At 38.9% G+C, this 249493-nt stretch overlaps 6 protein-coding genes, 1 long non-coding RNA gene and 1 other non-coding gene across 23 annotated transcripts; 5 read left to right on the forward strand and 3 right to left on the reverse strand.

Annotated features, from left to right (window-relative positions):
• The first annotated feature begins 3180 nt into the window (after window positions 1-3180).
• Window positions 3181-46449, forward strand: SSX2IP (SSX family member 2 interacting protein). 9 transcript variants are annotated; one of them, XM_047727130.1, is made up of 14 exons: window positions 3181-3308; window positions 23486-23617; window positions 24524-24693; window positions 25163-25375; window positions 27735-27845; window positions 29958-30093; window positions 31974-32049; window positions 32120-32309; window positions 35381-35531; window positions 37518-37654; window positions 37990-38163; window positions 41114-41228; window positions 41525-41690; window positions 45604-46449. In XM_047727130.1, exons 2-14 carry the CDS (start codon window positions 23575-23577, stop codon window positions 45770-45772), a joined length of 1851 nt encoding a protein of 616 aa, XP_047583086.1. In that variant the 5' UTR covers window positions 3181-3308; window positions 23486-23574; the 3' UTR covers window positions 45773-46449. The 9 variants fall into 9 exon arrangements, with proteins under 9 accessions (XP_047583086.1, XP_047583085.1, XP_047583088.1 ...); XM_047727129.1 differs by lacking the exon at window positions 3181-3308 and adding an exon at window positions 3410-3541; XM_047727132.1 differs by lacking the exon at window positions 3181-3308 and adding an exon at window positions 3410-3541 and having other exon boundaries at window positions 37993-38163.
• LOC125099508 (U6 spliceosomal RNA) lies at window positions 22795-22903 on the reverse strand. Its single transcript, XR_007127229.1, has one exon. It is a non-coding gene; the product is annotated as a U6 spliceosomal RNA (small nuclear RNA).
• A 9503-nt stretch (window positions 46450-55952) lies between the features above and the next one.
• On the forward strand, window positions 55953-70049 carry LOC125096975 (uncharacterized). The gene is made up of 3 exons (XR_007126453.1): window positions 55953-56068; window positions 67738-67782; window positions 68735-70049. It is a non-coding gene; the product is annotated as an uncharacterized LOC125096975 (long non-coding RNA).
• Window positions 70050-71612: 1563 nt separating this feature from the next.
• CTBS (chitobiase) lies at window positions 71613-117356 on the forward strand. The gene is made up of 7 exons (XM_047724223.1): window positions 71613-72001; window positions 79985-80141; window positions 87865-88029; window positions 88226-88325; window positions 91548-91700; window positions 104045-104183; window positions 117310-117356. Exons 3-7 carry the CDS (start codon window positions 87959-87961, stop codon window positions 117318-117320), a joined length of 474 nt encoding a protein of 157 aa, XP_047580179.1. The 5' UTR covers window positions 71613-72001; window positions 79985-80141; window positions 87865-87958; the 3' UTR covers window positions 117321-117356.
• On the reverse strand, window positions 106911-173509 carry SPATA1 (spermatogenesis associated 1). Of its 8 annotated transcripts, none has more exons than XM_047724215.1 (16): window positions 173326-173507; window positions 163178-163349; window positions 153078-153184; window positions 151337-151454; window positions 147807-147860; window positions 147482-147710; window positions 138079-138199; window positions 137282-137342; window positions 131785-131896; window positions 130803-130928; window positions 127871-128049; window positions 125225-125323; window positions 123959-124046; window positions 122352-122464; window positions 121688-121734; window positions 115112-117458 (listed from the first exon to the last, which is right to left on the reverse strand). In XM_047724215.1, exons 2-15 carry the CDS (start codon window positions 163277-163279, stop codon window positions 121720-121722), a joined length of 1524 nt encoding a protein of 507 aa, XP_047580171.1. In that variant the 5' UTR covers window positions 163280-163349; window positions 173326-173507; the 3' UTR covers window positions 115112-117458; window positions 121688-121719. The 8 variants fall into 8 exon arrangements, with proteins under 8 accessions (XP_047580173.1, XP_047580171.1, XP_047580172.1 ...); XM_047724216.1 differs by having other exon boundaries at window positions 122367-122464; window positions 173326-173506; XM_047724214.1 differs by lacking the exon at window positions 121688-121734 and having other exon boundaries at window positions 117349-117458; window positions 138079-138196; window positions 173326-173509.
• Window positions 173510-173534: 25 nt separating this feature from the next.
• GNG5 (G protein subunit gamma 5) lies at window positions 173535-182826 on the forward strand. The gene is made up of 3 exons (XM_047724224.1): window positions 173535-173744; window positions 177562-177706; window positions 182701-182826. The coding sequence occupies exons 1-2, from the start codon at window positions 173664-173666 to the stop codon at window positions 177685-177687; spliced, it is 207 nt and encodes a 68-aa protein (XP_047580180.1). The 5' UTR covers window positions 173535-173663; the 3' UTR covers window positions 177688-177706; window positions 182701-182826.
• An 888-nt stretch (window positions 182827-183714) lies between these two features.
• Window positions 183715-206674, reverse strand: RPF1 (ribosome production factor 1 homolog). The gene is made up of 9 exons (XM_047724221.1): window positions 206411-206674; window positions 204923-204979; window positions 203143-203223; window positions 193682-193777; window positions 192875-193028; window positions 185506-185588; window positions 184907-185088; window positions 184585-184711; window positions 183715-183947 (listed from the first exon to the last, which is right to left on the reverse strand). Exons 1-9 carry the CDS (start codon window positions 206636-206638, stop codon window positions 183906-183908), a joined length of 1050 nt encoding a protein of 349 aa, XP_047580177.1. The 5' UTR covers window positions 206639-206674; the 3' UTR covers window positions 183715-183905.
• A 26334-nt stretch (window positions 206675-233008) lies between these two features.
• LOC125098226 (ubiquitin carboxyl-terminal hydrolase 46-like) lies at window positions 233009-237617 on the forward strand. Its single transcript, XM_047726799.1, has one exon. It carries the CDS (start codon window positions 233109-233111, stop codon window positions 233607-233609), a length of 501 nt encoding a protein of 166 aa, XP_047582755.1. The 5' UTR covers window positions 233009-233108; the 3' UTR covers window positions 233610-237617.
• Window positions 237618-249493: the final 11876 nt, after the last annotated feature.

The following is a 249493-nucleotide window of genomic DNA, read 5'->3' on the forward strand; positions in this document are numbered from 1 at the left end:
TTTTCTGCAACGTTACTGGTGTACATTTTTAGAACTCTTCCTCTTTGAAATTATGTTCAGAGTCAGTTTATTGTCTTAGAAAATCAAACACATCTTGTTTTTTGACCTTTCTCTATCTATCCAAATGTAGTAACTTCATTGGAAAAACACACGTTTGGCACTTTAACATGGCTCCAGAATGTGTTCATTAGATTTGGCTCAGGATAACTTTTGGATTGTTCCAAAATCAGATTGATTCTTAAAGAAAGAATTCGTTTCAACAAATTCAGTGCCTACTGATGTGATACCTTTTGAGCAGCATCAATGGACTAGGTCATATATACAGCCCGCCAGGGTGATTACTTTGAAATGAAAAACCATTCATTTGAAGTTATGTTTCTTCATTTACCAGATAAGTACTGAGCACCAACCACTAAGTACCAGGTACTGTTTTGGGCACTGGGGATACATCAGTGAACAAGCATGTGAGCAGTCTGGAGGAGATAGGCAGAGACAGGATAGGTTAACTCAGCCACTCAGTGGTGTCTGGGTTCTGGGTTGCTTTTCCTGTATTTTTCTTTCTTTTCTCTTACTATTGTGGAATGTACCACAACAGCTCCAAACATGTTTTGCTCACTGGAGGATAGCCAAAGCAAGAGGTGAAGAAAAGACTTTTAGGTTCTCAGGGATGAAACTCTTCCCCCAAAGTCTAATATCGTCCCACTTCATATTATATACTCCCCAGAATTAAGTCATATGCTCAGCTTCTAAACTGGTGGTCAGGGGGCACCTGGGTGGCTCAGTGGGTGAAGCTTCTGCCTTCAGCTCAGGTGATCATGATCTCAGGGTTCTGGGATTGAGCCCCGCATCAGGCTCTCTGCTCAGCAGGGAGCCTGTTTTCCCCCTCTCTCTCTGCCTGCCTCTCTGCCTACTTGTGATTTCTCTCTCTGTGTGTCTAATAAAATCTTAAAAAAAAAAAAAGAATAAACAAACTGGTGGTCAGCAAACAGGGACAGGGCATCAAGACAGGTTTAGACCAGTGGTTCTCAAAGTATAATCTTAGGAACCCTGAGGCAGGGGACATTACCAACTCCCTTTCAGGGAGAGTGCAGTCAAATCAATTTTAATTATAAGGCTAAAATGTTATTTGTCCTTTTTACTGCCATTCCCTTATGAGTGTAGAGGCCTGAAATAGTACAACAGACTGAATTCAGTGGATATAAAAATCAAACGACCTTCCATTAGACCAGACATTAAAGAAATCTACAAATTTTTAAAATCATGATGCTCTTCACTGTATTGGAGGAAACTAGTTATTTTCCATAAAAATGTGCCATTTATATTAAGATGTAATTTTTATTTTTTTAAGTAAACATCTTAAATTAAAAAAATTTCTAATAGTGTAAATATCAATAGATGTAACCCATATAAACAAAAGCTTCTTGATGCCCTCAATCATTTTTAGGAAAGGAAAGGGTTTCCTGAAACCAAAAAATTGAAAACTGCTATTTTATTCAGACAGATCAGATACATCCTTGGGGGTGGGGGCGGGTCGGAACTTTCCAGAGCTCACCTCAGCCTTACCCAAACGTTCTCAGAATCCAGCTCTGTTAGTGGTTAGGTCACAAAAGTGTGTGCCAGGCGCTACTTACTGAATTGATTGATCTCAACTCTTCTACAGAAGAGTGAGCACTCCCTTTTTCATTGTGCGGGGGGGAGGGAGGATGGTCAAAATGAAGCCTTGTTATGTCAAGAAAAAATTGTGAGGTGACATTAAGCTGTTTCCTAAGATGGGAAGAGGTGTGGAATTTTGCAGGCGGACAGTGGACATTTCAAAACCCCTTTTGGGAGCAGGAGTAACTCCCTTCCGCCCCCATCAGTATCCTAGGTTAGTGGGTTAGGTAATCACTGGTAATGATTGGTTTCCTCTTCCCCATTAGCCCTGGGCTCATAGCGTTCGTTAGGAAGATGGACCCTAACAGGCTCTTTGGGCGTCCTTCACCTATGCTTACCAGCATGTAGCCAGCCTCCTGATGGCTTAGGCCAAAAGCAAAGAGGATTTCGTTGTGCTCGGAAGTTGTCACCACAGCGCGCTCATTTTCTTGTCTCAGTCTTTCATCCAGGATTGGGGGTCAGTGCGTGGACACTGGGGGCAGGGGAGGTGGGAGCACTACTCCGTCCCTTGTTCCTCAGTGTTCATATTTCTTGTTTTTGTCTCATACTATTTAGGTTTCAAAGTGCTCTCAGGAGCCTCCTTAAAATACCAAACCTGTTTTCTCCCCTCTTGAGTAAATTCACTGGCTTCACGAAAAACAAAATCCATCAGAGCACATCTTTGTGTTTATAACTCAACTCGTATGCCTGCGATTTCACCATCTGATGCCCTTCTTTTCTCTGGCCACTTTTCCTCCCTGGAGAATTTTAGGCTGACATGGAATAGGGGAGGAGCGGATCTGACCCTGGCTACCGGTGCCGCACAGGCATTCATTCTCTCTGCACATATTTTGCCGAGTGGGTGTGGGACATTTCTGCATCAACTTGTAGTTCACGAGGGCCATCTGTTAGTATTCTCGCTCTCTTCTGCCCAGGTCCGTTTCTTTGCCCTAATTTTACATCTAACTTAACCTGGGTTGGGTTGTTTGCAACCACAATCCCCGACGCCTGACGCTCCCTTCCCCTGGGCCTGACCTAATTCTGGGTGCCGGCTGTTGTTTGGTTTATTTCTCCACTTTTGCCAGCGCACGTGGGTCTTCTGGGAGCCTCACTTTTACTTCTCGGGTGGGTGCTGGGGTTCACTGAGGCTCGGAATACGCGCCTTAAAGCGACTACGACTCGCTTCCCCCACGGAGCCCAGGGGCCCCAGCTCTGCCCGCGTAAGGAGGGGGCGGGGAGCAGGACCCGGCCGGGTGAATCACAGGGCGTAACAGGTGCCGCAGCCGCAGCTGCGCCCGCATCTCGCTCCGGCTCTGGGGATAAGGTTTTCTTTTTCTCTAGGTTTTTTTGGAAGGGGGGAGGAGACTCCGGGGGCCAATGCAGGCCGCGGTTGTTCATCGCCTAGCAACTGGCGGAGCCAATGGGAGGCGGCTGGGCCTGCGGCGCCGGCGGCGCGGGGGCGGGGTGGGAACCTTGCGAACCTGCCCAGGCAGGGGGTGGCCGCGAGGGGCGGAGCGAAGCCGGGCCGGGGGCGGGGAAGGCGGGAGCCCGAGGCGGAGGCGGGGCCGCAGGCGCGGGGCGCTGCGTGCCGCCGCGCCTGTGCGGGCCCTCGGGGCTGCGCGAGCGGGTCTAGGACGGCGAGCGGTGCGTCCCTGCCGCTCTCGGGGGCCGTGACGGTGAGCGCTCCCCCCGCGACGGGGATTGTGACGCGCCCGCCCGAAGAGGGGCGGGGGCGCCGGCGAAGTCTGGGTCGGGCGCCGGCGGGGAGCCGGAGGGCGGGCGCGGAGGTGAGCGCCGGCACCTGGCTCGGCGCCGCGCTTCTCGGCGAGAGGCTCGGCGCGGCCGTTGGGGCCGTTGGAGGAGGCGGGCGAGCCTTGACCCCGGCAGTGCCTGGAGGAGGAGGTGGGAGGTAGGTGCCAGCTCGGGTCTGCTCCCGCAGGCGGTTGCCACACTGCGCCCGCGGGAGGGCTCTGGATCGGGGAGCCCAAAACCTTCTCTGGGATGGAGAGAGGGTGGCGCCTGGTGTGGGATGACGAGCGACGCGGGGACGTGGGGGAGGAGGGGGTGGCCAGTTTAGGGCTGCGGTGTGTCGCTCGCGGAGGCTGCGGAGTTTGCCGGCTTCGGGATTTGTTGGGGCGAGCCGCAAGAGGCAGTCCTTAGAATGAGTTACTGAGTGGCCCGTGGCCGCTGCAGGGGAAGAGATCTAGTTAAAAGTCAAGGGGAAGAGCTTACATCATCTGAACGGCAGGCAAGTGTGAAAATATTTTGGTATAGAATTTTATAGTCAAGAACGGTAAACCGAATTGTGAGCTCTCTGCCCGCTTTTGAGCCTATTCTGGTCGCCGTTTTGCAAGTCACTTGGGCCCAGGAAATGGAATCAGCTAAATAATTTGTGCTTAGCACATGTAATGGGGGGATCTTTAGATTGTTACCTCATTCTAAGGTCCATAGTTGTGATTGCCAAAATGTCATCTTGCAACGCCGATGCAGTTCTTGTTGAATCGTTGAGAATTGAGATCTCCCTCTGGGGGTGGGGAGAGTCGTGGGGAGAGGATTAGAAGAGGCAGTCCTCCAAGAGTGGATCAGAAGTGTAAGTGGAAGCTACCTGCAGTTTGAGATTGTTGGGCTTCCTGACAACACAGATTAGAGTCTGTCTCTGGAGTTGGTTGTGAATGATGGATGCCTTGGAACATTGCGTGGCTTGGGAGAAAATTCTGGTAGCCTTGATCCAGAACTGAAAGGTAGGTGTGATTTGACACATTTAAAAGACTGAATAAAATTTAAACAGGAGGAGCGATCTGGAGAGAAACAAAAATGTCGTTAGAGTTAAACTTTAAGTCAAGCTGTCTTGCAATTTAGAAGAAGTTAGAGGTAGATTTAAGAACTTGGATTCAGTCCGCAAAAGTTAATCCATCAAAACTCTTCTCCCAGAGCTATCATAACACGGAGACCTGGGGAGCTTAGGTTGTTCATTCACACTAAACAAGTAAAAGCTAATGACCAATCTGACCCTCTGTTGTGCTTGCTGTCAGTGAAAGTTCCTCAAACAAAATGGTTCTTTGAAAAGAGGATTAGCAGCGGGTGGTTAAAATGAAGGCTCTTTGGGGGAGGTGGGGCCTCTTCAGCTAAGTCATTTTATCCCTTCCTTCCCTTCTCTTTCCCCATCTGTGCCATGAAGATAAAAAAGCCCCAGGATTAAGTAACATGGGTGCAGCAGCTTGAAGATAACTGCAGAGACTGTTATTGTAAGATGAAATGTGAAGAACTCCTCATAACACATCGTGCCTTGTGACAAGACTTGTTAAAGCACATTCCCTTCCAGACATGCTGAGGCGCTATATGAGAAACTACAGTGTTCCCTGTTCAGATGATTTGTCAAAAGCCTGAAGGCCACCACAAAGATGATATTCTTGAGTTCTCAAAAAACCTGACCTAGTTGCTCTTTGGCAAAGCTGGATATGACACGGGTTTCATTAAAGTAGACATTTGAGTCTTCTGGGTAGTATGCACCTACAGATTAAAAGGTTGAAAGATACCCAGAGTTGTGTGATTTTAATTGATTTCCCATCCTTCAATTGGAGACATTCCAAAGTGTTTTAAGTGATGGGGGGGGGGTGTATCTTTTACAGTAGTTGTGAATATGTCTTATTGGTTTGACTGTTTGCTCAGAACACCAAGGATTTTGATTCTCTGAGGGCTTTTTTCGTGTCTTTGGTGATGGTGATTATGATTTGCTGGTAATGAATTCACAAGTTAATGAGATGAGCTAGAATAGAGAAGTGCACCATTCATTATTGCTACTGGAAAACAACCTGAAATCTTTACTTTTGGTAGTGGGTCAACAGTATACATGGTACCAGCAGAAGTACTGAATCATGCTTTAATAAACGCTTTCAGAGCTGCTTCTTGCCAGGCCTGAAGAGGGAAAACATGAGTGTTGCCTTGAGGAGTTTGTTTTTAGGAAATTAACAGTGCTGTATGGGGGAGAGAGCAAAAATAGAAAATGAAAATTGCAAATATGACAAGGCTTTAGGAAGGGAAATTTCAGCTGTGTCTTGACAGAAGAGAAGGAGTTCACCTGGTGAGTGCATGGTGTTGGGTTCTGCCGAATACACGAGTACATGGTTGAGGAAGTACTGGTGGATCGATCCTTGGAGGCAGATGCGGGGTGTGAGTGATAAGGTGAGAGAACAGGACTATGACCTTTGACCAGTAGGTGCTAGGGAACCTTTACATGATAAATGATCCAGGGAAGGTACATTTGATTTTTAGAAGGGTATTTGCACCAAAATTGGTGATTTGAATGATCTGAAAATGTTCTGAACACAGTCTAAGTAGCATCTAGGAGACATCCGTCCTACTCAGCAATTAAATACTTGAAAGGTATTTCATTGAAGCCCACAGAAACTTGAGGAAGGCAGAAATGATTATTCATACAACCAAGTTTTATTGAGTATGTTTTACTTTTAAGATTGGGGGAATAGGGATACAAAAATAAAAAAGATACGGCTCCATTTTCAAGCAGCTTGCAATGTGTTAAGAGCTAATAAAAATTATAATGCAGTACAGAATCTTAGTGTCCTAAGGGCCATGGGGAAAAAAAGATTCCAGCAGTGTAGGATTCTGAGATGAGAGAAGCCACAAACTCTCTTTCAAGAGAGTTTAAGTAGAAATTAAACTACAGCCAGTTAGCCAGTAATATTTACAGTTCTCATCTGTTAACTCTTGCTTCCCACATTGCCCTCCCTCCCTCTAACTGCTCAATCAGACTTTGGTTTTGACTATCATACTATTAGCTACCCAGTCTTAGGTTACCCTTGGAGCTTATTTTCTCTGTGCCTTAGTTTCATTTGTAAATTAGGAATAATAATATCTACGTCTTAGGGTTGTGATTAAATAAGAAAATATGTTAATATCCAGAATGGTGCCTGGAAAAATAAATTTATCAGGTATTTAATATTATTTATATTTGATATAAAAATGCTATAATTGAATAGGAACTAACTCAAGGACAGATTTTTTTCTTTGAGTTGCTAGTGAATACATGAGCATCTAATAAAACTTTTCTACACTTATAGAAGTTTGTTTTCACATTCTGTGAAATAAAGCTTCGTGAGCAAATGATTTATTGTCTCCTTATTTGCTGATCACTTTTCTTAAATCTGATTTTCATTTCTACTGCTCAGCTTTGTCATTAAGTCACTAATTGCCAGATCCACCGTATTTTTCTATTTAGATCTTGCTCTTTCATGGCATTTGCTGCTGTTCAGCACCCCATCCTCTTTTAAAAAATTTTTTCCCGTGGCTTTCCTAAAACCCACCCCAGTTTTTATCTCTTGTATCTAGGTCCCTTTGACTCACCTGCTACATGTTGATGTTCTTTGGGGTTCTTTCTGCTGCCTCTTTTTACTTTTTCTTTTCTTTCTTTTTTTTTTTTTTTTTTTTTTTTTTGCCACTTTTTTCTGTATGGATTCACCTACCCACTACATGTTGATGACTCTGTAATTCTGCCCTGACGTCTTTTGATCTCCAAGCCCTAGAGTTTTATCTCCATTTAAATCTCTTATGAGAACGTCTCTAAACCCAGTAAGTTCTACACTGAGCTCATTATCATCACATACTTAACCAAACCCGATTTTATTAAACTTACTCCTCTGTTCTCTTTATCTAAGTGACTTTGTTCTCTGTCTACTACCAAAGACTGACTTTTACATGAGAGAATAAATGCCTCCCTTTTGTATACGTGCTGCCGAAGCGAGCACAAGCCTCCCTTTTGTATACTTGTCATCATGTTTGTCAGTCCAACTAATGAAGTATTTACCTGACCTTCACAATTCTCATTGTCATGGCTAAGACTATCAGCCAGGCCCTGACCATTAATTGCCTAGTTAGGTATAATATTTTTGTGCCAGGGCTGCTGAAAATGGAACCTTAATGTTTTGGAAACATCAGGTTGGGAGGAGATTGCTGGAAGTGTATTACTCTAAAGAAATCATAGCACTATAGGTGAATTTAAAATCAGGTATAGAATTTAACAAGTGGCCAGTAGCTACTTACAATCCAAGATGGGTACCAGGCATTGCATCTGCTCTTTATCTGAGGGTTAGACTATGTTATGAGGATCCCAGTCTTGAGTTTGTTGGTCCTTTGCCAGTAGATTATTTGCTTGTCTGTACTTTCCTATCTACAGGTTGTCATCTTCAACATTAATCTTTTATTCTGTATTCAAGTTCTAGAAATATCCTTGCACGTAAGATCTAAAATATAAACTCAAGAAGACATCCTAGAAATCGTCAATAAATGCAACCCATCATCAGCTGTGTTATTTTATAATGAAGAGTTGGGCCCAGAGAATTTATATCATTTACTTGGGATACTTGGTGAGAATCAAGAGGACGACAGGATCTGTGAGGCTTTGGAATCATAAATAGCTAGTTTTGGGGTGCCTGGGTGGCTCAGTGGGTTAAAGCCTCTGCCTTTGGCTCAGGTCATGATCTCAGGGTCCTGGGATCGAGCCCTGCATCGGGCTCCCAGCTCCATGGGGAGTCTGCTTCCTCCTCCTCTCTCTCTCTCTGCCTGCTTCTCTGCCTACTTGTGATCTGTCTGTCAAATAAATAAATAAAATCTTTAAAAAAAAAATAAAAAAAAATAGCTAGTTTTTATTCTTAGCTTCCATATTATTAAAAGCTAGGTTTTTATTTCCGCCCCCATGTTTATAAGTAGACAAGTTACTTAATCTCTCTGAGTCTGATTCTTCCATCAATAAAATGGTGCTCTATGTCCTCCTTTCTGGGGCCATTGTAAGGATGGCATAGCTGATGACCCACATCAACTGAAAGTTGAGTGCTGCCCCGTCCCCAGTTTCTTGTAATTAACTAGTGCAGGAGTTTCAAGTCTTCCCTCCTTGTCCATGGATCCCATGTAGGTCTGAATGGCTCCATAGGTGCTCTGAAACTATAGCCGAAACTGCTTGTTCTTGTACTTTTAAGATGGGAGAGTCACTGGCTTGGGATCCTGTGACCCCAAACAGGTTAGCCCCTGCCTTGGCGGTTGTCAGGCTGAGGACCCAGAGCTCTTAGTGTGTCATAGCCAGGACTGGGTAAAATTTAGAAGCGTTTGACATATTTGAGGAACAGTGTATATATATATTTTTTTTTTTTAATTTATTTTTTATTTTTTAAAAGATTATGAGACAGAGTGCACACACACTTGCATTCGTGCATGCACACCTGAATGGGGGTTTAGGGGTAGAGGAAGAGGGAGAAGCAGATTCCCTGCCAAGCAGGGAGCCCGATGTGGGGCTCAGTCCTGGGACCCTGAGATCATGACCTGAGCCAAAGGCAGCTGCTTAGCTGACTGAACCACCCTGGTGGTCCTTTATTTTTTATTTTATTTTTTAAATGTAGGCTCCACTTGGAGCCCAGTGCAGGGCTTGAACTCATGACCCTGAGATCAGACCTGAGTTGAGATCAAGAATCAGATGCTAAAAAAAAAAAAAAAAAAGAATCAGATGCTTAACCAACTGAGGCACCCAGGCACCCCTATATTTAAAAAAGAAAGAAAGAAAGAAAGAAAGAAAGGACTTTCAGGTACAAAGAATTAGTTATATGGCTTGGCTTAGGACATATTTTCGTAACTGATCTGTTTACTTAGTCTTAATACTAAGTACTACCTACCATAAGTAGGACCTTGACAGTAATCTCTATATGACCATTCGGGCCCATCCAGCCCTTTGCCCTACTTGTCTCACCTGAGGCAACTGTTTACTGAATTTTTTTTTTTTAAGATTGATTGATTTATTTGATTTATTTATTTTATTTAAGATTGATTTATTTATTTGAGAGAGAGGAGAGAGAGAGAGGCAGAGTGTGAGTTGGGGAAGGAGCAGAAGCAGAGGGACAAGCAGACTCTGCTGAGCCCAGAGCTGGATGCAAGGCTTGTTTGTATGTTGCTGAGATCAAAACCTGAGCCAAAATCAAGAGTCAATCACTCAACTTCTTAAGCCACCCAGGCACCCCGTTTACTGAATCTTACAGTCATCATTCCCTTGGTATCTTTTAAAACATAGCTTTACTGCATCTCTGAGTTTTCCAGACACATTCACGATTAACGCCTATGTCACATGCCCTATCTTCTGAGGCATTTTTTCACTTACAATAATGCTGAAATTCATCCACTTAGTATTTGCTGACAGTCCTCTAGATTGTGTGTCACTGCAGTTTCTGATTGTGGCATGAGATTCCATTTTGCATATGTGCCACAGTTTACTTATCCTCCTGTGGAGGGGTGTTCGCGTTGCTTCCGAGGTCATGCTCTTGTGCTCCTTGGCTCCTGTTCCTGCCTCTTGGCACATAGATGCAAGAGTCTCTCTGGGATTTTTAGCTAGACGTGGACTTGCTGGGTTGTAGAGTGTGTGAATAGGATATATCAATCTCACCTGCTGAATTTGTTTTTCATATGTTCTCCCACCCACTGAGGTTTAGTAAGCCTTAGCCAGACACTCTCTAGAAGTATTATGTTCAACCTCCACCGAGTATTCTGGAACACTTTTGCATTATTCCTGAAATCCATTCTGCAGCACCCTTAAGAATTCTTTTGGCATTCCATATTCTAAACTGCTTAAGTAGAATTCTAACTTCTTCTGAAGCACATTCTATAGAGTAGAACCATGATCTCAAGTTTGATGCATCAGAATCCCATGGAGGTTCTGTTAGAACACTGATTTGTAGGTTCCACTCCCAGAGGTTCTGAATCTTTAGACCTAGAGTGGGACTTGAGAATTTGCATTTTTTTTAAAAGATGTTGTTTGAGAGAGACATTTTATTTGAGATCATGACCCGAGTTGAAGTCAGAAGCTTGACTGACTGAGCCACCCAGGTGCCTGGAGAATTTGCATTTTTAAAAATTTCTAGGTGCTATACTGATGCCACTAGTCCTGGGACCACAATTTGAGAACTGTAACCGATGACTAAATTTGAGCTGAGTTCTTAAAAAAGCTACTACAGATACATGATTACAGTATTACAAATTCATGAATTATGGTAGGTTTTGTTGTTGTTGTTATTGTTATTCCGGTTGTCTTTAATACATTTAGGAATAAAATATCAATGAATGGTAACTTTTTTTACTTGATTTTTTTTTAAGATTTTATTTATTTATTGACAGAGATCACAAGTAGGCAGAGAGGCAGGCAAAAAGAGAGGGTGAAGCAGGCTCCCTGCTGAGCAGAGAGCCCGATATGGGGCTCGATCCCAGGACCCTGAGATCATGACCTGAGCCAAAGGCAGAGGTTTAACCCACTGAGCCACCCAGGCGCCCTTTTTACTTGATCTTAATGGCTACTTTCAACATTACAAAGTAAAATAGATGTTAAAACAGTGCTTCTTTTTTGTTCTTAATCCTCTTGTAAGAATATGATGCTTTCTTACATATATATTGGAAGAATTTGAAAGTGGTGGACCATCTCTAAACTGTCATGCTCTTGATTGATATACAAGGCCACCTTGCTGCTTCCCTAGCACCAGTCAAGACTGAATTGAACACCATTCCAAGGTGCAGCGTGGCTTAAGTGTGGATTCTTGTCTATCACAGTATTAAAGGAGTATACCTCACACTAAAACTAATACGTCATTGAACTTAGTGGACATTTGTTCAGCGAATGTTTTACTGGATCCTACCATGGGTCATTTATGATAGTTCATGGCAAAACAGAATACAAACAGTATGATACCAGGCCTGTTGACCAGGAGCTCAGTTTAGTTGGTGGTAGAGAAGTTTCAGTACAGGGAGATCTACCTGGAAGCACAAATAGAAGGGAATGGCAGTTCGGGGGAAAGCCTGGCAATTTGACGTCTCTATTCACTAGATTTTTCAAAAATAATTTTTTTGAATTGCTATAATATCTAATGTTTTGTCTGCTCTTATGTAGTTCACATCCCTGTCACTCATTTGGAATAAGGATGATTTGATTGTAATTTCATCTCAAGCTGACTTGGTAGAAAAGTGAGTACCTGTGTGTGTGTTCAGTTTGAAAAGCAGCTCACGTACTATATATTCCCTCAACTCCTACAATAAAGACAGTAGGGTGTAATAGTTAAATGTGTTGGAATCTTGGCTTTGTCACATTCTAGCTGTGTGACCTCAGGCAAGAAAGCTCTCTGGTTCTCAGTTTTGTCCTCTGTAATGGGGTGGATAACTCTTTGGGCTATTGTGAGAGTAAATGAGTTAATACACGTAAAATGCTTTAAATTGTTCCTTGTAAATGGTTTATGCTTAATAAATTGTTATTAGGATTTGGTAGTATCTAGTTTGTTGAACAAATGGTTGTGAAGACCAGGTGTGCACATTGTTATAACAATGTAAAGAAGACATTTAGGTATGAATAGCTCTACTCAATTCCATATGAAGTCCCATGAAAATGTAAAAAACATAGATAATAGGCAAAAATTCCCTAACGATCATCTAGTTCAACCTCCTTATTTTACAGATGTGGAAACTGAAAACGAGAGAAATGGTGAGCAGCTCAGGGTTGCTCAGGAATGCTAGAAGTGGCCCTGGGAACCTTAGCCCCTGACACCTGGACTCATGCTCTTTCCCCATCCTCTGCGTCTTCTCTGATGTGACAGTGCCGTGAAAGACAAACAAAAAACGACAACTAACAAATCATTTGGGGAGCCACAACCAAAACAGATGAAAAGATTAGCAAGAGAAGTCAGTGTACAAAGAAATCTCAGGTGGTGTGGCATAACTCTAGGTACACACCTCTGTGACTTCATCAGCTGCTCTCTTGAAGGAGAGAAATACACCTATCAGTTGCTTGAGTCATGGAAGGTTGGCAGAGTAAGAACATTATTTTTTGAAAAGAATCTCAATAGTTATAAATCAAAGTCAGTCTCTCCCCTCTTTTCTCCTACCAAGTTTAGGTTAAAATTAAACCAGAGGAACAGTTCCCCTTTGCCATGTCTGCCAGTATTCTTTCTATCTTTCCTCTTCACAGCCATTGGGGTTCGGGGTGGGGAGGTGGGGCGAGTCTTCCCTGATGGGCTAGATCCCCACAGATTATGCTCTGACAAAGCAGGGCCTCAGTGTGAAGACTTGTATGCATGAATATGTGGGAATGGTGCTGGAAGTGTTAATTCATTGGTGGAAAGAATTTATCATTTGTCCAAGTTATTTCCACTAAAGGGTAAGGGTGCTACCATCTGGGACTGAGGTAGGAGTATTTCCACACACAGTATCTCATTAATTCTGCATGAATCCACTGCCTCTAAGAATTTTACAAAATAATCCACGCCCCTAAAACACTCCAGCTATATCAAAATGTACTATTGAAGAAGTGAATGTAGGTTAGGTCCACCCCTCCCTATACCCAGCCATCTCATGCCACAGGATTGTCATATCAGTAACAGTTTGTAACTTTTCTAGACCTTTCTCCTAAATTTAGGTAGTATTTAGATAGTTTGATTTTCAAGGAAAATGGTGATCATATAATTCTTATTATCCATAACTTGTTTTTTTTCTTTCTATACATGCAGATCTGCCTTAATAATCCCAAAGTAGCCCATCTTTTGGCTCTACTATCCATATTGGCTTTTGACTTCTTGTGGGTGACATTTAGATTGTCTCCAGTTCCTTGCCATTATGATTTGCTTGCTTATTTGTATGATGGAATATGTAGTAATAGATGCCCAAAAGTATAATTGTTTAGTGGAAAGGTTTACAGATTGCAAATTTTTGTAGACTACTAGATTGCCATCTAAAACTACCAATTCCTGACCTCTGCTAAACATTACTGACCACTGTTCTGTTGCCCTTTAATAATTGGGTATCTTAGTAGCTCTAGGACATTCGTATGCTTTCTAACCAATTTTTGCCCAACAGAGCTGCAGATTGATTGATTAATCTGGAAATAAATATTTCATACTTTTTGTTAGTTATGCCATTCTACTGTTAATTTTGGTGGTTGAGAGTGATGCTATTCACACCCATTGCAGCTGCTTATCACTGTAATTGCCTTTTAAAAACATGGGTGTTTTTCCCCCTCATTTTAAGATAAGCACATTCACTTATAGAAAATTTGGGAGACACAAAAAAGTAAGGATTACCCATGGTTATCTGTGTGTTTGGGTTAGTATATAAAGAGATAAAGTTCTTTTTTTTTCAACAGGTTGGTTTTGTTTTCTGTTTTTTTCTGTTCTTATATAAAGTTCTATGTTTATAGAGCAGAATTTATACCTATATGTATATACTTCTATAATTTGGGGTTTTTTTAATGACCAAATAAGGTCATGTTAGATAATCATTCTGTGACTTTTTAAATTAACAAATATCGTGAAATCTTTCCAAGTTACTAAACTATCTAGTAATAGCTAACATTTATTGAGCACTTGCCATGTACCCAAGACCCTGTGTTAAGCCCTGTGGATGCATAAACCTATTTAATAACGTTATCAAATAAATTTTAAAACTCAATGTGTTACTTAGCCATATGATAATCCTTTGAGACTAAAGACTGTTTTTACTCTCCTTTTGCAAATGAGGAAAATGAAGGCCAGAAATCGTTCAGGGCCACTTCATTTGTGGGTGGTGGAACTGGGGTTTGAAACCAGGTGGTCTGACTTTTAACCATGTGCTTTTAACTGTGATAGCATACTGGTTCTCATACTGCAGCAACGGTGGGTTCCAGTGTGTGTGTTGGAAGCTTAAAATAGAGCTCCCAAAGCTACGAAGAGGGTGGCTTTCTTTTTTTTTTTTTTTTTTTTTTTTTATTATTTATTTGACAGAGATCACAAGTAGGCTGAGAGGCAGGCAGAGAGAGAGAGGAGGAAGCAGGCTCCCCGCTGAGCAGAGAGCCCGATGGGGGGCTCGATCCCAGGACCCTGGGATTATGACCTGAGCTGAAGGCAGAGGCTTTAACCCACTGAGCCACCCAGGTGCCCCGAGGGTGGCTTTCTAATGGCAGATTCTGGCCTGGAGCTTCAGCGGGATTGTATGCCACAACCCAAAAGGGTGCACACGCAGTATTTCCCATAATTTGTATCTTCATGCCATCTCGAGCAGTCCTGGCCCAGCTGGAGGTACCGGTTAGGGAATGGTGGCCTTAAGAATCCGGGGGGAGGAGTACTGCTTCCTGGGCCTCTCATTCACGGAAGCAGCAGCAGCAGCAGCAGCAGCGTGTGCTGGTGAAGAGGATGGGCCCTCGAGTCTGGGGAGGAGGCGGCTAGCCTCTCTGTGCCTTGATTTTCTTAACTGTGAAAAGGAGGTAATGTAGGATTGTTGTGAGGATTGGCTTTATACACGTAGAGCTTGAGAACAGCGTCTGGCACGTGTTTGTTCCATCAGTTCCCTCTCGGCCAGGTCTATGGTGCTTAGTTTTCACCTGTGACCTCGTTACATCCCCACAGCCACCCTCCAGAGAAGATGGTGTCATCCCATTTTCCAGGTGAGGATATCTGGTCACGCTGTGAGCCCAGCTCCGTGCACGCTGTACTCCTGGGTGTCAGTCCCTGGAGCCACAGACTCAGCCAAGAGGGGCAGGTGGTGAAGGGAACACCCGAGTTTTGAGTTTCAGCCATGCAAATATTTATTCAATTTTAAGTTATGAGGAATTTGTTTCTGTGGGAAAGTACACTATTAAATTCTGCCACTCCAGTGAATTCATTTGGATTTTAAATTTGTAAAAGGTGCATTTTCTCAGAAGTTGAATTAGTGTGTTTCTACACTGATGTGCACACCTGAATGGTTTTGTGTAAGGCAACAGCAGTATATTTAATGGAATTAAAATCTGTATTCTCCTTTGAACAGACATATAGATGGTGGTATTAATTTTTAAATCACATATTTGCTTTTTGAGAGTAATAACATCTATTTAAAATATGCTGATAACTATTTTTAATTTTTATGACAGCATTTGTAAGATAGGAACACTACTTAAAGATTTTGTTTTAATGATTTTATTTTCTTAGCCTAATAATTTGGTAACTCTCACTTTGTGAGATTTTACCTAAACGTTTAATAGGTAACAAGTCCTGTACAATATTTAGAAACCTAGATGGTATACTATTACTGCTTTCCTGTATAATGAAAATCTTTTATTTCCTAACACTTGATTGAAATTTTAGACTTCTGAAGTCTAAAATAGGCAGTTGCTCCTTCTCAAGTTTGAATATCAAATGAACTTGAAAAGAATACTTAAAATATTATACTGTGTGAAGGAAATCTTATAATCAAGACACTGCTTATGTTTCTGCTGGGCTCTCTCTCAGTTGGTAGATGTGTTAGAGATTTGGAAGATGAAGAGAGTAATACTTTCCTTTTAAGGACTCACATCTTCTGCCTCTTTTCCATTGCTGTTTTCCTTTATCTGCTGGTGCTTGCTGGAGTGCACATTTTGATTTGCTTGAGTTATTGAGTCTTGCTCTGTTAAGATTAGTGGAGGGAATACAGGAGTGTGAAATGTGCAGTACATGAGAGTCTAGGAGCGATGAAACAAATTAGTAGAGAAGCAAGAGAACCTGTGTGGAGGGAATGATGGTGGTGGTTGTTCTGGGCTTGGAAGAAGTGTTAGATCTGGGTTAGGAGAAAGAGGAAAGCATAGGCTGGAAGTGGGTGGGCCATATGTGGGACGCAGTTCATTTTATAAACATTTACTGAGCACCTGCTTTGTTTCAGACACTGTTTCAACAAAGATCCCTACCCTGTAGGAAAGCCCATAACTTCTTGTAGAATTTCATAAACCAGTGAGGGAGGCATCCACCTGTAATAATATAGAGTGATTAATTGTACTACTGAATGATATTGTCATAAAGCTGATTGTTGTACTTGTAGTATATGATGTCACTTTAGTTACGTTTCAGCTAAAGACAGGTAAATTATGGAAGGGACTCAGAAATGTGTATATATTTTTAAAATCTTGTATTAGTTATCTATTGTTGCATAATAAATTACTCCAAAACTTTGCAGTTTGAAACACCAATATTTATTTTCCAGTTTCTGTCAATCAAGAATCTGGGTGTGGCTTGTCTAGGTGCCTGTAGCTGAGGAGCTCTCACTAGGTGGTGGTTGAGGTGTTGGCCAAGGTGGCAGCCATTAAGGTCTAACTCCAGGAGAAAGAATACTTCTAAACTCACTCTGTGGCTCTGGGCAGGCTCCAGGTCCTCACAGGCTGTTGTCTGGAGACATCCATTAACCTTGCCCCACCAACCTCTCATGGGGCTGCTCACAGTATGACAGAAAGAGGGATCCGAGAGACAATGGGTGATAAGTGATCCCAAAAGGAAGCCATGCCTTTTAATCACCTAAATTTGGAAGAGAAATCCTGTGACCTCTTGCTGTATTCTATTTGTTAGAAGCTAGCCACTAAATCCAGCCCACAGCCAGGGAGCAGAGGCACCCTAACATTTGTACACCAGTTAACAGGAATAGTTGGGAGCCATCTCAGAGGCTGCCTACCCCCAGATTTTACAAGTGATTATTGTATATTGAGACCCTCCCCCCCCGGGTCTTTTGGATAAAAGGAAGAGGGATAACCAACCAGCCAAGGAACTTTTCTGATGGGGGGAAAAAAAGGTGTGATTAACCTGAACCACAAATATTTTTACTGAACATCTGTAAACTTTTGAGTTTTGATGTTGTTTTAAAATGGGAAGATGAGTTATTCACCCTCACTAAACTTTCTATAGAACTGATCTCCTTTCTGAGAATTGTTTTTAAACTTTTTCAAAGCATAGTGTTTCTGAGTGAGAAAAAAGCTGTTGTTTGTGGCATAGCAGAGAAGTTTATAAGTTGCCTCAATTTAAGTAGTAGGCAAGTCCCTTTAAGGATTGTATGCTCTGAGTGGAATAATTTCAGGTGAACTGTGGGACTCATTCTTTTATTTATTTATTTAGTTTAAAGATTTTATTTATTTATTTGACAGAGATCACAAGTAGGCAGAGAGGCAGGCAGAGAGAGAGGAAGGGAAGCAGTCTCCCTGCCAAGCAGAGAGCCCGATGAGGGACTCATTCTTTTAAAGAAGTTTGATAGAAATCTTTTGTATTCTTTTGGGACGCCTGGGTGGCTCAGTTGGGACGCCTGGGTGGCTCAGTTGGTTAAGCAGCTGCCTTCGGCTCAGGTCATGATCCCAGCGTCCTGGGATCGAGTCCCACATCGGGCTCCTTGCTTGGCAGGGAGCCTGCTTCTCCCTCTGCCTTGCCTGCCATTCTGTCTGCCTGTGCTCGCTCGCTCTCCCCTCTCTCTGACAAATAAATAAAATCTTTAAAAAAAAAAAAAAAGAAATCTTTTGTATTCTTTTAAATAGAGGTTTACATGCAGTGTAGATAAGTTATGTGGTGACGGAGTGATAAAAGCATTTTTGAAGACAGATCGATGTCCAGGCTTCACAACCGATTAGAAATGGCCTCAGGCAGTCCTGTTAGTGTCTCTGAGCCCGAGTTTTCTGTCTATAATATAGGAAAATATATATGAAAGAAAGTGTTTTGACATGAGGAATGGTAGATTTATGAAACTTATTAAAATCTTCATTTCAGAAAGGGTATAATTATATTAAGTTCAGATGTCTCACTACTTCCCAATTTTCTGTCAGGATTCTAACCTAGAAAATGCTGTTAGATAATTCTTAAGGTCTGCGTAATCATTTTATCTAGGAAAGACCACAGTGCCCTTGCTTATTTACACCCGAAATATGGCAACACGTTAGGGAAACCGAAGTAGTTCCTCAGAAAATAGTAAGATAGCATTTTTACTGGAGTTATTGCAGGGTTACTGCAATTAGTAAGATTTTCTGTTATGTAGCCTGACTGACTGGAATGTACATTGAGAAATTCTTGGGATCAAGGAAGTTTATTAGGTGCCTCTGTACATGTTATCCTCTAGGGAGGAATAAATGCATGTGTGTCTGACTTAAAGATTAGGAGGACGAATTCTTATGGATTACTTTATAGTTTTTTTTTCTTTAAATTATTTCAGGGTTATTCCTCAACAATCTCAGATGAATAAAATGACTTTTACAGGGTGGCCAAATTGTTTAATCTTCTGGTTTTGCTCATAAAATTCACTCATGAAGGTGACCTGTCTTAGAATCTGGGTGGGTTCCCTAACCAATGATGTAGAGAGAGAAATGGGGGTTACTTGAACCAAAATGTGATTTACTGTCAGCTTCTTCCCTTTCTTCTTCTTTAATGAAACCTATAATAAAAATGCTAGTTATAACCAGGTTCGTTCTTGTATGACTCGTCATCAGTGCGCATGGTCCACTGTCGAATGCTTCGCTCTGACTTGATTCATCTACAGTGTGGAACTTCACTGTGTGCTCCAGCACTCAGCTTTAACGGAGTCCTTCTTGGATGCTTTTGTAGCTCTCAGGTTGAAATGCATTGTGACAGTATTAGGCTTATGCAAAGCAGAGATGCTTCTGTTACCTTTTTCTTTTTGCTTTTGAAATTCGTATTGATTATAATATCTTTATAAAATAGTTTGTAACCTTCAACAGTGAAATTTGACTGTGCTTGAGCTAGAATAGAGAAACTTGCTTAAATTAGTCTCTTGGTTTTGGCTTGTATTATCACAAGCCCCCTGGTGTGTTATTTGGTGCATCATTGAACAGAAGAGAATACGTAGAAACTGTAAGATTTTGTGAAATCATATACTGTTGGTGACTTCTTTGTTTTGTAGTGCTTCAAAGTGGAGTTTTGGTTTTCATTATGAACATTTGACTAGACCTGAATATTTCAGAGTTGGTTGTTGTTTTTGTTTGTTTGTTTTTTGTTATTCTAATTAACAGGGCAGGGAACAATTCACTGCCTAAACCTGTAGATGCAGGAGAGCTGAATTCAGAGAGGAAGAATAACTGGCTGAAATTACAACTTTAAAGGATGGATGTATAGTAGACATTTTGGTGGTTGATCTTTCTGTATGAGGAGAAAAGGCACTTAAGGCAGTGTTGTGTCTTATTTTTAAAAAAAAACAGGAACAAGAAGGTCTTGGAAAAGTGCCTATTTGTATTTTCTTCTGATCCCATCCCTCCCCTCAACCTAATGAATACAAAGAATTAATCCCATGGCCTAACGTGTTTTTATGAGTATATCTGTCTCCACATTTTCTAAGGTGCTTGCTTTTATTAAGAACCTTTTGTTGCAGGTTTTGGCATTCTGTCGTTTATACCAAACAGATCTGTATCCAGATGATGGTGGTGATGGTGGTGATGAAGACAACCAACTGACACTCATTCCGTGTGTCCCATATGCCAGGCCGTGGCATGATCTCACTTAATCCTCTGGGGAAACTGAAGTGAAAGTTATTACTATGGCAGTTCACCAGTGAGGAAATTAGGGCTTGGAAAGGTTGAGTAACTCAGCTGGGTTAGAGTGGAGGGGTTTATTGTCCTGTAGATCCCATTTTGTTTATGCCTGCTATCTCTGGAAGCAAAAAGTAAAATCGTTGTCATTTCTTGGTACAGACTCAAGCTTTATCCTCTTCCTCCTGTGGCTGAAGGCACCCATATAAGGACAGGGGGAAGAGTTCAGGGTACTCTCAACAAGGCACAAGAGTAGAAAAATATCAAGAGTCCATGCCAGACCGGGTACCCCCCTGTATGTGTGTGACACTAACATATAATACACCACACAGCAGCATTTGCACTAGTGTATGTGGCAGGCCACTCTGCGACCTAGGAGGCATCTTTGATTTCTCTTTTGCCCATATTTCATTCCATCTTCCAAGTTCTGAAGGTTCTATCTCCAGAACCCATCCCTGATTTATCCACCTGTGTCTGCTTCTGATCGAGCTGTAGTGAAAACTGGCCTTCTTGCCTGAACGATTGCAGTGGCCCAATATCTTCCAGCCTCCCACTGTCGCCCACCTGTAATAAATATACGCAGAGGGTAGAGGGTAGAGTAGCTGAAGGGGATCTTTCTCACACCCTAAAGAAGATCCTGTTGGCTTTCCTGCCTAAAGTCCTTCACTAGCTTTTCATCGCAACTTAGAGAAAATTCAGCTTCCTACCGTCTATCCTTGTGTACTGTGCTCCAAAGGCACTGGCCGCCTTTATGGTTTTCATACTTACCAAGTTCGTTTCCATTTTGGGTCTTTGTACCTGCTGTTTCCTCTACCTGAGCTGCTCTGGTGGTCATCGATCATCTTGTGGCTGACTGTATATTATCAAATGTCCGCGTCCCGGTGCAGCCTTCCTTGGTGAATCTGAATATCCCACTCCAGTACTCTCTCATGTTACTGTATTTTGTTTTCTTTATAGTTCCCATCACTCTCTGTTATGTTAATTTATTGCTTTGTTATCTATTTCCACCCCCCCACTAGAATGTGAACTTGAGGGCAGGGCCTCCCCTGTGCCTAAAAGAGTGTGCCTGTCATGTAGCAGCACATTTAAAAATCTATCGAATGAATGAAAATTTTCATCTCACTTCAGCATTCCATTATGAATATTTCTACATAATCTCTTAAAAAAAGATTTATTTATTTGAGAGAGGGAGCAAGCGACAGCATGAGTCGGGGGTGGGAGAGGGTAAGGAGCAGACGGAGGGCGAGTAGCCGATTCCCCCACCTCAGAGCAGGGAGCCTGATGATGTGATGCGGGTCCTGACCTCTGGGCTCATGAACTGAGCTGAAGGCAGACGCTTATCTGACTGAGCCACCCAGGCACCCCTATTTCTCCACAATCTTAAATATTCAGAAGAGGGGTTGTGAACTCTGATTCACAGTCCAAATCTGGCCTAAAGACTCATTTTACTTGGCTTATTAAAAAATGTTGTCATGGGGCGCCTGGGTGGCTCAGTGGGTTAAGCCTCTGCCTTCGGCTCAGGTCATGGTTCCAGGGTCCTGGGATCGAGCCCCGCATCGGGCTCTCTGCTCAGCGGGGAGCCTGCTTCTCCATCTCTCTCTGCCTGCCTCTCTGCCTACTTGTGATCTCTCTCTCTATCAAATAAATAAATAAAATCTTAAAAAAAAAATGTTGTCATTAGGGGCTCCTGAATGGCTTAGTCAGTTAAGTGGCTCCCTTAGGCTCAGGTCATGATTCTAGGGCCCTGGGATCCAGTCCCACGTCAGGCTCCCTGCTTAGTGGAGAGCCTGCTTCTCCCTCTCCCTGTCCCTGCTGCTTCCCCTACTTGTGCGTACTCTCTCTCTCTGTGTCAAATAAATAGATAAAGTCTTTTTTAAAAAAATATAGCCATTAGAAATATAACTTACATCCAGTCAAGTGCCCAGATCTTAAGTGTACAATATGGTGGCTTGTGCAGCCTTCTCTGAGCTCAAGATGCAAAAGGCTCTCACACATCCTCCTTCCAGCTGCATCCCCTTCCCATAGTGTACCTTGCATAAACTTTTTAAGTAGCTCCTCACATTTACGAGTTGCAAGATTTCACATAAAAATCCAGAATTCCAACATCCCTTGAATGATGGAAAGATAGCAACACACGATCTGCTTTCTCTTTTGGCCATTATATGGCCAAATATTATATGGCCATAAAAATGTATTGTAGCTGAGAAGCAGGTGTCCAAAGTGGTGGCACCAGTGCTCTCCAGTTTGCCTGTAGCCTTCAGTCCTCCTTCTATCCCTAACCTTGAAATCAGTTCCCAGTTGCCATTTATAATTTCATTTGAATTTTTTTATGATGGAGAAATATTTATTTCTTCCATTTTCTCTCTAAAAAAGTAGAAACGTGACAGTAGGCTAAAAATTTGTGTGAAATGGTTCCATGAAAGGTTCTTAGACTTGGTCCACTTCATTCATATGTATCGGTTAACCACCCTAATTCCACATGGTTGTGTTTAAAGATGATCTGTGGTATAAATGTGTCATTTATTTAACTAGGCTCCTGTGGAGCATGTAAGCTAGTTCCAGTTTTTTGACATTATCAAGAGCAACGTGTAGATGAATCCTTGTACAAATCATTTTTTTAAAAGATTTTATTTATTTATTTGACAGAGAGATCACAAGTAGGCAGAGAGGCAGCCAGAGAGAGGGGGAAGTAGATTCCCTGCTGAGGAGAGAGCCCGATGCAGCCCGATCCCAGTACCTGAGATCATGACCTGAGCCAAAGGCAGGAGGCTTAACCTACTGAGCCACCCAGGCACCCCTGTACAAATCATTTTTTTTCTTTTCTAAGGTTTTATTTAAATTCCAGTTAGTTAATGTAACAGTGCAATATTAGTTTCAGGGTACGCTTCAGGAATTTGCATGTCATCATCCTTGTGCAGGGCCATGCTGATCTTCTCTGTATTGTTCTGATTTTAGTGGATGTGTTGCCAAAGCAAGCACAAATCATTTTTTTGTTAGGATAAGATTTTTAAAGTGGTATTTCTGGGTCAAAATATATTTTGTTTGTAAGATGTGATACATATTGCCAAATTTCTGGTAGTGGTATGAATTGATGTGATCTATCTGGAGAGCAGTGTATGGAAGTGTGCTTTTTTCTATAATAAATTTAAAAAATTTTTTTGCTGATATAGTTAGTAAAAACAAAAAATGAAAATGCTAGCCAAGAAGTTTTTCATCCTCTTATCTGTAGAAATAGTTTGTACTTTATTATCGAGGATATATTGAAATCTTTTTTAGTACCATGTTTAGTACCATGTTGTACCTTAGATTTACATTGTGAGTCAACTCATGTACTATGTACTTTGCATATGAAGTAATGTGAATACCTTGGTAGAACTTGATAACCCTTTACTCCTGATTCTTAAACACTCCACATACACACACACGGTTATAATGAGCTCTACCATGTTCTGTATGGGAGTGTATGGAAATAAATAATGCAAAATCCTTTTTACCCATTGATTTTGTATTTGCTTTTATATTTTTGGTTAAATGCTACTGTTTTACAATTTGTTTTTTAAGGAGATGCCTACATAGAAGGGTGACAGCAGCTGGACTGAATGTTTCACTGCTGAACTGGTTCCTCAGGTAGCCTGGCTCTGGTGACTGCTATGGGAGAGTGGATGACTGTTACAGACCCACATCTATCTTCAGGTAATGGAGCCTAAAAGGAGTGTAAACTAAAGTGGTTTTAACTGTAGAGGTGAATTTTTAAATGAAACCATAAAATAATTACCACAAGTATTGAAGATGTGACTAGAGAGAGACATAAATAGTTGTAAAATATCTAACTTTTATCTTCAGAAAATTTATCTGGGAAAGCTAAGAATTGTGCCATAATTACTGGGGTTCAGTGCCTTTGATAGATGATGGTTTGATTGTTATTATTTTGGAGAATAATGTTTATGTGTTTGAAATAAATTTATTGGCTACTTCAATATGTTGCTGTAATTTGTTCCTTTAATATATAACCTTTGACTCAGGTGATTCTTATTTGTTATTTTTATAAGTCTGAAATACTATAAATTAAAGTAGTATATTGTAGCTTAACATGCCTACTAAGGGCACTCTCGTTGTAACTTCTTGGAAAAAAGTTCAGTTGACTCTTGGATAACATGGGTTTGAAACGTGTGGGTCCACTTATACATGGATTTTTTTCGATAAATGTAATATAATACTGTAAATGTATTTTCTCTTATGACTTTCTTAGTAACTTTTTCCCCCAGCTCGCTTTATTGTAAGAATATACTAATGTAGTGGATATAACATGCAAAATATGTGTGCATCAGCTGTTACTGGAAAGGCTTCTTGTCATCAGTAGGCTGTTAGCTGTGCAGTTTTGTGGAAGTCATCAGTAGCACACAGCTTTTCTGCTGCATGAGGGGTTGGTGCCCCTAACCCCTGTGTTGTTCAAGGGTCAACTGTATGTAGTTTTCATACAAAGAACAGTTTTGCCTTAACTTGAAAATTCTTAAAAATATTTATATAATTCAAAATCTTTGGTAATTTGCTTTGCATGTTTTTTTAAGTTGTTTAAGTAAATGCCTTTTATTCTTTCAGAAAGCAAAAATATCTGTCAATATACCTCAGAAACAAAGATGTCTCCATCAAGTTTATATTCACAGCAAGTGCTATGTTCTTCAATACCTTTATCAAAAAATGTGCACAGTTTTTTCAGTGCCTTCTGCACAGAAGAGAATATTGAACAAAGTATTTCATATCTTGATCAGGTAAAAAAAATTTTGTTTGTGAGAAGCAATAGCATAAATCATGTTCTATAACAAACATATCAAAGTTATGAGAAAAACACTTGTCAAGCACACGTATATTGTTATGACTTGGCCTGGGACTTACAACATATGAGATAGGCAAAGAGCTGTGGTGAGCGTTCCATGTGAATACATGGTAAACGTGTATGTCAGGAGCAGGTTGGCCTCCACATTGTCCTAGAGACTTCTCCCCTGGACTCTTTCCCTTATTTTACTGATACACTAAGTTCCTTGCCCAGGACACTGGCACTTGTAGAGCAGAGGCTAAAAAGAGCCTCTCTCAGTTCTCTCAGTTTTTTGTCCTTTGGGATATTTACAGTTTTCTTAACTTAGGATAGTTTTCATTATTTCTGAGAAAAGATTTCTGTCTTTTGTTTCTATACTAAGTCATTTGGTAACCAACTTTGAAGAAAACATTTTCTCCTACCAGGAATTGACGACTTTCGGTTTTCCTTCATTATATGAAGAATCCAAAGGTAAAGACACAAAGAGAGAATTAAATATAGTTGCTGTTTTAAATTGTATGAATGAGCTACTTGTACTTCAGCGGAAGAATCTTCTAGCTCAGGAAAATGTAGAAACACAGAATCTGAAACTGGGAAGTGATATGGACCATCTACAGAACTGCTATGCAAAACTTAAGGTAGAACTTGCATGTTGATCTGTATTTCAATAAGCCAAATGTCTCATAAGCTAAGCCAAGTGATAACTGTTTTCTCTTTAACATTTTTGGGTTTTTATACATACATCCTACAATGCCTGAAGGATAGAGGTCATTCCTGAGGGAGGGATCTGTGGTGAGCTGGAGGGGGTAGTTAGTGGCCTCCAAGGTTATAAAAAGGCTGTGAGTTATGGATAATACTTTAATTTTAATCAGAGAGACCTAGGGAAGGTCTTATGAATTAGACTGATTCAGAGTTGTAAGCACTTGAAGGCTGTAATTCTGCATTAAAACTTTTATACATAGGTAACCTTGGCCAAATGTTTTTTAAGTAGCTAGTGAATAATTACACAGTGATATTGGTAATCCAGACCTGTTTAACCTTTCCTCTGAGGAGTGGTTGCTTATTAGGACAGCCCAGAGTATAGAATGTTTTCCAGGAAATCTTCTAATTCTTTTCTTTTAATTTGACCTGAGCCAAAATCCGGTATTTTTCTCTGGACAGAAATGTTTGTTCAGTGGTAAAAGTTGCTGATCTGTCCTTGAAGAGCTTCTGGATCTAGTATACTATTCATTCAATTCATTGAGCAAAATTTATTGAGTATTTTTGCGCCAGGCACACTGGGTTTCACAGAGGAGTGAACCCTGTCCTTGCTCCCAAGGAGATTGTAGCATAGTGGAAGGAGATACATTGAACCATAATTATTTGCTTCATTAGTTGTTCTTGGTGTGGGAGGTGAGGGGAGGCTTCACAGAGAGTTCACATTTGATCTCTGGTTGGAGGAGTAAGTACACATTTGCTACTGTTTGGAGAAGGTGTTTTAGGCAGAGGGTATATAACCTGTAGAAAGCATAGAGGTAGGAAAGAGCATTTGACTTTCAGGGAATAGTCAGTAGCTCTGTAGGGGCTGAAGTGTATGATGATGATGATGAACGACAGAGGTGACACCGGGCCCCAGGCATCCGAGGATGTGAGGCACTGTGCAGAAATGCGAAGGCACCAAGGAATGTAAGTGAGAAGAAGGCATCATTGGTATCCGGTAGATATCAGCCTGGCAGTATGGTGGAGAAACTATGGGGAAGGGGCAGATTTGTATTTGGGACAGAGGTGGGGAGCCCAGAAGTCTTGGTGGAAAGGACAGCTGTTAGCAGGCCTTAGCAGCTGCCAGAGCCAGAGAGGTTTTGGACTTGAACTAAGGTAGTACCAGTGGAGATGGTAAAAGTGAAATATGAAGCAAACGTGGGAGGTAAAATGGGTAGAGTTTTATGAAAAACTGAATTTGGGGAATAAGAGAGTCATGAATTTAGGAGACCGTCCCAATATCTGTCTCAGGTTTATAAGGGATGATAGTATGAGATAAGTGATGTAGTAGGGAGGTGTGTAGATTTGCAGGGCTGATGGGGAGTTCAAGTAAAGCGTTGATAATCACTCAAAGTGAATCTGATTTGACATATATGGGACATAGCAACTGGCCCAGTGCCTCTAAGTTTAGTCATTCCAAATGGTCTGGCATGATAGGAAGTCATAAACACTCTGAAGAAGAAGGTGCCAAAAATTCTGGTAACTTTGGAGCTATCGGAGGTGTGTTCCTAAATTTCACAAATTCCTAACTCTTCTTGAGGCCCATTGTTATAGGTATTGTGCAAGTTGTTATTTGTGGTCAGTTATGCCATAACTTGAGTGGCTTTTATATTTTATAAAGATAAGAGGATTTTAAAAATATCCCAGTGGCCTCATGCAGAACTTGGCGCATTTCCTCAGGAAATGTGTGGAATGAATTCAAAATGAACATCTTATCTTGTACTGATTCCAGCAATGCTGCCATTCCCTTCTGGAAAAAAAATCTTCAGAGGTTAGCACTTGCAAGGGAGAACGAATGTTGTGCTGGAGTCCCACCCTTTCTGACCTGAAGGGTTCCCACTTTGCTCCATGTCTTCCTAAAGAGCTTCCTAAAGAAACTCCACATCACTTTGATTCTTTCTCAAAGAATGTACCGTAGAAGTGCTAAAGAGTCTGAAAAGGAGATTTTAAAAATGTCCAGCGGCAGCATCACTGGAATAAGTGAAGATTGCCTTTCAAGGGATGCACTTTGAAACTTGTGTATATATATAAAAAATGTTGGTATTTTAAGAAATTACCATATGACATTTAAACTTAAGTAAATTTATAACCTTACAGTATTGTCTTATATTGTTTTAAGTGAACATTTTGTGGGCCATTAAACTGCAGTTCTAGCTAACAAATCCTAGTATGTGTACGTTGTTTTTACTAATCTTTGAAGAATTCATTTGTTCCAAGTCCTATGTTAATTTTAATCACAGTTGCATGTGGATGTTTTAGGAACAACTGGAAACCTCCAGGAGAGAAATGATTGGGCTTCAGGAGAGAGACAGACAGTTACAGTGCAAGAACCGGAATTTGCATCAGCTATTGAAAAATGAAAAAGATGAGGTGGGTTGCTATTTATTGAAGAAGTTTAAGTGATTGTTTTTTTCCTTTTGGATTTGACATGGCCATACCCCACTTTAAAACAAGAACATTGGGGCGCCTGGGTGGCTCAGTGGGTTGGGCCGCTGCCTTCGGCTCAGGTCATGATCTCAGGGTCCTGAGATCGAGTCCCACATCGGGCTCTCTGCTCAGCAGGGAGCTTGCTTCCCTCCCTCCCTCTCTCTCTCTGCCTGCCTGTCTACTTGTGATCTCTCTCTGTCAAATAAATAAATAAAATCTTTAAAAAACAAACAAACAGGGGCGCCTGGGTGGCTCAGTGGGTTAAGCCGCTGGATGGCTCAGTGGGTTAAGCCGCTGCCTTCGGCTCAGGTCATGATCCCAGGTCCTGGGTTCGAGCCCCACATAGGGCTTTCTGCTCAGCAGGGAGCCTGCTTCTTCCTCTCTCTCTGCCTGCCTCTATGCTTACTTGTGATTTCTCTCTGTCAAATAAATAAAATCTTTAAAAACAAACAAACAAAAAAAACACAAAAAAACAAGAACATTAATTCATCCTTTGTCAGACTGATACGGTGCACCTCTGTGTACAGCATTGCAGCGTATTTAACTGAGCTCAGGAGCTCTCCCTGGCACCCCCGACCCCAAGTGGATTCATAGAGTTTAGTATATTGGTCCATAGCTTGTGACAGCCAGTGTCCTCTGCTGTCCGTCCTGGACTCTGGTGCATTACAACTTTTTCTTAGGCACCAGGGTGCTTTAAATGCAGATCTTTTATTCTCTGCCATACCTATACTTAATAACCAGCATGCCTCTTCTGTCTCTGTATTAAATACTGCCATTGTTCATCCAGTCAAGCTATTAATTACTTGACTAAATGGGCACAAGAGTTACTATTTTTTTAAAAAAACAATTCACATTACAAATCTTATTTCTGATTGTTATCGACATCATGATTTTAATTTCATTTCTGCTACAGTGACTACTTAGTATTTGGATCTACAAAGTTGATGCATTTGAAATTACCATTTTTTAATGTATATAAGAAGAAATTATGTTCTTACCGCTCTGCACTTTGACCCTGGCCATGTAATAACTATAAAAACACAATATTTATTTTCAATGTTGTTGTTTTTTTTTAACTATAATTAAGGACTTTTAGGGGAGCTTATTTCTTTCATGATTTTATAGTGATTTAAGCAGATTGTTTTGTCATATTTTGATTATTAAGTAATGCAGTTAGTGGATAGTGAAGTATCTTAAACTGCAAGGTTGCTTATGCATTTCCTTGGGTTGTTTCACTGAAAATTTTGACTAGATCTGCAGATTACACATAAGTGATTTGAATATAGTTAATCTTTAGTAGGAATTGAGTTAAACATCATCTCCAGCAGAGATTAAAAATGTTTGTATAGAATAGAACACAATTCCTATCTAGGGCTTCCTGAGAAGCCGCAGTAGATCTAAACACCGAGCTGCAGGGCCGGACGCGTAGTAGGTACTCAGCCAGTGTTTGAGCCGGATTCTGTCTGCTGTTTGGACTTACTCTAATTTGAGAACTGTTCATGGTCAGATAAAAACAAACCTCCTTATGTGCTGTGATGTGCTAGGGCTAGTTTGTCACAGATTAACAAGGAATCACGTGGGTCAAGTCAGTTATACAGTATAAGGAAGTCACTGCATATAATCAGGTTAATTCTTGTTTCAGACGAAGCTTTAATCACTTTAATACTTCTGTAAGCGTTTCTGGTTTCTAAATGAGCAGAGTCTGTACGTAGCATAAAAAGCATTGGGTGTTGTACATGAACAATGACTCTTGGAACACTGCATCAAAAACTAATGATGTATTTTATGGTGACTAACATAGCACAATAAAGAAAAGGTAGAAAAATAATTTAGGAAGTTAGCAGCTCTACAAATTTCAGAATTAAGAAGACTTCATGTGACTCACCTAATGATACTTTAAAAATTGATTTCCAGTGGTTATTGGGAAGGAAGAATAATCCTAAAATTATTTTATGAGGAGGTGAATGCTAGGTCTTCTCTTTTTTGAATTTACAAATCGTACCTGGGGTTATCAATCATAAAGGGATTCATTTGATCAAAAATGCTTTTTTCCAGGTACAAAAATTACAAAATATCATTGCCAGTCGAGCTACTCAGTATAATCATGATATGAAGAGAAAAGAACGTGAATATAATAAATTAAAGGAACGTCTACATCAACTTGTTATGAACAAGAAGGATAAAAAAATAGGTAAGAAACCAACTGGTTAAGATAAAGGAGAATAAATAAAGCTAATATGCTAAAAAATAAATGAATAGATGGAGCATGATAACTCATGAAGTATTATTTTTATGCTTTATGCAGTTGTTTGTAGATGGTGTGTATCCATATAAACTAGAAATCGAGGCAGCACACTAGCAAAAATAATAATTTTGCTTTGCTTCTTTTGTTGGATATAATTACAATTTTTTTAAAAATATGACCATTGTAGTTCCACAGTGGAAAAACTAAGCCAGAGGATATTCTGATCTTCCATAACAAAGAACTGATCATATGAAAACTCAAGATGAGTGTCTGAGTGTCAAAACAAGTGTGATTTTAGAATTAACTTCATAAAATTATTTATCAGACCAAATCATTTATATCAGTTCCTTTAAATAAGTGTTGCTGTGCATTTTTGAAGCATCTAGTCTGAAGGATGGACTGTGAATGTTATGCTTATGGTTGTGCTTAAGATGAACTTTTTTCTAGTGTTACTCTTTTGAAAATCAATTTGCAACTTCATCCAAGTATGTGCATAATTTCAGGGGAATCACATAGGTGGAAAAGTAGAACTATGTGCACATGCACGTGTGCACACAAGCATGCACACACACGCATGCATGACTATCACTGCGCAGATACAGTTTTGCTGGCCTGGGAAGATACGGCACAGGAAATCCAGGCACTGATTTATCAGACAGTGGTTTCCAGGTGGACTGTAGGTCATGTTCTAAGCCACAGTGTATGGTAATTCCCTGAACTGTGGTTTCCGGAGCTGAGCTTGGTGGGACTTGCTGACACAACAGCTGATGAGCAGATGTCTCAGGCTGTCCTGTGGTGGGCCGTGTCTGCTGTCAGCAGGCGGCTCGGTGCTGGTGGCATCCCCACGGATCTAGTGGAGCAGAGCTCTCGCACTCAGTCGGCTAGCTTATTTTATAAAAATCACTGAAAAATGAAAGCATAATAAGCAGTTAAGACAGCATTGGAAAATCTTTAGGTAATCAAATTTCAACTTCGTTGGTTAACCTCATGTTCATTCATGAATTAAATACAGAGCAGGAGGAAATGCTGGAAGTATAAAATGTAACACCTGATTAGAGAAGTTTATTAAAGATGTGACTGGTAACAGAGCCCTTATTTTATGGGAGTCTGACTGTTTCCTAGTCCAAACCTAACTGGAAGTGACGTTTCATAATGATTTTATCAAGTCTAAAATTACAATAACTTACTGTCTTCTTACTTCCTTCTGATGCCAACTGCTTCCATTCCCCCGCCAGACAGAAGAGAAAGTAATACACAGGGGCCTTGACTCCTTTGATGATGACAACACAGGGCTTGGCAGACTTTTTCTGTAAAGATTCTCATAGTAAACATGTTCGGGTTTGTGGAGTCTATAGTCTTTGGTCACAGCTGTTCACCCCTGCACTTGTAGTGTAAAACTGTATTAACGCATGGTCTGGCAGTGTGCTAATAAAATGTATCTAGAAAATCAGGCAGCTGGCCTGCAGACCATAGTTTGCCAACCCCAATGATAAAATGAATAATGATAATAAAATAATACTTACCAATCACTTTGTTAAGTGTTGTAACAACTTCTTTTACTCTTCACAACAACTCTTGGGTAGATACTTTCATTATTCCCTCTGTATTGATGAAGAAACAGGCTTTGTAGTTAAATAACTGGCCAAGATCTTAGTGCTTCTCAGGGATGGAGAACTGGAACTTGAAGTCCCGGCTGTTTGAGCCCAAATCCTAATCTATACCAGGTTGACCTGTGTGTTCAGTCTGTATAGAGTGTGTTAAGGTTTTATACACTTAAACATATGTATGGTAAGAATTGGTTTTGTTTTGCATGTTCATGTTTGTAGCTATGGAAGTTTTAAATTATGTGGGGCGAGCTGATGGAAAAAGAGGCTCCTGGAGGACGGGTAAAACTGAGGCCAGGTAAGGTCCAATTTAAATTGATATATTTCATTAGTATGTCCTTTCTATAACTGCATTTTCATACTGACAGTTTCTTCCTCAGGAATGAAGATGAAATGTATAAAATTCTCTTGAATGATTATGAATATCGTCAGAAACAAATCCTAATGGAAAATGCTGAACTTAAGAAGGTTCTTCAGCAAATGAAAAAGGAAATGATTTCTCTTCTTTCTCCCCAAAAGCAGAAACCTAGAGAAAGAGCAGATGATAGTACAGGAACTGTAAGTGGCTCTTTCCTCTCTAATAGAGTTTCGGATTGCTAAGTCAAACAATTCAGACAGTAGCTAGGTATTCCCATTGGGGACACCCTTGGTATTTTGGACAGAATGCTCATTGCTCTGCTACCGCTAGTCACTGTGACGACGACAACAGAATGTCCCTGTGTGTCTCTGGACATGGCTTGGGAAATGATGTGAGTGACCTTCTAGGGACTTACTCTGTGCCACACACTGTGATAAGCACTTCATGAACATGTCTCATTTTATTTTTCTAATTCAATGTTTTGCATATCATATTTATCCCCATTTTATAGCTGAGGAAACTGAGGCGCAGTCATCTCATTAGCCAAGTATCACAGGTGACAGAGCTAGGATTTAAATCCAAGTTTGTCTCACCCCAGAGTTCATGTTTTTAACCACTGCGCTGAGTATCCTCTAAATAGTTTAGGTATTGTGTACTTTAAGCAGGCTTGACTTTCGGAATGAAATGTTTATTAACTTTGGGAACCAACTCATCATTCAGTCCAGAAATTTGCAGAATGAACTTTATGTTCTGGTCCCCGGAAAGAAAAAGCAAAAAGGAATTTCAACTCCTTCCTTTGTCTCATTTGGGACTGTTAACAACAAACTACCACAGACTGGGTGGTTAAGAACAACAGAAAATTATTTTTTACCGTTCTGGAGCTGGGAGGTTCAAACTCGGGATACTAGTAGGGTCAATGTCTGGGGAGAGTATGTCCTCCTGGTTGCACATTGCCGGCTCCTTGTACCCCCTCCACCTCCTTCCATGCTGGAAAGAGGAGCTCACCGGAGTCCCTTTTTAGGGGCACTCATCCCATGCATGAGGACACGACTTTTCATGACCTCCTCACTTCCTGAAGGCCCCACCTCTGAATACCCGCATATTGGGCCTTAGAATTTCACCATGAATTTGAGGAACGTGAACATTCCGTCCATTGCATCATTCAAGAAACTCTTTTGGGGAGATGGGGCATAGGCCAAAGTAATGGTTACACATCTTAGGAGCTGTAATAGGGTGATACAAATGTGCTGAGCAGAGGAAGTGTGGCAATCAAGGAAGGCCTCACAGACAAGAGTGACCTTTGAATTGGCTCCTAAAGTTTGGGGGTAGAAGTGTGTGACCCAAGGGGAGTAATATGTGTGGAGGTCTGAAAACAAATCATGTAATGGGGAAAATTTCTTTTAATTTAATCGCTTTACATGTTTAAATTCTAGAGTCAGGCAAGTGACTAAAATCTGAAAATAAAGTTGATGAGAACTGCTAATTATCAGCAAGTCATCAGAACTTGTTTTATAAACCTGTATGAGGGGATTATTTACCTTGTGATATCACTAATTATTAAGCACATCCTACCTTCTACCTCTTTTTTCCTTCTTTAAAAAAAAAAAAACAAAAAAAACCATTACCTGAATGTCTTTGAAACTCCCAATCCAGGACCTGCTTGACCTCTGCCTTTTCTGTCAAAGTCTGTCACTTTTTGTTGTGTACGTGCACAAAACCCTCTTCTGAGTGAGCAGTTCCCATTTCTCCCGCAGCGTCTGCAGTTTTTGGCCCCACCTTTACTAACATTACCAATGTGTATTCAGCGCAAGTAAGGAGTAACTCAAGGAGACCTTTCTCAGATGTTTCAATTCCCCTCTCCGTGCCACCACAGCCAGTGGGGAGTCTCGTGTATAATTCTTAAAAATTCAGATGTTTACCTTTGGAGACGCAATAATCTCTTAAGTAGATTTCTTGTTTTTAAAAGATCTGCTTTTCTAGAATTTTTTTCTCTTGCAATTTAATTCTATTCCTTCTTTTCTTTTACGGATTTTGGAGCTGTTATAGCAAGAGGAATAAGATTAACCTTAGAATGCCTAGGTAGCCTTGAGGTTTTGTTAATTTATTATTGTGCTTGAGTATAGCCTTAACACATAGCCCAAATTCAAGTTAATTTTTTATTTTCAGTGTGTGGTTTCAGTTTCATTCAGTCTGGGCAGTGTGAAGCAATTGTGTTCATTTTTTTAAATAATGGAATTATAGTATTCTGGCGTGCTTTAACACACAGAAGGTGTGGCTCCTTGGAAGAATTCCTGGCAAGTGGCTCCAGAGGCTACTTAGTAGCTCCAACCTGCTTCCCCTGGGAGACCTTGACCTCTGGCAGCCTTTGATACAGTTCTCCCCGCTGAGGCGCTCCCTCATTCCTGCCGTACCTGCCTGTGGGAACAGTCTGATCAGCATTTCTTTCATCTTTGGTCTGTTTTCTTTTTTCCCCAGCAAGATATTTCATTGTTCATATTAAGGAAGTATATCTCTGTCCACTTTCCTGGATGTTAACAACAAATTTAGGACTTTGCAGATTATTATGCAGGTGTGTGTGTGTGTGTGTGTGTGTGTGTGTGTGTGTGTAATATTTTTATTTATGTAGCTGCAGATTATTTTGACATAATATATGTTAGTACTGTTTGCCTATGTTCTTTATCCTGCTTTGATTCTGTATGATTCTTTGTCAGTGGTTTGCTGTATTTTCCTATGATTTAGTGTCTTGGTAGAGTAAAAAAAAAGAATCTCTAGTTTTATTTTTTAAAATTATATGAGAAAAATAGGATTCACAGTTGCTTTTATTTTGTAGATAACCTCACTGGTTTATTTTTTTAAACAGACTAGGATGGGAGATAAGTTGATCTAACTTCAGATCTCAATTCTACCTCTTGGCTATATGATAATGGGCAGTATCTCTACTTCTCTAAGCATCATTTTTCCCACATTGTAACATGATTTGGGAATTAATTAGCATGTGAGAGCTCTAACATAACACTGGACAAGTAGGGAATAACTCTTCCTCACACAGCTCCATGACTCTTGTCACTAACTATATTTGGATTCAAAGTCATATATGATGAGGCCTGAATTGGAGAATTTCTGTCCTTAATATTAGGTCATATATGCATAAGAGACAGCACAGAAATGATTTTGATGGGTATCTCTGATAATCAGTTTGATTACTACTGCCTGAGTATCTGGAGCCATTTTAAGATACTAGTCTTTCCTTCTCAATCTCTCTTGCTCGTAGGTTATCTCTGATACTGAAGAAGATGCTGGGGAACTGAGTAGGGAGAGCATGTGGGACCTTTCCTGTGAGACTGTGAGAGAGCAGCTTACCAACAGCATCAGAAAACAGTGGAGAATTTTGAAAAGTCATGTAGAAAAACTTGATAACCAAGGTAACTTACTGTCTTGGTACCTGCAAAGTGAGTTGTGACACTCGTTCTTAATTTCAGTCACTTGGAAAGTCACGTCAGGGGCTCAGACCCTGAAGTACTGGAGCTCAGTTTGGTGGTTTGATAATCAAGCTTCTATCTACTTCTGGAGGTGAGGTTTGAACCTCACTGAGAAATACTTTCCCCTCAGTGAATCTTTCTCTGAACCATCAATTCTGAGTGCAACATACAATTGAATAAGGTGAACTGAGTCTCTTACCGATCTTGGAAATTAAGAATTATTATTCGTGATATGGTATAAATATGAGCTTTTTGCTTATTATTCCTAGATACTTGCATACTCCTGGTTCCTACTAATTTATTTTTAAGTTACTTTCAGAATAATAGATGTTTAATATAAAATATCAATTAGGAAGTATATGAAGTAGAATATTCAGGTTTCTGTTTCTTGTTCATGACACTTAACAGTTTGGTGCTTATCTTTCTGGATTTTTCTGTAGGCATTTACAAAATATATATTTTTTGAAGATTTTATTTCTTCATTTGATAGAGAGCACAAGCAGGGGGAGCAGCAGGCAGGGGGAGAAACAGATTCCCCACTGAGTAGGGAGCCCAATGTTGGTCATGATTCCAGGACCCTGGGATCATGACCTGAGCCAAAGGCAGACACTTAACTGACCAGGCTACCCAGGCACCCACAAAATATTTATTTAAAAATATATAAAAAACTGGGGTGCCTGGGTGGCTCAGCTTCTGACTCTTGGTTTCAGCTTAGGTCATGATCTCAAGGTTGTGGGATTGAGCCCCATGTGGGGCTCTGCACTCAGTGGGGAGTGCTTGAGATTCTCTCTCTCTTCCTTCTCCCTCTGCCCCTTCCACTGCTCATGCACATGCACTTGCGCTCTCTCTCTATAAAATAAATAAAATCTTTTAAAAAAAAAAAAATATATATATATATATAAACAGAAATTGAACATTACATATTTTTTCTACACTGCTTTTTTCATCTAACACTGTATTTTAGACACCATTCCCTGTCACTGCAGATAGTATAGATTTACACTGATGAATGTATTCTTAATATTTATATTTGTTAAAGTTTGCATGCTTTTAAATCAAGAAAAAGTTTCTGCTCAGTAAATGAAGTCTGTTGAAAGAAAAGTTATTTTAAATGTCAGAAGTCATAAAATCACTGTCAGTTGTCTTCAATAGTAAAGAGTAATCAGCAACATTTTGTGCCATAATTAATTTACATGAGATTTTATTGATGTCAGTCACCATCTCTTAGTAAATGGCAAGTCTGTTTAGTCTTTGTTGAATAGGAATTTGCAAGCTTTGTAGCACTGCATTGATCTTTGAAGAAGAGTCCAAAGTAGTTTATGGATTTGTAAATTATTTTTCTCTTTTGTGAATATCGATTGTCCATTATTTTAAGATTTTATTTATTTATTTGAGAGAGTGAGTAAGCAAGTGAGAGAGAGAGAGAGAGAACACGAGCGTGCACTAGCAGGGTGAGGGACAGAGGGACAAGCAGACTCCCTGCTGACCAGGGAGCCCAATGCAGGGCTCGATCCCTGGACTCTGGTTCATGACCTGAGCTGAAGCCAGATGCTTTTAGGTTGTCCAGTTTTAATTAGGACATAGTCTTGGGTAAATAGGGATTACAGATTAAATGTTCATAATAGAACTATTAGTAAAGATATCATTTTAGTCCAAAAATAGTACGAATTTGTAGTTGTCATGAATCCCTTATAATAAGTTGCTTTGCTTTTTAAATTTTTTCATAGTGCTAAAATACTATAAATTTAGTTGTATTATTATAGCTTATGACATTTTTAGAGGGCAAAGGGAATAATAAGTACCTTTTAGGAAAACCTATGAGAGTCCAGAAAGAGAAGTTCTGAGAGCCTTGATTTTTAACTATAATTCAGAAAACATAATAAACTGAGTGGTGTAAAAACCTGTATCAAATGACTGGTTTTATGTTAGTTTCAAAGGTACACCTAGAAGGTTTTAACGATGAAGACGTCATCTCACGACAAGACCACGAACAAGAAACTGAAAAACTCGAGTTAGAAATTCAGCAGTGTAAAGAAATGATTAAAACTCAACAGCAGCTTTTACAGGTTGGTGTGAGTTGCCTTTTCAAGCTGTTTTCCTGTGAGAGTGGTCAGGATTTGAACTGAGCCTTGCTAGATTGTTGCTCCTGCATCTCAGAAGATCTGTAGCGTTGGTCTTTTTTCTGCTCTCCGCTCAGTTCTTGGCTTGCTGACAGGTAACAACGCACGCTGTTCCTGAGGCGGGACTTCGCCAGCTGGAAAATGAGAATCCTTGCTTGCCTTTCTGGTTTTTCATCATTTCTGTCCTTCCCTGAAAGTTTGACCCTGCTTCCATTGCTCTAATTTTAATGGGGAGCGTTGCAGGGACCCCCTGGAACTTATTATGTTTCCAAATTTAATAGCAGCAGCTTGCTACGGCGTGTGACGATGACACCACTTCCCTGCTACGAGACTGTTACTTGCTGGAAGAGAAGGAGCGCCTCAAGGAGGAGTGGTCCCTGTTTAAAGAGCAAAAAAAGAATTTTGAGAAGGAAAGACGAAGCTTTACAGAAGCGGCTATTCGCCTCGGCCTAGAGGTATTTTCAACAAGTAGCTTTCCTTGCAGAGCTTTGGGGAGTTCCAGGGAGGCGCAGCAGACTGCATCCAAGTTCTGCCTTTGGTTGTTCCTTTGCTATCCGGTGTTTGTTTTTTCCAAGTGTTTTACCAGTGATCTTATAACTGGAAGGGATTGTAAGCACGTGAACTACTTCTGCCTTTACCAGATTTCGGAATTGAAACTTTTCTTTTTAGAAAACCATAAGCATCCATTATCCCCTTTGGGTGGGCTTTCTACTAGTGAGTGTTCAGCTTCCCACAGGAGATCTCTCTTGGACACTTGTGATCTGGCCACTGTCAGTAGCTACAGCATCAAAAGACAGTGTGACTGAGAGCCTGTTTGTTGTTTAGGAAGTGGGGGAGGGGAGTATGAATGGAAGCTCTCCTCCCCACCCCAGTGATATGTGCATACCCCTTCTACAGCTCTACAGCTCGCTTTTTAACGGAACAATGTGTTAACCTACATATTTCCCTTTCAAAAATTATAGAAGTAATGTGTTGAACATGGTTTCAAAAATAAAAACCCGTATAAAAAGCCACAAAGTGAAAAAATATCACCCATTCTTACCGCCAGTTTCATTCCTCAGAGGTAACAACTAACTTGTAATTCTTCTGGGAAGTACAATTTTAACTTTAATATACTTCATCCTTTTCCCCTTGATAACAGTCTGTTGATTCCCCTGCTGTGAAAGATAAAGAATTTCTATCCTTATCATACCTCCCATCTACATTGTTCCTCACCTAACTATATACATATATTTATAATTTTTTAATTTATATATTTATAAATACATATATATATAGTTAGGTGAGGTTAATAATTTAGGTGAATAATTTAGGTGAGGTTAATAATATGAAGAAGTCATATATATATATATCATCATATTATTTTTTAACCTTTTTAAAAACAGTTTCTTATGGTTGACTTTTTTTTTCTTTAAATATTATATTTAATGTTTCCATTTCATGTTTGCTCCTCTTGAGACAGTGTCCGTTTATACCCTCACTGAAAGCTGAAATTCTTGGGAGTCATCCTTGTTCCACTTCTCTTGTCCCTCTCCTTCCCAGTTTTTTTGTCTGTGCTTTTCTTTTTCATTGTCAAGTGTTAGCCTGTGAAGTAATCCAGGTGTAAGTACTTTGGGCAAGATTGAGACTTAACACTTAAAAGAACACTGACCACATTGTGATTCTGTAAATGTTCATTCTCTAACCTAGTAATACATTTGGCCACATGGAAAATATTCCGTGTTATTAAGACTGCTGCCTGGAAGAGAATCTTTCATATATCCCTGTGTAGTGAATCCCTTGACTTTCTTTGTACCTTTATGATATCCTGACTCACATTCAGCTTATGTCTCATGTTATCTTCTTTCTTGGGTTCCTTTTTCAATTTGCTATATTACCTTCTTGAGTAATTTTTTTTCGTAAGTATTGTGTGAGTGAAAAGTATACTGAATTCTAGAATATCCAAAAACAAATTCATATGATTGGTTTGGCTGGATATAGAACTTAGTTTCCAACTTTTTCTCTCAAAACTTTGAGTTATTCCCTTTCTTCGGCTGTTTGGTTTTACTAGTGAGAAGCCTACTTATACAGTACTTTGTGGATATCCTGCTTTGTTTTTGCCTTCTCTCCTTCTTTTCTCCATCTTTTTATCTTCTTAAAGTTCCAAAATTTTACTAGGATATATCTAGGCGTAGCTCCTTTTCAACCTCAAGACACTGTATTTCTTCCATTTAGGGATATTTTCTTTAGTTCTGTATTTTTTCCTTCTCTAACTTTTCTTGCATTCTGGAATGCTTTTACTAGGCAAATGATTGGCCTCTGACTATATCTATAGATTAACTTTATGTTCTGAATTCAGGGATATTTTCTCACTTTTAACTCTTCCCTTCATCCACTGAGTTTTTATTTTAGATTTGTCTTTTTTCTTGTGTCCTCATTTTTTGCTTTCCTTTATATAGCACTATATTATTTTACAGATGTTCATAAATCTTATCATTTGTACCAGAATTTTTTTAAAAGGGCCTCTTGAACTCTCTTATCTCTGGTCAAGTCTCTTTATTTTGGCTATTTTTCTCTCATGCTCTTAGTTTTCTTCAAATGTCTGGTGATGCATGATTTTGTATTGAATTTAGGAATGAAAGACTATGTTCTGTTTAAAGTAACTAGCATGGAAGTCCTCCACAGCTGTGAAAATCTGTCTCATCAGTAGCTAACTTTCTCAGAAAATTTGCACCAGCATTTTCTCCTAACTTTAGGGAACCTATTTCTGGGTCTCTGTCTCCCAGCCTGTTCCAAGAGATACTCTGGTTACTTGGTGTCCTGTTCCCAGCTCTCTGTAGGAGAACCTGTCTGCCTCTGGGCACTGGGGCCATTGGGGCCAGGGAAGGATGGGAAGGAAGCGCCAGCTACCTGAGGGCTGAAGGAGAGTTTAGGATTATCAACTGTTGGAAAGGGGAAGGTCTGACATGTGCCCTCTTGTGGTTTAGTGGTGATGGCTGCTGGCGCTGGTAGATGTAGAGGCTCAGAGCAATGCCTTGTAAAGTTACAGCTCCTTTTTCTCAAGGGATTCATTTGCAGTGGATATTTTTCTGTTGTTTGTAATTCTATATTTATAATGTTCTGTATGTTCAGGAGTTTAGCTAATATGCTATGATTTTTGTTTTTGGATTGTCCATTTGAGTTTACTCAAAACATGTGAAAATAGTGATGAGTTGTTTATTAAGTGAAATGGGTGATTTTTTCTTTCTTAAATATAATTTACTTAAATAAAATTTTTCTTAGTTTTCTAGGTTAATTCATTTGACTTACAAAATCTGTATGATAGCCAGAAAGCAAACACCAACAACTACAGAAGTCATGGGAAATGCCAACAATGTGAATGTTGAAATATTGATCAATATTTCTTTGGTTTGCTTGTTATGATAGAGAAAGGCATTTGAAGAAGAAAGAGCCAGTTGGTTAAAGCAACAGTTTTTAAATATGACTACCTTTGACCACCAGAACTCAGAAAATATGAAACTTTTCAGTGCCTTCTCAGGAAGTGAGTACTTCATTAACTCTTTAATCAGAAAATGCATGTAAATAGATACTGTCCATTATTAATAGGCAACTTTGGAGATCACCAAATATTTTTAAAACTAGATCCTTAAATGTTTATGGAATATGCAGAAGAGATGGCGAGATTAGCTCAACCGGAGTCAAGAGCTAGAGGGGCCACCCACCTTAACTTGTTCTACCCCAGACCTCACCCCCTGCAGAATATCATCATAGTTAGTACCCTTCACCTTGTTGATACCTCACCATACACACTTCCTATGCTCTTTTCTCTCTTTACAGGTTCTGATCGGGACAGTCTAACAGTGCACTCGAGGCCACGGCAGAAGAAGCCTCACGGCGTGTCTAACGGATCTCTGGTTTGCGCATCCAAACTTACTAAGTCTCTTCCCGCTTCTCCTTCTACTTCAGACTTTTGCCAGACACGTTCCTGTGCGTCGGAGCATAGGTACTGGTCTGTAGGTGATGTTTGCATGTTTCTGTCCCACTGCTGGAGTTGCACTGCTGAGGGCAAGTTGGCACTTCCGTGGTGTTAGCAATGGTAGTGGCTTTGGAGAGGATTTAGTAGGTTGATCATTCGTTGTGCAAGTATTTATTGGGCGGCCATTGTGTAAGGACACTTGTTAGGTGCTGGGAAGACAGTAGTGAGCAAGGTAGACCTGGTCCCATTCTGCTGGGAGCGAGATCATATGATGTTATTCCTTTCACTTCACATCCAAAGTACAATTTAAAAAACAGTCTTATTTACAGGAATCACTTAGTATTTTGAATTCTTAATTTTATTAAATAGAAGGATATTTTCATCATCTTTGTAGAATATATATTTTTAAATTTCTTTTGCTATTCCCATTTTATTGGTGTTGAAGGGCAAAGAACTGAGAAAAATGTCCTCATAGTGACTGGTAAAAATCTGTGCTCAAGGATGACAGGGTCACAAAAAGTTGTTCCCGAACCCCAGGAAACCCATATATTTTCTTTTCTTTTCTTTTTTTTTTTTAACCCATGTATCTCTATTAACTGATACGTTTTGGTATTTTTCTCTGTGTCAAGTTGTTAAATCACCTTATAAGGTGTAAAATCATTTTGCCTCAGAGCCTATTCCAAGGTTAATTAGCTAAGCACATAGAACATTCCTAGTGAGAGAGGAATAGAAAAGAGCAAAAGGATACCTTGGAAAGTGTGGTGGTGATCTCTTCTCTTAACCGAAGTGGGAGATGGTAGCATGAGGGCCGGTGTGTTTGGCAGGTTCCCTAGAGAGCAGGGTTTGGAGCTCTGGTATGCTTGACCTGTGGTTGTGAGAGGCTAGTCTGGACCTAAGTGTTGAAGAAGCCCATTAGCCCGTGGACCAAGAATTTCAGAATGAAAATATGAAGCTTAAAAAGAATAAGACCCTGTATATATTGTTGACTTGTAAAAAGAGTAGGACCCTAAATATTGAGGGGCCAGAAAGAGCGTGGGAAGAGTCCTCCAGGCAAGTGTTCCACCTGAGGCGGAACACTGGTGTGTTTGTGGAGGACGAGTGGTGTTAGTGAGCAAGACCAAGAGGGGAGAGGGATGGTGGAGGGTGGGCAGGTGTCACATCTTGTAAGGCCCTGGGTGAGTAGATGAGGATACCAGCTTTATTACGTAGAAGTTCGGGTATCTACAGGTGTAGAGAGAATAAAGTCATGATGCCCTGTGTACCCATCACCCAGCTTCAACAATTATCAACTTGTGACCATGTTGTTCATCCATAACCCCATTCTGCTGCCCCCACACATGCACATACTTCTCATTTGTGAAGTATTTTAGTCTGTATTTGTAGGGTCGGATTATTGTTCTGAGGGCAACAGGAAAAGCATTGGAGATGGGTAAACAGGAGAGTGAAAAAAAAAATCTGTTTGAAAAGGTGACTGTTTTCTTATGTGGGAAAAAGACTGTAGGAGCCCGTGCTACAAGCCAGGAAACACAGTTAGGAGGCGTCTGGGGAGTCACAAAGAGATGGTCACAGTTTAGGCAAGGGTTGTAACATGAAGGCAGACATGATGGGATTTGGAATATATTTTGCAGTTAGAGCCAACAGATTGACTAATGGGTGAGTTTGGGGAATGGAAGTTTGATTTACAATCAAAAAATGCTGTAAGGTCAGTATTGTCTTATACAGAATGTTATTAAACTCCCAGATTTGACCAATCAGAACCACCTGTATAAATAACACAGATTCTAGTTACCGTTTTCAGCTAATGCGTTCTGTATCCGAGAGAGAACATAGCAGTTGCCTCGATTATTTTTATGTCTCTACAATTCTTACTTTTTAATCTAATTATTTTTAGTTAATAAATATTTGCATTAATAATCCTTTAGGACATTATTTTGTGCTAATAAAGTTAAGTCCAGCATTTAGTACCTACATCACAGGGTGTTAGGAGATTTCAGTGATGATACATTTAGAGCACTTAAGACAGTACTTGGTCCATTATCAGCCTTCAGTAGCAGGCTATGAAAATAAAAATACATGTAAACATATATGGATTATAAAAGTGCTTTTCTCCTTCATGTATTCTGAGGGCTAAACAACATCAGTGACATAGAAACAATTTTTTCTTAAGATTTTTATTTATTTATTTGACACAGAGAGAGACAGGGAGGGAGGGGACACAAGCAGGGGGAGTAGGAGAGAGAGAAGTAGGCTTCCTGCTGAGTAGGAAGCCCGGTGGGTGCGGGTCTTGATCCCAGGACCCTGGGATCATGACCTGGGCCGAAGGCAGGTGCTTAACCACTGAGCCACCCAGGTGCCACCTAGAAAAAGAATTTTAAGCATAAAGAAACTCCACTGAGCTATTCATGTTCATGGTCATTGGCCTCTGAAGATAAAACAGAATTGAGTTACTAGTTATCAGGAGAGAAGCTGTGGAGCTTGACATAGTTCTCAAAATTTTGTTATTTGGTAAATTTGGACTCCTTGCTCCTGAAGCACCTTGGATCTGGTTTTGTAATAAGATTATAACAAAATGATAGGAGTATTTATAGCTAATTTCTACATCAACAACCTCATTGCTTCTTCACTGTAGAATGGAAAATTTTACACAAAGTAATTCAGGTACGAAATTACAGAGAAAATTTAGTTGATCATTGAGCTCATTTTGTCTGAGATGGCAGAGTTTCCCAGGGCTGAATTATAAGCAAGTTCTTTTTTTTCTTTTAAGTACTGGCAAATAAGCATAAGCAAAATTTTTAATTGTTTTGGGTTTCGATTTTTAGAATTAAAACAATTTTTTTTTTTTTTTTTTTTTAGGATTGGCACATTGAATTTGAGTTAGTAAGCCAAAGTTACAAAAAATGCATAGTTAGGGGAAAAAATGTACATTTGTGGAAAAAATTATATAGGATATTTAGTTGGTAAAAATGTTTCATTTGTTGACTTAACTCCTTAGATCTGAAAGTAGTCATTTAGGCAGATTTTTTTTTCATTTAGGCAGATTTTTTAAAAAGATTTTATTTTTTTATTAGAGACAGAGAATGGGTGAAGGGGGTGGTGTGCAGGGACAGAGGGAAAAGTAGATTCCCCACCTAGCAGGGAGCCTGACCTGAGGCTCCATCCCAAGACCTGGGATCATGACCTGAGCTGAAGGCAGATTCTTAACCGACTGAGCCACCCAGGCACGCCAGATTTTTTGTTTTGAGGTTGGTCGCAGAATACCTCTCAGATTGTGTCATTGAAGGGTAGCAGCTGTGTCTGTGTTCAGACACTGAGATTGTTACCCCCAGACACAACTGAGCATTGGTGTAAGTGCTTAATGTGTGTCAACGCAGTTCTACCTGCCCCTATGAGGTAGATGCTATCATTATTTCCATCTTACAACTGAGGAAGCTGAAGAAACAATGACTAGTGAGCTGAACAGGCCAGCGGGGATGAGCCTAAACCCTCTGACTTTAGAGTCTCAACTCCTTATTGCTTGTGTCAGCACTCGTTAAATAGCTGTGCAGGGTAATGGCTGGGTGGAGGAAAGCTTGCATGAGCAAATGGATGTGTGAGGAATAAAACAAAAAGATTATTAAATAGTGGCAGGAAGACGGGGACATAAGGATATATGAGCTTTCAAATTCCACACGTTCTATCTTAGGCCTCAGCTATGTAGAGAACTTCAGAGTAGACCAAAGAAATAAATAAGTAGTTGGGTAAACAGATAAAAAGGTAGATAGATAGGCTAAAAGTGACAAATTAGGACGTTTTTGAAACACTTCTTTGTTCCTAATCTGTGTGTCCTCAGATTTTACTTAGCATAGCACAAGGGGCAGTTGGAATTTAGACTTTCAGGCAGAGCTTAAGTATAAAAGAAGGAGGAGATGATTATTAAAATCTATCTTTCTTTTCCCAACAGCTCCATCAGTGTACTGAACATAACTCCTGAGGAAACTAAACCAAATCAGGTTGGAGGAGAAGTTACAAGTCAGAAATGGAGCACGGCCCCTGGATCCCAGGAAGGTTGCTACAGTGGCTGCTCCTTGACCCACACGAACTCCCATGTAGAAAAAGATGACTTACCTTAGACGTGCAGCCTGGGCTTGTTCTCACAAACACATTCACCAGATTGCACATCTCAGCTGAAACAGGGTGTGTCATAAAGTCTGTCGTCTCTGATAATTTAAGATGGTCTGAGGTGTTTGTTTGGACTTTCCTGTTCCTCCCCCAAAGAGCTAAAATGTTGAATCTATTTAAAAGGATATAAAAGCTTTGGATATGTATTTTTAGTAACAGAAGCATCTGGTTCTGTGAATAGAGGAATGTATATGTTTGGATGGAAACAGAAGCACTAGAATGAGTTTCCTCTTATAGGTATTAAAAAATAGCACTTTTAGGAAACCGATTATTGTAAATGTTTAATTTTGTCTCATATGTAGTTGGCATTGGAAGTTTAGCCTTTACTTGAATGTACACTGTAGATTTTTAACAAAGCAAGTTCTATATTTATTATGTTTAGTGTGATTTGAAATTTCCTCTTTCATATGTTTTAAATAAAGTGAAATTTATGTATGTTTTGTACATAGATATACATGATTATGTTAAGAGGCTTTAAGATTTAAAAATTTTACACATCCATAATTATAGTATTTCATGCCAATAAAATTTTTTTAGTGGTATTCTGTTTACAGATGTGTTAGAGCCATTGCCACATTATGTTTAAGAATTTTTTGAATGCATATGAGCAATAAATACTCAAAAGCTGTTCCATGAAGCTGACTTCTTTAGATAATTATCACTAACATTATATTTTTAAGTTCTCTAGAGCAAGCAGACTTTTATATATTTTAGATATTATAATTTTTCGAAGAACTTCTGATGATAGGTAGGAGAAGCAAGACAACAAAAGTACCTCGGATAAAACAAAGAATATTGTTTTAAGATATTTGGGGTGAGAGAAGATCTTTAAGGTACCTGAATGGGGATATTTTCTTTACTACATAAGGACCAGTCCCGCAAACACAACCTCGGGCTTGGTATAATTTGGGGTATGTGCTGCTCATGATAAATCTGACAATGTGAAAAGCACCCAATTTTGTCTAAATACATCCTACCACTCTGGACAAACTTGAGTCCTCTCGCTTTCAGAACTGCTTGCATGTTTCTGCATGTTGTTAGTGACGACGATACTTGTGGGCCCGGGCTCGTTCCCAGAACTTGGACCGCAGAGCTTCGGCACCGAGCCCTGTGTGCGCATAGAAGCCTGCACAGATCAGCCCGGCTCGAGCCTGCAGGGCTCACCTGCCTTCCCATTCTCTAGTGAGTAGTCAGCCACAGACATAAAGCACCCTGTAGGGCTGTTCTGTTTAAATTCAGCATATGAAAAATGGTCTTATTTTTGTCCTCCACCCACTATATAGGAGTTCGTGTAGCAGCAGCCATTTTTTTCAGGGCTGAGAGACTATCACTGAGTATCAGACAAGACATTAGTGAAACTGCCTGTAACTCGATAACCACATTTATAGTCTCAAAAAGCTGGCCCTTAAAGGCAAAGCAGTCACTCACGACCTTCAGTGTGATGCACGGTCACTTCTTCACAGTATTAAATATTAGAAAAGACATAAAATTTCCAAGATCATACCATATCCCAAAAGAAGAAACAGCTGAGCTTTAATTTTTTTTTTTTTAATGATTGAGCAGTCACATGATCAAAGAAAAGCAATCAAATTTTAAAAATAGTCCATGATATATTTGTCAGGAACTTTTTTGTCGGGGGTTTCCCTCATAAACTTTGCCAGAAAAGAACACTTTCGTGTTTGAAGTAAGACTCACTCTAGGGAATAGTGCATTCCATGACAATGGATTTCTACAAAGGAGCATCTATTTTTTGTTCTGTTTCCATTTTTTAAGTTGGTTGCATTCTCATATTGGAAGGGAAAATTCCCACTTACTTTGAAATCTAAGGTGTGGGGAAAAAAATACAGTGAAATAAAAGCCCGGTTCATTGTACTTTTGATCAGAAGTCTGCACAGATAGCTAGAAATTGTATGTTTGACCTGGTAGCATCCATTTTGCTTTACTGTAAATTCCAACTCCAAAGGGATTCCCAGTCACACTAAACTTCCCAGATTATGGGAATGGTTTCTATGTTGGAAAACTCCCGACTTCATACCTACAACTCCTGGGATTTTGCTTTCCTTCCGTTTCTCTGGGTATTTGCAGTGTACTTAACAATCCAGCGATGCTGCGGTCTTACGTTGAGCCATGATTCAATGATGGTACCACAGGGAACCTTAGCTTTCAAGTCCTCCTAATACTCTTAAACGTTTTCTTGTTCATCAACATCTAAATCCGCAACCTTGCACCTCGTTTGTTTTTACATGCCATCCATTTTGAATTCCGTTTTTCATTTTGAATTTCCAAAGGATAAAAGCGGCCATGAAAATTAAGAGAAAACCTGTATTTCCTACTCCTTAAAATTTTTTATCTTGAATTTATGATGATGAGAAACTTAGAAGAATCATCTACCAGAAAATTAAGATTAAAATTTAACTGAATAAGTAGGTGTTGGGTTTTTTTGATAGAAGCAATGTAATACATATTTAGATTTGCAGAATAGTCCACAGCAATTGTTTTCCCTATGGTATAATTAAAACACTTGTTATTTCAAAAGAGTTCCATGTTTCCTACCTTAGCTTACCAGACTTGAGTTTAGGTTTGTAGTAACATGGCTATTGTAGGAAAACACGTTCCGTGCTGTGTGATGGTGCTAGGAGGTCTTAGGTGTGTATGACCAGAAAGTGTAAGCCAGCAAGCCCATTGTGTGATTGCCCTGTTGCAAGATCTTCAGAGTCTGTTCCTAGGTTGAGTTTAAGGTAAGTATGGGTCACCAAGGCTCGTAAATTACACTTTTCTCTGTATTTGTCCTTAATTTGTATCACTGTTTTCCTAAGCATTTATGAAGTACCTGTTGTATGTCAGGACTTACTGCTATGTTTCTAGATAAGTGCACAAACGCTACCACTGCGAGCCTCTGAGTTGAATGGGAGACTGGCTATTTAAACCTAAACTAGAACAAAGAATGGGACATGCCATTCAGGCATTTGGTCTTGTAATAGAGCCTGGACTGATTTTTCTGCACATGACAGTGACATGGCTGGGCAGTTAAAATCTTTATTTCTTATGGAACGTACTGTGTAACTTATCATTTTGTTTTGCTGGGTTTTCATTTTGTTTTCTACGATCAGAATACTGTCCTGCAGGGATGCCTGGGTGGCTCGGTTGGTTAGGCGTCTGCCTTCGGCTCAGGTCATGATCCCAGGGCCCTGGGATTGAGTCCCAAATCGGGCTGCCTGCTTCTCCCTCTCCCTTTGTTGCTCTCCCTGCTTGTGCTCGCTCAATGTCAAAAAAGTAAATCTTAATAAAAAAAAAAATACTGTCCTGCAAAGCAGTGTAAGATTTTTCTCCCCACAAGAACATATATTACTATCTAATAGAAAATGCATTTGCAAAGATTTGGGACATGTTAAGGAAACTAAAATAGATTATTCTAGTTCTTTTCTAAATATATTTTTCAGGAGGGATACAAAAATGAAGTGGACTATTGATAAATTATTTGATAAATTTAAGAACTATTTCACTTGACTGGTCAAGATTTTATATTCTTGACATTTACACATAAGTGAATTCAGAGGATTCAGAAAGTACTGTAAATGCCAGTAATAAGTCCCTGGTAAAGGTCCACCTCAGTCTTATATTTAAGATTCAGAAATATTTGTACCTAGTATGATGCTTGACACATGGTAAAAAGATAATTTGTTAACAAGAAATAAATAATTTAGCACATTGCTTCACTGGCATAAATACACTATCAGATTCTCAAGAGTGTAAGAACCTTGTTTTATAATTTGGCAGGGGGGGGTTGGAGGGTGGGAGTCCTATTTCCAACCCCATCTAGCTTAGTTGTTTGTGTAAACTATTTAAGACAGAATGGGCCATGTTACAAAAAAACAAAACAAAACAACAACAAAACCCCAAAAAATCAGTGTGGCTCAATACAAAAACAACTCTTGCTCATGAAATTCTTGCTGATGTGGGTGGGGCAGTCTTCCTCCATCTTCACGTGTGCCACCCGGAACACAGGGCCTCCAACTTTGTCAAATCAGGAAAACCGCAGCCTACAGGTGGTGCTGGGTGTTTCTACAGACCAGACTGAAGGAGACCTGCTTTACACCTACATTGCTTTGTCCAGAACCTAGACATACGGAACCAGCCTAACCTCCCCTGAGACTAAGAGGTATGGACCACGAAGCCACATGCTGGGCGCTTGACGGTTTGCACCTGATACAGGTGCGTTTGATAGCTCATCCCTTCGGTCATTTACTTAAATAACTGCCGAAACCTATTACCTGGTGCGAAGGATTTATCACTGATTATGAAAGAGTCAAATATTCTTAATTTTGGAAAGGAATATATTTTAAGGAATGTATTTAAGCCTTCTTTTACCTTCTCTAAACTTTTCATTATCATGAAAAGTCCTGAAGTGTCCAGATGGTAGTTTTACAGGTACTAAAATGTTCAACATTCACATCCTCTTTTGATTCCTTGAATAACAGAATATTAACCTTCCTATTTTTAGAGTTAGTAACAGACTCAGAACCTAAGACACACAGCTGATAACTGGTAAAATGGGAACTTGAAACCCCAATCTTTTGATCCCTAAATTTCCAGCTTATTCCAGGCCACTACAGTGCCTTTTGGGATCCCTTTTTAAGTGAAATTGTTTGGTTCTTAATCCATAATTCGCCACTATAATTTTCTGCACTAAAGGTATTGATCATTCAGTCTGGGTGCTAGACTCAGTCTTGTTTTAGGGAATAGTTATCATAATCCCATTCAGAATTGAACATTTATCTTTTCAAGACTGGGGCATTAAGGATCTTAAATTGAAATCGTTCATAGGACATAATAACCTAAGGGCCACTGAAAAATCCCAAGATATACCTAGACAACCTGCCCTTTCTGCCCTGTCTTTGTTCACTCTGGACTCTGTTCGTGTGCCATTTCCCTCTGTGACCACAGTCACAATGACCAGAAACACTGTGCACAAGTAGTAAAGAGAATTTTAAATGTCACTGTGTGGTGAAATGGGCATTGGGGTGCAGTTTTGTTTTAAGATTTTATTAATTTGACAGAACACAAGTCGGGGAAGCAGTAGGCAGAGGGAGAAGAAGAAGCAGGCTCTCCACTGAGTAGGGAGCCCAACATGGGGCTCAATCCCAGGATCCTGGGATCTTGACCTGAGCCGAAGGCAGATGCTTAAGGACTGAGCCCCCCCAGACGCCCCTTGTGGTGCAGTTCTAAGTAGCAATGGAGCAAAGCAACACAGGGCCCTGTCCCAGCTCCTCTGCTCTGCCATCTTGGCAGGAACACCATCACAGTGGGCAAATACATGAAAATGATTGTGTTAGCACAAACCTTTAGTTATGGTCCCTGAGGTTGAATCTTCACTTTTTACATGCCTCAAGATCTTCTTCTGGGGGTGACAGGAGTGGGCTTGACTGGGCCTGGGGTCACCATCCCAGCTGCTAGACTGTTCCACAAAGGGCATAACCGGCAGTTCCAATGCCATCGTCACAGCAGACTTCTGCCTGAGCCTGGCTGTAAATGGTGGAAACCCAGTTGGAAGTAACTTGGGTAAAAGGAGAATTTGGCAGCTTGTCTCATAAACCACCAAAGAAACACTGGTGACGTGCCCCAACAGAACACGATGCCAAATCCGTGGTTGGAAATATAGGGCAAAGGGTCCCTCCCATCAGGAGAAGGGGCTGGCAAGGCCGGTGGAGGCTGTCGGGACCCCAGGCCCATGTGAGCAGAAACCCAGTCCTAGAGACCAGGCCAGTGGTTCTCCTTCACAGCTATGTGGTAAGAAATAAGTGACAGTAGGGTATTAATGCTTGCAAATGAATTCCTTTTTTCGGTGTTCCTTAGAGCACATTCAAGTATTCAAGTATATCCCTATTACCCTTCCCACAAACTGCACTTCATTAGGTCTCTTGAGAACAACAGAGGCCTATTGGGAAAAAAAAAACACACTAGCCTGGGCAGCCAGACTGCGATCAAGAGAAGGCCCGCGGCACTGGGCAGCGTTGCCCACCCGAGACACAGTGGCACGTGTAAACATGATCCCACGCTGCCTACGGGCTGCCCCTGTTGGCTGGTTTGCTCTGGAACGAGATGGTTCTCAACCTCCAGGTTCAAGTTCATCACTTCCACCTCAACATCACAGAATATTCTTCCCACTGAAGTTCGAAAAGAGTCTTCCAAAACTTTTCTCCTGGCCTACGTTTTCTCCTGGAATTCCTCGGAAAAATAGTCTGACCCATTGCTGGCTGACCCCTGGCAGTGGGAAGAGATCTGAAATGAGGTCCCCAAAGCCAGGCGACTGGGATTCTATTGTTGACTTTCTGGAAGTTGCCTGTGCAGGCTACCCTTTTAGGAGACGCAAGGGCACAGTAAAGCGAGAAGAATGGGGGCAGTGGTGTGATGGCGGTGACAGGAGCAGCTCTGAGGATTCCGCCTTTAAAGCCTACTTTCTGTTCTGTTGTTATGAAGAGGGGAGAACAGGGCTCTGTCTGCAAACATTCACCTGTGCAGAAGTCCTCTCTTCAGCTCCCAAAGCGGAGTGTGCTTTCAGAGGGCTGACCTCACATCATGGAATTGGCTCAATTTAAGATCTGGGAAAATGGAGTTATCCCTGGCTGTTTGGCGAGGCTTCTGCAGGAGGCTGGTTTTCTTCTCTCCCCCAGGGTAGGATAGTACTTTAGGACATCTCTGTGTTGGCAGAGTCCTCTGTGCCAGCTGTCACCTGCAGTAGCTAGAGCGGACACTCGGGTGGGGAGGGTGTCTGAGGGGCCTGCAGCAGAAGGGCTGGGCCCCAGGGGTCCTGCAAGGCGGCTGGAGCTCTAGATGCAGGTACTGGGCATCTGAACTCCTCCTGGAACCTGCAGGCCCAGGGAACGGGAGATGCAGCCTACGAGAGTCAGCCCTGGATGCAACGGATCACTTGCTGAGGGGTTAAAAAAAAAAAAAAAAAAAAAAAAACTCTTTCTCCTCCGCACCTGGGGACTTAACTTTTTCTCTTTCAAAGAGAACAAACCCAATGTGAAAACTCTTACTTTAGGTGAGTTACTGAAAGAGGCAAAAATAAAATCCCCAACAGGATTCCAAAAGAATTCTCATTTCTTCTTGTGTTTGTTTGTTGGTCCTTCCAGGGCACTGTATTTTCACCCTGTCCTGTCCCCCAGCCGGCATTTGAAATGTTTGCAGTTCCTGCGTTCAAGTTGGAGAACCTATCGCCCCCGTCCACAGGCATCCTGGCAGAGAATTGGGTGCGGAGAGGGGCAGAGCAGGGTGCCCCGGCCGTCCAGTTTGACCCCTAAAAGGGGTCGGTCTGCTGTTTTGGGATAATACAATCAAATGACACTACCAGGAGGCATGTGATTCTCTTCCGTTTGAGTGTGTACTCTACGAACAGCCAGTGTCTGCGGTAATAACAAAAGGATAAGGCAAAGTATGTGATGAAACATTCTTACCATTGGCTCAGCCAAGTCAAAATCAGATGGCCATCTTCTGTGGGATCAAGATTAAATATCCAGGTCTTACAGATTCCTTCTGTGTCCTAACCCAGCTCAGGGCTCAGTCTCTGAAACTGATCAAGAAAGCAGCTGTGTGCCTACCAGAAAGTTCAGTCTTCATAAATAAAGTTCAGGTCAGAGTATCTCTCCCAACAGTGTCTTACAGAGATAATCATCCCACCAGTTCCGAGAAATGTAGAAAGAATCTTCATTTCAAGTGACTCATTTAATATAGAAGCAGCCTATTAAGTTGTCTATTTTGAAATCTCAGTGTATAGAATCTTCAAATGGCTTATATGAGTGTCAGCTCTGTTACGGCATGTGAAGAGCATTATTAAAAAGATTCTAAACGTATAAAGAATAATGGGCTCATCCTCCCACTCCTGAACATTTAGAGCAGAGTCTGAGATCCTCTACCCCTTTCTCAGTGTCTCCTGCATGGGGATGGTGTCACACCGCACAACAATTCCAAGAAAACACTCCTTTCCCATCTCCTGCTAGAGATGGTACAAGGGCGGGTTGGTTATGGACTATACTCCAGTCCTGGCCCTGTCATGGCCAAGCTGCGTGCCCTTGGGCAAGCTGTTCAACCTCTCTGAGCCTTGTTGTTATTGTTGTTGTTTTTTCAACTGCACAATAGACGATTCCAGCTCAGTCCTTGATAAGATTGAGACAGTGCCACTAGAAGGATCATCTAGTTCAAAGTCTCCTCCATCAAGCTGCCCATACTCCTAGCTCAGAGGTTTCAACATTGATGCAGGACCATCAAACAAGTTGAGAAAATTTGCAAATGTAACTTCAAGACTCTTTGGGGCCCAACAGCAAACACGAAACATAACCTCTAGTTAACATTACCATTCCCTGCTAGAGATGAACAAACAGATTAGGAGAGGTCAGATCATCTACTTCTAAGAACATTGCTAGTACGTAGCATAAGGACAACCCAGGCCTTGTGGCTCAGTTGGTTAAGCGTCCGTCTCTTGATTTTGGCTCAGGGTATGATCTCGGGATCATGGAATCGAGCCCCACGTTGGGCCTCGGACTGCGGAAGGAGCCTGCTTAAGATTCTATCTCTCCCTCTGCCCTTCCCACCTCTCTCTCTAAAAATAAAAATTTAAAAAAGAACCTAGGCCTTTAACTCTGGGTGTTACAGGTTTTCTACCTGAGTCCCCAGAAGAGAGAAGACCAGCATGGCCCAGCCAGCTTACCCAGTGTCCCCTAGGAGGTGGTGGCTTTTACTCCCTGAAGCTTTTATTTTCACTGGGCAGAACGTCAAGGGGAAACTCAGCCCTTCTTCGCGTTCTCACGGGGGAAACGCTACCAGTCACTGCTGAGCAATATGGATCTCACGAGATTTTGAGTTCGAGGTGAGATGAAGGCCAGAGGATTTGACCTTGTACCCCCATGCCCCACAACATCCTTGCCGCCACAGACTGGGCTCCTACAATGCCCTCTCTCTGCCTCAGCCCCAGCCAAGTAACCCAGAGAGGGAGGGAGAAACACCTACTATGCCGCATGTAACTCTGACGTGGGTTCTCTACTGCAGTCCGACAGCCAGCCACACCCAGGAGAGAGACAACTTTCAAATTCCCGTAAAGGATAGTCTTGCTTGGAGGCCCCAGTGTGACTCGCAGGCGGTGGGAGTTGCCTTGAAGCTGTGTTTGTAAAGCAAGCACACTGTTTGGGTGATGTGAGTGTATGTGGAGGAAAAAGAAGAGAGACTTCAGTGTTCTGCCAAGTGTGGGAGATGGGCCCTGAGACCTACTCCTGCCCTACGGAGCTCACAGCCTAGAGGCAGGAGACCACCCAGGATGAGTCAAACAGCAACAGGAGAAGCCTGGGAGGAGGTGCCAGGCAGGAGCTGGAACCACACCACACGCCATGGAAACTTCTAGTTAGGTAAAGCCAACAGTGAGAAGGATTTTCCTATCCTCCCAACCCACTGGCTACTGCCGCCTACTTGCTCCCTATAAAACAGCAACTTTAGCTTATGTGCCCCCCAGCTGAGATGAAAAAGACAAGCTTCCTTGGGGCTAGATTAACCCGTTTATCAAGCCAAGAGGCAGCCACGCCTGGTTTTTAAGGGCAGGAGGCCCTTACTCTCTGCCCTTTGGCCTTTCTGTCTTCTCTTCCCAGGGCCAGTTCAACACCAGGCCTGACCTCTCAAACAGCATTGCTCAGTTTAAGTTCACACTCACCATAATAGACACTGCTGGATACAGGAAAAAACAAAACAAAACACTAGATGAAAAATACTTTAGCGTGTGCTTATCTTTGAATGGTGAGATTAAAGTTTGTAATTTTCTGCGCTTTCAATTTTTTTTAACAATGAATAAGCATTCCTTTGGAGAACAGAACATTATTGGTGTTGCAAACAAAAAGCCAACATGAGTGGAGGGAAATATGGATGGACAGGCAAGGCTGTGAAAAAATGGAAACCCCAAACCAAACCAAACCTCAGAAGACCAGTCCAGGTCCCCGACGACGGGAGCCCGTTCCTCCGCATCCTGGCTTCTCAAGCCTGCAGCCCCTCCTGCTGCCGCGCTCTGCCCCACGGGCCCGCGTCTGCCCCGCACCCGCCCGCCAGAGGGCGCCGTGGGGCCGCCGTCCCGCGTCCTGGCCCTGGCGCCTCACAGCCCGGGCCGCGGGCGAACCCGCGCGGAGGCGAGGCACCCGGCACGGCAAAGCGGACTCGGGGTGGAGTGGCCGCCGGCCGACGCGCGCCGCACTTCACCCCGCCGAGCACAGGTAACCGCCGTCAGGGCCCAAGCTCCCCACTCCCAGCTCCCCCCACGGTGCAGCTCCAGCCGCCGGTGCAGCCGGGCTGCCGCGGGCTCTTGCGCCTCTCCCCGCGCGCTGCAGCCTCGCGCAGAAGCCGGCCGGCTCACTCCGCGCCGCCACCGCACACCCAGGGGAGCTCGCGACTGCACCCCACTGCTCCCAGGAGGGACTGCTCTGGGCTTTCGCAATTTAAAAAATTAGGGAAGTAAAACATACACAGTAATATGTAGTCGTCACAAACCCTAGTCATGTCTGTGTGCATTAAAACACCAGCCTCCCCTCACCACCACCTTCCCACCCACCCCTCCATAAATAACTAGCAACAGGTTCTAAAAAGCACTTCTATCCATGTAGTAAGTCTATCGTTGTGGCTTTCGGTATGTCTGTCCATCCAGCCGTCCATGTGTTCATCTATGCCTGGAAGAAGATTCATCAAAATGTTAACGGAGGTAATCTGTAGGTGGTAGAATTAGAACGATTCTTCTTTTCTGAGTGTTCTACAGGAAACTGTGCGTGGGAGGAGAGTTGTTACCATATTTAAATCGCACGCATCACGAGGCTGCCCTGACCTCTGCGAAGGGCGGACTCTTTCTCGCGGGCTGATCCGGCTCTCTTGCGCGGAGAGATCGGGCAATATCACGTCCCGGCTGCACCGAGCAGCCCTGGGGGAGTAGAGCCAGTAACAGAGCCCAGGGTTGTGACTTTGTGATTAGCGACTGTAAAGGACTTGGCTCCTGCCTACGTTTTTACCAGTTTTAAGGGCCGATTCATTGGAAAATGCTCCCGTTGTCTGGGAAATAACAATAGAATCGCGGTGATGGTTTTATCAAAACTCTCTGGACTGAGAACCTATTGGAAGGGGCTTTTTTTTTCTTTGTGATCCTTGAAAAGTGATTTTTAAAATTTTCTTTGATTTCGGAGGCCCGAGAACCCAAGTTCCGATTTGAAAGCTGGTTCTAACCAACCCTGAATCTTTATTGTCCTTGAGAGTTATGTAGCAACTACAAATCTCTTCCTCTCTCCTTCCTGGTTTCTGAAAAGCAGAAAAGGGGTTGGTGATCCGTTCTAAAAACACGGAGCCCAACCAGGTCTTCCCAGGATATTTGTGGGGGGCAGGTGTGCAAAGCCTGCAAGGCTCCCTTTTAAAGCTGCTTTGCAAAGGTGGTCTGGTTGGACTTTTGTATATTTAACCGATTTATTAAGAACACGTATATTTTTAAAAGTACAAGTTTAAAAGAAATTAAAATGTTTGACATTTTGGTAATTAGTGGAGGAAACAAAGAGCCCTGTTTAAACTTTCCATTCCCTGGTGATCAACCATTTCCAATAAATCGTTTATTGAGTACCTATTTCAGCACCAGCCAACATGATCAGCACAGGGTGAGAGAGGATAGAGAACCAGACTTCCCCCACCGCCGCCCCACACGCCCCTCTCACCGCCCCACCCCCACCCTCAGCACAAATTGCAGGGAATCCATAGAAAACCTCATTTGCTTCCAAGATTGTGGGAAAGGCCTAATCCAACTCCAGGGATTCCCAGACTTTGACATTTCACCAACAAATAAAATTCTGAAATAAATTTAGAGACAGAGATGGTGTGCCAGCTTTTAATTTTGCCAAGTAAGGTCATTCAAAAAGAGCCTGTCATCTGCTGTCACTACTGTTTGTCTAAGACATGACAGGCTGACATAAACAAGACATGATCTCAAAATAAAAGTCTTAAAAAAATAAATTTCACTTTTTAAAACATTTTACCATACTTTCTTTAATTTTCTGTGTTTCCAAAGTGAAAATGTTAGCAGCTTGCATTTTGCCTATTTTTGTGTCTTAGCTACTAGAGCATGAGGTCCATAAATGAGTCTTTATTTGATAGGAACTTTTCTTACACTATTTTCGGGCTATCATGTTGAATATCAGTGAACACTGCCAAGTACACTGAGATGAGAAATAGTAGATGTTTGGCTGAATTTATATTAATTCCTAATTTATACTAATCCTAAGATCCAACACTAATTCTGTACCCAAACTTTCCAAGTTAGACAAGGATACTACCATTTATTTTATTATTTTTGAAATTTTATTTTATTTCAATTCAGTTAATTAACATATAGCATATTCTTAGTTTCAGAGATAGAGTTGGATATAACCCACAATGCTCCTTACATCACGTGCCCTCCTTAATGCCTGTCACCCAGTTATCCCGTCCCTTTAACCCCCTCCCATCCAGCAGCCCTCGGTTTGTTTCCCATAGGTAGGAGTCTCTTTTTTAAAAAAAATTTTAATAAACATATAATGTGTTATTAGCCCCAGGGGTACAGGTCTGTGAATCACCAGGTTTACACACGTCACAGCACTCACCATAGCACATACCCTCCCCAATGTCCATAACCCGACCACCCTCTCCCTACTCCCCTCCCCCCAGCAACCCTCAGTTTGTTTTGTCTCTTATGAGTTTGTCTCTTATGGTTTGTCTCCCTCCCGATCCCATCTTGTTTCATTTATTCTTTTCCTGACCCCCCAAACCCCTCACATTGCATCTCCACTTCCTCATATCAGGGAGATCATATAATAGTTGTCTTTCTTTGATGGACTTATTTCGCTAAGCATAATACCCTCTAGTTCCATCCGAGTCGATGCAAATGGCAAGATTTCATTTCTTTTGATGGCTGCATAGTATTCCATTGTATATATATATATATACCACCTCTTCTTTATCCATTCATCTGTTGATGGACATCTAGGTTTTTTCCGTAGTTTGGCTATTGTGGACATTGCTGCTATAAACATTTGGGGGCATGTGCCCCTTCAGATCACTATGTTTGTATGTTTAGGGTAAATACCCAGTAGCGCAATTGCTGGGTCATAAGGTAGTTCTATTTTCAACTTTGAGGAACCTCCATGCTGTTTTTCAGAGTGGTTGTACCAGCTTGCATTCCCACCAACAGTGTAGGAGGGTTCCCCTTTCTCCGCATCATCCGCATTCTCTGCCAGCATCTGTCATTTCCTGACTTGTTAATTTTAGCCATTCTGACTGGTGTGAGGTGGTATCTCATTGTGGTTTTGATTTGTATTTCCCTGATGCTGAGTGATGTGGACACTTTTTCATGTGTCTGTTGGCCATCTGGATGTCTTCTTTGCAGAAATGTCTGTTCATGTCTTCTGCCCATTTCTTGATTGGATTATTTATTCTTTGGGTGTTGAGTTTGCTAAGCTCTTTATAGATTTTGGATACTAGTCCTTTATCTGATATGTCGTTTGCAAATATCTTCTCCCATTCTGTCAGTTGTCTTTTGGTTTTGTTAACTGTTTCCTTTGCTGTGCAAAAGCTTTTGATCTTGATGAAGTCCCAGTAGTTCATTTTTGCCCTTGCTTCCCTTGCCTTTGGTGATGTTCCTAGGAAGAAGTTGCTGTGGCTGAGGTAGAAGAGGTTGCTGCCTGTGTTCGTCTCAAGGATTTTGATGAATTCCTTTCTCACATTAAGGTCCTTCATCTATTTTGAGTCTATTTTTGTGTGTGGTGTAAGGAAATGGTCCAGTTTCATTTTTCTGCATGTGGCTGTCCAATTTTCCCAACACCATTTGTTGAAGAGGCTGTCTTTTTTCCATTGGACATTCTTTCCTGCTTTGTCGAAGATTAGTTGGCCATAGAGTTGAGGGTCTATTTTTGGGCTTTCTATTCTGTTCCATTGATCTATGTGTCTGTTTTTGTGCTAGTACCATACTGTCTTGATGATGACAGCTTTGTAATAGAACTTGAAGTCTGGCATTGTGATGCCATCAACTTTGGCTTTCTTTTTCAATATTTCTTTGGCTATTCAAGGTCTTTTCTGGTTCCATATAAATCTTAGGATTACTTGTTCCATTTCTTTGAAAAAGATGGATGGGATTTTGATAGGGATTGCATTAAATGTGTAGATTGCTTTAGGTAGCATAGACATTTTCACAATATTTGTTCTTCCAATCCAGGAGCATGGAACATTTTTCCATTTCTTTGTGTCTTCCTCAATTTCTTTCTTGAGTACTTTATAGTTTTCTGAGTATAGATTCTTTGCCTCTTTGGTTAGGTTTATTCCTAGGTATCTTATGGTTTTGGGTGCAATTGTAAATGGGATTGACTCCTTAATTTCTCTTTCTTCTGTCTTGTTGTTGGTGTAAAGAAATGCAACTGATTTCTGTGCATTGATTTTATATCCTGACACTTTACTGAATTCCTGTACAAGTTCTAGCAGATTTGGAGTGGAGTCTTTTGGGTTTTCCACATATCATCTGCAAAGAGTGATAGTTTGACTTCTTCTTTGCCGATTTGGATGCCTTTAATTTCTTTTTGTTGTCTGATTTCTGAGGCTAGGACTTCTAGTACTATGTTGAATAGCAGTGGTGATAATGGATATCCCTGCTGTGTTCCTGACCTTAGTGGAAAAGCTTTCAGTTTTTCTCCATTGAGAATGATATTTGCGGTGGGTTTTTCATAGATGGCTTTGATAATATTGAGGCATGTGCCCTCTATCCCTACACTTTGAAGAGTTTTGATCAGGAAGGGATGCTGTACTTTGTCAAATGCTTTTTCAGCATCTATTGAGAGTAATATATGGTTCTTGTTCTTTCTTTTATTAATGTATTGTATCACATTGATTGATTTGCAGATGTTGAACCAACCTTGCAGCCCTGGAATAAATCCCACTTGGTCGTGGTGAATAATTCTTTTAATGTACTTTTGGATCCTATTGGCTAGTATTTTGGTGAGAATTTTCGCATCTGTGTTCATCAAGGATATTGGTCTGTAATTCTCTTTTTTGATGGGATCCTTGTCTGGTTTTGGGATCAAGGTGATGCTGGCCTCATAAAATGAGTTTGGAGGTTTTCCTTCCATTTCTATTTTTTGGAACAGTTTCAGGAGAATAGAAAATAATTCTTCTTTAAATGTTTGGTAGAATTCCCCTGGGAAGCTGTCTGGCCCTGGGCTTTTGTTTGTTTGAAGATTTTTGATGACTGTTTCAAACTCCTTACTGGTTATGGGTCTGTTCAGGTTTTCTATTTCTTCCTGGTTCAGTTTTGGTTGTTTATATGTCTCTAGGAATGCATCCATTTCTTCCAGATTGTCAAATTTGTTGGCGTAGTGTTGCTCATAGTATGATCTTGTAATTGTTTGTATTTCTTTGGTGTTGGTTGTGATCTCTCCTCTTTCATTCATGATTTTATTTATTTGGGTCCTTTCTCTTTTCTTTTTGATAAGTCTGGCCAGGGGTTTATTAATCTTATTAATTCTTTCAAAGAATCAGCTCCTAGTTTCGTTGATTTGTTCTGTTGTTTTTTGGGTTCTATTTCTTTGATTTCTGCTCTGATCTTTATGATTTCTCTTTTCCTGCTGGGTTTAGGCTTTCTTTGTTGTTCTTTCTCCAGTTTCTTTAGGTGTAGGGTTAGGTTGCGTATTTGAGACCTTTCTTGTTTCTTGAGAAAGGCTTGTATCGCTATATATTTTCCTCTCTGGACTGCCTTTGCTGTGTCCCACAGATTTTGAACTGTTGTGTTTTCATTATCATTTGTTTCCATGAATTTTTTCAATTCTTCTTTAATTTCCTGGTCGACTCATTCATTCTTTAGAAGGATGCTGTTTAGTCTCCATGTATTTGGGTTCTTTCCAGATTTCCTCTTGTGATTGAGTTCTAGCTTCAGAGCATTGTGGTCTGAAAATATGCAGGGAATGATCCCAGTCTTTTGATACCAGTTGAGACCTGATTTATGATCCAGGATGTGATCTATTCTGGAGAATGTTCCATGTGCATAGGTAGGAGTCTCTTATGGTTTATCTCCCACTCTGATTTCATCTTATTTTATTTTCCTCCTCCCTTCCCCTATGATCTTCTGTTTTGTCTCTTAAATTCCACAAGTGAGTGAAATCATATGATAATGTCTTTTTCTGATTGACTTACTTCACTTAGCATAATACCCTCTAGTTCTGTCCACATTATTGCAGTTGGTAAGATTTCATTTTCTGATGGCTGAGTAATATTCCATTGTGTATATATACCACATCTCCTTTATCCATTCATCTGTCGATGGACATCTAGGCTCTTCCATAGTTTGGTTATTGTGGACATTGCTGCTATAAGCTTTGGGGTGCACGTGCCCCTTCAGATCACTACATTTGTATCTTTGGGGTAAATTCTCAGTAGAGCATTGCTGGATCATAGGGTAGCTTTATTTTCAACTTTCTGAGGACCCTCCATGCTGTTTTCCAGAGTGGCTGCAGGCTTGCATTCCCATCAACACAGTGTAAGGGGGTTCCACATTCTCTACATCCTCACCAATACCTGTTGTTTCCTGTGTTGTTAATTTTAGCCATTGTCTCCGGTGTGAGGTGGCATCTCATTGTGGTTTTGAACCACCATTTATTTTAATTTTAGATTGCTTTTGTTGTTTCTGTTGGGTTTGGACTTTTAGTGCTTTCCAGATAATTGAGGACCCTTTTAGTTGGATTCTTATCAGTTGAAAGCACTTTGCTAGTGCCACCCAAAGAATTGAGCATTTTGTTATCATATTCTTTCACCTAAAGGGTTTTCCAAATTATGATCATTGCGTTTCAAGAAATAAGTGCTTTGAAAGTGGATTATACTAGCCAACTGCTTAAGTTGAGAAGGGGTGGTGGCAGCAGATGTTGGGGGGAAGGGGAGGGGTCAAGGAGTGGAAGCAGAGGTGAAGGGTAAGGACAATAAGAATCAATTCAAGAGCACCTGCGTGGCTCAGTCAGTTAAGCATCTGACCTCAGCTCAGGTCATGATCCCAGGGTCCCAGAATCGAGCCCCCAGGTTGGCTCTGAGCTCAGTAAGGAGACTACTTGTTCCTTTCCTTCTCCTTCTGCCCCTCTCTCTCACTCATGCTCTCTCTCTCTCTCTCTCAAATAATATCTTTTTTTAAGAAGTCAATTAAAATGAAAGGGATGCTATATATAATTTTTTAGCCTTTTCTAGAATCGAAGCAGATACTGGGACCAACAATCAACATTGCATTTCTTGAAAGCAATCAGAAAGGGCATTAAATCACCCAGAAGTTGAAAGCTGTTTGTGGGAGAGGGCGTGCCTGATCTGCCACATCCCTTACCATCCCTTAACCTGCTGGCTTGCCCAAGCCCCGAGGCCGGGCGGCGTAATGACAAGGCAGCTTCCTGGATGGTGAGAGAGACAGAAGGTTTTCTGGGCACAGGCTCTGCTGTATTACAGAGCAGTAATGGAAACCTCAACCTTAAATATGACTTTTCCCCCAAACCTAACATTAGCTGGTGTTAAAGTATTTTCGCCAGGGAAAGCAAAACTTTTAGTGGTTTTACCTTGTCCTGAAATGGAGACTTTGACCCAGGTCAAAGTGTCTGGGTGTCTGGGAAAAGGATGCAACCTGAGATTTCCTGAGCTTCTATTTCCAAAGAATCTTCCATCAGAATGGACTTTTGCAGAGAATTCACAGAACTTTGGCACTTCCCATCTTCATTCTTGACCCTGTTGCCTCATTCTTTTTTGGTCCAGCCGTCCCAAACCGTGTCTGCAGCTGTCACTTGGACCCACCCACTCCTAAGTTGGGATTTTTATCCCTAAGCTCTTTCCAGAGCTCCAGATGTGTATTTCTGTCAGTTGGCTGAACATCTTCCAACGGGTGCTCTAAACTCAGCATATCCCATATCAAACCGATCAATTCTCCCCACCACAGACAACAGCCTCCTCCACCTTCTGTGTCCCTTCCTTTGCTTTGGTTAGCCACGTTGTCATTCATTCCATTGTTCAAGCTGAGGACGTCAGTGTCATCCTCACCTCCATCCCTGTCCTTCACCCCCATTTTCTAACTGCCACCAAATCCCATCCTCTCCTGCCCTCCCATGTCTGTTCTCCATTCTCTCATCTCCACCCCACAGTTACTGCCCTGCTCCGGGCCCTCACTGCCTCTCACCTGCACTAGGGAACTGGCTTCTATCTGATCACAGGGTCACAGGAACACCCCACCAGAAGCTGTCTGCACAGCTGTCAGGGAGATCCCTGGAAAACATCGCTCAGTTTCCATCTGTCTCTTGCTTGAACCAACCTGATAGCTCATTGCCAGGACAACAATGTCCAAACTACTTGTCATGCCACATCGAGTTCTTCCCATCTGGTTCCCAGCCATCCCCGTGTCTTCCTGGGACACCCTGCACCATGCATCCTGCAGAAGAGATTACAGTCTGCCCCCCAATTTATGTTCTCGCCTTCTTCCTGATTAAAATCATGACAGTTGCTAATTACAGTTATATATAGTCTTTCTTGCAGTCCAATATGGCCAGGTGACAAAGTTCTGGATACTAGAATGTACGCAAAAGAATCATGAGAGGTTTCTAAAAATTTCCACCGGAGGGATCTAGAACATGTCCTTATTCCTTTTCTTTTGCCCCTTTTCCTATCCTACAGCCTGGAACAAAGGTGTGTGGCTTCCACTTTGGAGCAGGAAGGTGAGGGGCACACCCCAGGGCAGGAGGAGCAGCCTTCATGGAGGGTACCATGGAGCAGAACTGCCACAGCCCTGGCTACCTACCTCTGGAATGTTCTGTGGGAAATTGTGGCAGAGCAAATGCATGCTGCCTGCCACAGGCTCTGAGTAGTTCTTTGGACATTCCTCAGTCATGGTCCTTCACTGAGTCATGCTCACTGGTTTGCAGATCTCTCTAGAATGGGACCTGGGGGGGGGGGGGGGGAGCTGCGGTGTAAGCAACTGTGTGCACGTGTCCTCTTCATTCCTCTTTGTCTTCTCAGTCTGGCACAGACAGAGCAGGCCCCCGGGGAGCATTGCGGAGCTAGTGAGTACTGAGGAGGGCTCCAAAGAAAGCTCCGTCCTCTCTGAGCCCATGGGGTTGGCTGTACAGACTCCTGCGACTTGCCAGCTGAGGGCATGGGGCACAATGTGTAGCCGCTCTGTGTCTTAGTTGCCATCTCCGCTGAGCGGCCCAGCAGCACCTCCGGTGTGTTGCGGGGATTAAAGGGCAGTTTCTGCCAAGCACTTAGCACAGGACCCCGCCCACAGATGGAACTCGAAGAGCAGCTGTTACCATTTAGTGGTTGTCTCTCTTCGTATTGCGCATGCTCGATCCCTGTTCTCTCCCCGCCCTGTACTTCGCTTTTCGTTAACTTTTCAACTCAGATACATCTTCTGAGCCCCAGGACTGTGTCACACTAACACAGTCGCCACCCCTGGAGGGAGCTCCCTGGCTTTGGGGGAGGCAGGCACGGAAACCGGAGCGGCAGCACAGCTGAAAGGTGGAAGTGCTCACAGTTTCCGCGGAAGCACAGGGAGGGCAGGCAGTCACCGTGGGCAGGGGGACCGGTGGAGGACCACCCGGAATGGGAGTGGGGAGGCCAGCACAGTGTGGTCTGGCCACTGCAGTGCGGTTCAGTAAGACTCGGCCACTGGTTCTCACACTGGAGCAATCCTCAGAATCCCCCGGAAGCCTTTGGTGAAATGCAGATTGCCCGGCCTCCTTCCCTGCGTCTCAGATTTACTAAATCCAGGGCAGGGCATGAGCTTTTGCGTTGTTGTTGTTGTTGTTGTTGTTGTTGTTTTAAGATTTATTTATTTCAGAGAGGGAATGCCCTCAAGCGCCCTTGGGAGTGTGGTGGGGGAAGGGGCAGAGGGAAAGGGGAGGGAGAAGTTCAAGCCCACTGACACTGAGCATACAGCCCAAGGTGGGACTAGACCTTATGACCCTGAGCTCACAACCTGGACCCAACCAAGAGGTTGTTTAGGACTGGGTCATCCAGGTGCCCCTCTGGACTTCTGCATTTTTAAAATTTTATTTTACTTATTGGACAGAGAGAGACACAGTGAGAGAGGGAACACAAGCAGGGGGAGTCACAGAGGGAGAAGCAGGCTCCCAATGCCGGGCTCCATTCCAGGACTCTGGGATCATGACCTGAGCCAAATGCAGCCACTTAAGGACTGAGCCACCCAGGCGGCCCCCTTAAGCTTTTCAGTTTTTAACAAGTTCCCAGGGGGTCCTCCTGTTGCTGGCCAGGGACCACACACTGAGCACCAGGAGTGGGAGTAGGGAGCAGGAGTGGTGGGAAGTCCAGTGGACTTCACACACCAGCTCTGGAGCTCAGATTCTGTAACAGCAGCCACAGTCAGAACTATGAAGCGGTTTAAGGAGAAGAGCGTGCGGTGAGACCTGTGTTGCACAAGCAGCTTTGAAGGGTACAGGACTTCAGACGGGAAGACATGTCAGGAGTTGAAACCAGGTGAGCTGTGGGCGGTGTGGGTCACGCTGGGTGTGGAGCCCCGCCCGGCCCCTCTCCCTTTGCTGCTCCTTCCTCTTGCTCCTAAAGGAAGAGGTGCAGCCCTTTTTGTCTAGGCTTAAAACTTCCCCTTGCGCTCCAGGCCATCATGCTATCTCCTCTGGAAAGACTATCTTCCAGACTCTCCCCATTCCCTTCCTGCTGGACATCGTTTAAACCAAACCTTCAAACACATAGGAGCTCCCAGAATCCCACTACCTATCAGCTTCTTTCGGCTGCTATTCTTGGTAATTTTTAAAAAAATGCATTTATTTTGGATTTGAGTATAGTTGACCTACAATATTCCATTAGTTTCAGGTGTACAACGTGGTGATTCTACAAACCTATACGACCCGTTCCTCTCCCGGGCAGCTCCCATCTGTCCCCATAGGACGCTATTACCATACCCATTGACTGTCTTCCCTGTGCTGTGCCTTTCATCCCCCTGACTTCTTTATTCCCATCCTGGCAGCCTGTGCCTCCTGCTCCCCTTCACCCATTGTGCCTGTCCCCCACCTTCTTCCTTTCCGGCACCCATCAGTTTGTTCTGTGTACTTAATGGGTCTATTTCTGCCTTTTGTTTATTCGTTTGTCTTTTTTGAGATTTCACATATTGAAATACAGATAACTTTTTTTAACCAAAACTTCTCAGCGAATGGTCATTGTGTGCCCCATTTTTTCACCCTGGGTCCTGCTCCCCCTAGTCTCATCTGCACCTCCCTGAACAGTGGAATGGTACCTTGTGTTAGGGTCTGTTATCAAAGGAACGAGACTGAGACAAGGTGAAAGTTATGTAAAGCTTTATTCTATGCCAAGTATTAGAAATCAGACTGATCAGCCAGGGGAACGAGACTGAAACAAAGTTAAAGTTATGCAAAGCTTTATTCTATGCCAAGCATTACAAATCAGACTGACCGGCCAGGGCCATCTCCGAAGAGCGACCACCCCCAGCTTACAGACTCAAGAATCGACTGACTGACCAGTCAGATCCGCCTCCGAAGAGAGCGACCCCTCCCAATCTTACAGGCTACATTTTATTGGGTGAAACTGCAACCCATATCTTGGTATCTCAACCCACCAGGTTTGTGTGTCTCTTGCTGATTGGCTAGTTTCATCCGGTCTGGTGACATGTTATTCAAGATTACTCCATACTAGGAACTGTTACAAACAGTATTTCCTGGGAAGGCTTTAGTCAGCTAACATATTCAGTGTGAATAATAAGATCGTCATCCTTCCCAAGATGGAGTCATTTTGGTTTGGGCAAGACCTTCTCACTGTTACAATCAGAACTTCGTACTGATTAGATGTCTCCATCTAGCCTGACTCGTCTCTGTATTCTCTGCTCTGTTATCAGGAACTAGCCGACTACATTTTACTGGTTTCCTGGACTTGCTTCTAAGTAAGTTTCTCTGGGGGGGGGGGGGGCGGGGCGGGAATCAATTTAAGTTTACTGCACAAACAACAAAATGGCTCTTTAACCGACATGGAGTCGCTCTGGCTAAATAGGTCCTTACACCTTGTTTTTCTTGATTGCTTTAATAGCTTCACCACTCCTCCCACCAACGCGTTTTAAAAGAACCCACATACAGAGCTCTGGTAAAAATAGTTAATAAATGTGGGAAATGTCTCAACAGAATTAATTTTTAAGCCTCCAAGCCTTTGTTAACCTTCCATCTTCAAAACCACTTACAGGAAATCTGTATGTGATGGGAATATTTTATTGTCCCCGAGTTAGCCAGCACAATCCAATTTGTCTGAACTGATGAAATTAAAACAAAATGGAGACTTAGGTAAAATATTCCACAGAGACATTACGTCTGCTACTCTGCTGGTCCCTGTAGAGCTCAGTTCCTTGGAAACAGGATTGGCTCACCTTTATATTATTACCACAATGAAATGTGCATGAATTGTCCATTGTTTGTTTCTACATTTTGGATTTTTTTAAAGGCTTGAAATAAAAATGGGTCCTTGGGAGTCTGGGAGCAGAAGCAAAGACTGCTCTTAAAGGTTCTTCGTTCAGATATATAAACAAAATGTACTGAAACTTCATTGAATCCAGTTCAAGCTCTTGAATGTATAATAGGGATTGGCTTCTTTCCTGAAGAGGCCGTTTTCTGAATGTTGCTTATAGCCAGAGACCTCACATTTCTGTTTTGAACTTTTCCCCTTCTTCTGGGCCATTCAGATATTCTGAAATGTCTGCTAAGTGAGTTTCTGATTCAGGCAGGGTGCTGTTTGCTTCATAGTGTCAATGAATTAGAAGAGCTAGGAAGTTTATGGGAACCAGAGACGCCTATTTCTTTTTCTTTCTTTTTTTTTTTTTTTAAAGATTTTATTTATTTATTTGACAGAGACACAGCAAGAGAAGGAGCACAACAGAAGAGGAAAAGCAGGCTTCCCGCCAATCAGGGAGCCGATATGGGGCCGCATCCCAAGACCCTGGGATCAGGACCTGAGCCAAAGGCAGGCGCTTTAAGACTGAGCCACCCAGTCACCCGGAGAGGCCTATTTCTTATTAGTAAATTCTCCCCTTTTAAATATTTCTCCTCCACTTTCTTCCTGCTGTGGCTTTGCAGAAATCCACAGCTTTCTCAACTGTCCATGTTCTTCCCTGGAAGCAAAAATAATGTTTCTATTTTTTTAGTTTAGGAGAACACCAGCAATTCTTCGACCATTATCAGAATTTTCTAAGTAAAGGGCTTCTCTCTCTTTTTAGAGAGAGAGAATGCTAAGCAGGCTCCACGTTTAGCATGGAGCCCAAAGTGGGGCTACATCTCATGACCCTTAGATCATGACCTGAGCCCAAGTCAAGAGTCTGATGCTTAACCAACCCTGGTGCCCGCAGGAACCTCCTCTTTTAAACACAATTCTGGATTCATTGACTTTAGAGAGAGAGACAGAGCAGAGCACCTGTGATTTTGACTTCCAAGCTCCACTTCCCCTGGATCCCTCAGAGAGCTCCCCGGAGGAGAGACTCACCCCCAACCCTGCAGGTAGAGCAGAGCCCCTGCTGCATTCTGAGGGGGGAGCCCCAAAAGCCCAGTGGGAAGGAGCTGGAGGAGGGATGGGGAGAGGACAGGTGGAGGTGTTTTCTTCCCCTCCAACTCTGGTGACCCTCCCCAAATGAGAAGAGAAAATTGCTCACATTATTTTACACTTGAGGCAATCCAGTGAAATCCAAGTGTTAATCTTTCTGATTTAGCTGTTCTTTCAAGTGCAAAGGATTTAGAGGTCAATGAAAAGCTGCCAGAATATTGTCTCCTTCACTCTGGCTTCTGCCAACTTAATTTGAAATTGGCTTTGTCAACTCTTCTTTTCTCATCTGGGTAGAACCCAGACAGATTTCTGCCTGCAGATGACAAAATCCTGCCCACCCCCACCCCAGATCTGCTTCTCTAGTCCAGGTTGGGAGGTTGGCTCAAAACGACATTGGTGACCGTTTGGGCCACTGGGGGTTGTCCCAAGGACAAATCAGCTGCTGCCCAGGGCCTGATGGTTTTCCTGAAGACTTGCAGTTTTTCAGAAAGGGAATGGTAGGGAATTGGAGAGAAACAATAATAGCTGAAAGCCTAAAATACCCTGGAATTTCGTCAGGTATGACATCATGGAACTATTAGCAACTCTTTGAAAGTTATCCCAAGGGTTAGCACCTTATACAGCCTGGCACTGGCAGATTCTTGCTAAATATTTATAGGATGAATCAATAAACTCACTGTTAGAATGAAATAAATAAACCCTTGGTAAATACTAGGGATGTTCTTTATATTTTCTTTCATGTATTTTGCTCTGAAGAATGTCTTAGCTGTTTTCCACAGTCTCGTTTTCAGATTTAATCTTGTTTCCAAACTGATGAATCCAATGGCCACTGGCCGAAAGACCCCTTCACAGCATCAGCAAAGGCTACTGCTTTAATGACATTCCATCGCTCTGACACTGTTAAATTTGAGTATACCAGCGGGAAGCTTGGAAACATTCATGCCTCTGAAAATATGTCAAACACTGTCACGAGCCCAGGACCTTACATGTCGCAAGCGACTATCAGGAAAATGATCAATGTATGAACTGAAGAGGTGGGTGTGAACGCCACTGCCCCGGGCTTGCTGACATTCCTCTCAGCTTCCTGGTGAAGATGATCTCATGGAAGGTGGAGATAGCCAGGTGTCATTCCTCTCTGCTGCCAGGTAGAGATGGTCAGACGACAGAGGTGTTCAGAGGACCTGTGGAGATAATCGGGTGACACTCTTCCCAGCTGCAGGAGAAGATGGTCAGATTGTTTTTCTCAGATTGTTTGTACTAAGCATTTCTAGAATTTGCCCACCCAATATCCCAACTAGGAAGACCCCAGGCACAACTGGGTGATTATAAGCAAGACCAAGGATGTCAGCCCTTGCCAAGGGAAGGCTATGGGGAACAGTGGGATAGTGTACATGAATGGCCTCCTGGTCTACACTCAGGCAGGTCCCAGGACAAGAGCTCCCCAGCACCTTCCCAGACCAGCAGCCCAGAGGCCATGGAATGCAATGCCCACTCTCCTGAATCAATGCTGTATTGAGCTGCTCAGTGATTTTCAAACTGTGTCCTACACAGTCTGAGATGTTCTGCCCAGGAGCCCTGGTGGGGGTTGACGTATGAGTAAAGCTTAAAGCACCCCCACTTCTAAATTGAACAGCCTGCTTTTTGTTTTTTTATTGATTTTGTATGATAGGTTTCCAGTCTTCTATTAGAAGGTAATTCAGCATTCTTCAAGCAATAATGATAGTCCAGGAGACCAAGATAAGGGTTCTGACAGTTCTAACACAGGACCTTGCCTCCTGTAGGCACTCAACACGTGTTCACTAGAGGCTCCCCTCTAGTTCATTAGAAGCCCCCACACTGGTTTCTCTGAAGGTCATTTCCAAATTGCAACACTCGGGACTGAGTTTCCATTCCTGTGACTTTCACTGCAGGAAAACTGAAACCGAAATGAAGCTGGACCATGTTTTTGTTTGTTTGTTTGTTTGCTTGTTTTTTGCTGTTTACCCGAACCAACACCTGTTGTTTACTGATCACCTAGCTTGTAGTTAGCCCTGGATGAATGTTTGCTGAATGGTTGAATAGTTAAGTGAAAGATGTGTAATCCTATGCAAGTTACTTGCCCTCGTTTGTAACATGAGCTTAAATCCACCTCCTTTGCAGTTTGTGGTGAGGAGTAAATGAAAGAAGACAGGTGAATTGTTTAGCACATAATAGGATCAAGAAATGTCATTTTATTCTCTTTTCTTTCACATAATCAGTAGGTATTCTGAGTGTACTTGGTGGAGGTAACCTCATACATGAAGAACCAGGCAGGAAAGAACACGCTAGTGGCCACAGCGGCATAGTCGGATGAGGGAAGTTGTCTGCATGCGCCAGGCTGGTATAGCTTCACGTGACCTCCAGTTTCATTTTGCTGGAAAAGGATATTCCACCATTCTGCCCTGAGTTTTCATCTGCTGCTTTGGACCTTCCTGCTGGGTTTCAGGCAGAGGCTGTGATGGCATCAGGAAGGTTGGCCAGAATGATCATGTAGAAAAGTAGATCATGTAGAAAAGTAATCTCTGGATGAGAAAGATGGCAGCTGAGACAAAAGGAGTCTCTTGGTGAGTTGTTTTTAAAATCTGAAAATACATTTCTGGGAACTTGAACAAAGTGGAAGATTTACACAGAAAAAAATCTGAATCAATATACGAACAGATAAATAACCTGGTTTATGATCTGCCTACAGACAGTAATGGAGCCCATAGAAAGTGAAAGGGATCCCCCTACTCCATAAAGGCTTTATCTTGCTCTGGACGCAGCCATTCTGAAAGCTCTAAATGGGCCATGTGATTTCCATGAGTTCAGAGCTTCGCTTGCTTCAAACGGGCACTTCTTTGTCCTCTTCTAGATTTCAGCATTGGGTGAATGGCTATACATTAGAAACATAGTATTTCTTTGCTACAGAGTGTTGCCATCTTCAGACAGTAAACACTGCTGTCCTCCATTGAAGCCTCCTGCTTCTCAGGGCTGATTGCCTCTACTGCGTGTGTGTGTGTGTGTGTGTGGTGTGTATATACATACACACATATATAAAGTATATGTGCGTGTATTTATATATCTAATATACACCTATATTAGATATAATGTGACTTCAAGGTAAAGAGAATTGGGGGACAGCTTCCTTCTAGTCCTAAAAGATTTCCTAAGAGTTTTAAAGATATTGTGCTTTATTCATAGGCTTTGCATCTAGTCTGGATATAAAAATTGCTTTTATCTATGTACTATGACAAGAGTGGTTTTATAATTGAGAGGGCTAGGTTAGCCTAACTACTACTGGAGGATGATATGTATATTTCAGATACAACGTAGGGATCTAATAGTTCAGTTTAAATTGGGTCAAATGCCAGTAAAATGTTAAAAAATTTTTTTAATTTTTAGAAAGGTTTTATTTGCTTGAGAGAGAGGGGGAGAGAGAGAGAGAGAGAGAAAGAATACACACAAGTTGGGGAGTGGCAGGCAGAGGGAGAAGCAGGCTCCACAGTGAGCAAGGAGCCTGATGTGGGGCTCAATCCTAGGACCCTGGGATCATGACATGAGCCGAAGGCAGATGCTTAACCGATGGGGCCACCCAGGCGTCCCAAAATATTAAATTGTTTTTACATGATATTCTAACATGCCATCTTTTTTCTCCCTAAGTTTATGCTGGCACACCACTCTAACATTATCTGTCAACAAAATGGCCTTGAACTGCACAAAAAACACAAGTAACCTTGTCTATGGAAGTAATGCCAAGATAAACATGTAAACAAAGGATTTCAGGTTGAGTGTGTCCCTAGCTCAACAAAAAATGGAGACATTTTCTAGTTGTACTCATGTCTTTAACAAACCTCATTTGGTTGTTCCCCAAGAGATAAGAATCGAATCTTAGAGAAGGCCGTTCCACCTGTCACATCAGAGTGGTTGATGACCCTCATGGTCAGGTCACCGTTTCCCATACCCTGGGGAAGTGACGTGCTGATAAACTGCCTCAAAAAAACAAAACCAAACCCAACAACAACAACAAAATCAATTCTGATTGATTTGTGATTTGCCAATGTCTCCAATATAAGGACCCCTGCTGTGGCCATCGTTGTGCTACCAACAGTTACTGGTTTGAAGAATTCCTGAGCACTGGACAGTGAGATCTGGTGAGCTGACCTGGGCTGTGTCAGATGCACCTTCGTGTCTATTTTTCGTCTACTCTCCTACCTCTGGGGCTTTATACCTGCTCTTCTGCCTGGAACGTTCTGGAGACCTTTCTCCTTACATTGCAGACTGGCTTTTCAGCTAGCATTATTGGAATCCTCTGGTGAATGAAACAGTGATATAAAATAAAGCACTTGGAAGAGTGTCTGGTATACAATGAATGCTATTTAAGGAATGTTTATTAATATTCTTTTCCTTCACTGACCATCAAGACTGAATTAGGAGTTCATCGTGTGTGTGCTGGGCTTTCCTGTGCTTCTGTCACGTCATACCCCCTCCATGCTGTATTGTTCAGGGTTCCTTTCTGGCCCTTGTCGGCTCAGGCTTCATAATATTTACTGTTGCATCCCTGGCGAGCTTGGTGCCTGGAAACTGGAAGATGCTCAATGTATACTCATGGCATGATAACCGGCTAGGTCATTGAATCTGTTGTTTACTACCAGCGTGAATTAGAAATCAAGAGGGTCAGTGTTCGTGTCAAGAAATGATTATGAGAAACAGGTAAAGGGGATGATGCAGTGATAGTGAAAGAGACTCTATTTTCTGAGCCTGCGTCGGCTTTATTCGTGTTGACAGAAAAGGCATTTTTTGATCAGAGAAGCCAAATTGGGGCTGCTCAGTCTGAGGGCTGCTGGTGCTACCATTGACAATTGCGTTATAGCGCAAGGTGCTGGCTTTCTTGGCATTATAAGAACACTTGTGATTTCAGGAATTCACTTTCTGTTTTGTTAAGATCCTTATCTTACGTATGTATCTGGCGGGGGGCGGGGAGGAGGTAGAGGTTGCTCTAAAATAGCTCTAATGAAACTTTTTTTTTTTTTGATTGACTATAAATGCTTCTTAACCATTTTGGGGTTGCAGATTCCTTTAAAAGAATTTGCTAAAAGCTTCTAACCAGAAAAATACTCTGTGCACATATATACACCAGTCTTACACACAATTCACTTGTGCACTTCCAAAGAAACCCTGTCTTCCTGCATTTGTCTGATTTATCTTCATGACAATTCTTTGAAGTTGGTATGGATGGAAGCAAAGAATGATGAGTTCATTTGCCCAGAAAACATAATGGTAGCAATTACGTAATTGAGCAGGATAACATGAATAGCCTCACCTAGCCATCCCCAGTGACTACTGCAAATTGAAGTGCTATTTTAAGGGAACTTGCTTTAATTATGAAGTAATATCTTTATTCATTCATTCATTCTTTCATTCATTCACTCATTCTTCCAAGATTTTATTTGAAGTTAAGTTTAGTTAACATGTAGTATTAGTTTCAGGGGCAGAATTTAGTGATTGATCAGTTGCATAGAACACCAAGCGCTCATTATGCCAAGTGCCCATCACCTAATTACCCATCCCCCTCCTCCCCTCCAGCAGCCCTCAGTTTGTTCTCTATAGTTAAGAGTCTTTTATGGTTTGCTTCAATCTCTGTTTTTATCTTATTTTATTTTTCCTTCCCGTCCCCTGTGTTGATCAGCTTTGTTTCTTAAATTCCACATATGAGTAAAATCATATGGTGTTTGTCTTTCTTTGACTTATTTTACCTAGCATAATATACTCCATTTCCATCCATGTCATTGCAAATGGCCACATTTGCAAATGACACACACACATACATATATATAGATATGTATGTATGTGTATATCTCACATCTACTTATCCATTCATCAGTGATGGACATCTAGACTCTTTCCATAATTTGACTATTGATAATGTTGCTATAAACATTGGGGTGCATAAAAAAAAGATTTTATTTATTTATTTATTTATTTGTCAGAAAGAGAGAGAGAGAGCGCACAAGAAGGCAGAGGCAGAGAGAGAAGCAGGGTCCCTGCTGAGCAAGGAACCCGATGCAGGACTCAATTCCAGGACCCTGGGATCATGATCTGAGCTGAAGGCATCTGCTTAACAGACTGAGCCACCCAGGCATCCCTCAAATCAGTATTTTTGTATTCTTTGGATAAATACCTAGTAGTGCAATTGCTGGGTCAATAGATAGTTCTATTTTTAACTTTTTGAGGACTCTCCATACGATTTTCCAGAGTGGCTGCACCAGCTTGCATTCCCACCAACAGTATAGGAGGGTTCCCCTTTCTCCACATCCTCGCGAGCATCTGTCATTGCCTGACTTGTTAATTTTAGCCATTCTGACTGGTGTGAGGTGGTATCTCATTGTGGTTTTGATTTGTATTTCCCTGATGCTGAGTGATGTGGACACTTCTTCATGTGTCTGTTGGCCATCTGGATGTCTTCTTTGCAGAAATGTCTGTTCATGTCCTCTGCCCATTTCTTGATTGGATTATTTGTTCTTTGGGTGTTGAGTTTGATAAGTTCTTTACAGATTTTGGCTCCTAGTCCTTTATCAGATATGTCATTTTCAAATATCTTCTCCCATTCCAAGGGTTGCTTTTTAGTTTTGTTGATTGTTTTTCTTTGCTGTGCAGAAGCTTTTATCTTGATGAAGTCCCAATAGTTCATTTCTGTTTTTATTTGCCTTGCCTCCAGAGACCTATCTAGTAAGAAGTTGCTGTGGCCGTCGTCAAAGAGGTTGCTGCCTGTGTTCTCCTTTAGGATTTTCATGGATTCCTGTCTCACATTTAGATCTTTCATCCATTTTGAATTTGTGTGTGGTGTAAGAAAGTGTCCAGTTTCATTCTTCTGCATGTGGCTGTCCAATTTTCCCAACACCATTTGTTGAAGGGACTGTCTTTTTTCCATTGGACATTCTTTCCAAAGAATATAAAAGATTAGTTGGCCATATAGTCGTGGTTCTATTTTTGGGTTCTGTATTCTGTTCCATTGATCTATGTGTCTGTTTTTGTGCCAGTACCATACTGTCTTGATGATTAAAGCTTTGTAATAGAGCTTGAAGTTTGGAATTGTGATACCTCCAGCTTTGTTTTTCTTTTTCCAACATTCCTTTGGGTACTTGGGCTCCATACAAATTTTAGGATTGTTTGTTCTAGCTCTGTGAAAAATGCTGGTGTTATTTTGATAGGGATTGCATTAAATGTATAGATTGCTTTGGGTAGTATAGACATTTTAACAATATTTGTTCTAATCCATGAGCGTGGAATATTTTTCCATTTCTTTGTGTCTTCCTCAATTTCTTTCATTAGTGTTCTGTAGATTTCAGAGTACAGTCTTTTATTTCTTTGGTTAGGTCTATTCCTAGATATGGTTTTTGGTGTGATTGTTAATGGAAGCCATTCCCTTGATTTCCCTTGTTGCTGCTTCATTATTGGAGGATAGAAATGCAACAGATTTATGTACATTAATTTTATATCCTGTGACTTTGCTGAATTTGTATATAAGTTCTAGCAACTTTTTGGTGGAGTCTTTGGGTTTTCTACATAGAGAATCATATCATCTGCAAAGAGGGGGAGTTTGACTTCCTTGCTGATTCAGATGCCTTTTATTTCTTTTCGTTGTCTGACTGCTGAGGCTAGGTCTTCTAGTACTATGTTGAGTAACAGTGGTGAGACTGGACATCCTTGTCTTGTTCCTGACCTTAGGGAAAAAACCCAGTTTTTCCCCATTGAGAATAATATTCGCCGTGGGGTTTTTGTTATGGCCTTTATGATGTTGACATATGTTCCTTCTTTCCCTAGTTTCTTGAGGGTTTTTATCAAGAAAGGATGCTGTATCTTGCCAGATGCTTCTTTTGAATCTAGTGAGAGGATCATATGGTTCGTATCCTTCCTCTTATTAATGTGGTGGATCACGTTGACTGACGTGCAGTTATTGAACCAGGCCTGCAGCCCCAAAATAAATCCCACTTGATTGTGGTGAATAATCCTTTTGATGTAATCTTGAATTCTATTAGGTAGTATCTTGTTGAGAATTTTTGCAACTATGTTCATCAGGGATATTGGTCTGTAATTCTCATTTTTAGTGGGGTCTTTGGTTTTGGAATCAAGGTAATGCTGGTCTCATAGAATAAGTTTGGAAGTTTTCCTTCCATTTCTATTGTTTTTTGGAACAGTTTCAGAAGATTAGGTAATAATTCTTTAGTGTTTGGTAGAATTCCCCTGGGAAGCCATCTGGCCCCGGATTCCTGTTTGTTGGAAGATTTTTTATTACTGCTTCAGTTTCTTTGCTGGTTATGGATCTGTTCAGGTTTTCTATTTCTTACTGTTACAGTTTTGATAATTTATATATTTCTAGGAATTTATCCATTTCTTCCAGATTGCCTAAGTTGTTGGCTCATAATTGCTCATAATATTCTCTTATAATTGTTACTTTTTTTTTTTAAAGATTTTATTTATTTATTTGACAGAGAGAGATCACAAGTAGGCAGAGAGGCAGGCAGAGAGAGAGAGAGGAGGAAGCAGGCTCCCTGCGGAGCAGAGAGCCCAATGCGGGGCTTGATCCCAGGACCCTGGGATCATGACCTGAGCCGAAGGCAGAGGCTTTAACCCACTGAGCCACCCAGGCGCCCCAATTGTTATGTTTTTGTGGTATTGGTTGTGATCTCTCCTCTTTCATTCATGATTTTACTTATTTGGGTTCTTTCTCTTTTCTCTTTGATAAATCAGGTTGGGGGTTTATCAATTTTGTTAATTCTTGACAAGAATCACCTCCTAGCTTCATTGATCTATTCTACTGTTTTTTTATTTTTATATCACAGATTTCTGCTCTAATCTTTATTATTTCCCTTTTTCCACTGATTTTAGGCTTTATTTTCTGTTCTTTTTCCAGCTACTTTAAGTGTAAAGTTAGCTTATATATTTGAGACTTTTCTTGCTTCTGGAGGTAGGCCTGTATTGCAATATACATCCCTCTTAGTACTGCCTTTGCAGCATCCCAAAGATTCTGGACTGTCATGTTTTTGTTTCATTTGCTTCCATGTTTTTTTTTAAATTTCTTCTTTAATTTTCTGGTTAACCCACTTATTCTTTAGTAGGGTGTTCTTTCTTTTTCTTTCTTTTTTTTTTTTTTTTAAGATTTTGTTTATTTGAGAAAGAGAGCACGAGCAGGGCAGAGGGAGAGAGAGAAGCAGGCTTCCCACTGAACAGGGAATCCAGTGCAGAGCTCAATCCCAAGATGCTGGGATCACAATCTGAGCCTAAGGCAGACCCTTAACCTACTGAACTACCCAGCCCCTAGTAGGATGTTCTTTAACCTCCTTGAGGTCTTTTCAAATTTTTTCTTGTGGTTGACTTTAAGTTTCATAGCATTGTGGTCTGAAAATATGCATGGTATGATCTCAATCTCTTTGTCCGTGTTGAGGCCTCGTTTGTGACCCAGAATGTGATCTATTCTGGAGAATGTTCCATGTGCACTCAAAAAGAATGTATGGATGAAATGCTGTGAATATATCTGTGAAGTCCATCTGGTCCAGTGTGTCATTCAAAGCCATTGTTTCCTTGTTGATCTGCTTAGGTGATCTGTCCATTGCTGTGAGTGGCATGTTACAGTCCCCTACTATTATTGTACTATTATCAATGAGTTTCTTTAAGTTTGTAATTAATTGATTTATATATTTGGATGCTCATAACTTGGGGGCATAAATATTTATAGTTGTTAGATCTTCTAGTTGGATAGACCCCTTTATTATGATATACTGTTCCTCTTCATCTCTTATTAGAGTCTTTGGCTTAAAATCTAGTTTGTCTGATATAAGGATGGTACTCCAGATAAGGTAATACCTTAAACATTTTATCAAATCCCTAGAACCTCTGCAGTTTCATTTGGACACGCCATGTTAGGAATTGTCACTGCCATTCTTGCGTTCATTGCTCACTGTTGCAAACAGACTATTGGAGGAGTTGTACATTGGCCTGAGATCCAATAATTATATCAAATTCAATCTTTTCAATTTTATAATAATAACTGCACACCAAATACACATGTTATCAATCTGAACTTTCTCATGTTTCTGCTAATGGAGGATGGGGTGTTGGCGAAGAGGGCAACAAAAACAATTTTGTTTATATTTGCAGTCCATTTTGGAAGCTGCTTTCTTCTCCTAATTTTTTTCCTTGCCTATGCAAATAGTTTGATGGATTTCAGTTCCCTGGAAACAAATCATGGCAGTGGAAGCAAGCAACTTGTGTCTTCTCTAAAAGGAGGGATTAAGTTTGGGGTTTCCATTGCCTCTTCTGTTTCTGACATTCCATGGTTGTCTGATTCTGTCTTGGAGACTTTGGAGAGGCAGGAAAAGGCCAACCAGGATTAAACTGTTCTGTAGATAATCAACTATTTGCACTTTAGCAATTAAATATGAAAACCTTCTTTTCTCAATCTCTTACCACGTTTCACAAGAAGAGTGAAAGACTGATCTCTAACAATGTTGTGGACAAGTCGACGTGTAAGAAATGAAATGCCGAGTCTTACATAATCCTGTGCATTTCAGGAAGAAAAGTGGAATATTCTGAAACAAAATATCTATGTGAACAACTTTCCAAGAACAAAAATATAAAGAACCTCTTCACCAGAATGAGAATGTTTCTTAAATATCATTGCTGCAATAAATCTATTTGGAGATGACAATGTTATAAGCACCTTGAGAGGTAAGTGTGACTTTAAAAAAATAGCAGTATCATTGGGGCGCCTGGGTGGTTCAGTGTGTTAAGCGTCTGCCTTCGGCTTGGGTCATGATCTCAGGGTCCTGGGATCGAGCCCCGCATCGGGCTCTCTGCTCGGCGGGGAGCCTTCTTTCCCCCCTCTCTCTGCCTGCTTCTCTGCCTACTTGTGATCTGTCTCTCTGTCAAATAAATAAATAAACTCTTTAAAAAAAAAAAAAAAAGAAAGTATCAGTGTCATTAATGAGTACAGTACCATCCACCTCCTTTTCTCTAGAAGTTAATTCTATTTATTTAAAAGGATCCTCCGGGACATAATTTTGAATGTTGTCAGGAGTTTTCTTTCTTATGTCCAATTCTTCCAAATTCCTGGAGACAGCATAAACAATATACAATATACTATACACCTGTGTGTTCATGGGGAAAGACCTTGTTCACTCACATGACACTAGATATCTGAGTTAATTCTCCATATGTCCTATGACTCACTTTGTTACAGTAAACAAATCATACTTAAGAATGGAAAAATCTTAGCAATGAGAGTTTGGAATTATCTGGAGCCTTGGCTGAACAGCTTGGAAGATTTTTTTAGAGCTGTTTTAGAGATAGCTTACCTCTGTCCTCCCTCCCGTACACATACACCTAAGACAAGGATCTTGAAAACACAGGGGGAGAGTCTCTGAGTATGCACCAAACCCAGAATAAGGAAAGATAGTTCCAAAGAAGGAGCTATATCCAGCAACACAGGTTGTGATGGCTCTTTATCTCCATACAAGGGAATATTCCAGGCCCAAGGCACTTTTTAGCCATTGCTCAAGGGTCAACAAGCTGTTCCCAACTGCCTTTCCTAACATGTACCTATCTTTTACCAGCTCTGTTGGCCAAGTTATTGAACCTTGCTGAGTTGTTCCCTCATCTTTAAAATAGAAGGTAATAATAGCAATGACAATAAGAATACCTACTTTGTAGGGTTTGAGAATTACATAAGATAAGGAATATTTTTTAAAAACCTATTAGTATCACACCTAGCACATAAGTGTTCAGTAAATGTTCCCAAAAAGTCAAGGACCTGAACTTCAGTCTGTCCCCAATGGGGTGGGAAGGAAGTAGAGACATTCACTTACCCATTTCACAAACATTTATTGAATGCCTTTTATGCATCAGACACCATTGTAAGTAACAGGAATTCAGAGATAAAGAAGAAAAACTAAATCCCTTCTGATGGTTAAGATGCCACTAAACAAATTAATATATGTTGGGGTTGATGGGTGCTTTGAAGAAAAATAAGGCCAAGTAGGGTGATTTAAAGTGAGGAAGAGCCTTTCAGAGAGTCTGGTCAGGAGATCTATGGGGAGGTCACAGATGAGCAGAGGCCTGAAAAGAGTGATGTGAAGAGCCTTGAGAAGCTTGGGGAAGAGTGTTCAAAGCAGAGGGAGTGGCACCTACAAAGGCCCTGAGGAAAGAACAAGGTGGGGGAGGTCAAAGAATGGGAAGAAGCTGCAGGCACGAAAGATGGCAGGAAAATGACAGGCAGAAGCCTGCATTGTAGAGCATCAGAAGTCATGGGAAGGACTTTGGATTTAGTCTGGAATGTGTTGGATAAGGATACCATAAAAATGTATTACCGTTTCAAAAGAGAATTCTGGCTTCTTTTGAGGGGATAAGAACAAAAGGATTCAAATAGGTGTTATTACAGCCAGCATGGAAAGAGCCAATGGGTATTTGGACTAAAGTGGTGATGGAGGAGGCGAGAGATGTTTTGGGGAGAGTTTGAAGATGATGGTTAGCCACGGTACATGAGAGAGAAAGGGGGCTTTGCCTGAGCAGGCTGGTGATTGGCTAGAGAATGACCTAGGTGGGGAACACTGCGGCAGAAGCAAGTAAGGGATGGAAACCAGGAGCTTAACTTCGACAGGGTGAGTTTGAGATGCCTGTGAAATGTCAAATGGCAGGATGAAGTAGGTCATTAAATGCTCGGATTTGGAGCTCAGGCAAGGGATTATGGGGAAGATATAAAGCTGGGGTTCATAAGCATGTAGTTTGTATTTGCAGTCATGGGACTGGGTGAAATCATTCAAAAAGTGAGTATGGATTAAGAAGAAAAGAGATCAAAGATAGAGCACTGGGACACTGGCTCAGAGGTCAGAAAGATGAGGGCGTCCTGCGAAGAAGTCTAAGGAGGAAGAGCCCCATTCCCACTGACGGTAGCAGATGCGGAGTCCTAGAATGCGCTCCTTTCTGGCCCGCAAGTCCCACGGCATCATCCAGGCCTCCACCCAATGCAGCCTTCGCTGCCACCAGCTATAAAATTAGAGGGATTAATACAGAATAAACCTAGGGCATTGTCCTACTCAACACATATTCATTTAATAGTATGTACGAATGAATGAGTAAGTGAATATTGACAGATTTTAAATATTTACAAACAGATTTAAATATTTACAAACACTCGCATTTGCTTTTTCTCCCTGGCAAGAAGGTTGCATTTGCTGCATTTTAACGTCTGTCAGAGGCAATTTTTGATGAAGTCAAAAATCTTTTCTATTAGCTTTGATGGCTTAAACCATCCAGAAATTTATAAACTAATAATGAAAATATTTGGTTCTTAAATAAATGGATGTGCAAATTTTATATCTTGCAATTTCATTGAATAAGATATTAGCAGTACCATCTACTAATATGCATTTATTCATTTTATTATGAAACCAAAACTTATGTAATACTTACAGGTCCAAAACACACTCTTAACTGTGTGTGGGATCTAGTCATTGATACCCCTCTAAGAACAGTAATGAAAATTAGTACTAATATGTGTCAGGTACAAAGGTTTTCACATGCATTCCCTTTCTTTCATGATTCTCCTAGCATCTGTGAGAGTGAGACTACTGTGACCTGTTTCATACAACATAACAATTCAAAGAGTTAAATAACATTCTAGTGGTCAAATGATTAGAATTAGGCAGAACTGAGATTTGAACCCAGCTCAGTGTGATTGTAGAGCCTGGATTCTGCCTCGCTCTGCTCTGTGACCCCTTTTCATGAATCATCATCATCATCAATATCAATTTTACTTATAGCATAAAACTGTAAACATCATGCAAACTTGGCCAACATAAGCATGTGTCTCAAAAAAAAAAATGAAAAAATAAAAAATTAAAATATTGAAAAAAAAAAAAGAAATCAAGTGAAATTCTGGAATTTAGACCAAAACCGGAGGTAATCCCATTCAAGTTTCTGTCAAATATGGTAATGTTTTCTGTAATACCTTCTGGAAAGCTCGAGCCCAGAACTGGCTGTGGGTCTCCAGGGAGGCAGGGCAGCACCCCAGGGAGGACCAGAGCTGCAAAGTCACAGGAATGGGCAACCTCAGCATCCCCGTTGCCTCCCTAGTGAGAGCAAAAGCAAACACTCCTGGAAGAAAACAAAACCCAGCAACAGAAGGTCTTGAGCAAAATGAGCCATAATACTGAGAGCAGGGATAGTCGCCGGACAACCTCTGTGCCCTGAGTCCAGCAAACGCGGTCAGGGGCGGTGAGGGGGTGGAAGGGAGCTCCATGGTATCCTCACAAAGGCAAGGGACTAAAGGTGGTGGTAATCGTGCTCCAGTTCAAGACTGAGCTTCACACATCTATTTGCAATATGCTAGAGAGGTATTGTATCTGAATCTATTACTATTCACTGGATGTGTTTTAATGAGATAATATATATATTAAAGTGCATTGTGGACAGCAACATGGCAGCTAAAAATAATTACTTATGTCTTGCTGTTAATGATATGACAGTGATCACAAATATTATGAGTGTTTCAAAGTGTAACTTAAAAACTCCTTGCCAAAGAAACTATTGGTTATTTTGCCGTTATTAATTCAATAGGTAAATTAAACGGGCCCTATTTCCTATCCTTTTGGATTTTGTCAATAGTCACCATACAGTAAGGTTCTTACCTTGTGAGGATGACCAGCTGGACTTTAGCTAATAAATCTGAGCTCAGCGAGGCTAATCGTTCTGTTTATGATTCTATTACTTTGCCCAATTGCTTTGCTTTCCATAATGATCCTGCCTGTTGTCAGAATTCTTAACTGATCTTAGCTGATCTTAAATGATTATTGTAATCGCTTCCCATTACTTGCTCTTTTAGTTTTTTTGTTAGATGGCACTTAATGTTAGATGGCATTTAAATGGCATTTAAGGCTTCAGTTTTGATTATAGAGTTGATTCATTCAAAAGATTTTACTTGACTCTATTTCTCTGCCTAAAATTACAGCAGGACAGTGTCCCGTTTCATCTCGTGGTATCATCTGCGGCTCATTTCCCTTTGTTCAAAGATTCCACTGGAGAGCTAAAACCAAAATTCAAGTTGTCCCATGGATATAAGATAGGTCTTATTCCTCAGTGAATTCCAATTCTGAAGGAACACATCTTTCATTGATGAAGAAAACAAGCAGGACTGAACTAGGATCACCCAGGCAATAGAGATGGGATTTAAGGAATGTACAGTTATGGCCACAGCTGTTTCTCGGTCATGCCAGAACAACTCACTGTACTTTTCGTCTTGCATTCGAAAGAGATATTGGAAAAAAAAAACAAACAAAAAACAAAAAAACACCTAGGAGCCAGGGTTAGAAAACTTAACATTTTAATCAGAATTTTCAACTGTAAGAACTTTAAAATTGGTTTTGAAACTAAAACAGTAAGCCATAACATTGCAAAATACTGTTATTGCTTCAAAGGCACACTCTCTTACAAACTTTTCTATATGGCTGATCTTATATCGGGTGAAAGCCCAATTATTTCTGAGGACTTGGTCTTCGTTCAAAATAAGAGATTACACCCCCGAAGCTTTAGAGACAACTCCCTGATGTACTCCTAAGCTGACAGGGAAGCATTTGCAGAGGGTCAGAGACATTTCTGTCAATTCTGTGAAAAGATTTTGCATCCTAGCGTCATCTTGAAGTTTATTCTGGTTGCTTGTGGATTCAAAAACGAAAGCTGTGAAAAGCAAAGAGAGGCAAAGCGGCCCTAGCAACAGCCCCCAGACCAGCAGCTCCAGGGACACCTCTGTCCCTGTTGGTCCCCACTGTTTGGCAGCAGGTGAATGGACACTGTTTTGGTGCTGTCCATGCAGGCAGACAGAAGCGATTTTAAAGTGTTAGGCTGACAAGATGTCAGATTTTCCCTTGAACTTCTCTCCTTTGAGTACATGGGGACACCTGGTCTGAGTCTGTGCAGGCAGGACAGACAGGCTCCAGTGAGGTAGAATTAATTTCAAGGGACAGATGTAAAGTCTTTTCTTCATTAAGCAAACTAACTGCACGGGTAAAAGATGAAAGAGATCTGGTCGAATAATACTTTCTGTCAAACAGACACAGCAGGGATTTTTAGTGGGTCATGAGGTAGTGACGAGCCAACAGGTACATCGCTGCCCCAAAGCACCAAGGCATATCAGCTCCTCAGAGGTAATGGTTTTGTGTGATCTTTGTTGGCTGGATCATGCCTGACCTGGAGGGTACAGATCACTGCGTACCACGCCCTTAAGGCTCGTCAGAAAAGGTTCCTGGTGGGGTGGTGAAAACTCTGAAAATTATGTTATATGAGGAACAGCTGAGGGAATTTGATTTATTTAGTCCAGAAAAGGAAAGATTTGGAAAGTGGAAGAGGAGGAAATATTGGCTGTTGATCTTCAACACCTGAAGAGTACCTTGTGGAAAATTCTGTCATAATAGTTCTGGAGGTCCCCCCCTCCAAAGGAAAACCCAGGGCCAAATAGGGTAATAGTAGATGATTTCCAGCTCAAGGTCAAGAAGGTTTTTGTAATTATTCCTTTCCCTAAAGGAAAGGTGGGACTCTGAGAGCTTCTGTTCAAAGTGTGGTAAGGTGGAGATTCTGGAAGGCATCCTGGCCCACGCTGCACACTCTGAGGGTAGAGTCTTGGACTCTGTCACCCTAACGGTGACTGTTTTCTCCATCACTGCAAAGCAGATTGTAGTCTTGTTATCTAATTTAAATCACCACCTACCAAAATAACATTGCTGTGGTTGCTGAAAATGGCCCCAGGATGCTGTGTTCCTCCATCTGAACTGGTGACTCATGCTCATGGGCATGAAGGGATGGGGCTCCCAGGCATCTGACCAGCCTGAGCCTTGCTCTTCTCAGCTGTGGGACTGAGACTGAATAGCGTACTTAAGATCGTGGCCTTCTGAGCTGCATTGCCTAAGTTCAAAGCCTAGCTCCACACCTTACTCTCTGTGCGAAAGTGTTATTTAACTTCCGGGGACCCTCCGTCTGTAAACTAGAAATGACAGTGGTTGAGTCTGTCTCATGGGTTGTTGTGAGAATTAAGTGAGCAAAGGGTATTACCTACTTTGAGCAGAGTTCACTGCTGTTTTTATGTTCCACATGAAACTTACCTGCCCCAGGCTGACACCTGCCCCCTTATTTTCAGATAGCCTCCTTCTGTTTCCCCTTGACCCTGAATTCCCGAGGCTCTTTTTGCAGTTCTGGAACATTTTGAGGATTTCTGTAGTTTAAATTGGTTGTTTCTCAGCTTTCCCTGCTGTTGGGGTTTGGGGTACTTGCCTCTCGTGCTTTCCAGCTTCCAAATACGTTGCTGTCATCTCCTTGTCCTTGTGGGCTTAAGCTTTTATTGGAATTTAAGCACGAGAGGAAAAAAATTAGATGTTTGTATTCAACAGGATGGGCGAGCAGGATAAAAAGTTAGAGATCTTAAAGTGCTGTTTTTCAAAGCTAGGAGGGCACAAGATACCCCAGATAGAGATCAGGGCACTTGTGACATAGCCTGATTAGGATGCTAAGAGGTGAAATTTCTAAAAAATAATGAAAAAAATTTAAAAAGATTATAGTAAGTGGTGGTAAGCTGCCTGTCTTCTGACCCTTAATACAAAGGAAATCTTTAAATAGCAATTGCCCTTGAAACTTTTAGGAGAAAACTTACATTCTTTCTCTGTCCCTTGAATTTGTAATTCTCCTCCGGTCTTTAAAAAAAAAAAAATGTAGACACCCCAGGAGGTAATCAAAACATTGCCCACAGGGGCCAAAGAAAAAGAATGTGTGGGGAAAGGCTTTTTAAAATCCAGACTGCTTGAAATGATAAGGAAAACAACTCTGTAGGTAGAGAAAGGTAGAGGTGTATGAGAAAGGTAAAAGGAATGAAAATATATTCCTTTACTGAGGGGAAAAGAAACTGATTTTGTCCTAAATTGAGATTGGCTGTTTAGAGAGGGAAAACTTAGAACAAAATTCTGAATGAAAAAGAAAGTCGTGGAAGGTTTTTGTGAAGGGGAATCTTTGGAAAGGAATTTTATGGGTGGTCAGGACCGATGGAGATTGGAATAAGTAAGTTTTAAAAGTACACTCGTAAAAGATTAAAATGTGGTTTTCTCTCTCTTTAAGAAGACAACATTTTCTTGGATTGTTGGTCTGTTCTTAATATAAAAAAGTTATAAACAAAGGTTTATAATTAAATTTTAAAATTATAGGGGTGCCTGGGTGGCTCAGTGGGTTAAAGCCTCTGCCTGCAGCTCAGGTCTGATCTCAGGGTCCTAGGATAAAGCCCTTCCCCACGCCCCCCTCCCACCTGCCTGCCTGCCTACTTGTGATCTCTGTCAAATAAATAAATAAAATCTTTAAAAAATTATAAACAAAGGTTTATAATTACATTAAAAACAAGGTTTCTATGTTTTGTCTTTACCAGGTTTATAAGGAGCTCTCATCAGATTTTAACCACGGCAGTTTTTAAGTCTTTTGTTACTTGCAGAGTTGCTGTTTTACTCTGCTGTCTTGGCCAAATGCATTCCTGCCAAAGTGCTTCATCTTCCAGGAGATTCGTGGAAAAGGCTTTGACAAGTACAGGTTTCTGGTAACTATGATCAATTTGCCTTCACGTAGGAGGGATGATAATAAAGTTTCCAAGTGCTCCCCCAAGGCCACTTGCATAGTCCTACAATATATCATGGGATGGTGGCTGGGGACCTATCCCTGGTCTCCTTCCTCACATCAGTACAGTGTACATCAGTGACCATAATATTAACATAAGGTGTTTGCCTCTGCCATAGGACTTTGCTGGAGCTTCTGCGAGGAAAAAGATGGGCAGGGAATCCACAGAAAATTCAAGGCCCAGGCGCTGCCATGAGGTTTTGGGTTTCACCTGGTCCGGTAAGAATTACATTGTCCTAAACGTTATGATTAATAAGGTACAATCCTATCCAATCCCTAAAAATGTGAAGGAGGTGCGAGCCTCTGTAGGGATTCGGGGGTTGGGGAGGACTTTGATTCCCGACCTGGCACAGTGCCTCCATCTCTTACTCTGCCGGCTAAAGAAAGGGCACATGTGGGACTGGGGATCAGAGCAGCAAGCTGGTTTTGAGAAAGCAAAAATAGCATACTAAAGCTCTGGGCATCTCCTAAGTAGGGCTAACATTTAGGTTAAATATGTTTGTGACTCCGAAGATATGGATAGACAGAGGGGAGTGCCCCTAGGGTTTTGGTCCCAGTTCTGGCAGGGGGCAGAAGCCCAATATACCCTGTAGAGCAGCAGCTCCTAGCAATGTACACAGCGCTCCTCCGGGCAGGGCCTCTCCCTCAGCAGCCTGGGGGTTGACGGAATGGTCTGGCTGGTGATTATGCGTGAGCCCGGACCGGACCGGACCGTTAACCCTGTATGCTGACAGCTGCGCTGTATCAAAGGGATTAGCCCTGCGGCTTGGACAATGGGAGGCCAAGGGGTGGAGGATTACGAATAAGCCCTTGGTGGGGGTCAAGATGTGTGGGAAGACTCTTCAGTCCATCGGCAAGATCTTGTCTGAGGCAGCCCTCACTGGTTTCCATGCTGCGGCTAATAAGGCACGGATAACCCCTGGCAACGGGGAAGCTGATGCCCTACCTCAGGTCCAAGCTTTAGCCAGTGCCCCTTCAGCAGGTGCAGCAGACTGGGTGCACAGGAGGAATGGCCACCCCAGTGCCCAGGTGGGATGGCGTATTGCCAACGATGCCAAATTGCCCTTTGAGTGCAGCGACTTCAGTAGTGAGGGAACAGGCTGTCCTGTGGGTTCTAAGCAACACCCAAGGCAACTGCTGAAAGAATCTGGGGCATTTGGAGTTCCCAACTGGTGAAGAACTGGCCAATTGATTATAGCCCCCCCCCCCACCCAAGTGAAGATGCTGTGTATGGCCTGGTTTGTGTGGACACTGTGTCTGGCCTAACCCAAGCCTCCCCCCGCTGTTGTGCACAACCGGCTGCCGCCGTTAGGGGATTAGAGAAACTGAGTAGTGGGCATGGGTACCCGCATCAAACAGACAGCACTGGGGAGTTACATTTTGAAGCTCATGATATGTAAGACTGGGCTAAAAAAAAAAAAAAAAAACAACAGAGGTTTCATCCCCCTTATGATCCATAAGCAACAGGGTTGGTAGAAAGAAAAAAATATTAAAACAACAGATCAAATTATTAACATCTAAAACTACCTTCGCCAGGTTGGTTTTATTCAAATTGATTATTTGAACGATTAATAATGAGGACCAGTTGCCCCATGTGCCAGAATGGGGACCCCCCCTGCCAAGGCCCCCAATACCAAAAAGGTGTGGAAGTGGCAGGAAACAGCCATTGCTCCAGCTCCCGACCAGGGGACAACATGCTCTGCTGCGGAGAACAGCAAGCCCCGTCATGCCTGGGAAAGGAATTCTCTCCTGGGCTTTGCGGTGGGGCTGACAGGGCTGGCCAGTTACTTCACATTCCTGCGTGAGGAGGAACTGCTCATTCCCCCCTAGGACCCATTGTCCTGCTGCAAGCCGGACTTGTTGGAATGCATTATGCCTGAAATGGAACATCCACCCTGAGAGAGAGGGGAAGGTGGGGGTCCTGTTCTGGCATATTCTGTCCTGTCTATCTCCTCATGCTTGACCATGCGGTGTCCCCTGGCACAGCTGAATCAAATTCCTAGATTGCCAACCTCCCTTTCTCCTCAAGCCCAGGTGGGCACTGTCTCCCTGGTGTGATTACCTGGCTGATGTCTGTGTTCCCTCCACAGTCTCGGAGATGTTAGAGCACGCATAGAAACCCTTAGTAAATTCTGTCAGCAAGCCCTGAAGGATAGCCCCCCAGAATCTGTCCTTCCTGAACACTGAAATGACTCTAATGAGAAAAACTGTCCTCTAAAATATGATGGTCTTGGACAGTAATCCTACCTCACAAGGAGGCACCTGTGCCATTATCAAAACAATGTCCTCAGCTCATGCCCAGTGAGTCTGCTAACGTATCATCCTAATTAAATCACATGAGGACACAGGTGAATGCCCTGAGTGGTCCAACTCCCAGCCTAGGGGATTTAATAAGTTGGTGGTTTGGTCCTGGGGCTCTTGACAGAAAGAGTTGTTACTAATTTGGGGAATGATTGTCTTCATCTGTGATTTCTCTTACGTGCGCCTGTATTGCTGCTGTGGCATCTGCCCCCGTTGCAGCAGAGAGACAGCAAAAGGGCTGCCTCCATGTTAAGGAAACCCCTTGCTGCCCACTCAAGGCTCACTGTGGAAGAGGGAGGCACCAGGGGTGGAGTGTTGGGAGTGTCATCAAAAAGACATGCCCGCCAGTTGACCTGGGAGCACTCTGAGGCTCCTCACCCCCTCCTCTGTCTTTGAACTGTGGGTTCCCCATGATGTTCCTGCTCCCAGAGTCTGCTCCAAGGTCATAACCTTGAGATAGTGATGCAGTATTGAAAAAACCTGCATAATATATGTGACTAAGCCCAGTCCCGACCCCTTTATAAGCTTTTTAAGATTTGGAGGGCTGCTGCAGGAATCCATCTTGCCATCACCCAAGACAAGCTCGTGTGTAAGCTCCTTTGCTCTTATTAAAACTGCCACGTACCAACCTGGAGTGACCTGCTTCTTTCTTCTATCTCTCTCTGGCCTCTGTGTGCAGGGACTAGTTTCAGAGCACACCAGGAAAACTCCAGAAACCCCCTCCCCACTGCACCCATTCCAACCGTGGTGCTTAGTCATCTCTATCAAGATCCCCTACTTTTCCATTTGGGGGCCCGCCTCCACTTTCAAACTGTACAAGGAGTACAAAGGGCCATGACACAAAGGTACAGAGTGTTGAGGGGGTATAAATGGTACCGATGATATTGACTTGGCTGAGTCAACAGGTCTGCTGGGGGCCAGAGGCACTGGCTTGTCGGGCCGGTGTCCAAGGCAGCCTTTCTCCTTCACCCCACCTTCATGTCACCATTGGCCTAGACTGCCCAGCCCTTCCCATGTCAGCCCCTCCCAGTCCGCTCTGCTGGGAGGCAGGGCCCGCCTTGCTGAGAGTCTTGACCTGAGCCAGGAGGTGGAGGAACCTAGTCCTGCTGTGGAGTGACTGCTGTCATGTCCCCTCTGCAGCTTGGTCACCTGTGCTTCCTCGCCCGCCCACCACATGGCATCCCCGGGATCACTGTGCTGCTGCTGTCCCTGCTGCCATTCTGGGCAGGGGCCCACTGCCCTTGTCAGGACCCAGCGTTGTGCCAACCCATCACCCAGCACCCTGATTTCGAGGTCAGTACCTCTCCCTTGCTCTTTCAGGACTGGTCCTTATGGCCTGGTAAGAAGTCAGAGTAAACCTGAGCCCTAAGAAGAGGTGGTGTGGGTGCAGTCACCAACTTGGATCACTCCCGAAGGGTCTCTTGATGGATTGCCTTCATTATATGATGAGGAACCTCGAAGAGGTTGAGTAGCTCTTCCCGGGTCTCAGAATGAGGGCCTGCCTAAAAGAGGCAGGCACGTATTCACAGGCACGTCAGCCCAGGTCTGACCCTAAGTGAAAATTCCTTCGTTGCCCTCAGGGCCTCTCGGGTGGCACTCTGGGCATACCAGCAAGGACATAGGATGATGAGGTATTTCCGAAGTAGCAAGTTCCACTGTTTTCCAAGAGAATGATTATCTAGTATGAGAGATCTCAGCTCTCCAACAGGATATCAGAATGCAGAATGTTCTCCTTACCTTTGCTTTTCCCTTTCTACCAGCCCTTTCTTTTAGGCCCCTCAAGACCATCCAAGAAGGATGGTAAAAATGATTTTCTTTCTATCCACCTAACAATTTATAAGGCTTTGGGGAACTTTAATTGGACACCCTTTCACAGGCACTATGAAAATCAGCTGACACCTAGAGTTTGATGCCTGCAACAGGAGTTGGAGGAGGAAAGGTTTAATCCTGTGAAAAAAGATAGAAACCTCCTTTAACTTTCTGAGGAGCCTCCGTACTGTTCTCCAGAGTAGTGCCATCCATTTACATTCCCACCAACTGTGCAAGAGCATTCCCCTTTCTCCGCATCCCCTCCAACACCTGTTGTGTTGGGGGTATTAAGGAGGGCCCTTGTTATGACGAGCACTAGGTGTGGTGTGTAAGTGATGAATCACTGACTTCTACTCCAGAAACCCATGTTGCAGTGCATGTAGGCTCACTAAGATTTAAATTTAAAAAAAAAAAAAAAAAAGAAGGACATTTCCTTCTCTCTCTCTCTTTTTTTTTTTTAAGATTTTATTTATTTGACAGAGAGAGATCACAAGTAGGCAGAGAGGCAGGCAGAGAGAGAGAGAGGAGGAAGCAGGCTCCCTGCAGAGCAGAGAGCCCGATGCGGGGCTCGATCCCAGGACCCCGGGATCATGACCTGAGCCGAAGGCAGAGGCTTTAACCCACTGAGCCACCCAGGCGCCCCAAGAAGGACATTTCCTAAAGGAACGCTCACCTCCTTGTCAAGAGCAGACCTGATAGGGAAAGCAGGGTCTTTGCAGGTGGTACTCCTTTACTGCCCTAACGGGGCAAAGGCCTTCTTTCTTCCTGGCAACCGCCCAACCACTGGGCCATCGGTACAACTTAGCCAATGAAAAGCCGCTATACTTCAAACTCTCGGTTTACTCCAATCGACTTTTTGTTTATAACAGCCTTTCTAACTCCCTCCTTTCCTCTATAAAAATGTGTTTTTCTCCTTTATTTCTTGGTTTTGCTGTAGCTTGTTTGTCCTGGTTTGCAAGTCTCTGCAGTTGCCAAGTAAACACTTCTTTGCTGATAAGATAGCTGACAGTTTTATTTTTAAGATTGGCAGTACTTAGCAGAGGTGGGATCCAGAGAAGAACACCCCCCCAGCCCCCCACCCCCCAGCAACAGCTCAGAGGCTGGTAAGGAAAGAGGTGCTGGAACCCACAAGCCTGAGCTCATTGTGTTCTTGCCAACACTGGGGTTTGAAGGTTAAGTCTTGTCCTGGATTTCAAGCTCCACGCTTTGTGTTTGAATTTTCTGGACATTATTTGGGATCTGTTTTAGGGCTTTGTTTTTGTTTTTGTTTTCTGAGAATACTCCCTTGGCCCTTGATAGGACTCCTGTTTGGAACTGTGCTGGCCTTTGGTCTGATTCTTTCTGGAACCAGGCTGTTCCTGTTGAAACGGCTGTTTAGGAATTTTTCTTTTTAGAGGAAAACCTCCAGGAAATGGAATCCCAGTCATCAATCTGATTAGAGCATGCCCCGGCCAGGCTCTGGCTAGTTTTGTTTTAAAACTATGGTCTCAGGGCCTTCGGCTCAGCTGGTGATCTCAGGGTTCTGGAGCCCAGCCCCTGTGGGGCTCCCTGCTCAGTAGGGAGTCTGTGTCTCCTTCTGCCCTTCCCCCTCCCTGCTCGTTCTCTCTTGCGCTCTCAAATAAAAATCTCCAAAAAAAAAAAAAAAAAAAAAATCGGTCTCTCCTGTGCACACTCCTAACTAAACGGACTGACTTAACCAAAATATAGAGTATCAGTGGCCGTTATAGGGAATTTCCATCTCCCCAAACTTGCTTAACTCAAAGTTAGAAAGCTATGGCTCCAAAACAAAAAACCGAATGGGATGATTATTTCAAATTTTTTTCTTTCTTTCTTTTTTTTTTTGGGATTTGTATTTATTTATTTGACAGAGATTACAAGTAAGCAGAGAGGCAGGCAGAGAGAGAGGGGGAAGCAGGCTCCCTCTCCTCCCCCGAGCAGAGAGCCCGATGCGGAGCTCAATCCCAGGACCCTGAGACCATGACCTCAGCCGAAGGCAGAGGCTTAACTCACTGAGCCACCCAGGTGCCCCGGGATGATTATTTTAAATGGTACCTCAAGGCTTCCAAATATTCTCAGGATTCTAAGTTTGTCTTTTTGCAAGATATTATTTCTAATATGAGGCAAACAATTGAAAGGCATCAAAATGGCTTCTGAGGCCCCTTTTCCCTCCCTCATCTTCTTTGCAGACGTGAATCTGTCTCCCCCTTCCTTTTCTGGTCTCCTAAAAGCCACACTCTATTTTTTAAAAAACTTTTTTTTTTTTTTTTAGATTTTATTTATTTATCAGAGAGAGAGGGAGGGAGCACATGAACAGGAAGGGGAGAGGGAAAAGCAGACTCCCTGCTGACTGCTGAACAGAGAGCCCCAGGTCGGGCTGGATCCCAGGACCCTGAAATCATGACCTAAGCTGAAGGGCAGACACTAACAGCTTGTCCATTTTTAATTAGGACATAGTCTTGAATAAATATGGATTACAAATTAAATTTCCACTATTAAATTAATAGTAGAACTATTAGTAAAGATACCATTTTAGTCCAAAAATAGTATGAATTATCATAAAGGAGAACATTCCTTTGAGCTATGGCAGAGGTTTGACAGAAATATCAGTGAGGGGGGTTACTTTGTCCTACAGGAGTGAGTCTGAAATGCCCAGGAACCTTAAGAGCCAGGGCAGCTGACAAAAATATGGCATCTAATACATTTTGGACATAGGCATTTTAAGTTTTATTTCCACTGGAGATAAGGACAGCCCATTGTCCCCAGAATATTCCAAAGTCATGAGATACCCCCAAAACATACCGACGAACAGTATAAATGTTGCAAATTTTATCCTTGGCTAAGGTATGAACTCAAGTAAGGACATATGGTTCAGCCTGTTGGGCAGAAGTATCCAAAATGTAAAGGTGGTTTTTCAGTGATTTCGAAAGGAGTTGTAATAGAATATTCAGTATGATATTTATGATTTTCATCCTTTAGGTAAGACCCATCAGTTAACCATGAAAAACCTGCGCTGGTTAGAGGAGTTTTATATAAATTGTCACAGGGATTCAAAGGTAATCTGTCAGCACTAAGCAGTCATGAGGGGTTTCATTTGGATTCAAATGTACTCCTTATTCTGAGATCAGGTACCTCAAGTATCAAACCCAAGTTTGAGAAAACTGCAGTTTTTCTTTGGAGACTTTGTTTCTTTAAGGCCAAAAATTTCAACAGGTGGATGCTTTCTTCCTATGCAGAGGTTTGAGAAGGGGAGAAGAGAAATCATCTGTGTATCATATAACAAGGTAGAGCCTGCAGAAAACTCTGTCATCCACATCAGCTTTTAAGGTTCATGAAAAGTTAAAAGGACTCTTTGTGAAACCCTGGGCATTATGGTTCAGGTATATTTCCTTTCTTCCCAAGTGAAAGCAAAGAGATATCGGCTGTCCTCATCAACTGGTATACTAAAAAGGTGTTGCATAGATCAATTACAGTGAAACATTTGCTTTCAGTGAGAATCCAGTGACTGGGAGGTAGTAGGTAGTAGGAGCCACAGGGTGCCAAGAAATAACAATGTTATTTATTGCTGGGAGGTCTTGCGCCAAATGTCTGTTCATGTCTTCTGCCCATTTCTCCCTGATTCAGTTTCAGGAGGTTATATGTTTCTAGGTTGTCCCAGTTTTTGGCATATTGGCATATTCTTTCTGTGGTACTAGTTGTTACTTCTCTTTTATTTCTGATTTTGAGTCTTTTCTCTTTTTTTTTGGATAGTTTTGGCTAAAGTTTATTAATTTTGTCTATATTTTCAAAGAAGTGGCTCCTGATTTCGTTGACCTGTTCTAATTTTTATTATGTCCATCCTCCTACTGGTTTGGGGTTTTATTTATTCTTTTTCCAGCTCTGTTAGGTGTAAATATAAGTTGTTTATTTGAGATTTTTCTTTGTTCTTGAGATAAGCTGCTATTATTCTAAAATTCCTCTGAGAACAGCTTTTGCTACATCCCAAAGATTTTGGATAGTTGTGCTTTCATTCTCATTTGTCTCCATGTGTTTTATTTCCTCTTTGATTTCTTGGTTGACCCTCTTATTGTTTAGTAGCATATTATATTACCTCCATGTATTTGTGGTCTTTCTAGATTTTTTTTCTTGTGGTTGATTTCTAGTTTCATAATATTGTGATCAGAAAATATGCATAGTGTGACTTCTATCTTTTTGAATTTGTTGACTTATTTTGTGTCCTCACATGTGATTTATCCTGGAGAATGTCCCATGTGCCCTTGAAAAGAATGTATTCTGTTGTTTTAGGATGGAATATTCTGAATATATTTATTAGATCCCTCTGGTTCAATGTGTCATTCAAAGCCACTGTTTCATTTTTGATTCTGTTTAGAGAATCTATCCATTGATGTAAGTAGGGTGTGAAAGTCCCCTCCTATTGTATTGCTGCTGATTACTTCCTTTGTTATTAGCTGCTTTATGTATGGGGTGCTCTCTTGTTGGGTACATAAATGTTTACATTTGTTATATATTCTTGTGGGATTATCCCTTTTATTGTTATGTAATCTTTGTCTCATTATAGTCTTTGATTTAAAGTCTTTTGTCTGATTGATACCTGTCTATTGCTGCCTCAGCTCTCTTTTCATTTCCATTTGAATGAGAAATGCTTTTCCATCCCTTCACTTTCAATCTGCTTGTGTCTTTAGGTCTAAAAGGAGTCCCTTGTGGGAAGCATATAGATGGGTCTTCCTTTTTTTTTTTTTTTTGTAGGCTCCATGCCCAGTATGGAGCTCAATGTGGGCTGAAATCAAGAGTCAGATGCTCAACTGACTGAGCCACCCAGGCACACCCAGGTCTTGCTTTTTTATCCATTCTGTCACCTTATGTCTTTTGATTGGAGCCTTTAGTCCATTTACATTCAGAGTAATTATTGATAAGCATGTACTTATTGCCATTTTGTTACTTGTTTTTAGTTGTTTTTTGTAGTTTTTCTCTGTTCCTTTCTTCTCTTGCTCTCTTCCCCTACAGTTTGCTGGCTTTCTTTAAGGATATACTTGGATTCCTTTCTCTTTATCTTTTTGTACATCTATTTCTGGTTTTTGGTTTGATTTGGTTACCATTATGTTTATATATAACATCTTAGGCATATATCAATCTGTGTTAAATGGATAGTCACTTAAGTGTGAATCCATTCTGGAAGCACTAAATTTTTACTCCTCTCCCCTTCATATTTTCAATGTATAGTATCCTAATTTTCATCCTTTTGTGAATTCCTTGACCGATATTTATAGATACACTTAATTTCACTGGTTTTGTGTTTCCTACTTTTCTTATTGTCTTTCCTTTCCATTCAAAGGGTCCCCTTTAACATTTCCTATTTCCTATAGCACTGGATTAGTGGTGATGAATTCCTTTAACTTTTGTTTGTCTAGGAAACTATCTTTCCTTCTATTCTGAATGAAAACCTTGTTGGATAGAGTATTCTTGGTTGCAGATTTTGTTCGTTTGTTTGTTTTTTAGCACTTTAAATATATCATGCCACTCTCCTCTGGCCTGCAAAGTTTTTGCTGAAAAAGCAGCTGATAAGCTTATGGGATTTCTGCTATGTAACTGTTTGCTCTTGCTGTTTTTGAAATTCTCTGTTGATCATTACCTTTTGCCATTTTATTTTATTTTATTTAAAGATTTTATTTATTTATTTGACAGAGAGAGATCACAAGCAGGCAGAGAGGCAGGTAGAGAGAGAGGAGGAAGCAGGCTCCCTGCTGAGCAGAGAGCCCGATGCGGGGCTCGATCCCAGGACCCTGAGATCATGACCTGAGCCGAAGGCAGCGGCTTAACCCACTGAGCCACCCAGGCACCCCACCTTTTGCCATTTTAAACACTATGTGTCTTGATGTGGATCTCCTTGGCTTGATTTTGTTTGGGGCTCTCTGTGCCTCCTACATCTGGATATCTGTTTTCTTCCCAAGATTCAGGAAGTTTTCAGCTATTACCTCTTCCAATACATTTTCTGTCCCCTTTCTCTCTCTTCTCCTTCTGGAATCCCTATAATGCAGACGTTATTTTGCTTGATGGTATTGTTGTGTTCCCTTTAATCTATTTTCATTTTGGGTTTATGTAGGTATGGATGTATGCCTCTTGTTCAGCTTGATTGCTTTCTATTACTCTGTCCTTCAGGTTACTGAACTGATCCATTCTTCTGTTTCTTCTAGTTTACTATTTATTCCCTCTAGTGTTTTTTAATTTCAGTTATTGAGTTCTTATTAGAACTTAGATAAAAGAACCTGTTTCATTCTTTTTGATGTTTTCTGTCTCTTTGTTGAGGGTCTGACAGAGGGTCTTCCTTCTTTTCTCAAGTCTAGTGAGTATCTTAATGACTGTCACTTTAAATTCTCTATCAGGTATTTTACTTACCTCTGTTTAATTCAGCTCTCTTCCTGTGGTTTTGTCCTGATCATTCATTTGGGACATATTCCTCTCCTCATTTCGACTAACTCTTTGTGTCTGTTTCTGTGTGTTAGGAAAGTCAGCTACATCTCTTGCTCTTTTTTTTTTTTTTAAAGATTTTATTTATTTATTTGACAGAGAGAGATCACAAGTAGGCAGAGAGGCAGGCAGAGAGAGAGGAAGGGAAGCAGGCTCCCTGCCGAGCAGAGAGCCTGATACAGGACTCGATCCCAGGACCCCGAGATCATGACCTGAGCCGAAGGCAGCGGCTCAACCCACTGAGCCACCCAGGCACCCACATCTCTTGCTCTTGAAAGTAATGGCCTTATGAATAAAAGGTTCTGTGGTTCTCTGCAGTGCAATGTCCCCTGTTCACCAGAACCTGGTCCTTCAGGGATGTCTCTTATGTGTGTTGCATGTGCCCTGCTAATGTGGCTGAGCTGTGTTTGTCTTCAGACTAGTCATCATCAGTAATGGCTCTTTTTGCCTATTGTGGGCAGAGCTTAGTATTTGTGCTGTTAGAGGGTCGATCTGGGGCTGCCTTTGGCTTGAGTTGAGATTGACCAGGTGTTTTCCAGGAATGCAGTAGCATGGAACTATAGGACACTTTTCTTGTGTGGTCCCCTGAGAAGTTTTGTTTAGTGGACAGGGCCACCAGGTGTCTGCCCCTAGGCTACTGCCTGGGTTGTAGCTGGATTGGTCTTTGTGGTTATCTTCCCCTCTCCAAAGGGGCAGGAGTCATTTTGGAGTGATGCTGGTCCCTGTTGGGTCTTGTAAACTGCCAGGTTTGTGGCACCACTTTGGATGGGCCAGGCTAAGGGGACAGTTCTGCAGGGGAATGTGGGGGCAGGATGGATGGTGCCAGCATGGTCTGTACTAGGCCAAAGTGGGAGAGGAGCTGCAGCCATCCAGGAAAACTCCTGCCAAGGCCAGCCAGTTTGTGGAGGGGTAGATCTACAGAAAAATGGGACCAAGTCATGCTGTTAGTAAGCTAGGTAGAGAGTGTTCAAGTAGTATTGTCTTCTACAGCTCTCTGTGTATCTAGACTAGGGGAGGGAAATGGCGCCTACCAGCTCGTTTGTTGTTAAAGCCTCCTAAAGATCCCTGTCCCTCCAACACACACTATTATTACATCTCCTTCTTGTATATCTCTGGTGTTTTTCAAACTGCTGCTCTATGCTGTGTCTCAGTGGAGCTGTTTGGTGTGCTCTCTCTTTAAGGGTGAGAACTCAGTTGCCTATTGCGCTCTGGGTCTCTCAGAGCCAAGCCAGCTGATTTTTTCTAAGTTCCAAGTATTAAGCCCCTTTGATTGTAAGAACTCATGAAATTTGGCCCCTCCCATTTTCAAAGCCAAAGATTATGGGGATTTGTCTTCCAGGGGTGGGTTCCTTGTGCCTGGGGTGGGGTCTGCTCCCCACTGCTACCTGTACCTATGGCATCCCTCCCTCCTATGGACAGTCCTGTGGGTCAGTTTGGCTCCTGACCACATCTCTGTCCTTCCTACCCTCTTTGATGTGTCCTCTTCTTTTATATTTTGCTGTGGAGACTCTGTTCTTTCAGTCTTTGGGTTGTCATCAGGGCTCAAAAATAAGCATACTTGGGTAGAGCAATCTTATCACAATGTACTCTCAGGAGATTTTGTTGGATAAAAATACCTCCATAAAAAGTCTTCTTCCTCACTGGAAAGACCCTTACTAGGAATTGCAAACTAATCCTTGTGCCACAAAACTCCACGGAATAGACTCTTGGATTCATGTAACTCACTAAAGAAAGCACCAAACCATAACTGGATCTGATGGCATAAAAAAATAAAGATTTCCTGGAATTGAAGCAGGTGACATCTGATGAGACATCTTTCTCAGGATGCCTGGACCAGGCCTGTATACCTTTTACTCACCATTGATGCTTCTTTCTCTTTTGTGGGAAGACAATGCCTCTTCTTTATTTCCCAAGACCTTGTAAAAGGCAGAAACCTCTTCTTTTGATTATAGCTTTTTGGAAATCGCTTCATCACGATCCTGGGACAAATTAGTTTTCCACTTCCTTTTTTTTGAAGGGTTAGAAAGTTCAGAATTCACAAGTCTTTCATCTGAGCTATCGACTGACTTTGGATTCTTATCCAGATTCATGGTTTCTGAGTTTGCAACCATAGACTGTATTTTCAATAACACATTTGATTCCAAATGGTTCTTTGAGATAACAATACTGTTGTAAAACATCTTTGAGTTTGTGCTGTTTTGTAAAAAGTTCATCAGCTACTGCTTCACGTTTATTCCTGCACTGTAACTTCTCAAGATGCCTCAGTTAATTCTTTTTTAGCGTTGTCTTCTAGTTTTTATGATTCTGTTTTCATGGTCTCTTTAATTGGAGCTTGCCAGGAAGCTTGCCAGGAGGGATATATGACTCCAGGTTTGCCTTCATAGGATCTCTCTCCCATAAGTTGGAATAAGTGTCAATAAATATTTCAGTGGCTACTTCAGACCTAGAGTCCTGGTTTAGAACCATTATAGAATATGGAATTGGTATGTTACTTCTGTTTTGTATATTTAATTTTTTATTTTGTTGCCTGTTAGATTTTAAAAAAATGTTGTATCCTCTAACGTGATGCCAGCTCAACCCTTCGAGATGATTTCCAATACTTAGGACCTTGAGTAGATACTACTTTAGGTGAGAGATCCTGAGAGTTTCTCCCTCCTAATCTTCCTTGTTACTCAAATGTGACCTTTAGGGCTTTCCAACTATAGAAGTACTTTCTCTCCAATGTAGGCTATGGCAACAGGGGAAGACCCTTCCCCGTACTAAGGGACAAAACCACTAAATGTGGAATACTTCCCTCTTGATCAGTTATGCTTTCAAAAAAAGATCTTGATCAAAAGTGGGAAATGTGAAAACTAACAAAAGGAAACCTCACTTAGAATAGAGTTGGGAGGCCAACAGGGGGAGCTGTTATGTCCTGCCACTCATCAACAGCAGACCCAACAGAAGATGCCCGGGGTACCTTGCATATGGATACTACTTTACTCAGCAAGAAGGATTTCCTCCTCCCCCAGTTAAGCCCAGGTAATTAGAGACTGTCACAACTCAGCCAATGAAAAACCACTATATTTCAAGTTTCTAGTTTACTTCAATTGACTTCTTATTTATAACAGCCTTCTCAATTTCCCCCTTTCCTCTATAAAAGAGCATTCCTTTCCTTTGTTCTGCAGATTTACCAATGCTATTGCCATAGCTTGCTTGTCCTGGATTGTAATTCTCTGCTATTCCCAAATAAACTCCATTTTTTCACTGGTAAAATAACTGGCAGTTTTATTTTTAAAGCTAACAGTCCAAAGGGCAATTCTTTTTTAAAGACTGGAAAATTTCCAGTTCTTAATCTAACAGATTTTGAAGCAGAGACATATAAATGCCAGTAAAAATGTATATGTATATTGCTTAGAAGAAGTAAAGGTGGTAAAGTGTTTGTAAAGAAGCTTAGTGTGACAACCCTAACATCTGAAAGACTTATTTATTATGGCCTCCAATACCTCTGTGGTCTTATTCAAGGGAGCAAAATTTTGTTCATTTACATGTTCATGATAAATGGTCTTTTTCGTTTCTGACCTATATTCTTCAAACAAGATGAGACTACATTGCTCATTTTTCCCTTATGTTTTCAGTTGATTCATCCAGTTACATTTTTAGGATTTCTATTATATCACAACCTCTCGGTATTCAAACTTAAATCTAAACAAATTCAATCTTAATGATCAGAATTAAAATAGGGGATAAGGTTTATGATGGAAATATGAGTCTAAAATCTCCAGAAACAATGGGCCATTCCAATTTCACATTCTGTTTTTATTTTGGTGGGCAACTGCCTAAGAGAAAAATGGGTTATGCATAGTTAATTCTGAAAAGTAAAAAAAAAAAACTTAAGGCAACTGGCAAAATTTAAGAAATGTCTGGTTTAACTCTTATACCCAGTTCTCTCCCACCCCTCACCCATCCATTCTCCTCACAGTGACCCAAGGATTCGTGATCTCTCCCCCTTTCTCATTTGTTAATGCAAATCTTATGTCCTTCCCCTTCTTAAAACACTATAATGACTGCCCATTCATCACAAGATAAAACATAAAATCCTCAGTGATCTACAAAGCCCAACTTGATATACCTACCTTACTAGTCTTACCTGATTTCATGTTACTTTCAGGATTTCTGTTCTCTAGCCCCATTGATACTAGTTTGGTTCCAGAAATTCAGAATTCTTCTGAGGTATTGAGACATTCACCTGTTTTGCTTCCTTCTGCTGAGAATGCCTTTTTAAGGGTAATCCTCCATCATGTCTAGGTCATTGCCCAGATTTCAGTTTTTCCCCAAAGTGTGTAGTTCTCAGAAGTTTCCTGCCCTACCAGGGAAGCAGGCCCCTTTATATGCTGTCATGGCTGCCTGCATTCCCACGCAGCCCTTAACACTATTGTAATTGAACAGCTTACGAACCTGGTCTCTTTAACTTCTGTCACTAATGTCTAGCAATATGCATTCCCTAAACCTTACAAGAATTCAATAAATATTTCCTAAATCAATGAATTAGTGAGACTTCTGTGCTTCTAGAATTATCTGTGGGGGGAAAATACTAGTGAAATATAACATCCACCAGCTTAGAACTATTCTAAGAAGTCTGTTTTGCCAAAAACCATTCATAGTAAATGCAGTATCTGGTATATTTGCATAGTGGAGTGGCTCTGTCCGCAGCAGCCAGAAGCGAGTATTAATCAACCTCTCCTTCTCTTTCTTTACTCATTCAATTAGTTATAAAGTCCTGTTAATTGTGCCGTTAGGATCCTCCATATCTGCTCATTTATCTTATTTATCTCTGCCTTTCTACAAGTTTAATTTGAGGTCGTCATCATCATCTTTGCATAGATTCTTCTAACAGCTTTCCTGTTATTCTTCCAGTTTTAGTCTCTCTTCCCACTTTAGCTGAAGGTGTTTTTCTAAAATGTATATATAAATGCATACCTAGAATGTATACATTCTCCTTTTAAAACTCTTTCCCTCAGGTTAATGTGCTAATTTCTCTGCAGGCTTTCTCTAAAAGCCTTTTAGGACTTAACCCTGCCTACAACTCTTGGGGTCTTTACTGCTGTCTCCTGCCGAATTCAAGGTGTCAGCTACACTCAATAAGTACCCATGCAGTCACCGTGTTTTCTCTGCCTCCAGGTCTTGGCTCTTTCCATGATTTCTTCCTGGCCCTACTTTTGAGGCCTGGCTAATTTCTCCCACCACTAGTTATATTAGGACACCTATGTCTTACTTGCTGTTGTACTCTTAATGCCTGGCTTATGATCAGTGTTTAATGTTATTTTGGGTGATTAGCATTGTATTCTAGGTTTAAGTGATGATGCTTATCTGTTTTGTTTTGGCAGGTGTTTGTTTTTGATGTTGGAAATAAAACTTGGAAATTTTATGATTGGTCCCAGATTACAACTGTGGTGATTTTTGGAAAATATGACCCAGAACTTATGTGTTATGCTCATTCACATGGAGCCAGAGTAGTGCTAAAAGGTGAGTTACAGTTTTTACCAGATGTGTCTGGCCAATTGATAAGTTTACTTGTATTGTTTGCCATCCTGACTTTCCAAAAAATTCCCTTTTCATGTTTATCTGGTTTATTTTTTATTGTCTTACAATTAATCTTAGATACTAATTCATTTCACAGATAGTTATTTTTAAAGAATTAAGCTACTATGATTTTGAGCAAAATGTGAATCATGATTAGCATGATGACTTTTAGCTAGTCATAGTCTTCAATTTCTACTTCTAATTTGAGAATTATGTTACTTATTATTCATAATGGTTATTTTGGGGATTGAGACTTTATTATTAATTTGGTGTATGATTTCTCTACTTGGAAAACTTAAATTGGGGACTTAGTATTCCAAACTAATGAGATGTTTTAAAGGGTTTGTGAACTAAATGTCATTAAACTGCAAAAAGCATATATGCACAAAGGATGTATATTTCTTCCATAGGAGATGCACCCTTAAAGGATCTCATCAATCCTAGTTTCAGAGCATCCTGGATAGCTCAAAAAGTTAAATTGGCCAAAACACAATACATGGATGGAATTAACATAGACATAGAGCAAGAAGCTAATTGTTTATCACCTGAATATTACGCATTAACCACTTTAGTCAAAGAAACCACAGACTCTTTCCATCGTGAAATTAAGGGATCACAGGTAAAAGTTCGTGGTTTTTTTTTTTTTTTTTTTTTGGAAACGCCTTATTTTCCATATCAAAATGTATTCATGAAGGTGTGACTAATAGAATCTCAGTTTTACTGAGTAGGAAAGAATTTCAGCACATATATTCTAAAAATATTTTCTGGAACTTTTGAGGTTTTTATTAGAGAAGTTTTACAGAATTTTAAGGTGCTCTTGTTCCCCCTACTTGCCTTGCAGCAGGTTAGAGATATTAAATAGGCCATTAGGTCAGCAAGAATAAGGAAGAGCTTAGCTGTCCAGGCCCTGCTTTCACAAGGGCAGGACTCCTGCCTAAGAGTAGACATAGTCCTGGGGGAGTGTCTCACTCACTTCATAGGCTCTGAGTTACTTGTAAAGCACCTGATGTCCAAGAAAGCTCAAAGGACTAACTCCATAGAATTAGAGCTATGACACAGGCCTCCGCATTGCCATAGTGAGCAAGACTAGAGTGGAAGATTACAGCAAAAGGCATCTTGCCAGGCAATATATGGGTAATAAAAAATAATGTGGCGCTGGATCAGTGATCTCAAACCTGCTCGCATATTAAGATAACCAAGCCTTGTCTCCTCCCCTCCCCTTCCTCTCCTCTCCCCGCTCCTCTCCTCCCTCTCCTCCCTTCTCTTCTGTATCCTTCTCTCTTTCTCTTTTAAAGAGAGAGCATGCAGGCATGCAAACAGGCAGGAGAAGGGCAAAGGGAGGAGGAGAGAGAAACTTAAATAGGCTCCATGCTCAGCACAGAGCCTGGTACCAGGGCTTGATCTCATGACCCTGAAATCATGACCTGAGCCAAAATCATGACCTGAGCCAAAATCAAGAGTTGTACACTAACCGACTGAGACACCCAGGCACCCCAAGCAAGTCAAATGAATTTTTTTGTTTTTCAGTGGGTATAAAGTTATGTTTACACTACACTATAGTCTATTGAGTGTGCAATAATATTATATCTGAAAAATAATGTGAATACCTTAATTAAAAATTACTTCATTGCTAATGCTAACCATCATCTGAGCTTTTCAGCAAGTTGTAATCTTTTTGCTGGGAAATGAGCTTGCCTTGATGTTGATGGCTGTGACTGATCAGGGTGGTGGTTGCTGAAGGTTGGGGAGGCGGTGGCGACTTCTTAAAACAATAACGTTTGCTGCACTGATGTACTTTTCCTTTTACAATTTCTCTATAGCATGCAATGTTGTTTAAATAGCATTTTACCCACAGTGGAACTTCTCTCAAAATTGGAGTCCATTCTCTCAAATCCTGCTGCTGCTAAATTGCCTAAATTTATGTGATAGTCTAAATCTTTTGTTGTCATTGCAACCATTTTCACAGCGTCTTCACCAGGAGTAGATTCCATCTCAAGAAACCACTTTCTTTGCTCATTCATAAGAAGCAATTCCTATGGAAGTTTTATCATGACACAGCAGCCATTCAGTCACATCCTCAGGCTCCACTTCTAATTCTAGTTCTCCTGCTAGGTCTACCTCATCTGTAGTTACTGCCTCCATGAAATTCTTTTTTTTTTTTTTTAATTTTTATTTCTTTTTTTTTAATTTTTTTTAAAGGTTTTATTTATTTATTTGACAGATGGAGATCACAGAGAAGCAGGCAGAGAGAGAGGAGGAAGCGGGCTCCCTGCTGAGCAGAGAGCCCGATGCAGGGCTAGATCCCAGGACCCTGGGATCATGACCTGAGCCGAAGGCAGAGGCTTAACCCAGTGAGCCACCCAGGCGCCCCTTTTTTTTCTTTTTTTAAAAATATTTTTTTAATTTATTTGACAGACAGAGATCACAAATAGGCAGAGAGGCAGGCAGAGAGAGAGAGGAGGAAGCAGGCTCCCTGCGGAGCAGAGAGCCCGATGCTGGGCTCGATCCCAGGACCCAGAGATCATGACCTGAGCCGAAGGCAGAGGCTTTAACCCACTGAGCCACCCAGGCGCCCCCCTCCATGAAAGTCTTAAACTAACCCCTGCTGCTTCAAACTTACTTTTGCAGCTTCCTCACTTCTCCCAACCTTCACAAAATTTAAGGTCTTATGCTTTGGATTAGGTTATGGCTTAAGGGAATGTTGTGGTTGGTTTGATCTTCCATCCAGACCACTACAACTTTTTCCATATCAGCAATATAGCTGTTTTGCTTTTTTACAAACCGTGTGTTCACTGGAGCAGCACTTTCTATTTTCTTCAAGAACTTTTTGCTTTCACAACCTGGCTGTTTCGCATAAGAAGCCTAGCTTTTGGCTTATCTCAGCTTTTGACATACTTTCCTCACTAAGCTTAATCGTTTCTAGCTTTTGATTTGAAGTGAGAGAGGTGTGACTCTTCCTTTCACTTGAACGCTTAGAGGCCATTGTACAGTTATTAATTTGTGTTTTTTTATTATTATTAGTTTTAATTTCAATGTTGTTGTGTCTCGGGCAATAGGGAGGCCAAGAAGAGGGATGGAGACAGGGAAACAGCCAGTGGGTGGAGCACTCCGAACACACACATTTATGGGTTGTTTGCCGTCTTATATGGGTACGGTTTGTTGCACCCTAAAGCTCTTAGAAGAGTAACATGAAAAATCTCTGATAACAAATCAGAGCAAATAATGAAAAAGTTTGGTGTGTTGTGAGAATTACCAAGATGTGACACAGAGACATAAAGTGAGCAAATGCTTTTGGGATAATGGTGCTGATAGACCTGCTTGATCCAGGGTTGCCAAAAACTTTAAATCTGTAAAAAAAAAAAAAAAAATGCATTATCTGTGAAGCACAATAAAATGAGATATACCTATACCAAGACTAAATAATGAGATTTTTTGAAGGTGGAGACCAGCTCTTTTCTATCTCACACAATGTTAAAAATTGTTTAGTGAATAAATGATACCTGCCTTTCAAAAACTTAAAATTTAAATAGGAAATATATACATATGAAATATATATTCTATTTCATACAAATAGGTTTAAAGTTACTGGTTTAAGAGTCACCAGATAAAATATCTCAAGAGATTGATTCAGTAGGTCTGGCATAGAGCCTAGGAACTGTATTTTTTACCAACTGTGCTAAGAGATTTTGGTACAGTTGGTCAAAATGAATTCGAGATTCATTGGAAAATAATAAAGGATGTAAGGATTGATATGCCTGTGGCTTTATATAAATAAGGAAGTTTTGTCAGTGTAGAATTTGGCTTTTTAGCTGAGTACGACTTATTTATTTCCCCCCACCACCTCTCCTCTGCCAACTACTAGTTCTCTGTATTTAGAAGTCTGTCGTTTGTTTGTTCCTTTGCTCACTTGTTTTGTTTCTTAAATCTCACATAGGACTGTAATCATATAATATTTGTCTTTGACTTATTTCACTTAGCATAATACCTTCTAGGTCCATCCATGTTGTTGCAGAGGGCAAGATCTCATTTCTTTATGGCTGAGAAATATTTCATCATACATATAGACAGAGAGGGAGGGAAAGTGGGGGAGAGAGAGGGGGAGACAGACACAGAAACACACCCACATCTCCTTTATTCCTTCAACTATGGATAGACACTTGGATAGCTTCCACATCTTGACTATAATAAATATGCTGCAGTAAACATAGTGATGCATATCTTTTTGAATTAGTGTTTTCATTTTCTTAGGGTAAATACCCAGTAGTGGAATTGTTGGATCATATGACATTTCTAATTTTAATTTTTTTGAGGAAACTCCATACTGTTTTCCATAGTGAATATACCAATTCACATTCTCACCAACAGGGCATAAATGTTCTCCACATCCTTGTCAGTAATTAAATTTGTCTTTTTGATAGTAGCTGTTTTGATAGGCGATATCTCCTTGAGGTTTTCATTTGCATTTCCCTGGTGATTAATAATGTTGAGCATCTTTTTATGTGTCTGTTGGCTATTCGTATATCTTCTTTGGAAAAATATCTATTCAGGTCCTTTGCCCTTTTTAAATTAGACTCTTTGTGTTTTGGGTTTTGTGTACATTTTTTATATATTTTGGATATTAACCCCTTCTTGGATGTATCATTCACAAAGATCTCCCATTCAACAGGTTTTTCATTTTTTGATGGTTTCCTTCACTGTGCAAAAGCTTTTTATTTTGTTGTAGTCCCAATAGTTTATTTTTGCTTTTATTTCCCTTGCCTGTGAAGGCATATCTAGAAAAATGTTGCTAAGGCTGATCTTAGATTACTAGCCATGTTTTCTTCTAGAATACTTTTGGTTTCAGGTCTCACATTTAGATCTTTAAATCATCTTCATATATGGGTTGAGAAAGTGGTCCAATTTCATTCTTCTGCATGTTGCTGTCTTACTTTCCCATTAACATTTGTTGAAGAGATATTCCCCATTGTATATTCTTGCCACCTCCGTTGTAGATTGACATAAAAATGTGGGTTTATTTCTGGCCTTTCTATTCTGTACCATTGAACTTTGTGTTTCTTTTTGTGCCAGTACCATACTGTTTTGATTATTATAGCTTTGTGAAGTATATTTTGAAATCTGGAATTTTGATCCTTCCAATTTTGTTCATTATACCATAAGGAGTTTAGTATTATTTATTCTAGGTCTGTTAAAAAAAAAAAAAAAAACAAACCTGGTGCTTGTATCTTGAAAAGGATTGCATTAAATCTGTAGATGGCTTTGGGTAGTATGGACATTTTAACAATATTAATTCTTCCAATAGCTTTCCATTTGTCATGTTCAGTTTCTTTCATAAATGTTTTATAGTTTATAGAATATAAGTCTTTCACCTCCTTGGTTAAGTTTATTCCTAGTTATTTTTTTTTTTTTGATTCTTGGTGCAATCATAAATGGAATTATTTCTTAATTTCTCTTTCTGCTACTTCATTATTAGGTATTGAAATGCAACAGGTTTCTGTACATTAACTTTGTGTCCTGCAACTTTACTGAACTCATTTATCAGTTCAAGTTTTTTGTTGCAGTCTTTAGGGGTTTTTATTTATAGTATCATGTCATACGAAAATAGTAACAATTTTACTTCTTCCTTACCAATTTGGATGCCCTTTATTTCTTGTTTGATTGCTACAGCTAGGACTTCTAATACTGTATCGAATTAAAGTGGTAAGTGTGGACATCCTTATTTCTGAACTTAGAGGAAAAGCTCTGTTTTTCATCATTGAGAATGATCTTAATTGTGGGTTTTATCATATATTGCCTATATAATGTTGAGGTACATTACCTCTAACCCTACTTTGAGAGTTTTTATCATGAATGGATAATAAATTTTGTCAAAAGAATTTTCTGCATCTGTGGCACCTGGGTGGCTCAGTGGGTTAAGCCTCTGTGTTCTGCTCAGGTCATGATCTCAGGATCCTGGGATTGAGCCCTGAAACGGGCTCTCTGCTCAGTGGGGAGCCTGCTTCCCCCTCTCTCTCTGCCTGCTTGAGATTTCTCTGTCAAATAAAATCATTTAAAAAAAAAAAGAATTTTCTGCATCTATTGTTATGATCATATGACTTTTATCTTTCATTGTGTTACTGTGGTGTACCATGTTGGTATGTGGATATTGAACCATCCTTGCATCTCTGGAATAAATCCTGCTTGCTTTTAGTGGATAATTCTTTTTTTTTTTTTTTAAAGACGTTATTTTATTTATTTGAGAGGGAGAGAGATCACAAGTAGGTAGAGAGGCACACAGAGAGGGGGAAGCAGGCTCCCCACTGAGCAGAGAGTCCGATGTGGGGCTTGATCCCAGGACCCTGAGATCATGATCTGAGACGAAGGCAGAGGCTTAACCCACTGAGCCACCCAGGCGCCCCAGTGGATGATTCTTTTAATATGTTGTTGAATCTGCAACAATATATTGTTGAATATTGGTTTGCTAATATTTTCTTGGCTTGTTGTTTTCCCTTTTTTGTATTGTCTTTGTCTTGTTTTGGTGTTAGGATCTCACATAATCAATGTGGAGTTTTTCTTCCTCTTTTTTTTTTTTTTTTTTTTTTTGGTAAGGGGTGGTGAAGATTTTGAGAATAGGTGTTACCTCTTTTTTCAATTTTTAGTAGAATTGACCTGTGACAACATCTGGTTTTGGACTTTTGTTTGTTGGGAGATTTTAGATTATAAATTCAATTTTGTTGCTATTAGTCTGATCAGATTTTTTATTTCTTCCTAATTTCTTTTTGGGAGGTTCTATATTTCTAGGAATTTATCCATTTTTTTAGGTTGTCCAAGTTGCATATAGTTTTTTGGTAGTAGTTTATTATAATCTTCTGTATTTCTGTGGAGTTGGCTCTTCTATTTCTGATTTGAGTCCTGTCTTCTTGACGGATTTGGCTAAAGTTTTCTTACCTTTATCTTTTCAAAGAAATAGTTGTTTCACTGATATTTTCTTTTTTTAAAATTCTCTCTTTCATTTATTTATTAATCAGATCTTTGTTATTTTCTTCTAACTTTGAGCTTTTTTCCCTAGTTCCTTCAGGTGTAAGGTTGGAGTGTCTATTTGAGATCTGTCTTGTTTTCTGAGGTAGTCCTATATTTCTATGAACTTCCCTCCTACTACTGCTTTTGCTGTGTCCCATAAATTTTGGACCATACTATTTTCATATTTGTCTCCGTATATTATGTTTCCTCTTTTTTTCTCAACCTATTATTATTGTTCAGTGGCATGCTGTTTAGCCTCCATGTGTTTGTGTTTGTTTTTTCTATTTTTTTTCCTGGTAATTAATTTCTAGTTTCATTCCATTGTGGTTGGAAAATATGCTTAATATGATTTCAGTTTTCTTGAATTTATTAAGACTTGTTTTGTGGCCTAACATGTGATTTATCTTGGAGAATGTTCCATGCGTGTTTGAAAAGAATGTGTATTCTGTGGTTTGGATATATATATATATATATATATACACACACACACATACACACATACACACACACACACATATATGTATATATACACACACTATATATATGAAAACTTTTTTAAAATATATATCTGTTAAGTCCATCTAGTCTGGTGTGTCATTGAAAGCCACTGTTTCCTTGTTGATTTTATGTCTGGATGAATTATCCATTGATGTATGTGGGGTTTAAAGTCCTCTACCATTATGTATTGCTGTCCCTTTTTTCCTTTAGGTCTGTTAATATTTGCTTTATGTAGTTAGGTACTTGATGTTGGCTGCATAATAGATATTTACAACTGTTGAATCCTCTCATTGGATTCAATGATCCTTTTATCATTATGTATGCTCACCTTAGTCTCTTTTTTTTAATTAAATTTTATTTTTTTCAGTGTTCCAAAATTCATTGTTTATGACCATACCCAGAGCTCTATGCAATACATGCCCTCCTTAATATCCGCCACCAGGTTCACCCAACCCCCCCTCCCTCCTCCCCTCCAAAGCCCTCTGTTTGTATCTGAGTCCACAGTTTTGTTTTAAAGTCTGTTAGGTCTGATATAAGTATTGATAACACATCTTTTTTTTTTTAAGGTTTCATTTATTTAACAGAAAGAGAGAGAGAGTAGCAGAGGGAGAGGGTGAAGCAGTTTCCCTGCTGAGCAGGGAGCCTGACATGGAACTTGATCCCAGGACTCTGAGATCATGACCCAAGCTGAAGGCAGACACTTAACCAACTGAGCCACCCAGGTGCCTGCACCCTTTTTTTCCCCCCTTCCATTTTTTCATCCTGTTATTTTTCCCTTTGCTATTTTTCCCCCTGATATTTTTTTCATCCTGTTACTTTCAGTCTGTATGTGTCTTTAGGTCTGAAATTAATCTCTTGCAGGAATGTACTGATGGGTCTTGTTTTTTGTGTTTTTGGTTGTTGTTTTTTGATGGGTCTTTTTTTTTTAACCCTTTTGTTTAGGTCTATTGGAATATTTAGACCACTTACATTTAAAGGAATTTTAAAAGATTTATTAGGGAAAGCATGCACACAGGTGGGAGGGGCAGAGGGAGGAGAGGAGAGAGAGAGTCTTAAGTAGACCCCGTGTTGAACCTGAAGGCTGACACAGGGCTCAATCTCACAACTCTGAGATCACAGATGTGGAGTTGCACATTTAACCAACTGTACCACCCAGGTGCCCCTTTAGTAATTATTGGTAGGTATGTACTTATAGACATTTTGTATTCTGATTTTTTAGGTAGATTTTTTTCTCTCCCTTTCTTCTTCTCTTGCTCTCTGTAATGGATGACTTTTTTAGTGTTTTGCTTTATAATTTTTTTGGGTATCGTAAATTTTTGGTTTGTGGTTACCAAGAGGTTCATATGTAATATTTTAAGTATATAGATGTCTATAATAAGTTCATGGTCAGTTATGTACAAAGACATTTTATATGAACTTCATTTTTAGTTCCTCCCATGTATATGTGGTCATATTTTATATCTTCCTATTTTGTGAGTCCCATTAACTACTTTTTTAGATATAATTGATGTTACTCCTTTTGTTTTTTAAACTTCATACTAGCTTTATAAGTGATTTCTCTACTACCTTTATTGTGTTTCCTTTCACTCATGAAATTTTTTCATTATTTTCTTCTAATATGGCCTTTTTCTTCACTTAAGGGAGTGCCTTTAACATTTCTTGTAACTGTGGTGATAAATTTCTTTAACTTTTGTTTGGGAAACTCTCTCTCCTTCAATTATGAATGATAACTTTGCCAGGTAGAGTATTCTTGGAGGTTTTTCCCTTGCCATGTTTTCAGTATATCATGCCAGTCCCTTCTGGCCTCCAAAGTTTCTGCTGAAAAATACGCTGATTGCTTTAACCTTTGTATGTAACTAATTCTTTTTGCTGCTTTTAAAATTCTTTCTTTAATCTTTGACATTTTAATTATTTTTGTCTTCTGGCCATCCTTGAGTTCATCTTACTTTGAACTCTCTGTGATTCTTGAACCTGAATGTTTGTTTCCTTCCTAGGTTAGGCACATTTTCAGCTATTGTTTCTACAAGTTTTCTGTTCTCCTCTCTGGACCCCTAGAATGTGAATGCTTCTTCATTGGATATCCAAGATAACCACCCTTAAGCTATCCTCTTATTTGGAGCATTTTCCTCTTTGTTATTTGCTTGACTTTGTGTTTGTTTCTGTGAATTAGATGGAAGAGCTACTTCTAAACTTGAAGTGATATTTTTGTATGATCATCCCCTGTGTACAATGTAGCACTTAGTGATTTTGTGTGGCTGGAGCTGTGGCTGTCCTATATGTTAGGACAAACCTGTTGGATGGTCAGAGGGGAAGTGGGCATGGTCTGGGACAGTCCAGGGCTCTTTGCAGAGGATGCCTTAGCATGACAGCTGACGCTTAAAGTAGGTGGGGGTTCTTGGGGCATCAGGTGCAGGGGTACCTGGCAGGGTGGCTGGAGCAGAGGCAGGAGAAGGCCAGGGTGTCCCAAGGTGTTTTGCTTGGTGGGGGTAGTACCCTGTCAAATCACCTGGAACCAAAGCAGTGCAAGCATGGAGTATTTTAGGGTGTTTTGCACCTGTGTCATTTTAGTGAGATAGCTGGAACTGCAGTAAGTATTGGCCAGGGGTGCCCTGTGTTGATTGTACTCAATCTGCATTGGGGGGATGATTGGGGCTGGTATGGGCTAGGAGCCCAGGGCTTACTGAAGTAGTAGGCTGGCTTGGGCACTCACCCAGACCCTCTTTCTATTCATGCTATCAAGGCAGAAAGGGAAGGTAAACCATGGGGCTCTCTGCCCTTCTGATCCAGAGAGTTCCAGCATCTCTCCCACTGTCTGACAAAGTTCTAGGACTGATCTTATATATTCTAGTTGGTCTTTTAAACAGTTGTTTTTTCCCTCCTGTGCCCAAGGCAGAAAAATCTGCTCACGGTCTCCTAGTATATATATATATATATATTCTTCCCCACTGCAGTTAGCAGCATCAAGGGGTGGGGATTTCCTTTGTTACTGTGTCTCTTGCTGTTCTCTAGGTGGTGTTTTTTGTTTTTTTAAGATTTTATTTATTTATTTGACAGAGATCACAAGTAGGCAGAGAGGCAGAGAGAGAGGAGGAAGCAGGCTCGCTGTGAGCAGAGAGCCCGATGCGGGGCTTGATCCCAGGACCCTGGGATCATGACCTGAGCCAAAGGCAGAGGCTTAACCCACTGAGCCACCCAGGCGCCCCTAGGTGGTGTGTTTATCTTCTGTTGTGTAAAAGCTGTTCAGTCTTCTGTTCTTCAGGAGGAATTGTTCTTTTTTTGTTATTATTCTTTAAGAAAAAAAAGATTTTATTCATTTATTCATGAGAGACAGAGAGAGGCAGAGGCAGAGAAGCAGGGTCCCTGCTTGAGCAGGGAGCCCGATGTGGGACTTGATCCCAGGACTCTGGGATCATGACCTGTGCCAAAGGCAGTTGTTTAACTGCCTAAGCCACCCAGGCACCCAGGAGGAATTGTTCTAGAAAGAGGTATAGATTTGGTGTGTCTATGGAGCAGGTGATTTCTGGGTTTTCCTGTATCACTATCTTGTACCCTCCCTCTTCAGATGAAAACAATTTAGATTAAGAATAGCAAAAAAAGCCACCATACTCCTCTCCTGTCAAATTTTGTTCTTGGAAAACTTTTCCTTCAGTCTTTAGATTGCTGTTACTAATAGGTTAGAATTAGTGTGTGGTAAACAATCTTTTTGCTAGCTCTGATTATCCTACAGTGAAAGGGCAAGGAGGAAGAGACTGAACAAAGACTTTGCAGTAGGAATATTTCCATGTTTGGGGGGCAAGTAGAACAATTTGTGCTACTCTGTTAAATTCAATTTTAAAAATTAAGGGGAGGTACAATTGTGAAAACAGGTCAGATTATGGAATATCCAGAATGTCAGACTGAAGTACTTGCATTTATTCTGTATGTATGTAATGGGTTTACATGGTAGAAAGTGTATGGGGAAGGTTATGCCATAGTAGTATGTATAATAGTCTAAAGGAGAAATGGAGACCAGTATGGACTAATCCACATCTAACAACTTGAGATTTATAGTTTGGATTAGGATGATGGCATAACCTTAACACTAGGAAGTGTTTAATAAATATTAATTAATGGAAAGAAAGAGGCAGAAAGCTGTTCTCTGGCAGAATAGAGAAGCCACTCAAAGGAAAATGTGAGATTAGTTATGGGGGGGGTGAGAGAAGTCCCCAAAAGTTCTTAAACTGACCACCAGAAAAAAATGACTAGAGTCTAGAAGGAGAAATGAGTTTTGGGGGAAAAATGATTAAGATTATAGAATTATGGTCATTGAATTGAAGAGTTCTTCATCATTTTTTACAGGTAGGAAAACAGTTTGAGATGTTTTTAGTGACACAGACATAGTTATAACAGAGCTAAGAGGAGAACCAAAATCATTTTGATTTGTCTAATATACTAATGCTGCTTTCTCCAAAATAGGAGATGAACTATGACAGAAAGTGCTGGTAAAAATACTCCTAATGCTCAGGAGGGGATAAGGACTTATACAATGGATTTGAAATTTACCTGTTTAGAGGTGATCATTTAGTTTCTCTATTACTAGAATATAGCTCCTATTTTATAATAGGCGAGGCAGTGATAAAATGGGATCGGATGTGTAAAACAAATTCACTTTATAACCTATTTTGCTGTAGTGCTATTGAGGAAAGCTTGTACTTGTAAAGCTGAACTTCCTTTAGTGCTGATACTTAGACAATTATAAAATTTTGATAAAGTCCTAAAGAGAGTAATAAATTGGCCAAAGTATAAAAGTTTTAACTGAACTATCTCAATTTTTGTAATAATTAATGTGTCTAATGAGAGAAAAAAACCTTTACTGAAGCTTTAGAACATTTGCACATATATAAAATAAGGCTAATTAATATTTGGCTAAGGCAGTAAATACTTTAAACAGACTCATCCTTGTTGAAAACTGGCTCACCAAAATTCATCACTCAAGTTTTATTTGACTATTCCCATAAAATAAGACCATTTAAGTGATTTGTTCAACATTTTGAGTTAATTTATCCTTATAGCCATAAACCACTATCCTTTAACTGTAATGTTGGATTAAACCTATCATGTAACGTAATTGTATATCAGGGGGTTAAACTCCCAACACAGTCAACTTGTGCTAAGAGATGACCTATCTAGCCTGCATGATATTAAAAAAAAAACAAAACACAAACCTTTGTATTTGACTTATTTTAGTGTGATTTCTTTACTGCCTAGTTGCTTAGAGGCCTCACCATACCCTACTGTCATTACCTATTTCTTTCCTCAGTTGAGTTACTAGTCTAGCCTTTAAAAACATTAAGTTTAAAACTCCTCTTCTACACAGAGCCCTGCTCCTGGACATCGTATCTGGCCAAATATTATCTATGTCAATTCATATGGGCAGAAATATCTTAGAACTGTTCTATATGTGTCTAACCTTATGTTCATATACATAAACAGTCTTTTCTCTTGGATGAGGCAAGAAAATATATAATAAAAAAAAAAACAGATAAAATAAGCATATTTGATCATGTTCCATAAAATGGCATGTGTTTTCCCGCAGGTAACCTTTGATGTGACTTGGTCTCCAAAGTACAAAGATAGGTGCTATAATTATGCCGGAATTGCAGATGCTTGTGACTTTCTCTTTGTGATGTCTTATGATGAACAAAGTCAAACCTTGTCAGAATGTACTGCAGCAGCCAATGCTCCCTACAAGGAGACATTAACTGGTAAGAATCCACAAATGATAACTTAGAAATAATAATCTTATTGTTTAAGTCATTTGTATACCTTTTCCATTTATAAAGCTGCCTTGAAACATGAATATCACTTAATTTGGAGAGCTTTCAAGTTTATACATTCTAAAGTTTTCACTTAGTTCTTTTAAAAATCTTGTGGGACAGGGTGCCTGGGTGGCTCAGTGGGTTAAGCCTCTGCCTTCAGCTCAGGTCATGATCTCAGGGTCCTGGGATCGAGGCCCACATCGGGCTCTCCGCTCAGCGGGGAGCCTGCTTGCCCCTCTCTCTGTCAAGTAAATTACAAAAAATTCTAAAAAAAAAAAAATCTTGTGGGACAGGTATATTATTAATCCTCTATAATAGATCAGATGATGAGTGTTAAGTTCTCATTGCACTGCTATTCAAGCAGTTGACTACTAACTTCAAGTCAACAGTCTTCTCCCAGAATGACATGAAGGAGATCTTTGCTTATCTAGAATTTGACAGGATATTTTTGTTGAAGTAACCAAATAGCAAAGATAGTTATAATGTGAGTACCTACTATGCATGATTGATAGAGGATTGTCTTACTTGGCATTTATTAATGCTCATGCTATATTAAAATTAATTCTTAATTAAAAATTAAGAATTCTAATTCTATTAGAATTAAGAGTACTTCTGTCATTCATATGATGTGGGTTTTGCATTAGTATCCCATCAGCCAACTGAATAAAAGATTGCTTGCTATATTTTGAAGTCAAGTGAAATTTTCTGGGATAATTGGCCCTGATTTAAGTGTTGATAATAAATAAAAACCTCTTAATTTAGAGATAAAAATCTTAAAGCCTAGCCTCATCACATCCAAATTAATAGTCTAATCATATGCATATGTTATTTAAAAATTAAAAAATTCTAATTACAAAGCAATTATTTAACCCAGTATTCCCAAACTGTGTTTCAGAAAGGAGATAACTGTGTTCTATCAATACAAGGCTCATTATCAAGTATGTTTGAGATTTGGATATTTAGCGTATATTTATTTAAAGGCTCTGAAAAATAGCAAATTTAGTTAATCTTGGAATATTCTTGGTGGAAAAACAAATTTACACTGGGCACAAAAGGGAATGGCCAGGAATTTGTTCATCTTTCTCTTTGTTGACTAAAGTAAAAGGGGGGCACATCTTGTCCCTGTCTGTAATTATACTTCTAGAAAGCACAAGTATTCCATGCTTTACAAATATACTACAAAAGTCTCTGAGAGGTGCTTGGGTAGCTCAGTCGGTTAAGTGTCTGCCTTTGGCTCAGGTCATGATCCCGGGGTCTTGGGATGGAGCTCAGCAGGAAGCCTGCTTCTCCCTCTCCTGCTCCCCCTGCCAAATAAATAAAATCTTTAAAAAAAATTTATTTGACAGAGATAACAAGTAGGCAGAAAGGCAGGGGGCGAGGGGAAGCATGCTCCCTGCCGAGCAGAGAGTCTGACTCAGGGCTTCATCCCAGGACCCTGAGATCATGACCTGAGCCGAAGGCAGAGGCTTAATCCACTGAGTCACCCAGGTACCCCTCTGCCAAATAAATTAATAAAATCTTTAAAAAAAATTCTTAGACCATCTCTGCCAGAAAGTTTAAGAACTTTTCTGAATCTAGAATACCAAACATATCTTAGCACATAATACACACAATTAGCTTGCTTTCCTGAAATGTCATTCTTCCTAGAATTGAATTTTGTGAAATTTGTGCTTCAGTTTGACCTTTTGAATGTTTTCTATTATTCAAAAAGAAATAATTTATCAAATGATACAGAATTTACAGTTCTTAAGGGATAATGTATAGAATGTCATGTTAGGGAAACATTATTAATATTTTGCATAAATGTACCTGGCTTTTCAGACTTCAATTCTGAATGGTTGCATAGCTTGTATAAACTTAGTAGAATATAAAAAGAAAAACATGCATTTTCCTGTCCCAATTTGATTAGGCTATGATGACTACATCAAGATAGGCATTAACCCTAAGAAGCTTGTAATGGGTGTTCCCTGGTATGGTTATGATTATACCTGTCTAAATCTACTGGAGGTAAGTAAGGATTATTTCTTATATAATTTTTTTCTTCCTATTCTTTAAGGCCTGTTTTAAGTTTGAGACTAAAAAGTAGTTTATTTTTTAATTATTTAATCCCATGGAAGTTTCTGAGTATTATATATTTCATTTCAGTAGTGAAATTTAACTTTTATACTGTATAGTCCATCTGTTTAGAGTATACATTTTATTTCTAATATAGTTTTTCTGATTTGGCTCCTAAGATTTGCTTACATGTATAACATGAACATTTTTGTATTTCTAGGATCGTGTTTGTACCATTCCAAAAGTCCCTTCCTGGAGGGATTCTTGTGGTATTACTTCAGGACATCAGGTGCCCTATAAAGTAATTATGAAGCAAGTAAATAGTTCTGTTTCTGGAAGCCACTGGGATAAAGATCAGCAGGCTTCTTACTATAATTACAAAGTAAGATTTTTCACAAATTATGAACCTTTATTCTATCCATTTTCTTTTAGGGTACAATATACAGATTACTGTTTATATGAGTAAACTTGTCTAATCAGGACTTTACTTTGCTGGTTAGCAGTTCAAGTTATGGTAATAATGGAACTGCTCTGCATGGGCCACTTGTCTTACCACAAACAGGATTGCCTTAATAGTTGATAATTATCAACTGTGGCTTTGGACCAAAATAGGTTACTAGGTCTGTCAAAGTAGCCTAAGGATTCTGATGAGACTAATTTATAGCGAGGCATGATACTGAGACTAAGAAGTGCATTAGTGGAAAATGATATAAACAGAAACTTAAAGAAATAGAGTACATGACCAGAGCAATTCTGTCAGGTAGTGTTTGATAAATAGGAACTGCTATACCAAAGAGGCAAAGAAAAGTTACATTTTTCATAAATGAGACTTTTCCAGACTTCAAAAATCTAATTACAAACCATCTTCAAATTTACTTTAGATTTTGTCACTGTGAAAGGAGCCCTAAAATGTTATGATGTAAGTTGATTTCAATATGAACTTACATTCTTTATTATTCTGGTACCCATTTATGAAAAAAACTGTAAACATTTATATTTAATATTTTAACTGGTATACAGACATGCACATACATATCAATTACACAGAAAGCTTTGATGTAGAGCTTTCTAACTCTTGAAAATTACATACCTACTCATTAACTAGGCTTATAATTTATATAACTAAGATATTTATTAAATTAGGGTATATTATACTCCTGTCTTTGCCAAACAGTGTAATAGTTTATACTCTTTTTGTAGTCCCTTATTTTTACCTTGATGAAAAAAACACCTTCTTTAAAGTTTTAGAATTCAGGAAACATTTTGATAAGCCTTTGAAGGCCATTCATTTAATGGCATTTTAGACAACAATCTGGTTATAAAACTATTCTTTCTTTTATTGTGAAATTCCATAGCAAGCAAAATCAAATTTCTTACTGTGACTGAAGAGAATCATTCTGCTTTTTTATGCTCTTTCATCATGCGCTCAATATTCTTGAAAGCATATATATGCCATGATCATGCATATGTTAATCTTACATTTAACTCAGTTTTTCATCCTTATTTTGAGGCATATGAAATTTCTTAAAAGTATCAAAAAAGCTCAAAGTACTTGCCATAATAATGGCAAAATTCAGAGATCTAGGACTTTGGGTTTGCCCCTAAATCTGCAAAAATAAGTTCTACAGTTGCCTTTTAATAGTGAATCATAATTTAAAATTTTAAAGAATGTGACATATGCTTGTAGTGAGTGACTCTACTTAAATACCCCACAGTTTATTCATTTACCAAGTGCCTAATGTCCTTCAGTCATCTTAGGGGACTACTCTAATTCCAGTGGTGCTACCATAAACAACCTATTACTGGTATCCACTGAGAACTGCCTTTGAAAGTGTCCCAGATGTTATATAAAAATCAGTAAATTATTTTAAATCACAGGCCATTCTATTTTTTTACTTCTTTTCTTCTTTTCCTCAACCTTTTTGCCTAGTTCTGTTCCTTTCCTCTTTTATCCCTTATCCAATAAGCATACCTACCTTCTAAGAGAGATGGTGTTAGTACTAGATAGAGGCAGTTGATGCTGGGGAGGACTTTACAGGCTAGTTTATGGTTCTTAATTCTGTAAGACCTATTAAAGGAGATATTTTCCCCACCCATTACCTTTTGATTTGGCAAATTCATCACAAACAAAATCATCCCCTGAGCTCCTAACTAGGCAAATTTCCAGGGACTGTAGATAATACAAAAAAAAAAAAAAAAAAAAAAAAAAAAAAGCATAAGCTGGTTTTAGAGGACCATAGCAGTGATCCTCCTTAACTATGTCTGTATATCAGAATTACCTAATGGGATAGTAAAACACAAAACAAAGACATGTCCTAGGTTCCAGCCCTAGAATATTTTAATTAAGTAGGTTTCATGTGGGTCCCAGGAATTTATATTTTGAAAAGCTCCATGAGTGACTCAGATGTACATCTTGGTTGCTAACCATCAGATCAGACCAAGGAAGAAATCTCAGGGCATGAAGGAACGAGAGCATGAGAAGGACTTTAAAATATAGTACAGACTGTATTACGAAGCTCATTTGTGTAATCTCTGCTGTTGTGAAAGTACCACAATCATATCTAAAAAGTATCACATACAGAACCATGAAAGCATAATGTACTGTGCCCTAAAATTTCTATTTACTTCATTGTATCCTTTTTGAATCATTGGATTTAATATTGTACTGACCAGTTTAATTTATTCTTATAGGATTCTTCTGGCCATTTTCATCAAGTGTGGTATGATGACCCTCAGAGCATTTCTTTAAAGGCGGCATACATACAAAAGCATGGCTTACGAGGCATTGGCATGTGGCACGCAAATTGTCTTGACTATTCTGGAGATGCTGTAGCCAAACAGCAAACTGAAGAAATGTGGAAAGTCTTAAAACCAAAGCTGTGACAGATAAACATATTTTTTTTTTTTTAAAGATTTTATTTATTTATTTGTCAGAGAGAGAGAGGGAGAGAGAGCGAGCACAGGCAGACAGAATGGCAGGCAGAGGCAGAGGGAGAAGCAGGCTCCCTGATGAGCAAGGAGCCCGATGTGGGACTCGATCCCAGGATGCTGGGATCATGACCTGAGCCGAAGGCAGCTGCTTAACCAACTGAGCCACCCAGGTGTCCCCAGATAAACATATTCTGTCAAACTATTAAGATTTAGAAAAAATGATCAGTTTAAATCAGTTTCTTGAAGAGAATACAAATGTCATGTCACATATTTTAGTTATTCTACTTAAAAGCAGATAAAGAAATGCTTTGATTGTTTAAAAACAAAGGTAAGAAGTCAACTTACTATATTACTCTTTTATGTTTAATACTATAATTAGGAAAAACTGTTTTCAGGATTTTATTATGCTAATTTAAAAAATACGTATAATTGGAAGTGGAAATTATTTGCTCAGAATAAAATTTTTAAAAACCTAGACTTTGAGAAGCACTTTGCTCTATACTTTTTGTTCAATAAATTTAAAACCTGCAATTTAGTATCTTTTAGGTTCATCAAGCTGATGCACTTAAACTAGACTCATTTAATTAAGTCTCCAAAAAGGGGGAAATAAGGATTAAAATAAGTAATATTTTGAATTAGTAGCATTTTTCACTGAAACTATTTTTATGAAGTTATAGCAGAAACTTTATTTACCCTTCTAGTTATTATTCCTTCATTAATGAACATCTATAATTTATTTCCTAGCTAGTTTATATTGGCATTTTACTTTTAATTTTCTAAGGACATTGGTTTCTCAATTATTTTCTCTGCACAATTAAAATTTTTCTAAATGTACAGAGGTCTCTGTTCTCTTCTTCAGGGTAATTAAGAATATTGTGTTACACTTATATTAGTTCCTATAAACACATTAAAAATTTGCTTCCTTGAATTCTGGTCTTACATAAATCTGCCTTCCCTGTATAGTCTCCCTGCCTTCAAATTGGAATAAATGATGATCCAGTCATCTGTTATTGAGACTATTTCATTTTCTATTTACTCAGTTATCACAGAGAAAAACCAACCATTTTCCATAGTATTAGCTGAATTACTACTGCCTGTATTTCTAAAATTTTAAATTCTTAGATACTAATCTGTATCATAGCCTGGATGTAAGTTCAATATCCCTATTTTATATTCCCAGATTGCTTTTAATTAAAATACAATGAACAAACTGTCTCTATTTAAAAGAGAGAATTATATAGTACTATAAAATATGTAATACTTAAAAGCTTCAAAAATAACCAAATAGGCACCATTTTGCTTTTTTGCATCTAATATTTCCTGAAACACTTTGTAAAACCTGCATGAAAAGTGAAAATATATAAAACTTATGATTTATATAAATTACTGTGCCAAGGAGAACAATGGTTAAATTTTTTGACAAGTTATAAATTAACATACCTAATTGAGATTGTAAAGATGTGTTAATTTTCTTCTGTGCCAGTTCAGCTTTTAATGTGCGTAAATCTGAGACTGCTTGCTTTCTCATCTATAAAAAGAATCACCTTTCAAAAATGAACTTTCATCTTCCCCTTCTAAAATTGAGAGAGGCCTAACTGAACACTGCTAGTGAAAAGAATCTAGACCTGCACTATTCAGTACAGTAGCTACCTGCCACGTGTAGCAACTTATATTACATAAAATTTAATAATCCATTCCTTAGTTATACAACAAGCTACCCTTCGAGGTGCTCAATATCCTTACGTGGCTATTGGTTGCTGTATTAGTGCAGATACAGAACATTTCCATCATTGCAGAAAGTTCTAATTGGACAGTTCTGATTCTAGAACATTATTCATGTCCTAGATCTATTTTTGATAAAGAAGTGAACTTAGAGCTTTCATATAATTATATATATATGAAAATAATCAGAGCATGAGATAATAACTCCCGGAACAGGTAAAGAAATAAAAATTAAATGGCATTCAGTGGTTTGTCAGACTTATTTACGGATGACTCTTAATATATGAAAATTACTTTTTTTTTTAAAGATTTTATTTATTTATTTGACAGACAGAGATCACAGTAGGCGGAGAGGCAGGCAGAGAGAGCAGGAAGCAGGCTCCCCGATGAGCAGAGAGCCTGATGCGGGGCTCCATCCCAGGACCCTGGGATCATGACCTGAGCCAAAGGCAGAGGCTTTAACCCACTGAGCCACCCAGGTGCCCCTGAAAATTACTTTTAAAGTATTAAGACTCTACACTGATTTAGAAGGTCCTTTTCCTTTAATTCTTAGTGAAATTCTACTGATTTTACTTTGGCCTTGTTATAACCTTTACACCTTTACACAGGGTTTAATTCTTGCATTTTTCTCACTCATGCTCTTGGTTGTTAAGATAATGATTTTAAGACAATCCTCACTATCCTTACACTAAATTAAATTTTGATGCCCGAGGGATGCCTGGGTGGCTCAGTGGGTTAAGCCTCTGCCTTTGGCTCAGGTCATGATCTCAGGGTCCCGGGATCGAGCCCCACATCGGGTTCTCTGCTCGGCGGGGAGCCTGCTTCTCCCTCTCTCTCTGCCTGCCTCTCTGCCTACTTGTGATCTCTCTGTCAAATAGATAAATAAAATCTTTAAAAAAATTTTTTTTTGATGCCCGAAATTAAAAACACTAAAACAATTTATTTAAAGATAAATGTTATCTGATTAGGAAAAATGCAAATTACCTTAACTTCTATTATAAGTTTCATTTTGTCAGTATCTAGTTTTCTCTTAAGTTGGTCAATTGCATGCTGTACTTCAGTGATCTGGATGATGAGGTAATTCTGCGTGAAATACATAAAGACACCCTTATTTAGTAAAACATCTATTTGTATTGCCTTATAAACTATGAAGTGATAATTTCAAAAAAGCCAATCATAACCTATTGCATAAAATAAACTCATTGCTTAGAGTAAATTTCTTATGTCTTAAGGACCACATTCTCTTCTGTTCTACCACCTTTATTCATGTTTTATAAAAATAAGTAGATATCTGGGGATGCCTGGGTGGCTCAGTTGGTTAGGCAGCTGCCTTCGGCTCAGGTCATGATCCCAGCATCCTGGGATCGAGTCCCACATCGGGCTCCTTGCTCAGCAGGGAGCTGCTTCTCCCTCTGCCTCTGCCTGCCACTCTGTCTGCCTGTGTTCGCTCTATCTCTGACAAATAAATAAATAAAATCTTAAAAAAAAAATAAGTAGATATCTGTACAAATTGCCATTAAATTAGCACCACAAAGGCAAGAACTATTACTACAAAAGGAATATACTAGGTTTAAGATACTAGGCTTTTGAAATTGTCATTATACTTTCTTAGTTGAATCAGATTAGTATTTCTTTAAAATACTTAATAATGGGATACTATATTTTATATAAGAAGACTTTCTGGTTACTTTTGTTTAGAAAAGTTTTGAAGTATAGTAGTCCACAAAAACTATTAAAAATTTTAAGCTGCCATTTTGAAAAAAAAATTGATAAAACAAAAAATCAGCTATGCAAAATAAAAAGTATCTGCTAAAATGGACAAACCATTACTTGAGCCCATTTGAGTTTTACATTAGGTTTATCTAAAATGGTAAACTTTTACTCATAGAAACAGAACAGATTCCGGGGGTGGGTTGGTAGAGAATAAGGGGAAATGGGTGAAGTTCTGAGGATATAATGCCCAGCACGATAACTATAGTTAACAATACTGTATTGCAGGGGCGCCTGGGTGGCTCAGTGGGTTAAAACCTCTGCCGTCGTCTCAGGTCATGATCTCAGGGTCCTGGGATCGAGCCCTACATCGGGCTCTCTGCTCAGCAGGCAGTCTGCTTCCTCCCTCTCTCTCTGCCTGCCTCTCTGCCTACTTGTTATCTCTGTTAAATAAATAAAATCTTAAAAATATAAAACCAATACTGTATTGTATATTTGAAAGTTTCTTAGAGAATAGACCTTAAAAGCTCTCATCACAGGAAAAATAGTTTATAATTAAACTTACTGTGTGAATCATTTTATAATATATACATATATCACTTTATCCTAATGTTATATGCCAATTATATCTCAATAAGACTGGGAAAAAATAAAATAGCAAACTTTTACTATTTCATCATGTCTAAAGTCAAATCCATACTCTTTTTTTTTTTATTTTTTATAAACATATATTTTTATCCCCAGGGGTACAGGTCTGCAAATTGCCAGGTTTACACACTTCACAGCACTCACCATAGCACATACCCTCCCCAATATCCATAACCCCACCCCCCCTCTCCCAACCCCCCTTCCCCCATCAACCCTCAGTTTGTTTTGTGAGATTAAGAGTCACTTATGGTTTGGGAGGGAGACAAACCACAAATCCATACTCTTAATCATAATTAACATACAATCTTTTTTGGTCAACCAACAAAAATTGATAAATGGCCTTGAATTTATTTGTTTATATACATAATAACTCAATTAAAAAGTGAATTTCAGGGGGCGCCTGTGTGGCTCAGTGGGTTAAGCCTCTGCCTTCAGTTCAGGTCATGATCTCAGGGTCCTGGGATCGAGCCCCATATTGGGCTCTCTGCTCCTCAGGGAGCCTGCTCCCTCCTCTCTCTCTCTCTGCCTGCCTCTCTGCCTACTTGTGATTTCTCTCTGTCAAATAAATAAATAAAATCTTAAAAAAAAAAAGTGAACTTCATGTCTCTGATCTATCAAGTTTCAATACTATTTCAGGAAAAAATATCAAAATATAATTCAATAATTTTCTTAGAATACCAATACCTTTATATTCTGTGGGTGTTATTAACTAGTCCCCAGCTAAAGAAAAGGAATGTAGTGCAGAATTTTGACCCCTGCCATATTGCATCAAGTATTCATCTCTTTCCCATAGATTCAAAGAAAGTGACCCTATCCCCAGGTACTGAAGTAGATACTAAGTAGTCTAAATTAACACCGAGTACTCCCTGATAACTACAATTAATCCAGGTTCAACCTGGTTGAACCCCCACTGGGCTAAAGGAAAAGTTGTATATGTTCTTTATTGGGAGGCATATAGTTCTACTAGCTATCGGCAACTCTACTGGTACCATGAGGAAAAGCAGTCTTATAATGAAGCCAACACTGAAAATAATAGGGAAGAACTACTGGAAGCACCTAGTCCCTTTAAAGACATCATTAAGCTGCTGATGGTATTTTCTCAGCACCCATTACAGGAGATCATAAATTTTCTTCTTGTTGAAGCAAGGTTAAGTCAAGGTTTTGTTACCTGTAGCCCAAAGCATCCTACATATGATAATACTAACAATGATAAAGCACGTATTTTGAGTAGAATGTCTCTAACATAATATGAATACATTTAGTAATAAGTACCTTAGAGTCTGTGATGTTTGCCAAATTCTTTGGTCTCATCTTGATCTCCCTGGCTTCAAGTTGCATGAGCAGTTTTTTATAGTAAAGTTCCAAATCTTCTCTAAGTTTTGTTAAAACATCCTCTAGTGAGGCTGTGATTTTCTTTGTTTCCAAATATTTTTTCTTCCAACCATCACAGGCTATAAAAAAGCAGATTATAGTATAAGTCTGACTAAAGGATTAAACTTTTCCATCTGGAAAGGACCCTAGAGTTAATTTAAACCCTCTACTCCCCTAACCTCCTTCCCTCATATGTTGAGGAAATTAGAGCAAAGACAAATGTTTATTAGATAATAACAGGATTTGCCTTACAAATATAGTCGTGATAAACACAGGAACCAAACGAAGTTCTTTAAATTTGTAATTACTTCTGAAAAATCTTCATTGAAAATACTACCTATAGCAAAATGTGTGTATTTATTTTGATCACTTTTTTCCAGAGAAAGGCATAATGTTTTTTCAGCCCTCCAAAATGACTTATGTTTTATAAAATAAGCTGATTCTGATTCATCACTTATTAAAATTATTCCAAATATATTACCAAAATTTATATAGGGCAGGAATTTCTTAAATCTGAGCTCCTTAGTTGAGAAAATTAGAAACTTAATACTGCCAATTTAGGCTATCACTTTGACACCAAGGAGATTCTAAATACAAACTTAACAGGAACACAAATGGCATGCTATTATATCAAAATATGTGTTTATTTTTAAAAGATTATCAAATGAAAACCCCAATTTAAAAAGTCTATAAGGAGATTTGATTAAAATTCAAGAGTTTTATTTCCTTCATGCCTTATACCCAATCCTTCAGCAAGTTCTATTGATACTATTGCCAAAATACTTCCAGCATCTGGCACATTCTACCTTCTTCAAAGCTATGTCCCTAGTTAATCCACTATCATCTTTTTTTAGGATTTATCTTGAGAGAGAGCATGCATATACATGTGTGCTCAGAGGGAGAGGGAGAATCTGAAGCAGACTCCCTCTGAGCGCAGAGCCCAACATGGGGCTTGATCTCTAAGATCATCACCTGAGCTGAAATCAAGAGTCGATGCTTAATGGACTGAGCCATCCAGGCACCCCCACTATCATCTTTTGAAAGTCCATTAGGTTTCTAACTGGTCTCTCTGCTTCCATTCTTGCCCCTCTAACAGAACAGGCTATTCCATATAGCAGTCATTCTGATCTTTTAAAAATATTTTTAAAATCCTATAAACCTCTGGCTTAAAAATCCTCCAATGGCTTCCCAATTTACTTAGAATAAAATCTAGATTTCTTGAATGGGGTTATCTGTTCCTTGCTGACCTCTTGAATTTATTTTCCTCTACATTACTCTGTATTTTGTTCCAGCCACACTGGCCTTATTTCAGGCCCTTACTACTGCAAGCTCGTTTCCATCTCTGGACCTTGACATTTTAGTGTTTCTTCTGTTCAGACTTTTTTTCCCCCTATTTCCTTATCTGCCTGCCTCCTTATTAATCACATCTTTATGACACCACCTCAATGATGCCTTCCTTGAAAACCCTAGCTCAAGCAGCTCTACTGTGCCATCACCCTTTACTATGCTCTTTTAACTGACTTCTGAGCTCTGGTCAGTAGCTTGTACTGTCTTATTTGTTCACTTTCTGTCTCCTCCCGTTAGAAGCAAGCTCCTTAGGAGCAGGGCCTTGTTTATCTTGTTTGCTGATGTACCCTCAACATTTAAAACAATGTAGGGAATTGAGGCACATAACCTCAATAAATATTTGATGGCTGATACATGCCTTCTATCTTGAAACATTCCTGTTGAAATAGAAAGTGAATGATCATTCTCATTTTATAAACAGAAAAATGGAGGCACAAAGAGAAGAAATAAGTAAAAGATAGATCTGGTATTAGAAACTTGGTCCTATGATTTTTAGTCCATTACTCAAATTTGTCTGATAAAGTCACTTTTAATAGTACAACAAAGCTGAGTCATTGCCACCATTTCCAGAATAACACTTAGTATTATGAGGTAGAGCCTGCAGAAGTATCTCTGACATTGTCTGTAACTTTTAGTCAGTTATAGTACTGAAGAAATAGTCTTGCTGTAAATTGAGGATCCTAAAACCAGTTAATTCTATATATACCTTTTATTCATATAATCCTCAAATACAACTCAAAATGTAGTCCTTTCAAATCCTTCAACATCTCTCAAACCATTATCCCATACTTTCTTCATTCTGTCTCATTTTTCCATTTCTACCAGTCCCAATAACACTTGTTTCTAATTCTGTTGCAAGAAAACAAGCTATTTTTCTACCTAATTTTTCTCATTCGTTCATTCACTCAAAGCAGATAGACACATACCGCAAAATTAACCATGTAGGGAAGACTAAGATCCTGAGATTGCTTCTAGAGTAACTGATACCTAAGCTGAGATTGAATGATTAGTAGGAAAAAGCCAGGTGACCTGGGATGAGGGGAGATAGAAGGAAAAGAAGATGTAGCTGGCAGAGGGAAAAACACGTCTGAAGGCCTACAGGCAAGAGGAGGCACATTTCAGATTCTAGCATCCTTAACACTTTTCCTGGAAGCCTTTCTTAATCTCTCCCATCTAATTTCGGTGTTCTTCCTCTGTACTTCTAGGTGTACAATTCTGTAATTCCTTTATCATAGCATCATCAGGATGCATCATTGTTTTCCTGATTATCATTTCCTCACTGGACTATAAGCTCTTTGAGGGCAGAGTCAAAATTGTGTGTGCTTATTATTTCCTCAGCCCCTAGAACAGTGGCTAAATTCAGTAGACAATAATGAATAAATGAATGCCAGTCACAAAAAATATTTGAACTTAAATTAAAAAAAAACTTTCTGTAAAGCATGTTAATGATAAAAGATAGAGTGATAAAAGGTATAATAAACTTTACCATGATATCGCTTCAATTTATTTTGTTCAAATAGCTTTTCAACTTTTTTTATAAGTTCTTCCCTAATTCTTTCCAGATATCTTCTTTCTTCCTTTACTTGTTTCATCTGTTCAATAATCTTCTCTCCTAAAAGGTAATAACCTTTTAGGTGTCAAACTTAAGAGTACTTAAAATAGCAAGAGTAAATTTTACCCCAAAGTCTGTTTTTTTGTTTTTGTTTTTGTTGCAGTATAGCATTTGCCACCATGGAAAATATTGAGTCATTTCAGTTTCTAACAGGAACACAATGAGGGGATTTTCAGATATGTAAAGAATATAGTATGTCTCTTCTACATTTACATAAAAGTGTAGAAATTAGGTAAAGTTAAAGTAATTATGCATCTTGGTTTAATTCTTTTGGTAAATTTATCTTTGAGCTAGACTTATTTTTCTTACATCAAAGATGTATTTTTATAGATAAAAATCTCATTAATTTTCGAGAGAGACAGTGTGTGTGTGTGTGTGTGTGTGTGTGTGTGTGTGTGAGCAGAGGGAGGAGGAGAGAAAAATCTCAAGCAGACTCTGCACTGAACACAGATCCCAATGTGGGGCTCACTCTCACAACCCTGAGATCATGTCCTCAGCGGAAATCACGAGTCAGATGCTTAACAGACTGAGCCACCCAGGTGCCCCTCAAAATGTATATTTTTAAAAGCACAAGTAACATTAGTGATTGTTAAACATATGCAGTAAAAACATATCATTCACATATTTTAAAATAACATTTTTGTGGTAAAATACACATCAACAGTTTTAACTACTTTTAAATATACGGTTCAGTGGCATTATGTACATTCATGATGCTTTGCAACGATCACCACCACCTATCTCTAGAACTTTATCTTCCCAAATCGAATCTCTCTACCCAGTAGGCAATAACTTTCCATTAATATTTAATTTTACCTCACAGAATCATCTGTACTTACAGTGTCAACATACTTACTTTCAATCTGTAATAAAGATATATCAATTGTTCCTGGAGAAAGAGCAGCTTGACAAGGAAGTGAAGGAAAATCAATAAGATCTGGTAGGGTGATACACTCTTTTTTATCTATCTGTAAGCAAACATGAAAATCAGTAGGATCTGGTAGGATAACACATTACTTTTCACCTATTTGTAAGCATTTGATAATTCACAACAGCAATGCTTTATTTTATTTTATTTTTTTTACTGATATGGTGATGAACTCCCAAATTTGTATTTATAACTATAGATTCTCTCTCGTGCTCAGTTTCTCCATTCCACTATTCCTTGGACATTATACACAGGCACTTCATTTAAAATTAAGAGTGAAAAAAAAAGGAATCCATTAATCCTTCCTAAACATGATTTCCTTCCAAGATTTCTTTCTTATAACTTTAAAATTTTTCTAAGATGACTACTGATTTTTTTTTAAATTGGGTCAACTTTGATCATTTATATTCTACTTTGAAAATTAGGAAATGTATACATTTTCAAATTTTAGAAAATATTTTATTCTCATATACTTTATCTGCTCTGTATTTGTGTTTGTATCACCTTCACCTTTCCTAACTTTTGTGTTACCACCCTTTTATGATAAAGTACCTTAAGCCTTACCAATGTTGATGTTTCTTCCACTAGCACATCATAGATCTTGAGTTGTTTTCAGTTCTTTCTGCTAGGTTTTTCATTTCTGTAACTTCTTAGTTTCTCCTATCTTCATTAAGCCCTTACTCCTCCTTTGTTTTATTGTTCTTTTTCTAGTTTTTAATGTTAAGCTCAGATTCTAATAAAATAATGGCAACCACCTAAATTACAATCTTTCCATATATCTTCCCAATTACTATAAAAGGAAAGCAAATAAAATTACCCATAATTTATGTCTACAGCATAAGTAGGACACAGACTCCTTTAATTCACACATACTTTACTTTACATATACATGGGGAATAAACACCCTAGATGAGGAGAGTGTGCTCAGGAGCCCACCTACAAGCAGATAGTGACTGCTATAAAAAGATAACACAATAAACATGATTTAGTCTTGAAGGATAGGACCCCATGTGCATAGAAGAAATACTGAGAGTAAGGATAAGATCTTATAAATCAGAGCACTTGATGAGGAGGCCAAAAGAAAGGGATTATAAAATATAGGGGGCCAGAGGTGGTAATTATGGGAAGACAGCTTCTAGGAGAGAGGAAAATAATTGGAAGAGGTGTTTCTTCAGGGCCAAATGGTAAAAGAAAAGAAAGTGGCCAAGAGAGCTCTGCTGAATTAAATAGTAGAAGAGAATTCAAGGAAAATAGACACAAAAGACCCCATTTAAAAATAAATTGCTGCACTTCACTACAGCAACAGAAGAGGGAGCTCCTGATCTAAGAAGCAAAAGAAACCACCAAAGAGCATTCCCTGTCCTCTGTAAGAACACCTGTTATTACTTACAGGAAAAATCCAACACAAGTAAACATAAACAATATCTCATGGGGCGCCTGGGTGGCTCAGTGGGTTAAGCCACTGCCTTCGGCTCAGGTCGTGGTCTCAGGGTCCTGGGATCGAGCCCCGCATTGGGCTCTCTGCTCAGCAGGGAGCCTGCTTCCTCCTCTCTCTCTGCCTGCCTCTCTGCCTGCTTGTGATCTCTCTCTGTCAAATAAATGAATAAAAAAAAAAATACCTTCTTCATTCTAAGGTAAAAACATTTAAAAAAAGATAATCTAGCATTCACACAGATTTATTTTTTAAAACCCTCAAAACAGAGAACTTAGACAAAACAAAATAGGCAGCCATGAAATAGAGAAAGACTTAACAATAGTTCCAATATAGATTAAACATAATTAAGCAAGCATTTGCAGATACCAACAAACAAAATAAATCAGAAATTTTAAAACTCAGAATAAAATAGGAAAAACAACAGGAAGATGTGAAATGAAAGTTGGATGAACTGAAAAAAGAAATGAAAGGAAAAACAAAATTGTCTCAGAAATGAATAAATTAGTATCTAATAAAGGAAAAAAAAATATGGCCAAAAAGAAAAGGATAGTGGAGAATACAAATAAAAGGAGCAAAGAATATGAAACACAAAAATTAGTAAAATATGTCTATTTTCCTATTTTAGTAAAATATATCTATTTTACTATTTTTATTATATCTATTTCTATGTTATTTAGAGAAAGTAACATATATAAAAGGTAAAGAAGAAAAAAGAAAACAAAACAACAGAATGGATCTGCTGTTTTCTGAAATTACAATTTTGTTTATTTTTTATTTATTTTTAAAAAGATTTTTATTTATTTGACAGAGAGATCACAAGTAGGCAGAGAGGCAGGCAGAGATGGGGAAGCAGGCTCCCTGCTGAGCAGAGAGCCCGATGTGGGGCTCGATCCCAGGACCCTGAGATCATGACCTGAGCCAAAAGCAGAGGCTTAACCCACTGAGCCATCCAGGCGCCCCTGAAATTATAATTTTAAAAAACATTCCTGATATAAAGAAGTCCTGATTTTCACACTGCAAGAATCCACTGTGTACACAGAAATACCTGACCTAGAATTCTCAATTGAGATACAGTCTGGTAAAACTAGTACACATTAAAGGAATCCTCTGGCCTTCCAGACAAATCTACACAAGCTAGTTTACAAAGAAAAGGAAACCAGTCACCACACTTATTAGTAACATATAAAAAAAGACATCAGTAGAGCAATATTTCAAAGAAATTGAGAGGAAAAAAGATGTAAGCTAAGGATGTAATACCCAATCAAGCTATCCTTCAGGTATCAAAATTCTACAGCAGGGATTAATACATTTTGTAAAGGGCCAGAGACTAAGTAATTTAGGGTTTGTGGGCTACATATGGTCTCTGTCATGATTTTTCTTTTTTTTTTTTTTTTTCAATTCCTTAAAAGTGTAGGAAACAGGGCGCTTGGGTGGCTCAGTGGGCTAAGCCTCTGACTTCGGCTCATGTCATGATCTCAGGGTCCTAGGATCAAGTCCCTCATCAGGCTCTCTGTTCACCTGGGAGCCTGCTTCCCTTCCCCTCTGCCTGCCTCTCTACTTGTGATCTCTGTCAAATAAATAAATAAGATCTTTTTTAAAAAATGTAGAAAGCACACTTAGGTTCAAGGCCTTACAAAACAGTCTCCAGGCCCCAGTTTACTTAACTCTGCTCAAAGTTTTAAATGTGGAAGAAGAGAATATTACAGTGAGGTGCTTTTTTAAATTGAGCTTAATCCAACGAAGAGATGATTGAAAAATCTTCTGCAGTAAGTATTTAATATATTTAACTACAATCTGCGACTAAAACAAAAGGTGAGGGCATAAGACTAGAAATATGGTATATAATGCGATATTCTCTGATACAGTAGAAATAACAGAACTAAAAATACAAGAGAGAAGAAAGGAGATTATTTATTTATTTATTTATTTATTTATTTTTTAAAGATTTTTTTTAAAATTTATTTATCTGACAGACAGAGATCACAAGTAGGCAGAGAGCCAGGCAGAGAGAGAGAGGAGGAAGCGGGCTCCCTGCTGAGCAGAGAACCCGATGCGGGGCTCGATCCCAGGACCCTGGGACCATGACCTGAGCCGAAGGCAGTGGCTTAACCCACTGAGCCACCCAGGCGCCCCGAAAGGAGATTTTTTTGATTGCCCTGAATATAACAGGAGTCCGTGAATAATTTTAGAGGTAAAAAATCAAAAGCAGAAGCATACATTTTTAAAAAAGGAAAAAGGAGGATACTAAGAATACTAGCCATCAATGTATTAGTATAAAGATAAACACTAGAACAAAAATACAACCTTCCTAAAAAAAACGAGGAGGGGGAGAAAAGTACAAATAAACTACATAGTAACTCATAGTAACATAAAATAAAATGACAAATCTCCAGCCAAACACATCAGTCCCATCAATAATATAAGTAGACATAACTCACCTACTAAATGAAAAATATTTTCAGACTGTCTCACAAAGTAAAGCCCAACTCTATCTAGGCTGTACATATAAGACATACCTGGGGCGCCTGGGTGTTTTAGTCAGTAAAGCATTTTCCTCTGCCTCCGGTAATGATCTCAGGGTCCTGGAATCAAGCCCTGCACTAGGCTCCCCTCTCAGTGGGGCATCTGCTTGTCTCTCTCCCTTTGCCCCTCGCCCCAGCTCATGCTCTCTCTTTTCTGTTGATCTGCTCTCTCTCGTTCTGTGCTCTCTCTCTCTCAAGTAAACAAATAAATAAATATCTTTAAAAAAAAAAAAAAAAAGACATACCTAAAATAAAGCAATTCAGAAAGGCTGGGAAAAAAGTGGGGAGGGAAGATGAGGGTATGCCAAATAAATGTATATAAAAGAAAGCAGGTTAGTATCTTGATATGCAATAAAGAAGAATTCAGGCCAAAAAAAAAAAAAAAAGCACTAAATGAGTCAAAAAAGTGCAAAAGTGATCCTAGTATTCAAATTAGAACTTTGTCCCAAATAACAGAGAAATCTAAGTAAATCAGAAACCACAGGAGATGCAAGGATAAACAGTAACACACTAATAAAAGGAGATTCTGATATACTATTCTCAGTCTAAGACGTAGCAAAAGAATGTGGAAAAAAATAAGGATATGGAATACTTAAGGCATTCAGCAAAACAGACTATAAACAAGATACAGAGTAGGGGAGGATACTTGCAGCATAGCATAAGCATCAAAGAAATACCTCCAGGGAATTAAAAAAAAAAACATCAGAAACTAATCAGAAACATAGAGCAAGCAACTCAAAAGAAACATTTGAAAAGGTACTTTCAAAAAGTTACCAAAATGGAGTCCATAAAATTATTAAAACATGATCCAACTTTACGGATAATCTGGGAAATTAAAATTCAAACCATGGATAGCATTAAGCATCCACTAGACTGTCAAAATTTTTAAAGCATGAAGATAGCATGTTTTATTAATATCCGGAAACAACAGAACATTTATTTGCTCTAAAACCCAAGGGCTCTGTGATTCTCCTACCAGAGCTTGCCTCAGACTCCGTTCAGCATTCCAATCTACTACACATCAGCCAGCACTGTATGACCTAACCTTTAAAACCCAAGTGGCAACTTGCAGTGTCTCTCAGATCACCTCCTGAACTTTCTCTTGCTTTGGGCCCAAAGTTGGCAGTTTTTTAGATTACTTGATTTTAAAAAAACCCAAACAAAAACCCAAAACTGAAGCAGCACATCCAAATGTGGCAAATCTTTCTCCAAATTCCAAAGAGGTCCATCAAATGACTGATTCTCAGTGAAAACTAGGGCAAGATATATAAACCTCACTTTCACTGTAAAAGGCATACCTCAATATACCCATACCATGGAACACCCAAAAATTTCACTGAAATGGTTGACTCCTGAACTTTCTTGAGGCTTATCTCCCATCCTCTAACCTTAAACATTTTACACTGCAGTTTTGTAGTTATAGATATTGTTGCAATATTGCATTTAAACAAAAATTTTAAAGTCATACCTGATTGTCCTCTGTTCTAATGATATTAACTCCATCATCTTCATTTTTCCAAAGAAATGGACTTAAAGGGAATGACAGATTTGAAAGTCATGTTAAAAAACGATCCCATGAACATTAGCTTTTTGCATTTTACATATCTTACTTGATATTCTGTAAACACAAATGTAACATTAAAACCTTAAAAAGCCTGAGACCAATAGCATATTGTCTTTCAAACTCATTAATGATCAACACAAACTATGTTTAGTATGAGTAAGAAAATCATATTTACTACAGCTAAATTCAAATCACATTGTACTGTCTATAGCAAAGTAAAATAATTAAAAATTTTGGAAACATTTTATTTATAGTTCTTTTGTGAATGTTTATAAAATCCCTTATCTTAATTTCAAAATACTATATGCAAAACTGTTGTCTAAATACTATAATTCTGAATGAAATGATTCCATATGAAACTCAAGCATGCTGGTTAGTTTACCCATAACCTAGAATCCAAGTGAGGCAGAAAAATTAATTCTAAGAAAGTCAAATAAAGGCAAATTTTTCTGTCATTACACTGCCCTGATAAAATAATCACAATGGAAATAAATTTAAGTGATAAATTATTGATTATATTGATTATTAATTATATTATTCATCTATAACAGTAGAGATTAGATTCAAGGTCATTTTTATTAAAATATTACTAATTTCACTCATATGTTTGTTCTGATTAGAAGTCCTTGTAACAGTACTCTGGATATCTCTTTCTTATAGTTTAGACTATGACACATAGAATCAACATCTGTAGTAATTACCTTTTTCTGTTGCTAAAATAATCACTATTCGATTCTAATGATCCTGGAACTTCAGAATTTCCAATTTGATTTTTTCCAGTCTGGTTTTCTTTTGGAGTGGCTTTTTCCCCAGCTGATGCTGCTGTTCATCCATGGCAAATAAAGTTCATAATATTAAGAAAATAGTAAAGTGAAAGTTCATACAAATATGGATATATATATATATATGTACATACTATAATCTTGTCCCATGTTTCAGAATCTCCATGAACTCTACTATTCATGATATAAGGCAACAATTTCCAAAGTGAATTTCATGAAACAGTTTATGTGAAGAATTCTTTGGTCAATTCAGTTTGGGAAAAAACGAATTAAGGAACCCTACCAAGAATACAACCCTGCCCCCCTACACACACACACCTGCAGGATTTCTGTTTTTATGTACAATGTGAATCTGCAAGATGGGGATAAATTGGTTTTACTCAAACTTAATTGTCTTCAGAAAGTTTTTGCCAAAAGCATCTTTTGAAATTGTATTGAGGAAACTTCTCTGGAAAATGCTGGTATAAATACAGACCATATAATGTCATTTGTTATTTCACATACATTTCTAGTTATAAAATCTCCCTTCATTTTAACAAAATTTCCCCATATAGGAAAACTATGCAATGCCTTTAAAATGTTAACATTAATGTTCTCTATGTGATCTATATGAACAAAAGATCCATGAACCTGAAAGTGTTAATACAGATATTTTTCCCTTGGAAAAATCAAATTTTTTTTTTGAAAAATCAAATTTTTTAATTTAGAAAAAATTAATGGTCATGTTAATAATTGAAAAATCATTTATAATGGTTGCCACAAAATTTTGCAACCCATACTGATTTAAGTTTAGTCTGGTGCTACATTTCCCTTTGAAATGTACATTTCAAATGCATATGTGAAAATCTTTTTAGAACAGGGATTTTCTAAAGGATATATTCAATGCAAAATGAACAAAAACCAGATATATCAGCTATTTTAAAGCTAAGAGTAAAATACCAGCTCCCCACCCTGCCAAAGAAAGAACAATGCAAAATTCAGATTTTGAGTAATTGTGATAGGGATATGGCAAGTGGATCTCATTCCTAGTAACAGTATAGAGCATGATGACTGCACCATTCAATACCTATGCAATTTAAAAACATAAAGAAAGGTCTATTCACTTTTGAAAAAATCATAATAGTGCTTTGAGAGGTATAGTAATATATGCGTAAAATGTTGCAAATTCAGAGAAAAGGAAGTGATAACTGTGAAACTATGTTTTGAACTGTGAGATGTTTGCCTGACAAAGAAGAGAGTAAGAATAATTTATGCAAAGAAAATGGCATTTGGAAGATACAGTGTACCAATATATGCAGCAATTTTGACAACAGTGAAAAGTTCAGTATGACTCTAGCACAGTGTTATAAATAAAGCATGGCCTTTAATCAGACACACAGGAGTTTAAGTCCTGGCACTGTCACAGCAGGGGTTATTTCTCTAACCCAAGTCTCCTTATTTATTCCTAAAATGGCAAAGTACATGTAAAGCAGGCAGCACAGTACCCAATCCTCAGGAGTTTCTTTTTTTTTTTTTTTTTTTTTTTTTTAAGATTTTATTTATTTATTTGACAGAGAGAGATCACAAGTAGACGGAGAGGCAGGCAGAGAGAGAGAGAGAGAGAGGGAAGCAGGCTTCTCGCTGAGCAGAAAGCCCGACGCGGGGCTCGAACCCAGGACCTGGGATCATGACCCGAGCCGAAGGCAGCGGCTCAACCCACTGAGCCACCCAGGCGCCCCTCCTCAGGAGTTTCTTGATTTCAAGTTCTGATTTCTATTCCCTACTGCATTTCATAGTTTAGGTCTTATTACCTTGGTCTATTGTCCATAATGTAACCTAAGTTGTTTTTCCAGAACTGAAATTCAATCATGTTACTCCCATTAAAACAAAGGAGGAAAGAATAGCCAATGGAAAAAAAGACCGTCTCTTCAACAAATGGTGTTGGGGAAATTGGACAGTCATATGAAGAAGAATGAAACTGGACACTTTCTTACACCACACACAAAAATAAATTCAAAATGGATGAAAGACCTCAATGTGAGACAGGAAACCATCAAAATCCTAGAGAAGAACATAGGCAACAACCTCTTTGACATTGGCCAGAGTGACTTCTTACTAGAGATGTCTCTGAAGGAAAGGGAAGCAAAAACAAAATGAACCCTTAGGACTTCATCAAGATAAAAAGCTTCCACACAGCAAAGGCAACAATCAATAAAATTTAAAGGCAACCTTTGGAATAGAAGAAGATATCTGCAAATGTTATATCTGATAAAGAGTTAGTATCCAAAATCTATAAAGAACTTACTGAATTCAACACCTGTAAAACAAATAATCCAGTTGAGAAATCGGCAGAAGACATGAATAGACACTTTTCCAAAGACATACAGATGGCCAACACACACATGAAAATATGCTCAACATCACTGATCATCTGGGAAATACAAATCAAAACTACAATGAGAAACCACCTCACACCTGTCAGAATGGCTAAAATCAATGACACAGGAAAGAGATGTTAGCAAGGATGTGAAGAAAGGGAAACCCTTTTACACTTTTGGTGGGAATGCAAGCTAGTGCAGCCACTCTGGAAGACAGTAGAGGTTCCTCAAAACATTAAAAACAGAACTACCCTACAATCCAGCAATTGTATACTACTAGGAATTTACCTGAAGGATACAAAAATACTGATTTGAAGGGACACATGCATCCTGATGTTTACAGCAGCATTATTAACAGTAGTCAAACTATGGTAAGAGCCCAAATGTCCAACAACTTATGAATGGATAAAGAAGTTGTGGTGTGGACACACACACACACACATAATGGAATATATATAATGGAATATTACTCAGCCATCAAAAAGAATGAAATCTTGCCATTTGCAACAATGTGGATGGAGGTGGAGTGTATTAGGCTAGGTGAAATAAGTCAGAGAATGAAAAATACCATATGTGCAATTCAAGAATTGAAACTGATGATAATCGTAGGGGGTAGGAGGGAAGGCAAACAAACCATAAAACAGACTCAAATACAGAGAACAATCTGAGGGTTGCTAGAGGGAAGGTGGGTGGGCAGATGGGTTAAATGGTGATGGGTATTAAAGGCAGGCCCTTGTGATGACCACTGGGTGTTATACATAAATGATGAATCACTAAATTCTACTCCTGAGACTAATATTACACTAACATTATTAGTGTAATATTATTAATATTACACTATTAATATTACACTAATATTAGTAATAACTAATATTACTAACCAGAATTTAAATAAAAATTTGAAACAAACAAACAGAAGCTCAGATGGCTTCTCATTGCCTAAAAGTTCCTTAGTTTTGGAACCAAGGCTCTTGCAGTCCCTACCTCCTCTCCAGTTGTACTTCATGGCATTTCTTCCTCCCCTTCTACCCCCAAACTATAGTAGTAGTAGTAGTAGCAGCAGCAGCAGCAGCAGTAGTAATGAGTAGTAGTAGTAATAGTAATAATAATAATAATAGCTAAAAGTTACAGAACCAATTACCCCGTTAGGCAAATCCTGAAAGCTCCGTTCATATCATCATCTACGTGAAAGAAGCCTTCAGGCATTAGGCAGTGAACAATCTGCATGGCCAAACATTTGCAGCCCTGGATTTGCAACCCTGTGTTTGAAGTCAGAGTGCACAGCACTCCCTATGTCATCTTAAAGAACTTGGGCTTTAAGTAGTAATCAGTGGGTCTTTCAAAGGTTTTCAAGCAGGGAGATAAATAATCCAGCCTGTAACAAGAATAATGATGCTGACTACATTCTGGAAAATAGACTGGAAAGCAGATTATAAGCAGCAAGGAGGCTACAAAATGGTTTTCAAGTTTCCTTTACTCTAAGAATCTATTACTCTACAGTGAGGAATATTTCAAAGTTTGAACTAGAAGAATAATGAAACCAAAGTCTGAACAACTAGAAGAATAATGAAATCAAAGAAGTCAAGAAAGCATACTTGTTTGGAGGCAACAATAAAGTATTAAACACATTAAAGTCGAGACACAAAAATGTAGAGGTGTGTAGCACAGACCCATGGGAAGGAACAGAAGATATCTAATGGAAGGGAATACCCATTTTGATATGAAAATGGGTAAAGCAATACTCTTTTCTCCTTTATTAAAGGACTTGTAAAACATACTATGTACTGTCTTCCTAGCTATATTTGATAATATAATGCTAGACCTCAGATATTTTGCATTCTCATGCACCACAAAAGAGTAATTTGGTATTTTAAGAATCTGCACAACAATCAAATGGGAAGACTACATATGGAAAAAAATTAAGGAACTTTATCTCACATCACATGTAAAAATTAATTCCTGATAGATTAATAAATTGGAAAAGCAAAGACAAAATGTTTGAAAGATAATACATCTCAGGGTAGAAAAGGGATTTTTAAAAAGAGATATAAATAACACTACCCATAAATGAAAATACCAATAAAGTTGATTATATTAAAATTTAAGAACTGCAGTTCCATTTTTGGTTAGAATTATAGAAAGACGAAACAGTGCTCCAACTTGAACAAGGAGAAAAAGGTATATAACCTATAAAATAATAACTTCTCTTGAATTCATTGGAGAATTATATTTGCAAGGAGTTGAATTCCAGTTTCCTTCTAGGGGAAAATTATTTCCTCTATGGCAGAGCACAGGAGGAAGGGGTAACTACCATTAAAAGAAATAATAGTTAAAATTTTAAGGCATTCTAAAGGCCAATGTAGGCTACCAGATTAGTTTGGAATCTCTGGGATCCTCAGACACAAAGGACATCAATACTTAATAGCAAGCTCCTTCCCATGTGCCTGTATCATACAAGAAAGACTGGGGTCTTTCTAGAGCAGGTAAACTGAAAGAGCCATCAGTGGCACATTGGTATGAAACCCCATCCTTCTCAACACTATCCTTTCATACAAAGTAAAAGACTAAGCCACTGGGGGGAGGAACAGGAAACACCCATCTCAGAACCCATGCAAAAATCTATTGACTCTCATGGAGGAACAGAGGCAAAAGCCATCAGCAAGCAGGTGACTCCTCTTCCAACATTATTAGCTTTGAAAAGTCTTTGGGGAGGGGATAGAAAACCCTCTAATCCCTGGTCAGAGGCAAGGCCTAAAAGGAAGGGAAGGAGCCAAAGCTGTAAGGATCATCTTGAGCCCAGGATCATGCACTGATACAAAGATTAGGTTTATTATCACTGGGTGGGGAGAAAAAACTCTCTCTTAAATATAAAAGTCATTTTTCTCCTTAATTTTTATTTTTTTAAAAGTTGACTAACAGTGTAAATTAAAAATGGTAAAAATGGGGCGCCTGGGTGGCTCAGTGGGTTAAGCCGCTGCCTTCGGCTCAGGTCATGATCTCAGGGTCCTGGGATCGAGTCCCGCATCGGGCTCTCTGCTCAGCAGGGAGCCTGCTTCCCTTCCTCTCTCTCTGCCTGCCTCTCTGCCTACTTGTGATCTCTGTCTGTCAAATAAATAAATAAAATCTTTAAAAAAAAAAATGGTAAAAATGTATTGTGGAGTTATACACAGAAATAAAATATATGACAACAACAGCACAAAGGAACTAAGGGAGGAAATAGTAATACTGCTGTATGGTTCTTATATATGATGATGTATATAATTTGAAAGTAGACTTCAAATTAAAAATGTATATAATGTATACCTTAGAGCAAACCTTTTCTTAAAGGGCTAGATACTAAATATTTCAGGCTCATGTACTATTTGGTCTTTATCATAACTACTCAAGTCTGTCATTATAGTGTAAAACAGTCATTGAAAATATGTAAACAAACGGGTATGGCTGTGTTCCAACAATATTTATTTAAAAAACAAGCCATAGGTATGGATTAAAATAAAATAAAGTAAAATAAAATAGGGGTGTCTGGCTGGCTCAGTCAGTGGAACATGCAACTCTTGATCTTGCGGTTGTGAGACTGAGTTCCACACTGGGTGTAGAGATTACTTAAAATTAAAAAAAATTTTTTAAGTATAAATATAGGTATTTGCTTACTTCTACCCTACAGCAACCACTAATGATTTTCTAAAATAAGAAATAGACAATAGTGGATATATAGTGAGCAAAGAGTGGAGATACAAGTTAATCATAAAAAACTTCTCAATCCAGAAAAGCCAAGAAAATGGAAAAACTAGGAAGATAGAAGACACGAGACAAATAGAAAACAAAGAGTAAGATGCTAGGTTTAAAACCAACAACATCAATAATTACACTGAATGTAAATGGTCTACATACCCATAGTAAAAGGCACAGTTTGTCAAACTGGACTTAAAAGTAAAATCTAAATATATGCTGTCCACAAGGAATCCACTTTAGATATTCAGTAATAGATAAAAGAATGAAGAAAGTTATACCATGCAAACACAAATCAAAAGAAAACTTGAGTGACTCTATTAATATCAGACTGAGTAAACTTTAAAATAAAGACTATTATCAGAAAAAAAGAGAAACATTACACAATCACATTGGGGTCAATTCATCAAGAAGACATAATGATCCTAAATGTGCATGTATTTAAAAATAGCTCCAATATACATAAAGCAAAACTGATAAAAAACTGAAGACATCAACACAATCCTTGTAACTTCAAGAATTTAAGAATTCCTTTCACCAAAAGAATCACAAAGATAATAAAAAGACAAGCCACAAACTAAAATCTAGAATGAATACACACACACACACACACACACACACGGTAGAAAAAATACATATGTATATAAAATGAATCAATATTTAAAAGACAGAAAATGAGCAAAACATTTGAATGAAGTCAAATCCAAATGGCCATTGAACATATAAAAACATGTTCAACCAAAGAAAACCATTAGAAAAGAAAAATAAAACACTGGGAATAAAAAATTCAGTGTAAGGATTTAATAGCAGACAAGACACAACTAAAGAGAGAATCAGTAAAATAGATTTGGGAGAAAAATCCACAGAAATTATCCAAAATGTACAGCAGAGAAACAGGAGACAAAATATCTGATAGAATGGCAAGTTACAGTTCAATAGAACTTTCAGACATTGCTGCTGGGTACAACCACCTTGGAAAAATATGGACATTATTTAGTAAAGTGGAATATGTACAAACAATGCCAATGGCTAAGTATACTCTCTTGACATCCACATGTATATTTAAGAGTCATGTACAAGAATGTACATAAAAGCATATTTGTAATACTCCCAAACTGGCAACAAACCAAATGTTCATATTCAGAGTAAATAATTTATGGTATAGTCATAAATGAAATATTATACAATGAAAAAATGAAATGGTGTTTTATGTGAAACATGACTGAATCTTACAATGTTGAACAAAAGAAGCAAGTCAAAAATAAAATACTTTCAATATGATTCCATCTTAATGCAACTCAAAACATACAAAAACTAAACTATTGTTAAGGAATACATATTCAGGTTGTAAAACTGTAAAGAAAAGCAAGAAAACAATGACACAAAAAATCATAGTAGTAGTTATCTCTAGGAAGAAAGATGTGACTAGAGGAAGACACACAATGTTGAAAAGTTCTTAAAAGAAAAAGAATAACAAGAAACACAGCCTTAGAAACAGCCATTAAACTTCTTTTAAAAAAATAGGACAAATACACAAAGAACTTAGAAAAATGTTGCTTGCAGCAGGATTCATAATAGCAAAAACATTGATATAGGGTTGGGTACATAAATTATACCACAAGTAATTCTATAATGATGTAGATCTGTATTTATTGATAGGAAAGATCTACAATATATTCTAAAATATAAAAAGAGGGTCTAAGAGGGTCTGTATCCTCATTTTTAAAAGCTAAAAATATTAATAAAAATTTTTTAAAAAGCTAAAAATATTTATTACATACAAGAACTGAAAAAAATAACTGAAAGAATATATACCAGAATACTAACAAAAGCCATTTCCGGATTGTAGAATTATTTTTAAACTTAATTTTCTTCTTTATATAGTTATTGGTGTTTCCAGAGCTTTTTAAAAATGAGCCTATGCTGGCCAGCATACTTCTTTTTGGAGGAAAGCATCAAGAAATTAATACAATTTAAAAACTACACTTTCACAAAATTCAAGGGTTAAATATTCCCACCAAGGATTTTTTTGTGTATTTTGTGCAAATATCTGGCCAGTAGAGTTCAGGATATGAAATATGACACTACTCACAGCTTTATGTAGGGCAAATGCCTACTTCATTAGCTACTTGACCTTGTACTTTTCAGGAATGCTGGGATTCCACTCTGAATTTTTTTCCCCAGGTATTTTCCCCCTTTAAGTAATATCCTGACTAGAAAGCAATATTTAACACTGTAGCAGACACAAGCCTGGATCAATGAGGTAAAGATTCTGAGTATCTCACTGGCATCAAATAAAATAGGTGGATCTCATCCGCATGTCTCATCAGAAATAATAAACCACTTCAGAAGGGAGCTATAAACTTACAATTTAAGAATGACTATAACTGAAGATGGAGAAAAATGCAACTGATGAAGAACATGTATATTTTGCAGCTGTAACGGATGTTGTCATTAGTTGGAGGGATTCATTTATAAATGTCTAGTGTATTTGTTTTTCCATCATAAAGTTTATTTCTTTATGCAATATTTTTTCAATAAGTTCTTATAGCTCCAGCTTTATTTATATATTTAATTTTGTTTAATTATCTACCACTTTTTAAAAAAAATATTTTATTTATTTCTGAGAGAAGGAGAGATAGCAAGAGAGGAAACAGAAGCACAGGGGAGCTAGAGAAGGAAAAGGGGCTGGATTCCATAGGATGCTGGGATCATGACCTGAGCCAAAGGCAGATGCTTAAAGACGGAGCCACCCAGGTGTCGCAAATATATACCACTTTTTAAGAACTGAACTATCAGTAAATTGATTAATGTAATCATATAAAGATTTGTGATTCTTTGAAATACAAATGTCTCCCAGCATTAAAGTTGCTTTGCTTTTTGGTTTGATACAGTTGTGGCTAATATCTTCTCACTCATAGTAATAATACTAAGGTTCTATGCAATGATCACTTCCTTTCTCCTTTGGCCTTAACTTTATCTGAAGCTATTATAAAAGAAGGTAGTAGAGTTTACTTAAGTGCAATAAGTATTTTTATTTGGCTTTTTCACATACTAATTGTTTTTTTTTCTTTCACTTGGTGAAACTATTTTTTACAATCCCCAAATGGAACTATAGCTTTCGTTTGATATTGCTACATTTGTAAGGCTAGATTTGCCCAGAATTTGCTTACAAGCCTGACTACTAAAACGTACTATAATAACCTCTTTGTTTTTCCCATTCCGGCTGAAATCACCTTCTTCCTGATTCTTGTTGAGAAGCTCTTTCAAAGTGTTTACTAAAAAACTGGGATCCGTTCCAGGTTCTTCCTTCAACAAAGTTACTCTAAGTGGTCTGTGGATTATTCCATCAGCCTCAGCAACACCATTATTAGTCTGCCGCCCATCTAAAGCAACAGTTGATGCTGAATAAATATTTCCTAAATGATCCATTATAGGAAGCAAATATAATTCCGGTTGAAGAGCCTAAAACATACAGAAAATTTAAAAAAAAATTAGTTTGTAATTTAAAAAGCAGTAAGTTAAAAAATTAACATAAGTTTAAAATGTTACATTACATACATATGGAGGAGCAAATGATTTGAGTTTCAGTTCTGATTCTTGTTTTACCTTCACCTAGAAATAAATGACAAAAAAATCAAGCTTCTGTATATTTTCAGTTATTTTTATTCCTTTTTTTTGTAGAAGGCACATATCTGTGACATAAAAATCAAATCTAAAAGTTGATAACTAAGGCTAGAGTCTAGAAAATGTAGAACATAATCCTATTTCTATTCACTGTACAAAACATAAAAGAAATTCTGTCATTTAATAGTAATAATCATGGCTATGATTATATGGTTATACGATTATATGGCTATGATTATATATGATTATAAGTCCACTTACATGGACTCACTTATGTCAAGCACTATTTTAGGTGCTTTACATATATTAGCTCAGTTGATCTCCACAATTCCATGTGATAGGCACACATATTACATATTAGACAATAAGACTGAGGAAAGAGAAGTTAAATAACTTGCCCATGATTTTATAACTAGGAATTTTCCAAATTGGGATACAAAACCAGATAATCTGGCTCCAGAGTCCAACGCTGTAAATTTTATTTCCTAAATATATAGCCCATAGAGTTCATTTGTTATTCATCCATCCATCCATCCATTCATTCAACAAATACTGAGGGCATACTATGGGTCAGGAAGACCCATACTATGGGTCAGAACTATGGGTTCTAAATGGTGGGAGATATGATGGTAAACAAGGCAAAGTCCTTGCTCTCATGTAGCTTATATTCTACTTAGGAGAACAGATGTTAAATAAACATAATTTAGGATAGTGAAATGTGATTTATGAAAACAAAAACCTGATGTAATAGAGAGTAACTTAAGAGAAAGAACACCCAAAAACTAGGTGGTCAGAGAAGGCCCTCTTGAAAATATAATACTTGAGGTTGAGACCTGAATTATGAAAAGAAAAAGAAAGCTATTTGCAAATCATAAGGAAGTAATTTCCAGGCAAGTGCAAAGAACATAAATCAGAAAGGAGTTTGTTGTATTTGGCGACCAAAGATTTTTGTGTTTGAAATGGAAAACTAAGAAGAAAAATAGCAACAGATAAAATCTGAGGAGCCTGCCTATTCCTTAAGCCCACTATATCTCTGGCTTAACCACTACAAAGTCTCCTAATTAAAGCCTGCTAGTTACAATCCCTGCCACTAGTCTTTGAGGGCTCTCATCATGTCATCTTTTGCTCAAAAACTCCCAACACTTCAGAAACAAACAAAATTCATTAATCTGGCATTCAAGACTTTCAGGAAATCACTTCACAATTTGTTCTCTACTATTCTGTTTTATACCATGTTCCAATAAAAAGGGTAACATTTACTGTTCCTTAATTGCTTGTTTTTCTACTTCTGTGCTCATTCTATTTTCTCTGCTTAGAAAGCTTTACCCAAGGGCACCTGGGTGGCTCAGTGGGTTAAGCCGATGCTTTTAGGTCATGATCTCAGGGTCCTGGGATCGAGTCCTACATCGTGCTCTCTGCTCTGCAGGGAGCCTGTTTCCTCCTCTCTCTCTCTCTGCTTTCCTCTCTGTCCACTTGTGATCTCTCTCTGTCAAATAAATAAAATCTTTAAAAAAAAAAAAAAAAGAAAGAAAGCTTTACCCACCCAACAGTTTTGCTAGGTCAAATATTTATCTCTCAAGATTCAAACTGACTATGTTCTTTTCTCAAAGTTCTCGATCTCCCCTCTTCTCCTGCTGGAAGTAATCCCTTTTTCTTCTGAATATACAAAGTACACTATTTTAATTATGTATTTTTTCTGCACACTACAGTGAATACTCTTTAAGGGCTGGATCCATAGCCAGTTTTTTTTTTCATTTTATTTCCAGAAAAACACCAATAAATATTTGTTAAAAATAATAAAATATTAGAAGGACTTCAGAAGTTGTTTTAAATTATCTTTATTTAGGTCTCTTTCAACCCAGGATTCTGCAATTGATAATTTGTATTTTAGATATTATGAAAAAGAACAAAAAGGAGAATTGTTTTTTCTTCCTTGAGAAAAACTTAAAGATAGATATTTAACCATACTGAACAGACTTCAAATGACAAAAAATTCATACTAGCTGCTGATCCTGAGAATTCCATACAGCAAATTCCTTTACAGTACTACTTTGATGGGAAATGCTTTTTTCCCCCACTATCATTATTGAATTTGTCCAAAAAACACTGAAATACCTCTAATTTAATTTTAGGCACTGGTTATAAATACAATAGTGAATTAAATAAAGTCCCTGCTCACAGGGAGTTATAGTCTAATGGCAGAATCAGATGTTAAATATAAACAATCACATAAATACATACTAATGACATAATATGTTAACTAGAGGGGAATAGAATATACTGCATTTTTAATATAGAAAGTATTTTTGATTAAAGAAATAAACCTTATGTAGTTAAGAGAAATCAGAAACTTTGAGATCTGATGGCTTGCTAGATTAAGAATTTCAAGTAGGAAAATTCTACTTAGAAAATCCCACCATTAAGGGCACCTGGGTGGCTCAGTGGGTTAAGCCTCTGCCTTCAGCTCAGGTCATGATCTCAGGGTCCTGAAATCGAGCCCCACATCTGGGCTCTCTGCTCAGCAGGGAGCCTGCTTCCCTCCCCCTGCCTGCCTCTCTGCCTACTTTTGATCTCTCTGTCAAATAAATAAATAAAATCTTAAAAAAAAAAAAGAAAAGAAAATCTTGCCATTAAACCACAGACTATAAGCAGGAGCGTTCAACAGATAATAATAGCTGAAACAAACAAAAATTGTTGGAGTCCTATCATTTCACATCAAATAGGGCTAGCTGTGGCCCAAACAATGAAGCCCATTTTTGTCCAGAACACAAGTACTTACTTAAATGTTTTAGGGGACACCTGGCTGACTCGTGAGCCTATGTCAGGCTTGCATTGAATGTGAAGCCTGCTTAAGAGTCTCTCTCTCCCTCTGCCTCCCACCAGCTCATACACACACATGCACATGCTCTCTCTCCATTAAAAAAAAATTTTTTTTAACACTCATTTAAATTTAAAAATACACATTATATAATAACATTTTACGTTTGTCTTCCTTTTCTTCTCAAGGAAATGCACACCCCAAAATATCCCCCATCATTTTAGTGCCCAATAATATGCCAATAAGGCCCATTTTTTCTTGATGATCTATGTATTTAGTGATTTTTCATTGTTATGACTGATATTACTTATCCCATTTATAGAAGTGACTTGACAAGAAGCTGAATTGACAAGCATTTAAAAAACACAATTTGTTAAGTTATGCTTTTCTTTAATCAAAAGGAAAAACAACTTTTAAAAAAGATTTTATTTATTTATTTATTTGACAGAGAAAGAGAGATCACAAGTAGGCAGAGAGGCAGACGGGGGTCGGGAGTGGGGTGGAGAAGCAGGCACCCCGCTGAGCAGAAAGCCTGATTCGGGGCTCTATCCCAAGACCCTAAGACAATGACCTGAGCCGAAGGCAGAGGCTTAACCTAATGAGCCACCCAGGCACCCCCAAATGGAAAAAAATTAAGAAAACTTACCACAGCTAGATTATTTCCAATGCATTTCAGAAATAAAAATTTTTCTGCAACAGCATCTTCACCAAGGAACTCACCAAGTCGTTCTCTCAGGGCTTGTAAAGTTAGGTGAGGAGATACTCTGAAATATCATGACATTGCCTTATAATGGAAAATGAAATAGGTTTCAGCTATACTACAAATTCTATAATGTCAGCTATCTCAAACATAAATACTAATTTAATGAATCATATATAGCTCGATTTATTTTTCATTGTCTGGCACTTTATAAAAAACTTCAGGAAATTAAAAAAAATGATTATACAAATAAATACTATTTATAAAAGTCCTTTCTGTACTGAAAAGGAAAATGGTTATCTACTTTTCTCATCTGCCTCCACTGTATTATTAAAAAAAGAAAACTGCTATGGAATTTAGATACTTTTTTACATAAAAAATGATTAAGCCACAAATATTTATTTTGGAAGCTTGACAGGATGATCTAGTGCTTAAAAATTTCTTTGATAATGAAATACTGTCAGACTCCATGTCTTTGTTCATTAAGAATACTTCACTCCTCAACATCTAAAATTTAAAGCCATCATTTATGCTACTGATTTGGGTTTTTGTTTTTCTAGGATTTTATGGGAAACATTATATAATTAATTCATTCAACCACAAAATATTTATTGAGCCCCCACTATATATCAGGCATTGCTCTAAAGAATGGGAATATGGCAATCAACAAAAGAGACAAAAATCTCTGCCCTCACAGACTTTATAAATCTAATGGTGGCAAAGGAAATTAGACAAACTAAAAAATATATAATTCATAAGACACTGCTAAGTACTATGAAGAAAAATAAAGCAGGGAAGGGAGGGTAGCTACAATTTTAAATATAGTGATTAGAGAGGATCTAAACAAAAAAGTAATATTGAAGTAAAGAGTTAAAGAAGAGATAGGATACATTAGGGCAGAAACAGCATTCTAGACTAAGAGAACAGCAAGTAGACAAGGGTCCTGAGGTAGATTGATGTCTGATGTGTTCCAGAACAAAAACGACACTAGTATGCTTGAAGTGATGGGGAAGATAAGGAATAATGTTGTGTGCTTCCTATGTGTACATATACTTACATGTACATATATGTAAGTTTACATATACATATAGTCTCTTTCTATTTTGAAACAGTTCAGTAAAAAAGTCATTGTGGATATACTGATTTAACCACTATTCACAGCTCTTCAACAGGTTTCTAATATCAGATAATTTCTCTCTTAATTCTCTCATTCTTTTTGTGTGTAATGATAGTAATATAGCTGTTATACCCTTTTATCTGGGTGGCAGTGGCACCTGGCTAAGTAACATATGTTTCTAAAATACTTATTAACTGTTATATAACACTATTTATTGATAGTATTAAGTTAGAAACTGGATCCATCATACGGGCCAGAGTGTAATTTATAATGTAATTTCCAAATGTATATTTGTAAATTATACATTTGTATAATGTAAATTTACTTATAATGTAATGTAATGTATATAATGTAAATTATATACTTATTTCACTTATAATGTAATTTTCCTTATAATGTAAATTTATAATGTAAATTTTACTTATAATGTAAATTTATAATGTAAATTATAATTTATTATAATTTATAATGTAAATCACTTATAATGTAAATTTCCAAAGAAATATTTTTCTCTGCAGAAAAAAAGACTGCTTTTTCAGGCACATTATAACATGACCACAAAATACTTGCCTTATAAATCCAGCTGAAATGAATTTGTTAACAACTTCTATTGAAATGGTATTTAGCTTATAGTTCCACGATCCTTCAGGGACATAAAAAACATGAAGTTCCATCAACTAAATAAATTGAGAAGAACATCAGTTAAAATATTTTTAAAGTGAAAAAAATCAACTGATCTCCTCTAGAATTTTAATCTTAATAAACGTGATTGAAATAAACATGGAATACGTGTATTTTTCTGAGCAGACACAGAAAACAAAATGAAGAGCCAAAATTTTGGTTAGTTGGCTACTTGGCACCTGGAGCACATCTCCCTAGAAACAATGTCATAGATGTGGTCCTACGGTACCCTAACATCTCTGACACAGTTTCTTTCTGCAGCTTGGAATAAGAGTACCAGCCCATCAAGATCATCTGGTTACCAACCTTTTCCTCTCCCCTGATCCCTACCTACTCAGTTCTGTTGGGGTGATTTTGTGGAATCCTTATACTTTACATATTGTCTCCCTAACATAGTTGTGATGATTGCTAGTTCTCAGCAACTTTGAACATTGTGAATACTGTGGTTTAGGAAGTATTTTTGTTTCCCAGAATTCTAGGAAGAACCTATTCTTGATGGTGATAGGGAAGGAAATGGTTGTTCTTACATAGGTCATGTCTGTCAGCTTGGCTTGCTTGTGCTTATAAATACAACTTTCTTTTCTATTAATGTTTTGTTAAACCTCAATTAGAATACTTTGTTTAGAAGAAAGAATATTTAGATTACTACAACAGAAACAGGACAATTATAGCAAATATTCCAATCTTTTAGTCTAAGGAAGTTACTAATTGCATATTAAAATTTAAATGATTATACTCTACAATATTAAATATCTGAGAAAAACTTTAAATAGTTGAATATAACCAATCATTAAAATTAGAAATTTTTATATTGAACTGAATGTTTTGCTCATTTTTACAGACCAAATAACTTATTTCTATACATTTGATATATGTATATATCTGATGTCAGGCTTGCCACATGCTGTATTTTGAATACCAGAGCATTTAAAAAATAATTCCCCAGCTACACTATACTATTCATAGCTAACACTATACTATACTATTAATACTATAATATTTAATAGCTACACAATATTTGCAAAACCTTTAGAAGACTTAAATATGACCTCATCCTTTATATAAATACATTAATATTTTCTAGGAAAAAATATTTATTGAACATTTTACTCTATTTTTTTTGTATAAACAAGTAAATTCTGTCAATATTTTTTATAATAATTCATGAACTATAATTCAAAGTGTTTGTACAGATTTAATTCCATAACTGAGTAGGCAATACAGAGAAAATATACATAATAAAACATTTCTTTAACAAAATTTATAGCGAATTTGTGTTTATTCATTCCCTCAGCAAATATTTACTGAATGTCTATCATGTGCCAGCACTGGTCTAGGCATTAGGAATACATAGACAATAAGACAAAGATCCTTGCCTACGTATAGTTTTACATTCTAATGAGGTATCAGGGCAAGAAGGGTGAAACAAGTGAAGCACTCACCTCAGGTACAAAATTTAAGGCTATACCAAAACCTCAATAATCAAGACAAATAACATTAAAAAAAAAAAACTACTCATGCAAAAAAGTTCACAATAAACAAAGTATCAAAAATTTAAATAAAGACAGAATTTAATACTACTAGTAAAGCCTGAGGAAAAAGGAAAAAATATGAACTTCAATACATGTTTCTTTAAAAATACATATGTATATTTCTTGATGGTCAACTGTTTTTAGAATAACCTAGTAGTTGGAAAAAATACTGAAAACTTCAAAAGGATGTATTAAAATTCAAAACATTATTTTAAGGTCAAATATTCTATTTATGTTAAAACATGAATTCATTATAATTTTACTTTCCTGGCTTTCATGGAAGCTCATTAGTAATATTTTCATCAAAACTATTAGCCATTTAAAAATATACTAAAATATGTATTTATGGGCACATATTTTGCCTTTTGCTTCAGGCTCCAAAAGGGCTAGGCATGGCACTATCAGATTCTATTTCCATTTAAAATTTGCTATTATGGATTTCTTGCATCAGTTTTTTATTTAAAAAATCTTTTATTAAATTACTTATCTTAATTATGAAGGGTTTTTTTGGTGTGTGCCCTTAAATTTTGTACCCAAGGCAAGTGACTTATTTGCCTCAGACTAGTCCCAGACCTGTGAAGGGCACAAACAATAAACAATAAATATAAAACACTGATAAGTTATACAGTACATGAGAAAGGGGTAAGTACTGGGGAAAAGGATAAGAGCAGAGTAAGGAAAATTGGAACGATAAAAGGGGAAGTAGGTTTCAGTTTTAAATAGCCTGGGTAGGTCTTATGGAAAAGGTGAGATTTAAGACTGCAGGGGAAGAAACAATTAGCCATGTGCTGATGTAGAGGGAAAGAGCTCCAAGAAGACCTAAAGCAAAGGTCTTTTTTTTTCTTTTTAAGATTTTATTTATTTGATAGTGAGGGGGTGAGGAGAAGTCGGGGTGGGGAGGGAGCACGAGCAGGGGTAGGGGCAGAGGAAGAAGCACACTCCCTGCTGAGCTGGTTCCCAGGGTCCTGGGTTGATGGTAGACGCTTAACCAACTGAGCCACCCAGGCACCCCTAAAATGAGAGTGTGCTAGTATGATTCAAGCAGAGAACACTAAGAGATAAAATAATAAAAATGAGGAGGACAAGGAACAAAATAAATAGGGTTTTTCAGGCCACCAAAAGATCTTATTTTCAGAAAATGGGAAGCCAATACAGGGTTTTAATAGAAGGACAACATCTGACATTCATTTTATAATTTTAATATGAAAAATTCTAAACATACATACAAATAAAGGAATAAAACTCTGAATACCCAAATACCTTCTATGTAGATTCAAAAGTTAACATCATGACACATTTACTTTCTCGCTCTCTCTCTTAAAGGCAGATTGCCACATGCAGGCCTTATTTGGATGTGTTTGAAGTATGGGAAGCTTGACTACCCTAACTTCTTCTACATATGGACCTTGAGAGCTTATTTGGAGGTTCTAGCAGGCAAGCGCAGCTGCTCCTATGCCCTTGACTGAAGAATGGTCCTTCTTTACTGGGGAAGGTCCTCCTCTTCAACACAGCATACAGCTTTGGAAGGGATGAACATGGAGCTGTGAGGGAGGAAGAAGACACCCCCCTAGCCAGCCAGATCAGCCAAATCAACCCTGGTGATCAATGGGCTGACAGATGTCACAGATTCTCTTAGATCCTCTATCCCTTTCTTGATAAACCATTCAAAGTAAATCAGACATTGTGAAAATATACTCCTAAGTACTTTGGCAGCCATTGCCTAAAAATAAAGATTTGTCCAAAATAATCACAGTACGATTTTCACATTTAAGAAAATTAACAATCCCTTAATGTAAAATAATATCCATTCCATATTCAAATTTCCTCAAATGTCCATTTGTCCTCAATGTTTTTTCAATCTAGAATCCAATCAAGGATATCTTTGCATTGGGTTTGTCACATCCTTAAACAACTTAATCCACAAGTTCTTCCAGACCTGTATTCTTCCCCCCACCCCCCCCCGCCCCTGCTTCATGGCATTAACTTTTTGAAGAGACTGGGCCAGTTATTTTAAAGAATGTTCTGCATTCTGAATTTACCTTATAATCTCAAGATGGCATTTAACTTAATTCTCCAGTTTTTTAAAAAACATAATTTTTAATATCATTTTTTAAATCATGAAAAGTGTATTCTTTAAGCCCCATCCCCTATTTTCCTCATTCCCCCAAGACCCCTCCACTCTGATAACCATCAGTTTGTTTTCTACAGTTAAGAGTCTGCTTCTTGGTTTGTCTCTCTCCCCTTTTCTTATTTTCTCATTTGTTTCCTAAATTCCACATGAGTAGGATCATATACTATTTGTCTTTCTCTGACTGACTTTGCTGAGCATTATACTCTAGCTCTAACCATGTTGTTGTAAATGGCAAGATTTCATTCTTTTTTATGGTTGAATAATATTGTTGTATATAAAGATATATAAAAACTTCTTTATCTAGTCACCTACCAATGGACACCTGAGCTGCTTACATAGATTGGCTACTATAAATAATGCTGTAATAAACAGAGGTGATGCATGTACTCCTTTGATTCTTTGGTGTATTCTTTGGATAAATACTCAGCAGTGTGTTGGATTGAAGGGTAATTCTATTTTTAATTTTTTAAGGAATCCCCATACTGCTTTCCATAGTACCAGTTTGCAGTCACACCAACAGTGCAAGAAGACTCCTTCTTCTCCATATTCTCTCCAATGCTTGTTTGTTATTTTTTACTTTAGCCATACTGACAGATACGAGGTGATATTGTGGTTTTGATTTGCATTTCCTTGATGATGAGTGATGTTGAGCATCTTTTCATGTGTCTGTTGGCCATTTGGATGTCTTTGGAGAAATGTCTGTTCAGGTCTTCTGCCCATTTCTCATTAGATTGTTTTTTGGGTATTGAGTTGTATTAGTTTGTTATATACTTTGGACACTAATCCTTTACCGGACATCATCTGCAAATATCTTCTCCCATTCCATAGGTTGCCTTTTAGTTTTGTCGATTATTTCTTTTACAGTGCAGAAGCCTTTTATTTTGATGTACTCTCAATTGCTCAGTTTATTTTTGTATTTCCCTTGCCTCAGGAGACAGATCTAGGAAAATGTTGCTATGACTGATGTCAGAGAAATTACTCTCTTCTAGGATTTTTATGGTTTCAGGTCTTGAATTTAGGTCTTTAATCCATTTTGAGTTTATTTCTGTGTATACTGAAAGAAAGTGGCCCAGTTTCATTCTTTTGCATGTGGCTGTCCAGTTTTCCTAACACCATTTGTTGAAGAAGCTGTGTTTTTCCCATTGTATATTCATTCCTTCTTTGTTGAAGATTAATTGACCATATAATTATGGGTTTATTTCTGGGTTTCTGTTCTATTCCATTGATCTATGTGTCTATTTTTATGTCAGTACCATACTGTTCTAATTGCTACTGCCTTGACAAATGACTTGAAATCTGGAATTGTGATTCCTCTAGTTTTGTTTTGCTAGTCGAGGTCTTTTGTGGTTTCATACAAATTTTAGGATTGTTTGTTCTAGTTCTGTGAAAAATGCTATTAGTATTTTGATAGGGATTGCACTAAATCTGTAGATTGCTTTGGGTGGTATAAACATTTTAATATTTGCTCTTCTAACCCATGAGCATGGAATGGCTTTGTGTTGTCTTGAATTTCTTTCATCAGAGTTTAACGGTTTTCAGAGTATAGGTCTTTCACCTCCTTAAGTTTATTCCTAGATATTTCATTGTTTTTTGGTGCAACTGTAAATGGGATTATTTTCTTAATTTCACTTTCTGCTGCTTCATTATTATTTTATAGGAATGCAACAAATTTCTACACATTCATTTTGTATTCCGTGACTACTGAAATCATTTATGAGTTCTAGTAGCTTTTTGGCAGAGTCTTTAGGGTTTTCTATATATAGTATGTCATCTGCAATTAGTGAAAATTTTACTTCTTCCTTACTTCTGCCAATTTGGGTGTCTTTTCTTTATGTTGTCTAATTGCTATGGCTAGGACTTCCAGTACTATGTTGAATAAAAGTGGTAAGAATGGACATCCTTATTGTATTCCTGACCCTGGGGGAAAAGCTGTCACCATTGAGTATGATGTTGGCTGTGAGTTTCATACAAGTCTTTTATAATGTTGAGGTACGGTTCCTCTAGGTTTACTTTGCAGAGTTTTTATCATGAATGGATATTGTACTTTGTTGAAAGCTTTTTCTGCATCTATTGAAATGATCATAGGTTTTTTAGCCTTTATCTTATTGATATTACATATCACATTTATGGTTTTGTGAATATTAAATTATCCTTACATCCCAGGAATAAATCCCAGTTGATTGTGGTGTATGATTTTTTTAATGTATTATTGGATTTGGTTTGCTAATACTTTGTTAAGGAATTTTGCATCTATATTCATGAGAGATATTGGCCTGTAGTTCCTCTTTTTTTTAACAGTGTCTTTTTTTTTTTTTTAAGATTTTATTTATTTATTTGACAGAGAGAGATCACAAGCAGAGAGAGAGGCAGGCGGAGAGAGAGGAGGGAGCAGGCTCCCCGCCGAGCAGAGAGCCCAATGCGGGACTCGATCCCAGGACTCTGAGATCACAACCCGAGCCGAAGGCAGCGGCTCAACCCACTGAGCCACCCAGGCGCCCCTTTAACAGTGTCTTTATCTGCTTTGGTATCAGGTTGATACTGGCTTCATAAATTGGATTAGAAGTTTTCCTTCCTCTTGTATTTTTTGGAGTAGTTTGAAAAGAATAGGTATTAACTCTTTAAATGTTTGGTGGAATTTGCTTGTGAAGCCATCTAGTCCTGGACTTTTGTTTTTTGAGAGTTTTTGGATTACTGATGCAATATCATTGCTTGTAATTGGTCTGATCAAATTTCCTATTTCTGCTTGCTTTAGTTTTGGTAGGTCATATGTTTCTAGGAATTTATCTATATCTTTTCAGTTGTCCAATTTGTAGGCATATATGTTTTCATAATATTCTATTACAATTGTATTTCTGTGGTGTTATCTTTCCTTTTGCAGCATTCGTTTATTTGGGTCCTTTTTTTAAAATGAATCTTTCTAGAGGTTTATCAATTTGGTTGATCTGGTTTCATTGGTCTATTTTTTTCTAACGTTATCCTTTATTTCTATTCTAAACTTTATTACTCCCTTCCTTTTGCTGGGTTTTGTTTTTCTTTTTCTAGCTCCTTTAGGTGTAAGGTTAGGTTGTTTGAGACTTTTCTTGCTTCTTCATGTAGGCCTGCATTGCTATAAACTATGAATTTCCCTCTTAGGACTACTTTTGCTGCAGCCAAAGACTTCCGACCATTGTGTTTTCATTTTCATTTGTTTCCAGGTAATTTTTTATTTCTTCTTTCATTCTGAGATCCCTATAATGCAAATGTTATTATGCTTGAGGGAGTCACTGAATTCCCTAAGACTATTCGCAATCTGGATATTTTTCCTTCCTCTACTTTTTTCAGCTTGGTTACTTTCCATTACTTGTCTTCCAAGTCATTAATTTGTTTCTCTGCTTCATCTAGCCTGCTATTTATTCCATTAAATGTATTTTAATTTCATTTACTTCATCTCTGATTAGTTTTTTTTTTTTTTAATCTCTTTGTTAAGGGACTCACTGAAGTCCTCAACTCTTTTCTCAGTCCAGGAATATGTTTATGATCATTACTTTAAATTCTCTATCAGGCATATTACTTATAGGTTACATTGTGGTCTCTTCTAATGGTTTGGTCCTGTTCTTTCATTTGGGAGAGATTTCTCTGTCTCATTTAGTGTGTCTGTTTCTCTGTGTTAGGAAAGTCAGCTACTTTTCTCTTGCTTTTAACAGTAATAGCCTTATGAAGAAGAGATCCTATAGTGCCCTGTAGTGTAGTGTCTCATTCCCCAGTGCCTGGAGCTTCAGGGAGTGTGTCCTATGTGTGTTGCATGTGCTTAGCTGTTGTGTCAGTCATCTGCAGAGGCTTTCCTTGCCTACTGTATCATTTTGTCCCCACCAGGAATGGGGTGCATTTTAACAAGGCGTATGGTCATCTGCTTATGAAACAAGACCTGCTCCTGCTACTGTCAGAAGTGAAGTCCTGCAAAATGCATGGATCAGCAGATTTGGTATTGGCAGGGTTTGCACCAGTCTTCTGGGGGAGGAACCTGCAGCACTAGGACTGAACCAAGTGGGACTGGGAAGGGCTGATATTCCAAAGCATGAGGGTAAGGGCTTGGTGCAATCAGGTAAAAAGTTTTGGCACCACACTGTTCCTACAAGTGGCCACTGTTTATTCTGGGGATGGGGGAGGTAAATGGCTCCTGCCAGATCCTTTGTTCCTAGAGGGGTCTCTGGTGATCCCTAGGTCTCTGGGCTATGCTCTGAGATAAGCAGATCACTCTCCTCCCAGCATTTTTCAAATTGCTGGTTCTACCTTGTGTCTGCATGCGCTGTTTTGTGAGCTCTTTATGGGCAGGGAGTCCACTTCCTACTGCCCTCCCTCCTCTCTCAGAGTAGAGCCTACTGATTTTTAAAATTCCAGGCTTTAAGCTGCACTGGTTGTTAGAACTCAAGAAATTCAGCTCCTCTCATTTACAAAGGCAAATACTACAGGGCTTTGTCTTCCCTATTTGTGGCCTCCATGGTGTGAAATCTATTTTCGTCCCTCTGCATGCCATTGGTTCTCTGCCCATTTAAGATGGCCATGGTCCATTTTGCTCTCAGATTATGTCTTTGGCCTTCATAACTTCTTTGGTGTGGCTTCTTCCCTACCTTTAGTTGCAGAGTTTGTTCTGCCAGTCTTTTTCATGTCATTTTCTGGGTTATTTACACTGACATGAATATTATCTAGTTGTATCCATGGAATGAGGCAAGCTTCGGGTCCTCCTATTCTGCCATCTTCCCAGCCAACCTTATTTCACAAGCATTTTTGAAATGAAGTCCTCTATGTCTTGTAAACAGTTAACTGTATAGCCTTCAACTGATGCAAATTAATCACCTGGGAGCAAGAATACTTTATAAATGGTACCCTGCCTTTCATACTGCTTCACATTAGGACATATATAATGTCCTAATTGCAAATTTTGCTATATGTAATAATGATTAAAGGGATAACAGATTAGGTTGTAAGGGACGAGAAAATGGAACCTCTTATGAAGCTATCTGAATAATTAAAGTGTGAGATGATAGTGGGTCACTCCAATGTACTAGCAGTAGAGATGATGAGAAGTGGTCAGTTTTTTTTATATAATTTGAAGCTAAAGTAGTACTTTGGAAGTGAAGTTTGAAAAAGAATTACATCTCCAAGGCATTTGGCCTTAGATACTCAAAGGATGGATTTGCCATCACCTGAGAGGGAGAAAGTCAAATAGAACATGTTTAGGGGAGGGGGAAAAGATGCATAATTCAGTTTGAGACATGCTAATTTTAAGATGTCTACTGACCATCTGAGTGGAGATGTCAAGTAGGCAGCTGAAAATACACATCTGCAGTTTGGGAAAGAAGACTAGATTGGGGATATTAATTTGAGGATCCTTAGCATCAAGCTGGTATTTAAAGCTATCATACTGAATGAGATCATGAAAGAATGAGTACAGATACAGAAGAGAACAAAGAGCTGGTCCCTGAAATTCTCCAATATTAGAGATCAAGAAGAAGAAGAAAACCTAGCAAAGAAGACTGAAAATGAACAAGGGAAGTAGAAGGAAAACCAAGATATGTGTATGCTAAAAGTCAAGTGAAGGAATTATGTCAAAGAAGAGTGATCAATAGTGTCAACTGTTTTGCACAGATAGATTGGAATATACGAGATAAGAATTAAACAACATATTTAGTAATGTAGAAGTGAATTTAACAAGAGCAATTTTGGTGTAGTAGTGGAATGAAAGTGATTACAGATGGTTTATAAAAATAAAATGGAGAAGGTACTCAGGGTATGAAAAGGTATGAAATAGTTGTCTAGAACAGTAGAAAATTGAGTTGAGTGGAAGAAAGTCTGATTGCCTACCAGTAAAATGTTCTAGTTTAGATTCAAGTCTTGAATTTAAAGTGAGAATAGTCGTCATGTTGGTATACTTTTTTTCCAGCCATGTTCCATTGTAGGCATAAGTACAACATAGGTGAAGAGTTCAATAAACCAGGGTTTTTGTTTTGGCAAGTAGTATGATAAAATGAGAGAGATGCAAAGGTCAAAAGTATGAGCAAGAGAGTAATCAAGACTGCTCTATTGTCTATGGTATTTAAGCTATGGAGGGCATGACAAGGTGAAGAATTAAAAAAAAAAAAAAGTGATAGGATCAATGCACTGGGGGTTCCAGCACAATAAGCTAGAGATAAATGAACTGTAATAAAATAACTATACTCAGACACTGAGATACATACTGGACTTAATATCTAAGACTTCATATAATCCATATTTTTTCTTTCTCGGAACTCATCAAAAGCAATGTTAAGCAAGTCTTTCTTATATTTTCATTTAAAAGATTTTCTTACCTCTGAGGAGGAAGGTCGGCTTGGACTGAGGGACATATTCACCAGTGTCTGAATGGGGTAATTATCAGTTGGAATTCTGTGGGTTTTTTTATCTTTCTTCATTTAAGTAGTATTTATAAAGATTTTAACAGATTTTTGACTTCTTTAAGATAGCATTCCACTCATTTCTGGTCTCTGATTCATGTGAAAAGTGAAAAGAAAAACACAAAAGGCTTTAAAATAGACCAAAAGTGAAAACTTAGGAATGTATACACTCTTATTATAGTAATTTAAAAAGACATATTATTAGTAAGTAGGACTGGTAATGCAATAAAATGAACATATATCCTATATAACTAAATAGAGAGCTGAATTATGATAGACTTATGATCAGAGCATATATTACCATTCTAAACAATTCATTTTAGAATAGAAACAAATTAGAATACTATTTAGAATATATGAATTTAGAATACTATTCTAAGCAATTAATTTTTAAGTTTAAAAATTAAAGTTAAATATATACAGTATTTTATATGAAGTAGAACTATGTTTCTGGAAGTGAGAAGACTAAATTTGTACAAATGACTACAGAATGATGTGAAACCATTTTACCCCATCTATTTCTTCCTAGGCTTAGATGCCTCAATAGTAAATGTGATTATTCCAGATGAAAATGCCAGTCTTGAATTACTTTAAGCTATGTTTCTGTGTTGTTTCCTGTATTTTTCTCAGAGGATTTAGAGCAGTTTACAAGGCTACCCAGTAAAATTTAAATTATAGGGGTGCCTGGGTGATATAGTGGGTTAAAGCCTCTGCCTTCGGCTCAGGTCCTGATCCCAGGGTCCTGGGATGGAGCCCCGCATCGGGCTCTCTGCTCAGTGGGGAGCCTGCTTCCTCCTCTCTCTCTCTGCCTGCCTCTCTGGCTACTTGTGATCTCTGTCTGTCAAATAAATATTTTTAAAATTTTTTATTTCTTTTCAGCGTAACAGTATTCATTGTTTTTGCACCACACAAGTTTAGATTCAAGTCTTGAATTTAAAGTGAGAATAGTCGTCATGTTGGTATACTTTGCTCCATGCAATCTGTGCCCTCCCTAATACCCACCACCTGGTTCCCCCCACCCCCCCCCCCCTGCCCCTTCAAAACCCTCAGGTTATTTTTCAGAGTCATAGTCTCTCATGGTTCACATCCCCTTCCAATTTCCCTCAACTCCCTTCTCCTAACTCCCCCTGTCCTCCATGTTATTTGTTATGCTCAACAAATAAGTGAAACCATATGATAATTGACTCTCTCTGCTTGACTTATTTCACTCAGCATAATCTCTTCTGGTCCTGTCCATGTTGCTACAAAAGTTGGGTATCCGTCCTTTCTGATGGAGGCATAATACTCCATAGTGTATATGGACCACATCTTCCTTATCCATTCGTCCGTTGAAGGGCATCTTGGTTCTTTCCACAGTTTGGCGACCATGGCCATTGCTGCTGTAAACATTGGTGTACAGATGGCCCTTCTTTTCACTACATCTGTATCTTTGGGGTAAATACCCAGTAGTGCAATTGTAGGGTTAGAGGGAAGCTCTATTTTTAATTTCTTGAGGAATCTCTACACTGTTCTCCAAAGTGGCTGCACCAACTTGCATTCCCACCAACAGTGGAAGAGGGTTCCCCTTTCTCCACATCCTCTCCAACACATGTTGTTTCCTGTCTTGCTAATTTTGGCCATTCTAACTGGTGTAAGGTGGTATCTCAATGTGGTTTTAATTTGAATCTCCCTGATGGCTAATGATGATGAACATTTTTTCATGTGTCTGATAGCCATTTGTATGTCTTCATTGGAGAAGTGTCTGTTCATATCTTCTGCCTATTTTTAAATATGATTATCTGTTTTGTGTGTGTTGAGTTTGAGGAGTTCTTTATAGATCCTGGATATCAATCTTTTGTCTGTACTGTCATTTGCAAATATCTTCTCCCACTCCGTGGGTTGTCTCTTTGTTTTGTTGACTGTTTCCTTTGCTGTGCAGAAGCTTTTGATCTTGATGAAGTCCCAAAAGTTTATTTTGGCTTTTGTTTCCTTTGCCTTTGGAGACATATCTTGAAAGAAGTTGCTATAGCTGATATTGAAGAGGTTACTGCCTATGTTCTCCTCTAGGATTCTGATGGATTCCTGTCTCACGTTGAGGTCTTTTACCCATTTCGAGTTTATCTCTTACACTGTGTACAGTGTAAGAGAATGGTTGAGTTTCATTCTTCTACATATAGCTGTCCAGTTTTCCCAGCACCATTTATTGAAGAGACTTTTTTCCACTGTATATTTTTTCCGGTTTTGTCGAAGATTATTTGACCATAGAGTTGAGGGCCCATATCTGGGCTCTCTACTCTGTTCCACTGGTCTATGTGTCTGTTTTTATGCCAGTACCATGCTGTCTTGGTGATCACAGCTTTGTAGTAAAGCTTGCAATCAGGTAACATGATGCCGCCAGTTTTATTTTTGTTTTTCAACATTTCCTTAGCGATTCGGGGTCTCTTCTGATTCCATACAAATTTTAGGATTATTTGTTCCAGCTCTTTGAAAAATACTGGTGGAATTTTTATCAGAATGGCATTAAAAGTATAGACTGCTCTAGGCGGTATAGACATTTTAACAATTTAGTATAGATTGCTCTAGGCAGTATAGACATTTTAACAATTTAAATATTTTTTTAATTTAAATTATATAAATATATAATAAGAATTTAAAAAAAAGGTAACTGAATTACTATAAAAAAGAATAATCAAAGTTGGGTAAGCCTTAAGGATATAAAAAGATACCAATACCAGAACAGAAGTCTTTCCAAGATTTCAAAGCATTGATCCACCTTGATTTATATTAATTTAGTAAGTAAATCAGACAAAATTTAAAATTTCTGTGATTTGGTACTGATTAAAGCTTTATGAAATCATACCAAAGATCACTAATTGTTCTAATGGTATCAAAATTTAAAAATTATATCCTGGGACAAAACATCTTTTATTTTTATTATTTTAATTCTTTTTTGAGAGCAAGAGTGTGAACAAATGGGGAAGGGTGGGGAGAAAAGGAGATAGAGAATCTTAAGTAGGCTCCACCACTCAGCACACAGCCTGATGCGCACATCAAGCTCAATCTCACAACACTGGAATCATAACCTGAGCCGAAAGCAACGACTAGACACTTAACTGACTGAGCCACTCATGCACACCATAACATCTTTTAAATCAAGTTAGTTTCATACTTCAGACCTAAGGACATAAACAGACTAAAAGTATAGGAATAGAAAAAGATATTTATGTAAATGGAAGTTAAAAAAAGAAAAAAAAGCTGGGGTAGCAATACTTATATCAGACAAAATAGACTTTAAACAAAGACTATAACAAGAAACAAAGAACATTATGTAATGATAAAGTGATCAATCCAAGGAAAGGATGTAAGAATTGTAAATATTTGTGTACCTAATATAGGAACACCTAAATACGTAAGAGAAATAGGAACAGACATGAAGGGAGAAATTGACAGTAATACAATTAATAGTAGGGGACTTTAACATCACACTTACATCAATGGATAGACCATCCAAACAGAAAATCAAGAAAGAAACTGGCTTTGAATGACATTATACCAGATGAACTTAACAGATATACAGAACACTCCATTCAAAAACAGCAGAATATACATTCTTTTCAAGTGCCCATGGAACATTCTCTAGGATTGATCACGTTAGGCCACAAAACAAGCTTCAATAAATTTAAGAAGACTGACATAAAATCAAGCATCTTTTCTGATCACAACAGTATGAAACTATAAATTACAAAATACATAAAAAATAAAAATACTGGGAAAAATACAATCATGTGGAGATTTGAAAACATGTTACTAAACAACCAGTAACCAATAAAGAAATCAAATAAGAAATCAAAAAACCAGGAACAAATGAAAATGGAAACACAATGGATCAAAATCTTTGGGATGCAACAAATGCAGTTCTAAGAAGAAAGTTTACAGAGATACAGGTCTTACACAAGAAATAAGAAAAATCTCAAACAATCTAATCTTATATCTAAAGGAAGTAAGGAAGAAAGGAAATCAAATCAGAGTGGAAATAAGTGAAATAGAGGCTAAAAAGAAAATCAATGAAAGTAAGAGTGGATCCTTGAAAAGATAAACAAAATTAATGAACTGTTAGCCAGATTCATCAAGAAAAAAGGGAAGAGGACTTAATAATATCAGAAATGAGATATATTTCTTCATCAGAGAAATACAAAGGATTATAAAAGACTACTATGAGAAATTATATGCCATCAAATTGGACAACCTAGAAGAAATAAATTCATAGAAACATACAGTATGCCAAGATTGGATAAAAAAGAAAAATTCTGGACTGATTACTAGTAACAAAATTCAATCGGTAATCAAAAAGGTCCTAACAAGTTAGGACACCAGGTGGATTCACAGGTGAATTTTCCAAACATTTCCAAACATACCCACTCTTCTCAAACTTTTCCAAAAAAGATGAAGGAAAACTTCCAAAAGCATTCAACCAGGCCAGCATTAACCTGATACCAAAATCAAAGACAACACAAAAAAAGAAAAAACCACAGTCCTCTCTCTCTGATACAAATAGATGCAAAAATCTTTTACAAGATGTTAGCAAACAAATTTCAACAATAAAAAATTATTTACCATGATTAAGCAGGATTTATTCTAGGGATACAAGGGTGCTCCAATATGCACAAAGCAATCAACATAAGAAGTCACACTGAGAAAGTATAAAAACCATATGATCATTTTGATAGATGCAGAAAAAGCATTTGAGAAAGTGTAACATCCATCCATGATAAAACTCCCAATATTATATGTTTAGAGAGATAACCTCAACATAATAAAGCCACATATGAAAAAGCCACAGCTAACATCATACTCAATGGTGAAAAACTTAGAGCTTTTCCTCTATGCTCAATTACAAGACAAGAATGCCCACTTTCATTTGCTTTTATTCAACACAGCACTGGAAGTCCAGGCTGCAGTAATCAGACAAGAAAAAGAAATAAAATGCATCCAAACTGGTAAGGAAGAACTTAAACTGTCACTATATATTGCTGACATGGTAATATACATTAAAAAAAAACCTTAAAGGCTCCATTAAAAAACTTCTAGAACTGATAAATGAATTCAGTAAAGGTGCAGGATACAATATTAATAAACAAAAATCCATTGTGTTTATATACACTAATAATGAAGTAACAGAAGAAGAGATTAAGAGAACAGTTCCATTTACAATTGCACCAAAAAGAATAAAATACCTAGAAATAAACTTAACCAGGAGATGAAAGACCCATACTCTGTAACTAAAACACTGATGAAAGACATTGATAACAACACAAAGAGAAAGACATTGCATGCTCATGGAAGATAAAATATTATTAAAATGTCCATACTACCTACCCAAAACAATCTACAAATTCAGTGCATTCCCTATCAAAACACCAACAGCATTTTTCACAAAACTAGAAGAAATAATACTGAAATTTGTATGGAACCATAAGAGATCTGAAATAGCCAAAGCAATCCTGAGAGAAAAGAACAAAGCTGGAGGGATCAGAACCCCAGATTTCCAGATATACTGCAAAGCTGTAGTAATCAAAATAGTATGGTATTGGCACAAAAAGAGACACAAAGATCAATGAAACAGAACAGAGAGTCCAGAAATAAAACCAGGCTTATATGGTCAATTAATCTACAACAAAGGAGGCAAGCATATAAAATGGGAGAAAAGATAGTCTCTTCAACAAACGGTGCTGGGAAAATGGGACAGTTACCAACGAAAGAAAGAAAGAAAAAGAAACCAGACCACTGTCTCAACCCATACACAAAAATAAACTTAAAATATCAAAATATGAGACCTGAAGAAAACATAGGCAGTAATCTCTCTGACATCATCCTTAGCAACGCTCTTCTAGCTATGTCTCCTCAAGTAAGGGAAATAAAAGAAAAAATAAGGGCGCCTGGGTGGCACAGTGGGTTAAAGTCTCTGCCTTCGGCTCAGGTCATGATCTCAGGGTCCTGGGATCCAGCCCTGCATCGGTCTCTTTGCTCAGCGGGGAACCTGCTTCCTCCTCTCTCTCTGCTTGCCTCTCTGCCTACTTGTGATCTCTGTCAAATAAATAAATAAAATCTTAAAAAAAAAAGAAAAAGAAAAAAGAAACTATTAGGCCTACATCAAAATAAAAAGCTTTTGCACAGTGAAGGAAACCATCAACAAAATAAAAAGGCTATCTACTGAATGTGAGATTTTTGCAAATGATATATCTGATAAGAGGTTAATATGCGAAATACATAAAGAATTTACACAATCTACACCAAAATCACAAGTAATCCAACTAAACAATGGGCAGAGGAGCTGAATAGACAGGTTTTTCCAAAGACACATGAAAAAAACGCTCAACATCACTAATCACCAAGGAAATGCAAATTGAAACCACAATAAGATACCACTTTACACGTGTCAGAATGATTGGAATCAAAGAGACAAGAAACAAGTGTTGGTGAGGATGTGAAGAAAAAGAATCCCCCATGCACTGCTGGTGGTAAGGCAAGTGGGTGCAGCAACTGTGGAAAACACTAAGCAGGTTCCTCAAAAATTAGAAATAGAAACACCACATGATCCAGTAATTCCACTATTAGGTATTTATGCAAAGAAAACGAAAACACTGATTCAAAAAGATGTATGCACCACTATGTTTATTGCAGCTTTATAATAACCAAAATATGGAAGCAACCTGAGTCCACTGATAGATGACTGAAGATGTGGTATATATACATACAATGGAATATTACTCAGTGATAAAGAATGAGATCTTGCCCTTTGCAACAATATGGACGGAGCTAGAGGGTATTAAGCTAAGTGAAATAAGTCAGACACAGAAAGACAAATACCAAATGATTTCACTTAGAGGTGGAATCTAAAAAACAAATGAATGAACAAAAAAACAGATGCTTAAATACAAAGAACAAACTGATGATTGCCAGAGGACCACAGGGAGGTGAGTGAAATAAAGGGAATTAAAAAGTACAAACTTCCAGTAATAAATCATGGAAATAAAAAGTACAGCATGAAAAATACAGTCAATAATATTGTGAGAGGGCACCCGGGTGGCTTAGTGGGTTAAAGCCTCTGCCTTCCGCTCAGGTCATAATCCCAGGGTCCTGGGATCGAGCCCCACATCGGGCTCTCTGCTCAGCAGGGAGCCTGTTTCCCCCTCTCTCTCTCCTTGCCTCTCTGCCTACTTGTGATCTCTCTGTTAAATAAGTAAATTAAAAAAATAATAATATTGTGAGAACATTGCTGATAGATGGTGAGTATACTTACTGTGGTTAGCACTGAGTAATATATGCAACTGCTGAATCATGTTTATACACCTGAAACAAATATAATTTTTATGCTAATTACACTTCAGTAATAAAAAACAATCTGATATAAAAAATGAGCAAGAGTGGTGCCTGGGTGGCTCAGTCAGTTAAGTGTCCGACACTTGATTTCAGCTCAGGTCATGATTTCAGGGTCCTCTGATTGAGCCCCACTGGACATTAGGTCTGCTTAAGATTCTCTCACCCTGGGTGCCTGGATGGCTCAGATGGCTGGACATCTCCTTCAGCTCCTGGGGCTCCTGGCTGGCTCAAAGGGGAGCCTGCTTCTCCCTTTCTCTGACATGAATAAATAAAACCTTAAAAAAAATTCTCTCTCCCTCTGCTCACATTCTTTCTCAAATAAATAAAATCTTTAAAAAAAAAATGGGCAGAGAACCTGAACAGGAATTTTTCCAAAGATGCACAAATGGCCAACAGACATATGAAAAGATGCTCAACATCACTAATCATTAGGGAAATCAAAACAGCAAGGAGATATCACTTCATAACTCTCAGAATGGCTAGTTTCAGAAAGACATGAAATAACAAGTGTTGGCAAGGATACAGAGAAAAGGAATTCTCATGCACTACTGGTGGGAATAAAAACTGGTGCAGCCATTGTCAAAAACAGCATGAAGTTTCTTCAAAAATTAGAAATAGAATATAAAAAAATAGAAATACCTACCATCTAGTAATTCTGCTACTTCATATTACCCAAAGAAAACAAACACAAAAAACTAATTTGAAAAGATATGGACCCTTGTGTTTTTTTTTTAAAGATTTTATTTACTTATTTGAGAGAGAGAGAGCGAGCGAGCAAGCACACCCATGTGAAGGGCGAGGGGCAGAGGGAGGAGGAGAAGCAGGCTCTCCCTGAGCAGGAAGCCTGATGTGGGGCTCCATCCCAGGGCCCTGAGATCATGACTTGCGCCAAAGGTAGACTTTTAACCAACTGAGCTGTTTACTGCAGCATTATTTACAATAGCCAAGGTATGGAAGGAACCAAGTGTCCACCAAGAGACGACTATAAAAGAATATGTAGAATATATAGAATATTACATATAAAGAATATGTAGAGTAATGGAATATTACTCAGCCATGAAAAATGAGATCTTGCCCTTTTCAACATGGATGGACTTAGAGAATATTATGCTAGGTGAAATAAATCCAAGAATGGCAAATACAATATGATTTCACTTATATGTGAAATCTAAAAAAACAAAGGAATAAACAAAACCAGAAATAGACCCATAATTTTAGAGAACAAACTTATGGTGGCCAGAGGGAGGCAGGTTGGGAGGACAGGCACAATGGGTGAAGAGGAGTGGGAGGCAAGTTTCCAGTTAGGGAATGAATAATTCTCTGAGCTGAAAGGTACAGCATGGAATACAGTCAATGGTACTGTATGGTGAGAGATGGTAGCTATACTTGTGAGCACAGCATAATGAATAGAATTGTCAATTTAAAAAAATTCTGGAAAGCTTTATTATTTCATTATGAAATGAGGCACGGGTACCTGGATGGCTTAGTCATTTAAGCATCTGCGTTTAGCTCAGATGGCAGATCCCTAGGGATCTGGGGATAGCGCCCCACATCCAGCTCCTTGCTCATTGGGGATCCTGATTCTCCCTCTCCCTACCACACCCCCCCCTGCTTGTGCTTTTTCTGTCAAATAAATACATAAAATCTTCAGGAAAAAAAAAATGAGGAAACAGAGGCTCAGCGAAATTAAAGTGGCTCGCCTGGGATTACCAAGGTAAGTGGTAGTGCCAGAATTTACACCTTGGTTTATAAACCTAGTCATTACATCTATCGTATGAATTCATATACTAAAGCACATTGTACATTTTTGTAAATCGGTTTAAACTGTTTAGTAAAGAAGTTAGGTTTTATTTTTCAATTGGGGTAAATTATATGTGGATTTTCTCACCATACAAAAAATCGGTAATGTCTTAGTGATGAAATTATTCACATTTATTGAAAACATCAGGGTATTTGTACTTGAGTCGCTGAATAGGAAACACTTGTCCTAAGTGCTGTGCCATAATAAATCTGTTTCCATGGGTAAAACACACTTTGGCTGAGCCTATTTTGCTTGATTAGATCCCACTGTTTCTCTCTCCAGAAACTCCTCTGAAGGTCAATTTCAGGCAACAGGTAATGAGATACAACTGAAACGTAGAACAAACCTTCCCGAAACACAAAAATGTTTTGTCAAGGTATAATAAGCGTTAATCCCCCAAATGAAACGGATAACAAGAGGAGATGGTTGTAATCTTCATCAAGTACCTTGGCTTGTTCACCTCTTCGAGAAAACCAAGAGGTAAGAGGCGAAAGAAGCTAAATCTCAAAAAGCGTTTTTCCCTAGCAAACCAGCACCCCTGCTCCCGGCTCCCACAGGTCAGTTACAGAAACCTCCGTGCCCTCTCTCCGCCTCAGTGGTCTGACCGCAGAGAGGAGGCTGTAAGACGCGCCGCCCGTTGAACAAACTCGAGTCACTTAGAGACACGTCTCCAAGGAGACAGGGTGTCAGTGACTCGCACCCGATACTTTGGCTCCCACACACCCTGACTGGGACCTTCTCTTCCCTCAACCTCTGCCACCAACGCCGTCAGGAAAGCTAGAACCTCCTTGTCACCCCGCCACCACACTTTTATAAACTCCCTCAAGCACCTGACTTCCCTCACCAGTCCTCTTCAGGGTCCCCCCTCGGGTCTTGGCGGCTAATAACAAACTTTTCTTTTTACCTCTCCTAAGTCGGCCTCTCGAAGAGGAAGGAGAAGACCGGCGTCCGCTAGCGCTCGGGTCCCTTAGCTACTCTGCCCACAGTCCGCTCCGCCCCTTCTCACTCCCTTCCACCCTCGCTCAGGCTCGGCTCCACCCGGGGGTGAGGCGCTGGAACCGAGCGCGGAGGAGGAGCGCGCATGCGCGCCGCGGGTGGAGCCGCTGGGCAAAGAACCGGAAACTTAAGAGACAAAGTTCCGAGCCCCGCCCCCCGCCGCGCTGCCCCACCGTCTGGCCCCGCGGACCCACGAACCGACAGATCCACGCACGCACGAAAATCGGCCCCGCTCCTGAGAGCGCCATGTCTGGTTCCTCCAGTGTTGCCGCTATGAAGAAAGTGGTTCAACAGCTCCGGCTGGAAGCCGGGCTCAACCGCGTGAAGGTGAGCGGGGGCGGGCGGCCGAGGGGGAGGGGAGGGCGGAGGCGGAGGGTGGGATCGGGCGGCCGAGGTGGTTGGGATCCGCGGCGCTGGAGTCTTGCTCCCGCTTTGCTTGGGGAGGGCGCGCGTTCCGCGGCGAGGATCCGGGAGCGGCCAACTTTAGAGAAGTGGCGGCGCGGGTCGGCGCCGTGGCTTCGGGGGTTGGTTAGTGTGCCCTTCCGCGGCTAGGGCTTCCCAAGGCGGCTTTCCGCATTCCGGTCGCCCTTCTCTCTCCCTCCCTCTGCAGTGACTCGGTGGCTGGCTTGGGCAACAGCTGCTCCTCGGAGCGCCGTCCGCACCCTTCCAGTCTTTAGCTTACCAGACTCCACCCTTTCTTTTCACTGGACAGTTTTATCTGACTTCCAATTTAGAACAGAATCTGTTTTCAAGTTAGAACGCTCCCAAACCCTCTACTTTTAATACTAGATTCTTACCTCCCGCTCTTCTTACCCATCGAACACATACTTGAAAACGAATTTTTGCAAACGCAAACTTCAGGTTAAAGAAGCACGTTTTGTTCTCAAAACGTCCCCAGTGCCTAAGGTTACCACTAGTGCCCTGTACAGCCTCGTACAAAGCGTGCATTTCATACCTATTTGGCACAGTTTGCTGTGATCTGACCTTGGGAGTATCTGCTAGTTTGCATATCTTACTGATGAGGGTGGACAAGTCTTACTTGTTTTGCCGTCTGGTTAACACTGACCTTAGGGATTTACTTTAGGGAAAAAACCCTTTTGTGTGTGTTGGTAGGATAACCTGACATTGAAATGCTATTCCAAGTTTCTCCTGATTTTTAAAACCCAAGTAGATTGGCTTCTTTCTGGAGGAGGTCAGCTTACAAGTGAAACACTTCTTGTAATTAAGAAACAGAAGAATATAAATCATGCACTCCGTTGAAAGAAACAGCCAGTTTCCAAGATGACTTGATTATGTACTAGAGGCTAGTGTTTACTTCTCCCTGAAATGTTCTGTGGAGTAAGCTGCCTCCCATTTACCTATTTCCTTAAATAGAAATGTCAGGGACCTAGCTTACTCAGTTGTGGTCACCTCAGGACGGAAGGGAAATTCCCATCAGTTTTGGTGTGGGATTCCCCTCCCATCCTGGGCTTAATTGCTGTAGACTCCATTGCTGTTTGGAATCCATTTCTCTCATATCCAGATTACTTAACTCATCCCTGTGGTTTATGGTCAGTCTTGGCTGGATTTAACTCTGAAATCGAAATCAGATGTTTAACCTTTACATTATCATTCAGGTGTGCCTTTATCATAGTTGGAGTGGCTCGGGAAAGAAAAATTGCGGGGTGGGGACATAAAAAGGGGGACTGGTTGAAGGCAGTTAAGTGTTCAGTAGAGGTACTTAGTCCTTGTCTCAAAGTGAAATGGAAGCCCTCAGAGTACTATGAGGGTTTCGCTATGAAAAACCCAGCTACTCCAGTAACTCTCCACAGAGTGATGCCTGCTCCCTATACTTCAGTTCTTCAGGAGGCTTCCACTCAGGAGCCTTAAAGCCACCATAGGTGATTTGGTTTTAGAGTTCTATTTCATCTGCTAGGGGCTGTAGCAAAGAAGGGAGGGAATCCTGCTGTGGAACTTTCAGTGAGCTTTTCTTTAAATCTCTTGTAAAGTGTAGCTAGTTTGATTTTATTTTCTGTACCTATTTTATCCATGACTCTGTGCTAGATGCTTTTTTGGGGTGATTTTTTACTTTAACTAGCACAGTTTATTGTTAAACCTTTGTTTGAGTACACTTGATAGAAATTTTCACAAATGCTTGACAAATCCTACCATATGTAGTGTGACCATACATTAATGGTATAGCCAACCCAGGACACTTCTGAGAGTGAAAGAGGGCACTAATAATTCTGCCAGGATTATAGGGTTTCAACATCCTGGTTGGTGAATATTATAATGCTTTAGGGGCTGGCAGCTTGTTTGACTTTTAGAGCCTTTGTCTTAGTTCTCCTCACTGCTTGGAATTCTGATTGGTTTCTCACTGGTATTTACCTGGCTGTTTGTCTTGTCAGTGAGATCTCAGTTTAAATGTCACCTCCCCAGAGACACCTTCCCTTAAGGCACGATCTAACCACTCTTTACCAAAGAGTTCCTTGTCTGTATTTTCCCCTGAACTGTCACCTCCATAACAAGGACCTGGCTGTTCTTGGTATTCTCAGTGCCTAGAGTATATTTGGTTCATACTAGCACTTGAGAAGTTTGTGAAAGGAAATTAGGTAAGTTGGAGCCTGCCTTCCCTTTAGGCAGAAAGTTAATAGATACTTTATCCTTACTGCTAGTTAATGTGAATGAAACCAAGTTTTAAGATTGTGCAGAAGATACCATGCATACCCCCCACTTTAGCTCTACCTTCTTTTGGTGGGTAAACAGGGTGGCCATTTTTTGTAGCACTTGGTACCAGGTATTTACATACTACTTTACACAGTTGCTAAATAAACCTATGGAACTCATTATTACTCTGGACTATTGTATAAGCCAAACATACAGCTAGGTTTCAGATTTGAGATTCATCTCAGGATTGTGTATCTTTTTACTAGGTAGATATCTGGGCTACAGCAGTAATCTGCAGGATTTCTTCTTTTTTTTTTTTTTTTTTTAAAGATTTTATTTATTTGACAGAGATCACAAGTAGGCAGAGAGAGAGGAAGGGAAGCAGGCTCCCCGCTGAGCAGAGAGCCCGATGCGGGGCTCGATCCCAGGACCCCGAGACCACGACCTGAGCCGAAGTCAGAGGCTTAACCCACTGAGCCACCCAGGTGCCCCTGCAGGATTTCTTCTTATAGAGAGTATTTGTGATGCTCTTACCTCCCTTTCAAAGGCAAATGCTCAGCTGGACTGGACACCTGCTCTCACCCTCCTTGGGAACAGTTGAAACTAAAATGATTATTTTTCCCATCTTCCTGAAACCTCAAGACTGAGGATATTATATTCATTTGGGGCATCTTTTAGTTATTCTTGTTCTACGTCTGAACCATTCAGTTCTTTGTTTTGGTATCCTACATCACCTTATCAGGATATATACAAATAGTAGACGTTTAAGTGATACTTAAGTCCCATTTGAGTGGCATTGCATATGTGTATGAAAAGAGTTAAAATCACATTTAAGCAAATACACTGCTTTTTAAAGGCAGGCGCTGCTCAGTGAAGTTATTAAAATAATTTGAAGTTTGCTATCAGCCTTTCAGTCGCATGACACTAAGCAGAAAGCTGTCACAGTTTTGTAACCTTAAACAGCAGATGGTACATAATGCCAAAACAACGAACGGAATGGTTCAGATGTAGAACATAATGTTCATGGTAGCATTTTTCCAATAATACTGCTTTCAAGACAAAGTAACCATTGGCTAGAATTTTAACACATTTTTTATTGAATGTACCGTTTTTAATAAAAAGCAACATGTTGAGTAGCCTGAGGGCAGAATACCTCTGAAGTTTATTAATAAACTAGAAAGATAGGTTTTATTTTGCAGATATACTTAGATCATTTGATGCTTTTAATAAGCAAGCAAAAGAAAACCTACTATAAACTGATGTCTGTACTTGTAGTGTTTTGAGTATGAGCTCAGTATATATATGACCGTTGACCTTCCATTAGTATATATCTTCTTTTGACCTAGGAAAATGTTTACAGGGGTGCCTGGGTGGATCAAAATCTTTTTTAAAATAAAAAAGAAAAGTGTTTATTGCAGGTATTTCAGAGATTTGAAAAAACCTCCATTAAAACCTTCTCACCTCTTCCCACTACCCTCTCTCCTTTTGTCTTTTACAGGTTTCCCAGGCAGCTGCAGATCTGAAACAATTCTGTCTGCAGAATGCCCAACACGACCCCCTGCTAACTGGTGTATCTTCAAGTACGAATCCATTCAGACCCCAGAAAGTCTGTTCCTTTTTGTAGTAAAATGACTCTTTGGATGGTAAGTTTCCCTAAATATTTAGACAGTTTTTTAAAAAATCTGCAGTGTTTATGGGGATTTTTAAATACTACCAACTGATTTGGATTAATTCTGATGTCATTCCTCTAATAGAACCCAGCTATAGTGCAGCATAGCAAAGAATTAGGAGTTGGGAATGCAAGAGAAAATCAAGAGATGGTTGAATAAACTGACATGGTGTCAACATTTGTAGTGGGGAATAACAGGTTTTACTCTTTATTCTTGTTAAGTAAAGATAGAAGGAGGGAAATGAAGTGTATGAGTTCATGGTGGCAGGCAGTGGATATGATTTCATAAGATTAAGAAACTAAAGAATTTGCCGGTTTAAGGCATGTGTCTATGTATCAATCTTTACTTTCCAGATCAAATGTCAGTGTGTGCAAAAATGTATGTTAACCAAGAGAGATGTGACCAAAAAACATGCTGTGGAGAATTTAAAATGTAATGCAAGGGTGCTGCCTTTAATAAATACATGGTACTTTAGTCAGAGGTTTACTCACTAGTACTGACCTATGAGAAGCAACCTTAAATTAGTAGTGCTTTTTTTTATATATATTTTTTTCTTTTTTTTTTTCATTTTTTTAAAATTTATTTTCAGCATAACAGTATTCATTGTTTTTGTACCACACCCAGTGCTCCATGCAGTCCGTGCCCTCTCTAATACCCACCACCTGGTTCCCCCAACCTCCCACCCCCCCACCTCTTCAAGCCCTTCAGATTGTTTTTCAGAGTCCATAGTCTCTCATTGTTCACCTCCCCTTCCAATTTCCCCCAGCTGCCTTCTCCTAACTCCCCATGTCCTCCATGCTATTTGTTATGCTCCACAAATAAGTGAAACCATATGATAATTGACTCTCTCTGCTTGACTTATTTCACTCAGCATAATCTCTTCCAGTCCCGTCCATGTTGTTACAAAAGTTGGGTATTCATCCTTTCTGATGGAGGCATAATACTCCATAGTGTATATGGACCACATCTTCCTTATCCATTCGTCCGTTGAAGGGCATCTTGGTTCTTTCCACAGTTTGGCAACCGTGGCCATTGCTGCTATAAATATTGGGGTACAGATGGCCCTTCTTTTCACTACATCTGTATCTTTGGGGTAAATACCCAGTAGTGCAATTGCAGGGTCATACGGAAGTTCTATTTTTAATTTCTTGAGGAATCTCCACACTGTTCTCCAAAGTGGCTGCACCAGCTTGCATTCCCACCAACAATGTAAGAGGGTTCCCCTTTCTCCACATCCCCTACAACACATGTTGTTTCCTGTCTTGCTAATTTTGGCCATTCTAACTGGTGTAAGGTGATATCTCAATGTGGTTTTAATTTGAATCTCCCTGATGGCTAGTGATGATGAACATTTTTTCATGTGTCTGATAGCCATTTGTATGTCTTCGTTGGAGAAGTGTCTGTTCATATCTTCTGCCCATTTTTTGATATGATTGTCTGTTTTGTGTGTGTTGAGTTTGAGGAGTTCTTTTTTTTTTAATTAATTAATTAATTTATTTGACAGATCACAAGTAGGCAGAGAGGCAGGCAGAGAGAGACAGGAGAAGGAGGCAGGCTTCCTGCTGAGCAGAGAGCCCGATGTGGGGCTCGATCCCAGGACCCTGAGATCATGACCTGAGCCGAAGGCAGAGGCTTTAACCATTGAGCCACCCAGGCGCCCCGAGGAGTTCTTTATAGATCCTGGATATCAATCTTTTGTCTGTACTGTCATTTGCAAATATCTTCTCCCATTCCATGGTTGCCTCTTTGTTTTGTTGACTGTTTCCTTTGCTGTGCAGAAGCTTTTGATTTTGATGAAGTCCCAAAAGTTTATTTTGGCTTTTGTTTCCTTTGCCTTTGGAGACATATCTTGAAAGAAGTTGCTGTGGCTGATATCGAAGAGGTTACTGCCTATGTTCTCTAGGATTCTGATGGATTCCTGTCTCACGTAGTAGTGCTTTAAAAAAAAAAAAAAAAAAAAGACTGTGTGGCACACACCCTTTACAAACATTGTATCTCCTCAAAGTTCAGGAAGCTGCTGCTTAAAATACCATGTTACAGAGTTGCGTCCTCCCTCATTAGGCTTTGTAGATTTGGTGGTATCCAGGAAGGCAGCATGTTTCCAGTGAATAAAATGGTTAAATTGGTTAAGATTTTGAAACACCAGAAACCACCTTTGAGTAACAGGTTTTCTATGAGGAAGTAATTCTTATTAACAGCTTAACACATTCATTTTGAATAACTAATAGTTCGTTGCCTCTAACAATATTAAATCTTCATGGCAGATTTTGGAAATTTCATATTTTTATGGCTTATTAAATATTTTTAACCTCTTTTCCCTTTGTATTTACTTTACAAAGTGGTTTGTTTTCATTTGATATAAAATACTGTTAAGCCTGGCTTCTTATCTGGGTCTTAATAGTTTCATTTTACAAAAGTCTACAGATGGGTGTTTAAATGACTTGCTCAAAGTTTTAAATATAGCTAGGATAGGAACCCAAGTTTCAAAGTAAAATAATTGCTACTAATCCTGGCAGTATAATAAAATAAGTTTGTAGATACTATTTGAAACACCTTGGTCCAGGAAAAGGACATTTGGATGTAAAAGTATTTCTGCTTAAACCTCAATATCTGAAATTCCCTTGTTCAGATGCAGATTCTCAATAGGTCTGAATTCTAGGGGTGAAGTATTTCTTACAGACTCCCAGGTTATATCGATGGTGCTGGTCCTGGGTGGCCCTTAGTGAAATGGCCTGGATGCAAAGAATCTACATTCAGTCTTTATTTTCACATCTTTTAAAAATATATAGCTTTTATAATTTAAATTAAGATAGTGTAGCTAATTTAGCAATAGAGTACAAGAAATATAGAAATTACCATAATCACGCAATCACTGTTAATATTATAATAGATAATAGAATATATTATAGATTAGATTTTCTTTTAAGAGGAAGAAATATTTATGGGCTGGTTTACAAACACTGAGGATCATAGTATGTACAGTTTTTATTCTGCCTTTAAAAACCACTTGAATTTTCTTATTATTTGCATTAAAAATTCTTTGTAGGAGTGCCTGGGTGGCTCAGTGGGTTAAGCTTATGCCTTCGGCTCAGGTCATGATCTCAGGGTCCTGGGATCGAGTCCCGCATCTGGCTCTCTGCTTGACGGGGAGCCTGATTCCTCCTCTCTCTCTGCCTACTTGTGATTTCTCTCTTCAAATAAATAAATCTTAAACTTAAAAAAAATTCTTTGTAAATGAGATTTTCAGTTGTATTATAACTTAAACATCATTAAATGTTGAGGTTTCCAAGCTTGAAGCTACATTGAGGCAAATATCTTGGTCCTCCTATGTGTAGTTTACCTCTTTCAGATAAATTTCTAAAAGTAAAAGTATTTAGGGATGCCTGGGTGGCTCAATTGGAAGCTTCTGACTCTTGATCTCGGCCCAGGTCATGAACTCAGCTTTGTGGGAAGGAGCCCCCCTTGGGTGTAGTTGGCCTATCCTTTTCCCTCTGCTCTTCTCTCCTGGCTTATGCTCTCTCTTGCTCGCTCTCTCTCAAGTAAATAAATCTTTAAAAAAAGAAAAAAAAAAGTAAAATTATTCAATAAAGAATGACATTTAAAATTTAGTAACACTTCATAACTAGGAACAGGCTTTCCACCTGAACCTTGAGAATGCTCTTTTGTTGAGCTCTTGCTAAACAGTTCTCAGGCTGTTCCTTATTTTCTGCCTATCTAGTTTTTAAAATTTGCACTAATTCAGATGTTAATTGAAGCTAAACATTTTTTCACCACTGATTCTGTTTAAGCTTCTTAAACATTTTTGTTGTAAAATATCAGAAATTTTCAAGTAAGTAGAACCATGTATCAAAAAGAAATTTTATAAAAGATAAACTTTCTCCCCTTCCATATAGATGTTACTCTTTTTTAAGGAATAACTACTATATTGAGATTTGTGTTGATCCATGTAAATTATTTTACCTGCTGTAGAGTATTCAACAATATGTATCAACCCTGGTTTATTTATCTATTCCCTTATTGAGTTACATTTAGGCTATTTCTAGTTCTTTGCTATTAAAACACCACTACAGGGGCACCTGGGTGGCTCAGTGGGTTAAGCCGCTGCCTTCGGCTCAGGTCATGATCCCAGGTCCTGGGTTCGAGCCCCGCATCGGGCTTTCTGCTCAGCAGGGAGCCTGCTTCCTCCTCTCTCTCTGCCTGCCTCTCTGCCTACTTGTGATTTCTCTCTGTCAAATAAATAAATAAAATCTTTAAAAAACAAAAAAAAAACAAAAAAAACACCACTACAGTCAATATCCGTGTATGTGTTTCTCTTTTATGTATAGGTTTATCTAGGTAAACAGAAGTGAGACTGCATCTTTCCTTAATAGATATAGCCAGACTCCTCTCATCAGTGCCAACTGCTCATTTTCTAGGGATGTTCAGATTTTTCTGAATTTGAGAGTTTTATATTAACTTTCTAAAAATTAGGACATGGAGTATCTTTGGGAGTGATCTTGGCAAGTTAATCTTTAAAAGTCCGTTATTTGTAAACCAGAAGTGATTTGTACTGCAGAGTGGTTATGAAAATTAAGAGGAAGTTACATTTTATATACCACAGAGATCTCCTGTTTTATCATTTTCCCCCTGGAAACCTTGAGATGGATCTGCCTTTAACAAAACAAACAAAAAAAACCAGGCTTAGTTTGGGGCACCTGGGTGGCTCAGTCATTCTGATCACACGGGTCCTGAGATCAAGCCCGAAGTCAGAGTCGCTTGGATATTCTCTCCCATGGCCACACACACGCCAGTGCTCACTCTCTAATAAATCTTTTTAAAAAATAAGATAGGCTTAGTTTAATTGAAAGCACTTTATAAGCTGACATGTAAACAAATGTCCTTAAAGTAATAGAAAATGTATTACTTTTCAGAAGAAACTATGTGCTTTGGTACTTTACCCTAATTCACTCTTTTCTTTTCCATTTCAGGTTTTCTAGACCACTTTTCATGAACCAGTGACTATTCAAAGGAGAACTAAATTTGAAGCCTGTACAAAAGCTTATCCCTGTAACACGTGCCATACTATATAAACTTTTACTTTTGTCAGTCCTTAACATCTACCTCTCTGAATTCTCATAAATTTCTATTTCATAAGGGTAATTGTTTTATATACACTGGCAGCAGCATACAATAAAATACTTAGATAAAAGTTTTTTGGTTAATTGCTGGTATTAAATAGGCTATGTATTAATTTATTTTGAATACCTAAGATAAATGACAATTTCCCATTGTTATTAAGAAGGGGTTAAGTTTTAGTGCATTTTCCTACCAACTCATCTCACATAATTTTATGCCATACATTTATTTGAAAGACTGTAGGGAAGTTGAAGACTTTTTTTTATTCTTTCAAGGTCAGGAGGAAGCTGTTGATACTAGTTCCTACTCATGAGTTATTTGCAGGATAAACTTTGTTTTAATAATTCCTAAACTCTAGGGTGTACTACCATTACACCTAAAAGTTAATTACTTCTTAATAGATTACTCCCCTAATTAGGACAGTAAAAACTGGACATAGGAATGCCATTAGAAGATATTAAGAAAAACATCAGAGTTTCAAACATTTCTTGAGTGGAATACTATAGTACAATGTAATGAGGTACAAAGGACCAAGAAAAGAACCAAACTTTAGCTTCAGTAATTTGCAACTGTTAAGTCCTTGGTAAACCATTTTGCTTTAAAATTTTTACCATTCTGAAAGGCTTAAGGAAATATTAAAACATCCCACAAACCTGGCCTCCTAGTATGTAGTCATGCAAGAAACAAAGTTATGTGCCAGGTCCAAGATTAGTCTGATAGAAAACCACTGGGTTAGTGTCTACCAAGAACTATTCTGTTTTCTCTCTAGACCACATGTTCCATGAAAGTACACATGGGAAAGTTAGTTTGAATCTTGATTCCAACTTAAAATTACCTACAAATAAGAATTTTTAGGAAACTTAAGCTGCAACTTCTAAATTCACCAAAATGACTTTTATTTGTATTTGCTCCAGTGAATGGTAATTCATGGCACTTGGTATTTTGTCCACACGTGAAAAGGTTTATGAAACCAGTAAATGACATTCTGAAAAGGGTCTTCTGTCATAAATTCAAGATAGGTCTGTTTAGCACAATTCAATACTATTCCTTCAGTATTTCACAAATGGAATTTTCTTCTACTTGTATCCATTTCCCGGGGCTGAAATTAGAAGGGGAAAAAAAATGTAAATAATTTATAGGTTAACAATCCTAAAAACAAAACAAACACAACACAAAAAAACCTTCTGGGTCCATTTCAGAGACTGAACTGTCTAGGTCTAATAAAAGTATTAGAAATTGCTGTTCTAATGTGTGTGTATAATATATATAAAATTTTGAAGTAAAAATCAACCTAAGTGAACTGTTGCTTACCAGGAAAGAGATGGGTTTTAAAATATTGAAGTTTTCATTTCTGATTTAAATGATCTCCAAACTTCTAAAAAATGTCTATAGCAATAGTTTTCAAACATAGAGAAGAATCCTAACACTGGCTTATAAAAGAGTGCTGGGCCCCATTCCCTAAGCTGCTGATTTGGTAGGTCTGTGGCCCAACAATCTGCCTTCCTAATTCTAGGTGATGCTTCTGGTCCACTTTCGAGGACCACTGATCTTTAGGATAATTCAAATGAACCAGGGTTCATCACCAGACCAAAATGCCCTATCAGAGATTCGCTCTTTTGAACTTATGGCTGTCAGAAGCATAACTTGAGATGTAAGTACTCAAAGCATAATGTACGTGGTTTCCTTCTCATTCCGTTCAAAATGATCTAAGTGGCTTTTGAAATAAGGCACATTACCTTATGGACCCATTCATATTCTCCATATTTAGAATCAAAGGTTCCTTTCTGAAGAGATCTTAATTTTAAGGTAAAACGTGGTCCAAGTTCTTGAATTCCCACTTTCTTTTCACTCTTGAATATGTACCTTCAAAGATAAATGAAAGAATTAAGGGAAAACAGTCTGAATGAATCAAATGTAATTTCTTCAATGTGATAAAGAGTTTAAAAGAAAATTTATTTCTCATCTATGATATTTGTCACAATGTTAGAAAACATGTTTACACTGAAATGTATTTCATGATTTAAGTCAAAGTCCAAGGAGTTAAAGTACCTTCCTCACCTATGAAATCTGAAGAAGATATAGTCCCGCTGATTGTGGAATGTGGCAACCTGCCTTCCAATAAACTGCGGATTGTGGGGAAAGAGAGATGCAAACATACGTCCAACTGAATGACCCAGCCTCGTTGTAAAGTTATTCAAAATTATTTCAGGTATGTGTTCTGTAGGGTCCTTCCCTCTTCTCTGGAAAAATGAAAAAAAAAAAAATCACAACAAGGAACTAATCTATATCCTGATACTGCAAGTTCAAGTTTCAGAATTTACGTGACAAACTGAAAAATTTTAAAGGTGTCTTTCTTGATGACAAACTATCATGTATGACTTATCAATCTCATGAAATAATAAAACAGATCTAAAATTATTTGCAGTGACTGTACCAAAAAGTCCTACTAGAAAGTAACCTGTTTCATAGTAATGAAGGCTACTGCCTGTATGCCATAACTCAATTACAATCTCGTAAGAAAACTGCCAGTAGATAAAACTTGATTTAAGCAGAAGGACAAATGCCATTATAAAATGCCAATTCGATCTGTAAGTTAGAGTTGACTAAGCATATATAGCAAGCAGATCAAAGCCAATTAAGGAATGAATAAAACTTACCTTAATTTCTTTACGCAAACGAACACTGCTCATTTTAAAATGAGCAGTTGGGCCGTTTGGCAAGTGACTTAGAATTAATCCATCTGTTCAGAAAGTTAAGAACACATTGAACTCTAATTTAAATCTTTTTTTTTTTTAAAGATTTTATTTATTTATTTGACAGAGAGAAATCACAAGTAGGCAGAGAGGCAGGCAGAGAGAGAGAGGAGGAAGCAGGCTCCCTGCTGAGCAGAAAGCCCGACGTGGGGCTCGAACCCAGGACCTGGGATCATGACCTGAGCCAAAGGCAGCGGCTTAACCCACTGAGCTACCCAGGCGCCCCTCTAATTTAAATCTTAAATTGTATAAATAAATGGTCCTCTGTATGTCCAAAGGCTCCTAAAATTTGTAGCTAGGTGAAGAGGTAGATGCGTGTATGCCTCTGGGTTAACAAATTTCCTTACCATACTCAAAAGTAAAGCTCAAAAGGTTGACTCATAAGTCAACCCAAATAAAACAAAAAACAAAAAACAAAAAAAAACAAGCTATAGTAGTCCCACTTTTTCTCTTCACAATGTAACAAATGAGTCATCACCCTCAACAGGGTATGTTGGGTATTCAACTAAACTAGGTGAAAAGAGCTTATGCCCACTACCCTAACATGAATGGTAAGACAAGATGGGATTCTAGCATAATTTTAACACAGCAAACAAAAAAGTTTACGTCCATGTTCAGAGGCCTTATAGCCCTAAAAACGCACTTTTATACATAAGCAAGTACACACATTTATAGGTTTTTTTATAGATTTGCAGGGTTAACATATGCTGTCAGCTTTGAATACTGTCCCATAAGACTAGAGACTCAGCCCTCTTCTTGAAATCAAAGTTATTAGTGTTTCTCAAAAGACAAGTTCTTATTCTTGGGATTACTGTGCCACAAATTAAAATCAACTAATTAATAACCATTTACTGATGATCTACTACAGAGATCTCTGCCAGACACACTAAACTATAAATTAAGTATACTTCAATTGGTAGGGTTAGCACCCCAAGGGCTCTAAATGAAATGCAGCTACCTATATACAACATCCCTCAAGTCTTCGTAACACAATTTGATTCTTCCAAATACTGAACCTTTAAAGAGGTCAGAATCAAACTATGCCAAATTATCTGCACACAGTTTTACAAAACAGATGTTGCCATCTTTTTATAAAGGCATCAACATTCAACCATTAAAAAAAACAAAAAAAAGCAAAAACATTCTCCCATTAGCCCATGGGTTATCTTCAACTTCCTCCTTTCCCTTACCAAATCCTATTTACTGCTTTTACCCTCATAAATTTCTCACTTCCATAGCCTCCTCTTTACCCTTACTGCTATTCTTAGTTGAGGTCCTTGAGAATTTCCACCTACATTAAAACATTGGTCTGACCTCTCTCACCATTCCAAGTACATTTTCCAAGACTGTAAATCAATTTTATACGTAATAAGATATGGAATGCAACTCTCATTTTATCTGTACCATGGTTTCTCATGCTAAGTGAAAAACAAATTAGATATACCTTGAGTCTTGACAGCTATAGCTAATTTCATACTACTCTCACTACTGCTCATCGAGAGAACAAAGACATCAGTACAGCTCTCATGTGGCCCCAAACCACCTTTCTAATCTCCCTTTATGCCTCCCTATTTTTCCTAACTGGTAGGCACTGACAATCTCTTGTACACCACACATATTAATCCTACTATGTATTTTTTGTTCATGCTATTTCAGATACCTGCAATATTTAACTCATCTACTAAGGCCCACTTCACCAATGAGTTCCTTTATGTATGTTACTGTTTTATATATGCAGGTGCACCCATGTTGGATGCATATTTACAATTGTTAGATCTTGTTCAACTGTCCCCTTTCATTATGATACAGTGCTCTTCTACATCTCATGTATATTTTGGTTTAAAGTCTAGTTTTAAGTCTGATATAAGCATTGCTACTTCAGCTTTTTTTTTTTTTTTGACATCCATTCGCTTGATAAATGTTTCTCCATCCTCTCACTTTAAATCTGCAGGTGTCTTTAGGTCTAAAATGGGTCTCTTGTAGCCAGCATAAAGATGGGTCTTACTTCTCTATCCATTCTGAAACTGTGTATCTTTTGATTAGAGCATTTAGTCCATTTACATTCAGAGTATGTATATATTAATATACATATAGATATATATAGATATATAGATATCTATATTTATAGATAGATATATATTTAGTGCCATTTTACTACTTGTTTTGTCACTGTTTCTGGAGATTTTCTACTCAGAGTCCCCTTTAATATTTCTTGCAGGACTGGTCTAATGGTCACAAACTACTTTTTTTAAGTTTTTGTTTGGGAAACTCTTTCTCTCTCCTTCTATTCTGAATGATAGCCTTGCTGGAGAGAATGAACATTATTGGTTGAATATTTTTCCCATTCAGCACTTTAAATATACCATTGCCACTACCTTCTGCCTTGCCAAGTTTGTTGAGAAATCTGCACTGAGACTTCCCTTTTAAGTTAGGGCTTTTTTTGGTCTTACTGGTTTTTAAGACTTTTTTAATCACTATATTTTGAAAATTTAATTACAATGTATCTTGGTGTTGGTCTGCTTTTGTTGATTTTGATGGGAGTTGTCTATGCCCCCTGGATGTGGATGCCTATTTTCTTCCCCAGATTAGGGAGGTTTTCAACTATTATTTCTTCAAATTAATTTTCTGCCCTTTTTCCTCTCTCTTCTTCTGGCACTCTATAGGTATTATTATGTTTGATGGAGTCACTCAATTCCCTAAACCTGTTCTCATGTTCCATAACTCTTATTCCCCATTCCATAACAGCTTATTAATTTCCCATTCCATAACAGCTTATTTCCCATTATTTTGTGTCTTCTGTATCATTTATCCATCCTTCTGCCTCTTCCAGCCTTGTGTTCATTGTATCCAGCCTGTTTCCAATCTCGGTTATTACATTTTTCATTTCTGACTCTTTAAGCTCTGTGGTAAGGACCTTCCTGAAATCTTCCATTTTTTTCTCAAGCCCAACAAATATCCTTGACTGTTGTTTTAAATTCTCTAGCAGACGTGTTACTTATCTGTTTCACTTAGATCTCTGGCCGTGACATTATCATCTTCTTTCATTTGGGATAAATTTCTCCATCTGGCATTTTGTCAAAGTCTCTGCCTTCTTTTGTGTTAGAAAACCTGTTACGTTTCCTGTTCCAAATAGTAATGGCTTTAGAAGTAGAGGTCCTATAAGGTCCAGGGCCTGGCACTTTAGAGGAATGTCTCTGGTGTGTTCTCTACTGTTGTGTTTTGGCTGCTCTGTCCTTTAGGCCAATTATCTGCAGAGGCTCTCCTTGCCTGCTGTGGGCAGTATTTGATCCTTGGCCAGAATGTGGTGAGTTTTAACTAGGTGTGCTCTGATCTGTTTGTGAAGTGAGACCTGACAGTACTTCCACTAGAACCGAAGCCCTGCAGAACTCTGGTCAGGAGACATGGTGCTGGTCTTCTAGGGAAGGAGCTTGCCATGCTGGGACTGAAGCAACTTAATCAAGAAGTGCAGTACCGTTGAGGCCCACTTCAAATGCCACCTCTTTTTATACAGTTAAAATTAAGCTTTAAATCTCACCTGTCACTGTTACTTAACTTTAGCACCTGTCACTTATTTGAGTTATAATCATGTAAATGACCTTCTTCCCAACTAATCTGTTAACTCTTAGAAGACAGACTTCTTACTGATAAATACTAGTGCATACTATACAGCAGATTATCAGTAATATTTGAATTCTTCCTGACCTCTCAAATTTCATAAGATATAGCCAAAAAGAATTTCCGGATCATTTGCACACTGAAAAAAGTCATGAAATCTCAGGGGGCTAAGAAAAGTAACGGTAATTTCTTCTAACCTAAATCAAGACTTGAATCCTTCCTAAAACATTCCCACTGAATTGTTTCTGTCAAAAGAAAACTACAAAATCCAAAATAATCAATTCCTAAGTACCTGCACTGTACAAAAAGCTTTCCTTATGTTACTGCTAATTCCTAACATAAACCATGAAGAACAGGAGTCATTATCCCTATTTCAGTAACAAAGAAAAGGGGTTGAGATGGGTTAGGCAGATTAGCCCAAATTTCAGAGCTAGGTGGCAGACCTTAAGGGTGGGATCACACCTGTGCACAAACCCTAATGCATAGGAGGCATTCTGTTTTAAAGACTGAGGTGAAACTTTTAATACCTTCCCAAAGGTCAAGAATGCAAAACAGTTTACAAGTTGCCAAAAGTACAGCATGAAGACTTACCTAGCTCAAATTTCTATTTAGAAATACCAAATAGAGGATGTAGGTCTCTCCAGAAAAAACTTCCATGCTTTACCCCATACCCTAACATTTACTAAAATGCCTACAACAAACCAGGCATTAAGCCTTGGAAACATACATTTAATGTGATCTTTGCGGGAATCCTAAAGATAAGTACTATCTCTTATTTTAAAATATGAGAAAACCAAGTACCCAAGAAACTTGACAAAATTACAAAAGCAGCAAGTAATGAAGTCTGTATCTAACATCACACCGGTCTGACCCAAAGCCACTAGACTACAGTTTAGACAGTTGACAAAGTTCTTTTGTAGAGGAAATCAAAAGTTTGTATCTCCATAAATTTTCACCATGTGGCACTATTCTTTTACAGCAGCCCTTCCAGTATCTTATCATGCCCCCATATTCTAATTTACTATAGGCCAAATATCCTCAATTCTTTCAACTTTTCTCCAAGCGTCATCATTAGGAATCATGACTATTTGTAAGCCCATGTTAAGCCTCTAGGAATCACACTAACATTTCTATTATGTGCCTACAAATTATTCTCCTTTAAATTATTCTACGTTTTTTTTCCTGGATCATGGCAAATACTAACTAGCAGTCCTCTTTCCCTCTCCTTCCATTTGCCTGTCTTACTATCTTGCTCAGAGTAGCAAAGTCTCATTTACAAGTTTGTGCAGATATTCTTTGAAAGCAGGATATGTGACCTTATTCAAAGTTTCTAGACCTTAAATCTTTTTAACCAAGATGGACTTCCAATGCCCCTTACCAATGTCCTTATTAGTCTTAAAGACCATTCTCTTCTAAGAGAACACAAAAGCAATTTAGGAGGTCTGCTTTCCTAGCTTCTTCCAACACTTTGCCATCGACTGCATTACTACATATCAAATAGGAAAGAAAATGAAGTATCTTTGAAATTATTAAAATCAACATCCAGGGGCGCCTGGGTGGCTCAGTCAGTTAAGTGTCTGCCTTTGGCTCAGGTCACGGTCCCAGGGTCCTGGGATCGAACCCTATGTCAGGCTTCCTGCTCAGCAGAGGGCTGTTTCTCCCTCTCGTCCCAGCTTGTGCTTTCTCTCACTATATCTGATACTGTCTCTCTCAAATAATAAAACCTCAAAAAAAAAAAAGAAAAATCCAGGCAAGATTATACTTATAAAAATTCTATTCATTAGGACTTTTAAAAACTTCATAATTCCATACTTAAAACTTATAATCAAGGGATACCCATTACATGCTTATGTGTGTGTGCATATATATACTTATGTGTATAGGAAATATAATCTTACACTTGAATTAATTAGTCTAGTTATTCCTTAATATAAATTTGGCCTTTTTACTGATGGTATCTTAATGATATGAATTTATCCTAGAAGGTATTAATACATTTTGGGAAAAAATACATATATAAGGAAAAGAGAACATAAGCTTCCTAAAGGCAACAGATGGTGTTAAGTGAAACTTAGTACCTATATAAAATACCTAAACTAAAACAAGGATACAATGTCTATTGAACTGATGAATGCCTGCTAACAGCCTTAAAATAATAGTTTTTTAACTGCCAAAAACACACCTTGCCACTTTATTTTGGGAGACAGTTTTAAGAAGGCAGCAACTACATTAAAAACATCTCTTCTGGAATAGTTAAATATTCAAGAGATTTTAGTTATTTTGGGTACATTAACCCATAATCTAATTTCTATAATATGGCCAACAAAAAACATCACATTAGAAAGCTAGTTTTAGTCTATTTTAGTCTCTGGAAAGCAACTCACGTAAGTGGATAATGTCTTTAACTTATATTGAAAATACTAAGGCCCTAAAAGCTATTTATTAGGTTTTTAAAACATAGCTTTTAAACTATTAAAAAAAAAAAAAAAAGCAGTGTTCATTGATTGAAAAAAAATGTTATTCTGGCAACAGGAAAATCCTGTCCCTATCTTTTATGAATCCTTAATAATTTTAATAACTTGACCCATGCAAATGATCATCTTCAAAATTAATAAGCTCACAGGGGAGCCTGGGTGGCTCAGTTAGTTAAGCTGCCAACTCTTAATTTTGGCTCAGGTCCTGATTTCAGGATCCTGGGATTGAGTCCAGTGCCAGGCTCCACACTCAGGGTGCGGGGTGGAGGCAGGCAGTTCCTTAAGGATTCACTCTCTCCCTCTGTTCCTCTCCCTGCTTGCTTTATGCACATGCTCTCTAAAAATAAATAAATAAACCTTAAAGAATTAAATTACATTAATGAGCTCAGAGGCACTAGTTGATAAATAAGGAAAACAGCAGCAATAACGAAAACAAACCTAGGCATCTTTATGTGCTCTCTCATTTCCAAACAGGAAAAATACCTTGGGTTCATGTCACATAGTTGTCTCAGATCTGAGACTCACAGAATAAGGATAGAGTACTCTTGGCATCTGAAACAGCAGCAAATACATAATATGGGCTCAAATACCTACCTCAAAAATGTAACCCTGTGACACCACCTCTGGTAACATAAAATCTAGCCATATCAGACTACCTGCAGATCCCCAACTGGGTCAGCCCCATCAGGCCTCTGCCTTTACAAATAGTATATCTGCACTGGGCACTCTTCTTCAACTTTATTCACCCATATTCACCTTAACTGAGCTTAGGCATCTTTTTCTGTCAAGTCCCTCCTCCCTGACATCCCCAGGGCAGATTTTACCAGACTGTGCACTATATCCTATATTTCTCTCTTTAACTGAACTATACACGCTATAGTTTTGTTAGTTTACTTATCTATTTTCTCTTACTAGATTATAAACTCCCTGAAGCTCCTATTTATTTCTCCATCTTTTACTAAGGATTAAAATAATGTCAGCCTGTAGCATTTACTTGATGATTACTTGCTAAATGAAAAGAAAAAAAATAGTTCATAGAATCTTGGATAGATACATAATTTTCTAGCTTAAAAAATTTTATGTTCTTAAAGTTATAGAAAACATTTCCTTATTCTTTCAAATGTATTTTAAAAGGGGATGAAGGTGAGACAAGAAAACTTCTTTAATAAAACAAAAAAGGATACTTGGTGTTTTACGATCTTCATTAATAACAATCAGATCTGTGAAATCTCTTGAAATGCACTGTGGAATAATTTTTTTCAGAGCCAGTCCTCTTCTGTAATAAACATGTGAGTTTGGTATAACTGTGGAGAGCTGTTCACAGAGTCGTACTGTTCTCTGCAAAACAAAATAACAGAAATCTTTGATGGTGAGAAGGAATAAAAGTCTTAAGTGATACACATTTATAAGGAAAGAAGTAATGATTAATATGTGTTATTAATAAAGGGCAAGGGTAGGGAAAGAATGAAATCTGAACAGTATTTAACCCTTTATTAAGGGCTGATCATCCTAAAGCACTGGTTCTCAACTGGGGGTGATTATGCCCCATTGGAGAACATTTGGCAAAAGAGGTTATAACTGGTGGTAGTGGTGGGGATGGCTGGTAGTGGTATCTAGTGCACAGAGGCCAGGCATGCTGCTAAACATTCTATAATGAATGAACCCCCATAATAACAAATTATGCAGCCCAGAATGCTAATAGTGCTAAGGCCGGTAAACTCTACCCTGAAGAATCATGCTTAGAAATGGATAATTTGTCTACGGCCATACCACCCTGAACGCGCCCGATCTCGTCTGATCTCGGAAGCTAAGCAGGGTCGGGCCTGGTTAGTACTTGGATGGGAGAAATGGATAATTTTATTTAGCTTATTCATAGGTATTATCTATTGAAATTACTAATAATTTAACTCATATCTTCTGAAAGGAGTTCTTTTAAATAGTCTATGTGGGAAAGTTAAGAATTCAATAACTATACTGATTGATATGCTTACCCCATGAGGTCTATCTGATGTTGTGATGAGAATCTTGGGAGAAGTTTGTCTGTTGAAGTAAGAAGCAAATTCATCTGTAGCTTCGTCATAAGCAACCTGTGAACAGAAAAAAATATAATTTTTAAAAAGATTTTATTTATTTGACAGAAAGAGACCTAGCGAGAGAGAGAACACAAGCAGGGGGAATGGCAGAGGGAGAAGCAGGCTTCTTGCTGAGCAAAGAGTCCAATGCGGGGCTCGATCCTAGGACCCTGGGATCATGATCTGAGCCAAAGGCAGATGCTTAACAACTGAACCACCCAGGCACCCCTGAAAAAAATATAATTTTATATCAAACATACTCTACTACTAGGCCAAAATTTTAAAAGTAGCTCTAGCAGGATTCTATGGCACAGACTATCTTCCTGATTGATAGGGGATTTAAAGAAAGCCAAGAGGGATTTATATTAATGGCAACATGAACAGGCTGAATGATTTTCTATCTGCAGAATACAAGTATAAAACTGGAAAAAATTGTCAAAAAACAATTTCAAGACACAAACTGAGCTGTGTTTATTCTTTTAAAATTTATTTATGTACTTGAGAGAGTGTGTAAGCAGGGGGAGGGGCAGAAGAAGAGGGAGACAATCTCAAACAAACTCCCTGCTGAAAGCAGACCCCAATGCAGGACTTGATATCATGACCCTGAGATCATGACCTGAGCTGAAATCAAGAGTGAGGTGTTTAACCAAATGAACCACTCAGGTGCCCTGAGCCATATTCATTCTTGAAAAATGGCTAGGGCTATGGGCAAGGACATCAGGAATCTTGCTAAGAACTATTCCATTTCTTCCATCAACATGGCTGAGAAAATACTAACTTTATTAACTTTAGGTTTGATGGTAGGCAAGAACCAGCAATCTTGAATCTAAGGGTGGTGGACTAGATTGGGGATAGATGGGTCTGAAAACCCTTGCTTTGCTAGTCCAAGGTTACTGGGCCAGTTCAGGGGAGATGTGGACCAGTCAGAAATGCAGAACTAAGGAAATGAAAGAGCCACAGAGGGGCTGAAATAATCTCCACAAAATCCCTGTCTGACAGCTAAACTACATACACATGGGAGAGTTCTAAGAAATCAATTCACATGAAAGGCCAGGGAGACTTGAGAACGGGCCCCAACTTTGAATGCAATCCTCAATCCACACTCAGCTCAGTTGACAGAAGTTTGGAAGCTCAAGGTATCTCAACACAGTATCCACCCAAAGCACAGGCTTACCATTAAGCCACACAAACACAGGGACAATCTCTAGGGAGGCAGGTTAAAAACAATATAAAAAACCAAAAACAAAAAAAGACAAGTAGAGACATACAGTGCTGATAAAGGAAATTCAACTTTTAATGTTTATGGGCCCTGCTCCTAGGCTCCCAAGGAAGCCAAACTTTTACCAAGGTCAGAATGACTTCACTCAACTTCAAAGCACGGGCTCTATGCTCCCAACACACACTACATATTTGTTTTTGTTTTTTTTTTTTTTAGGATTTTATTTATTTATCTGACAGAGAAAGAGATCACAAGTAGGTAGAGAGGCAGGCAGAGAAAGATGGGGAAGCAGGCTCCCTGCTGAGCAGAGCCCGATGTGGTACTTGATCCCAGGACCCTGAGATGACCTGAGCCGAAGGCAGAGGCTTTAACCCACTGAGCCACCCAGGCGCCCTATATTTGCTTTGTTAACAAATACCTTTCTAAAGGAACATTTTAAACTAAAGATGAGTAAAATTCTCCCTAAGTTCCATTTCCATACCTCCAAAGCCTTCAACCTTGCACACACTGAAACCATAAGATCAAATTTGTAATTTTCTGAATGTCTTCTGTCATGATGATTTATAACTCTCGATGTAACAAAAAATATACATAACCCTGTATTAGGGTTTCCTTCTCCAGAGTACTCTTCTTTGTCAAAAATGTATATCCCGTAAAGCCTTCCTCAACTGGACTCTCTTTTTCTTTTTCTTTTTTTTAATAGAAATTCTAAAAGATTTGTTCATTTTGCATTGAGTCATTACACAGGTAGAGAGATGGGGAGGATAGAGTCATTATACAGTTTAAATCCAGGCAAGTTACTAGAACAAAAAAAAAAATCAATAACTCAAAAAATAAAACAGTCCAAAGTGTCCAGCTTTCAGCCAAAAAATTAGGTACTTAGTATGACTAATAATCAGGAAAAAAGCAACCAATAAAAACTGTATCTGAGCAGGTCTAGATGTTGAATTTAGTGAAAATTTCAAAGCAGCCATAATAAATATATTCAAGAAATTAAAAGAAAAGAGGGGCTTAATGTAGATCTAAGATGGCCAAAGAATCAATGAATTTGAAATTAGATTAATAAATACCCAATCTGAAAAACAGAGAAATCATTAAAAAAGGAACAAAACTACAGAAAACTATAGGACTATGTTAACCATTTTAATAGTGTGAAAAGGAAGTCTTTGGGGTGCATGGGTGGCTCAGTCCATTAAGTTGTCTACTTTTGGCTCAGGTCATGACCAAGCCCATGCCAGGCTCCCTGCTCAGCGGGGAGTCTGCTTCTCTCTCTCTCCCTGCTCCTTCTCTCTCTTTCAAATAAATAAATACAAGATCTTAAAAAAAAAAAAGAAAGAAAGAAAAGAAATGGAAGCCTTTGAAGGAAAGAGAAGGTAGAAAAAAGCATTTAAAGAAATAATTGGTGAAAAATTCCAACATACGGCTTTAAGTTCAACAAACCCCAACAGGACAAAAAGAACAGTAACATAAACACATCAATGTCAAACAACTAGGAGCCAAAAACAGAACATTTTGAAAGAAAAAAGAAAAATCATATGCAAGGGAGCAACTATTAAATGGCTGATTTCTCATCAGAAATTATGAAGGTCAAAATGTAATAGTGTATGTTCCAAATACTAAAAGAGAAAAAAGTCAACCAAGAATTCCTTAATTTGCAAAATTCTTTCAAAACTGAAGGCAAAATAAGCATATTTTCAAATAAACAAAAATGAGATAGTTAGCTATTAGATCTATTATAAAAACAAAAACATAAGGAGATTCTACAAGCTCCAAGAAAATGACACCAGATCGTAACTCAGATCCAAGGCAAAGAAGAGCACTATAAATGGTAAATACAAAGGTAACCATAAAAGACCTTTTGTGTGTGTGTGTGTAAACTTTCAAGCTATACTGGTGTAACCTGTTATACTTTATCAGCATCATGTCTGTATTTACTTGAAGTAGATTGTGATAAATTGAAGACGTTATGCTGTAATTCCTAGAGAAACTGCTAAAAGAATCCTAAACGTATAACTCAAAAGTTTAAAAGGAATTAAAATAGCATACTAAAAATATTTTTTAACATAAAAGAAAGCAGTCAAGGAGAAACAATAAAAATACATAAAATATATTAAAAAAGACAAAATGGCAGATGTAAATATAACACATCAATAATGAACATTAAATACTAATTGTTAGACTGAATAAAAGAGCAATATCCAACCATACACTGTCTGTGACATTTTAAATTCAAAGATATAAACTCATTAAAAGCAAAAGCACGAAAAAGGAACAGTAACCATAAGAGAGTTTAGGTGGCTATGTGAAATGAGATAAAATAGACACTAAGTAAAGAAATGTTGCAATGAACAATTTAAGGGAAGGGACAACAAGGGATATGCTGGATTATAAATCAATACACTATGAAGATATAATAATTACAAATGGACTCATACCTGAAGGAAAGTAAAAAAAAAAAAAAAAATTTAAAAATAGGTATGTACCTAACAAAAGAACCCCCAAAGACATGAAGTAAACTGAAAGGAATGGAAGAAATGAATAACTCAAAAATTATAATTAGAGATTTCAATATCCTCTCAGTAACTGATAGAATTAGAAATTCAGCAAGTACACAGAAAATAGGAACAACACAATCAACAAACTTAAAACAACTCTCTTAACAATCCACTTCGAAACAGCAAAATATACATGTTTTCCAAAGGAACACACAACATTCTTCAAAATAGATCTTGCGCTAGAACACAGAATAGTTTCTTTACTTGAAAAGGACTAAAATTAAACAGAGTATGTTCCAGAACCACAGTAAAATTAAGTTAGAAATCAACAGCAGAAATATACTTGCGAAATCCTCAAGTATTTAGAAACTGAACAAACTTCTTGAAATTGATGAACCAAAGAAGAAATCACAAGAGAAATCAGAAAATATCTTGAACAGAATGAAAATGAAAACACAACAAACATATCAAAATGTATGGGCTATGGCTAACCCAGTGCTTAGGAGGAAAACTACAGCTTTATGTGATTATATTAAAAAGAAAGAAAAGTATAAAATTAGTAACGTAAGCTTCCATTTTAAGAATCTAGAAAAAGAGGGCACCTGGGTGGCTCAGTGAATTAAAGCCTCTGTCTTCGGCTCAGGTCATGATCCCGAGGTCCTGGGATGGAGCCCCAAATGGGGCTCTCTGCTCAGTGGGGAGCCTGCCTCCCCCTCTCTCTCTGCTTGCCTCTCTGCCTACTTGTGATCTGTCTGTCAAATAAATAAATAAAATCTTAAAAAAAAAAAAAAAGAAACTAGAAAAAGAATAAATGAAACCTTATGTAAGTAGAAGAAAAGAAAGAATAAGGATCAGGGGACAAAACTAATGAAATAAAACGCATCAAGCAAAAACCAAACCAAACCAAACCCTGATGAAATTGCAAGAAGGAATCAATAAATCTTTCATTATAAGAGATACTTAGATTTCAACAATAAGAAAGGAAACACATCTTAAAACTTGAGGGATGTACCAAAAGTGGTACTTAGAGGAAATTTTGTGGACTTAACTGCTCATTATAGAAAGGAAGATGAAAAACAAGTTAATCAAATAAAAAGAATAAATTCAAGAGAGTAACAAGAAATAAATGATGAGGTGAGATAAAAATAAATTAGAAAACAAAGTTTCAAAATAAAGATGATCAGAGAAGTACTTTGAAAGAGTTAACAAAATAGATATTATCTCTGGTAAAAAGCCCAAATAAATAATATTAGGAATGGAAAGGAGCATTACTGTAGTCTCCCTTATACAAAAAGATATACATATTCTAAACAGAGTACTGACAAACCAAAACAATGTGAAAAAGATAAAACATCTTAATTAAGTTGAATTTATTCCAAGAATGCAAAAGAGATTTAACATTAGAAAATCTATTTCATTTCCTACATTCACACAATAAAGGAGAAAACATGCATTCATCTCAATATTTGCAGAGGAAAAAGTACATAATTATCTCAACATTTGCAGAAAAAGCACCTGTAACATTTTACATTCGTTCATGATAAAACAAACAACCCTGCCAGCAAGAAAATGGATTTTCCTTAACTTATAAGAAGAATCTACCATTAAAGACACAAACATTAATGATACATGTTAGAAGCATTCTCTTTAAAATTAGGAACATGGCACAGGTAACACTATTGCCATTTCTATGTATTTGACATGCTGGAGGTTCTAGTCAGCACAAAAGAAATTATCAATGGACTGAAAGTTATTTGCAGAAATGATTAGCTAAGCATGAAATGAAAGCAATATTTAAACAAATTATCAGAAACAAATTTAGGCATACTGTTTAGAAGATCACAATCCAAAAATCAATGGATTTTTATAAATCAGCAAATAAAATAATTTTCAGAAATGTGATTTACACTAATAAAAAACACAAAATATCCAGCAATAGCTCTAACAAGATTTATGTATAAAACTTGCATGAAGAAAATCACTGAAATGCATTTTTTGTACAGAAGACATACCTAAAAAAAACAACATATAAATAGAAGCCCTAAGTTATCTACTTTAACACGATTTATAATTTTATATGGCAGACCAAAGGTTCACAAAGTGAATATTCCTGAAGAGAGAGATTAGAGGATGGGGTTAGAGAGGGGCATTCTGCTCTAACAGATATCAAAACTTAGCATGAAAATAAATAAATTAGAAAATAAGAAAGTGATAAAGCAACAAGCTGACCAATTGCTCAGAAAAAAGCCAAGTATATATGGATACTTGATTTATGACATAGCATTATAATCCATTGTGGGAAAGGTTGTACTACTGGAAAAATGGTGCTGGGGAAACCGGTTACATATGGTGGGGGCAGGGGAAGAAAGAAAAATTGGTTTAATTTCTCATGCAAAACAAAGAAATCTATTCCTGATGATTAAGCACATAAATGCGAAAAAAGCACAGAAAAAGTAAAAAGAGCATCCACAAATTGGAAGATACTTATATATAAAACATTAGTATCCAAAATATAAATATAAATATATATGTAGCCTCTAAACACCTGTGAATTCCAATTTATCTCCAGTCAAGATCCCTTCATACCGTGTCAATGACAATCCCATCCTTCAATCCTTCTAATTAATTACCCAGGCTAAAAACCTCAATACCGCCTTTGAATCCTCTTTTTCTCACATCCCACTTCCTATCTATCAAGAAATTCTACTGGCTCTAATTTCAAAATATACCTGGGGGAAAAAACCCAAACCTTAGAATCAGATTGATTCTCAACACCCATTGTAACCACTATAGCCCAAATCATCATCATAATCTTGGATTACTTCAGTAGGTTCCTAAGTATCTATTTCACCTCTCTAAATTACATTCTCAGTATAGCAACCAATTACTATTAAAAATTAAGTATGATCGAGGGAAATTGGAAGGGGAGGTGAACCATGAGAGACTATGGACTCTGAAAAACGATCTGAGGGTTTTGAAGGGTCAGGAGGTGGGAGGTTGGGGGAACCAGGTGGTGGGTTATTAGAGAGGGCATGGATTGCATGGAGCACTGGGTGTGGGGCAAAAACAATGAATACTGTTACACTGAAAAGAAAAAAAAAATTAAGTGTGATATCATCCCTCTGTTCAAAACATCCAATGGTTCATTGCACTAAGTATAAAATGCCTATGTCCTCACAATGGTCAACCAAACCACTGCTCTGGTCTCTGCTCTTCCCGATACTGGCCCTTCTTCTATAACCCTCTCTCTTGCTCACTTAATTTCAGCATACTGGTTTCCTTGCTGTTCTTCAAATATATACTAAGCATGCTCCTCCTGCCTTAGAACTTTTGCACTGTTTATGCACTAGTTTTTACACTGGTCATTCCTTGGAAACCAAGTGGGGAAGAACTGCAAGGAGGCCAATTTCTTTACATCCAAAAATAGCTGATTTCCTCTATATCCTTCAAGTCTTTGCTAAAAGGTCATCTTCTCAATGAAGCCTACCCTGACAATCATTATATGGAACTGCAACCCTAATCAACAAAAAGATGGCCACTAGATATGAACAATTGATTAAAAAGAAAAAAAGCATAAAAAGATGTTCAACCTCATTCACAACAAGTCAACAAAAAATTAAAACTACACTGAGATACAATCACCCATAAGACTGGAAAAAATTATTTGTAATTGCAAAATCTTGAGTGAAAATTTGAATAGTACACATTTACATAATCTCAAAGCATACCCCCTCCCAAATACTTATTACAAAGGGAAAAACAGAAGCTATAATGGGAAAATCAACAATATATGACTCTTAATAAGAGCATCAAAAAGAATATAAGATCATATCTGACATATATCTGTCAAAAATATATAAACTGAACGTAATCATGAGCAAATATGAAACTCATATTAAGTGACATTCCATAAAAAATACCTGGATTGTACTCTTCAAAAATGTCAATGTCATTAAAAACAAAGAAAGTCCGAGGACCTGTTCCAAATCAAGGGAGGTTAAAGTCGTAATAGAATTGAATCCATGAGCTGGAATTTATCTTTTGCTAAAAATGATGCCATTTGGACAACTGTAGACATCTGAATAAGCTGTCTAGACTAGATAATAATCGATGTTAATTCTGTGATTTTGATAACTCTACCCTGTGCTTATTAAGAAAAACACACTTGTTTACAAGTAAAATCCACTAGATTATGTAGGAGTAAATAGGCTTTATGTCTACCATTTATTCTCAAACATTTCAGAGAATACAGAAGAAAAGCATGTGTGGTACAATTTAAGATTTAGGAAATCTAGGTGACGGGCATACATGAATTCCCACTTTTCTATTAAGTCTGAAATTATGTCAAACTAAATAAATCGTACACACACACATTCACACATACTCCTATACATACAAAATTGCAAAGTCTCTCTACTTCAGATAGTCCTCAATCTACTTTATCCAGATTCTTTTTAGGATTTATTTATTTTAGAGGAAGAGAGAGAGCACGCACATGTGGAAAGAGAGGTAGAGAGAAAATCTCAAGCAAACTCCCTGCTAACCACAGAGTCTGACCTGGGGTGCAATCTCACAACCTTGACATGATGACCTGAGCTGAAATCAAGTTGGATGCTTAGCTAACTGAGCCACCCAGGCACCCCTCTTTCACCCTAGTTTTTATATATTTTTTAAGATTTTATTTATTTACTTGACAACAGAGATCACAAGTAGGCAGAGAAACAGGCAGAGAGAGAGAGAGGGAAGCAGGCTCTCCGCTGAGCAGAGAGCCCGATGCGGGGCTCAGTCCCAGGACCCTGGGACCACAACCCGAGCCAAAAGCAGAGGCCCTGACCCACTGAGCCACCCAGGCGCCCCTTTCACCCTAGTTTTTAACTGTAGTAATCTATCACCTGCTAACACATAATTTATTTTATTATGTTCACTGTTTATCTCTCTCCCTAGAATACAAGTTCTGGGTGGGCTGATATTTTGTGTGTATATATGGCAGAGTGTTTGGTCCACTGGTGGAATCCAAGTCCCTAAAACAGATCCCAATACACAGCAGACGATCAATAAACATTTGCTAAAAGACTGACAGACTGACTGAAAGAATGACTATATCTAGAAATGTTAAGGAATGTCAAAAACAGTACTATTTGAGAGCAAATATAACCAAAATCAAATCTACTATACCAAAAAAAAAAAAAAAAAGTTTAAAAACCTTGATTCTCTCGCTGTACTGTCACCAAACAAAGGGAAAATGTGAAAAGTGACAAGTGGATGATAATCTTGAAACTCAAGAGTTTTACGAGGACACAGAAAATATCACCAAATGTTATCCTTATATCAAAATGTCTAATACTACAAAAATCTATAGTATGAGTAATGCTTTTCGAATGATATTAAAAACAGAAGTACTATACAAGATACTAAATGACAAAAGTTTACCTAGGCATTAAATACCATACATTTCTAGAGAATAGAAATATATTTCTATTTTCTGCCTTTTTTAGAACATTTGAGAAATTCAATTATGACATAATCTATAGCAAATAATATGCCAACACTATAGCTGAATCAGTCCATTATACAATTTCACCAGCCAGTACTTTTAAGTGTCAATATGTGAACAAATGATTTATCAACTGTGGCCATCTAAATTTATTTAAGACTTATAACATTACCTCTTCATCATTAGGGTCTACTACAGTTTCATCATATACTCTCTGGTTGTCAATGGTCTTTGGTACAGGCTTTGGTGGAGCCTAAATAAAAGAAAAAAGATTAAGTTTTTAGAAGCAATTTACATTACTAATTTTGCAGTCTGATTGGGGAAGAATAACAGAAATTTCCAAATAATCCAAAAACCAAATCTGTTCCTCATTCATCCCAATAATACTGAGTAAGAGGTAACTCTGAGCAGAGATATAAACATCCTAGAAGAAATGCTAACTGAATGAAATTACTTAATACCATGCAAAAGTACCTGAAAGAAGAAACTGGAATTAAAAGAATTATCCACTAAGAAGAGTATTAAACAGAATAAGAAAAATTACAGTTCAACCTTAACCAACATGGATTTGAACTGTGCAGGCCCACTTACACGTGAATTTTTTACAGTACAAGACTATAAATGTATTTTCTCTTAGCATTTTCTGAGTAACATTTTCTCTAGCTTATTTTACAGTAAGCATACAGTATATAATGCATATAACATATAAAATATGTGTTAACTGATTATTTACTCAGTAAGACTTCAGATCAATAGCAGGGTACTAGCAGTTAGGTTTTTAGGACTTTTAACTGTGCAGGAGTAGAGGTGGTCTGTCTGGAACCCAACCACCATGTTGTTCGGGAGTCGGCTGTACAAAGGTATATCTATATGCAGCTTTATTCCAGTACTTCCAGAAAGCTACGCAGATATTAGTAACAAAGCTACAAGTCTATCTACTGAGGCATTTTTGAGGCATTCTGAGGCATTTTGAGGCATTTACAGTAAGGAATGAAAGGGAGGAGCAATTTATATAAAAAATATGCAGCAGCACTATTATTAGTGGAAATGAACAGCAAATAGGGCAAATATCATACAAAAAGTTAATGACTACGACACTTCAACATAATGGAATACTTTTAGAAATGGCAACATGCACACTCAGCTTAGACCAAAAAATTTGTAAATGAAAAGCTAAGGAGCAGGAACAGAGAACTGTAAGCACACACTGACTAAAATAAATTTGAAACATATGTATGCTAGCAGAGATATTAAGAAGTATGAACTGATAAACTATTTGGGATTTTATTTATTATTCTATGAAACAAATATTGAGTTTAAAAATTTTTTTTTAAAGGAGGCAGTTCTAGGAAGTCATCTTTCAGTCAAAGAAACAAGAATGGTGAAATTTCCAAATGGTGATCAGCATATTTGCTGTTATTGACTGAGTACTAAGAGTTGAGACTAATGTTGCCTGATAGGATTCTGCACATCAAAACAGTCTAATACTGGCAAGTCTGGCAAGTACTAGACTGGGAAGCTTCCCCATTCCCAGAGTCAGGAGGATGAGTCTCTGTCTCTCAAACACATAAAATTAAGTAAAATAAGCACACTGAAGCAGACATACCATTTACGTGAAATTTTGAAAAAAATGCAAAACACCACCATTGTTTTAGTCATTTAGGAACACAAAAAAAGAAGTGCACGGGAACAAAACACGGCAATTTCATAAGTGGTTATCTTTAGAGGGGAAAGCAATCAGGAAAAAGCATACAAAAGACTTTGAATATTATTTGCCAATGCACTGTTTCTAAGCTGGGTAGAGAGCAGAAAGGGGTTTGTTATTTTATTTTCACATATTTTATACACTGGTAATATTTTATAATAAATGTAAAAGAAAGTGATACAACATAAATATCAGAGAGCATTCCTCAACATAAGACAGAAAGCAGCTGGCTAAAGATTTTATTTACCTTATCACCAAGAGCTTCTCTCTCTTTCTTAAGTTTTTTCTTAATTGCCAACTTTTCCTAAAAAGTTTAAAGACAAGAACAATATTGAGAAACCACCAGTTACATCACAAACACATACTGAACTATACATTACTAATGCTATGAATACTTAAACTGAGAAATCTTTGTAATATATTAAACATCCTAACACATATTTTCATACCTAAATTATTGTAAACCAAATAAGCTGGCCAATCAATAAAACATAAATATCTTGCTCTTTCAAAAAGATCTAAATTGGCAAGCTCAAATATTTAAAGTTTTACTAGCTTTATCTTTAACTATAAAGTCTCGACTTAAGTAAAAATGTAAAATGTATGCTTAAAAAAGTTAACAAGTTTTTCTTATTTCATTTTGCATTCCTAGTAAGCTGTGTTCTAAAGAAAACCATGGGTATGCTGCTTACTTCTTTTGGAGAGTACTAAAAATAAATGAGAATGGGAGATGCATTTTCAGATTGCTTCCAATAAACCACCATTTGTTATCCATAAATCTTACAACCAAAATATGCTTTCAAAATTATTAAGAACTTGCAGGGTGAATTACACCTGTAATTACTGTAAATCTGTACCTTCCCGAGATTTCTGAATAGAATGCTTAATACACAACAGAAAGTACTCACCCCTCCCATCCCCCAGTGCCTATTTACCCTCCACCCCTCAAGTTTCAGATTACAGTGTCAAGAAGACTTCTAGGAGACCCTTCTGGCAAACCCGCTCTCCTAGAGTGAGTTAGAGTATATATTCCAATAGCACTCTGGCGCTTATAATGAGTAAGGCACAATCCACGGCCTCAAAAAATCCAGTATCTAGTAAGAGGAGCCAGGCAAGTGAAAAGAATATTATGTGTGTGAACTTTTACGACGTACAAAGATAAACAGATGCTTGCTTCCGATCGCAATTTAACCACAGATAAGTACTGTGACCTTGAGTTTTATTTATCTCTTCATATTTATCCCTATAACAGTATGAAGACAACGCTATAAATACCACTACTAGAGATTTTGCATAAATAATTTCGGTAAGAGTCCAGGAATCAGAGAAGCATCATTTTGGGTTTACGTAGTGCCCGTTCTACGGATTCTAGGAATCAGCCAAATTTAGGCGGACTGGGCTAAACAGAGATGGGAGAATTTCGCGTTCCAGGTCTGGAGGGGTATTTTCACTTCTACGAGAGCGGGACATCCTGGTTTCATTCTCAGAGGGAGAACCTAGACGGGCTGAAAAGGAAAAGAATCCTTGACGCTCAGACAAAAAGTTGAAATCTAGAGAATATCCCCAAAACAGTGCGAGGGGACCAGGACACAAGAACTTCAGCCTCACTCCTCCAAATTATCTCCTCCCGCACGCCAGGAAAGCGCGACCACGCAAGTGCTATTCCCAGCCCCACCATCACGCGCGCGCGTGAATGATGCGGCGCATGCGCCCGGCTGCCTCCGCCCCGTCCTACCTTACGTTGCTGCTGTTTCCACCGCGTGAACATTAAATGTCGCCGTTGTTTGTTCTTAATTTCCGAAATGCTGAAGCCTGGGGGGAAGGCGGCCGCTTTCGGGGGTTGGACCCCGCTTTCGGTCGCTCCATCCTCAGCGACTGCAGCCTCCTGGGGTTCTTCGGCAGCCACCTTCCGTTTCAGGCCTTTCTTTCCTCGGCTGCCGCTGTTATCCCCGGTCTTCGCCATGGTGTTTGCTTCCAGGCGTCTGTACGGAAACGGAAACAGCTGTACCCCGTGACTCCCTCACTTAAACTTTTACTTCCGGGGTCAAAAAGTTCTTAAAGAGAAAGGTGGAGTACTTTGTGATTTTCAGCCATTTAAGAAGGTGGCAAAATTTAGGGGCGCCTGAGTGGCTCCTTTGGTTAAGTGGTTAATCGTCCGCCTTCAGCTCAGGTCATGATCCCTGAATTCTGGAATTGAGCCCCTCATTAAGTCCCCGCTTAACGGGGAGTCGCATTCCACCTCTGTTCCTCCCCCTGATCATTCTCTCTCGTTCTGTCTCTTAATATATAAAAATCTTAAAAAAAAAAAAAAAGTGGCGAAATTTAGCTTTGAGAAAAGTTTAGGGGGGTTTGCCCTGCTGTCTGAATACTGAAATGATGAGTTTGTAGAATCCTTTATTGAGCGTCTACTATGTGTCAAGCCCTCAAAATATTGAAACAAAGCAGCCTTTGCTGTATAAAGTTTATGTCTTACTGGAAGAAGACCTGAAATGAGCACACAAATAGTGTGGCGAGCTAAAAAGTAACACACGGTAGGGAGAAAATAGAATAGGATAAAGGAAGATCAGAGGTTGCACCTTTAAAATAAGATTGTTAGAGTTGCCGTCATTGAAAAAGTTACATTAAGCAAAGATTTGAAAGAGGTAGTGGGTAAACTTTGCAGTTATTCGAGGGAAGAACTGTTCATATGAGTAAAGCTGGTTATCTAGGAGAAAAGCTGTGCAAGCAATGGAAACATACAATTCCAAGATTCCCAGTCAATAGTAAGCATGAAATGTTTGGGTAATGCCATGGAAGCTAGGATTAATATGAGAAAGGAGGAGAGTAGGTGCAGGAAGGGTTTAGAAGTAACAGATTATGTAGAATTTTGTAAGAACTTGGGCTTTTCTGTGAGATGCACATCTCCTGGAGGATTTTGAGAAAAGCAACAACATGATTTGACTTAACATTTTGAAAGCATCATTCAGGCTCTTCTTCAGAGAATAGATTTTATTTAGGGGAAGGAAAGTGAAAGAAGGGGAGAAATGACAATGGCTTGAACCAGAGTGGTTCTAATGGAGGTGGTGAGAAGTGATCCGACTTCTTTTGCAAGGTGGGGTTCCTGATGATTGAATGAAGTGCACGAGAGAGAGAAGTTAAGGATGACCCCCAAAACTTTAGAACTTAGTGACTGGAAAGATGGGGTTCCCATCATTTGAGATGAGAGAGACTTTAGGTAGAGCAAATTTGAAGGTAAGATCAAGATTTCAGTTCTGGAAATAATTGAGTTTGAGACACTTAGTAGTCAACTGATTGTTGTTGTTAGTTGGGCTATATGATTATGTAGCAGGAGAGAAAGGTATGGACTAGAGATAAAAATGTAGGAGTTATTGTCATATAGATAGTATTTCAAATAATTATAGCAAGTGTGGATAAAGAACCAAAAAAGAGAAGAGGACCAAGTACTGATCACTGGAACAGTCATACATAAAGAGCTGGAGAGAAAGGGGGACCCAGTAAAGGAGAATGAGAAGGGAAAACGAATAGTGTCATAGAAACCAACAAAGTGTTTACACAATTATTAAGTTTTTCTGTATTCTGCATTTTAATTTTATGAAAATGTCCTCCAGAGACAAAAGAATTCCTTTTGGTTTATTGTTAGAAACTGCCTTAATTTGAAATAATACATTTCAGTATTGACATTGAGTGTTTTGATAATTCAGTAGTTTGGTGTCCATACTGCATTTTTTTAACCATTTAAGTTCTTTTTTTTTTTTTAAAGATTTTATTTATTTATTATTTGACAGACAGAGATCACAGGTAGGCAGAGAGGCAGGCAGAGAGGCAGGCAGAGAGAGGAAGGGAAGCAGGCTCCCTGCTGAGGAGAGAGCCCGATGTGGGGCTCCATCCCAGGACCCTGGGATCATGACCTGAGCCGAAGGCAGAGGCTTTAACCCGCTGAGCCACCCAGGCGCCCCCATTTAAGTTCTTTTAAATAGAATATTGAAAACATCAAAACTGCATTTTCTGGAATACAAACTCCATCAAAACCTGCTATGAAGCCAAAAGTCCAAAACTGTGATTAGAAAACTAAAACCATAATCCTTAGATACAAAACTGAATCTGACTTATACAATACAATAGGAAGGAAAAAATATTGAGCTTTAAAATCACTGACATATGGGTTGGGCTGCAATAAGTCATAAAATATTATACCACTTATTTAAAGAGGAATAACCAGCTCAAAAACGAGGAGGAGGAAGAGGAGGGGGAAGCAAGAGGAGACAAACCAGTTTATATCTAAAAAATATAGACTGAAAAAATATTGTGGAAGTATCTTCTAGTCTTAATATTTTGTCTCCCTATATTTAATATACCCTTTCCCCATAAGAACACAAAATAATCCTGAAATGGAATTAGATAACTGTCTTAAATTTATTCAGAGTTACCATACAAATGAGACCATAGCTGCTTAGCATAGAAACTTCCTATTTTTCCTTCATGGCTCATTTGTAATAACATTGTGTGAGTTGAATGAAAGGATTTCTGTGATCAGAATAAAATCTGAAAAAGTCACAAAAGCATTGGTCAATTCAGCAAATATATATTTAAGCTACTCAATAAATGGACAGTGTGAATAACTATGATGGAAACTGTGGGCTCTATGTTCTGTGTTCAGACCTTTACCCAAGCATCTGAATGCTATAAAATCTGAACTAAGTCACATAATCTCTGTGAGCCTCAATTTCTTGATCTGTAAATGGGGCTAATTATACTGCCATGTAGAAACACATCCAGTAAATGCTAACTAGCTGTTTTTATAATTCTAGGTGTAAGAGACTATGCCAAACATTGTGGAGAAAAAAATACATCATAATTTCCCTCAAGTAGCTTATAGTTTAGAAGAAGAAGTTGAAGCACAATTCTAGCGTATGTATTGAATAATGTCAGTGTAGAGTGCTTCTTAACTTGATGTCCATTTCAGCCATTTGTTTTTTCTCACTAATTGCTTCATTGTCTATTTTCAGAACACATTCCCAATAGTATTTGTTATTTTAAAGTAAAATGCTTATTTTAAATATTTAATAATTATTTTTTTTTTTTTGCTTATTTTAGTTCTGGTATATGAGATACCCTGAAATACAACTCCTAGACACCAGATGAATTCAATGATCCAAACTAATAAATGACCATGGTTCTGTTCAGAATATTGGATCTATCATTTTACAGTGTGACTTAAGCTCTTTATATCACAGAAATTATTACAAAGGCACAAAATATAAATCCATTGTTTAAGAACAAGGGGCACCAGTTTGAGGTTGGAAGATGTTATATTTACAATATGGTAAGCAAACACAAAGTAAATTAATGCTTCCTGGACTTGAATTATGCCATATAATTTGTTTGTAAGAACTGTTAAAGAAAAAACCAACATGAAGGCCACAGTTCAAAAACACACCCAGACCACCACTCATAGTCATGTAACCAAAACTTAAACTATCCTGATTTCCCCAAAATACTGACTGACCTAAGACAAAATCTAAGCTTTTCTCAGGTCAGTGCGTACCTTATAGCTTCCTAGCCAATCAGCTACACACAAGTAAGGTTACACAGTGCTACTATGCTAAAAAGACAAAGTTTTTAGTGACCAGTCACGTTTTTTAAAAACTCCCAATGTACTTTCTCATTCAGGCTTTACAAACTGAGCTGTAGCTGCTAAAAGCTGAGCTCCTAGCCCCTTTTAGCTTAAGTCTCCCTTCGGTCTGTGAACAGTTTTGTTTCTTGCTCAATAGAATATTCATATCAAACAAAGCTCTTGGAATTTTCTTTTGACAAGAACAGTAGACCTATTACAGAACTAGCCTCTCATCTGCGGATGTTTCAGAGGTACCCAAGTGCTGTTTCCGGCACTTAAACTACTTATCTCAAGGAATTTTGAGAGTTCTCCTTTTTATTTGTTCTATACTTAAAGCTATCTAAGTGATTAATGAGGTTTGTTCCTCGGGTCCTAGGGCTTTACTAACCCAGGAAGTAGGTTGAAAAGTTATTACAGGGATTTATAGTGTCAATACGACTCTCACAATAGCCGCTCTCCTTTGAAAGAAGTTAAAGTCAAGAAGAATAGAATCAGTACAATTTTGGGAGATGTTAGAGTCATACCCGCTCCTCCCGGAAAATGAATTGGTGACTCAATCATGAAGATTTTCCAAATATTAAAAAACTGAAGAGTAATCATATGGTAAATACTGTCATCTCTGTGTACTCCACACTATGAAAGAGACATAATGCATGTGCTGGCCTTTCCAGAAACCAGAAATATATTGGGAAACCAGAAGTTTTATTCCAGAAATAAGTCTTCAGATTGTGACTTTGGAATAATTTCTAACCATTCCCTTGAGGCATTTTTAACTTTTTTGAACATATTCTAAGCTTGGCCATGATGCTATAGGATACAACGGCAGTTTTTGTTGTATTTTCCGAGTAGCTTGGTCCTTAACGGCAAGGTGAGCTGTTTGGATAAACAGAATTTTTTTCTGCCTGTTAATATTTTTGTAGTGTATACAGTTCCACATATGTCTTGTCTGCTGATACACTTTTATTTTATTTTTTAAATTAGTAGGCTCCCCACCCAATGTGGAGCTTGAACTCAGGACCCTGAGATCAAGAGTCACATGTCCTATCAACTGAGCCAGTCAGGCACCCCTGGTGATACATATTCTTGACTCTCACCTGACCAGGGAAAGTAGCACCACAAACTTCAGTTTCACTAAAATATTATCTCCTAAAATGATTTCTGATTGGTTGAGTTCATCAAAGGAGCTTTTATTTCTATCTTTGATTCGAATGTATATGGTGTCTCTAGCTTATGTTTCTGATAATGGAGTAACCATAAGCATAACTTAAATAACAACCTGGAATGGCATTTATGTGTTTTAAGAATTTTTTCTGTTGATTCATTCATTCAACACATATTTCTTAAGTAGTAATTTATATCAGTCCTCTGGCTATAGCAATCAAAAATAAACTACCCCCTGTCATCAAAGAACACCAGTGGGGAAAGACAGACACACAAGCAAATCCAAAAAGTGTAAAAGGTTCTATGACTGCTACCTTGTTGTATAATCAAGACAAAATTTAGAATTACACCTTCTCATGTCTTCTAAGAGCCAGATTAAGTATATTTCTAAGTCCCTTTTTGGTAGCTGAGGACATATTTTCCATAAAATTTAACCTATGTATAGTGATTAGATCCACCCAGACTAGAGACACAAATATTTGTTTCTTTTGTTTTCAGCCAATACTGTTTAATTTTTCTCCATATTTGTATTTTAATTTTCCAGAACCTTAGAAAGAATTTCTATATGAAATAAAATATTCTCTACTATACACTTCACAAACATAAAATATGACACACATTTTGGGCAATTATCAGAGACACAATATTTAAAATAAAAGGGGGTACCTGGGTGGTGCAGTTGATTAAATGTCCAATTTTTGGTTTCAGCTCAGATTGTGATCTTAGGGTTGTGAGGTGGAGCCCCCTGTTGGGCTCTATGCTCAGGGTGGAGTATGCTTAAAATTCTCTCTCTTTCCTTCTTCCTCCCACTGCTCTGTCTCTCTCTCTTTTTCAAATGAATAAAAGAAAGATACACTGTATGTTAACTAACTAGAATTTAAATAAAAATTTAAAAAAATGAAAAGTAATGCAGCATAATCCTTAGTTTAGATAGCAGTTCTCAAACTTTTTGCCTCAGAACCCCTGTACACTCTTTTTTTTTTTTAAAGATTTTATCCATCTATTTGACAGACAGAGATCACAAGTAGGCAGAGAGGCAGGCAGAGGGAGAGGGGGAAGCAGGCTCCCCGCTGTGCAGAGAGCCCTATGCAGGGCTCAATCCCAGGACCCCGGGATCACGACCTGAGCCGAAGGCAGAGGCTTTAACCCACCCAGGCACCCCACCCCTGTACACTCTTAAAAATTATTGAGGACCCCAAAGAATTTTTGTTTATTTAGATTATATCAATATACACCATATAGAAATTAAAACTGAGAAAGAATTAAATATGTATTTATTTATCTAAGAACAATAAAGAAAGTCATTTCATGATAATATGCACACACTATGGAAATGACTGTATTTTAAAAAAATTAGTGAGAAGAGTGGCATTTTTTACATGCTTTGCAAATTTCTTTTATGTCTGGCTTAATAGGAAATAGCTGGATTTATACCTCCTTCTGCATTTAACCAGTTGTGACATATTGTTTTGGATGAGGTATATAAAGAAAATGTGACCTCAAACATGTCTGGAAAAGAGAGTGTTTAAGAACTTTTTCAGATAACTATGGGTATTCATCTTTGATATTGCACGAAAAATTGAGAAGTTTTAAGTTTCCTAAAGGTCAGTTGCACCGTGTAATCTGAAATCGTATCAATAGTCTATATGTACTATATCACAGTAAAATCTATATGTCTGTCTTGCATTTTGAATGGATCTTTTTACCCACGCAAGACTTTGTAACATCATGCATTTGGTAGTCATTTGGAAACAATTGGTTCACTGAGTTATGTATATCTTCCAAAAGTTGACACATTTCATTATACGACATCAAAAAATCATGTTTGTTAAAATCAGTGCTAATCTCATCAATAGTCTTCAAATACTCGTAGTGGTAAGCTGTCAGGCTTACCACAATTCTGATTTTCACTGGGTGGGGACTTTCTCCCACTACCCCTACCCCAACCCCCATCACTGATGACAATGCAGGGGTTGGACACAGGGATTTAGGGGAGTTGTGGGTGATAAGACCCTTTTCTTTATCTGTGGGCCCCTGAAGGTTGGCTTACTTTTCCATTGCCACCATTAGTTAGCAACGAGCAACATTATCGGAAGACTTGAATATACTTGGAGTCTGCTTACAGATGCGATGCAGGAACTGCTTCGTCGGGTTCTTCCATCCTTTAACTTGTGCAGGCTATAAGCTAGCAATCCACCAAGGCAGCATCTAGAGGGATCCAATGTTTACGCTATTTGTTGCTGTTGACTGAGGTTTTTTCCTTCTGATCAACTGTGAAAGAGAATGTGTTCTCATAGCTTCTCTTTTCAATTTTTCTGAAGTTTCCTTTTTTTTTTTTTTCCTGTAGAGCAAATAGAAATAAAAGACACCTTGGGGTGCCTGGGTGGCTCAGTTGGTTAAGCGTCTGTCTGATCCATGGTTTCAGCTCAGGTCATGATCTCAGGGTTGTGAGATCAAGCCCCAACTTGGGCTCTGCACTCAGCAGGGAGTGTGCTTGAGATTCTCTCTCCCCCTCTCTCTTCCTCTGTCCCTCCCCTGCTCACATGCGCACTCTCCCTCTAAGATAAATAAACAAATCTCAAAAGAAAGAAAGAATAGACACCTTATTTATCCCTTTACACTCTAATAGGGATGGTAAGAGCTTCTATAATTAGTTAGTCTGCCTTCACAAAAATTGAAAATTATAAGCTTCATTTAGGGGAAATAACAAATAGTAGCTTTCCTGAAACAAATAGTAGCTTTCTTGAAATTTCCATCACAAGAGCCAGGAGGACCCGCTGTGACAGACAGAGGTGAGAAGATGGAAGATCAGTCTGAGGAACAGAAGATGTGTTTATGAGATCAGCATTAACAGTAGTGATACGGGCAGAAATGGCAAAATTGGATTATACTTTTATCCCATATATTTTTTTTCTGATGTCATTCTTACTAGATTGATACTAGGGTGAAAAAACGGAGATCAGGAATGAAAGGAGATCAGGAATGAAAACACATAAGTGCCATTCCTTGGTAAGTGATCAGATTCCTAAAGTTCCACTATGTTCCAATTATACTCCAGGGAGATATTATTAATTCAGTTTCCCTATAATTATCCCTTCTTTATTCTAAAGGAATAAAAGAGTTCAGGATACAGATTGATATATTCCAAAATTTGCCTTAGTTAAAGGCAGTCTTTCTATGACAGAGACATGCTAAGAAGTTCCGGTGTTCTCCAGGGATCACTAGATGCTGGAATACCTTGTACTTGCTAAAACTTTGCAAAAGTGGGCCAGCAGCAAGAGAATATGTGCAGCATCTTAGAAGCTGGATAAAAATGCAGAATCACAGGGTCCATCTTTAGGCCAACTAAAAGACCCCTAGATGATTCATAAAGATGTTAAAGAAACACTGCTGAGAAGATGTGTATTACATCCCTCACCCCTATTGATATCTACTGATCAGCCAGAGGCCTTGTTTCAGGCCACAAATTAAAGGCTCATTTACAAATGATATTTTACTATTGTTAAAAACAATATTTTATTATTTTACAAATGATTGCATTACTTGAAAGGAAGATAGAATAGTGAAAATCATTATGGAAAATTAACATATTTGTTTTATTTGCCAACTTAGTCCTTGCACACATTTGGAATGAGATTTAACAGGTTCCCTATCTGACTGATAGGCAACATACCAATCTAAGGACCTGTAATTGTACCTTGTCAGAACAAAATGATTTTACTTTCTCTTAAGCAACTATCAACAAAAGGAATTTTCAAAGTGTAGTACCAGGACCAGGAGCATCCACATCTTGGAAGTCTTGGAAATGCGGATGCCTGGGCAAACTCAGGCTCTTTGAATCAGAGGCTCTGGGGAAAGGTCTCAGAAATCTGTGTTTTAGTAAGCTCTCCAGGAGATCTTTTTTGCATACCCAAGTTGCAGACCCACTGATCTTGATCTGTTATCTTCTGATTCAAATAAGCAGACTATTTAAGGTTTTGTTTCTTTAGTGATTGTGGTACTTAAGCTTCCCTAACTGGAAATCCAATCAGCCTGTATCTGTGTCTTCCTGTAGGAAAATGTAGGTGCCCACCCTATGTGATACCAAAATAGTTATTCTCCCGGATATAAAAAAAATACCCTAGCAATGATGATAAAGCCCATATTGGTGCAATCATAGTCTTTAGGTAAATAGAGATAATGATTGACTATAAGATCATGCTTACTTTTTGCTTAAGTTAGTAAAGAACCTGACCATGTGATATGCTCAGGAGGCTCTTCGACTCCCGATTTATTTTTACTCACATTAATATTTTGACAATGATTAGCTTCATTGCCCCAAAATGGCTGATTTTCAAATCTCAGCTGAAAGACATTAAAATCTCTTTGCAACGTGGTATATAGATTGAATCATGGTACTGGAAAAAGGCAATAGCAGAAAATTAATGAGCGCTGAATGAAGTCCAAAGTTTAGTACCAGTAACGTGCCACTATTGGTTCCTAGTTTTGAGGAATGTGGTATGGCAAAGTAAAATGTTAAGATTAGGGAAAACTGGATGAGGGTGTATAGGAGCTCTCTGTATTATTTTTGCAATATTTTCACAAATCTAAAATTACTCCAAAATTTAAAAATGATTTAAAAAAAGAACTCATCAACTCTGCCTGATCCTTCACTTAACACAGCTGTTGAAGTATTACCAGATAAAAGGAATTAGAGAACTGCTCTCCACCAACCCAGGCTGCCCATTTGTCAGGTGGAGCACATTGTGTAATTTGTTTCCTTGGGGTGCCAGCGAGGGATGGCAGCTAATGGTCACCAAACACATTTGCTAAGTATATAGGACAGGCAATAAAAGCAGAAAAGGTGCTTGCTCTACTCTTCTTTCCTTGAACTTTTATGTATTGTTCCTACTTGAGTACTTTGTACTTGGTGATATGTTGTTTTAATAATAATCCTCAAATCATTTCATGGATGACTGTTCCCATCCACCCCCGCCCTCCTCCAGAGCACTTAATGCAGCCACTGCAGGAAGTAGGCATTCAGAGCTCAGATTTCTCTGACTAACTGACTGACTCAATGTGCTACCTGTAATTATATTTTAAAATTTAATCAGGGCAGTTCTAGGAACTCAAGGGGATAAAGTCAAAATCAACTACTCAAGTTAGGTTTGCATAAATTGTCTAGAATGAATAGACCTCATCAAAACTTGTCAAAATGCAGAATTTGTCAGTGGAAACCAGAATATCAAAAATTTAAATCATCCATATGAAATACACTCAAGACTGAAGGTGAATAGTTCGTGGTGAAGTTAACATTTCTAAAATAAATTTTGGGCTGAACAGAAAGTTACCAGTCTTGTTTCTTCCATGCTTTTTCTTTTATTATACTTTGCTTTTTAAGATAATTAAGGATCAAAAATACTATCTTGCCTTGGCTCTTGATGTGTGTTGAGAAAATCTGAAAAATGTGTGTAAGAGAAGGAACCCTTTCTCTATGTGTTCCTTGGTAGTATTTCTGTAAATAAAAACCAAAGCTACTTAAAAATATCAAGAATTGGGGCTTCTGGGTGGCTCTGTCGTTCAGAGTCTGCCTTTGGTTCAGGTCATGATCCCAGGGTCCTAGGATGGAGCCCTGCATCAGGATCCCTGATGCTCCTTCCCCCTCTCCCACTCCTCCTGCTTGTGTTCCCTCTCTTGCGTCTCTCCTTCTGTTAAATAAATAAATAAATAATCAAGAATTATGATACATCTAACATTAGAGATACTCAAAATATTTCCAATATATTATATATTCTAATATATCATCTCAGACCTTCTAAAATTCTTATAAGTCGATGCAAGGTAGGAATTATCACCATTTTTCCAATGGGAAAATGACAATTCAAAGAGACAAAAAAACAGCACTGATTAAACTACAAATTATAATTCTTAGGCCATCGCTCTTTCAACTAATCATGAGTCATGCCTTTAGATCCGTATTACTTAGAGTAAATTATTAAATGAACACAACCCCCTACATGTGCATATAACTCATTTTCTTTTCGTGACTCTGCAGTGAATGATCAGGAACAAAGAACTTGAAGCGCAGTGTGGATCCTTTAAAAGAGTCAGACACATAAAGTTTGAAGTAGTGAATGTAAGAGCAATATTTGTTTTACACTGAACTCCTTCAACCTGTTTCTCTTGCCTGTATGGTAGAGCTTGATACAGTTTTGGCAAAATGAATTACTTTTTAAAGATTTTATTATTTATTTGGGAGGAAGAAAGAGATAGCAAGAGAGAGCACATGCACGGGGGAAAGGGAGAAGCAGGCTCCCTGCTGGCTTGATCCCAGGACCCTGGGATCATGACCTGAGCCAAAGGCACACTGAGCTACTCAGAGCCCTGGCAAAACGAATTTAAGCTAAATATATATATATATATATATATATATATATATATACACACACACATACATATATACACACATTTGTTGTATTATTTCCATTATATGTAATTAAACTAGGGAGACTTTTCTCAGGGGTTCCCAATTACAGAAAGTGGGAAAAAATTATCTTTATGATTCCCGGAGGTGAGGTAATAAACTGAAATTTATTTGATTGACACAATTACAAAATTTTTGGTCTAGAGACCAGGAGAATGATTGATTTATCTTCCAGGTTTCTTTCTCTGGAATAAAAATTTTTTCTCAGGAATAAGATTTTACATGGGCCTTCTAGCTTTCTGTAAAATGAGGACACGCCTAACGAACTTGACATAGCTGATAAAAGACAGAACCTGCAAGGTCTCTGTATGGTTCTCTGATGTGGGAGGAGTCACCTCTTTTGACACCTTAACAATGTACCCCACAGCCTCTTGGTATTGGGGTCTGCGTACTTGTGTGTGGCCCTCTTGGGAAGGTGCCAGCAACTTCTTCAAGTGTGGCTTTCTTCTCTGGTGTCTTCTGGGAAATCTGAACATCTTGCCACCCCAACTGGTGCTACTTCTCTCTGTTCTCCAATTCTTGTTTTTCTGCTGAGGCAAATTAGCCAGTCTATTGTCTTAGTAGATCAGCAATGAGATGCTTGTATCTTTTTCTTGAAGGCTTTTCTCTCTTTAAAATTAATTTGGATTTTCCACCTTGCCTTGTGGGAGGGGAAGAGGCACATCACTTGCCCCAGGAGTCCCTTCATGTTCCTCTAGTATATGTGTGTGCATGTGCTCATGTGCACACGTGCACGCGCGTGCGCACACACACACACACACACAATGCAGGGAAGAAGAGAGAAGGAAGGGAGACTGATGCTTGGAATAGCAACACCAGTTCTGCTGCATCTCAGTAACCCACTGATTATCTTAAGATGATGAAGGTTTGTTGATGCCTGTTGTCTTCAGCTTTGGAGCTTTGGTAGCAATTCTGAGAACACAGAGGGAGAACAGTTTACCATCCTGAAACACTGACTATGAAAGATGAGGGAGAAGAAAGTCAGTGGTGATTTCCCATTTATTTCCTTCATTCTGAAAATGAAGGGATGGTGAGACAGGGAAAAGTCAAGAAAGGACCAGGTAGTCAGGGTAGCGGAGAGGCCCTGACTTTGATTTTGCATATTTTAAATATGAGGTACTTCTTAAACATCTAGCTGGAGTTATCAACTGTTATCAAATGGCCTGGTGCTCCAAGAAGTCTGAGCAAGAAGTAGAAATTTAGGAGTCGTTGATATATAGATAATAATTGAAGTCATCAACATTATGTAACCAACTATGAGGGTATAGCATGAGAAGAACTGTAGCAGGTTCTGGACTGCTCTTTGAAGAACTCCAACAGTTATTCTGTTGAATAGAGGAGCATAACTTGGTAAAAGAGATTGAGAAAGGCTAGTAGAAGATAAACAAGGAGGGTGTGACAGAATAGAACCCAAGAGATGATAAGAATCATCAACATGTTGAATGCTTCTGAGAGATGAAGTAAGGTGAGGACTAAAACATCCATTGGATTTAACAACCTAGAGACTATTGGTTCAACCTAGAGACAGTCATTTCAAGGGAGTGGAAATGGAAGTTAGATTGAAGTGGGTCTAAAAAGCAGTGTGTAGTGAGAAAAGGAAGACAGAGTAGACAAATCCTTTCTCAGTTTGTTTGTGGAGGGGAGGACAGTGACAGGGTGGTAGTAGGGGGAGTGGGGGAAGGTTGAAGTAGAATGTTTCAGAGATGAAGAGACTGAGTATGTTTGAAAGCTGATGCAAAGGATCCAGTACAGAAGACATTAGGAATTAAACACAGAGAAGGCACTTGGGGTGAGATCCAGAGCACAGGAAGGGGACCAACCTTAGATAGGAAAAGGGAAAGTGAGAATGTATTGGTGTAATTTTACATAGATGTGTAGGTTTCAGTTTGGGAAACTGAGAGAGTTTCTGCCCTGTTGAGGTAGTAGAGGGGAAGTCATAGGGTGAGATTTTAGCTAACTGAAAACAAAGACTGTTCATTATTATTGCTTTACCATCATCACTGGAAGCCTTTAGATTCCAAATTCCATTTGACTTAAGGCATTTGCCAAGGTAAAATGTCTCTCTCACCCTCCAAGATAACCTCACATATTGTTCCAAACATACTGAAATAGTGCAGCTACTTTTCCATAGCCAGTAATCTCATTTCATTCATTATTATACATCCCAACAAAGCTAAACCCTAAGACACTGGGAAGGAGGAAAATACATTTCAGAGATTTCAGGAGTCTTAAGGCTTGATTATCATTAAGATCACTCAGCTTTGACCCTGAACCTTAAAGCTAGTGATTATTTTCATGACCACAAAAATACCAATTTGTGATAAAAACTATAGAAATACGTTCGGATTTTCAAGCATTTTCCCATATAAACAAAGTGGCCATTTGGAAACTTCTGAAGAAACTTATAATATATCTCATTATATCATTTTTACTGAGTGACCAGCATGCTTAGAAAACTGGAAAACCAGTTTTATCTAGCACTAGCTTTAGCTGGACTTACATACTTAGGTGAGAGGCAAATTACTTAAATTCCCTTTAATGAAGGTCAGTTTTGGAGTAAATCAGTAGAGACTTTCTGATACATGACTGGTTAGTGAACCTTGTAGCTCTGATCCTAGGAAACGAGACTGACTAAAAATGTAAATACTGACTCATGAACCAACTGGATTCATTAATTAGTTTTAGTTCCCCATGTTAAGTGCGGCAAAAAAATTGTTTTTCAGAAAGCTTGAGATTTTTTCCCTGCCTTCCTTGCAAACTAAAAGGCAACCTTTTGGGGGGCCACTCAAATTAAGTAACCCTTTTGGACTCATATTTGATTATTTTCCAGTTACTAAACTCTTATGCAAGAAAGTATATTCAACTCTCCCTGAGTGGATTTGGTTTTGTGTTTATTCTCTTTGTCCCCACTTATTTATCAGTTCCTCAGGGCTATTCTCAATTACAATGGTTTTGAATTGTTTCTTATGTCCCGATAATTACTTCACCAAGAACCTGAATCCTACTATGATGAAAACAAACTCATGGTTATGTGCATTGTTATTATATTTCTCATTTACTATGTTATTTTACTGGCCAAAAAATTGTGATAATATGGTAGGGAGTACATTTTATTGCAAGAATAATGGCAGCTAACATTTATTTATAGCACTGTTCACATGCCAAGCAATGTTCTGAGTGCTTTACATCTGATTCATTTAATTCTCTCAACAGTTCCATGCGTTGGGTACTACTGTGAGTCTCATTTTTATAGATTATTTATTTGAATCACAGAGAAATTAAATTAAATTAAATATTTTGCCCGGAGTCATTAGAACCCCATCTGGACCAGACCACACACAGGCAACCTGGCTCCTGCATATTCTTAGGGGCTACAGTATAAAATGATCCACTATATGAAACTACATGTTTCACTAATAATTAAAAAGATTATAATATTTTGGAGTATACACTTTACCACTACATACCTGAAATGAAGATAAATAAAAATTTGCAAAAGTAAATAAGGCAAATAAAGTAGGCAGTAAGTGGTGCACTATGCTTGCAAGTGGACATGGGGATTAAGGAAGAATGAATACTTGGAGATTCTAATGAAAACCTTTCATCCCACCTAGACCACTTTACTCTCCCTACCGATGATCTGCATATCGCTAGTAGAGACTTACTTCTTTAGCTGATAATGCTGCATGACTCTCATACTAATGCCTTCTGTGGCAGAGTGGGCCCTTGGTGAATACTGGTGTCTGATTGGAAAGTACATTAGTTCATTCAACAACCATCCACTCAGAACCTACTCCCCCAAAAGCTTATGGATCTGTAGCGGAGATAAACACATACACAAATAACTACAACCCAGGAGAATAAATTTAAAAATCGAGGCATATGGAAGATGTATAGTAGGAGTACCAAAATGAAGAAGAGAAGTAGTGGGAGAAAAGGGTGATAGGAATAAGACATCAGAGAGGCATCCCTAACTAAAATGGAAGTGTTTGAATAGGGTAGGGGAGCTCTCCAGTCAGACCAGGAATAGGGAAAGCCATTCTGAGCAGAGGGTGTGGCACATGTAAAGATTCATAGATATGAAATAGGATGATGTGTTCAAAGAACTGTAACTCCCATTGTATTATGGGGACATAAGTTTCAGGGAAGGAAGGGAATTAAAGACGAAACTGGAGGAAGTGGGAAGGACTAGAAGAACAGGAAGGAATTTGGACTTTTATAGGAAAGAACAAAGAGTCAATAAATGGTTGTAAGCAGGGAAGTGACAGCATGTATCAAATGCTCAGTCAAATTGAGCTCCACCTTCTTCCAGTTGATTACCACACATGAATAATGTTTTAAGCAGTAATCAAACATATGAGATTTTTGTATATCTTAAGTGGCCATTTGTTGTGGGCATATTCTGCTTATGTCTGCCTAGCCTCCATACTTTCACTTTTTGTAATTTACCTCGTTTTTTCTTTGGGTATTAACACTTCCCCAATGCCTACAATCTCCTACAATGATCAAACAAGCTATCAGACCATCCTTACCTGAAAGCTGAACAAAGGCTCTGAGCAAGCCTCCTTCATTTTCTCCAGGAGCTTCAGTTTTGTGAGAAGTGACTCGAGGATGAGAAAAAAGATTATAGCTGATTCACTTGATGTCAGCACCTTGGAGGAAGCCCATACTTCCTGTTGTCCTGGCCTCCAAATTTACCTTAGTTTTCCCCTTCTGAAACTAGGTGCTCCCGGATTGCCTTTGATTCTTTGAACTTCCCCATAACCTTCCAGTAAATTCCATTTTTGCTTGATGGCGATACATTCTTTTTCTGCTCAAACCAGGTGTAGTTTGTTTCTAAGCCAAGAACCTTGATTTAATACCTCCCCAGTGGTGAAACTCTGCTCAACTTTACTTACTGAAAATAGCTTGAATCTTTGTACTAAGGTGGTTTTATTCCCACAAGCTTAGACCCAGCAGGTAGCCCTTTCCTCTGTGGGTCTTGCTGCTGGCCTAGTATGCTGGCAAGAAGTAGGATTAGGTTTGCTTTGCTCTCAGAACCTGCAGACCTCCTCCGTTCACCTTTTCTTCTCCCCTCAACTACCTGTGTAGAACAAGGGGGATCTCTACTTGTAAAAACCCTCTTCCCTGTTTATTTCTGGCCAAGACACTTTTTCAATATTTAGCATAGAGACTTTCATCTCCTTCAAAGAACTACTGTGTTCTCCCAAGGTCCTGGAAGAGTAGTCAAAGATTTGTAGGCCTCTTCTACTTTCCACTTTGCCCCAAAGCTACTCAGAGTCAATAAGCACATCATTTTCTATATCCTTGAACTGGGAAAAGGTTGGACGTAGAAGAAAAATGAAAAGACACAAAAGAAGAAAAGAAAAGAAGTTCACATTTCCAAACACCTCAGTGGTTTAATAATAAAAATAATGGTACCTTTCAAGACATCTTTGTTATCACTTTGTTGTAATTTTTGGTGTATTTTGTTTTATTTAATATTTTACTCATGAGTGTACATTTATTGTTAGATGTATTAGATTGTTTTCTTGGGTCTATAGTGGCTCTTTTTTGTCAGTATAATGCCAGCAATGATTATGCCTGTGTCCCAAGATGAACAATCTTTATGTATTTTCCAAATCATCTGAAAGAGCTCTTGGAAGCCACTCTTCCTTCCTGTCAGAGTGTTTGGGGCACAGTATGTCCCTCTTAAACTTTGGCTTTCGGGTCACTAGCAAGGTGTTGTCTTAGTCATCTTTCTCATGAACACCTTATGTCTGCCATTCCAAGCTTCCTGTATGCATTTATGTAAATAAAATCCAGATGGGGAAATGTATGAGATGCAATAAATGACTGTATTTGATCATGTGTCAGGACTGGAATTTAGAATGGTGGACTTCCTTTTCTAAGGATCCATCTTTGCTGCATCCCGCAATATTTCTCACCAGCTTATACAGATCTTTTCATAGACCCAGTCCTCAAGGGAGAAAAACAGTTTTTTCTCTAATCCTGATCATATTCTCATTTAGAGACAATTAATGTTTTTCCTTTCTCTGACACAGAAATTTGGAGCCTTGCCATACATAGAGGATGGAGGTGAAGAGGAGGAGTTAACAAAAACACATAAAGTATCACTTATGCCTTCTCTCCTCCTTTTACATCTGCATCTCCACCATCATCCTTCTCCTGCCCATGCCTTTCTTACTCAGGATGTTTTAGCTGATGAGGGACATTTCACAAAAGTCACAATGTTCTGTTTTGTTTTGTTTTTTTCTCACCATAGCACATACTCTCCTCAATGTCCATCACCCGGCCACCCTATCCCTCCCTGGGCCCCACCCTTCAGCAACCCTTAGTTTGTTTCCTGAGATTAAGAGTCTCTTATGGTTTGTCTCCCTCCCCAGTCCCATCTTGTTTCACTTTTTCCCTCCCTTCCCCCACGACCCCCTGTCCTGCCTGTCAAATTCCTCATATCAGCAAGATCATATGATAATTGTCTTTCTCTGATTGACTTATTTTGATTAGCATAATACCCTCTAGTTCCATCCACATCGCTGCAAATGGCAGGATTTCATTTCTTTTGAGGGCTGCTGCATAGTATTCCATTGTGTGTGTGTGTGTGTATACCACATCTTCATTATCCATTCATCCGTTGATGAACATTTAGGTTCTTTCCATAGTTTGGCTATTGTGGACATTGCTGCTATAAACATTCGGGTGCATTTGCAATAATACCCTCTAGATCCATCCATATTTGGGTGCATTTGCCATAATACCCTCTAGTTCCATTCATGTCATTGCAAATGGCAAGATTTTGGGGTTTGGGTGGCTGCATAGTATTCCATTGTATATATATACCATATCTTCTTTATCCATTCATCTGCTGATAAAAGTCCAGTGGTTTTGAACATGTTCTTTCAATATACATAATAGAGCTATTGCTCATCATTACTTTGGTTCTTCTAAACAGAGAACTACTTCTGACTGCTTTCTCATTACCGGTAGTAAAGTTGCCTTTCTTAAAGGATGACCCAAGAGGGGAATCAAAATTTGAATCCACCTATTGCTACCATCATCAGATGGAGCTAGCTTGTACTTTTGACCTTGTAATGTCATTTTCTATTCTTGCTCATGTTGATATATATGATACATTATATATATGATTATACATCACATATATGCAAATTATATATTATGTATAGGTAAATATACATATTTATGATTTCTTTTAACCTGTATGTCCTTAGAATTATTTGAAAATTTTTGTTTGATTTCTACTGTTTTCTTTGGATATGGATGTAACTGATAGTATTATAAATGGCATTTTGGTCAAGAAGGATGGCAAAGAAAGCCTAGTTCATTCCTTTTATTATAGGCTTTCCTTCTAAGGAGAAGCTACACTGAGATGAAGGTAGCATTGTTTATGCTACCAAATGTTATGTGATTGTGGTGTTCTGGTATTTTGTTATTTTTGAACTTTCTGATAGAAAAATAAATATCTTTCTTCTTTCATCTAGTCACCTTAGAAGGGGAGGGTGAGAGGCAATTTCATCCAATGATGGCATTTCTTTCTTTGGAGGTTCGTTTTAATAATCACCTCAGCTTTGATGTCTATGTTTCCATATTCATTGCCATTCCTTGATGCTGGAGGTGATTTCCCTCATAACCTTTATCCTCATAACTTTACTCCCCAGAGGCAAAGGACACGCTTTGTGCCTGCCTATATTATGAAATACCTGGGTTTGTCTGACCCATCCCTCCATAGGCTGCACCACCCAGGACTCTATGAAAATGAAGTTGCCACTAACTGGAGGTCAGTAGTAGTCTTCTGGGTTCAGATGAGCCTAAACCAACATGGAACCCCAAAAGCCAGCTTGTAGAGGGTCATCTCTGAACCTCCTCGAAGTAAGTTTTCAGCCAGATTATTACTTATTTCAGTGTTGGTTTTGAGAACCTGCTTCATTGAATTTCTAAAAATTTGATGCTTGGGGATAGAAAGATAGATAAATAGGTGAGGGGGATTAAAAGGTACAGTGTTCTAGTAAAAGATAATTCAGACATGAAGATTTCATGTACAGCAGAGAATAAAGTCACTAATAGGCAACAGCTTTGTTTGGGACAGATGGTAACTATACTTGTTATGGTGGTGATTTCATAATGTATGTGAGTATCAGATCACTATGTTGTACATTGTACACCTGAAACTAATATAATATGGTATGTCAACTATTCTTCAAGTAAAAAATTGATGCTTAGCATAGATGCATGAGGTGTTTAAACGTAGGACTTCATGGAATGAGGGTGATCATTAGGAGGCTCTCCCTTCTTTTCTCTAAGAGCTTCTTTTCCCTTTGTTGATATTTTAACTCAGGACCTTGGGAGAAACATTTCCTAGGAATTACCTCCATTTATTTTGTTACAGTCCAGCCAGTAAGAAAAAAGATAGTTGAAGGGGAATGGAGATGAAATTTAAGGATTGATGTAAAAAAGTATACATTTTAGGTTTTATGTGGCTCACTGCTCATCTTTATACTATAATCCATTTGATTCTCACAGGTTACCCCAAATATTCTTTATCATTTATTCATTCAACAAACATCTATGAAAGTAGGCCCTTTGCAAACAAAGAGGGAGAGATTTCAACGAGAACGTAAGCTCCAGGAGCACAGGATTTTGTCTCCTTTCTTCACTGAGCTCCTTAGCACTCAGAACAGTGCCTGGCACATAAGAGGCATTTAATAAATACTTCTTGTTGAATGAATATCAGTGTGCTATTTAAAAAAAAAAAAAGAAAAGAAAGAAAGAGATTCATTTTGGAGTAAGAGTTGTCCTAAGTACACTTAGCCTGGAATTGTGAATAGCGGAAGGCCCATCATCCAGAAAAGGACTCCAAAGAAAGATTGAGGCATCCAAGTGTCAGAGGAGGTATGCTACTTTATGCTCAGATGGGGGTGGCTATTTTGTGTTCCAGATTGATTTTGCCTCAAAGGAGGCATGTGGTGAATTTCATCTTTTCATTTTCACTCTTGTTTGGAAGCTACAAAGACTCTGATCTATAAAAACAATGAACTTGTTTTATTTGTTGTTTTTTTTTTTTTCCTGTGTTCATTGAGTGCTTATCTCTAAGGAATTCCAAGATAATCCCCAGATGGTTGTATTATGCCTGGCAACTCAGCACAGAAGTGTGAGCCGAGGCAGCCCTGGGGTGGACAGTGTACATCTGCCTATAGCTGCTCAGGCAGGGACAAGCTGACTTTCACTTCAGTTTCTGTGTTTGGATTTTGTATTTGCTGTTCCTCTCTTTCTGTATCCTTTTAGGGCCAGTGGTAAAGAAAGGGGGATTTGAAGATGGGGATCCGGGATGTGAGTGGAGGACTTGGCTGGCACTCTCTCTGTCACTCACTTTCTTTCCTGTCTGTCTTATTCAGGACATCTTTTTTCTCTTTGCTCCTCCAGCAGCAAAGTCAATGTGGGGAGCGAATGCACACTTGGCCAAGGGCATTCCCTATGTAGGAGGATACTATCATCTCCGTTTTGTGGTCTCAGGAGTCGAGACTTCAGAGTGACTTTTCCAGGTTACACTGTGTTGGCAGTGGGAAGACCAGAAATTCTGTCTGAGGCTTGAGCCATTATACTGCTCTATAAAAAGCAGACAACAGAGTCTAATACTTTTATGTTGCAGTTGAAGTGCTATGGGATTTCATTTTATAAGAACCTTAAGTCCAACACATAAATCTCTCTCTGGTCAGGAAGACTTTGTATTTTGGCTTTTTTTTTTTTTTTTCCAACTCATCAGAGTTCATCCAAGGCAAATATTTCTAAATCAGCCAGTTGATTAGAAGAGACACTGCGGTGTAGTGGGAAAAGCCTAAGACTAGGAATCAGGATCTTGGTTCTGGATTGGACTTCATTGCTCCCCAGCTGGATCCAGATTCTGTGCCTCATTTCCTTGGTTTATAAAGTAAGGGAAGTGCATGAAATGGGCTGTAGCAGCACATTCAGCTCTAATGTTCTGTTTAGGCTCCAGACCTTTAGTCCCTCCTTTCTACATTCTTGAATAATGGAACATAAAACATGGGAAAGAATCCTATCATCGGTTCCCTTAATGTTAGTACAGTCTGAGCTACACTGAATCTAAACAACCTCCTTAGTTTATAGAGGAAGAAGGTGAAAACAGAAAAGTCACGTTGCTTGTCTAAGTCACACAACTAACCAATAGCCGAAGCCTGACATTTTTATCAACCAAGAATTTTTTTCTCAGAAAAATTCTTATCTTTTTGTGGTGGTGATGGTAATAATGTGTGTAGAAGAAACAGAATTTTTCACAAAAAGGTGGAACTCCTATTTTGGCTAGGATAGCATTGCCTTGCCTGGGTCTCTTAGCTGCTTAAGGATCCGACTCTTGGGTCAGCTCAGGTCATGATCTCAGGGTCCTGAGATCCAGCCCGGTGTCAGACTCCACATCCAGCATGGAGTCTGTTTGGGATTCTCTCTCCCTTTTCCTCAGTCCCTCCCCCTGTTCATGTGCATGCTCACTCTCAATCTCTCTCTCTCTCTCTCTCTCTAAAATAAATAAATAAATCTTTAAAAAAATATAGTAGTGACTGTTGTGCAGAGGTTTTGTTGGTTGCTTAAAAGTTAAACACAGACCAGTAACTCCTGAAGAAATAGACTACCCTGCTCTTTAAGAAACCAACATCTTAACATTTTTTCCTTTCTTACTTGACTTTTAAAATCATGTTCATTGTTCACATGGTAAAAGAGATCAGAAAAACCTATTTGGAAAAGCAAAACCAGGAGTTCCGGTCAATGCATGGGTTTTAGAAAATCTGATGGATGAGTAGCATGAGCTAGTGTGAAAATGACAACTCTGTCCCACACATGGTTTTCCTGCTCTGGAATGAGTGTTGTCTGAGTAAGAACTCACCCAGCTCTCAGAGGCTGGCTCTTCCTGACTTCTCTATTTCTTTGTTCAGTGTCACTCTTACCCAAGTTACTTACATGTCAAACTTTAGTCATTTCTAACCCTTCCTCTTTCTTCAATAATATTACAACAGTCTAAACTCTATGGATTCCTTCTTTGCAGTATGTCTTACATCAGTTTTCCTTCTTTGTTCCTATATTTTTCACATATGTCAGATGAAGTCGTATTTTTATAAAGATTTATTTATCTATTTATTTTTTGACAGAGAGATAGAGAGAGAGCACAAGTAGGCAGAGCAGCAGGCAGAGGGAGAGGAAGAAGCAGGTTCTCCACTGAGCAGATAGCCCAATGCGGTGCTCAATCCCAGGACTCTGGGATCATGACCCAAGCAGAAGGCAGCCACTTAACCAACTGAGCCACCCAGATGCCCCTAAAGTCATATTTTTTAAAAGATTTATTTATTTGCTTTAAAGAGTGCATATGAGGAGGAGGGGCAGAGGGAAAGAGATAGCGGAGCCTAACGAGGGGCTCCATCTTACTACCCCGAGATCATGACGTGAGCCGAAACCAAGAGTTAGATGTTCAACTGACTGCACCACCCAGGTGCCCCATAAAGTCAGATATTCTGAGCAGTTAAGAACATAGGTTTGGAGTCAAACAGAACTGGATTTGAGTCTTGGTTCTGCTATTTTCTGCCTATGTGTCATTCCCGAACCTCCCCGACCCTGAGTTAACTTCTCTGTAAAATGGGGAACACAACTGTAATGGTCTCAAAGACTTGTTGTGAGAATTAGCTGACAGGATGTATGTAAAGTACTCAGTCGAATGCCTGTCACATGATCACTGCACAGCACATAATAATAAATGTCACTGCTCAGCTCTCCAAATTCATTCTACTTTCTGCCATCCAGTGAGTTCTCTTAAAGTCCAGCTCTGACATTCTCTCTTCCTTACTCCAAAGAGAGCCCTCATCACAAGGTGATTAAATGCTGTCCTTTGTAGTTGGACTGCCTGCATTATCATTTACAAACTGTGTGATCATGGGAAGTTTCTCAACTTCTCCCCGCCTTCCTTCTCTTATATATATAATAGGGATAATGGTATTTACCTCAAAAGGGCTATCATGAGGTTTAGTATTAACAGTTCATATTTCAAAGCACCTGGTACATAATATGTTAATATTAATTTTTGATAAATAAAAACTTAGGCTGGCTTCTTTTATTTATTGTATTTATTTCAGAAGCATGTTCCATATTCATTTCTCTGGTGTTGCTCTTTCTTTGACCTGGAATGGAAAGTGGTTTAATGGAAAGAGTACTTGCAATGTGGGGAGAGTAGCATATTTCACTTACATACTAGCTTTGAGTTAGTAGTAGTAGCAGTAGGAGTAGGAGTAGGAGTAGTTACTGGATTATTCACAAAATATTTCAAGGCTTTGCATGATTTCAGCGTGAGAATGGCTAGTTGTGCCTCCCATGAGTCCTGAAGGGACAAATGGAGACACGTCCTTATACTTGGCCACAACAAAGAATTCATAGTCATGGATAAGAATCACGATGCTTTCATAAAAAAACACACAGCTTAGGGTGGAAGATACACTTTCTTAATGTTGATGGCTAAAGAAAAGAATTCTCCATGACACTTCATAAATCGTGTTTTTCTAATTGTTTTATGTAGTCCTCACAGTGTTCTCTGAGGTAGGCACTATTATTGTCCTCAACTCTTTCACAGATGAGGAAGCAACGGCACAAGGAGGTCAAGTAATTTGCATGAGATTATGTAGTTCATAAATGGTAGGTCTGTGATTTAAAACCTGGGCAGTCTAGCTCTGATATCTACACCCTTGACCATTATACTAAACACTACTCTTGTTTTAGGGGTTACTATTCAAGTATATCCAAATTAATTTAAAAATAAGGTAACTCAGTGTATTGAGTTAATTTCATGCAGTTTTGGAGAATTAATTTTATAAAGACCCAAATCACTGTTCAGATGTATATCTCTCTGATGGTTTGGTTTGATACAACAAGAAGATTGAGACTGTCTTGAGCGACGGAGTCAAACCACTCAGAGCTTTAGGGTGGCACAGAGGTTTTACTGGGGGTCTGTCAGTGGTGTTAAAGGGGCTCTGAGCCGCCACCCTCATTTCAACCAGGGTAGCCTTACTTTATTCATTTAAAAATTGGGGTTCTGAATACGATTTATTTTGAAGAAAGCAATCTTTGCCTTTAAGAAGTGAAAAATCGGGCACCTGGGTGGCTCAGTGGGTTAAGCCTCTGCCTTCGGCTCAGGTCATGGTCTCAGGGTCCTGGGATCGAGCCCCACATCGGGCTCTCTGCTCAGCAGAGAGCCTGCTTCCCTTCCTCTCTCTCTCTCTGCCTGCCTCTCTGCCTGCTTGTGATCTCTGTCTGTCAGATAACTAAATAAAATCTTAAAAAAAAAAAGAAGTGAAAAATCACTGATCTAGAGAAATAAATGTATAACATATTTGGGAGGCAGCTCTTATTAAATATTTCTGGTCAGTGAACTGCCAATGTGAGTTTGCAGTAGTGTGTGTAAAATTATATTTTTAGAAAGAAACTGGAGTGCAAGTAACATTGCAGTTATGGTCAGCAACACATTTTTTTTTAAAAAGATTTTATTTATTTATTTGACAGACAGAGATCACAAGTAGGCAGAGAGGCAGGCATAGAGATAGAGGGAAAAGCAGGCTCCCCGTTGAGCAGAGAGCCCGATGCAGGGCTCGATCCCAGGACCCTGGGATCACGACCTGAGCCGAAGGCAGAGGCATTAACCCACTGAGTCACCCAGGTGCCCCAACACATTTTTTTCAGATATACATTTACTGATGGTCTGGGCAATGATAATATTCTCTAACAAAACCTCAAGTACCCAACTTGGACTCACAGAATAGTCACTAAGATGTTCTTGTACTCATTGGCTCATTCCGTAAGTTCTAGTGATCTATATGGTGAAACTAAGTACTGGGTGTCCTTGTAAACACCATGTTTCCTTGTCTTTATTGTTACTCAGGAGCACATATTTAAGCTCTCTTATTCATGTGTAATAGAAAACAAATTATATCTGGCCCCAACGGATTTTGTACTATCTTGACTGTTCAATTTTTTGGAAAAATCCTGCTTTTTAATACTAAGGCATGCCCAGATTATCCTGAGATGGAAAAGTTTCCTGTCATTAGCTTTTTATCAAATTAAAACACATGTCAACCTTGATTTGGAGTAGAGGAGAGAACTGAAGAGGAAATAATCAAGGACTGGAAGAGTGCTCCTTGGATTTACTTCGAAGGATCCAGGGAGCACTCTAAACACAGCTGTTCTTCTCCAGACCAACTTGTCAAAATACAAGTCAATAGGTCACCCACAGTCTTGAGTAAACTTCTAGGTGTATGCTTAACAAGGGAAACAAAAGCAAACATGAACTCTCGGGACTACATCAAAACAAAAAGCTTCTGCTCAGCAAAGGAAATAACCAACAAAACTAAAAGGCAACCTTCAAAATGGGAGAAGATATTTGTAAGTGACCGATCTAATGAATGGTTAGCATCCAAAATCTCTGAAGAACTTAAAAAACTCAACACCTGAAAAACAAATAATTCAGTTAAAAAGTGGGCAGAAGACATGAATATTTTTTCTAAAGAAGACATCCAGATGGCTAACAGACACAAAAATATGCTCACATCACCGATCATCAGGGAAATACAAATCAAAACTACAATGTGATATCCCCTCACACCTGTCAGAATGGCTAAAATTAACAATACAAGAAACAACAGATGTTGGCCAGGATGCAGAGAAAGGGGAACAGTCTTACACTGTTGGTGGAAATGCAAACTTGTGCAGCCACTCTGGAAAACAGTATGGTGGTTCTTCAGAAAGTTAAAAATAGAGCTACCCTGTGATCCAGCAATGATACCACCAGGAATTTACCAAAAGGATACATAGATACTAATTCAAATGGATGCACACACCCAGATGTTTATAGTAGCATTATCAACAATAGATTATGGAAAGAGACCAAATGTCCATCGACTGATAAATGGATAAAGACAGTGTGAACACACACACACACACACACACACACACACACCACATAATGGAATATTACTTAGTCATCAAAAAGAATGAGCTCCCTCTCCCAGCCAAACTGCCAGCCGGACCCCAGGCCGCCTCCCCGCCGCCGCCCGGCCTCCCCGCGAGCGCTCCACCATGGACAGTCCTGTTTTCACCTTATAAAGATGGCGGTGCAGGATCGCTGCAACCTTTAGACTAATGACTGTCCGAAACATCACCTCCATCTGTAATATGGGCACCAATGCCTCTGCTCTGGAAAAAGACATTGGTCCAGAGCAGTTCCCAATCAATGAACACTACTTTGGATTGGTCAACTTTGGAAACACGTGCTACTGTAACTCCGTGCTGCAGGCCTTGTACTTCTGCCGGCCGTTCCGGGAGAATGTACTGGCATACAAGGCCCAGCAAAAAAAGAAGGAAAACTTACTGACGTGCCTGGCAGACCTCTTCCACAGCATCGCCACGCAGAAGAAGAAGGTTGGCGTGATCCCACCAAAGAAGTTCATCTCGCGGCTGAGAAAAGAGAACGATCTCTTTGATAACTACATGCAGCAGGATGCTCATGAGTTTTTAAATTATTTGCTAAACACCATTGCGGACATCCTGCAGGAGGAGAAGAAACAGGAAAAACAAAACGGAAAGTTAAAAAATGGCAACATGAATGAACCTGCAGAGAGTAATAAACCGGAACTCACCTGAGTCCATGAGATTTTTCAGGGAACGCTGACCAATGAAATTCGATGCTTGAACTGTGAAACTGTTAGTAGCAAAGATGAAGATTTTCTTGACCTTTCTGTCGATGTGGAGCAGAATACATCTATTACCCACTGTCTGAGAGACTTCAGCAACACAGAAACACTGTGTAGTGAACAGAAATATTATTGTGAGACATGCTGCAGCAAACAGGAGGCCCAGAAAAGGATGAGAGTGAAGAAGCTGCCCATGATTTTGGCCCTGCACCTGAAGCGGTTCAAGTACATGGAGCAGCTGCGCAGGTACACCAAGCTGTCTTACCAGGTGGTCTTCCCGCTGGAGCTCCGGCTCTTCAACACGTCCAGCGATGCCGTGAACCTGGACCGTATGTACGACCTGGTGGCTGTGGTGGTTCACTGCGGCAGCGGTCCCAACCGTGGGCATTATATTACTATCGTCAAGAGTCATGGCTTCTGGCTGCTGTTTGATGATGACATTGTAGAGAAAATAGATGCCCAAGCTATTGAAGAATTCTATGGCCTGACATCAGATATATCAAAAAATTCAGAATCTGGATATATTTTATTCTATCAGTCAAGAGAATAACTTAAAGAACTGCAGGACTCATTCAAATGGGGGGAAATGTTCCAAGCACTCCTACGTGGTTTCCCTGCACCCTTTGCTCCCCAGCGGCCCACCAGGGGTAGGACGCCACGTCTGATGGTCTGGCTGTGTTAGATTTTCTCTCCCTTTGGTTTTTTTGTTTGTTTGTTTGTTTTACATGCAGCACTACTCGTGGTTTTATTTTAGTCTAAGGTAGAGTTAACTGCAATCAGATTGTAGTAAGATTTATATGAGTAACAGTTGCTAATTTTAGGATCGGGTAAACGCCTCACCACTGGCCGTGTCTGGCTGAATCCGAGTGACATTTCCAGCAAATGTCTGCAGTCTGTTTGGGTCTCTGCTGCACGGCCTATATGCCTCCCGGGATCACGTCTCAGTGCATTCCTTTCCCTTGTCCCCAGACGCACTGCTACCCAGTGTTTGCTGCTCTGCCTCTTTCCCACCAGAAGGACAGAAAAATTGGGTAGATGTTCACCATTTAGGGGCTGCAATCATAGCTTTAAGTTTGTGCAAATGAAAACGTTTCAAAGTGAGTAACCTCAGTACGCAAAGCCTCCTCCAGGCGGAACAGGGTGAACAGAAGCTGTTCCTGGTGGCTGGTGGCTGGTGGTTGGCGCCTGCCCAGGGCTGTGCTGTCCCAGCCCGGAGAGCCCCCGAGGCTAGGAAGGGAGGGAGCTCAGGGCAGGCGAAGCCCAGAGGAGGAAGCATCCGTGAACAGGGAGAAGTTATTTTTCTTCTCTTTCTACCAAAACCACGTGGCAGGAAAATAACCCTGCACTGTTTGTCTTTAGGGACCCTCTACTTCCGTGAGGTCCCGTGAGTTCTGTCTGTCCTCTGTCTGGCACTGCTGAGCGTTGTCACGGGTGTCACTGCAGGCCTGCCGGTGTTGTGTGGTCTGTGGTAGCAGGGCTGGGACACCATGGTCACTGCTTCCGGCCCAGCCCTCTGTGGCCGGGCAGGGCCCACATCCTTCTCACTCAGTGAGGACGGCGGCCCTGCGCCCTCGCGGCCATCGGCCTCGTTGCCCAGCTGTCGGCTTTGTCACGTTTCCGGCCGTTTGTCCAGGCACTGACGAGCCCCGGGGCTGACATGGAACCTTCCCAAGAGGGGTTACTGGAGTTAGCTGGGTGTGAAGGTGGGTCAGAGGAAGTGCGAGTGGGTGGGCGGAGGAATGAACAAAATGGTGGCCTCTCTTTGGCTCAGACTCCTAGAATGCTTGACAGGACTGCTTTCTGGAAGAACCTCATCTCACTAGAGTTACTTTTACCTTTTTCACTTTTGTTATATATGTATTTATTAGATCATATGCGTGTTGGTACCTTTTACTGAAAGGGTCAGTTTGGTGTTTTGCTGTCGAGCTGGTGTTTGGATTTTTACAAGTAACTATGGGTCCTAGATCTTGGCTTCCTTTGGGAAGCCAGTGACTTCCATACACTCTAACATAACTGTGAACGTATTATTTTGTTACCTAATAAATCGGCGAGTGAACACGCAGATGTTTGGCATAATGTGAACTAAAACTGAAATCGAACATGTTAGCGGCCATCTTGTAACAATGAAGAGCATAGCACTTTATCTAGATGAAAACTGGATTTCTTGTCTTTGAGATACCTTGAACTGTTTATTGCTCAGAACCTAACTAAGCATGCCAACACTTCATTTGTTCATGCTTGTAGTGAAACGTTTTGCTTTTCACTGGAAAAGACAAAAACAGGGTGATCTTCATGTTATTGTTTTATACAAGTGACGAAAATATACCTTGCCTTGTTTAGAGGCAAATTCGTATTTATAAATATTTTGTCTTTTTTTTCCTCCATGAAACATATGCAATAATCGCTTACCTGGAAGGTGAGTATTTATTCTGTTTTTAAGGAGAGACACTTCGCAATTGAAGGTGACTGATACAAGGAATTGTTTGTACTATATATAACCCATATATTTGACTGCAGGTTGCAGAGTTTTAAGAAAAAAATGATGGTTCATATCTAATATATTTGGAACTGATTCATAAGAAAAACTATTAAAATTATCTTTGAAATGACTCTTGAAGCTAATTTATTAGAAAAAAAATTTCAGTTGGAAGCCTACAGTAGTAATATCTAAATGCTAAGTCCTAGATTCAGAGCATTTTCTTTATTACTAATATTATTTCTTTTGTACGTGTAAAGAGTTGTTCCCAGTGACTTAACAGAAGAAATTGAAAGGGTCAGTTAAAATTCAGTATTCCTGGGTAGAGGTTAGGAATAGAGAACAAGTATGGAAAGTAATGCAAAAGCATTAAAATGGTTGTATGAGGCAAGAAAAGAAGATTGGAGAAAGACCAAATCACACTTATTTGCAGTCACTCCATCAGATTTTTAAACTTTAGAGCTATCTGATCATTTCTTTCCTCTTCAGCAAATGAGACAAACACTAGGCAGCTACATTTCCCCTGTATCATTTCACTTCATGTAAAGACAGTAGCATGCAAACATTTTGCATTTTTCATCCCTCATTCATCGTGGAAAGCAGAGAACGGTGTGAGATGTGTGCAACCATTCTGAGGTCAACGATAGCACAAAGGCTCAGCAATATTCCCTCAAATCGCAGGGGTTTTGTGTGTCATTTTCTAGCGGGGAGTGAGGGAGTGAGTGGGCCTGTATTTCTTTTAACTGCTGCGGTTTCAGAATAAGTTACAGTGTTTCCCACTTGAACGAGAGAAGACATGTTTGCTTTATTGGTTACTTACTAGCTGAGTACCCAGGTTACGGTACAGTTTGCTAAAAAGGCATTTGTATAAAAACCAATTTTGGCAAAATGTTGACCCCCAGTCCTGCTACACGGGTGCATTTTCCATTCCAAGGCAGCAGTGGGCTGCTGTGCAGAGAGCCAAGGAACAATGCAAGAAGGTGTTGGCTTGAATCGGAAGCCAGTCGTATGTGGCATTACGGCCTGGCATATTTTGGATTTCAGATGAAATAGGGAAAAAAATGATAGGAATGGTCCCTATACATTTATTTTCATGAATGTGCTTAATTTCATGGGCATGCCTAACCATGAACTATGTTCTAACTGGGGCTTAGGACTTATTTTAGCTATTGGAGTGTAGCTTTATTACAGATGGATTTTATCTTTAAACTGCATTTTGATCAACTTCGTATATTCACATGTATTAAAATATCGTGCACTAAATGTTTTGCCCTCGTTTGCTCTTATATGGTCAAGGCATTTATGAGCACTGTTGTGAATAACTCATGTAAATGGCACGGGTCAGAGAAAATTATTTCCCACTTTTCTGCCTAATTAAATATCTGTTTTCCAGTATTACATTAATTTATTTTTGGCTTTCATTTTTTGGTAACCAAAGTAGTTACTGTATTTGTGTGGCCTTCGTTTGATTTTGTTGCTAAAGAAAAGAAAGTTTAGTTTTTATTTAAAATAATCTGTACCTTAATTTTCTTTTAATGTAACCAATTCAAGCACTTTAAGCAATAACGTCAATCTTGTGAAAGTTCAATCAGTTTAACACCCTGCGTCTAAAATTGTTTGCAAAAAAATAAATAAATGTAATAGGAAAAAAAAAAAGAATGAAATCTTGCCTTTGCAATAACATGGACGGAGCTAGAGTGTATTAAGCTACGTGAAATAAGTCAGTCAAAGAAAGAAAAATACTGTATGATTTCACTCATACGTGGATTTTATGAAACAAAACAGAAAAACATAGGGGGAAAAAAGAGTAAAACTGTAAAACAGACTCTTGGCTATAGAGAACAAATGAAACGTTGGGCTAAATGGGGGGGTAAATGGTCTAAATGGGTGATGGGGATAAAGGAGGGCACTTGTTGTGATGAGTGTCAAGTATTATCTGTAAATGATGAATCACTGAATTCTATTCCTAAAACTAATATTACACTCTATGTTAACTAACTGGAATTTAAATAAAATAATGAAACAAAAGCATGAAACTACAAAAAATAAAAGGAGAATGCCTAAAAAATATCGTATCTTCGGAAAAGGGTACAATGCCATTAAGAACCAGTATCATAGGAAACAGGAGCAATTGTGGTGCTAATTATTTAAAACTTTGTAGTTTGTTTGGTCTTGGAATGTGTTGCATTATTACCCTGTAGTGGATTTTCCTTCCTAATTATGATTGGCTTTACACAGGTGGTATTTATAATGACTTCAGTTTGAGAAGGACCCATCAGCTGGGAGCAGCCAGAGTGGGTTTGGGAGATTCCTGATAGCAGCAGAAAGTCAGGCTGGTATTAGTATTCTACATAGAAAATGTACGAAATAGTAATCCACACAGGGAATAATTGAGAGTTGATTTCACAAGCAAAGCCCGTTTCGCTGGTTGATCCGTGACTTTGTTCAGCTGTAATTCTAATTTCCATGGCATGCCTTGTCAATATCTTTATCTCTAAGAGGGAGTTAATAAGAGACTGGTAAAGCATGAGAAGGGAAATCCTCAGTGCCCACACTAGCTCTGCCAACAAAGCCCGGGATCGCTGTGGACTTAACTTAAATGAAGGAAGACTACTTCCTGCTGAAACAAGTTTAACACTTGAAAATCTGTACACTATAAAGGCCTGCTTCCCCCACCCCATTTAAAGTTACCTTTTAAAAGTGTTCTTGAAAGAAAATCTTATTGGAGATCCTGTGGAAGGCAAAACCTGGATCTGAAACAAGGTTGTATTGAGTGAACATTCAAACAGAGCACCTTCCAGTGGAGTTTTATAAAGACATTTGTGTTGGGTTTCTTGCAACAACTTTCGTTCAGAAGGTAAGGAGTTTTGGAGAAGCTGAAAAAATAGTCATATGGAAATTATGCTGGTTCTTTCTGTAGTGGTTTTGGGTGTATGATGATGATTCATAACCATGACTTAGCTAAGGAAGTGTAATCTTTAGTTGTTTTTTTTTTTTCTTTCTTTCTTTCTTTCTTTTTTTTTTTTTCTGAGCAACACTGCCTCCTTGTGTAAGAGAATTACCTTCCAGCCCAATTAGTCAATAAAAGTTGGGGGGAAAATATTTTCATTTGAATTAAGTGGCTTAAACAACTCAAACCAGGTAGGGTGCCTCATTGAAGAAAACTTCTTTGTGGCCGTGCTTGATAATTTCCACTGATAAGACCAACTGTCTTCTTCTTCTTCTTTTTTTTGAGGGGGGGGGCTGTTTGCCCAATTTGACATTATCTATATTTTTTTGCTTTTACTTTTACTCTCTCTCATTATGCCTTTAAAGTGATAGAAAGGAACAGAGAAAGTGGAAGAAATACAAAGCAATATTTTTCTGCTCATTACATCATCTTGGGAAGTTTTTGTGGGAAAATAGAAACCTGGGGGGTGGGAGGGATGGGATGGCTGGGTTATGGACATTGGGGAGGGTATGTGCTATGGTGAATGCTGTGAATTATGTAAGATTGATGATTCACAGACCTATCCCCCGAAACAAATAATACATTATATGTTAATTAAAAAAAAAAAAGAAACCTCTGGGTAAATGAAAAATATTTGCTAATCAGAAGCTTCAAAATGATTCAGGTGTTCTAACTGTATCAAAAGCAGTCGATCCAAAATAATAAATCCTATTTACATATTTTCTCACTTTTTTCTATTTATTCTTGCTTCAGGAGATTGGTACTATTTGAATTCATGCACGTCATTCAACAAATATCTATGTGTATTTGTTAGATACCAGGCATTATTTTAGATGCTGGGGATACTGCAGAGAACAAAACAGAGGACTATCCTTCCTCTCATAGAGCTTATCCTCTAGTGAGGAGACAGATAAGAAAGATACTAAGGTAAAATATATATTATTTTAGATGGTGATTAGTGCTAAGGACAAAAAAATAAAACAGAGGAAAGGGGCCTGGAATTCCAGAGTGAGAATAATATTATGGTGTTAAATAGGGGAGATGGTAGATACTGAGCAGGTGACATTTGAGAGAAATTGTGGAAAAGCAGAGCAAAACCCCAAGGATATTTGGGAGAAGAATGTTCCATGCACAGGTAACAGCAAGTGCAAATGTCCTGAGCAGGGTGTGCGTGTGTGCGTGTGTGTTCCTGGCTTATTTAACAGCAGTGTGGCTGGAGCAGAGTGAACAAGGTGCAGGGTCGTAGAAGATAAAGCCAGGCAGGATCTTACAGACTATGTAAGGATTTGGGGTTTAGGCTGCTGTAGGGTTTTGAGCAGAGGAGTGAGATATTCTGACACCTTTTAAAATAGAATAGAATAAAAGCAGATAAAGGTAAAAATAGAAAGGGTGGCTAGAAGGCTGGATTTGGGGTTTATAATCAGCCATCTTCTCTGAAATATGCACGCCCTCAGGAAGCAAGAATTTGTTAGTAATGTACAGGGTGCCTCTCGTGATCCAGGTTTGTCATTAAGAACAAGTTACTGCATAATAAAAAAGTTGAACAGGAAAGCAGGGAATGATCTTTCAAAATATTCAACAGTTGGCTCAGCAGTAATCATCAAGGAGATTGTTATCTAAACAAATGAATGATGAGATTTGGGAATAGACATGTAAATATGATTTTAATTAACATCCTGTATTTGTAGAAACGGATCCCATTTCTCAGAATTGGGACTTACGCAGAAAGAAATGTAGAACATTTAGGAGTAGTTCATCCTCTGAAAGAGCAGGCCCTTCTTGACTGTGTTAATGGAGCCCCAAAATCCCAACCAGGAAGAACTTTTGACAAGAAATGGAATTAAAAACTTTCGTTCCTTTCTTTTATGTATAGAAACTCAGCCTTCACACCAGTTCTCCTTTGCAGAAAAGTCTTTATTTACATTGCAATTGTTTATGTTTTCCTAAAATTACTCTAAAGGCATTGCATTGCCACTGTACTAAGTTCAGTATATTTATTATTTTTTATTCAGTGCATTATTTAAATGCACTGCATTGTCACTGTACTAAATTCAGTTTATTATTTATTATTTATTCAGTGTGTTATTTAAATGCACTGCATTGCCACTAAATTCAGTTTATTTTTTTTGTAATTAATTATTGGAAAGCTTTAACATTGCTACTCCATAAGCTTGTCCCTGGAAGCAAACTGTGGTTTCTATATGCACTGCTAGCAAGGAGGATAGTATATTTTTAGATTTACAGAGATCCCTACACAACCCTTCCACACAGGAATCCTTGATTCTGGATATTAAAGCACATGATAATAGTGATGATGTTCAGCTAACACCAACATGAGAATGCTCAAGGAGTCCCCTCCTGTCCCCTAGAAAACTTTATTGGTGGTCTCAGGTAAGGAAAGCATTTAATGATCCCATGGCTTATTACCCATAAGAACTTTTCACTATCGGGCCACCTGGGTGGCTCCATCAGTTAAGCATCTGCCTTTGGCTCAGGTCATGATCCCAGGCTCCTGGGATCGAGTCCTGTATAAGGGTTACCTGCTCATCGGGGAGACTGCTACTCCCTCTCCCACTCCCTCTGCTTGTGATCAATCTCTCTCTCTCTGTCAAATAAATAAAATCTTAAAAAAAATATTTTTCATTATTTGTTCATTCAACACCTATTTATTCAACACCTATTAAGGGCAAGCAGCTGTTGAGAGAATACAGATATTCAAGAATCAAAAAAAATATATAGCCTAATAAATGTGTGAATTATCTTCAAGCTATACTTTTCTACTAATAATAACTTTACATCTGTCCTGAGGCCTTATTCACAAGCTGAAAATGAATCCTGGTCACATAAAATATTACAAAGATAGAATGTTCCCTTCTCTATATTGACCGTCAATTTGAGAATCACAGTCTTCTCCCTTCCTCAGGCTTAGAATAGACAAGGATCAAATAATGCTCCTTTTCCTTCCCCTTCCCATCCATGACCAAAGTTCTTGAACATTTATCTCATCTTATCTAATCAGAGTTGCTGATTTCCTCTGATTAGCCAAGCCTGTTTGTTTGACACAAATCTAGTATTCAAAGCGTTGAGGAATTTTTGTCAATTCTAGGAGGGATTAGCACCTGTGTCCCTTTAATTATGTTTCCTTGGATACAAGAAAAAAATTCAAGCTTTTTGCCTAAACTGTGTTTAGGGCCGGTCTTAGCTAAAGCATGGAATTTTCCCAGGTGCTCATAGCCTTGTTCAAGGCCCTTATCCTCTGCAGGCTCTCTGAGCCCCTGTGATGTCCCTACGAAGTTTATGTTCTCCCTCAGGATCACTTGAGAGGTCCCCTTCCTCCTAGAGCAATCAAAACCTCTCCCAGCTGCCATTCCTCCTTCAGTCCTCCATCTAGAATCTTACAGGAGAGATTTTTTAACAAACAAACCCTTGTGGATCTCCTTAAACCACAGCAGAATCACAATATTCCACTTTGGGGCATGGCCACTCTATAGATTTGTAATCATAGCGTATTTTTAAAACTAGAAAGAACCTTGCAGCTTTTCTATTTTTGTTTGCTTTTTTAAATTAGCATGATCTTTGCTTAAAAGAAACCTTATTTAGAAATCTAGCATATGAAACAAGTAAAAGTAGAGCTGTGCTAGACAGAAGGGCAACGGGTCCCCAGCCTCCTCCAACTTCTCCTTCTCACCCTCCTGTACACCCCCAGAGCTGCCCAGAGACACCACACAAACACTCTCCCACAAAAACCTCTGAAGACGGCCCGATTTGCTATAAGCAACTTGTCCAAGAGCTTTATTTTGTATTTCTTCCTGCCTTTGGAGGTCTGATCTGTGTCCTGATGAAATTGAGGCTGTTGCTTACCTGCCGCCAACTTACCTGGAGGGCAAGACACCAGCCCCCTGACAGCCAGAGGCTTAACAACCCTTCACCAGAGTGTCATGAGGCTAGGTTTGACGGATAAGGGTCCTTGAAACTATTCCAAGAGCCTGCACTCAAGTGCTAAGTTTTCTCTCATTACAACATTGCACTCTTAAAAATATTTAGCAAAAAATAGAAACTTGTGAAAATGTCCTCCTTTCCAGTGACTTTGGTGGGGAAGCACTTCCCTGTACTCACAAAGACACAAAACCTTTCTCATTCTCACTTCAGCTTCAGACCAGCAAAATCCAGCTGCATTTCCTTTTGTATTAATTACCTCTGTCCTCAGAGGAATCTGAGCTCATTTTCATTACTTTAATGGAAGTGGAGGGAGGATTGGCACGAAGCTACAGCGGTGATCGTGTTTGGAGAGGTCTGTGTTAGAGAAGAACAAATTGTTTTATTTACGTGGCCCACATGACAATTTAGGACATAGAAGATAATCAGGAAGGCTTGATGTTGGCAACTTCATTTAATTTAGGTTCTGATTTTATTTTATTTTTTTTTCAAGGTTTTTATTTATTATTTGACAGAGAGACAGCGAGAGAGGGAACATAAGCAGGGGGAATGGGAGAGGGAGAGGGAGAAGCAAGCTCCCCGCCATCAGGGAGACCAATGTGGGGCTCGATCCCAGGACTCCGGAATCATGACCTGAGCCATAGGCAGTGGCTTAAGAACTGAGCCACCCAGGCGCCCCTAGGTTCTGATTTTTATTTTATTTTTTTTCTAAATATTTTATTTATTTATTTGACAGAGATCACAAGTAGGCAGAGAGGCAGGCAGAGAGAGAGGAGGAAGCAGGCTCCCCACTGAGCAGAGAGCCCGATGCGGGGCTCGATCCCAGGACCCTGGGATCATGACCTGAGCCAAAGGCAGAGGCTTAACCCACTGAGCCACCCAGGCGCCCCTAGGTTCTGATTTTTAAAATAAAACCCAATGTTTAACGGTGAGGGAAGAGGAAGGGTGCAATGAAGGCTTCTTTTTTTTTCCCTTGCTGGTAATTAGATTTTGCTGTCCTGTTAGACCACACCTTTCTGGGGAGGCTGCGGGGTAGAGAGAAACACGTAAGCTTTCACGTCCTTTATTCATTGCTTTTTTTGTCATTAATATATGTTCTCTCTTCCCGCCTTTTCTCCTTCCTTTCTTAACAACACGTGTTGATGCTCATCTCCTTCAGTTTATATTTGTAGTCTCACTGTCTGTCCCCTCAGTACTGCCCAGGGAGTCTTTTACAAATCTTTATTAGAAGATTTAGCAGGTTTGATTTTCCCTTTTCTCTTAAAGCAACTGTTCTAGCAGTAAAAACCTTTACCTGTCTCCTTAAACCCTCATCTCAATGTGGTCCTCCAGAAATAACCACCCCGGACCATCATTCACATCATATCCTCTCCTGCTGTCCGGTTGTCCCAGGAGTACATGTGTTCTACTCTGTTAAGACCCAACCTGTGGGACACCTGGGCGGCTTATTTGGTTAAGCATCTGCCGTTGGCTCAGGTCATGATCCCAGGGTGTTGGGATCGAGTCCTGCTTCAGGTTCCTTGCTCAGGGGGGAGCCTGCTTCTCCCTCTGCCTCTCCCCCTACTTGTGCTCTCTCTCTGACAAATCAATAAATATAATCTTAAAAAAAAAACATTAAAAAAAGAAAAAGAAAACTCAGCCTATGCTCTTGATCCTTTCCCTTCCCAACTTCTCTTGAATCTGTCTGAACCACTCATTCTTCTGCCTTTCCCTCTTCGAGGGCTCTTCCTTATTATCCTCCAAATGTATTCAAGTCAGCTGGTCTTAGGGCAGTTTCTTCTGCCCCACTCTCTTCTGTGGGAACCACCCTTTCTCTCTTCTACTTCCCTATCAACTACTCATTGGGGGTCACCAGGGATCTGCTAAATAACAAAGCCAGTGGTTTCTCTAAGTTCTTAGACTTGGTGGTTTCCCTTTAGCTTTGGACACTGTTAACTTCTCCCTTCTTGATATTTTCTGCTCCTTTTGGTCAATCTGATAATAATCTCTCTTAGTTTTCCCCCCAAAACTTTGAGGATTCTGTCTCAGTTTCCACTAATGCTTCCCCTTCTGCCCATTCTCTAATGATTGGTGATGTTCCCCAAGTTTCCATGCTCAGCCCTCTTCTCTTCATTCTCTATATTTTCTCTTTGGATGACCTCACCCACATCTATACCTTCAACTCTGACATACAGGCTGATGATTTTTAAGTCTATAACTTCATTTCCCAATTCCTCTCTGGACTATTCCCACTGGTCATAGCTGACTGGATAGGCTGCAGGTCCTTCAAATTCAACAGGGTGCGCCCTCCCCTCCATAATCTGCCCACCCTATCTCTGACACTTTTCAGCTTCAATGTCGGAGCTTTCAGTAATTTCCATGGTGAAAGAAACTAAAGCTTTGTGGATTTCACTTTCTTTCTCCCTCTCCTCTATTACGAGTAACTAGTGACAAGCAAAAATGACTAGTTAATATCATAAGCAATTTCTTGTCCCGGGCCTTTTCAGAAATTTGGATGGCCCCCAAACTGCTTAAATTATCAAGGTAAGAAAAGTATTACTTCCCAGGCTCACCCTGGATTAAAGAGATAAAACAAAGAAATAGCCCCAAGCAGAGAGAAATCTGACACCTGGTCAGAATTTGCCTTTCCTGTCCTCAGATATAGCAGGAAAGAAACTATCCCGTATTGTTCCAGCAAGTTTGTAATATTCTTGAAATAACAATTTTGCAGGTAAAGTCCTAAGCTATTTACTAAACATGTCTACTCACCTTTGTTTTGTTCTGCTTTTGTGGTTTTGTTTTAAATTGAAAACAACCACCACGAAAACAAAACAAAACAAAACAAAAAACAAAAAACAAAACCCAAAAAACAACCTGGCTTCTCGGCCAGCAGGGGGAGCAGTACTACTTTGCTCTGGGAAGATTTTCACCAAGGCAACAACTATCTTTAATATAGACCACATCCTAGCAACAAGGAGGGGAAAAAAAAAAACAACGAGACGATCAATACATTTGCTCCTTCGTGGTTGCAATTGTTAAAAATAGCTTTTTTTTTCCCCGCCTTTGTAATTCAATAGTGTTTGCTTAAGGAAAAGTCATCTGCTGTCTTTTCATCCTCTCTGTCTTGCCTTTTGGTCACATTCCAATTAGAGAGAGAGGGGTTTGTTTAATCCAGGAGCCAAGGTTTAAAATGGGTTACAGAGGCTAGTAGCACAGCACCTGGTCAGTATTTAGGCAGTGTCTCTGTGACACAGAAACAAAGACACTGATTTGCTCATTTTATTTAAACTGGTCAATTCAGTGAAAGAAATCTGTCAAACCGGGTTTCTGTTTAAAACGACCGTTTGTTTGAGTGAATTGATTCAAGGAGATGGCAAAGAGGACATGGTGTCCTTCTCACACTCGGCTGGAGGGAAGCCTATCAAGCCAGTGTGGCAGAATCATGAGAAGGAAGAGTCAGGAGACCAAGCTCTCATCTGGATTCTGCTGGTGACCACGGAGAAAATAGTTCACCTAACTCTTTGTACCGTGATTTCTGCTTTTAATAACATCACATACTTTTGTGATGAGGGAATGTTATAAAAGATTTGAAAACACCTCTAAAGATCAGGAAATAGCTATATAATAATTTACACAGAAGATCTAGTTTGACACGTCTGTGTGTATATAGGCTTAAATGCATATATATATATAGTGCCTGTGTACCCCTTGTGTGTGTAAGTACATACACACATATATATACACGTATGTGTATGTATATGTATATGTATCGCTTAATAGATCTCATTATATCTCTGTGAGATATACATAAAATCTATATCTATCTCTTTATACATATGCAATCTATACACAGAGGAGGTAAACAGGTAAGGGAAATTCTTTCTGAAAGTATTATGCTCTTTATAATAATTATTCCACCCACCCACTGAGAATAATAATAGCTTACAGGCAGAAATAATAAAGAATGCAGGACTCTTGATAATCAGTTACTTCTTAAAATTCTTATCTGGTGAGGAAAAGTTTGTATCTCCTATTTCCCATGTGCATTTTATAAGGAAAGAATTAGAGATGATGCTTTAACTAAAGCTTATAATATACACCCATTCTTATCTAATAATATACCTGATTAAACACATTGCCAGTTCGCTTTTCCTTCATCTTATTTGTACCCTGAATAGAAGCATGGCATCAAAATTTTTTGTAAGCATTTTGAGAGAACTAGATGACAAAAATATACATGATGCCGAATAAGGAGAAATCTAGTTAATTATGATAAAAAGTTTGCATTTTACTCACTTAGCTTCAAAAATGGCTGGGTTTATTTCAGTAGTAAATTTTTCTCCTTTTCCAAATGACAACAAATAATTTAACATATGACATTAAGACTGTTTTTTTAAAGATTTTACTTTTATTTATTTGACAGAGAGAGAGAGATCACAAGTAGGCAGAGAGGCAGGCAGAGAGGAAGGGAAGCAGGCTCCCCGCTGAGCAGAGAGCCCTAGGCGGGACTTGATCCCAGGACCCTGAGATCATGACCTGAGCCAAAGGCAGAGGCTTTAACCCACTGAGCCAGGTGCCCCAAGACTGTTATTTTTTTAAGTACTGAATTTTAAAGAAACAAATGGGATAGCTTTCACTTTTTTAAAAAAAGTTCAATTAGCCAACATATAGTACATCATTATGATAGTTTTCGTTTTTACCAATATAGTTTTCCATCACAGAATGCAATTTTATCTCTTTGATCTATGGCTGGTTAACTCAGAGGTTAACCTAACCTGTGAGGTTTATGTTTACTTCAACTACTGTGGCCACAGACCCATCTCTAGTACTAAGTATTCATTCATCCTACCAATTATTATCACTGTCAGATCTGAGACCAATGAAATGTCATCTGAAGAAGGCAAAACCATCTGCATCAGTAAGAGGAAATCAACTCCCATTCCTTACCCTATCTCTAAGTGTTTTCAGTATCATCTTGGGACTGCTCATTCATAATTATATTTTTTATTTATGTAGTACTTAGGAAAGATGGTAAGTTGAAGAATTTTAGGTATTTAGTTGAACCCTGTAGGAAACCTGATATCATACCAAACCGAAAGCTGAAGTGCAATGAAAAATACCCAGGGAGGGGAACTCAATATTCAGTTGTTTTTGAATCCAATTCTTCCCATTTATCACCTTTCAGCACTTAGACATGTCACTTAACATTTTCCAGCCTCCATTTCTTTATGGAACTGGGGGGAGAAATACCTATCTCGCAGTTTATTATAAGGATTAAATAAGATAATATATGTAGACTACTTAGCATAGGGCCTGGCCCAAAGTAGTACTCAGTAGCTAGCAGCTACCTTTATCCTTTTTGTCATTATTATGAACCCTACTGAAGAGGTGTTGTAAGAATTAAATGAATATGGGATATGGAATAAAATATATATGGAATATATTTTGTATAGCATTAAACATTACATTAATGGAAGATACTACTATCTCACTGGGAGGAAGTGATGCTAAGAAAAATGAAATGATTTCTTTTTTCATTAATTTAGAATTTGCTTTGGCATGTTATTGTGTATTATGCACAAAATATTGAGATAGGCATCAAAAAGTCTTATATGGGACTTTATCTTCAGGGTCTGATGTAGTAGACCATGGCCCACCAACACTCCCCTTTGTACAATAATTAGGATAACCTGTTACAAATGACAAAAATGATACTTTAAAGGCATCAGGTTGCTATGGAATCACTGAAGATTACATACACTAAAATTCCAGAGAGAGTAAGAATCATTTCTGTAGTGAGATGACACCACCTGATATTTTTTTTCCCGAGGGCATTTGCTGTGTAGCGTGTTGGGTGAGGGGCCTGCTTACGCAGAGAACCTCTGCAGGGGCAAAGAAAAACCAGTCAGGTTTTTAGCAGCTATAAAAGGATGATGTGACAAATAGGGATATGTGACAAATGAGAAGAAGGAGACTCAAATGCATGACTGATTTCCCCCCTAACATATTTGCTGAATTTCGGTACTACACGGGAGGCTACAGACCTAGGATGAAATTCTAAAAGGCAGACTTCACTCACGGTGCTTAGGAAATAAAGACCCTCTGGAGACAACCTTGTTTCAAAATGCTTCTCATCTCTCCTTAAGACATTTGCCAGATATTGAAGTTGTGACAAGTAGGTGGGCTGAAGAGTGGGCTGGATTTCTGAAAGGCAGGGCTGGATCTCCTGCAATCTGTCAGGGCCAAGAAGCTGAAGACCCTTAGGCTCAGAAATTCAAACCCAAGACAGCCATGCCCTAGAAACAAGGGGCAGGTCAGAGGTAGAGCAAGTCTCAGGTAAATTGCAGTTCAGGCCCAGTACACCCCAGTTTCTCATGTAATGGAAGGATCCAAGCCCTTACTCTCTCTAACAAAGAAAAAGGGGGAACCTTCCCTGGTAGAGGGTAACATTCAGACTCCCTGTGATATTTTTATGTCTAATGTTTGGCATATG

The sequence above is a fragment of the Lutra lutra genome, chromosome 4 (assembly GCF_902655055.1).
Source record: "Lutra lutra chromosome 4, mLutLut1.2, whole genome shotgun sequence".
Lineage (NCBI taxonomy): Eukaryota > Metazoa > Chordata > Mammalia > Carnivora > Mustelidae > Lutra > Lutra lutra.

Coding starts and splice junctions, on each gene's coding strand:
- SSX2IP (XM_047727130.1), top strand. CDS start 23,575: ATGGGAGAGTGGATGACTGTTACAGACCCACATCTATCTTCAG. Junction 35,532..37,517: donor AGAAAAACTTGATAACCAAG/GTAACTTACTGT, acceptor GTTTTATGTTAG/TTTCAAAGGTACACCTAGAA. Junction 38,164..41,113: donor CTATTCGCCTCGGCCTAGAG/GTATTTTCAACA, acceptor TTGTTATGATAG/AGAAAGGCATTTGAAGAAGA.
- CTBS (XM_047724223.1), top strand. CDS start 87,959: ATGCATTCCTGCCAAAGTGCTTCATCTTCCAGGAGATTCGTGGAAAAG. Junction 88,326..91,547: donor TTTGGGTTTCACCTGGTCCG/GTAAGAATTACA, acceptor TCCCCTCTGCAG/CTTGGTCACCTGTGCTTCCT. Junction 91,701..104,044: donor CCCAGCACCCTGATTTCGAG/GTCAGTACCTCT, acceptor TTGTTTTGGCAG/GTGTTTGTTTTTGATGTTGG.
- SPATA1 (XM_047724213.1), bottom strand. CDS start 163,279: ATGAAGAAAGATAAAAAAACCCACAGAATTCCAACTGATAATTACCCC. Junction 147,861..151,336: donor TTGGAAATAATCTAGCTGTG/GTAAGTTTTCTT, acceptor ATTTATTTCTAG/GTGAAGGTAAAACAAGAATC. Junction 131,897..137,281: donor TTAGAACAGAGGACAATCAG/GTATGACTTTAA, acceptor GTTTGCTTACAG/ATAGATAAAAAAGAGTGTAT.
- GNG5 (XM_047724224.1), top strand. CDS start 173,664: ATGTCTGGTTCCTCCAGTGTTGCCGCTATGAAGAAAGTGGTTCAACAG. Junction 173,745..177,561: donor CCGGGCTCAACCGCGTGAAG/GTGAGCGGGGGC, acceptor TGTCTTTTACAG/GTTTCCCAGGCAGCTGCAGA.
- RPF1 (XM_047724221.1), bottom strand. CDS start 206,638: ATGGCGAAGACCGGGGATAACAGCGGCAGCCGAGGAAAGAAAGGCCTG. Junction 203,224..204,922: donor GAGAAGCTCTTGGTGATAAG/GTAAATAAAATC, acceptor TCTTTTATTTAG/GCTCCACCAAAGCCTGTACC. Junction 184,712..184,906: donor ATCTTCTTCAGATTTCATAG/GTGAGGAAGGTA, acceptor TTATCTTTGAAG/GTACATATTCAAGAGTGAAA.
- LOC125098226 (XM_047726799.1), top strand. CDS start 233,109: ATGACTGTCCGAAACATCACCTCCATCTGTAATATGGGCACCAATGCC.